We start from the raw sequence: 288358 nt of genomic DNA on the forward strand, positions 1-288358 counted from the left end.
CGGGCTTGCAGGCTGACATCTTGCTTTTATTCCATTAACCTACTATCGAGCCGTGACCGTCCATACGGGAACCATATTGCAGGCTCCTCCGGCAGGGCGGGTGGACAGATTTAACAAATTAAATCATATCGGGTTGGCGTGGTCAGATGGTCACTGTTGCTGGTGAAAGCTTCTGCCGGGCCCGGGTTTTATCAGATTTGCTGTCATCATCGTTTGGTGGTGTAAAATTGATTTCTAACACAGGAGATCGATATCCTATCATCCTCTTACGATCATCAACAACGTGTTACTAGTTATTTAATCTATTTGATACCTCTTTGGTTTCTCAAAACATGGCATGGAAAATAACTAAAACTGCAATTATTGTAGTTTTTTTCCCAATTATTCTTTGGATTCTCTTAAGCCCACTCAATAAAGTGCCCTCCTTCTTCTAACGATGCACATATTTGTGTTTTCAAATAGATTTTGTTGTTGCCTGGCATCGTATACATACGTAATCAATTTTATTTTCACACCAAACACTGAAAATAAGTAACGGTGCTTCCAAAGGTTTAGGAAGAAAGATTTAAACATTGAATGGAAAGAACGAAAATTTACATCGTTAGAAAATTAGAACATTCATTTTTCAAGCTTTGAAGCAACCACAAACAGAATTCCGGTGTTCCAAATGAATAAACATTCAAAAACAAACAAGATGATGATTGTTGAAAAGAGGTATTAATGTAGTTAACCTAAAAAATCAAGAAAGGAAAAATTGTACAACATACTTTGAAGAAACCTCACAGCATTGTCTGTCTCTTTCGCTCCGTTGATTTTTGTTCATATAATATTTTATGTAATCTTTGCCATAAGTAAAAGGTGAATGTTTTAGTTCATCACGAAAAGAGGCACATATACTTCCAATTTAATTTGAATTTGACTACTTGGGAGTTTTGCATGGAGTTCACTTTTGGTTTGAATTTTTCAATTTAATTTGAAACACCCCTCAACTTGAAGTTTAAAATTTTGTTTCGAACTTTTGGTATGAGTTGCTCATTATTGCCCTCAACTCGCCATAACTACTCCACGAATCGCAATGCCAAATTATGATCATGCAGTGTAACGGCAAGAACCACATTTTGACCTACATAACGTGCAACACCAGCCCACCGTGCCATCATAACCACCGCCAGAGCTACTTTTAACCGTACACTTTCTCTTCCTCCGCCCGCCCCGACCACCATTCCCACCCATCGTGTGCCATCTCTTTCTCGCCCCCATCCTATCCATTGTGGCTTTTCGTAGCGCGGTGCGAAAGTTTTCCCCATTTTCGTTCGACGATATCGTGCGCCCCCCTTTTTTCCGGTGCGAGGGACACCAGCGCATTAATGGTGTTGGTGACCCCAACGAGCATGGTAACTTATCTCCACCGCCACGCACAGATAAACACACGGAGACAAACACATGTACAGCGCGGTCCCGCGGACTTGTGGCGAATATCGATGCGCGAATACTTGTGTCCGTTGGAGAAAAAAACAGGGGGAGCCCAAAAAAACAAGATAGCCTCCACCCCCCGAAAAGTAACAACAGTGGAACCGTCTTCTGTTGTATTATGTTGCTGTTCGTTTTGACTTTGAAGCTTTGCAAAACCGAGTGACGGTAGTTCATGTTTGTGGGACAATTTTCCACCAAGGTGAGCTAGGACTCGTGCTCGGAGGAGAACGTCGTTCCGGGCACGTTTGTGTGTATGATATATGTTTTGTAATTTTCCGGAACCGAGGATCTAGTGCATCGTAGCATGACAGCGTCTTTTCCATATATTTTTAATACGCTGCCCCGTCTTTTCCACCCCAAAATCCCGACTCCATCGTAATAGACCTCGAACACGCCACCGGTCCATCGTTTCGCCAATTCCTTCATATTTCTTTCTTCACTCGCGTTCCATTGCATTGCATTGCTGCGGTACAAGAATTTCTCGCCTCCTTTTTTGTGCGAAAGGTAGCAGCCCTTATCAGTAGCAGCAGCAGCAGCAGCAGTGAGTCCTTTCCCGATTCCTTTCCGACGCTCTACACACGCGCACAAACACAATGGCTCAACAACGCAGCGCCTGACGTTTGCCGTCCTGCCCAAACCCAAACGCTAGTCACCATTTCCGCTCGATTTCTAACGTCGTGACGTTGGGTGTTTTTTTTATAAGAAGACAACGACGACCACCAGTACACACCACGGCGTCGTGCACACATACACACACACACGCAACGTACTATTTCCGCCGACGTATTCGTTGGGTTCGCGAGCAAATTGTCATTGCGTGAAAAGTGTGTCCCCGTGCGTATCGCGATTCTTCACTAACCGTGCCTGGTGTGTGTTTTTCCGTTTAGGGAAAGTCACGGTGCTGTGGACGAGAAAAGAGAACAAAACACTAACGAGGATATATAAGAATATACATTCGAATACTGGGCGAGTGAAAGTAGTGACGAAAGGACGATGACGAGCAAGTGTCAGTTTTGATCGAACGAGTGAACAGTGAGTTGGGTGTAAAAAAATAAATAAATAAAAAAAACACGTTCCATTGCGTTGGTACTGGTGGTGTTAACAGTTGTACTATCAGTGCGCTTCCTAGCTTCATGATCGTGAGTCCGGTGAAGGGCAGGGGACGATTGAACACATTTTCCATACGTTTGTATGTGTGTTGTTACATCGTTTCAATCGGAATAATTCGCAAACCATTTGCAATCGATCGAAGTCATGTGGTCGAACGTAAACTATTGTGTCAATCACTGGGGAAGGGTGGGAAGATACTTCCAACCAACCCACCATCTATGTACGTTGCCTTCTCATCCTTGGTGAGCTTTGCAGTTCGCTCACTCACTCGGTGAATCACAGCGCACATCGGCGTACATGACTCGGTGTATCAGTCCGTGAAGTGAAACAATCGAAAGAATTTCCATGATGAAATCCTGCTCGACGTGGGTCAATTGTTGCATATTGCGTTCGAGTGCGATTTCGAAGGATGTGCTTCAAAGTGATTAGTCTGTAGTGAGATTGTGCATAAAGTTAATTCTATTGGTTCAAGAACAGTGTGGGATTCAAAATCAATGTGAACGATTTTTACGCCTTTTGTCTTCTTTGAGTTTACGGAGAAATTATCTTCATAGGACTGCGGAGACTGTCCTCTAGCTCTGTGTCCATATGGTCGATTATGAATTAATTTACATTGTCTTCCCATCATAAGCTCACGTGCTGAAACTTATTCCCCGATGGTTTTTCCTTTTTCTTGTAGTCCGGTAAAAAGTTGCATCGCCTCGCGCCCAGCGATGGTTTCTACAGCAAAATAAAGCAATACCATACGGCGAGGAAGTTCCCCGAGGGCAAGTGAAGTGCAGTGAAGGCAGTGTTTTGTGACAAGTCGTGGAAAGCGTAGCGTGTGCGAAGCGTGAATCGTCCCGTGGTCGAACAAAGAAGCTTTGCACCAGCTGGATGAAAACCGTCAGCCCACGATGGAGGTGTTGGTGAGGCGCTGGCTTGCAGACGGTGGAAGCGGTGGCCACTGCTGGTGCTGGTGGTATAAGTGCGCGATGAAGTGAGGTTGTTGCGGTGGAGTCGCATTGACGGAATGATGACCGATATGTGGCGCCCCTCAAACCGTGCACCTCAACACGAGCCACTTCCCGGGGGTTTTTCTCTTCTGTTTGTGAATATTCGATAAATGCAAGAAGGAATCGGTAGATTCGGTCCAGAGCGTGTGAAACAACCTTACGGGTAGTGTTTACTTTGAACATATGGTTTCCATCGCCCGCCGATGAGGCGCTTCGGTCTGGTGCGGTTTATGAGGTCACGTCCCGCGTACGGTTGGAGTGTTTACTACAACGAATTTTAATATCACCCGGTTTAAGGAAGCTACGCCAACCGGAAGTGGACGGGTGGAACCAGCGTGGCGTAAACGTCGTTGTAATGTTTGTAGTGAACTTTGTTGGAGAGTGTGGTGTCAAGCGAATGTGGATAAAATGGAATCGATATCAAAGCTCTATCCTCCGTAAGGCGACAGTGGTTGGCAAGTAATCAGGTAACTACTACTACATGATGCAAAGTTAGATAAACATTACTAAATTGTGAATTGTCTACACAAAATAGAGAATCAGTTACCACAGCTAGGAGAGAAATAACTTCCAATAAACCTTCGAGTAAAGGTATTAAAAATGGTTTGGGAAATATAGGTATTAAAAATACTTTTGAAAACATTTTTAAACTACCAATAAGTACGCATCTTCACTATCTCACTTCAGTGAGCTCAACACGGTGAGCTGAAATGTTCCCGTTCGATTCGATGGTGAATCTGCGGCTCACGGAGCTGGTGAAAACCTTTTTCTCACTGCAATATTTCACGTTTGCGATTGTTTCTCCCCACACCGTTTTGTGTGTCGCTACTCAAATTGTGTTTTCAAATGCTCACCCCGTGCCGCTCACTATGCCCCCCGCTACGCCCCCCGCTACGCCCCGCTGCTCACGATTGGTTTAATGGAGGAGATTGTGAAGCACTTTTCTAGTGTACTCTTTCGCACTCTTTCGAATTTTTCACAGTTCATCGGAGCATGCGCCGATAATGAAAATTGACTTTCCATTTGCTTTCCGCTGAGGTAGGTCTAGAAGAAGCGCTGGTGGTGGTGATGGTGGGTTCGGCCGGAGGAGGCAAGCGGCAAAGACATGCTGCTGGGGAGCCCTCGAAGCTTGGTAGGAAAATTGACAGTGCGGTAAGTGATTCGACCACCCGAAAGTGTGGTGTGGGGCTTTCCGGACTGTTTTTTTTTCCTGCTTCCTTCCTTTGCCAGCCCACGATGAGCACGCCATGGGGAAAACGCTTCCCCCGTTTGCATGTTTGCGTGCGGGAAGGAAAGCTCGCCGCGGTGTCGGTGTGAGTGGCTGTCGTTAGATTTGCCAGCGGTCAAGTCGCGAGACGGGCGGTTTTGTGACGCACGCGTACACTCGCACGGACGTGCACAAGGCGAAACCGTGGTGTGGGAACGGTGCCGTTTTTGTTGGTGGTGTTCGTGTGTTCGTATTTGTGTACGACCAACGGTATGACAACGACGTGACGTTACAGGATAAGTAGGGATCAATGAAGGTTACAGGCCGCCCAAATACGGAGGCAGCGTGATCTCACTTGATCGTCGAATTAATTTGTGCAATGGAGACGCCTGGTGCTTTTCGCTTCGCCGAATGGAGGCGCCTAGTACTTTTCGCTTCGCTGAATGGAGGCGCCTGGTTGCTTATGAAACATTGGCTACCAAGAGGGGTCGGGGTTTGGATCCTAGTATTTTTTTAAGCAATTCACACCAAATATTCCTGCAATTTAATATCACGTTCTAAATACAACCTTTTTTCTTTCCTTCCCCGTTGGAAATCGTTGTGGAAAACCACAAAGTCGACGCACGCCTAACCCATTCACGATGCAATTCGGGCAACTACGGCGTGCCGTGCCGGGTACCGGTTGTCGATACCACCCATCCTGACGTGGCCGTGGCTCGGTGGCGACGTGGGAGCCTTTCCAGCCACGAGCCGGCGGTTCGCCCGCCTGCCGCCCGCGTGACCGACCGTGAGCCCACGACGGCGGACCGAGAAGCTGCTGCGCGCTGAGAAGATGTTCACCCAAACCAACCGCGACATTCGATTCTCCAGTGTAGCCAACGGTGACGATAACGACGACACTGCAGCCGCCGCAGTAAGTGCCGCCACCGCCGAGCCAGTGCGGATTGTCCGGGTCGTCGCGCCGGGAGTGATCGCGAGTCGGGACCGGAAGCCGGACGCCAGTGACGCCGGGCGAGTGACGAACGCGTGTGGGTGGGGGGTGCAGCCAGCCGCCAAACCGTGCAACGGCATGTGCGGCCGTCCGGTCGAATCTGTTTCGCCATCGTTGGCCGATCTGTTTCGCAAGAAGAAAAAGCCCGTCGGATGCTGCTCGTGCGACAATTGTGTGCAATTAGTGTGCGCCGTACGGCTCCGAAGCGGCGGGGCGCGATGAAAACGAGCTCGAACAGCAGTCGAGGTGGTGCACACGGCGTCCGAGCCCGACCCGGGGAAGGCATAGTTCGTACGGTTCGTGGTGCAACAACCGGCGAGTATTGTGATCGGCGCACAAAATGGATGCAAAATCAGTGGTGAAAAGTTCATGATACTATTAAAAACACACACACACACACGAAAAGCAAAACGAAAGGAAGAAAACACTTGGTGTTCGTGGTTAACAGTCACGTGGTGGTGAAGCACCGTTTTTTTTTTCGGAAGAGCGCGAGTGCCTAGTGTAAAACCATCTTTATTGACACGTGTATGCAACAAAAAAGGGAGGAAAACAAACTAGAAGTGAGTTCATGAACTATATGTGCACGTTGTAATGAATTTTGAATGAAAAGTTGACAAAAGGGAAGCCACGGGGTAAAACTAGCGTGAAGTGAAGTGTTCCAGCAGAGCGTTTGCGTTTGCTTTGCGGAGCGAGCAAGCCTTTTCATTGTACTTCGGTTTCCGGCAAAGTGAACAGCATCAGCCACAAGCAATATGGCCGACATGCCGGATCTATCGCACCTGACGCAGGAGGAGCGCGCCATCATCGAAGGGGTGATGATGCGGCAGAAGCAGGAGGAAGAGCGGGAAAACGAAATCATGCGGTAAGTGGAGTAAATTTCACGATCGGAGAGAACGATAGATGATACATTTTTAACTTAAAATATGCGATAAGTAAATATTGGGAGAAAATTACAATATTAATAAATTAATAATTTTATTAATAATTACTTTAAGTCAGTGCCACTAAACTTAACTTAAAGTGTTTGTTTTAATACGCAATCTAATTAGTCTTGATTAAAAAACTGGTGCTCTACACTTTCATGGAAAATATAATTATCAATACATTTTACAGGTTTCAATCGTTGTATTCCAATAGATTTTGGTATCGATCCTCGACCATACTCGACCAGAAATAGAATAGAGAAAATATTTTGCATCCCACTGGCAAATGATCGAATGCCACATTGAGCACTGATTGGAAAATAAATTAAATACTCATTTATTCATGAGAAGTACGTGGGAATGCGTGAAGCATGGCAGAAATGGTTTTAATTACTGCAGCCGCCATGAAAGAGGTAAAAAACCACGCATCGCAAGGTTTCGTTCGTTGTGTTTTTCCCAAAAACTGAATCACAACGTTCGGTTATCTATAAATCAAACTATACCTGTTACTAACGGTGTTCTTAAATGGGTTTAAAAATGTTAACAAATATTCCGACACTGCTTGATGCGTACCAATTTAACTGAAGCTTTGATTTCCCACCTTGAACACTTATGCTTCGACTTCGCACTCCACCAGAACATATCTGTTTATACATGTTTTTATTCTCCATCAACCTCTTTTCCCTGGCAGCCGCAAGCAGGACGAGGTGGCCACTCTCGTCGACTCCATCCGGCAGAAGTCGGAGCAGCAGAAGAAGGCGGGCGTCGAGCTGGAGGCCACGTGCCACATCTGCCTCAAGACAAAGTTCGCGGACGGTATAGGGCACATCTGCCACTACTGCAACATCCGCTGCTGTGCCAAATGCGGTGGCAAAGTAACTCTTCGCAACAATAAGGTAAGTGGCGGGTTTGAAAGCGCCAGGAGGGAGGGGGGGAGCGCAATTCCGAATGCGAAAACTTGCACACGCTGAAAAGTTTTATTGGTGATAAACATGCTGGTTGGTTTGCTTTGGTTTGTTTTTTTTTTGTGTGTCGTTTTCACCGTTCGTATGCAAAGTGCAAACATCGTTCGAGGTGTTTTCTTGTTGTCGAATGTGTAGCATGATAAATGAAGCGTTTAAATTGCACTTGACAGAAGTTAATGTAACAGAACGTAATGCTAGAGACTGAAATCACTTTCCGAATATAGTTGAAACTTAATTGATAAATAGTGATGATAAAGTATTAGACTTTCACGTTATTTTAATTTTATTAAAAGTAACAATTCGTTTGTGTTTTTAATGCGTTTAGCCTTCCAAACTTTCTGCTACTCATGGAAAGGAAGTGCAAAAACTACGCGCAACGAATTTATATCTCAACCTGTTAAAACACACACGCCGCTTGAATAATCAAAACGATTTGACTCTGATATGTATTTATCTTGTATTTAAATGCGCAGTGTTTGTTTCTTAGCCCCAAATGATCCATCAGACATAAACTTTAATTTTCAACATTCAATTTTTAATCAAATTAAACCAATGAAATGTAATCCACACTGTCATATGAGATATAAATCCCATTTTTTGTAGAACTAAAAACTCTTGGCAATTTTTATCACACATACAGTAAATGTCAGTCAAATCAAGCAATTTAAACATTTTCATCCGGTTTGAGTTGTGAATCTTTTATCCGGTTTAAGAAAATGACAAACCATTGCTGAAAAAACATATAAATAAAATCAATGTCAAATCTATTACAAAGCGCTCCGGCGATAATTTTCACTCAAATACGGCCCTTACCGTCAGATACTGCGGAAGCAGCCATCGAAAGTAAAAGAAAGATCACCGCAAGGTGACTGTTCCGGTTGACCGTCATATCCGACCCTGCTGTCGGATGTGTGTACGCGTAACCGAAGCCAACCGCTCTCCGCTAAGCGCTATTGATTGTGGATTTCCTAGAAAAGGTTTCCCGCTTGCAAAGCGGATCCCGTCGAGGGCTATCCTGGAAGGGATGGGGGGGGAGCCTTTGCGGTGCGGTGAGGCGCGGCGAGACTTTTCGGCAAATATGCGTAGCGCATAAACAAGCGGCGTATGGTGGCAACGGAAAAGCGAGTGAGTGAGCAAGCGCACCCCTCCGCCGCGAAGCAAGCGTTACATCGGGAATGGAAAGTCATCGAAGATGAAAATTTCTCGCAGCCCCAAAAACGGTCGCTTTCGTCCGCGGCTCCACCTCCCGCGCGCGCGTCCGCCATCTTAAGGAATGGAAGGCGAATGAATGAAATGACGTCATTTCGGTTCGTTGCCTGGCTTCGCCCTTCCCCGCGAGCTTTGGCCCAACGATTGATTTTTGATTTATGAACCAATGAATGGCGTGGATTCGCTGAATAGCGCGAATCGGTCGGACGTTCCTCACAAAATGGCTCCCGCCCGAAGACAATGGAGTGCAATGCTTTTGCCTTCCCTTGCGCCTTGGCAAACGGGGCCGGCCGGACTTTCCACTGGCACTGCACGCCCGTTTAGGGAAATTTACATGAGTTATAATTTCTGCTAGCTCCATCGTTTGGCACCGCAACGTTTGGTTGGAAATAAGAAAGTCGAAATAATGGCACACAGTGATAGGCCGATTGGACGGTCGTGATGCTGCGTAGGAGCCCGAGACCCGGGGAAACTTATTGCACTCGTGCAGCTATATAAAGGAACATAATTTTAAGTGCCCCCTCCCACCCCCCCCCCCCCCCTCTCTTACTATTTCGCCGGCCAAGTCATCCAACTCTTTGCCTGGGCCTGCTTCTCTTAGCAGCTCGGCTTAGCTGTCTGGTAGCGGTTCGGTTCCATGCTGCCCATTTTTGTCTTTATTATCAACGCAACGTCTTGCCCCTCCCCGACCCTTTCTCTCACCTCCAGCGCGCGCTTGCGGCCTCCTTCAGCTGGCTTTCGCTCTAGCCAGTAGACACGAGTTTCGTTTTGCTTGTCTGCTGGCGCTCATCAGCATAGGCGCCCAGAATGCTGGTGCCAGCTTTTTTTTCCTCACTTCTTTTTCTTTTTCTTCATCTTCTTCTTCTTCTTCTTCTTCTTGTTTTTGGCCTCAACATTCGATTCGCATATGCTACGCGCGTGGCTACCATCTTCCGTGCTCTTTCTTATGGTTCCGTTTCTTCCTCACACTCCCTCGGAGTCTGTCGAAGTGGTGCCGATTTTTGTCAATGTCCAACGCGTGGATGGCCCACCCGAGCGGCCGGATTCGAACGGATTAACAAATCGGAACGGGCGATGGGTGGTGCGTTGTGCACGTCTTCGTTGCCGCCAAAGCGATGGTCGGGTGGCGTCTTGGCGAGTCGAGTGCTGCCGTCTCGGTTGAAATATGACGAAAATCTGAAGCACCCTGGTCTGGTCGTTGGGCGGAGGCGGGACGGCTGGACGCGCGCCATTATTTGGAACGCTTTACCGTTTCCCTCTATTTAACAATAGCCTTTCTTGCGATGACTTACAGATTTTCCAAAACGCCTTTCCCCCCCATATCCTGCCCGACGCGCTATCGATTCCGTCTGGTCGGGAAGCAGTTGGTCTAGCGTTTTGCTGGAAAGTAATAATTACTCCGCTCGGCTGCCGGAAATTTGACTGGTATTGGCTGCCAACAGTGGCCTCGCCGGCTAGGAAGGCCGGGAAATATCTGCCTGCTGGGATGGGGAAAAAGCCGTTCATTCATTATGTCCAGGGCGTGCCTCGATCGGTAGGTGGATTTTCTGCCAGCTGACCCAGATGTGCTCGCATTGTGGCTGCGAGGAGCTCGTAGCTGATGCGAAGCACGTGTATTCCCCGGGCTGCAGCAAGTGAACCGGGAACCTGAACCCCGCCCCTTCGGATGGGAAGCTTGTGCCAACTCGCGTGCCGCTTTGGCGTACGGTTAATAATTTACGATACGCACTGAGTTTGGAGCGTTGGCAGCGGCTCGTGTGGCGCAACCGAAGGGAAAACCCTGGCCTGGGCCATGTGATGATTTGGATTGCCTGCACCGCGAGCTCCTTTTCCCAGAAAGCACATACTTTTTGTTTTAGGGACAGGGAGATGATAAACGATCCTCTAACCGCATAACGTAAGGGCTGAAAGTTTATGAGTCGTTACAGCAAACGAGTGATATTCGCGACGCAAACCAATGGCACCGACGTTTTGATCGTCAAAATGTATGCTTAATGATATGAATCGCTGCAGGAGAGGAATGGCTAACGCCTTGAATTGCTTGAAAAATCTTTTGAAATGGTTTCTTTAATGTATTTAACACGTTCCGTACTGCGTCACCCAAATATGGGTGACAGCAGTTCTAGTTCTAAAAAGTTTTTGACCCATAAGTAAATGAAAATGCAACATAAACGTTATTGTAATATTTTATATAAATTTTTGGGAAGCTAAGTTTTTGTTTGGCCTTCGAAAACAATCGGTTTAACAAATATAATAAATAAATTGTAACTTAAAAAATTGTGCTAAAACGCTTGGTACACAACGTGTTAATGATTTTTTCTTATGATCTATTCTGTAGCATTAATAAATGCTTTAAAATATGTTTTTTTCGCAAACAATCCGATGGAAACCGTTCCTGATTAAATTCTACATTTAAATAATAGTCAAACTACTTAAGTGTCTTTAAAAGTCAGTAATTTTGTAGAAGTGAATGATTGTTTATGGTTTCCTAAAGTAAATTAAATTGTTTTTAAAACAAATTTATTCCATCCCATCCGAGTATCAAGATATTTTTTAAATATGTTTGACGATGAAATGTTAATTCTTTTTCGAGCCTCACTTGGCATGTGCTGTGCGTTATTTATTAGCAAACGATTTGTTTTATAACCAAGTAACGACTCTTTGTTAGGATTAGCCACTCAAACAATTTGACCTTTAAACTCAGAATGTTCTGTGAGTCAGCACATGACGAATCAGCGTCATGGATGGCTCTTCTGAATGATTCATGAAACTTTTCACTAAACAACATGTTTACAAATGGGTCCTTGCAGGTAATATGGGTATGCATAGTGTGTCGGAAAAAGCAAGAGCTGCTGTCGAAAACGGGCCAGTGGATGAACAAGAGCACCAGCCCGGATGGGATGATACGAAGGCAGGAAGGTGACCCACGGGTGAGTTTTCTACTCCGGGTAAGGCGTTCTGTTCTAGCACGAAATCGTTTGACGCGCCGTTGTTTACCGTTGCCTCCGCAGTCGCTGCCCCAAACGATGCTCGACCCGCACGATCCGTCCGACAAACGGCCAAAGCTCGAGCGGGCGCGCAGTGCGGCGGAGAAGGAGAACAACCCGATGCAGCGGGCCAACAGTCAGCTACGTCGGCAGTACAGCCAGCAGGATCCGCCAACCCGCCGACTATCGCAGTCGGACGGCGTGGACATGATGATGTCGCCCGGTCATCAACACCAGCAGCAGCAGCAGCAGATGGGTCGCATGCAGCAGATGGGACGGCCGGGCATGTACGGACAGCCGGGTGGTGGTGGGTACGGCGGTGGCTACGGAGGCCACCATTCGCAGCTGCCCCAGCCGCCGATGCAGCATGGGGGCGGTGGAGGAGTTGGCGGTGGCGGAATGGGGTCCTACGGTGGAGGTGGTCAGCATTCAATGACGCCGCAGGTCCACATCACGCACGCCGGCGGTGGAGGGTACGGCCACGAGGATCCCAGCTACTACCAGGTACGTGGAGTGGAAGGGCAAATAACATATTTATTCCCAATTTTTCACTGTCTAAAACATCTATACAACACAAAATAGGTAACAGCTCATATTTGAACCATGAATTCCTGAAAAAAATTAATTAGAAGAGGTAAAGATTAATTAGAAGAGGTAGTCTAATGATAACTGTTGAGAATTTTATCAAACCGTTAACAATTTACATTCTTCAAAGAGAAACGAAGCATTCGGAATTGATTTTCGAAAAATTCAAGCATTTCAATTATGAGCGCCTGCAGGTATGCAATACGCTCAGCATCGTATAAATGGTGGATATTTGTCTGCCTATTCCATTCGATATTGTCTTCGTTAGTAATGCTTATTTGTTGGTTGATTCTATTAGAAAGGATTAAAAGAAAAATTATCCTTAAACCTGAACCAGTTGGCCTTATAATCTTTTTCGAGTTATAAGTTTGAAATTGAAGCCGCATAGGAAACGAATCGAAACCCTTTGAAAAGTTGGTGCTTTCAAAACATCCTTTTACCGTAATATGTACAACTAAACTTTCTTCATTGCTTGGCTCAGTTGAAGTTACTCATATTAACATGTGCGTGCTTTCGCTTTTCGCAACTCTCCAAATCGCAGAGTGAAATCGAGGACCTGATGCGAACGCATCCCCATCTGGTGCATCCGCGCCAGCAGCAGCACTACGCCGAGTCGCTGCAGTCCAGCTCCGGCCATAGCAGCGGGGGAATTGGTGGGGGTGGGGGCGGAGGAATGCATCTTCCACCCGAGCCGACCAAATCGCACAAGCGACCCCTCGGTGGACCCTACCTGCCCCAGCAGCGATCGTTCAGCAGCTCCGATGAGGACATTCGCTCCACGCCGGAGTTCGAAGGTAAGTTCGATGTTGTAACACGTGTGTGTGTTTGTACGCGCGTGTGTGTGTGTGTGTGAGTGTGCGTTAACTTATTTCGATCCCGATCATTGAGGCGCCAGATAGGCCTCCGGTTACCAAAATTTCCCAAACTGTCGGGAGAAGGACAAAGGAGGATGCAACTGCACTCCCCTTTTTCCTTAACATTGACATCGATTTTATTTTCCACGCTGCGGCTAGCGTTTAGTGGCCCCGGTACTGCTAGTTCCGTTTCCTGTGTTTTGTGCAGTTTTATTTGTGTTTATTTTTTCCAAATCAAAACATCGTACCGTTTTTTGTTTTCTTAGTTCGTTCGGCGTTCTTCCCTTCTTTCCATCGGCCGGTAGTTCGAAGAAACGGAAACACATTTTTAATAGTTTATCCACAGCGCTAGTATCGACAGTTACTTTACTTGCGCCCCTTTCCCACGATCTGCAAAACTGTAATGCTCTTAAAAACAATCATCGCCCCAGTCCACCACCCCTCCCCCCTGGTTTACATTAGCCAAACTTCGCCAGTGTTGATGGTTCCGCCGTTGTATTTTTCTGTTCGAGTGGTTTGTGTTTGACTTCGGAAAGCTAAATTTCTTAATTCCTAATTTTGGAAACTTCCATTTCTGATCTGGTCCTACGCTAAGAAAGAAACTTTAAAAACTCTCCACGCAATGTTCACCGTAAGCTGTCATGCTGGTTTTCGGTAGGAGTTTGAAGGCGCGGGTATTTTTAGTACAGAGATTTAGCACAATCTAAATGGGCACCGGGTTTGCGTTTTTTTTTTTTGCGTGGGTGTTCGTTCGAGCTTCTCGATCATTCCTCACCATTAGAGAAGGATGGGTTTTTCGTCCGGCGTAGGATGTCGATGACATTTGCAAACTGTGGTGGCTGTTAATTTGATGAATGAAATGTCTTTCACCACGTGGCAAACCGCTGCTCAAACTATGACGAACCTTTTACGTACGCCTCCACGCGTTGCTTGAGGAAAAAGGGCTTCAATACACTAGCCTTCTCTGTCTCTCTATCATCCTGCGTTGCTGCTGATTGCCACTCTAAAGGATGATTCAGTGGGGGAGTTTTATCTGGAGCAATGTTGAGTGTGGAAAACCACGTCGCTAATCTCTATAAAAATGGATTCCAACCAATAACCTTCTTACTCATTGGCCGAAACGTCAACCGATGGAACGGTTTTCTTTTCGAACGCATCAAACGGGGTTTCACGTGAACCTTGGAACCGCTGTCAACGAGCGTAGCGGTGGAAATTTATTCGTCTAGTCTCTCACCCCACTGGAAGCTCCCATATGTCGGTGGGCAACCCTGGGCCTCGTTCCACGGTCGCCGGTGCACTCACTGGTGGTGTCACGCAGCCATACAACGGCACAATCCACGTCGTCAGACCATCGCGTCTTTAATTCGTCGCCTCTAATTCGCTTTGTTCTGCAAGGTTTTTGTAGGTCAGGACGACATCGTCGTCTGACTGACTGACTGACGTGCTGCAGCTTCTTCCCTCCACCGGGAGGGGTTGTTTTTACAACGTGCACGTTACAGCGCGCCCTTAGCGGTAGACGGGTGGTGGAGGAATGCAATCGGTGGCAGGCGAACACAAAACAAAGATATGGAATGAAAGATTCAAGCTGCCACACTCCATGGAGACGCCTGGTCGCTGTCGTCGCGGAGGTTGGTGGTTACTTTGTTCGACTTTGTCCTCCGACTGACTTTCTTTCTGGCTTTCGGTCCGCAACTGTAATGGGGGATTTTTCCATTCCTTCGTTTTGTCTCCTCCCCTCCTCCTTTCATCGCCTTTCTTCGCCCGCTTTCGCCCAGTTTTGCTTTCACTCCCGTGTCCTATATGAAGCACGTTCCATTGCACTGTCAATTGGCTTCCTTTGCATGCATATCCTCCCCAAACCTCCCCGGTTGGCCCCGAATACGAATGCCTTGTAATTTTCCACGTGCCCCTCTTACCAGCTACCCGGGGAGGAAAAGGAAGATTTCTGCTTCTACTAAAATGGGAAAGAAAACCCATAAGCTACCACTTTCCTGCGCGGAGACTCATTTGTCGGGCAAATGCAATGCCCTCCGAGCGATTCCACGCGGCAGCAGGGTGCAAGGGGTGAGTGAAGCTCCACGGCACTTACCCCTTGCCCACGGCCATTTACTTGCAGTGACCTCGGGTTGCGGGTTGCAATTACCCTTCGCTTGCATGTGCTTGTATCAGCCATAACGTATCAGTGGCGAACATCGGCAGTATCTGTTCTACTGCAGTATCTTTTATTTTCGGGCACATCATCGTGCCTCGTCGTTCTCCCCCCCCCCTCCTCCGTGGCCTATTTCTTTTGCGTTAGTGCCCCTCATCGGAGCGCTCGTAAATTATTGCGCCCGTTATAAATTGCATTATTGACGACGGGCTGTACCATAATAGTAATAATGTGAACTTGCTCCCGGTCGGTAAGGAAAAACGGTGGGGGGGACACTCGGAGACACGCTTCGATGCATTCCCCTCGTCCCTCCCATGGGACTGCCTACCCGAGTGAGTGCCGAGTGCTGGTTCGTTAGTGCTGGTAAATTGAGGTTTCTGGAACGTTTCACCGAAGGGCACCGGCTCCGAAGGGGTTGTTATCGCCTATTGATTGTAGCCAGATTTTTGTGCCCATTTTCATTACCAGCAGCAGGCAGCATCATCATCACCATCATCAACCTCCTCATCTCCATCATCCTTTTTCGATAAGATTGCAGTATTTCCCCATACACACCGTGTGTGTGTCTCTGTGTGTATGTGCTTTTTGTAATTCCCCTGCGGCAGCTTTCCATCGACTGCACTGCAATCAGTGCTTCTAGCCTTTCCAGTTCCGGGCTGCCGTATCATTGCCTGCTTGCCACTTTGTATGGCTTTCCGGAGCAAAACTTCTTTTGTTCGAGCGATCGTGATGCCAACGCTGCCTTTGACGTGCGATAGTTTCCCATTTTCCCGACCTCCCCGTGGTGGGGACGCCTGGTGGAAATTAATCACCATACGTACATGCACACTGCTCGCTCCTGATATACTGCTCGGTTTAAATAGCTTGCGGATAATTGAACCGAAATCTTTGAGTTTGTTAATTTTTGTTTTGTGGTGATTAGTAATACGTGTAACAGTACCATTCCACAAAATACCAACCAATGGAGACGCCTGGTGTTTGACGCCTAGGATCCGACCGAACGCAACCATTCGCACGACGCAATTGTTGTGCTTCTTTTTCCCTATTTCATCCACGTCATCAGGCCGAAAAACGATTGTCCTTTTCGGTCGGGAGGGAGGGAGGGAGGGGTGGGATTGGGGAGGAAGAAAAAGTTTCTAGCTGGGCTGGGTTGACTTTGAATTTTGCTTCCCACACACCACCCGGGGCCGGCTATCTCTCTGACGTCAGGGCAGCGTAAGGCAGCGGATGCAGGTTTGGGTGTAAAAAGTCCGTAGCCCGCACGTGCGTATGCTGGTGTTGCGGCGTGACACGCCGATTACGCCGGGGTCAAACTCGGTCCCGGCCCATTGACAACCGGGCGCTGGGTGGCCGCTGGTGTTGGTGTTGGGAATGCCAAACCACCGACCCCTCCCCCCCCGAGGCTCAGCTGCCCAGCGGCTAGCACGTGTGGTGGAATCGAGTGGCTGCGGTTCGGGTGGGTCTCTCGGTTTGCTGCTTGCCGATGGCTAATTCTCGCCCCTCATTTGCCTCCAGGAAAAGCGCTGTAGCACGGGAATCCACATTTTTTACCAAACAGTTAAATGGGAGAGAGGGGAGAGAGAGGGAGAGCAAACACCAAACGCAGCCCTACATAAGTGTTCGGTAGGTACTGGCGTGTGCTTTGCTGAGCGTGTGTCCGAGAGCAGATTTCCAATTAATAAATTCATATCAATGACCTTGGGCTGGTGGATGCTGAGTGCCTTCCCGCTTTGTTCCCGGCGGAACGAGCAGCCGGAGATCCAGCAGCAGCTGAAGCGCTGGTGGCAAATAAAATCGGGCGAATAAACAATCGAACACCCGCCAACGACCCGAACGAGAAACGGTCGTCGTTTTTCGCCACGCGCGCTCCCTGCTGTTGCGGTGAGTGACTCGGTGGGCCGAACGGTGCCAAAAAGCGATGAAAAAAACCGACCAACAGTCACGCACACCTCGCTCACCAACGGTTTTTTTTCTCCCCCCCCCGGAGGGCTACTGTGTACGCTGTTTACTATTCCACCCCCTGCAGGGCCCTTCGTTCTGCGTGTGTGTTTTTGGGCTTGTTTTGCTGACGTAGAACGGTTTTGGGGAAATGAGAGTTTGTTGGTACCGCCGCTAGATTATCGATTCCTTGGCCTCCAGCGGACCAGTGGCGGAAGTTGTGATCGATGGTAGGGCAGAAAAAGAATATCTGACAATGTAAAGAGTCGGGAGGAGCTTGAACGTCCTAAGAATTCCATGAGTGACAATCGTGTACTATCTTTAACGCCACAAGAGATATGATTTTATGGAGCACAATATGGCGAGTGATTTAAATTCGGTTTGTTTATGGAAACCGATACAGCAGCTGCACTGAAAAGCAGTTTTATACGCTTTAAGACCTTTGCTACCAACCATCGCCTTTGAAAGTGTCAAAACGGAAGCAAAGGGACCCAACGGTTAAGCTTTCCTCTTTCACTCTCCTGTAAAAGGCGCTCAGTTCGTGCGCTCTCTGTCCCTCTCATCATGCGCTCCACACACTCAAAACATCCCGATCACCGTGGGTCACTCACCGGCCCCGAGCACGGTAATTGATGAGTGCCGGTGCGTATAAGTTTGGCTGGAAAATAGGATGAACCGGAGAAGGAAAAACAAGGTTCCCAAAAAAAAAAGACCGAAGAGACACTGACGCGGCCAACCGAGCCGTGAACACACACACACACCCGGTGTGTATGTAAATTCGTCCTTACCGGATCAGTTCAGTTCGTTTCCAGCCGTCGAGCGCGTCAGGTTGGAAGTTTGGAAGCAAAAACCGCGACCTGCCGACCGGAAAGAGGACCTCCCTGCCACCCCCTCGGAGTGGTTCCCTTTCGAGGGAACGAACGATAATATACAAGCGCACCCGTGACACGCGAAGACGTTTTGCCGGGGGTTTAGTGTTGGGTCGCTGGCCGGGAGACACTGGTGCTGGCCTAGTTTGGTTTCGATTCCACCCACCCGACCTCGAGGTCCGACTTTTGGCCGGGAAAACGATTGACTGGTGGACCTTGTGATTTTATCCGTTCACCTCTTGTTTTATTTTTGTTGTGTGTGTGTGCTGAGATGTGTCGCCCGCATGTTTTGGGCGTGAAAGGATTTAGAGTGTGTAGGAAACCAGGAAAAACCCAAAAAACGAAACAATGATTAATCGAAGGCGACATGTGGACATTTTTGGTGTGTGGTAAACCTGTATGTTCTTGAAAAACAGCAATCGATTCGTCTGGCATACGAACTTTCAGGTCCCCGGGTGCTGTGCAGTAGGAAAAACGTTACCCTTCGGCACTGGATAAACCCTTAACCGAAGGTGGGTTTAGTTTCCGGGGCCTCAGCTTCCGACGTCCCGATCGGGCCCGGGTTTTGACACACTCTGTCACTGGGCACAAATAAGTGCATTTACCGATTGCATCCCCATCGGTGTGTGTGTGTTAGTGTATGTGTATTAGCACGCCTGAGGCCGTGTGCCCTTTCGAGCAGTGTGCCCTATGTGCCGTGTGCGGCCCGTACACACACAGGCGGCCGTGCGAAGGCGAAAACAGCTTTGCACCGGAAATTATCGATTGCCGGAAGAATTGACCATTCACGCCGTTCCGCAGCGTGTTGCAGAGGTGAGGCAAGGGGGTGGCAAGGAAAAAGGCGCGCAGTGCGGGAATGAATTGAATGAAACACAAGAGCGTCGCGAGGTGCCAGCGAGAGAAATAGAGAAGCGCATTTTCAGCACGAGAAGAACGGGCCAGGGACGGCGCTGTTTCTTTTTCCGATTCCGGTGCGTTTCGAGCTGAGAAGAACGCTTTCGGAGAGCGGCAGCGGAACGGTCGATTCGGGGACAAAAACCGTCGGTCTCCGGATCGTCCCTTGTCCCCCACTGTGTATGTATGTGTGTGTGGGTGTGTTTTTGTATGTGCGAGCGTGTGTTATTCATCCTGCGAGCTGATGATGCTTAGCTTTTAATCGACACACCACACTTCGGGTTGAGTGAAGCCTTCGGGGCGGCGTGTGAAGCATGTGCCGGGGGACACAAAAAACAAGGCACACCAAAAAGGGAGGTTGCAATCGGTCCGTTCATTAACTCGGTCGGTTAGAAGCGTAAGTGAGCCATTTGTGGGCTAGTTTTCCCGCCCCATCCCTCGGTCGGTGGTGAACTGCGGCAAAAAGCCCAGAACTCTGGCACTCCGTTGTCACATGACGCTTACGATGCAAATGTGGCGAAGCTATGTCTCGGTACAGCCTGCAAGTATGCAGCACGAGTGTGAAGCCTGAAGGTATGCTTCCGTGCGTGCAGATGCGGTTTCAACTGGAAAAATGCTGTTGGAGCTATTTTTAAAACCACTTGCCAGGCACAACAACCGGTGTGTGGCTTCCCTTTTTCCTCACGGATGGAAGATTGTTGCAGTGAAAATCGTATTTGTGTATTGTTCTGTGGGGGGTTGTCAAACGCATTCAAATCCCTTCATGTGTGCTATAGGATCTTCTTCGGAAAACTCGGCAGACGGGAGCCTTCAAACATTTTATAAAAATACGGTGAATGAAACATGAATTGACCGTCAGCGAAATAGAGCAGAGAAAGCCGAGCGAAAACGGGAGAGCAAAATTTGGCAACGAAGCACAGAGAGCACAGACATTGTACGTGTGCCGTTTGGTGCCGTGTTCGAGTGAGGGCGAAAAATTCGTGAGCAGTGCCCGAGATAAAGAGAAACTTCGACCTAACCAGCCGTCAGGAGAAAACATCAGACATCACAGGACGTCAGGGCAGCGGACCAGCGAACGTTGCGTCAAACCGAGCGTCCTGCCTGCTCGAGCGGGTCGCCCAAACACCAAGCGGACCGGAACACATCGGTGATGTTTGTGTGCGTGTGTACGTTTGTGTGTGGGTGCTCGCACCGTCTCGTTGATCTCGGATAAACGTGACACGCACTTGGGTGTGATCGGGTGCGTTACCGTACGATCCCTACCACCCACCGCCGACGGTTCCGGTTTCCGCCGCCCCAGGTGAGTGCCGCGGAACTTGTGCGGGCACTCAATTTTAATCGGTGCGGCATCGGGGACGGTGGTTTCTAAAAATAAATTCCTCCCTTTCCGGGGTCGAGGATCTGCAGACGTTAACAGTAACACTCCCTCTCCCATGGTCGTGTTTGTTTGTGTGTGTGATTTTCTGTGTGTCTATGTGTACAGTAACTATACCACCCTAAGCGCACTTTACCGAAAGCTCAGCCGAATCTCGCCGTCGGTTTGGAGTTGTTTTGACACTGGTGCCGATAATCCGGCAGGAGGCGTGCAAACAACATCGAACTTATCGAGCAGTACCATCCGCGCTATCCGAGTGATTACTGTGTTTGGCAAACGGTGAGCCCAAGGTAGCAACCGAACACCTCCCGCGTCGGTGACTTCCTGTTTCGCTTCATTCGACGTGCAAAAGGAGCTGTTCTGTTGACAACATTTTAAATACGCGAAGGAAAACGATAAGCTCCTAACGTGTGCACCGAGAAAACGACATTGTTCCACTGGGCCGTCCGTGAGCCAGGCAGTTCCCGTTTGGAAGGTGTTGCGAAGGTTCCATGACGATATTGGAAAAATGTGAGTTTTATCGAACGCTCCTCAACCTGCTGAGGCATCAGAATTCATCTGAACTTACCATTTCCCCGATCGAATCCATAAACAACATTCACATTGAGTCGTAGCAATGCCCTTGCTATTGTTTTGTATGCTTGTTTTCTTAGTAAATTTTGTTTACATTTGCAATTGACTGTTTGTTTTCTTCTAATAACTAGTTTGTTTTCCAAGTTGTCAAGTCAACGACACGGAATAAGGTTTTGTTCAAAAAAGTTTTACATTTTGAATCGAGAACCGTTGGCAGTAGGATGATTTCTGTAGGATTATTCATATGTTTTTTTTACTAAAAATTCTTTGCACATTCTAAACTACAGAAAATTATATCTGCTGCTATATAGTTTATAAACTATTTCGGATTATATCTGCTGGCCATGTTCAGCTTGAAGTACTCGCAAGACAATGTTTTGGCTATATATAAGAAAAAAAAAACTGGTTTCCTTTTCGGCGGAGGCAGTTAGAAAAAGTCAAATCCAATTTACTGCTGATTTGCTTTCTGCGTCGGGCTAACGGTTAACGTTGAATGCTACATCGTACACTTCGCCGCGTTCAACCGGTTCGTTTTAAGTACGGTCGTTTGTGGAAACTAAGTCCAAGTGGGCTGCCAAAGGTGGCGCCATCAGTCCAGCAGCAGAGCAGTGTCCAACCGAAGATTATGAAGAAAATTGGATTGTCGTTATGTGATATTCTTCATATGTTTGTTTCGATTGGCAACCGCGCGCACCACTCGGTGTATATGTGTGTGTGTGTGGCACGTTTTAAAATGCATCCAGCCTGTGTTTTTCGTAGCGAAAAAACGGGTCGGGAAGGACAGTGAGCCGGATTTTTTCGCCATGGGAAGGATAACCATTGGCCGTGGTGGTTATGTAAGCAAAAGTGCTCCAATAAGACACACACGAAATGGGCCTACGGGAGACACAGGAGGGCTCTCTGGAGGGTTCCCCTAATCCGGAGGGACCGGTCCGAAGGAGGGCGCACGGAAAAAAGCGAGGAAAATTGAAGCTAAAGTGCAATTGCACGGCCTTCGGGCCGGAATCTTGGAAGTTATTTTTAACACATAAGCCGCTTCTTACCGTGCGGGGTTTCTCGCCTTTCTCGACTGCTCGTTCCGAATACATTGTCCACCCTATCGACCCACGGCGCGTGACGTGGGGTGAGCGTCAAGCGGAGGGTGGACGCTTTGCGCCTGCCACCGCCACTCCAGATTAAGAGCGACGCTTATCTGACCCAGATCGGCTTCATCTCGGTGGCTTTAACGAGGGCACCGGTGAGAATTTGACGAACAATGGCACCGGTTCCCATGGCCAATAATATCGAGATTGTGTGATTATTTTGGCACAGCTGCGAATTGATCAGTGGGGAGCGTGCATGAGATTTTTTCGTAAGAAAGGACGAAACCACGGCCAATTAGTGGGTAAAGTTATTTTGCTATATTGCACTTTTAACGAGCTACCAGAGCAGAAAACAAAAACATTTGCCTAATGATGGTGTAAGTAAAGCACCATGCGCCTCCATCAATGTTGTGAGATTATTGATTTCATGAGTATTTCAATTCCGAGTATCAATATGAGTATCAATTACAAAAACACTCATCAAATCAACTGGTGTGATTAAAAACAAATACAAATCTACCTTAAAAGCGACAAAAAAAACAATAATGGAACAAAAAGAAAGAAAGGAAATAGAATTAGAAACTATTTCCAAAATGGCACCGATCGCCCTGTTCGATTACGTTTGCGAAAACGAAGTGTGCAGCACAATGGTGTATTTAATTTCGACAACGTGCCTGACAGTTCGTTGCCAAATTAATGATTTGCTGCCAATATCCATTATCCGAGGGAGGTGGATTCCCCGAGCGCACCCGCTGTCTAGGGTTTGTTGCATTTTGCTTTGCATAACATATTGCGGCGCAGAATGTTGCAGCAAAATTTGGCTATGTGTGGTGGATTAGAGCACGGGGCATAATCGTGTTCGGCGTTTAATTGGATCGGATTCTTTAAATGCCCCGAAAACACATTTCGGACGTCCGAGGGTTAGTGGGTATGTGTGTATGTGTGCGTTTGAGTTTGGGAAATGCCAAGAAACAAAAATAGTATGATTTAATTCGGTCAGGCTTTTGGGGCCTAAGTACCTGCCGAAAATGTTCCACCGTTCGGCTCGTAACGCAAATGTAATCCAGCGAAGCTCGAAGAACAAATATGGCGCGGGTGGCAGAACGAAACTCGCGCAACAAGGGCTCGCCCTGGAGGTGGAGTGGCGGCGGAGAAAAATTGAAGACATTATTGACCACTTTTGCGATCACGCTGCCCGGCACGCAACAGCCTGCCGAGGCTAATTTTATTTATTTTCCCCCAACAACTAGCTTTATTGCACTTAAGCACCTAGGGTTTCGTTTCGGTCCTTGCCGTGGTATGGTGGTGTTGGTGGATTTATTTTTACATTTGATGTGTGTGTTGAACTATTTCTGTACCCCGGGCAAACAAACTTTTCCGCCGGGGCTCGACTAGGCTGCCGGGCCGCTGAGCGTGTCCTGACCCTTCCTCCTGGAATGCGTGCACGTTTCATACCTCTCTACCCCTCTCTCCTCCTCTCCCACCCGTCGTTAGTGTAAGGTTTCGCTACCATTGCCTATGGAGGGCATCGTTTATGTGTGCCTATAAATAGATACCGTACGCGCCGCCAGTTTCCGACCTCCGCTAGGCGTTTCATCCAACAACCCGAACCGGTTGCTAGTGAAGTTAATATTGCACAAAAAAGAAGGATTTCATAAGATCAGATCGTTTATCGATGACTCGATTGTCACTTCCGGCTGTAACCACACGAACTGGCGGAAGTATGGGTTGACAAGTTCTCAACATGAACGCGAATTTCTTTAAGCTTGTTTCGTGTTTCGTCACTGCGGTTACGATTTTTAATCCTACCCCGGTTGGATTGTACCTCTCGACCTTGAAACAAATCCCGTATGCGTCAACAGTCAAGTACGTTCCGTATCGAAGCGTGTTCGATGTGCTTTGAGACGTCGAAAGGCGCATTCAATCGTGAAGACGATCCGGGGAAGCCGATGTATGCCGCTGTGAAGTGTCCTCCATTTCTGACTCCCCCCCCCCCCACCCTGCCCCCTCCCCCCCTTTTACTGAAGCGTGACCGCCAAACCGTTCGCCCTTACATCGCAAGCGCCTCGTTGACCTTACGCCGGGCCGGATCCGACCTTTCCTCGAAACCGGCGAAAGCGAAAATGTGCTAACTGGCTCACCGATGTACGTCACGCCAACGGTACGGCCGGACGTCACGAGCCCACCGGTCTCGGTGCTGATTGGTTCGGTTGGCGAGATGGTGATAATCCATACCCGGTCTTATTGGTCTGGTAGGTTGGGAGTGTTTTCCACGGTGCCTATGTTCAAGGCCGGCTGGGGTGACTTCACCCAAGCGCTCAGGAGGTTCTGGAAAGCTTAATTACCTATCGGTTGCGTACTTAAGGCAAGAATCTAAAAAAAATACGAATTTCTAAGTCACACTGAGAGTAAACCACCAGGCGTCTCCATGTGGGAGTTACTTTCTTTTAAACATTCAAAATTGAATATCGTACTTTACTATTCGAACATTAGTTACAGCAAGATGTTTGTTGAACAAACTTCCAGCATTTGTCCACGGGTAACTTCGTACCGTAATTGATCGACGCAGCACATTAAGTACCAATGCGAGTGCAACTTCAAACCCCCCCGACAATCAATCGCTTCTAGTACTAACTCGTAGTTCAGTTTTGCATTCTTTTGTGATTCACCGTGAGTGAACAATGCATGGTTGTGTGTGTGTGTGTGTCTATAAGAATGTTCATACGTGTGTGTATGTGTGTCCGATGTGCACAGATTCTAACAATCCGCGTCATGCTGTGCCGTCTGCTTCTCCTCTCGATAGAGTCTTGGCTCGTCCGGAACTAATTGTGATGTTTATTTAGCAACCATTCTTTACTCTTTCTCTCTGTCTCTCTCTCTCTCTCTATCCCTCTTTCTCGTCATACTCATTTTCTCTTACGTGTCTATACTGTTTGGGTTTTATGTTTTGTTTAGTTAGTCTTTCATCTGGTATGCTACCTTCCACCACAAAAACACACTTCCGTGATGTATCTCTAGCACTTTCTTTCTGCTTATTATCTATGTTTGTGTGTGAGTGTTTGTATGTATGTGTGAGCGTATGTTTGTGTATGTGTGTGTTTGTATTGTGTCTCTGCTGTGATCGATGGAACGATTTATTGTATCCTTTCATCTTCCTACTCCGTGACCTTTTTGTGATGACTTCTAATTATCATCTAACCATTCTGCGCTCATCGCTGAAGCTATTGTACTGATTGTCGATCTGCCTGTTTGTCTTCTTTCCTTCTATACCGATCTCTCTATTTGTATGTGTTACGCTCTTGCACGAACACACTCTTTTTTCCTGTCTCTATTTCACACTATCTCTCTATTTAACCTTCCTTCCTAATACATCGGATATAGTATCGCTCCATTCTGCTCAAATCGAATGATATGACTTGCTAAGCTAGAACAAGGGGTAACACTTTTTGATTGAGGAGATCCGGACGTACAAAAGTTAGTTTGATTGATTGTGTTGATTTATACTTTTACCATATCAAATTTCAAATGAATTTAAAAAATTATTTAAAATGTTTATCTTCTTAAACCATTCAACCTGTCGCAAGGTTTTCCCACTCATTGGCGTTCACTGTTGTGTTTCATCGGTTTTTGTCATTCTGTTTTCTCTTGTGTCTATCAACCCTATTCTCTCAACAGCTGACAGTAGCTTTAAATATCATACATCGCACCTTTAAGTGTTAGTTTTTGTCAGTTTTCTTTTGTTTTTTTTTTGCGTACCCGCACAGCAGAAGAGGCGCGTTGTTGCACCTGATAGAACCTAGATTGATCTGCGCAAGTTGCTTCCGTTTCATTGGAACTGTGAAAGAGCAAGTACTGTAGACGGTTTTGCTGATTTGAATCGGATGTCTGCCCTTCCCCGGTTGGTAATAGCAAATTCTTCCGGCCAATGGCGGTCTGCGTTGCTAGCAATGAGGCGAAATTTCGGACTCAAAATTAGGGATAAGAATGGTTGAACGCGAGTTGTTGAAACTGTTGTTTTGCAGGCAAGATTGACTGATTTTAAACTGGTTTTGTTTTAATCACAGCTTTTTATTTGGTGCCTTTTTAATTTGTTTTTTTTTAATGATTTGTTTTAATTTAGTTTTTGTTTAGTGAATTATAAAAACTTAACTTGTTTGATTTCTTTGGGGGATTAGTCTATGACCGATGCTGGTGGGTTATTGTTTTCGACTTTGAGTTTTCCCTTTCTGTTGTAGTTGTTTGACACTGAACCGGTGCAGGCTTTTACTCGAAAGCCTGCATGGATGATGATGATGATGATGATGATGATCGTGCTGAGGGTGTAGCAAAAGCAAGCAGTGTTGTTGAGGCGTTGTTCCGCTTTCGAACCGTTTCTCTTCCAGCCGGTCACCAAAGACAGTATTTCGATAATCACACACGACTGAACGCTAACCTTAACGACTATCGCGCAACAAAGCTGGACGTGCAGCAACGCAATAGTTACAATCGTACCAATCACAACCGATACCAGTCGCCGTCCCAGCAGCAGCATCAGCAGCAGCACCAGCCTCCCTACCACTACCAGCCGCAGGACCCGCTGGGACCGCACCACTACCACCCGAAGCAACCGCTGCCGCAGGTGGTGGTGGGCGACAGCACACCGACGGCCTACGACAGTATTGACCATCACCACCACCACCACCACCAACACCAGCATCACCTTCATCTTCAGCCATCGCACCACCATCTCCCCTCCTCCCATCATCCGGCGCCGTCGCAGCACGGTGGCAGCAGCGGGAGCAGCAGCAGCAGCCAGCAGCACCAGTTCCCGCCGTACGGGCAGCAGACGTCGGCGTCCAGCCAGCAGGCCGTCCACCACCAGCAGCAGCAGCAGTGCAACAGCAGCAGCAGCGGTGGTTCGGGCCACAGTACCGCGGGACCGCATCCGGTGGCGCACAACAACGCGCACGCGCGGTACGGCACGAGCCCGGCGGCGACCGAGCAGCCGGATCCGTACTGGGACGAGCCGGCCGACAGCCGGCGGTTCACCGAGCGCAGAAAGAAGACGGTCCGTTTCGATGGGCAGGACTCGGACGACTGGTCCCGGTGGGAATCGGAGCGCCAGGGCAGCCAGGACTCGGCCACCAAAGACTCGGGCATCGACACGAGCAGCACGTTCACCAGCAGCGAAGACTCGAATCGGGGCGATGGTCCAAAGGTATAGTGTCACACTTACATCCCACCCCACTGTTAACAGTACACGTACCGCCCCCACCACCAACACACGCGCCCACCTGCACACCACAACACAAGATACACACACACACAGAGTTTCACGCATACGAACGGACGGAGACGTACTCCTGACTTCACAGATCATAGAAAGGCCGGAGGAGAAAGGCAAACCTGCCAAAACACTGAGACACTGTTGCGGACATGACTTTAGACAATCTTCTGACCTGATGACACCGACCTGACCTCATCCAGTAGAACCTTTCGACGCCAGTTTGTTTAGTGCCGCGCAGGACGCACCAGAGCATTGGGCGGGTCTGTGGAGACAACGTACGCCTGCGCCTTCACTTCTTCCGGATCGATCCATCGCGATGGCGTCCTGGGACTACGGGCGTCTAGGAAGTGCACGCACGCGCACGCAGCCTCGTTGGTTCGATGGTTGATGTGATTGTTCGGTTTCTTTAGTACAACCTTACACTGCGCCTACGCTAGCAAAGGCTGCGCAACTGCCTTTAGTTAGCCTCCGTTTCGCGCCATTGAACATTGTTCTAGCTTGCCACTGTTACCGCTTGCTGCATTATAGCTGCACTTTTCTCTTTCTCCGCTTTCGCTGCTTTGCATGTTAATGTTTGTCCGCTTTGCCTTTCGATGCATGTTTTCCCCGTTTGCCAACGGTTTAGTGGTAGTTGATCTCGTCCCGACCGCCCCTAGCGTGACATGGCATTGGTGGCGAAGGTGGTTACGATCAACTCCTACCCTCGAATGAGCAGTAGAAGCTGTTCCTCGCTATCACGCCTGAAAGTATGCTATAAGGTGTTTTGCTCAAAACGCGCTGCTTGAAGCTATATTGTCTTGCTATCCTTCTTAATCGATCCTGGCATCAGGATCGGGTGTTTAACTATTCGCCTTAGGCGCAGCAGCTTTAGGTTTTTACTCCGGAAAACCGATTCCTATTTTACTTTCTTCACTGTACCTTTTTTGTTTTTATTCGCTTTAAAAAAAACCAAAGATTGGTTGCTTACCCAATCACGCTCCACGTCACGTTCGGAATCCAGCCGACCACCATCCAGCCATGTCACCCCGCGGACGTCTCGGGCGCTTCCGCATCCCAAGCGCCATTATCCCATCTGCCATTTCCTCCAATGTAAAAATTACGGCTGTCACTTAATGTTCCCTCCACGCTCGGGAGGCAGCTAGTCACACACATCCTTTCTCTCTCTTTCTGAGCATTTCCTACGCTAAGCCAACTTTTTATACATCGCCTCACCCCTTCCCAATGCATCCTTTTATCAATCCATTGACCACCCCCCTCGACTATCGCTTTCACGCCGCTTGTCTTTCTCCATAGCGTTTTCTCTATCTCTGTTTCTCTCTTCTCCCAGAACACCGCCGCGTGTCGCCCGCACTCTGGCACATCTTTCCCTTATCTGCTACGTCTTGCCAATGTCTATTTATACTCCATTGTATGTATGTACATGCTCAATAGAGTACCGGTGTTGTTTGTGCCGCAGGGTAACATAAAAATTCATTTCTCTCTCCTCACCAAATATGTGTGTTCACGTTCACGCCAACCTGGCAACCTAGCGCCTGTGTATGCGTGTGTGTGTGTCTGTGTGTGCTTGTCAATTGGTGTGTCTATTTCTTCCATCCGTCACGTTTATGCTTTCCTCATCCGCTATCAAAACCCAACCCCAAGCCGTCCCACCCACGTGTGGGGAGGATGTCGTTGGATCGACCTAATTCTGTGCGGGACTTTTGTGTTTTTGTGTGCCGTTGGTTTCGTTCGGTTTCGAATCACCCAGCGTCAGTTCCACCGTCGCTGGATTGTAATTGAGTGCAATTAGATTGAAGAACATAAGCACATCAATCGATTTTTCAATCAGCTTCCGTTTGTAAATACAATCCCAAACTATTCGCGTGGCCGCCTTTTATTCCATTACGATTGCGCCATCCGGTCGGTCGGCACGATCGAGGAGATGCTGCATTTTTATTAAATTTACCCTCCTATCGATGGTTCCGATGCTGTTTTTGACGCCCTTGTTTACCATTCCGACGGCACCATCGGATTCTTATGCTTCGTTTTCAATTCCCATTTGCACCACACCACGAGAAGGGCACATATTTCGTTTTCCACCGGGGTTTTAGGCTCATTTATGCATCTCCTCGCATTCTGTCTTGTCGAATAGAAGAAACACTTTTCCTTTTTTGTGTGCCCTGCCACGTGATTGGATGTGTGTGTTTTCATGTTTTGTTTTACTATCACAATTTTCATCCCATTGTTATGGTCGATTAACGGGCGCTCTGGTGTATTGATGTAAGATAGTGCAAACTTTTGGTGTGTGTGTGTGTATTTTTGTTTGTGTGTTTCACTTGTTTTGTGGTATGTACTGAGCGATCCATTGTGATTGATTTGGGGCACTTACACCTTGTTGCAAAATCGAGCACGCTGAACGGCTTTGGGTGCGACTTTCGATTTCAATTCGGATTCGTTCGGATGTCGTTGAGCCGAGGTTGATTGGCTTGGTGTTGCTCCTTGGCCTTGGGCTTCAGAACCGACAGTCCTCAATATGTCTCACCGCACGCATTACCGTGCACCTGCTCCCCTAAAACAACAACAACATCAACGAACTAGCTTGCAGACACCCAATCCACAATTTCCACGCAATGAAAATAGACACAAAACCATGCTCGCAAACGATCGATGTACCGGAGCGCCCCCCCTCATTCGGCCTCCGGTACATCGAGGCCTGTCCGCAAACCGGGCGCAACTGTCAAACGTATCCTCAATCCCATTTTACTTTCACCTCATCGACCCGGTCTGTGTACCGATTCTGTTTCGTAACGTCGTCGGTCGTCGGGCTAACGCAGAATCCGGTTAGCTGGCAAGTGTCGTCGGAGGGCCATCGAATGATTGGCCATCTGGTGCAGCGACGGCTCTTCGACGGCGAAGATGTACTGGGGCTGAAGGTACGTGGTGGCCAGGTGCTACCGAGCGCTACCCGGGCCGCGCTCATCGAGCTGGAGAGCGCCCATCTCCGGCAAGGTAACTATACTCTATCTTCCTTCTTTCCGGAGCTCGGCTTTCCGGTAGACTGTCCGCATGGGGTAGTGTTGTTCGAGGGGGCGGGAAGAACACCTATTTTCCGTAGCTTCAACTGTCAGTTGGTCGACTGAGGGGTTGAAATATTACTCAGCGAATCGGTCAAACGCGAGGCAGCGAAAAGAAAAACGGCCAATGAATTAGGGATCGAAGAAATAAGTCGCCGATTATTATTTTTCCCCCGATTGTTTCTTTCCGAAAACCTCAGTTTGTGCTTTATGTTTATACTTTCGGCTGCTTTCACGCGGTTGAAGCGTTTTACCGGACCGTCCCGGATGGTCCGCCTGTCTTTTGTTCAATGAGTGCCTCGTTGTTGTGCGTTCGGATGTTGTTCCTTTGCGCTGTATGTCTCTCCGCTCGATCGCTTTCCATCGCTTACCACCACTTCCTGGCTGGAACGTTCGTCGTAAGCGGTGGAAAGCAGTGTCACCCCCCCCCCCCCCCCCCCATTAGTATGCTCACCCGCTGAACCCACTCCACCTTCATCACCGTAGAGAACTACGATCGGCGTGATAAGCCGAGCGTGCTGGTGACCTCACCGGGTTCGCCGGACTTGCACAGTGTGCGCAACTATTCCGCCAACTCCCGGTACAGCAACCGGTTGACGCCGGCCGGGACGGTACCGCAGGAGAACAGTGTCGGCGGGCGGGTCCAGCTCAAGCTGGGCTTCGAGCCGAGCTCACTGCAGCTGATCGTGACCGTGCTCTGCGCCAATGGGCTCGTCCCGAGGGGGAACGGGGCCGCACGCAATCCGTACGTCAAGGTAGGTTTCGAGAGCTAGTGTCTCGCTTTGCAAGTTCCTTGTTGAAAACACACACTCCTTTCCTTTCCTCTTTTTTTGCAGATCTGCCTGCTACCCGATCGCAGCGAAAAATCGAAACGTCGCACCAAAACCCTAGCCCTCACGAACGACCCACGCTGGGGCCAGACGTTCGTGTACGAAGGTCTGCGGAGGGCCGACCTGAACAATCGGTTGTTTGAGGTAGGATGGGAAGTGGCAAGCAGCGACCCCGGGACGGCACCATAAATCAAGATCCTCTCGCTTTTCTCTTCCAGGTTACGGTGTGGGACTACGTCCGGTACGGTGCGAACGATTTCCTTGGCGAAGTAATTATCGATCTGTCCACGCACCCGCTGGACGATGAGTCGGAATGGTACATTCTTCAGCCGCATCAGGACTCACTGCGAGATACTGTACGTATTTCGGCGGAGTGGCCAACCCGTTCGCTTCTTATATTTTCTACACTCCTCTGTTCCGTGCTTTCGTTCCGTTTTGCCAGCGGGCGAATCCTTTTTGCAGTTGTACTTATTTCGTTACTGTTTACACTTTTTTCTTACACGCCGTTTCACTGCGTCCGTTTACTATTTCTATCAATACATTCTACATTATATTAACATGAAACTTTAAAACACACAATCAAGACGATTCCTTTTTTCCTCGATATTTATGATTTCCCTGCAAAAAAGAAGTATAGATTTTTCATGGTCTTGTTTTGTGACGGCGTGATATTTAAAAAAGTCTATTGGAAGTCATTACTAAGTTTTACTCAGTTGTCGCTAACATTTTTTGTTCACACAAGGATGATCGTATTGGATCATTCATTAGTTTTTTAAGACATCTTTCGAAATTCATTACGCTTCTTGCCTTTAACATGATGAGTTTTCATCGTAGGTTCGCTTGCGCAACTTTTGTTCCGTTCGTTTTACCTCCAGTTGATCTTTCTCTTCATGCTAGATTTCGTTTCGATTCTTTCTCAATTGCCATTCTGTTTCGATCTCTCGCTGCTTCGAGTGAGGTACATTCTATTTTGTGAAATCATTTACAACACCTGTCCGGAAGAATTGTGGCCACCCGGAAATCCTTACCGAGTTAGTGGTATTTCAAATATCAGAATCCATCTCTCGTTATTATCTATTCCGGAAGTGACAGGTCCTAAACCAACCGATAAGCCTTCAGGTGTGTTTATTATTTTCGGTTTTTGCGTTCGCCACATAACAAATCCAGTACGGGATACATGTTGCACATGACATTTCTACAGCTCCACCGTTACGATCATTTATCCCACCTCCCCTACAGCAGCCAAACACCGATCTTTACTATGAAGCAAATCAATCATTACATTTTTCACAATATCTATTCGTAGTTGCGTAGAGACGATAAAGAACCTGGCAACGAATTGGATATGATATTAACCCCGACCGATCATTTATCGCCACCGAGTACGACCTCACGCTTGAGTGACTCTGATACGACATCCGAATGCGATATCGATGGTTTGATGACCGGACGTGACGGCGCTAGTGTATCATCCTTAGGCAGCTCATCTAGTCCTCCGCCAGAGGTAAACGCACAACCTACACGCTAACAAAAGAAAACACAATACAAAACAAAACCTTGCAACAAACGAATCAACCAACCAGCCCTCACAGTCTTCTACTATTGCTTAAAAAACAAACTTTCGTAATAACTATGGCGTGAATGACAGTTAAGAGAAAACATAGCATAAGGGAACATGTGAACACAGTCTTAAAAATGGCGATCTTCGAAAACTGTGTGAACGATGGACGAGAGTGTTTGGAGTAAACGGAACTAGGGTATTTGTACGTTGTGCATCATTATGCAATGCGGTTCATTTGATAAACAGTTGCGGAATACATTTTCTTAAAAAATATATGTATAATTTTAACAAGCCAGACGTTTTGTGAAACACAGGGTCAAATCGAAGCAGTTGGGTTTGTTCGATAATCCACCGTGCTGTTCCACCATAACTTCACTGCCTTTTCAAGCATTGTGTGATCATCATCACCGCCAACTCGATGGGTTTGCTTTCAAGTTGTTCACCACCATTATATTCACCATCTCCGAAACCAATATGTTCGCCTTCACAACGCAGCAGTCAAAGTTTCCTTTCCCCATGTACAAACGTTTGTTCTTTATCACTCTGATATTTCTCCATTTCTTTGCAGTGTTTGTTTTATAACATTTATTTTCAGTTTTATCAGTGGTTGTTTTTCGGTTGAATGCAGGAAGCGATGTTACACTTGGGTGAAAGGGTGTTTCATGTTTATGTTGTTTTCATCCCTAGGGTGGCGAATCTGCTAAGATATGCACTGCGACCAAGCAGTGTTTTTTTTATCTGATTGTCACCAAAACCCGCCGATACGACTTCGAGTCGTGTAGCTATGATTTTTTTTTCGTTTTTTTGAGTAATAACGTTTGCTTTATGTTTTATCGGGTCTAATTTCGCAAGACTTCGGTGGTTAGAAATTCTGATGAACTTTCGCGATGCCAACCATTCGCCACGACTGGTGTTGTATTTGAGAATAAAAACAATAGCAATGGCTATACGCTATAACATGAGCTAGATTTTTCGCTTAGCAAATTTATCGCTTCCTCTAGAGTTCTGTTTAAAATGTTGTTTGATTTAGATTGAACTTTGCGTTATAGTTTTCTGTTACATATGTATTTAAATCTTTCGTCTATAGGTTGTCTTACTGTTCACCCACTTTCCTACGCTATTCCATTACTATAATTCTCGATCTTTTCCTGTTAAGCTTCTCTTAAACTTTACCCATCTTCCTCTTTGCTTCTACATTTCTAACTATTTTCTTCTAGTAGCTCTGTACTATTTGCTATGTTGTTCCATTTTCTTGTTACATTTATTACAGAAAAACTAGCATACTTTTTTGCATTCAGCGAAACATTGTTGGCTTCGGTTTCATGTTGTACAGTGACACACTTACACACTACACTATAGCTGATAAGCGGTGCTTCGCGCTGGCATTAGAGCTCCTGTTTTGTTTAGTACAATATGTTTGTAGCCCAAGTAGATTCAACTAGTAGAACCGGCAACCAGTATACTGGTTGTAAACCGACCGATCGTCGAACGGGGTCGTCACGTTTGCGCGTGCTTCAGGGACGGGACAGTAAAGAAAACACACACCAACAGCACACCCAAAAGCAACGTGAAAAAACACAAACAAACACCACATTTTTCCACCGAACGCACACACAGACACACCTGATTCAACCCGAAAGTGACGCCACGTGCTCGAGAGTAGTTGCTCCACAGATCGCCGATCACCAATCGTATCGAAAACATGACTGCCCTCTCTCACATCCAGTTCACATTGAAATGTGGTGAAAGTTTGGACGAAGTGTACTAACATTATGCTTTTTTCTTCCTTTGTTTGATTTTGTTTTTTCGTTTAATTTGAACAATGCGCTATTTGAACCACCCTGCGCACGCGAAGGTCGATCTGCAGGATAGGCGATCTAGACGGGATATGTCCCCGCAGGGCCGAAAACGAGCAGCTGGAATGGTAGCGAAGGACTATCGCACAGTCTCCGGTGTCGGACAGGGATTTCACAACCAGATGAACGCGGAGGTAATTTGGCTACGGGACGGGAGAGGGTGGCGTACACAGCTGAACTGACGAGCTCCGGTTGTTTTCCTGGTTTGCAGGCATCGTCGGCCTACAGGCGCAACGGTACGATGGCGTTGAATCAGCGCAGCCAGTCGGCGGCACCGAGCGAGAACTATCGGGACGATCGGCGGGACTCGTTATCGCCACAAGATGATAGATATACAGAATATCCAGTTCTTCCATTGCATCAGTATGCGCCAAGATTTCAATCACGATCGGCGACAGCGACACCAACCGGATCACCGAAGAAACGACAATTACCACAAGTACCTCACATGTCACGGAATGCAGCAATACGGGAGCGGTTCATTCAGGACTTTGAGGAGCGCAGCGGGGGTCGATTCGCGCGGCATCGGGGCCGCCAGAGCCACCATCAGCCGACGTACCGCAGCACGGGAATGGGAGGTAGGGGAGGTCGCCCTCTGACGCCATCTGGGTCCCGAAACCTTATTTCTCGACCGATTCTTTTACCCACGCCAGGCTGGGAGCGGCACTACTCCGGACTTTCCGACAGTGACTTGACGACGCATTCGTTAGAGAGTAGAATTAGACCAAGGCACTCACTATCCCCGGACAAGGATTTCATGGGTGACTTCGGCGATTCCGACATGGAATCGGTAGTTAGTGTTACTTCAAGTGCTTTCTCAACCCAATCGGAGCGACCGCGCGGATCGAAAGGCATTAGGTGAGTGGCAAGGGTAACTTCAGCAAACCTCTCTCTCCCCGATTACAGCCGTTAGGATGATAGTCTGTTTGTGGTATCACTCCGTCCGTGGTGTACCCGTTTTGGTCGGATATATTTCTAAACCCTGGTCCTGACTACCTCCAAAGGAACATTCACAATCGACGATTGCAGAACCGAAGCCTACCGACCGGGTGGGCCACGACTTCACTCTGTGCACTGCCGAGTGAGTATGCGGGTGGCCAGCAGCAGCAACAGCAGCAGAAGGTCGGCGGTGACCAGGCGGCGATCCTTCCCGTCCTGCCGGACGTAACGCAGTCCGCACTCATACCTCCCAAGCCGGAGATTCTCGGCGATCCGCAGCCCCAAGACCTAGTAGGCTGTGGCGTTGTTAGTTCCTCCACCGTAGCTGACGCTAGTGTCCAAGCTAGGGGGTTTCCCTTGGGTCAGGGGCAGCACGAAGAGGCTCTCGGTGGAATCTTCACACCCCAGCCTGTTCCAATCTCTCCGGCTCCACCCGACGGGCAGGTGGTATTTGCCCAGCCGTGTGGTGCTAGCGGCTATGGGACCGCTCCTTCTGCCGTGCTCGAGGGCACGATGCAGGAGGGATACTTTAACGAGCAGTGCATCACGCTCAACCCGGACCGAAGTACCATCCAGAGCTACACGCTGAACCCGGGCAGTGAGAACGTTATGACCACCTCGGTGAACCTTTCCTCGGCCGGTCAGACAGTGGCGGCTCAGATGCCAACCACTTCGCTTGAGTTTCACTCCGGGTCGCTTCCCACCGACCACTATTTTGGGTACGGTGCTGGTGCTGGACCTGCGGCTGTCAGTGGATCGATGGATCATCTCATGTCTACCTCGCTTCACGCAGGAGATGGTGGCGGATTGTCGATGGACTATCGCCAACCTTCACCGGGTTCGACCGGAGGTCGACGGCCGTCATACTCGATGCGTTCGAACACATCGGAACCGAACCTTAGTACCATGATTGTACGGCGTATGTCCGCACGTCCGATGGATCAGCAGCAACAGCAACAGCAGCCTTATCGACATGCGTCTCAGCAGCTGCAGACATTCAACTATCAACAGCCGCGCAATCAGATGATTTCCATCTCCAACCGCTACCATCCACAGTCGCACGTCCCGCTGGGAACGGAGCTGATCATGGCCACGGATGGGGGTCAACCGTCGGGCCGCTATCCTTCCTCCTCGGCAGGTTCTACGAACCAGATCATCCTCAAGTCGTCCTACTCCGACCAGAATCTCAACAACAGTGCCGTGTACGATCGGCCGAGCGGGGCGGGTCAAAACATATGCATCTCCAACCAGAACGTGTACGATCCGCACACGGGCTATCAGAACCAAACGATCACTTGCATTCGCGACAGTCGGGAGAATCTGGGTGAAAGTAACATCCGGTACACGAGCAACCCGGAGGGTATGGTGTGCGAAATCAGTGCGCCGGATATGCAGTTTCGTTCGTCCCGTCCGGCCTATATGCTGGAGGACGTGCCACCGGCACTGGAACAGGGCATGGAGCGATCGCTGCGTGCTAGTCCCAATCGGATGGCGATGGACGGGGGCGATCGTGAGTATGCGGTCAGCGGTTTGGAGCAAAACTGTCTGAGGATGCCCGGGAATCCCGGGCTGGAGGTGCTCAAGTCACCGAGTGAGTCCCGGTATGCGGTGTATGCTGAAAAGCAACCCTACCGTGAGACGGCGTACCCGGTGAAGCCGGATAAGATCGCCCGATCGCACTCGCTGATCGCGCAGGATCAGATCATCGATATCGAGTACGATTCGGACACGGGCTGGAAGACGAAGAGTGTCCGAAAGAACTTGCTCGCTAGTCGCGTCGAGGAGCAGGTGTACCGCAAGCGTACCCGCTCGCTGGGTGGTAGTGGTGGTGAGGGTGAGCAAGGGAGCGGGGACTCGGGGAACCGAGTAGCGGGCACGCAGGGGAGAAAGAGTCGAAGCAGTTCGAAGAGTAGCCTCGATCGAAGCAATCTCACTTTGAATATCGTGAAGAACACCGAACAAGCCGAGAGGAAGGTAGATGAGCGTCCGGGGAATCGGCAGGGGAATGAAGATAAGGCAAAGTCAAAGGTGCCGGAGAAAGGAAAGCCTCTTGTGGAGGCCAAGAAGGACCGGGAGGGAACGAAATCGTCTAAGCAGAGCGTGGCGAAACCTGGCACGATGGTGAAGTCTAAGTCGACCACATCGAGCACTCCGAAGAAGGGCACCAAAAGTCCGGCAAAGGGCGGCTCGATGAAGAAGGCAGGCTCGGTGAAGGGTAAACCGACGAAAGCGACGCCGACGGCCAGCGGCTCCAAGGGCAAGGTTACGGAAAAGCCCAACTTTAAGGAGATCGAAACTAAGAAGTCCGCGGTCAGGCTAGGGAAGGGCGCCAAATCGGACAGCAAGGGTCGAGTGGACGAACTCAAGTCGGAATCGGGCATCCTGTATAGCAGTTCCGAGTCGATCAAGTCGATCATCGACGAGGTGCGCATGGAGCTGCTGCAGAAGCCCAAATCGACGGTGTACCTGAGTGACGAGAGTCCGACGGTGATGTTGAACCGGAGCCACTCGCTCAGCGATGGGGAGTTGAACGCCGGTGGGAAGCGCTTCCACGAGGCGGCCTACGATAGGTACGAGCTTGTCGAGGGTCGCAAGCACTATCTGTTGAGGGAGGAGCGAATGCTGCCGCACCGAGCGGGGGATCGGTATGAGCGTGAGGAACGCCGGGGGGATCGAATGGTACCGGATGGGGAAGAGGACGATCCGACCGGTCGCCGATCGGAGCTGTTTCCCAAGTGTAAGTCGCGCAGCTCGAGCCTTGTGTCGCTCGAGCGCGATGAGGAGCAGACTGTGGCGACCCGTGGGCGCAAGGATGCTTACTACGACGAGGCTGAGGACGAGGAGGGTGACGACGAGGTGTTTGAGAGTTCGTTCTCGCGTGGGAGGAACTCGTCGTTCAACGGGAAGTCGTCGTTGAAGCGCCGGGCTCGGTATGACACCCGGCGCACCAGCAGCCTCGAGGGGTTGGATCAGTTCCTGTCGAACCTGCAGGACAAAGAGCGCCAGGGTCGGCGTGGGGCGGGAGGCGAAGGTCCGGACAGTGTGCGGCACAGCTCGGTCAGCATCAACGAGAAGCCCGAGTACTTCGAGTACACCCGGTCGCCGTGTTCGCCCCAATACCGCGCCACTAGTAGTAGTAGAAGTAGTAGCACCACCCGTATCGCTAGCAGTAGAAAAAACGCTAACTATGATTCCGCTCTTCCCCCCAAATCCCTTTCCTCCTCTTCCAACGGTGTCGCGCTGCTGCAAACCGAACCGAAACGGCCGTCGATGAAAAAACCCAACGTCGGGGCCTCTGGCGGTGGGTCGTCATCCCGGTCGCGCTCGCACGATCGACACTCCGATCAACAACAACAACATCGGATGCGCTCCCGGGTGGATCCGCACAGTGACTACGATGTGCGCGGCCGGAACCGGTACGGCGGCCACAACGGTGGCCGGGACGCGTACCGGCAGCGGGACCGGGAGCGGGACCGGGAGCGGAACAGCAGCGATCACGAGCGGGACCGTGACCTGAGCGACCGAGAGCAACGGGAGTCGCGCGAGCGCGGAGAACTGGACCAAAGTCTTTCGAATACCGAGGGCACACCGGAGGATAAGATAGGTAGGAGCAAACAGTTTGCGCTGGCTGGCCGATTCTAACTTGTCCCCCCTCTGCCTTTTTCGCCCTCCACCACCGCAGACGGTAGCCTAAGCGATACGGCCGTGATACAGAGTTTGGACGCACGACGTAAGTTGGACCAACGATCGCCGAAAAGCGAAACGCCCACCAGGGACCGGGACCGGTTCGGTGCTGGTATGGGCATCAAGAGTAACTCGACCTCGCAGCTGTCGGCAACAGGTAACTACTTCTGCGTAAGCGTTGTTATTCGTGTGAGTGTGAGCTTTTTGTACAGTGGTTGCTGCGATCGATCCGAGCCTCGCCGGATTTGAGCCGATCCGGAACTTTGAACCCGGTGCGACGTGTCGCTCCGACTCCTGGTAGGGTGTCGGAAGCAAGGCATGCACCGCGTTCGGCACGACGGGGTTGAACCAGCATTGGGTGCAACAGTCAAACCAAGTTCCAACGTCCAAAGGCCAAATTTCAAGTGACCACCGATCTATGTGTGTGTTGTTGTGCCGGATTCGGATTCGGATGCCCGGTGGGAGCGGCTCCCACTAGGTTCGCCCGAAATGGCTCTGAACTAAACAGGCTTCTTTTTCGGGAGGGAGAGAGTGATGGCGGTCGCAATCATGGAACAAGCGCTTCCTGTTGCCACGCTTCCCCTCTGCAATAGCGGCTTCCCTGCTTTAACACCTACCCTCCCACCATAGGTTTCCTCTGCATGCCCTATCTCTCTCCCTCCCTCTCTCTAACTATCTGTCTGTGTCTCCTAGCATCAGTGTACAAAAAATACCATTCTCAGCGGAAAGCGTGCGGAACTGACACTGTTTTGATAATCAATTTCATTCAACATATGAAAAAGGTCGTAAGCGACGCATGGGGTTTGGTAAGCGTGGCAAGAATTCCTTCACCGTACATCGAAGCGAGGAGGTGCTCCCGGGCGAGGTGCGCTGTGGCCTTGGCGGCTGTGTTAGTGGCGGCGTCGGTGGTGTCGGCGGCGCTGGCGGTGTCGGCGGCGGCGGCGGCGGTGGCGGCGGTGGTCTATCGCGGGGCTCTTCCGCCTCCAGCGATGGCGAAGGAAGTGCCGACGGTGACAGGTTCGCTGCCGATATTTCGTTTCTGTTTTGTTTTGGGTTTTCTTTTTTAAAAAATTTTTATTTCATGTTTTTTACCTCCCTGTTTTTCGGCTCCTTAAAAAGGGAAAGCGTTCTCCGGGTTTTCCCTTATTTTCGTTCGATTGTCGCTTTTATCCATGTTCCTAGCGTTTTCGTTCCATTTTCCCTATGTATCTCCGAACTTCCCGATCCGTTTAGTTGGTCACTAGTGACAGTTACTAGCTAATATTGTTTGGGACACATTGCATCCTCCCCCGAGCACCTGTTTTCCCCGCTGCCCGAAAGGGAGAACGAGATCGTTGGGAGGATTTAGAATGCGTTCCAGTACCGGTTGGGGTTTTGTCTTTTAGAAACGCTTCAGTTTACCCTAGTTACTAACCCTTTCCTCCTCCTCCCAAAAACGTAGACGGTAGTGATCTGGTAGTGTTTTGTGCGGTAAAAGAGTTTGGCTAAACCGGAACTTTACGTTCGGTTCACCATATCATTATGATTTGTGTCATTTAAATTTCACTTTGGTTTTCACTATTATTTAACCCCCCCCCCCCCCCCCGTCCCTCCCTGCCTCCCGATTCCTTGCTCGAACCGACGACGGCCGTCGCGATTTGACCTCGGACGGCGTCCTGATCCTTACGCGATATTCCCGAACCGGAAGCGAACGTTGTTAAATCGTCACACCACGTTCCATCTGAAAAGAGCATCAAGAAGACTTGGTTTTGTTTTCGGTACGCAATACATCTCATGCCCACCCCGGACAGATACACCTCCGGAGACACATAGAGAGATATTCACGCCAACTCATGGATGGAAAAAAAACAGACAACACCTACACACGCCACAACAGCGCTAACATTTTCACTGTAAACTAAATACGCTTTTCTAGATGCGCGCGAACGATGATGCCCACATCGTTCTTAGTGTTATGTTCTTTTATTTTCTGTCGTTCACTATTGTTATCCGCTGTATTTTCGAGTCGTTTGTTCGCAATGTTTGGTGGAAGGCTAAGGCGGGAGACACGCACCGTGGAAGCTCAAAGTTTAGGCGAAGTGTAATCGGAAAAGTCGTTTCGATGGTACAGTGTGTTTGTGTGTTCGTTTCTGTGTGTGTGTATAGCCGTCGTTAGTTGTTGTCTTTTCGAATGTTACATAAAGAAGGGGAAGTTTAATTTTAAAATTATACAGCTCGATGATCACTTTACCAGGGTCTCGATGGAGGACTTTAGAACAAGAGAACCCGTCCGTTCTTTCATCTTACAATTCGATTTGTTACATTCATCCATCGAAATGTGCTTTTCCGACTTCCCCTTCTGTTGTTTTCGTTACCTTTTAGCGGTGTGTTTAAGTATTATGTAATATTTTCACCTTCTTGTTCGTTTGTTTCTACCATCTCGTGTTTCTCATGTATCATGTTGGTTGATGCTACCTTTACTTTGCCGATCAGGTGAACCAACTTGACCTGTGAACATACAAATTTGGTTTTTTTTTATTTCGTTCCTCTTGTTGCGCCGTTGATATGGAAAACGACTGTTCCTGTGCTTGGTTTACGATGGTCACCGATGTTCTAGTGTTTTGCCTTTGCCGTCTCAACTTGAAAAGTCGTTACCGTTTCCGTTTAGGATAGAGATAGTTTTACGATCGCCATTTTGTGGATTCAACTGACCGGGAGAGAGCCGAACCAAGTTTGCGATTCGTGCGTGTGTGTGTGTGTGTGTGTTTTTGTACAATATCTCACCAACTCACCGGCGCAAATGCACCGAACTCTCCATCCCATCATTAGTCTATCATACCCATCTTGCCCGTTGTTCGATCTTGCTCGCAGACCAAGGCGTGTCGTCCTCATCCTCATCCTCGACGTCGCAGCGGAAACGGGCGTCCGCCGGATCGATCCAACGATCGGTCGAAGTAACACCGATACCAGCCCAGTCGGCAGCCTATCGGGCCGGAAGTTTACACTCGATCTCGAGCTCCGAAGGCTCCTCGTAAGTGTGTGTTTAGCCGCAGTCAAATGTGTTTTGTGGGTGTGCTATGTATGTATGTGTGTGCGTGTGTGTGCGCGTGTGTCCGATCGCGCGTGCGCGTGGTGGCCACCCTTTTTGCCACCCACTCGTTTTGCGAACTCGATTTCCGTTTCCGTTTCGATTTAACTGTTGTGTTGCGCCACCGGAAACGTTTTTTTTTTCAAATTTTTATCTCTCTTTCTCTCTGTCTCTCCTTGCCCCTTCTTTGTCTGCCACTTTTCACTTTCTATCTGGCTGTGTGTTTTGTCTATCTAACTCTCAGTGTTTCCACTGTCGTTCATTGGTGGGTTTTGCTTGTGGTGTGATGTTATCTCATTGTCTTCCGCTGTGATTGTGATTTTTCGTCTGTGTTCTCGCTTTTCGTTTCATCGCTTTGCTGTCTTGATTGATGGCCTATTCAATCGCGCTGCTTCGGTGTATCACTGTGTACCTTTATCTACTTCCGCTGTTGAGCCTTTTTAACCATCTCGCTAGAATCTTCATTGCTTTTGAACGACTTTTGAGATTTGTGTGTTTTGATTTTGCTGAAACGCTTCACTTTCTCGCTTTTGCATTCCTGTTTCTTAAATAATCTGTTTTTAATATAACCTCTTTCATGATGGTTTGGTTTTATTGCTTAGATCACTTGAATTGTTTTGTTTATTTGTGTTGTTAGCATCAATACGTATTCTAAATAGGTTAACTTTATTTTTTCGTAAGACATCTTTCATATATTTTTATTACGTAATATGTACCAACTAAAAATGGAAAGTTCGGTTATACCATCTAACGATTTCTTCATTTTCTTCTGTTGTTTCTAGTTATTTTAGAACATTTTTCAAAAGGCAAGGAACATGTTTTTAAACGGAACATGTTTTCTTCAACTTTAAATTTTCATTCGTTTGTAAAAAAGTTCAACTGACCCTCCCCGCAAAGTGTCATGATTCTGTGTACATAATTCCATCCAATAACATCGTTATGTGTACCCTAGTAGACTGTAGCAGTGGTAGAGAATTTTACTCGTATAAATAGCTCAAACCCAGTGTCATAATTCGGTAAAAGACTACCTTGGCCCACAGACCCTCCCGTGGGGCTAACCGCCGACTACCGCGGAATCGGGCAACTGAATGTGAGAGGTCCTAAGAGTCTTTTATCTTAAATCCACCCTGCACCACCAATATCTGCATGATGGTAAAACTGCACCAGTAATTAGTCGCTTCGTAGAATGCTCCACAGAACACAGAAACACAATAAACTGTCTATTCCTCCCTGATAAGCGTTTTCCGCTCTCCGTTCTATTGTCTCTACAATTGAATAAAATACACAGCAATACAAACTAACTACTCTGGAATGTTTGATGTTCCTGTCTTCTACATGCAGGGCTCTTTTTGCCACTTTTTAGTCACCTGTCGCTCCCGGTAGCCGTTCAAATCTACATCCCTTTCCTTTCTATACCCTTATGATATTCTTTCTTTTCGGACCTCTACCTTTGTCTCTTTTTCTCTCACCTTCTCTCTGTTTCTCTTTCTCTCTCTTCTTCTCTCCTTTTCTATCCCACTCTCTTCTTTCACTTCCAATACTCTGTCATTGTCTTTTACGATCTAATTGTGTTGCTCCAATTGTGCGCGTACCAAATTATCTCTGGTCAACCATTTTTACCTCTCGTCAACCCCGATGTCGTTCGATTTTCATCTTCCTTCCGGATATGTTTACGAGTCCCTCTTTCTCACGTGACTGCTCCACTGTCCTGCCACTGGTGTGATGTATTCGATACGTAAAATAGGTCCATCCTATGTGTCAATGTGCGGGACCCTTATCCTTCCTGAATAAAAAACAAAAAGCAATTTATTTAAACTATTATCTTTCGTTGAGAAAACACTCCTATCGCAGTTATCCATTGTGATATTTATCATTTAAACTTTGATTTCATCTAAACCCGTCTGAAGGGTTTTTCAGAAGATATATGATATCATTTGTTTTATTATGTCATCATCTGCATTATCCTTACTAGTTTCTGTAGCAGCGTTTAGTATTGGTTTTTCTTTCAGTTGTATTACATTTATTCCTTACAACTAAACACAAAAAGAAAACAAATGCTATCAAACCATTCTCTTTTCCGACTAACTCTTTACCACCGTGTATTTGTGCGTTTCGGTGTGCTTGATGTTTGTGTGTTTTTTATTTTTAATTTTCGTTCGGCCATTCCGGATGGCGTTATGTTTTTTTTTCTTTAAATAGTACAGCAACCATCATTAGTGGAATTCGAGCGAATGTGCGCCACTTCCCGATGGCTGCTGTAGTAGTTCGAAAGTTTAGTTTTGCCTTCTGTTCTCCCGTTTGCAAATCGAGTACCGAATAGAGTTTGTAGCGTTTGGTACGCTAGGCGGCCATATTTTCGGTTGTGTTCCGTTTGGGTTCAGCTGGCTGCAGTTATCCGAAAAAGGTGCCCAAATGCAAACCAGTTAACTTGTACGTTTTCGTCTTGCCGTTTTCGTTTTTCTCTTTCCATTTCGAAAACACACAATTCTCCTCCAATTTCCATTTAAACCGCGTACCAGGTGGTCACCATCGCTGCGGGTGGCGGGTGATACGGGACCTTTATCGGACTTCATCGATGGTTTGGGACCAGGACAGCTAGTTGGACGCCAGGTACTGGGTGCTCCTGCCTTAGGTGATATTCAACTGTCTATGTGCTATCAGAAAGGTTCCTTAGAGGTTGAAGTGATAAGAGCAAGAGGATTGCAGGTAGGTAGAAAGGGGAGGTGGTGGTAGTTTCTTATTTTCTAGCAGGAGTTTTCTAATCTGCTTCTCCCACTCCCTAGGCACGTCCTGGCTCAAAAGTACTTCCAGCGCCTTACGTTAAAGTGTATTTAGTTTCCGGTAAAAAATGTATAGAAAAAGCAAAAACAACGACTGCTAGGAAAACGTTAGACCCACTATATCAGCAACAACTAGTGTTTAGGGAGCCGTTTGCGAATTGCATACTTCAGGTGAGTGCCATCGTGCGCCAAACCGAGCCGCACCGATTGTATCGGATGACTTATTGGCTATCTACGCTATTTGCTTCATTTTGTAGGTTACGGTGTGGGGCGACTACGGGCGGATGGAGGGCAAGAAAGTATTCATGGGCGTTGCGCAGATCATGCTGGACAACCTCAACCTGTCACACATCGTCATCGGCTGGTACAAACTGTTCGGCACGACGTCACTGGTCAGTGGGCCACCCAGTTTGGGCCTCTCTAGGCGATCCTCGATCGCCTCACTCGATTCACTCAAGCTGTAAAGCCTCTCAAAAGCCCCCATCCAGCGCATCACCTTCTTCTATCCTGTCTCTGTACCTTTCTCGCGCTGTACCTCACAGCTAATCGCACACACGCACCCACACAGAAGGGTACATGGATCAGCAAAAAACCAAAGGAAACTTAACTTTTAGTCTCTCTGATCACACTTCCGCTAAATGTGCAGTATCCTGCTTGCAATACAAGTGTGCGTTTGTGCGTGTGTGCGTGTGTGAATGCGCACCATTTTGCTGTTCCGGGTGTTTTTATGGCTGTGTGATGACTGCTCCCCAATTCCTAGTTAGTCACTCCTCACCACACAGTTGCAGTGTTTCCCTGGTTTTCGGTTCTGTTTGTCTGTTGTGTTGCCCAGTTTTATGGTTTTGTCTTAACCGCTTCGTTAACTCACGCAACACGCTCACAATGTCGCCCATACAGCACCAGCGTGCGTGTTGGGGCCGTGCTTTGACCGATGCTGTTGTTCGTAATGTACTTTGGTTTGTCCACTTATCTGTTCACATCGTTATGAGTTCAAAAAACCGACTAGTTTAAGCGATGCGCAAAGCAAACCGCGCGTTCTGTGTTATAACTGACCATGGAAGCAACATTTCGGGGCGACTGGGGAGAAGGCCCCCCTCCCTATTGAACATGGCATCAGCCCGAATCAGCTGAAGAAACACGCGTGCGCAACACGGAGCGATAGGTTCGTGGATTGATTCAGCGCGAAAAAGAACAAATGTTCGTTCGCTTTTAAGAAAACTTGCTTACCATTTCTCAACCGAAAGATCACTTTTGCCAGGCTGTTAATCGCCCATTAATGTTGCTTGCTAAAGTCCGGTATGGTTTCGATTATAGTTTAAATATAGTTTCTTGTAGACTTTCCGTTTTTCTTCTCGAATGATTTGTAGTGATTCTGGCTCGAGCCGGTGCGCTTTGCTTAAACTCAAGAAAGAAAACTCACCCGATCCTCTGCAAGCATTCCCTTGAATCCTTTAACGTTGTATCACCACCACCACCACCACCACCACTACTGTGCTCACAGAACTCACACCCTGAATACAACAGGAAAAAAAAAACACTTGACCCGAACTCACAGCCAGCTCGAATGCTCGAACACAACGTAACCTCACTATTCGAACATTTAAAAGAACATAAGCGAGCTAAAAAAACAAAAATCCCTAGCTGCAAATTGTTAATAGCCAATACGCAATACAAATCTAACAAAGCGCAAAAGCAAAAATCACCTTGTTTTTCCATATTCGGTATCTCCTCTCTAGGTACGTCTGAACATTAAGAAAACTATCTTTTGCATGCTCTTGTCTTGTCTCGTATCTTTCTTTCTATCTTTTATAGTTTCCTTTATCGGAAGACCTCATTTCGATAGTTCATAAATAGGACAATAGAGTTTAGGAACGGTAGAGCCACGGATGAACGCATGTTAGATGTACTTTCCAATCATTCGCCACGATACACCATCGTCGTTCGCATCAGAGTCATGCTTCTTCCATCCATCAAGCCATAGAAAGCGCCACAGTGCAGACTAGAGGGCAGTCGCCTAGCTAGGCTTTTCGTTCAAGCTAGGGTTTATTCTTGTGCTCGGGATGCTCTGACTGCGTCACCATTAACATTTCGCATCTAATTCATTTCTCCTCCGTCTTCTACCTGTTCCTTCTGTTTCGGTGATCACGCTACGCTTGCTACGCTGGGGCTTTCGTTCCGGCGAGCAGTAAGCCGAACCCTATGCCACTCAAGTAATCAAGTCGCCCTGGTACACTGGTGCGCACCCGAGTTCACCTACACCACGGTTCCCGTGCACGGATGCACGATGGTCCCGTGCGGAGCGCAACACTTCCGGGCCATCCATCGCAAACGCTGGGCATGGACTTCGCTCACCGGGCACACGATCGAAAAACCGTTACGGCCTTATGTTCGAGGACTGAGAGACTCGCTGAACTCCACTGATTGAGGACACATCGGAAGCACTTCGGAGCACCGGACGAATGATGCGATACGATAACGAGAAGGCGTGAAAAAATCAACCAAAACAAAGAAAAAAAAAAAGGAGAAGCATAAAACAGCATCCATCGCCGGAGTACCGACGCCTGCGAAGGGATGGTCGCGGTCCACCAAACGCTGGACGGCACCCGGGTAGTGCGGGTGGGCGGATGCAGATGATATTAATTATTTTAATTATTCACTAACGTACATAGTTAAACCATTTCTCTTTAAAACGTATCCGACCGTCGAGGGGGACGAATGGGGCAGGAACGAACATAGCGGAAAGATACACTGCAAGCAAGCAACACAAGAGTTAAACAACAAATTATAAAATGCAACATATACAACATCAACAAAATAAAACAAACAAACAAAAAATCGAAGATCATCTTATACTAGCGATAATGTAACGAAAAGGAGCTGGGCGTGCGAGGGGGGGGTGAAAAAAAGAAACTCAAATCTGTGAATTTATTAAAGTAAAATATTTGAACCCAAACCAAAAACGTGAAACAAGAAAGATGAGAAAGATTAAAGAGAGAAGGCAAGGGGTAGGAAGCAAAACATTAACTTAAATAAATTAAATCGTATATCCTTATTGTAATATACCAGCTTGAGATTTAAAGAACGTCAAAACCCTGGAAGACTTACCTAGAAAGGTCGCTGCGAGGGAAAACTATCTGAGAGATCACAGGAAGAACCGTAAAAGATGGGCAGTTTCTGTCGGGGGAAAAGATGGACACACCAAAAGATGGTAGCTGGCACTCTTTTCATCACACTTAAAGTTCAGTGAAACCAGTCTACAACCTTCGCTGCGAGGAGTCAAATCTATCTTTTCATCTTGCCGGTTGCAAATGGGCACCGTTCGGTTTCGTTAGAAGTATCGAACCAGCGCCAACAAACAACGATCAGTAACACTTTCTATTGACTGAAAGCAGCACGAGCTGAATTCTTGGAGTTGTACTTACATTTGCACGTATTTCGGTCGGAAAAACATAGAAGTACAAAGAGAAAACAAAGAAAAGATACAGCAAAGCCCATGGATAAGAGATTCCTTTGGAGCGCCAGGGTAAACCATGCTGACGGAAAGGAATCCCAATCCATCGAACGACTAAACTCAAATACAAAAACACACAAAAAAATACGCAACGTAAATCACACAACCCATATGCACACGGATGTAAGAAAGAAAATCATAAATCTATTCTATCGGAAATCAACATATTTGTTTGCCTTAGCACATGAACACAAACGGAAATGCTTTTTCGAATGTCGGCTTTTCAACTTACATATAGACAGCATTGTGGGATCACGTTCGACACCTCGGCAAACCTGGACATTTTGACCCGCACAGCGGTGTACTCTGCTGGCTGCCAAAAAAAATGGAAATATTGACCGGAAGGGAGAGATTCAAAAGCATCAATAGGAAGGGGAGGTTAAACAAAACGGACGCAGCAGAAATGTTGAACTGTTGGTGTCTGTTCAGCGCACCGTAGGTAGGAGCAGCTAGGGAGTAATACAAATGCCACATCAAGCCAGCCAGTAAGCAAACAGTACGCATATTCAGAAGCGAATGGAGAAACGAGCCAAAAACCATATCTTTATCAGTAAGACAACTTCCTAGCGAATATGAGAACACAAAGAGAACAAACCAACAAAGTAAGTTAAAAAACCATGCAAAACAAGGTTAGAAAAAATAAATGACGAAACAAAGCAAGGACTAGTTACCATAACGACACTGCAGCGGAGATAGCAAGCTGCGTCTCGCTGTGTGTGAGAGAAACGATAGGGGTTAGCTAGGGCATAAACTAAGAAAAACCGTTGAATTTTCGATTCTGATTACTGAATTCTTTGTGCGCACGTGTGAAAGGAAAGTAAAACGAAGGGTCACTTCTGGCAGATACTTGTTACATTACCCAGTTTTTCTTCACTAAGCATCTGTGTAGATGTTCAAAATTACCACTTTGAAATGTACTTTCGAAAATTGATGGTTTAGTGATGTGGATTTAAATTTCCATTGCACATTTCTTTGTCCATTTTGGAATCTTTCAGATTGGTTCGAATAAATGTTACGAATCATTAAAAATTTAAATTGTTAAAATATTTTACTGAATATAATGACCATATTTTACTGAATATAATGCCAAAATGATCCTAAGTTTGAAACCATCAATATCATACTAAAAAAGCCTGCCATGTTTGTGGTAAAATAGTTTTTCCTCCGACGTTGACAAACGTTCACATGCGCAGCTTTGTTTGGGCCCATTTCTCATCCACCTTTACACTTACTCGTAAATCAAACAACCTAGCTTTGTAAATACTATGGCGTGGAGAGATAGGCGAACAGGAAAAAAAAACATTTACAGTGCTCCATCCACAGGGAAATAACGTATCAACCAGACGGTCATCGATTGAACAAACCAACCAACACAGCGACTTATTTTCCACTTTCCTTCTCTAAGCTCATTTTCTAACCCATAAGGAAACGCCTCAAGATATAAAATCACTAGGAAACTAAATGCAACGAGCGCCAGCTGTCTTATACTACAAGCAAAGAAAAACAAATAAAATAAACAAAACAAAAGCTTACTTGACATAAAGCAAACGCGGAAACAACGTGAAAGTGTACATAATATCAGGTTTCTACAGGGAACTTTGAAAATACATTTCAGCATCATAGCCAATCAAACTATACTCGGGCGGGGGCTTGAGAGAACATAACTAGGTTAAAAGGGAAACCAAAACGAAGCAAATCAACAAAAAAAAAGTCACGCTCGAAACGGGTGACTTACTTTGGCGACAAATTCACGCAGGGCAGACAAATATGGGTCTGGGCTTTGATGGATAATTTTTGCGTTCTTTGAGACAAAGTACCTAGCAGCGTTGTTGTTTCTATGGCTTTCGTATCTTACGCCACGAAGATGGCTCCTAAGAAAAGATCTTTCCCGACGTGACTAATTGTAACCAACAAGTTTATTGTGATCCCCTCCCTTCGCTGGATTCACTTCAGCTAGCTCTGGAAATAGTAGAAACAACGAAAACAATAATCAAAAAGCTTCAAATTCGCAGGATAAATATTTTCCCGATGCGCTGGCTCTATCCTCGTTGCGTCTCATCTGTTAATTTTATCTGGGAAAATTGCGAACATAAAAACCGGACCTTCCAGTTCGTCCCGAGCTTGCTGCACGATTGATATGCATATCCGATCCGTCCAGTACCAAACGATGAGTTTACGCTGCTTGCTCCTTCGGTTTACTTTGCATCGCCTTGAAACACTTTCGAAAGCTGGAGTAACGGCTGGACCAAAACGGTGAAAAGTTTTTCGCAAAATTGTTTCGTTTCGTCAAAGCTTTGAGGGCAAAATTGTTCCACACCAAATTCCTCGCGCTTCACTCCGAGGTACAATAAAGATGCTTATTTATCAGACCAAACCAGTAAGCTAAGGCTCCATCCCTACCACGATTTGCTTTGCATTTGCTTAGCGTTTGCATTCGTTCGAGTAACCGAAATACGCTTAGTATGCTAAGGACTGCACGTTGATGGCCGCTGGCCGCCATAAAAGGTTGCCCAGGATGCGGTGCGCAGGACGCTTCCAGCGTTCGCAGGTGGAATCGAAAGGTTAGAAACATTTAAAATTGCTTTAAATTGCTTTGCGGTGTATGTAAGCAGAATTGCCATCCACAAAGTTGGCAAAACACACAAAGACAGAACGACGGGCGTAAACATGTGGCGGGTCAGCCGGGAGAGAAGACAAAAGGGTGTTAAATTTACATTGAAACATTTGAAAACAGCAATCGAGGCCTATCGGAGAGTAAAACTTGTAAAATAAATCAAACTTACCCGACGTAGAATTGGATTTTGCTTAGCGAGTTGTTTATTTGTTTGTTTAACGTTGGCAAAACAAAAAAAAGGTTGCCCCACATCTGCGTAACGGGTGTTGGGTGGCAGCGTTTAGCGACTACGATGACGACGACCGTGACCATGACGACGACGACGAAAACCATGATGCCCGGTGCCTAGTTTTGTGTAGGAAAACGTGATATTAGACACACACAACCCGAAAGGCCAATGGGTGGACGGACACAAACGAACGCGTTATTCATTTTCTAGCAATTGAACTAGTGTCTAAGGAAGGCGGACGTTAGTGTTTAAACGAGAGCTACAGGAAGAATCAGTTACAACTACGTTTGCCGCCGTTGCTTGTTTGAGTTTCCCGGAACATAATCAAGTACACAAGCTGTCAAAAAACGGCGGACGCGAACGAAGCGACATGTTTGACGGTGCGGTGGAAAACGGAACAAATGTCACAAAACCTAAACGATGTAGCTAGTGCTGTAAGTGAACTTCGGCCCCGGTGGGTGGTAGATTTTTCTCCCTTTATATCGAAGGATTGTTTCGTAGGGGACATCTACGGGCCGAGTTTGAGACGAGGCGAACATTATCACACATTAGGACGAGTTTGTTCGGCGGTGAGATGTATTGGTAGGTTGGGAAAATACGGGATTAGTAATGTTAGTAGCTAAAGATGAAATGTTAAGCAGACATACAAGATGCATTAATTTACCTAATAGTAACTTGAACAGTATGAGCGCGCGGGAAACAACAAACCCATTGTGAGCCGGGATAGAATATGGAAGCAAAATCTTCTTCCCCGCAGGAGTTTGTACAAAATTGAACATTGACAAACGACGACAGCAGATCAACTAGAAACCGTAGCTAAGAACCAATGGAAGATTACAGCGTTAGTTCGAAACGAGGGAGGAAAAAGGAAGTACGTTTTAAAATTATTTTTTATCGAACTAAGAATTTAAAAATCTTACACTGGCATACAAACATACACACCAACACACACACACACATACACATATGCTATCTCTTCTGGAGCAAAACGCTGTAAGTAAACGCAAGAGCACGTGAACGAAAACGTGACCGCAGGCAAAGCAGACGAAAACTAGCTAAAGTGTGAAGTTATCATGGTAGGAATTAATTAAAAGTACAGAAATAAAATATGAGCCGTAAGGTGAAACAACAACAAAATTTAACCAAAATGCGCCAAACAAAGTAAAACACACAGGCTCAGAAGAAATAGGCTACCACGGCAATCTGCGTGTTGACGTAACCGGGAAGAGACTGTTGCATGATTTATATACATACACTACCAGCAGAACGGGAAACCTAATGAAAGATATCGATTCTACTAATGCAAAATGCTGCAGGATTGCAGATTCATTGATGCGGACAGCATCTACTTACGAACAAAGTGAGACCGAAGCCAGACGGAGCTGTACCAAAGGTATGCTTAAACAATATACAATGTTAGGAGCGAAACAACACTGTACTTCATACGCAGTCTCAACCGTATACAGTACCGGATACGCGCACGAGTTCGTGTGCAAGGTGCGTTGACACACACAAACATTGGTTGCAAAACGAGTCATTCAATATGGCGAACAAACAAACAAAAATAGCAGAGTCGAGCGTACGCGAGCACGTTGCTAGAGCAGACGCTACTGGCAGACAGACGAAACACAGTTAGGACGCAAAATGAACATAATTCAAGAGAATATTGTAAAATAAAAATTTCTATTATTATTAAAACCGTATATAAATATACTGAAAAAATATATATATTAAAGAATGGAAAAAACTGTATCCCCTCTCGGCTAAGGAAATGTCGAGAAACGACAATAAAACTGTGAGAATGAAAAAGAACAACGATTTGTTTACTTTATTGAAGATACGGTTTTATTTGTTTGGGAGTATGCATCATACTGTTTATTTAAAACGTGTTATACACTATTTTATTATTTAAACAGCAATTTGATTTAATCAATGTAACAGCGTTGTTTCGTCATACAAAAAAGTGGTAAACGTCTAATGTCTAGGTAAGTTTTCAACTTTAAATTTTGTACGTATGAATATATGAGAAAACAGTTTTACAATCCTTTAAAAGTTGTGAACTGTATGAAAATTTCATTTTTTTTTCGTGTTTTCAAAGCCATCAATTGCGTTGCAGAGCTACGTTTGGCAAATGGAGAAAGTCTCTGCTTCATTGCATCAGAAATTGTTTTTAAAAGGTTCATAACCCTGAATAGTTGAACTGTTTGAAAATTACACTTTTTAGTGTTATCAAACTCATCTCCTACCTTTCAGTATTCCGTGGTTTCAACAAAAAGAGTAAGAGTAAGAGGAGTTTTATAAATATCTTCAGATACCTGCTTTGTCGTATAAGAAAGTGGTTCTACCTAGTTTAAACTCTGTTTTGTATTTGTTGGTTCCATATCTCTTAAATCTATAAGTCGAGCATTTCAAGGGAGTTTGTATTTTATTCTAAAATTAGTTTTGACATAAATTAATGAAGATACTCAGCAATATGTTCCAACATGTTATAAATGTAATTTCTACTTCAAACATTTTTTACATAGTGAGTGATACATTTTGTATGCAAGTTTATTCCACTACCTTGCATTTGATTAGCGTACGCTGCCACAATTGTCGTAGTATTCAGGTCCTTGCAGCTGTCACGTGAGTTGCTTTTGACAGGCGAACTTCAAAGCCAGAAAAATACGTTGCAACTTCCTCGATGCGCAGTGCGCCGACGCACGACTCCTTCCGACCATTTTCATCAGTCAATACTTCACAATTTTGCAACACGGCACGCAAAACGGCTGACTCGCAAACGGGCCTGCAAGTTTTGGCATCAAACGAATTCGCCACGAACCGATAGTGCAACCGAACGTTCCACAGAGTGCACCGTGCGTTTGGTTGACGAAGTGGTCCTTCGAGAAATTCCTGAGCAAAACGACCCCACGGAAGCAGCACCAGCAGCATCGTGAGCGACTCCGGCGTACGTTACGGCGCGGTGTGCGTTGTGTGGAAACCGTTTTCCCTCACGGCGGCACGGTCGCCATAGCACCTTCCCCGAACCACCCCCCTCCTGTCACCCTGTAAGAGCCATCGATATTCTAACCCACTGGACATTCCGTTGGTGGCAAGGACCGCCTTTCGGTGGGAAACTGGTGAACCTCCCTGGTCCACGGCCCGAACATCGACGTCGGCACAAGTGGAAAGTGCTGGAAACAACACTCTCAATGTAGAACCAACCGTTCAAAACATATCACTATTATCGCTTACATATCAGAGCCATTGGTTAAGGAAAATATATTAGTACACTAGTCGAAGCTATCGCTTCTTAGGGCATCTAGCAGCAACCGATACATATCAACGGAGCAACGTTAAAGAGTAAAATGTTGTGTGGTCAATAAATAAGTAAGTTTAGAACATAAATCACAATAGTATCTACCTTAACAGTGCATACGTGTGTGCATGTGTGTGTTTGTGTATGTGAAAGTAGGAGAAATGATTATCAACTGATTGAGTAGGCCAGACGAAAATAAACACATATCATCAAAGCCTTCGGACATACAACGGGAGAAGTAGTTAAAGTTGTTAATAAAATAGTTCAAATTGTCAGTAATATCAAACGAAACATATCAACCTTGCTCTGAAAAGAAAACTTGCATAGCATTTAACAACCACAAAAACAAGGTATTTTTAAAGAAATCTACAACATTAGTGACAGTGCAACTACAAAAATAGAAGAAATTTAATCAACGAAACAAGCCAGAACGAACTCTTACCTCGAACTCTTGTGTGGCCAGGGAGGGTGAACGACTTTCGGAGGGCATCGCGGACGGGTACACCCGTCGGGAGGGGGTGGAAGCGCGTGTGTTGGTGGGAGCGCACCTTGCGTGTGCCCGTGCATCGGTGTGTGCGTGACGTAACGCAACGTACGCCGGAAGGACATGCAGCGGTGAACAAGGCAAGCTCGCTCAGGGGCTACAACAGTGCACCGTGTTAGTGTGGCGTTGATGCAAGCGACCCGCTTCGAAGGAACACGCTCGTGCGGGGCAGGAATTGTGCCAGGATCAAACTGTTCGACCGACAGTCTCGCAACTTCCGGTGCTTCGAAGACGTTGAAAAGCGGTGATCATCAGAGGATTCGAAACGGAACTATTTGGCGTCGCGTGCAGGAGCACATCGTTTAAATTACTTTGTAAGTACTTCCTCTCCTACTTACGCTGCTAATCACTCTAGACAATCTTTATAAGTCATGCATTCCACTGAATGTCCTTTAAAATCAATCAAACGTTCCTCTGGTGCAGGTGACAGAAGACAAACGTTTTAATTACCCCACGCGTTTAAATTCTACCGTTCCCTCGTACCGACGAGCGACGATGACATGTTTACTATATTTGTTCTTGATAAAAATATCCACCTGCCACGTGGCAAACAAACGATGCACCAGGACTTGACACCTTAATAGCGTCGGGAATAGGCGCACGGTTGGTTGTAAGTGTCACTTGAGCTAGGAATTATTAATAGTACATCAATCAAAGGTGGTTATTATTTAATATATTTTTTCACACCTCCACTGTTCTCGAGTGACGTAATGCGTGTGTTCGTGACCGTTATGTTTGACATCCTGATCGAGCCATTGTCCCGGGATATAAATCCCCCAATGACCTACATTTCTTCGGAGGCTAGAGTTAAGCAATAGTTTTTGATTTTCCCTATAAATTTCAAATAGTGGATGGAATTAAATTTATTACATTGCAATTAGTGTGTTTATTTTATGTTCAAACTAATTTCCTATCTTTTCACATTGACTTCGTTGAACCGGAATGACGAATTGGGGATTTCATCAAACAGTATAGCATGAGCAATAATGTAGTAAGAAATTGCCTTCATATTGAGTAATTTATATACATTTTTCCAATCTCTCGTGACATGGACTGTGAATATTAACCTTTAACAGACTTGTGTTTCTTTGGTGAATTGAACAACTTTTTTTTCCAATTCACAAGAAATACTCGTGAAAATACCATAAATTTATCATAAGTATAATTTATTTTCAAAATAATTGAAATTTTGGTGTTTGTTTGATTTGAGAGAAAAGAAAGTTTGATATAAGAGCGATTTTTAAAATTTATTTTTTTATTTATGAATCGGATCGGATAACGATAAATGATTTTAGCAGAATGCTGTATCAGTATGCTGGGAAGGTGATTTAAACTAAGGTTACTAAAGCTATCATTCAATCACTTTCATTACTTAAAGTATAAAACAGTATGATCTTATCAATAAAAAAAGTGAAATTGATTCAAATGTACGTCAATTTGAAACAAAGGACATGAAAGGAATGATGATACATGTTTGATACGCCTCTAGCCTAGTGGCCGGTTCCGTTCTCTTTTTGGGCTGTACGATAATCGATGATGCATGCAAATCGTGAGCCAACATTTCCCAGCATATACCTCTCCAGCAAGAAGGTGAAAAATAAAGTAAAGACTCTTTCAAAACCACCAATCCACCCCTTTTTATACAACTGTAAATAAACATGTAAAAATAAACAGCAAAACCTTTCGACTCACGTGTGTGGGAGCTGATTTCTGTCTGCTGTGGAAAAATGTGGGAGCTCGGAGGGAAGAAAAATTTGCGAGCACTTGCGACCCCCTTGCCATCCTTGCGTCAACCGTCCATCAACCGTCCCTTTTGGCGTCGAAAGGTCGCGCAACCCGATGGTTCATCGAAAGTGATCCCATCGTAGTGAAGGTCCTTCGCCCGAGCACCTTCACCAAAGTCAGGCCACGAGCGAGCAAAGTAGTCGTTTGCGTCGTTTCCTTCACTCCTTGTACCGAGGGTTGGGTAGCACTAATAACCGGGATCGTTCGTGTGTGCTATCGGAAGCAAAAAAATGTAGAAAAAAGGAACGGTTGAACGGTGTTTGCCTTATGTTTATGGCAAACTCGAAGCTTTCGCTGCCATGGCAACGGTTGGCACGCTAGCAACAAAAGGAGAACGGAAAATATGGAAACCACTAAGCCCGCTCACCCACTGCTCGAACGGGTTTCGTGGGGGAAAATCGGAAAACCACGCCGGTGGGCTGTCTTTTCGATATCGACATGCGAAAGCGACGGATGGCCGCGGAAATCATCGCTAGGGGCGCACTCGGGGTAACTGACTTGGTAACTGATATTTTACCCTTACGAAACAACCGGACTGGACGGGGTGTTGGTGATGCGCTGTCTGGGGGAGGCGGTGGGGTTTTTAATGCTAACGCAGGGCGCAAAATGTATCAAATTCTACCCGCCAATGGTATGAGGTTGTGTGCGGTGAGTGATGGTTTTAAAGTGCCCGCCATGTTTTGGTGGCTCGATGAAATGAGCAATTCGATGTAATTGTTAAATGAGATTTTCCGAACCATAATCTAATGACTTGCATGCAGTGCCGAGTGGTTGCTGGCGGTGTTGCATTCACTCATACCAACGGAGAGTTGTGTTTTAAACATTAATTCTATCGCCAGCTTTTCAAATGAAGACGAACCCACCCAGCGGTGATGGGTGGCGATCCGTTTCCTACATGGTTTCACATTTCCAGCTAGCCCAACCCAACCGAAGCTCCGTAAGGGAAAGGATGGTTTAACTTACTTTTCATACGGTTTCCACCGGTACGGGCAAAAGCATTCCCTCCCGTCGGTTCGTTCATGAATGATTCAACGGGACACCTTCGGGAAGGGAGCGAAGCATCCGGGAAACGAAATAGAACACTCCATTCGGCATTAACAGTAGGTCGAACATGGCACGTGGCGAAATTGAGATCGTTTGCAAGCATCGCTTTCGGGGGGATGGATTTATTATTAATCAGCAGATAGAATCGAGCGTCCCTGTTGCAATAACACTCACGGCAAGGTCCGTTTCTATTTCAATGGCAAATTGAAATGCGTTAACTTTGGTGTGAGTCTGTGTGTTTGTGTGATGCATCTCGAAAGTTATATCACGTTTGCCTATGTTTGAAGTAAGTGAACTCACAAATAACAAACATTCAGGAAAACAGCTCTTTCGGAATTACTTTGATTTATTATTTTCTGAGTGATTTTCCATCACTTTTAATAATTGTCCAATCCTGTCGTTACAGATTTACAGTAATGGAAAGTATTTTCTCATATTTGATCGTTCTCACTTCAAGCTTTTGTCCACTTAACTCTAAACCTAAACTGCTGCAGAAGCTTTCGAAAGGTAGCTTGCCCAAAGCCGGATGAAAACTTCCATCTCTCCCGGCGGTTCGGCTTCGCGAAGCCAGTGTTTGTTTTCGCCAATCGCGCGGGTGTGCGTTTATTTTTCATCTCTGCTATCATCCAACTCCCAGCATCATCTCACCAAACCCCCGGCTGCCATCATAGGCGCTGCGCTGAGTTTATGGAGCGGAACGGAGCGCCGTTATGTTGCCCCGTTCAAAGTCTCCGCACACGCCCTCCCCCCATACCTGTCTCCTCCACAAAATTCATACATTAACAGTACCGGCGAGAGTTACCTGGCGCTGGCATCCGCTAGTCGGCATTTTATTTGTGCGTTTGTTGTGTTTCATCTTTTTTCTCGATTCCAAGCCGGGCGCCGTTTCCATCTAATTATCGGGTAGAATTTTCCCACCAGCACATCTTAATCAGCGTTATTAGAAGTCGGGCAACAATGCGAAGCCGTGTTTTACCTCAGTTTAACGGGGTCCACGTGACGGTCGGGAAATTCTCGGTGTTGAAGTTCGAAGTCGTTTCACGCAATGAAGGCAGGGGAATTAAATTCATTGTGGGAAATAAAAGTATGGAATTTATTTGTGAAACAGTCAGTGGCGTATCGGAATACTTATTTGATTTGAAAAACTCGAATGGGTTAGAACTGTAGAAGTCGTTTTTCATTTGTAGCTCTCTATTTCTTGATCGATGTAAAAGATATGGAAATAGTAATTTCATGTCTACGCCATTTAAAACCATCCAGAATAATTTGTGAACTTTAGCGATTCGGAGGTGAGAAAAGTCCCACTCCGAATGAGGTTTTCGTTCGTTTTCACGATTGCTATCACGTTGCTAGGGATTTTTGTTGATTGTTTCGTTACCATGGCAACGCGGATCGTTCACTCATTCTCACCCGTTTTGTCTCACCCGCTTCACTCGAGGGGCTCACTGTGTTTTCTCCGAAACTGCGCGAGAATTCTGGCCGCTTTCTCTCGCTTTGGCGCTCTCCGCGATTCTCTGCGGGAAAAGATCGCTCTCCCGGCGGCTCTCGACGACGGAACGTCAATTAACGTTCATTGCTGGCCGTTCTCGCGGCTTCTTTCCCCGCGCGACACGCCGTGTGCCCCCCTTGATGGTTGCTTTGCGCACCTTTTTGGGCCCGTAGCACCTTACCGGGTCCGCGCTGGCAACCTCCTCATCTTCCGTCCACCTCCTCTGGCCAGCTAATGCTAAAGCGACCGGCGGAAGGTAATGAACGTGAAGCAACCTCCCCGGCAAAACCCTCATTTTCTTACCACTTTTTTTTTTTTAAATTCGGCTCGTTTTTGTATCTGCTTCGGACGGGTGTTCCAGGTGGATTTTCCGCCGTTTTATCCCTTCTCCGCCCGTCGGACCAACATGGTAGCGAGACTATGCTGGTAGCCGACACTTCCTCTCGGGATGGCTTCTTGATGGCTTCGTGGTTTTGGCTGTATTTTTTATGTTATTTTTTTGATGTTCTGATGTACTTCTCACTTTGTCTGTTCGCTCGACCATGCTTTCACTCCACGTTGGACCGCGTGGTAAGTCAGTTATTAAGCGTTCTAAGCCGGGGTAGAATTTAAGTCAAACACGGTAAAGCATTGCAGCATCGTCTTCGGTTGCTGACGAGAGTGGAAAACGATTTAAAATAACATCCTTTCAATGGTGAAACTATCGCTAGAGCTAACTTTTCATTTCTTCCCTGGATTGACCTAAATATATTCTCACGTTAGAGTTTCTTAGTGTTATTTAACTAAAAAAAAAGAAGAACTGAAACAAAAGTCTTACAGAAACACCGCCACAACGGTACGCCTCGAACTTTTGACCGGAAGTTCTTCGAACACGAGATCAAAAACACGTGCGCGGAGGTTGAAGAATCGGCGGCTGCAGGTGGCTCATGGCTTCAGACTCTTTCTTCCGGTTCACTGCGGAGTCAAGCCGTTTCCAGCTGAAGGCAACTCGAGTCGAAGGTTTTCACCGCATCAACTTCTTGCGTCTGTCTGCCGGGAAAATGGCAACGAAGCTGTTACGTTGCTTACTTCAGTTGTCGTCTCGTCGGCAACGTCCTGCCTGCGAGTTCCTGCTCTGAAGTTCCCCAAGGCGCACGAGGATAGCGTGTAATGTAAGCGCGGTCGTCTTGCCAGTTGCATTACAAATTCACTTTCATCTTCCCCCACTGCAAGCCCGGTACCGGTAACAAGTAATGCGCCAAAGGGGACGCGCCCAGGACGTTCGCCTTGCGTACGGGGAAGTGAAACCCATCTCGTGGAAGGAAGAAGAACGGAGAATTTCCTGCGTTTCGGTTCCCGTAAGCGGTCGATAATGGCTCGGCACCATGTAACACTGCGTGTTGACCCCCTTGCGTTGATGGGTTGTTCTAGACGTTGCGTTTTCGGTATCGTTTCCCCTCGCCTGCTCATGTTTGCCGGTTTCCTCAGACAGACCGAGGCCCTTTCGCTGCACTCGTGGTCCACGCACGACAAATGCAGAAGCGGTGGAACCCGTGCATGTGTGTGTGTGTGTGTGTGTGTGTTGCCCCGGTTGTCGATAATATCTTCAATTAAAACAGACGGAGGTCCCTCACGGCGCTCCCGGACCGCCCCGGGAGAGGTTGTGGTAATTAATTGACCCGCTTTGACTCGGTCCATCCGTCGGGCTAAGGGGCGGTTGGGTCTAGTCTAGCGTGTGTAGGGGAAGAAGCCGGGACGGCGAAACTGCTGCCCATGGCCAAACATGGCCTGGGCAGACACCGCACACCCGGAACTCGCGTCGAGAATGGTTCTATTCTTCCGTTCGTATCTACACTTGCTTCGCAGCGTTAAGCTGGTTGGTGTTGGAAGTTAACGAGTGTGTTGATGTTTGGGAAAACGCACAGTTTACATACAACACAAACATATTTATAAGAGCGTTTCAAAACCTTCGCCAGATAAGATCACTATCTTTTTTTATTTCCTTTTCTTGGAGAACTATTTTACTATTTCATTTTGTTGAAACCATTTCCCCTTTCAAACGTAAGGTTATTCATCTTACGTTCACCCAGCTTGTGTGAAATTCAAGCTCATTCTTTGGTTCAACTCTTGCCGGTAACACCACCACCAACCATGAAAGAGCGAAGAATGAACCGATTAGACGAACTGCTGATCGATTGATCGATCGATGTGAAAGTATGGTCCGTTGTTTCGGCAACAGCTCGGGTTTGACCTTTTAGTCATACTCTCCGACGGCTAAACAACGGCATTCGCCTGCGCTTTTGGCGAACATTGTTCCACCCGTTTAGGTAACGCGTTAAGACCCCGCGGGGCATCGGAACGATGCGAAGGGTTGGGTTACGAGAGCATATTGGCGAGTTTATGGATTGAAAAACCCTTCTCCATAAGTATCCCGCCCAATGCCTCGATGCCGCAAAGTTTATGGTTTTTTGTTGTTGTCCAAATTTTCCTTACGAACTAGCGTAATGATATGGTTTTCTTCAACATTTAGCTACTCTAGTTTCCCAAGCATGGGTTTCCATTTTCCTTTGATACGTTCTCTATGGTTTGAATTTGTGTTTTACTCTCCTTATTGTTGTAACATATCTCTTTCACCTTGCTTAGGTGAATATTTCTTCAACATTTCCCATTTCCTCGGCGGTGGTTCCCTGTTTTGGGGGAGAGGAAGCGCTCATCGCAGCACTAATCAACTAAAACCCACCGTTAATGGCTGTTCAATTTTATTTCGTTCGCTTTCCATCCCTTGCAAGGGAAAAACGGGGCCCGGTGGAAGGAATGCATTCGATTCGTTTCGCGGTGTTTTACCGTCGATGACCTCCGATGGTGGAAGGCAGTTGAACGATTCTTCATGCCCGGCTGATTACGGGGTTTGGGCGAAGCGCAGGTGCGCGGAGAGCGTGCGGAACGATCCACCACAGAGCAAGCTCATGTTGGAGGGTGCCTCGAAAGGAAGCGCCGTTTCGCGCTGCATGTCTTCGGCCTTTGGATGGAATGCAACATACCGAGCGGCGGACTGCAGCCCGAATAGCCAATTGGCCACTCGCACGCCGATGCACCGCAGCCATCGACCGCAAATGGGCCACGAATGGAGTGGGATGGAGAAACGAGTTCGCCTTTTTTTTTAGCCATCACAGTTTGCTTTCTAGTCTCATCTAGCTTTCTTATGCTCATCCTCTGCTGCAATGCATGTCGTTTTGAAGCATTGAACGTTTTACAGGGTTTTCTTTGTGCTGTAACTAGTCTGCCTTTTTACTGTATTCTGCTTTTGCCTGTACAACTTCGCTTTATAAGCAGTGAATTTCAATTTGAAGAGAGTCTCAATTTATTCTCCCTCTAAAACATTTTTTTCATAAAACCGTTCGAAATGGATTGTTGATGTGAAAGAAATGGAAACGCGTTCTTGGGCAAAAAGGCACGCAAGGCGGTAGTTAAGATATTGAAATATAAAACTTATGTAGAGCGTATTGCAGGAGCAAAAGTTATGAACCATAAATATCCGACGGAAGAATTTCGACGCCAAAAGAAACGTACTCAATGGAAAGTTATTCAACCGCCCGACAGTCTGGGTGGATATTTTTTACTCCATCTTTTTTTCCTTGCACCGAACCTTCCTGACATTAGACGGTTCAGTTTCTTCCCCTCGACGGATCGGACCGTCTAATCTTCGTCGGTCCGGCTCCGTTGCAAGTGGTAAAATGAATTATTAATTACGCAAGTAGCTGTTGGGCAAGCGATGGAGTGTTTCTTTTTTTTTCATCCATGATGTGCGGGTTTCCTTCCTTCCCGGGCCCTTACTAACTTGCATTCTCTCTTTCGGCAAGGTTCGCAATGTTAAGGAAATGCTTAGAACGATGAGGGCTGACACACACACATACATACAGTCAGCAAAAGGTTCGTTTAAAGCGCGATTTTCAAGCGTGTTGAACCTTAGATAATTTTATTTCGATTAAGGTCGATTGTGAAGTTCTTAATGTTCGCCAACAATGGATCGAACTTCGATGGTGATTTAGGAGAAAATGAAGGCTTTTTTTTGTTGTTGTTGAACCGACCAGTGCCTGCAAAATGGCTGCCGGAAAAGAGGTGAAATCAGTTTGAAATTAAAATTTATCGTGAGAGTTTTCCAGATACGTACGTTTACATTACATCATTCTGGTATTATCCATCATCGATATTTACTGAACGGGTTGTAATGAGCTACCTTACCAAAGAATTCTTTCCGAATTTCATTTCGATGAATGAAACCTTCTGTTCACCGCCCTGCAATCGAATCGCATTCGTCAAGCGAGCTAAAAATGGGTTAGCATAGCGGTTGAGGGATTACAGAGTTTTCCCATCCATCAGCTCGGCCATCGGCGCGGTCCACGCGGGGCGGAAAAGAAAGTCCAACCACCTGTGAGAGACCCCGGCGCGGCGTGAGAATAAGTCGGAGTGTTGCCGAACTGGTGAAGCAGGTGATCGACCGCCGGATGTCTGGCTGGTCGGGGTCCCCGGGACAGATGCCGCCCGGTGATGAGGACACGCTGCAGATGGGATTCATCGTGGTGGATTTATTGGGTCTGACTTTTTCGGGCGAGCACGAACATCATGACTCATTTTTCACGGCCACAGACATTTACTGCCCCGAATGGGCCCATAGTCACCGCTACGGCGTCCGGTGAATGGGGGTTTTGCTTTAACGAGGTTCCTAAAATAATTGCTCAAAACTGTTTGCTGATGGTTGGTGCTGCCGCTTGGTTGGATTTCTTTTTTTTTCTCCGCTTTGCTTTGTTGTGGATGGTGTAACGGATTTTGTCGTGAAACTAAGTCACAACGATCCATTTTTTCGTAGCGGTACGACAGTCCAAGTCTGCTCGGACGGTTGGTGGAGTGGTCGATTCATGAAATCTTTTAATCCGATGTTTCAGACGCGGCGTTGTGTGATTTGTGAACGGTTGTTTCGGAAACGTTGCATCCAAACATGATTATTTTGCAGTCAAAATACGAAATAAATTATTTATTTTATAAATATCGAGTAAATTGAAGAAACAGAGGTTTTTACTAGCGAAAATCAATGGAAAACAACACATTGATGGCAACATTGAAAATATACAGGATAACAAATAAGTGAATCCCGCAGTGCAATTGCATGCATCGTCAAACATCACACGCTATAGCTCTATTTCCATCCGTTCGAAATCGAATTGATGTTGTTTGACTTGTCGCCTAAGGATGTTAAATTTTTTTATAAAAACCGTCCATTCGGCCGTGAAACGAGAAAATGGACAAAACTTAAATTTTCTCTGCGGCGCTCTACAAGGATATTCAAGGGTTTTTTTTTGTTGCCCATCATCGGCGAGCTGGGACAAACATCGTGGTGGGGATCATAAAAAAGGTACACACATACACAGCATACTGACATACACATCGGTCGAACCAGCTGACGTTGAGACACGCGGGTCAACGGTGCAAGGATGACCGAGCCTTTGGGAGCGCGAGCCGGAAAAAAGGACATTGGCCGAAAAATGGTGGACGATGTCGTGCTCGCGGGCACGATGATGAAAACACTCCCGTGTTGTGCGCTGTGCAGCAGTTGACACTGGGTGAGGGCGGTTCGGCTGGTGGCCGGTGGTAAAGGGCGAAGGGGGAAAAAGTCATAATCATAACATGAAATACTGTAGCATCTGTCGCCAGCCTGTGTGTGCTGTTACCCATTTCAATCATATGTTATTCGACAAATTAAAGTTGTTGCAGGTTCTTCCTTTCGACCCTCATCGCTGTGTGCGGTTGTAAGTGTGTGCGTGTATGTGTGAGTGCGAAAAGGAAGAAAATATACGGGTATGTTTTTCATAGTTTGATAGAAGTTTATGGCTGCTTATTTACTGGGTTCAAGGAAAAACTTTGCAGTATAGCATATTATTGAAATTAAAAAAAATGTGAATAATGTTAAGTTCTATGAAAGCATTATTATTGCGTAATGCTTGAAATTATTTTCCGCCAGTTCAACATTTGATTTAAAAATCAAAATGTTCGTGTGATTTGACCCGTAAGAAAAAAACCTATCGATTCTTTTTCTTTGCATTCTTTCTAAGCATCAAGTATCTTTGAAAATTCACCTGTACCTTTCCATTTGACCTGCCTTCCCACGGGATCAACCTGTATGCTAGAGTCAAGAACTTCGTCAAGAAAGTGTGGAAGAAAGTTAGACGAAGAGAAAAAGCACAGCGAAAACAATCGGAAACGAGAAGTAGCACGAGAAGCGAGCACAGCTGCTGCGCATTGCGCCTTCTGTCAGTTGTTGTCCGGTGCGCATGGTCCTACGCAGCCCTCGGAAAGCACCTGAGCAAAATGACTTCCCTGCCTGGCCGCCGGATGGTACGTGATCCCCGCTTTCCTTTTCCCCGATCCAGCCGGCCATTCTTTGCTCGTTACTTTTCAACGTTGCACAATACACGCGCGGCGCAATGCCGGCAACCGGCAACAACCTGCGGTATGGTTACACATACACACGCGCGTACACAAACACGGTTGCTCATTCCGCTTATTCTTCGCGGATCCCTTTCACGCCGTCTTTCGGTGGACGTATTTTTATGTCTTCGCGTGTTTCTTCCCGCGCGGTCTTCGCTCCGAATCTATTTTCGTCAAGGCAGGCGAGCGAGTGAGACGGCGATCGGTGAAGCAGGGAAACGAACGAAGGGAAATCGGGCAGAAGGATAAAAAGGCTACAACGAAAAACAAAACAACAAACGATTACAACGTAGCAGATGGTGGAAGGAAGGCAGCGGAAAGCCGGAACGCCGCGCGTTTGTTCATTCACACGCTGAAGCGATCTCATTCTCATCACGATCGATCGTTCTCACCGCATGTGAGAACGAACTCACGCGGTCGGTGACTGCTTGCGGTTTTGAGCCGGTACAAGCGACGAACCCCGCCGAGAAGTTTGAGCCCAACAAGGTTTTTGCTGATCACCTGGGTACCACCGGGGGTCGATAGAAAGTGGTAGACTAGAGAGACACACTGCGCCATAGCGGTGCGCTAATGTGCGGTAGTTGTTTGGGTGCGTTAGATTCGTATTTTATTTCGGCGCGCGGAAATGGCAACCTAACTCTAGCGTTTAACGGTGAACCCGATTTTTTCAGTTGTATTTTCACCCAGCCCGCAAATGTGCGGCAGCGTTTGTGAGTTTGATTTCCGTTTTTCGTAATTTGTGACGCCCCAGTTTGGAGTGAGATTTGCTCTGTGGAGCCCTCGAAGCTCGAAACTTCCGCCGGCCCGGTGCTTTGCTCTGCTTCCAAAGTGTATCGCACCGTCGATCTTTTGCACCGAACTCGAACTAAGAAAACTCGGGAGGAAAAACCTGATGGGGGAAAAACACCTGGCCCCCCCCCCCCCCCCCTATCCCATTTCCCTCCTTCCTCGTCGAGATTTGAAGGAAACCATAGAAATATTTATTGTCCCTTCGTTGATTCCTCTCACCACACACGCTTTACTTCCCCCCTTTTGCGCCCTTGAACGGGAGGATTAAATTACTCGATCGGTGATCGGTGAACGGCTGGACACGCTAGTGTTTGTGTGTGGAAATACTCCAATCAAAGCAAGATTGACCGGCTCGGCACTACGTCTGCTGTGGTCGCGAACAAGACACTTGCGGAATGGGCAGCTCACTCTCGGTGCACGACTTTCCGTGGGCCGCAAGGGTGCATCGGGTTTCACGAGTGTGCGAGGGTTGGTTGCATGATTTGCATGGTATTTGTACTTGCACAGCTGACAGCTGATTGCATTGAAATGTGGCGCAAGTAAGTCGTCGTCGGGTGGCAGGGGAAAGGCAATCGAAGTGGCTTGTTCCGTTGCAATTAAGATCTTGTTTTAGAAAACCTAAGAATATTATTTGTATTTCCATTATTATTTTGTCGCATTGAGCGATTTTAAATAGTTTGTGTCGGCAAATAAAAGGCGTGGGAATTTGATTTACCTATAAAGACATTTATTTTGTATCGAATAACATTCTTCACTTAGCTAACTCTTGTAATTTAATCGTAAAGTTCACTGAAACTCGACGGTAAGAACTCCAACACCCGAAGGCCCTTTCTCACCACGGATTCTACTATACACCACGGCTCAGCTGAGATGCGTCCGTCTCTCCCTCTCGCGAGTCTTTTCAGGTTGTCTCTCCTCCACGAGAGTTGTCAAGTTGACATGATTCTCCCACCTCACTTTGCTGGCTCTTTTCTCATTCTCACCGGGGGTAGTTTTTCTATTGCTTTCTCACCCTCGCTATTCCGCGTGCTCGTGGAAACGCGAGATGCTCGCCACGCTGGAAAAAAGGACTGTGAGATGGCGCCGTCTTGTTTCCGTAAATTTCTACTCAGCTCAGTGGCTCTCTCAGTCTTCTTCCTCTCTCACTGCGCTCAAACATGGCCCTTTACGTTCGGGCAGCCAGGCCGTGCTCGGGCTGGCCAGCCAGCGTGTCCGCACAAGCCGTTCAGTCTACTGTTAGCAGTCGGGAAAATCGCACCGAATGAAGGCAAAGCTGTTGTCGTATCGGCACTTTTGCATCGTCACACTCCGTCGTCACCGTGTCGCCGTGTCACCGTGTCACCGTTCGTAACCCACCATCGTCACGCGTGAGCATCGTTCGACCGCTGTAGGGCCAGCATCCCAGTTCGTGAGGTCGCGCCGCGTCTTGAACCCCCACGGGCAGGCCTCGATAGTGGTGGCGATAGGCTTTCGGATAATAAGTGCTTGTTTTGGAACGGGGCAGTGAAGCTATCGGGAAAATAGCGTGTGCGAGCGCGAGGGAGAGAGAGAAAAAGAAAAAGTAAGCAAAAATAATTACCCTGGGTGGGTGGTTTTTTTTCTTCTCCCCCGTACATACCCCGTTGTGCATACCTCCGCAAGAACCTCCGGCAGGCAATCGTGCAGTGTTAAGCTTAGTGTGGTGTGTTGTTGAGCTGGACGTACAGTTAGTAAAAAAGCACAACCACCTACCACCGGCCCAGAAGCGGAAACGTGGGGAGTACGGAGCGTAGAACCGTACTCGCACACAATTACAGCCAGCTCAGCTTCGGAGCTCGCGGAACGTGGAATAATCATTCATCCCGCGTAAAAGCCGCGGCAAATCATCCAACGACGACAGCAACACCCACGATTTGGAGGTGGCCTATTCAACAAGCGACGTCGTTTGTGTTGTCGGTGACTTCTCCTTTTCTTGCGCTCGCCTGCGGGCTGTAAAACAAAACATTCTGTGTATGTGCCGCAAGAACGGGTGGGAATGAGCGCATGCTGCGTTTAAAAGTTTAAAACCCGGGGAACGGGAGTGAACGAGACGGCAAGCAGCGGAGCAACGGGCGGCGAGGGGGTGGCACAGTTCTGCGAGCATTTGGATCCGCGTGTGCCACGCAGTAGTTCGCGTAGTAGGCGATCTGGCGGAAATCGATTCAGTGTTTCCGATCGAAGCTCGTCGTCGCCTCGAAGGTCACGCCGCAGAATCGAATGCAAAGTTGAGAAGCCCTTTTTTTGTTGCAAGACTGGGACGTGTAAAACATCGATTCCGTGAAAAACAATCTGTGCCCAGGGGTGGCTCCCGCGAAATCAAGAGCCTTACTTTTTGCTTGGAAAAGTTGTGAAACTCATTCTATTTTCCATGGCGATCGAATGCCAAATCAGAAGCTCGATGGCGATGGTGAACTAATTACTCCCAATACCAAAAAACAGCATAGTCCGTACTAGGGTTTGCTAAAACCAATTACACAAAAACTTGCTACCAAAAAAAACAAAACGCAGTAAAAAAGATTTCCCCCAGTTGTTGAATTAGTTCAACTCAGTTCTCACTAAAAAATGCCACGTTTGCAGTAGCGAACTGTTCAATATTGGTTTTTTTTAAACCCATTTTCTCTCTGCTGTAAAACATAACTGATTTTCTGCTGACCAATGTTGGTTGTGCACTTTTTCCCATGAATGAATGGAATCGGAATTGGAGTGTTGTAGTTTCGAACCAGTTATGATTGCAATTTTTACGAATCAATTTTTGACGTTTGATTTTTTTGACGGTTGCATTTACCTTTCTCCAGTGTTTGAATTTTTTTTTATTGCGGAAAGAGGATTGATTTATGAGTATCAATTGACCTCCTTTGTTTATTTCGCAAAGTAACATTCGATTCCGATAAATGCTGGAAATTCTGTGGAATGGTAAAAAAAGATTGATTGTTATTTTTTTACAATATTTACACTTCAATCACAATCGGCAAATACCCACACCGTTTCCGGTTTAACGCGCCAGGTAAAAGAGCAGTTCAGCTTTCCGTTTGAAACATAATTTGAACTTATGAATGAAAAGCTCGGGGAGAAATGAAGCAATCTCCGGCGCTAAGAAACACGTTGCAAAACGTCATTCCCTTTGCTGGTCACCTAAAAACCGAATAGTAACAACAGTTTTACCCAACTGACGTACAAGACCGAGTGTCGCGGAGTTAATTTGCTTTTGGAGAAGGTTTACCCATCCCGTTTTTGTTCCCACCCCAGGCAGGAGGAGTCCCCTCTTCGGATGGTCCGGGGGTCCATAACGGATGGCACAAAAAGGGCGAAACGAAACCGTAAAGAAAGGCAAAACGTCCCAACCGTTCCGATGGAAAGTGCAAGGAATGGAGAAAATTTTGCTAAATCTGCACTGGCCACGCTCTCGGGTGCGCGTTTGCTTTCCGTGCCGGGTGGAAATGGCGAGCGGTGAAAAATGTTTTGTAGGGAAAAATGGGCACTTAGGGAGGACAAAAAACCAACAACTATGTTTACTGCCCAGCTGTGTGTCTGGTGGTGCATGTTGGTGCGCTTGTTCGTGTGGAAATGTATTATCGAAAGTTGTGGCCAGTGGAGCCTAGTTGGTTTGGTTTTTTTTTCTGTCTTGCATGTGGAAAACTGTCTACGTGATAATGTTGTAAAAATGTTTTTATTTTTCATCCCGCTGGGAAAAGGAAAATTTATTGCTTGCCTTGCTGGTCGGAATTAGGTAGGAAAAAAGATAGTTTGTTGTTTAAATGAACGCAGCATGAAAATGGTGCTCATTAACAACTTTATCCAGTTGTTTCTTTCTGATGTAATAATGAAACTCTATTTCAATTTTCAACTATACTGAGTAGTTTCTTCACCTTTTCCGAGCTGTGCACAACTAAGTACTGTAACAAAGGGGAGTGGAAACGATCGCTCTACGGTCTCGTGAGCTCTTCTCCGTACGGCTGTCATGGTCCAACAATTACCGAGGGCAGACGATAATTGCCCGATCGGTTGGAAAGGGCGCCCCAGTCTGGTGGAGCATATGGGTGGCCTACGTGGAATGTGTGGGGCCACCATCCAACAGCTCGTTGTATGCTGTAATTCTATCCGACCAATCAATTGTACGGTTCAGTACATACCTCTTTGCGTTGTTTGGGGCACCAAGATGATGGAGGGAAAAATAAGGTCCAAAGGCCTTTAAGATTGTTGCATAAAGCTGTTGCAGAATGTCAGATTTGTCAGAATGAACACAGATAGAATGGGCTCGTTGGTAGAAAGCGTTTGAGCACATGCCATGTTTTAAAAGTACGTTGTGTTTGCAGAGAAAAAACGTCCACTATCAGTGTTAAAATAAAAAACATCCTCCCAAGGCAATTGGTGAAGAGTTGTGAACCTCACCTGCACGTTTGCGAAGCAGTGAAACCCGAAAGCGAAGTGATACTAGAGTTTGTGTGTTGGTGTCAGTGTGCAAATCCCGTATAAAATCTCATTTTGAGTGCGAAAAGCGTCGATCGAACAGAGGCTATTTCGCGATGTCTGTTGTATCCAAACCATAACCGAGCCCGTTTACTAAATATCGAGCAAAGAGAAACGTTAGATCGACGGTAAAAGTAGAGCAAAAAAGTTAACCGATTCATGATTTATCTCCAAATCAGTAAAGCTGTGAAAAGTGTGATAGCCTCGTCAAAATAGAAACGAAACACGTGAGAGTGCGAAACGCTACCGAATCCTTTTATCGTACAGTGCACTAGCGGAGCAACGGTTCAAAATTGCGGACTACATACAGCTTCAGCAGCAGCAGCAGCAGCAGCAGCAGCAGCTCCAGCAGCAGCAGCAGCAGCAGCAGCAGCTTCAGCAGCAACAGATTCAGCAGCAGCAACAGCTTCAGCAGCAGCAACAGCTTCAACAGCAGCAGTTTTTCCACCACCACCACCAACAGCAGCAGGCTCATCAACAGCAATATTTTCTACCCCAGCAGCAGTTTATCGATCCTAGCTTTAACGTTGCTGGATTGTATCCGATAGCCGAGCAGCAGCAAAGTTTCGGTGAGCATTGTGTAACACTTGTTCGGGTTCGAGGAAAACTAAAGCTACCCAATCAAACCTTTATTTTTGCCCGTACGTTCAGTATTGATTACTTCGAAAATATTGTCTGATATGGTTTCACAAAATGAACACTTTAAAAATAACCACAATAATTCGAGCAGGGACCCTTACCTGTTTTATACATCTGTTTATTTGTTTGCGGCTCACCGCGGGGTCGGGGCGTGTATCAGTCAACAAACGCTAGTGGAAATAATTACCAACCAAACCAAACTGCAGGATAAAATACTCAAAAAAGGCCCCACCATCCCATCGTAGATGCATGGAGGGAAACCAATATTGAATCGATTATTGGTTCGGCACTTTTCATGCGGCTTCGGTGCGTTTGTGTCGGTAAACATGGAGGTCTGGAATGCGATTGCCCCGACTGCAATCGTGCACTGTGCAATGGAAGTGACAGCATTGAAATATGCTGTAATTGCTGGAGCGTCGTAATTAAATCGTTTTGGAATTTATTTGCCCCGCACACCTTCCCCGTGGAGAGGATGGGGGTTTTGGTTTGTGGACAGCGAGAGGTTGGGAGTCGCAGCGATTTAAATGTTCATCAATTTCTATGTTGATTTGTGTGCTCTAGTTAAATTGGAAAAAAGGAATTATATTTTATAACAAGATTTATGAGTTTTCCATCCAAACCAGATTGTATGGATTGACGGATTTGAATTTTTTCTAAAGCCTGAGAAAAACTATCATGTTTCATGTTCCACAAAAGTATTCCTATTGGATGTTGATGAGCTCTATGGGATTACACAGTCGGTTATCCATTTCTCCTAGTACCATTTAATCCATTTTGGGAAGATTATGAAATTCCCGAAACGAGAAACTCCGATGTGGATCCTACTTCAAATGGAAACTGTTGCTTAGAATGTCTGGTCCCTCGAAGGAAAAGCATCCTGGAGGGTCGTTCTAATCAGATTAGCAAGATTACCAGGCCATGTTCGGGAAGGAGGAAAAGATTCTGTCCCGTTTCTATGTACCAAGGCTAGGAAAAAGGATACCGATAAAAGTTTCGGGTCGTTCGGTTAATGCGAAGAGTTTCTTGATTTGAAGCATCAACCCTCGCCCCAATTCCACGTGGCTTTAATTTCCTTTTTGTTTCCTCCCCCCTGCAGTTGGGAAGAAATAGTTTCCAGCTGAATCAGGGTTCGTATTATTAGTTTTATTCTGTGAATTTTACCATCAAATTCCACGATTGCCTGCCGAAAGGGATGTGCTTGCGTATCATTCTTGGTAGACAGAGATCGCTAGTAGCGTTGGCTGTAATTAATGAAATTAGACTATCGATTTAGCAATGCGTGTGCGCTGTTACTACGGTTCTCCGTTTGTCGGTCGTGGGAATGGCCTGCAACTTGGTTGCACAGCCGCGGCAAGTGCTACGTAGCTGCAGATCACCGCCATCATGGTCACGTTCACTCTAGCAAAACTGGCTTTTCGGTGCATGCAAATGATTGGATAGGTTAGGAAAACATAGAGAGAGAGAGACAGGAGCCTACGGATTGGATTATAATCCCGCAAGCATCGTATCCGAAGTCGATCGATTTGGGGCGTTGAAGGCTGCGCCTAACCGACAACATTGTGTCTCACGTGTGCCTCCGGAGCGTGGATAATTAATAACCAACAAACACGCTGATTGTGGGAACGCAGCTCGCGGGGGGGTGATCTTGGATCTCGGAGCTCGAGCTAGAGGAATCGCTTGAGTAGCGGATGGATAGACGTCATGTTTTGCTGAAAGGAGATCAAGATCATGGGCAAGCTATTAGTACTCGGTATAAGTAGCACATGCAGGATAGCAAACGAGGGAAAAACGCTGCGCAATGCAATCGATTGGGTATGATCGAATGTTAGCAAATGCCATTAAACTCGCATGATTCCGTAGTGGGGAGCGAAGGGTTACGCAATCACCGCATTCCCCTTTGCGGTGGAGTTGTTTTTGTATGAGATTCGAAGCCTCCCAGCTTCACTGCACACTAGAACAATGCAGCTGAAGGTATACATTTACTGAATGCGGGTGTGAGTGTAAGGGCCTAGAATTAGAGGCGAGTTTTCATCGTAGGCAAGAATTATGGTGATTTGTATGGGAACCTCCCGCATTGAAAAGAAAAATCCTCGTACTACTTTCCGATAGTGAATTACCTCTGCCAAAGTACGCAGGCACAGGTACTTTTATCGTTTGCGATATCGCCGGCACAGCCATTCATAACCGTTGCATGTAAAAAGTCTTAGCGAATAGCAACGATAATTTGAACTGTGTTTCTCCGGTTGCATCCAAAGCTTATCGTTTCCATCACACGCGGCTCGATGCTGACTCTGCGGTAGAACTTCTATATCTTGGGAGTGTTTTTTGTGTGTTTCTTTGGATTGTTTCCAACGAGAAATCGTAAACTTCATCATCGTCCAAACAGCGGTCTGAGTCAGTCAAGAGGGGGTCCTAAGGTCTGGAATTAATTCACTTACAAAAAAAGCAAACCTCAGTGTTACGCAGTCGTTCCGCGCACGTTTCTCGTTAAGAATTCAACCCGCATCACCCGTCTCCGGGGAGAATGTAGAATGGGAGGTAGGTAAAATTAGCTTCCTAATGGCTGGGAATGATTACTGGGCATGAATCATTGAGTTGCTGGAAGCTGGAATGATAAGATCGGGAACTGATGGTGAGATTTTGACAATTCTTGACATTTAAACGGTCCGAAGCAGGATTAGCAAGCGTTACACGCTAAACTTTAAGTAAGACAAATTGTACTTCATTGATCTCTACAACTTTAACCTGCAGGCCTTAGGTAGTAAAAAGCAACACACATCAAAATACACACTCGTACACACACAAGCTGCTCAATGATCGGTCGACTAATTTATTCATAATGCATTAAATCAGCCCTCGTTCCACTAGCGAACCGCGTTCGCTGGACACACGTAAGTAACGCTGGGTGAATGCTTCTTGCGCCAAGTCAAGGCGTCAAGCTAATGGAAACAGCTGTTGGAAGTAATTTACCGAGAAGTAAGTCAAGGGGCAGCCTATTCCCGTCATTCGCGAGCGAAGGAGTTTTATCTTTACCCTTGCTCCCCGGGAGGGTGCCCGTCGTCTAACGTACTTTTATGGAGATATCCAATATGTCTATGTCACTTTCGAAGGTGTCTGTTTTTTGTTTGTTTTCACAAAACATTGAACTATTGATCGCTCAATTATGGCGGAAATAAATGACAAATGCTTTGTTTACACGATTGTCACAAGCGGGTTTATTTGTGTTTCTTGGAATACAGAGTTCAACGATGTGAAGAGGAAAGAATCAATATGAGATTAAAGAGCTTTCATCGGTTGGTGATTCGGTTTGGTTGGGCTGAATGGCTCCGGTACAATCACTCCACTCCCATTTTCCGACCCATTGGGTAGGAAAATGTGGTTCGTTATCGCCTATCGCACACACGGTCGCTGATCCACAGCTTTCACTGAAGATGCTGCCTGTCACTGGAAGGGAAAGATGGTCGTGTTTCGCGTTATCTTCCTCGGCACATCGACAGTTCCAGCCACTGGCTCCTAGAGTCCTGGGCCACCCTGTGCCGGGTGTTATCGTTCGGTCGTCCAACAGCTCCTCACTTCCAGGTGATTGAATGTGGGAGATTTATTGGCAACGCCGTAATCACCGCGCTTCACAGATGATGATGCAACCAGCTGGAACTAGTCACTTGCAGCTGCATTCTAGGCGCAACAGTGCACCATCAGCCAAGCCAAGCAAAAACCGGTCGAAGGTTGCACGGAGCGGTGGCGTACAGAAACTGGTATGATGTCTCCTTCCTTCGTACCCTTCGTTGCCCCATTTGAACCCTCCGGAGATCGCTCCACAGAGCAAGCGATTAATACGCATTCATATGGTTTCATTTATAGTGACCGCAAACGACCGCGTGTACATCGGAACGGGTTGGAGATGAACAACCTTCGGCGTCAAAGTAACTGGCGCCCCTGGTACCGGAGCCATCAAGAATGGATTCGTTTGTTCTTCAAGACGCGCGTCTTCAACTCTGTCTTAATATGGGTCTTTCTCGCAATCGTTCCTCTTTTTTAAACCGAGTGAAAGAGAGGGGGACTCGTTTTTGAGTACGTCTTCGCCGGCGGAGATTGAGCGAAACGCTCGGTCAGCATTCCATATGGTGCTTCTCAGATCTCCTGCTTCGAAACATTGTTTTTCGAGGGGTCATTATTCTATGTTTCACTTTCCACGAGTCGGTGGTGAATTTCTTGACCAGCGCCGAATACGTCGGCCGATGTTTGCGTGCGGCGGACGGTCGAAGAAAAGACGGGGGGATGGTCTAGAAGGTCCGACCTACGAACACATTCCACCGTCGTCCAAGGCACAAGCAGCACTTAATTAATGTTAATCATCGCAATCATTGTGGAAACAATTCTACAATTAGTTTCTCGCTCGTTCTCGCCGCCTTATCCACGAGCTAGGACTGTGTTGTGCTGTCTCACGCCAGTGTTGCTCTGAATACGATCGCGTACGATCCGCGAACATACACAGACACGTTCTTAGTCGTGTGCACAAACCTAAAGGTTGGCTAGAACATAAAAGTTCTCCGTGCACCTCTCGAGAGTTCGTTTTCATTTTCAAAGAAGTGATCCATTTTCTTTCCAAGTTGGTGGTTTGATACTGCTCGTAAAAGAGGTTGAAACACCGGAACTTAAGTAAACTTTTTTATTTACCAAAATGGTAAACTCGTCGGAAAAAGTTCTCGATAACGCACGGTAGTAAACGCATGCTACGCTACGGCGAGCGACTTTTAACGGAGTGTTTTCTCCCCCCGTGAGTCACCAACCGTACCCACCGCCGGTTTCCTTCCGCTCCAACCGGGTAGCCACCCGGGGCTGAAGGCTGCAGAACTGTCGAGCCGGCAAGCGGTGTTTGAAGGCGGCAAAAATTGGCCGCCAGTGAACGACGGTGTTTGTCTTAAAAATTTAGCTACGCAAGCGACTACCACACCGGAGTACGCAAGTGAACTGACGCGTGTAAAAATAATTTACGTTTCAATAATTGTTTCCCAACCGTTCCTTTGCTTGCCTACGTAATGGTTTTTGGGTAGATGTGTGTGTGTGTGTGTGTGTGTGTATGTGGATGTGTTGGTTTTTAAAGTTAAGTTTGAAGGCCCTACAGTACCGCCCATGTAATAACTCTTGAACAGTTTTATTTATAAAAAAAAACTGCTAACCCCACACCAGCAAAGAAAGGGAAGAATTTCAAAATTCAACAAGATCGCTCGCCATCTTTCTTGTTCCGTTCCAGTTATGGTTTACCATTCTTGGTTAAAGTTAAATCTTCGAAAGTACGAAAACTTTGGTGTTTTGTACAAAAGGAAGGAATAGACTGTTTCAGTTTGCACTCATCGCCTACTTGATGACTGGATCTGTATTTCCTTTCCCGGAATTTACCCATTTGCTTTTTGAAGCCCTGCCGAGTAGTGCTAGGAGTTTTTCCTGCAGCATCCAATGGTTTTTCTTGATGTTTGCTTAGAACTTTGATGAACTTTTCGTATTTGACCAAGAAATTCTGCTCCGTGCGTATTTTAGGCTACAAATAGTAAATCAAACTTGTTTAACCGATTTTTGGAGCTTCACAAAACTTGTTGTGTATTTTTCATTTGTTTAATAAAACACTTCGCAGTGAACGATGCTGAATAAAATGATTTCAGGTATCGAAAAAGCCGCTATCGATTTAATATGTATCACAATTTATGCAAACTTGTGCGTCACATACTTTGAGAACCTAGTTTTACCTACGTTGGACTGTTACACAGTGCGAATGTGTATTCACGGACAGCTACATGTGTAAAAGTGACATTTTAAGGTCACCACGCTAACAAAGTTCACGAAGCAAAAAGAAAATCACGAACAACTTTTTGAATGTTCCGGAAAGCTTACAACTTAACTGTAAGCTTCAAGAAAACAAATGTCCTTATGTTCAAGGTAATAGTATTTCAGTATACAAACCATTAAAAAAATGGTGAAACAATCGTAGCTGAAGCAACTTTAAATGAAAAGCAGTACTAACAACTTATTGCTATTTTCCAGTTTGTGTAGCAAACATAACAATGAATAAAAATTTAAATTTTTTCAAGGGAAAGAGATAAAATGTAATCTTAAAATGTCACGCAAAACTTTCTCTGGAATAACTTTGCCTTTTTTCTTAGATGCCGTAATTCCTTGAGGAGTTACAACACTTCTCCGAATTAAGTCCGTGGTAAGATAATTGTTTTGTGTGAAATGGGTTATAGTAACAGTTCAAAAACAAATGGAAGAAATAAAATATTAAATTTTTCAATGAATGCGACAATTTTTGAATAGTAAAAACAAAGAAAATCAAATATATCTCGACACTTTTATCTGGTCTCTTGGGCCCCTGTTATCGATTTTTTGGTTGCAGTATGAGGCTTATTTTTCGCTTTTCCTTTTTGTAACTTTCACAGGGTTAGTATGTATTTTCAATCCGCACACCAAGTACTGACTGGTTGACGCAATGTCCGCTGAGGATTGTTCGATTAACCTTACGGCCTTCTTTTTTCCAGATCACTTTATTTCTGATGCTTTTCGCCTTTGCAAGTCGTCCGTCTGTGGTGCAGCAGCAGAGCAGGTGGAAATAAATATGGCTGGCATTGTGCTTGCATGAAATAGATGATTGTTGATTTTCTTGTACCCCGTTGTTTTGGGTTATTTTTGTGGGGTTTTAGATGTCGGGCTTCCTATTTCGGAAAACATTTTATGAAGGCTTGTCGCGCCCCGCTAGCTGTGGCCCCGTGGATGCTTCTGCCAGCCCTCTCCTGGTCCGCAATCCGATCACGAGTCAGCCGTGCCCGGACGAATACTTTGTTGAATCGAACGACGTGACGGGGCGGCCCCGGTTTATTGATAAAACTTTTGCCAATATATAAATGTCGATGACGCCGGCACTAAACTTTTCCTTCACTTGACGACGCTGTCGACGACGGCGACGATGATGGCTGGTTTTTGGGCGCTGCTGCTCCATTTTACGAGCCGGGCCCACGGGAAAACCGAAGGTGCTAGGCGCTCTTTGATTTATTTGAGGTTATTGGTCGATCGAAGCCGGTGTCAGTTGGTGTTGAAGGAGCAAAAAGAAAAAAAAGAAAAGCAAAACAAATCATAAAACGAAATAAAAACGGTTGTCAAAGGCGAAGCCTTCTGGGCCGACATTAGCAAGACACAAGTTTGTTTCCCCTTCCCACATTTCACGCCTCCATCCTCCATTAACGCGTAGCGACACGTTGCGACGAGCAAAAACAATGCAACCAAAAATCAGGAAAAATGAAAAACAAACCCAATGGAACGTGAGGGAAAAACCTCTAATGTCAATCGCTCTCGATGAATGGAGTTGGTACGAGCGGTGCTGTTTTGGCACAAAACATCCTCAAACGTGCGGCTTCAGGAAGCGACCGACGGTGTCGACGCGTTTACGCTCGGACTCGATGGCACTTGAAGGGTTGAAGTGGTGTTCCCTTTCGTTCCTTTTTTTTCGTTCCCTCAATGGTTTGTTTTTGCCACTGTGTTGGGAAGGTGTGTGAAACACTCTGGGTTTTCGCACATTTCCCCTTAGCACCTCGATATTATGTCCTACATCATGGGGAACCCTATTAAAACAAAACGAGGGAGTTTAAAGCGGGAGAGGTGTAGATGTGAACATAAAAATTGTGGAGCATTGAAGAATTATTTTAATTTATTCCACCTTGAAATTGGAATCTAAGATGTTGGTAAAATGAGTTTAAATTGCTCTCAATTTCAACATATTAGGATAAAAATAGAAACAAATCCTCTAAATCAAGAAAATAGAAGAAAAAGAAAAAAACTGAATAAAAAATGGATCAAATATTAGCACATAATTCCAAACCAACCGAAGCAAACCACTGTGATCAACTTTGACACTATTAGCAATGGAAGAAACCTGGTAACAATTGTCGAGAAAAAGAACGATAGAAATAATGGCAGCATAAATCTGTCGCAGCATAATTCAGCCCCTGCCAAAGGTAGCGTGCGCACGAAATCCTTGAAGAAAACGAAACGCTGCAAATCCGCAAGCTGTTCCAGTGTACCTCCATCTTTTCTTCCCCCTGGAGGGTGTTTCCACTGCACCGTCACGATGCGGAGCAAATAGTTCGATAATGTCATACCACCCCTTCCGGCCTAAACGCCTTGTTTGGCTTCCGGCCGATGCGCAGCGGTTGCAATCGGGAATTTGCTGAGTTTGAGTTGCATTCAATTTTTTCGTCTCGTCCGCCCCGCGCTCGTTTTCCCGGTCACTCCATGGGCTCGATGCGACAGATTTGGCGTCGTCGGCGGTGGTGAACCGGTTCCTGAACTCACACCGCGGGGCTGAGGTAACGGAAAACCCGGGAAACGGAAGTGGCCGGTAGGTCGGAAAGCCACGCGCTTGCTGTTATCTTTGCGGTTAACCCGGCGTCTTCGTCCGTTCGTCGGATCGTTCGTTCGTTCTGCTGCAGCGCTAGAAGAGGAACTGAAGTAAGGGGAAACAGAAAGTGGAGAATCCCACTCACAAGCAGACATTTTGAGCTGCAAGTTCATCCCGCAGTCCTCCCATACGGGGAAAATTTAATAGATACGGCGTGGGGGGAAAAAAATCGGTCAACCCTTGCGCCGGTTTCCTCGTTTTTCACCGCTCCGGGACGGTGCGGTAAGGTTCAGCTGCAATCTCGTTTTTTGCCCACACTGCATTGCACTTTTGGCTCGTTCTATTTCCTTCCGTTCTAGAACAGCTTCTCTCCCGTGCCACGAATCTATTTGCAAGTCGATCCGCCACAAGCAACTTAAGTCAATTGTCGGCTTCCTCGAGTTTTCCCGGTTTCCGCCACAAAGCTGTCGAATTCGGTCCCCAAGGCAGTGACACTCCGTACTTGATGTTTTTTTTTTCCACTAAAGAGCGCATTGTGAGCGCCGGTGGATCGGGTTCGAGATCCTCTTATCTTCCTCGCTTCCCTGTCTGAAATTGGGAGAGACGAAATGACGGTAGCAATGAGGAGAATGTCTTTCGAGCTGGCGACATAAAATAAACTTGTCGCAAATTAGTCCGGGCACGATTGGACCCCGAAGCGACTTTTTGAGTCGAGCCGCTCGTCACTCTGGAGGAGAGAAAACATTTAACACATCCCTCACCGAGGGGCAGTTTGTCTTGTGCTGACCGGAAACGAGATCCAAGGACGCGTGCGGTTCTAAATGTCGGGAGGGAGGGTCACCACCGAGTGTCTTCGAGTTCGCGAACAATTTCTATACGCCGTTCTCCGGTGGTGTATTTTAAAACCCCACTCCAACGGTGGCCGAGTCATCCCTCGCAGCGTCTGAAGTGGCCGAATAGAAGGGGGAAGAGAAAACGAAGTGCGGAAAAAAGCGAACGGAAGACGGGGAAGCCAAAACTGCCCCGGAAGAAAGCGAACACCGGCATAACATGATACTCGTACACGTAAGTGCCAGGGATACGATTACCGCCGTGCGCTTCCGCTTCGGGACGCTTCGAGCCGTACCGACCGGCTCACCGGTGGCCTTCCAGCCACAAGGGCCACTTGTACGATGAGGCCAGCCGGGAAAAAGATTGGGTGGTGTGTTTGTCCTGCCCCTTCAATTGTCGCAGGACAAATTGGAGAGCTCGGTCGGAGTGGGGGATGGTGTGTGTTGGCGTTCGCGTAACACGATACTCGCTTGAGCGTATCCTTGAAAACATCCTCCATCAATGCGGACGATTTTGGTCGTCGTGTGTCGTGTGGTAGGCTGATGGTTTGTTTCGGTATCTTTTTTACGGTAGGATTTCAGCTTCTGATTCCGCTTTAAAATCGAGTCGGCGTTGAAAAGAAAGTATTGGTTTGAAGCAAGATCGATGTAAAGACAGAGTTCGGAGCAAAACTATTTTATGCTCCACCATTATTTTGACAGCTAGTTCAAAATGTGTTTACAAACATGCTTGCACTATTCATATCGCAACAATCTCTCAAACAAAATAAGTCATCGGGAATTCTGGATCTCAATGTTCCAGTTGTTGCAAAATAATATTCCAAGTAGTCGATAGTGTTCCTCGGTGGTACTTTCCTCCAGAATATATACCGAACGTCTCAATTACTTTCAGGTAAACAAAATTCAAACCAATTGTAAACAATATTCCCACAACGTCTGGTTCTTTGCTTGGAGGACTGTAGCCCCGTTTTTTCCGATGATATGAAGTTTAATTAGTTTTTTTAATTTCAGTACTAATCCATAAATCGAAGTTGATTCAATGAACTCTAAGTCTTTTACCGAAATGAGACCTTGTCGGTGGATGTTTGCACACCTCACGGCTTCATTTTCGACACGTTTGTTCTTCGACGTAGCGTGAGCAAAGTTGGCCTTCGTTCGATAACGAAAATTCGATTACCATGTCGCGGTTTCGTCCGAACGCTGTTCCATCACTAAACAAGGTGGCCCGAAAGAAATTAGGAATATTAGATTTCGATACCTCGAGTGGCTTGCTTGTTGTTTTTTTGTTGTTCGAGAGCTTCTCTTTTGTTTTTCTTTTTTTCGTTGGTAAGTAATAGAATGTATAATCGCATTTTATTCTTCCTTTCTTTAAATTTGTTCAATGGAATCGTTAGTTAGTTTTTAGACTTGTGTGACTGATTTCTTTAATTCGCTCACTCCGTCAAAGCTATTTTATACGCTTCGAACACTGTCCATTGTTTGCTCATTAATCGTTTGTTTTAGACCAATCTCGTCCTTTCGTACCGATGTGCTTCTTTTTCCGATCGCCGTTCGCCGTTTTCTAGACGGACGCAAACTTTATTTCGATTCACTTTAGCGCAAACTATTCCCCGAGCGATGTCGGAAGGATATAAAATATCTCTCCCTTGTCGCCCTGGCGGTTCTGTGTGGGCCTTACGTAATTGACTTTCGGACTCAGGCTTAGTTTTTATCAGTTTTTCCTTCCCCACACTGTGTGTGTATTTTTAGGCTTTTTTTTTGTAGTTCGTTGGTGGTAGTCTTTATGGTAGTAGTTACGCTGGTGCCCTTTTGCCAGGAAACTTGACCACGTTCCCCGAGGATCGGTATCGGATAGCGTGTCGAACGGTGCAATGCGAAAACCGGTGGCGGTAGGAATCCACTTGGGTTATATTTGTTTTTTTATGAGCCACCCGCGGTTCCGGAGGTCGGTGATGGCTGATGAAAATGAAAGCAACCGTGCGCCCGAAATTCCGGACTCCATAAATTCGAAACAACTAATAAATAAATGATGTTACGCCGTGATGAGTATCCTGCCAAGGGGCGCCAACAAGGACGAGGAAGTAAATTTACTTAAAGCTTTCCTCGTTCGGCCAGCCGGGTCAGATGTCGCGCAAGCCGAGGTTGAAGGTGACGGAGACTTTTTCTTTCCAAATTTCCCCGATCCGCTTCCTCGTTCGGGGGATATTCGCGTCGAAGTTATTTGCCAAAGTTTCCCGCTTCACGTGGGAAAAGATGTTTTATGGCAATGATTTAATCTTATGGAACTTTTATGACCAGGCGAAACGCTGCAATGTTTTGAGAGGATAAAGCTGAAAAATTGTCCCGTATTTCTTGCCACGATGGGATTCTCTTTCCAGCGATGGGATGGGAATTAGTTTATCACTTCCGGCAAAGTTTACTGGCCGTCCATACGCATGAGTTTGCCATTCAATTTGAAAGATCAATTTTATTAAACGGTTCTGCGGAGATTTCTTACCAAAGTTGAACCATCTTGCTGCTACATGTGGGTGCATTAAATCTCGGCGTCGAATGCCAGAGTAATTGGTGTGGACAGACTATTCACCAATGGTGTCTCCATACACTATAGCTTGTTAGACCTTGCGACCCTGAGTCTAGTTTCTTTACTTGCGAACTTGCATTTACCATTCCCAGCTCTTCTAGTCAACGCAACCTACACGGATTTTGCACACTCTGGCTTCTTCGACAGAAGGTGGTGAATAATAAAATGACGACGCACCCACCGGACCTTTTTCGAGCTGGTATCCCAGCGGTCACGGCTGGTTTTTTCCACAACCCCCAAGCATGGGGAAGCATGTAGCATTTAAAGTAAACCGACGTGGCTCGCGTCGATGTGTAGGACTTCAAAGGGACTCTGGTAAGCGAATGGTTTGGCTTGGTGTCGTGTTCTCAGGAAGGGCATGCTAATCCTACACTGAAAACCGCTAGCTAAAACAAATGCATCGGCAACTGGTGCAACCAGTGCGTGCCGTGAAATGCATCGCAATGCGGGAAGTTTGAACGGATCGACACGAGAGAGTGTACAAAAGCCATTCCCAGCTAAATGCCTGACGGAAGCGATTGATGTCGGTTCTCCGATGGAGGATCAATTCTTCCTCGTTTCATTTCAATTGCACCGATTCTGGCCGAATGTCACCCGTTTCTAGTTCGCGTTCAAGCCGCAGAAGGCCTGTACTTCGAAATGGCAGGCTCAGTTCCCGAAACAAACCCCCGTACCATACGTTAAAAACACAAACATGCAGTCGCGTGGGTGAATTGCCATAGATAGCTGGCTTCGGTCGCGTGCATCGATGGAACGTCGACGTTTGGATGGATGGGTACGGCTAGGTTCTCCTCTTTCGACGCAGTTTGGTGTGGGCTTGATGCCGTCCGGGATGGCGCTTCCGTCGCGCAATTACTTCTGTTATGAAACAATATTTATCGTCCAACGGTTGACATTTGTGCTGTCTGTTTCTCGAACCGCCATTTTATGGCGCGTAACACGTGGGTTGATCCGTTTGACAATCGTTTTCAAATGGGACACCATAAAAGGCTGCTTTTTAAATGCGCGTTTTATAGGAGTCTTTTAAGTGCAAGTTAAGCTACTGGTAATTTTTAATTTCGATGTGAGAAATAGGAAATAAACATAACTTCCTTTTGTAGCTCGTTCCTGCCACAATCTCATTAACTGACGATTTATCGTCAATTAGCGAATGATAGCATTTGTGCTCATTTATTCTTGCCTCCCAACGTGAGAAAAAAAAACGGCCGATTGAAACTCCAGCTCGCCTATGTTATCGATAGCGCTCTTCCGACTGACGACTTCGTTTTCCTTCTGCAACCCGAGTGAAAAAACCGGCAGCCCTTTTTTGCGCCACGAAATATCATATACCAAACCGTATTATCTTCGCCCGGGTTTGAAGCGGCGTTGCGGGAAAGTTCGTTCGATTTTCCATCGATTCCATTAGGGATTCCGGTTGTGCGGTCAGCCGGACCCGGCCGGGCACCTCCCCTGGACATGTTATCGGATATTTTATCGAAAATAATTGGAGGATGGACAAAAAATAAATGTTCCCGAAAGATACCCGACCGAGCGCTGAGGTCTACGGAGGATGACGGGGAAGGGTCTGGTCAGCACACACACACACACACCCACACGAATCGTGTCCGTGTTAGCATTGTTGCGTACCGCTGGAATTTCCACCGGTGGGTTAAGCAACCCGTCGGTAGCGGTCGGGGAAAACATGGACTCCAAGGGAGAGCTTTCTTTCTAGTGAAAAGAAAGGAAAAATATCGAAAGGTTACGAAAGCTAAAAATGCGGCTATAGGAAAGGGTTTTTTGTACGTTTCTTCCTTTCCCGAACCGTGGTCCATGGTGGAACAACAAGAAAGGAAAACGGAACTCGAGCGAGGAGGTTTTCTTTGCTCGTCAGCAGGTTTGTGATTTCAGCCAGCGGATGCCAAACCGCGCAACGGGCGTTGGTACGTAGGTTGACGTTGGGAAATCATGCTGAAATGTAAAGATTTTCCAGATGGAACCAACTGACTGCCGCAAAACCTACGAGTCGCCCGGGGCGAACGGTTCCGAAGGCTAGCCTAAACACCTTTTTCCGCCGAACTCCCGCTGCCGGTGGTTTGTGGAATTTTCCGGAATGTCGTTTCCCCGCACCGTGCCAACGTCGTCGGTGTTCCATTTTTATCCCCCGGTTCGCTGGGCAAAAATCGGCAGGCCATTTTCTCGGCAGCCATAATGGCATAATGGCTCCGCATGAAGTGAATGAATTGCGTGGGCCATCGGTTCGTGGGCCTGGCAATGATTGGTTTACCGTTTCTTGCGTGGCTTCTCGATCGGTTTTTCTGGCGGTGGCCATTTGCATGCCACCGTAATTCCGAGAAAAGCTGTCAAAATAAGGCCGAAGGTGCTTGATCTGAGTCGGTGAGCAAGATAGATTTTGATCGAAGAAGGCTGTGCGAGGGTGGGGAATAATATTGATTGTTGGCATGGTTTGAACCTTTAGCCATCGATAGAATGCTTTTCATGAATATTATTTTTAGTTGTGAACATTTTCTTGAGCATATCCGTCGGTAAAGGATCTAGTCGGGTTTACGGAATGCACGAAGCATAACGTTGTTCGTTGTCCTACGTCAATAGATTCTTGCTGATGCGGAGGATCGAATGCGGTGGGAAATTTCGCTCGATTTATATTTACGTAACATTATTCCATGCCGTCCGCGGGAGGACGTTCGAGCCGGGCGATTGTGTGCTTTGGCGGAGCACGGTTGCAGGTGGCGTCAGACTGTCCCGTCCAACGAACGAACAACGGTGGTCGTCCTGGAGCTGCTAGCAACACCACCACCCAGGCCCCAGGTGGAAACAACCAAACCGACCGAAGTGTGCCAAGTGTCGCTTCCATGGCAACATGGTTTAGGCAGCGAACAACAAAAGGTGCTTCCATGGGGAAGCGGCATAATGCTGCACCGCACTCCCAAAACCCGCCATTCCTGGCCATCGTGTTTTTGTGTGTTGTGTCGAGGCAGTTTGTTTCTACCAATACCAGCGCAACAGCGCGCGCTGTCCGTTGCCACCAACACCTTTCGAGGAGGAAAACTCCGTCCGGTAGCGAGTCTTGTCCGATGTGAACCGTGTTTGCCAATCCTTCTCGTTCTGGCTCAAAAGGATCAGCATGAAAAGCGTCACAACACACACACACTCCGGGTACCTCGTACGATCGGCCACGTTAATACCAGTCGGAGGGCTTCTGGTTTCGCTCTGTATGGCATGCATTATTTATCGCAATTCGTTCAAGAGTTCGAGTTTACCCCGAAAGGATGACGAACGAAGGCAGCGGAAAAAGGTGGACCAGGCGGGACGCATGTGTTCGAGTTGCTGAATTGATTCGTACACCTGCTTGTAGGAAGTGCTGGAAGGAGGACTTTTCCGGCCTGAGGTTGCCGCCACGGGGCAAACAACAAAGTTGCAACCCCCCTCCAAGGCACGGTGGGATAATGCATGGACAGTGTATTACCGATTCGATTGCTTGGTGTTACTTGAACTGGAAGGTCTGTGGTAAGGTCACAGTCGTTGCCTTTGAATTTTTCCCTCCAGCACAAATATTGAACACATTAGTTTTTACTTCCAAACTTTTTTTCCAAGCTTTTTTTTTAACAGTTATCCAAACTTTTTGCTTTCATGTGTTTTATTTTCAAGAAATTTGGTTAAATCTTTTCAAAAAATTTTAAAATCATAGTCACAAATATTTGTTAGAGCCTATGCTTCAGGCAAACGACAACATGCCATTTTTTTTTTAATAGTATTTACCTTCAGAATAGAACTTTTAATTTGGTTGTGATTCAAGCAAGCTTTTGTTACTACAGTACAAAACGATACGAAATACAATGCCCTTCATTCTCCTAGAGCAAATACCCACTGTGCCCCAGCCTTACGGTATTCTGGATGAGTTCCACAAACCGTGGAGGCAGTTTTCGGGAACGCTATGCTCTGCTCCCGAGGCGCAACCGTGGGCATAATTTCGGTTCATCGATCTAAAAAAGCCCAAAGAACCGACGGCCCGCCTGTGCATGTACCGTGACATGTTTCTACTCACGAGCATCCCTCACGGTTCTTCCCGTGCGTCACAATTCCCCTCTCCCGAAGAGCCAAAGGAATACATCACCTTGTCGGCAGGAGTGTTTGGACAGAAGAATAGATCCTCAAATTCGTCGCACGATTCGCCATACGGATCTGGTCTCAGTTCAGGAGTTTGTAGGCTTCAGCGGAGCGAAGCGTGCCCTTCGGGGGGTGGCTAGCTTTCCCAGTGTGCTTTTCTCTTTTTATTTTTTTTTGCTCCCCACTGCCCTCGCCCAAATCGAAGGCTATTAGGACGAACGCCGGCGCTTCGCTCCGTCAGAGAAAAGGAAAAAACCTTCGTTATGCTGATCTCCCGGTATATTGAATGCATAAATGTTTGATCAACTTTTTGCTCCCCAGCAACAAAGATGAGTAATGTGATAGCCTCCGACAGTGGGATGTTGGTGTAAGGAAAAAATAGAAGAGAAAAAAAAGGTAAAAAGAAGTTAAGATGGATGTTCGAATGTTTGCGGAGTGTATACTATACGGATGCGGATACATTTTCCTTGCCCTCTTTATTTGCGACCACTTTGGCAGCTTTCACTCTTCCCTGGCGCTTGGAGAGGATTTTCTTTCTTTGTCCCGGGTGGCACTGTAGAAGAAAAAAGAGCGATACGATACAGGCTATTCGCCTGCGAACATGAAACGCCCGGGACCAAGGGCTTCGGTCCCACTTGACCATTTGCAAACGAGCGGCTCCTCTTTCTGAGCTGCCGTTGGTTCGTGCCTGACTGATGGGAACATTCGGTGGACCTCCTGTTTCATCAATAATACAAGTAACCATTAGGTTCATTAAACTGAAGTTAGGAGTTAGTGAATGTAAACGATGGCGCTTGAAGTTCTTCTTCTTTTGGGAGTTTCAACAAGAGAATGGACAAAGATAGATATGCCTTAGTTTTGTTTCGATTCATTGCTTTGTTCTATTTTTTATCCTCTTTTTGTCTATTCGTATCAACAATTTATGTCAAGAAAGAGATTGTTTTCTCACTGATAAAACTGACTTTAAATTGTTATTCAGCAAAAGCTCAATACAATTTGTACAAAACAAAAACTCCCCCATTCCGGTACATCGGAGGGAAAGAAAAATCACCTTTTTTCCAATCTTCATTAGACTCCCGGCTGGAATGTGAGAAAATAACAGATTCCGAGCAGGTTTTCGCTTTCGTTAGTGTTTGGCGTAAATTATGGCGAAATCCCATCGCCGGTAGTTCCTTAATGCCTCGCAAAGAGATCCACCCGCCCCCTTTTTAACCCACCCTTCATTCCTTTTTTTCTGCTTTCCAAAGCTTCTGTTTGAAAACTAAATTATGTCCTGAATCGTTTCGTCGCTTTGCGCAATCGGTTTTCGCTACAATCTTGCTTCAGCGTTTTCGCTGTTGCATTTTCCCTCCCCGATTATCCGCGTCCGGTTGCAAGAGACCGGAGGCAAAGGCGGACGGCGCAATCTTGAACCGGCGAGGAAAAGTACGTGTTTTTCGTCGACCGAAAACGTAATTAATTAGTTCCATTACCGATTGCTTCTGCCCGGGTTTTTGGCGGTGGAATTCCTGCCCCTGCCCTTCGCTTTGGCTGGAGCCAAAGAAAACTCCAATTGATGCAACAGCAGTAGCATCATCATCATCATCATCATCTGCTCCATCGACGGCAGCAGCAGCATCGATATTCTGAAGACGAACGCAAGGAAACAACCGACTCGGTTCCGGGTGTAGAGCGAACTGCTCAACTAATGCGCCACGACCGGAACAAGGCATGTGAGCAAGAAGAAATTCTTTCGCGATCCGGCCGTGCTTGTCGTCGATTGTCTGCACCGTTCCGCAGCCCATTTTGCGGATGGCCCTTTTTTGTTCACCCTTCTTACTTTGGCAGCCAGTTGGCATGTTTGAGCAGAACATTCTCTTAATTTTATACATTGTTCGCTCGTCATCGCAAAAGTGGTTCCATTACGGTCGATGGTGAACTTGGTTCAATGGGGGAAGCTTCGATGAGAGGAAAAGACGGCGCAAGGACGGCTGCGGTGGAAGACGTCGTTTGCATTTGAGAAATTGAATTAAATTGTTCCGTTGATTTAGTAAATGTAAGAGTTTATCCTGTCGTCTTGTGGGATCTTCTGGTCCCGGATGTCAAAGGTTTCAATTTAAGGTTTCAATTCTTTTTTCCTCTTAAGACAGAGACGACGTCTCGTCCATGATTCATCTATCCGTCTTCGGGATAAGAGGCTTGTTGCATCCGACCGGAAGCACTCTGGGGAGCCCGCTCGGGTGATGGGGATGGTTTGATTAAGAAGTTTCCCGATTCTCGATCGTCTCGCGTCTCGTTTGGACCGGAGGAATTAGCCTCGAAAAGAGCAGTCAAGTTTCGGTCCTCATGGAGCCGTAAGGAACTAAGGTTGTTGTCCTCGACCGGATGATTTGAAGTTTATTTAATGCCCCCAAAGTTGCGCCGACATTAATGGCACGAGAGGCGTACAAAAGACTAACCGTCTGTCTGAAGAACCCCATATCAGCCGGACTGGACAATCGGTCTCGGGAGTGTTATATTGGGCAAATTCCGGTGGCTGTCAGATGTCTCCGGATTTAAGGGACTTTGTCGGTTCAACCGAGAACCGGTGTCGCAGCCGGCCCAGCTCAACTGGTTCTCGCCCGATAATCGCCGTAGCTCCTAGTGCCGGTGCAATATCCCTTTACCCGGCCCCCAGGGGAATAGTGTACCCTTGTTCGCGTGACGGTGTGAAGGTATGAATGGGTTGGATAATGTGTCTCCCGGTTCGATTCGTGTCGGCTTTTTTTCCCACACCCCCATTCGCCTTTGATACACAGATCGATAACAGACGGAGCTAAATTGAACATGGTTCCCATTAAGGGAGCTGCCTAGTTGCGGAACAGTTTTCTCTCCCTAGGAACCGTCCTTTTCCCTCCCCCCGTAAGGCCCGTCCCAGGGTGGTTTGATAAAGATATCACGGGTAGATAAGCTCTATCTCGGACGCACGCAGGCCCAAACCGGTGGACGGAAGCCAAGAGTATCGATTTATTTATGGAAGTTTAGGGGATTTTTCACCGTTCACCAAAGGATGGAGTCGGTTCGGGTTCCTCGTTAACGCCATGGCAACACCGGACCCCGGCCATCGGGTGATATTGGCGTTTTGGGGATTGGATTGGAAAATTGAAAAATTACGTTGTCTGTCGCTCTCCTCCGGAAAGGGTCCGGTTTGGGATGTTAGTCGATTGGCAAAGTGCTACGGATCTTGATGTGTGACCAGATGTTGCGGTACTGTGTGAGCCGGCCTTCGTTGGGACTTGCTTTAACGGGATGAATTTATCACAACCTGTAAAATCTTTCAGACAGCCATTTTTAACAGTTTGTTTCTTTTCTTTCCTTCCAGGTACGTACCTCAACAATTCAAACGCTACCAGCACTTTGTGAGTAAACCTTAGGACGTAAAAGCGGCAGAAAATTCTTGGGAATCATTTGAACGAAAGTAACCAACAGCGTTGCGAAGTGGAACGGTAACAACGTTACTCGCTAGTTGTCGCGTGATGTTCACCTTGAACACCTGCATCTTGTGCAACGGCTGGGGTACGTTGATTGGAACCTGTACAAACAGCCCACCCGGCATGAAACCACCATCTTCTGCGCCCCCCTCGGCATGGGCGACACGCAGTTGCATATGGCTCCACACCCCTTGGAAAGCCAGGCTGTAATTCTTTTCCACTTCCAAGTGACACGCGCGTTAAGGTGAAGTAAAAAGAGAGAGAGGTGACGTGCGGTTGACGTAAAACACGGTATTGCACGTGATGGAGCCCTTCCAAACACAGCCACACACACACACACACACACACAGGTAGTTAGTGAGACACGCACTTCCGGTCGTTGCATGGCGGTTTGGTATGCGACGTCCCACCGAACGATCGCTTCCAAATGCCAATTACTCGGCCGATTGTGTTCTGAGCCATTAATATCCATCCCATAATGGACCGTTCCTTACCGTTGCATGTGGACTTGGAAGTGGTATGCGTTTTTTTTTTTCTATTTCCCTACCAATCGATTCGGAAAATGTAGGTGTGTAGGAAAATGGAAACCCGTGCTTGCCACGGTTAACTTCTCCATGTCCGCACTTTGCCAACGAGCACCGTTCAACACCTTCCATCGCGGACGGAAGATCCTCTTCCAATCAAAAGGAAAAGATTTCTTGCGCAATATCCCCGGCTCCCGACTTCCACCAAGCCTGGGAAGCTGGGAGATGCTGGGAGGATTTAAATTCAATTTATTTCCATACCTTCATACCTCTTTTGTGTTGCTCCGTTGCTTTCCCGGCACAACGCACGAAGAAATTCCACCCCTTGGGCGCGGGGGGAGGTTGGAACACTTTTCTATTTTTATAATGCACGCAAAGAAATTGTTCTTCTCACCTCATTGTTTGTACTACCCGCAAACACACACACACACACAGACACCCTCGGCGGCAATGCGGCGGATGAGTTTTCCGAACGGAACCGAAAACCGCTGGAATTGCGCCGGATGGAAAAGTATCGTTTGTTTATTGTGTACCTCCCTCCCGAACGGGACGCGGTGGAATGTGGTGGCGTCTTTGGCCGACATGGTCCACACCTGGCCCGCGGGTCGGTTGACCGACCGTCTTCGATCGCTAATTGAAATCAAACCTCGGCGAGTGTTTCCTATTTCACTCGGATGCGAAAGAGAAAATAAAATGGTTACGAAAACGGCACCGGAGCTCCAGTGAATTCGATTGACCGTGACCCAATGTTTTCGGGGGGGGGGGGGGGGGGGGTGTGTGGGTGTGGATGCGCCCGGATGTTTTCGTCTATCTCGTCCGAACGGAGCAGCAGACCGTGGCCGGCCGGTGTTGATTGCGGAGAGGGCCCCGAGATGGCTACAGATGGCTCAACGGTTGTTACTTCAGGTTTTAGGTTTTTTGTTTAGTATCGCTTATTTTTCCAGCAAGCAAAATTGCTTCACCCGCTTTGAAGTCGATGAACTGTCATTAAGTGACGTTTGGCGAGGGAGGGGGGGGGGGGGGTTTGGGAGTTTAGTGTCCGATCGTTGCAAACCGCGAAACCGATGTTGCGAAGCTGCTGGCGGTAACGTTTCGGAGGTCAGCCGGTGGTTTGGGCGGTGGGCTCAACAACCCACACTTGTAAGCGGCCGGGGAGAGAAAGGGCGGAGGAAAAGCCAACGATTTGTTTACTGTCGAGCGAGCCGCAATGCCGGTGAAACGATGCGAAGAGGAGCAAAAAAAACGAAGGAAGGAAAAAACGAAAACGGAACGCAGCATAAAACGTTCCAACAACCAACGCGCCATGTTTGCAACGTGCGTTGTGCGGAGCTGATTGTTGCCCGAAGCCGGCGTTACGGTCCGCCGGATACGGTGGCCGTGGTGGCCACGGACCGGAACGGAACCGGGCATCCTTCTCCCGGTGGCATCCGCTCGGGGGGGGGGATGGTTGGTTAACCCGTCGGTTCGGATCGTTTCTTGTGGCATCGCTAGATCTCACTCTATAATTTCTTCTCCAAATGCACTCGGATGCGGGATGAAAGTTCTTTACATGTTGAGCCGGAAAACGGTTTTCCTCGAATCGCCCACAAGCAAATCTTACATCCACTTTACGGGGCTACCAAACTCTCTTTATCCAGTCGGTCAGTATTTAGAAGTAAGCATGGTTAAGCTGAGCGCTGGGAAGAGGCAAACATGTGCGCGCGAATCAAACGAGAACGAGTTGGGGAGTTGTTTGATCATGTGTTCGAAAGCAAATTGTGTGTTGGCGTTAAACCGGCCAGCGCAACAAAAAAGGGCAACAGAGCAAAAACCCGCTTCATCACGTGAAAATGTTCATGGTACAAGAATAAAAAAACAAGAATGGAGCTCCTGGGGTGGTTTAGTGCAGCCCATGTGTGTTGTACTAATTGATATCACTCAATTTGTTACGCCTTGCAGGAACATTCCGCATGTTAGATGAACCTACGGGACTACACAATTGTAGGGGAACATGTTTTATCCTTGAAGTTAATTGAATCCCAATAAAAGGGAAATAAGGAAAAGAAACAACTTTACACATTTGCAATCTAAAGTGTTGCGTAGGGTTGTGTTTGACTATTTTCAGTATTTTCTATTCAAATATGAGGTTGAAATATGAACATAGAACAAGAAAAAGCCATTGTTCAAAATATTGCAAACATGACCGAAATTGGTTTAATTTCAAACTTTTTCTTCTTCCAGTTATGTAGAATGTTCATTATTTTGAAGACTTCTACCATTTTCATCAGTTTTAATAGAAATGATTTTGATCGAAATGTTGAATCTACAATTTTACTTTTCTTAACCGATGTTATTAAAAGCGTTATACATTGTATTGTAAATTTCAACTCCTTAAGCATGACTTTGCATTTAGCTGTCAACATTTTTACAACAAACAGTATTATTATAACTACGATGTAATAAAACAATTTGTTTCAGAAGTATATAGTATGCAAAGTTCCTAAAACTGGTTATTACTTAAATTGTTTGTTTTTTCCTGTTTTTTTAATTAAATTTATACAAAACAAGCCGTTTCTAACAGCGAAATTCACTCGTAATGAATATTTTCGCTCGGTGCAACCAATCGAAAAGCCTGTGCACCTTACCGAACGGACCGGCCGTGCGCGACCTACAATAAATGAGGAAAGTTTCCCATTGTAAGCATTATCTTGCATGATTATTAAAGTTTTTCCCGCCGACGGCAACTTTGGGGCATCAAACTCCGAAATGGGAAAGCAATCCAGACGTGGTGGCGTTCAACTCAAGACTCGGGCGCAACATCATTTTGGGTAAACAGAGCCATTACAGCATGCTCTAAGGAGTCTCATTTTCCAGCACGTCCTAGCAACCGTGGAGTTTCCCCCTCGTCGCGCCAGGATTTAGTTCGCTGTTTTTCGTCCACGAGATTTGTAAGCGAAACCCCGGCAAGCCCGCATCTAGCTGCCGGCCGTTCGAGCTTTCGCAATCCATTTGGCCCATCCGTAAATCCGCATTATGATGACGACTCGGGGCAGCCCGGTTTTTCATTCTTGATGCATTGGCCTTTGCCGGGCCGGGAAACCAATCCTTGGAGGGGGGCAATTCGTTCCATAAAACGCCGTAAAAGCTGTAGGGACGACGAGGAAAACTGGCCAGACAAAAAGTACAAAGCAAAACAAAAGTTAAGCGAGGGAAGGATTCACGGGAAAACCCACTGCAGAGTTGATTTGTGCAGAGGCAGCCGAAGCCCGGTGTGTCTGTGAGAGTGAAAAGTGAATCCATCCGCATTCGGACTGCACTGCTATCGTGATTCCCAGGCGCGTCCTGTTCGCTGCATCCTTCATCCATGGCCATCACTCTCTCTCTCTCTCTCTCTTTCAGCTGCATTCTGTCCCACCGAACTGCGGTTCGTTTTCCAAAAATCCAACCGAGGCCCACGTTGAGACTGGTTAAATTTGAAATATTGCTTTCCCAGACCAGCATCCCCAGTCCAACATGCCACTCTTTTTGGGAGAGGCGGAGGGGAAGGGTTGGGGGGAAGGTTTGGCCGTTGATTTGCTGTTGGTTTTTCAATTCCGTTCCGCTGCGTCAGCCGAACGACGATGGTTCGTTTTTCGCTTTAAAAAAGGTACACAATTGCACCTTCGAAATATGATGCCATTTTCAAACAAACCCACATAAAAAAACCGATGTATTCACTTTTTGAAACATTCGCCAGTTTGTTTGATCGTGGCCAAAAGCGCAGCACTAATGCACTTTAAAGTGTGGGCGAATGGAAAGGAAGGTCCAAACGGAAACAAAATAAGGTCGCCCACGAACCGGGGCGAGATAGTGCGGAAAAATTACACCCACCAGCAAGGAATAAATACCTATATAAAAATAAACGTACACCAAGGTGGTGGGTTCCCGGTTGTCGTTGCTTCTCGTACATGGTGGTCGTGAAAAATGGGAACGTAAATCCACCGAACGGCGCGTGGAAAAGCGGGGGACGGCCTTTGCGTGGAAAAAGTACCCTACCCGTGTTTGGAGTCCATTTTTCCTTGTTTTCGCCGGCGCCGGTGGATGAGGTTCGTCCATTCGAGCGCACACTGGGTCAAAAGGTTTTCACTGGGCTAGCTCGGCGAACGGCTGAAAATGGGGGAAATCCAATGAGGCAATAGTGCCTGGATTAGGGTTTAGAATCGAATCGTCCCTATGGCGGGTTCTCTTCTGAGGGGCTAAAAAGTGTACACCTGGGTACCTGGGTTCACCCAGCGTATTCGGGTTCGGTGGTCCACCGTGAGCGCCATGTGAAGGTATTTTCCCATCCTCATTCTTCCGCCAAAGCGCGGTAGTTTTCCCAATCAAAAAGTGATTGATCGATAGTGCCCGTGCGGGAAATACGGGGGTTCCAAAAGGGTACCGTGTGCGAAGGAGGGACGTCGGGGAGGGTACAGCGCACGAAGTGAATGAATTTTGTGGACGCGTGGCCGTCCGCCAATCATGCCCCTCCAAACCTTGTGTTCCACTTATTCCGCCATCGCGATTGAAAAACGCGATCGAAAGTAATTCCATCGGGTCTGTGTTGCATTCATCAGGTAAAGGAAAAGGTACGGGCTTCGTTCAACGGTACGGTGGAAAGCTCCAGGGGTGTTCGCGGGGAGCGGTGGGGTGAATGATCGGATTGAGAGCTTTTCTCTGCCCCATTGTGCGACTGTCTAATCAATATTCCTCCAGAGATTGAAAAGACAAGCAAAATGGACGTGCAATGGTGTGTGATGAAAATCGAAGAAAACTTACGGAACAAAGACAACGTAGCGAGGGGATGGCGGTTGGTCGGAAAAGCTGGGGACGGAAAATCACCCACCTTAAAACACGAGCCGGTGTGTGCAGCATGATTTTTCGATACGTTGCCTGCCAGTAATGAAGAAACGTCAGGTTGCGGTGAAACATTTTCCACCCCCCGACCGGTTTTCTTCGACCGTTTTCTCTACAATTTTTCCCCGAATGGCTTGAACCGCGAAGCTCCTTTACGGTACGGAGTGTGGAGCGGGGGGAACACGGGTTCTAGCGCGTTAACGAGAGGGGCGTATGCAGGCAACGAAGCGCGTACCGGTGCGATTGATCCCGATCAAAACGTCACGGCATGTCGAGGATGGGATGGACGATCGGCACTTTTCGTCGGTCGGGGTTGGGAAAACCCCCCCGTGCACCGAAAGGAGCGACTTTCGAGCGACCGGTTCGCGTGGGGATCCACAGTTAGCGCGGGAGGAACGGGTAAACCTACGATTGGAACGGTTTTCAATCAGTGTCGTTCATTTTCCATTTTCTTTCGCTGTTTTTCCTCGCGTGCCGTTCAGCGTATCGTGGATGCGAAAAAGGAACGCGTATAAGGGAAAGTCTCCTTTCAGCAATTATGGGTGGGTAAGTCCCATTCGGGCGAGAATGGAGAAGAGTTTGTTGTCTAATGAATGAAGGAAAGGTACTTGTCTTATTGCATCATCGGTGGTATTTTATTTGGAACGCTTTTCGGTACGGGAAAAGTAGGAAAATTTTAATCGAAATGCAAAGAAACCAAAAGCTTTCACAGAATTTTGATGAGCTCCAAACAACCTCCTCTTCATTTCTTCACTTGGGTTATGCACGACGGAAAATGTCCATTTCTGTACGCAAAACTGACCCCAAACTGTTTTCCCCACTGTCACTCACCGTTTTCCACCATGGCAAACACTTTTTCCAACCGGCTAGCAACAGGGGATGCGAATAATATTTTCCTCCGGCTCCGGAGCCACGCCAAAGAGTCGCTCGTTCTGTTCGTGTGTGCATGATTTACTTTTGATAATTATCGCAATGGGTCGTCCTTCAAGCAAACACCAAGCCCCGAGACACACACACACCCACTTCAGACACCCGTTTGTCCGTTTCACGGTGGTGCACAAATTCATTAACCTTTCTCCGTGTCACCGGGTGGTGGGCTTTACCGGCGCACGGTATGCTTCACGAGTCTAAGTCTTAATTAAGGACGTTTGTCCATCAGTTTACGCTCGGTGCACGATGGTTTGGCGCTAGGGAGAAACGGAGGTAAAGAGAAGCTTTGGCATACGGGCATAGAACCTACACGTAGAACGAACGGCGTCCGTACCATCCCGAGAAAGGTAGGATGGAGAAAAAAGTTCAGTTATTTATGCATTATGAGATGAGATGGGCATATGGAGTCGTTTTTTTCTCTCGCTCGGTCTCGTCCTGGGGTTCTTTGGGATCTTGGGTATGTGTTTGTTTTCCGATGGCCAAAAGGACATTAATCAACGCCGGGAACGAACCGATGGTCCCGGGCGAGAGTGATGTTGATGGTGATGAACGTATGGCACGCTAGCGGCGTCGTGCACCGTCCGAGAACCGAGCCCAGAATTCGATGCATGGTCATCATTAATATTTTGTTACTTCATCATCCATTTTCCAAAACGAACCGGCCCGGGGTGGAAAACCCTGCCGGGGGTCCACTAACGCACACACAAACAGACGCGCCGGGTTTCGGTGACAGTTTCAAAATGGCTACGTTGGTGATGTCGCTGTTTGCATTAACTCAGCAGTTTGCGATGCGTCCTCGCATGTTTTCCCTTACACTTGACCAAACATGAATGACCTACCAACGAATGGGCAGACCGGGTTGCTGTTGCTTGAAGTGCGGGCGCCTTTCTCTTATCGGTGTCCGGTGTTTGTCCTTCTGGTGGTCGCCGTATGCGTGGTCAGCAAGAATACTTTCTCATCACGGGAAACCCCCCCCCCCCCCCTCCGCCCCACACCGGGCGCTAGGTGCGTGTGGACCTACCGGAGAGCCTTCGGAAAATTGTTTCAGCAAATAGACAAGTGCCGGCCAAAAAAACCCATCGCACGCAGCGTTCTACCCGAAGCCGGGCAAAAGTTGTCAAATGTTTACTACCCACGTCTTGTGTCCAACGACGGTGCACGGTGAAGCTGACTTGTGCGTCGACTTTCCGGTCGGAGGCAAACAAATCCTGCCCGTGCACGCACGCACAAGCACGCACGCACGCCATTTCCAAAAAGGACCCAAATACCGTCGACCACACCCTTGGCGGGAAAGCATCCAAAAGGGGAAAAGCTCTAGGGACCGGGATGGGAAGCTCGAACCATAGGACCGCTTGTTGCGCCACTACATAGCTGGCCCTTGCTACACCATATTTCCACCCCTTCCTTTTGGTCCGAAAAAAAGGTTAATGTTCCTAGCAACGGAGAGCAGTCCGGGGGAGATGGTCTACTTGTCAGTATATTTGCCGGGGTGTTTTTTTTTTGTTTTGGGTTGGGCACCACGAAACCACGGGCAGAATATAAATACACCTTTCGCTGGTGTGCGCGATCCGGCGCAGAAAACTCTGCACGTAACTGAGTAAATAGTGGCAGTCCCTTGTGGCAACCGGTCCGGTAGCTTCAAACTCACGTACGCAGTCGGCGCAGAACGGCTGGACATCTGCTCCGGGAGTTGTTCCGATTCCCAAGTCGCATCGGCAAACTCCTGGCTGGAGCTTCTTAGTTCTTCAGTAGACTTCCCAGTTGGTGTGTATTTTTTCACTCTCCCTGTGTGTATGTGGTGGTATTATGGATGGTGTCCCATTTAATTGAGTTAGAGCAAATAACTCGGCCGTAATTCAACGTTTGCCCCCGTGGGTCACCGAATCGAGCCGTAGCCGCAGCATTCGCGAACCGTTCGCTATCGATGGAACAATATTTATCAATCAAATGCAATTGAAAGATCATCGAAGATCAACTTTAGTGAAGGTGGGAAAGGAAGGGGGGATGGACGAACATCGTTAGCCAACGCAAACAGTTGCAAGAGCCAAACAATCGCCTTCGATTGTTGATTCGGCTTTCGGGCCGCGCATTACGTTGAGAAAAAAAATGCCGGGAAGAACGGATCGAGTTTGGATGGAAACGAAAAGGAAACTAAATTCAATTCCAGCTGCACCGAATCGGAATCGGACGCGGATCCGGATTCAGAAACGTGCGCACGTCGCGGGGTCGCGGCCGGTGGATGAGTGAACAATAAAATTTAATGTTATGCTCCAGCGCAACGCGTTCTCGGGGTCGGTTCAATTAATCGCACCCGAAAGAGAGTGTAAGCAAGCGGACGTAGGCGAGTGAGGAAGGGAATAAATTAATTAACTCAATCTACGCTGTGGATGAGGTGTTTATAAGCCGTGCACCACACAAGATAAACGAAGCGAAGGCTAAAAGTCGGGGGGTTTGTGTAGTTTTTTAAGAGATGTTTGGCTTCCCGTCGCTTTTCGAAGCAGACAAAAGCACTTTGCAGGGTGCAAAGAGTGAACAAGTTCGGCAATTGTATGTAAAAAAGAATAAATAAGTCACTTGTAGATCGAGTGGTTGGTATCGATTAGTTCGAAGGGGGTTCTCAAAGGACTTTAAATACCTCATCAAACGTATCCTAGTTTCAAGATGTTTCTTCCCTCCAACCATAACGTACTTGTCCCGGTTTGACGATAAGGGACATCATCGCTCTCCATTCACCGACACCATTAGGATCACATTTGTCAATCGCAGCCACAAATACGAATAAGGCACAGGACAATTACTCACACCATCGGCATCGGGGCGTCTCAACACCTTACGATCCCGATGACGAGCCGCTTTTTACCTCCCCCGGGGCGTACCTTTCGGTGTCATTGATTATCCCCGCGCTTTGCCCTTCCTGAGCCTGAGGCTGCCTGTAAACCGATCCGGCTACGGAAAATCTGCTTTTCTTCTATCCCCTCATCGACCTGCACTTCACGTCGACTCCATTTGTCAATCTCGGTTTGTTCGCATCTCAATCGTCACACCTTGCGCACACCGATCGGAGAGGTTCGCTGACTCACTCCGTCCTCGAGAGTGACACGATATCAATCTGTCAGTTATGCTGTCTGGTGGATCACGTTCCCCACCCTTCTTTCCACTTTGGTCGCTCTCGCTCTCTTCACATAACTCCTGGCAAGTGCAAGGACCTTCTGCTGTTGGTTAATTTTGTTTTGATTTTTGGGGGTTTTCGTCGTCGGGCAGGATTGCGCAATACCAGGGGTTGAGGTGTTTGTGATGTTCGGTAGTTCATAATAGCTGGCGTGAATCAGGCTTTCGATAGTATGGGGAAATGGGAATGCTGGGAGGAGAGTGAAGCACAACAAAAAAGTAGATCCGTCAACTCGGCACACAATGGCTCAATAATCCGGCCGGTTCAATAGTGACGTACAACGATGCCAGAATCACACGCTCTCATCAATCACGACCCAATTGAATACGGATCAAAATGGTACGCCGTCCGGTGATGTTCACCTGCGATTCGGTTGTCGCGTTCGCGAAACGCTGGGAATGAATCGCTCGAGTTGTGGGCATAATTGTTTTATTCAACCTGGTGGGATGGAAAAGTTTCTGTTATACTATTTGGATGGTTTTAGTTTGAAGTTTGCGGAGGATGGTTTTGTTTGTCAATTTCTAAAGATAAGTCCTTGGATAGTTCAAAGCAATGAGGTATCAGGAGTGTAATTTATGCTAAACGAGAAACTGGCTGTTATTCAGATTGACAATTTGTCTCGGAACATAAATTTCCCGATGGAATGGGAAAAAAACAGAAAGTTTCAGAACAAAACACTCCTAAACAATCCGGGACGAAGAAACGCACCACTGCATCCATATTTCGATATTCTAGTTTCGTGGTCTACCGTGGTTTGCTGCTTGAACTGGACACCGTGGTCACATTCTCAAACACTCGGGATGAAAATCGCGCGCACATTCGGATGTGCCAGCCGGTGATGGTGATGCCGACTGTCTGTTGATGAAATCCATCAAGCGTATGATGATGTGTCCACCGCACCACGGGACCCGGCGGTTCGAGGCTCCTTGGATGATGACCGGTGCCCTCAGGGTCCGTTCCCCACTCACTGCGCTCCTTTCTGTCCCCGGGAAAACGGTATGGGAATTCTCGCTCAGCAAAGGTGGTTTGGTGGAAAACACTCTCTTGCACGAGAGATTTGTGACCATCGAGGGTGGAGGATGAGACGGAATGCTTTGTGCCGAGGTACAATAAATAAAGCTTAATCGTGTCCGAGCTGTTGTGTTCGGAGACTTTATTCTCTACCCACCCTCCTCCACTCTCCTCTTCTGGGAGAAGGGGGAATGACAGTGGTCCGTCATTCGTCTCGGTGCATAACACCGTAGATTTGGGTTTTCCGAGTAGCCGGCAGTTTAATGTTGAATGAAAGTCCGTTTGAGCGTTGGGGGTTCGGTTGGTATCTCTCGTGTTCTGTATTCTGGACTCAACTGGAGTCATCCGGATTCAACCGGAGCAATCCGGATTCAACCGGAGCCATCCGGATTCAACCGGAGCCTTCAGGATTCAACCGGAGCCATCCGGATTCAACCGGGTCTATCTGGATTCAACGGTATCCATCCGGATTCAACCCGATCCATGCGGATTCAACTGGAGCAATCCGTCTTTAACCCGAGCCATCCGGATTCAATCGGAGCCATCCGGATTCAACCGGAGCCATCCGGATTCAACCGGAGCCATTCGGATTCAACCGGAACCATCTGAATTCAACCAGATCCAGCCGGATTCAACCGGATCGATCGGATTCAACTGGATCCATCTATATTCAACTGGATCCATCCGGATTCAACCGAATCAATATGGATTCATTCGGATCCATCTGGATTCAACCGGAGCATCCGAAGTCGAATCCAGTATTCTTTCGGATTCGGATGCGGTTTTAGGAAGATGGAGTCGTTGTGGATTCGCGAATCCATTGCGAAGTTCTTATCACTAGTTGGTATACGGCTTTATGTATTCATCCAAACCCCGGAGAGAAATCAAAGCTATGAACGAGGTTGCAAGTAGAGTGAGTGATAGAAGGACCTCATGGTCAGCGAACTTGGGAGTGGGTTGGGAGGTCGGAGTTGATACCTTCTTTTAAGCGCCGTATTATCATCCAACGTCATTCAGCGTGAGAGTGCGTTGTTTAGCAGGACGGTTTTGGGTTACTGTACCGGATGGGAGTGAAACGATGATACCGGATGATCGGACGATGATGATACACCAACACCCGGACCCGGACTGGACCAACAATCAGTCGTCCTATTGCAATCGGATGGTGCTTCCGGAGCAGCGGTGCAGACCGAATTTGGAACCTCTTGAAAGCTGCCCTTCCGGTGCACGCTCGCAGTGGTTTTGGTTCGAGTGAAGAATGCAACCGTAGTCGGGATACCAGGAGGTTGCCCCACGGAGAATGATGTTTTATATCTTCTTCTTCTTCATCGTCGTCGATGCTGTTTCCTCTCTTCACATGCCAGGTTTAATTAGCTTTCCAGTGGAACGTAATATCTCGTCACGCTGGGGCAGAGGGAAACATTTCCGAGGGCATTTCTGTCCGACAACGCATTTTCACCCGCGAGAACCATTCCGAAATGTGTTCCCAGTCCGTGTCGCCCGCGCTTTTCCCCCGGTAACGCCCCGTAAGCCCGATTATACGCGTTCGAGTGTCGCAAAGTGGGCACGCAAATCCAACGCGCGCGTACCGGAACCCGGTGGCATTCCTTTGGCTAGCGTGCACGGCCAGATCGGGCAGCTGGGAAAGCATCAAGAATGCTGCGATGAAAGGCTCTGGCAGAGTGGTGCAGAGATTTTTTCTCTCCCCGCACTTTCCCCCAAACCGTTGATTCCTTGTGTCGCAACCGAACCCGGAAGCTCGGATGGACACCGGACGTTGGGCGGAGTTCCGACGCTCCGCGATGGATGGTCGGTGATAGGGGAGTATAATGGAAATAATTCATCCCTAATTAAGGGCAAAGAATAGCTGCTTCGTGAAGGAATGCCGACCCTCCCAAGGCAGGGCAAGTGGTAGGTGCGAGCGAAGAATTGAAGTGGTAGTTTAATTTTCTTTCTGCGCACATTTGTCCCCGCCCGAAGCCTCCCTCCCTCACCATCGCAGACGTGCTACCAGTTCGCAATTCCGTCAGACTTTAGGGACGATCCCGGCAGGAAGAAAAGATTCATAGCCCTCGGGGTTCGGGTCGGTGAGGTTTGGCGAAGGTAAAACTTAATGCCGCTCCCGGTGTGTAAGCGTCACGTAAGGGAAAGCCAACGCCGCTGGGCTGAGCGCAATGGAAATGGGAAAGCACTACTGTAGCTGCTAATCGGCTTACGAGGTCCTGCACTGGTTATTACACGCACTTAGGCGGATAAAACTTTTCGAGCGTTAAAGTGGAACGTCCTCTCGACTAAGCGTGGTCGTTGGTGTGAAACGGTTTATACCTTCCTTTCTTTGAGTGTGTCATGACAATAATGGCGCTATGGGGATTTTATTTGGTATGTTTAAAAATTGCATTGAGTTTGATACTATTTTCTATAACTGCAAAATATACAATAATGTTACACCAGAATGGCGAATATAAATTGCTCTCAAACTGTTAATTATCACTTATTTGTTCAGTGATTTATCTATGAATTCCCTCAATAGTTTTCGCGACTTGTAACAATTGATTCAATCATCACCGGACAAACTTGCGACGACTGACAAAACGCATGTTTTGTTCGTTTTTCTTCACCCGAAGTAAATTAAATCGCATCAACCTGCCATCGATCTAATGGGCCGGAAGAAGGAAAACATAGAGCGCCTTACACACACCCTATGGTACCGTACCAGGACAGACAGAGGGAATCAGATCGGTTTTAAGCACAATCAAGTTCGATTGAAGATTTAATTGAAGGGAAACCTATTTTCTGGTCAACTGAAGTCAGCGAACCATCCAGTGTTAACTGCGCTTGGCTTGACCACCTCCCGATGTTCTCGTCCCGATTCGATTTCCACATGACGATCGGCTTTTTCGCAGTGGATAAAGCTTCCCGGAGCCATTTTAAGGTGGCTGGCTTCGGCGCTCGTTTTCCCGGTACCGGTTGATTTCACGTTTAATTACAGCTGCCGCAGCCGAAGGGCAACGGATGTTGAAGTTTGATTCGTTAGACTTTTGGCTTCCAATTACCTACATGGGAAATCGTGGGCCTCCTCCGTTCGTCGGGCGAGTGTCCGGTGGGTTTTCGCCGTATTGAATCGAATCGAATTCAATCGAATTTTCCAATGCGACACATAGGGCTGTACTGTGGTTACCGGTGCGTTTAGGAAGTTTAAACCGGTACGTTAGAAGTAATCAGAACTTGTAAAGTTAGTTAAGCTGTGTGGGGACCATGCAACATTGGTACAATAAGAAGTGTACATGTTTTGCGTTACGCAAGATTTTTCTTTTCAGGAACACATTTCATACGTTTCTTACATTGTTACTTGTTAATTGTTGTTTGTTATTATTATTTGTTAAAGTAAAAAAGTAGTGAAACTATGCGCTCCAAGCTGCTCGTAAAATTATCTAAAACAGTTTATTGTACACCTCACTGGCAATTATTTGTGAATAAAGTTTCTTATAATATCTTATTTTACACAAATTTGTTCAGTCCATTTTGTGAGTGTGAAGTTTATTCTGGTTTCCATTGAAAGGGTTTTTTTTTTTATTATGTTTTCGACCATAAATTGAAGGCTTCTTTTCAAATCCTTGCCTTTACGTTGCTAAAACTATCGACCAACAAAGAGGTGATAAAGTTTTATTCACATTTCACTGCACGAGCCAGCAGTGTCAGTGTGTTCTTCTGTATCCTTTCTCAAACGTAGACTGTATGTCGATGCTCATTTTGCTTCTTTTTTTGTTCGGAGAGTTTTTTTCATTTGCTTAAAACAGTAACATCATAATGCAGCAATGGTACAGTGAAGTTTAAGCAGCAAAAGAAAAAAAAACAATAGACACATAAAGTTAGACAACCGAGGGATAATTTCGGTCCCGCACTGCCGTGATTCACCGATTATGGTGGACGGTATTTTTTGCGCGTGTCTGCTGCAGCTCTTCCTCAGGCACTGGCTTGGTTCCGTTTTTCTTTAGCATAATGGTATGCTTGTGTGTGACGAACAAAAAAGCTAACAAAATCGAGCGAAAAAAAAGAATCTGAAGTGCAAACCAGTTCCGGTTCTGTTTGGGAAAGTTTCCTTCCACGGTGTTTGTTGCCAGCCGGGCACCGGCTTGGCGGCGAAGTCATAAAGTCCGGAAGCACTGCGGCGGTCGGTGCGCTTCTCAGTTGACGTTGAACCCCGGGAAGTGCACTCCGTCAACGCAGGGTTTTCGGGGAGAAATATATTTTAATAAACGCTGGTGGACGGTTCAGTGTTTTCGAGCTTTTTTTTCCGCTTCCCCTTTCGTATTCCACTCTCCTTCAAGCACTGGGAAACAAGCTGGGCGGAACTAGCGACGCACGATGGTTTTTCGGCAACAGCTTGCCAGTTAATTAATTTTTGCATCTCTTTAGCAAAGAGCAGCGTCGGATAGGGCGGGCGTCGTGCAGGGTGGAGAACCATAATTTTTTAACTCCGCACTCCCGCCGGAATGCGGCAAGGATTCATGCTCCACACTTTATGCAGCGAAACCGAGCCAGATCGGATGTGAGATTAAATAAAAATGCACAAAGCGATAGAACGTGATTACGGATGACGTTGAGGTATGGTGTGTTCGCAGCATACAAAATGCAACTTTTGGCATCTAGTTTTAATAGATTCATGACTGTATATTTAACTCTTGATTTTGGACGCTAACGATACCCAACAAGAGGGAAGTATTTTACACTGAAATCTCAAATGAAGATTGATACGGTTTTCGGGAAATTTGATCCTCTACCCGGTCCAATGAAGCTGTTTGCCATCTTGAAAAACGGCGCAATCCGACAGTCCAGCGTCTTTTGCTGCATTCGGTTGCATGTTGCGAAAGGTGAACATTAATCAACATTATAATTCCATATCATCGAGATGCTAGCATCGGGATTTATAGCAATTTTCAACCTGCCCCTAACGTCTTGTTTAAGCCCAGCGATGATTAATGGAAACAGCGTCGAAATCGTTTCGATTTGGTGGTCTCCCGACCCCCTTCCGAACAGGTTCTCTATCCCACGTCAGGCGGTCAATATTTCATCTTCGATGAATCGACCGATCGGCTGCGCTTCGGATCTGTGAAAAGGCCATGGCAATGTGCAATTTTCCCAGGGGAAAACCTGTAATCCATACTGAAACAGGGCGATGGCAAGGGAGTTGGGACGATGCACTAGCCATCGCCAGCGTCTGCGTTTGGTTGTGACTATATTCCGTGACATAATTTAGCCACGTTCGGTATCGAATGGCAAGAAGAGACGAGAGAGAAAACAAAAAAAAAAATTGGGTGGCATATGCAGGCCCAGACGGTGGGGAATTTTAAATTTGGGTGTCCCTTCGTGTAAGCGTTCAATTAATTACAAAACCACCGGCCCAACCTTGGCATCGTTCCAGTCGGGGAAAATGATCGCGCAGTAAAAACAGTTTTCGATCTTGTCTAGTGTAATGCATAGCCTTACTCGCAGCAAAATCCAAGAAGCACTAGCACTAACACTATCTAGAAAACTGTCTCTACCTCAGACATCAATCAACAGCGAAAAAAGGTTTGAGTTACTTTTGCGAAGGGTGTAGAATGAAAAATATATCCCTAACATTCGAGTGATCGCTTCGAACCAGACAAACGAACGTTTGATTCTGCCAGGCACGCACATGCAGACCCCATTCTTTGTCTGTTCCGCGGGGTGGCAATTGGCGCAGCATTCCCACACTTAACCTTGCCGGCCACAATCGGGTCGCTCGTGCTGTATATATTTATTTTTCTTTATTCCTACCGTTACACCGATCCACCTAACCTTCCGAAGTTGCAAAGCTCGGAGGGCGGTAGCACACCTTGGAAGGGAACTAGAATGGACCCCCACACGCAAACTGCAGCGTAACGGGTGCGACTTCCAAACGTTCGTGGGATGACGTGTTTAAATTATAGATTCGCCTCATATTTTTTCCCATTTTGATCTCACAACAGTTGAAGCACGTTGTTGAAATGAAAAAATGTCTTCAGCGAGCAATTTTTTGAAAACTTCGCTTATTAAATTTTCGTACAAATAATTGTTTGTATGCCTTCCGGCACATTTTGAGTTCTTTTTCTGTAAATATTTATGATTTTTGAGTTCAAATCTTGTGCCATCCAGTGGCGCATTACAAGGTAATCAAACTAAGCAGCTGCTACGGGCTTGTTTTATCAAATTAGTTTTGAGGATAATGGACATGGATTAGCAAAAGTAATGTCCTGCACATTTGCAAATGAAGTTTTTCTTTTCACTTTTATCTTTTTCAAACATTTCAAGATCAACTATGTCAAATCGAATAAAAAAATGAATTAAATAGTATAAAATAAATTACTCTTCAATTTGGTTCATTGAAAATTAAAATTATTGATGGTTTTGCATGGAATAAGGCTTTGAAAACGTTGCAATGAAATAACATTGATAAAACTGTGATTTAATGTTAATTTGGTTCCTTAAAAGTGTGTGGTTTAATCTAAAAATAAATTTAAAAATATGGAAATAAATAATTGAATGGTGAAAGCATTGCATGTTTTGCGGCCTACAACTTGTAGCTGCCTTTAGAACGCTTAACTCGCCTGTGGAGCCATTTATAGTTTTATTTAGACATACTTAAGTTGGCTATCCCAATTAGATCGACTTACAATGTTTAAAAGTAGTAGGCAATTATATTAAATTAAATTAAATAAAAAATGATAGGATTTAAAATTTAATTAGTAATCTGAATCTGGATTTCGTGGAGTGTTCAATAAAAAAAACATACGTTTTTCGCGTTTGTTGATGTTTTATATTTGTAATTTGATCAATCAATAAGTGTTTAGAGGTGACAACAATCGTGACACATTGTTGAAATTGTTTGTATATGAATAATAATACGCATACGAGGCTTCCTTTAAGTGGCCAGTATAATAATATTTAATTTTTACTTTTTAAATTCCAAAACTAGTCAATCCAATCAGTTCAAAAACAAGTTACAAATAAGTGTGCGAAAAGGGTGGCGCGTTGGCAATGGGAGCGGGATGGGGGATGGGGGTTACGTCGCCCGCGTTTGCAATGAACACCAACGTTCATCCAGCATCGGGTCCACTTTTCCGCAGCGCCGGCAGCGTTGGTGCATTTGCAACTGCACCGATGATCGATTGCATTGCACTTCGAAACTCGGTGCCGCCGATGAGAGCGGGTCGCGCATCGTGTTACGTTCGTTACGTTATTCCTAACCCTCCCCCCCTCGTCTCCATCTCCGTCCCTCCGCTGTCCCACTCCTTGGTTTGCTCGTCGTTGAGAACGCTGCCGTTGGGAAAGAAAATTCAAACGCGACAGAGCACTCCCCCCCGCCACCTTCCAGCACCCAGTACTCCACCCGTCACCCGCGGTTCCCGGGGTTCCAATTTTATTGAGGTTCGGTGTTCGGTTTTTGACGCATCACAACGCGCTGACAACACCTGTGCCGATCGTTACCGAGCCAGCCCAGCGTGGACGTGAACGTGAACGTCGGCCGGCTCGCCAAGCGCTAACTGCTCGCTAATAATAAATCGTCCACGGGAGTTCCGCAGTGGGCTTGCTGGTAGTGCTGTTGTTGTTGTTGTTGTTGTTGTGTGCACGGGAGCATAATTCGTCCGCGGACTGGGACGGCGTCTTCGTCGTCGTTTTCGCGCGAAAATAGGCTGACCCGGTCGCGACCGGGGAGCGTCAAGTTCGCGAAGTGGAAAACTCGCGAACGGTTTCCTGGAAAAAACGGGGGAGGGAGGAAAAGTCGTCCAGGCACCGGAAGGGCGAAGGCCATCGTTAGGGCATGAAATATGGTTAAGATTTTCGGGCAACAGGTTTCTCGGGGGTGTCGTTTGCCATTCTTCGGAATGTTTATGATGCTTGTGATCACCGTGGCGAAAAATGAGTCAGATTTTTGGACAACCGTTTCAGATAACCGTTCAGAAATATTGTGCCTGATTTCTCCGGGGGGTAGAATGATGGGCCATTATATTTAACTGCAACGTTTACTGGACTTGCAGAGGAGTTTGGAAACAAATTGTTCGTATTGTTCGCTGAGGGAAAACTTCAAGTCGACTAGCTGCAAGAAATCTCTCAATTTTTCAATATAAATTAGAGATATACAACATTCAAAACTGAACGTTGGTGATGAAATTTCCAACATTGTCATAATAAATGAATCTTCAGCAACGATTCCTCACCAAAGAGCATAAAAACCATGTTCTCAACGAGCTGGAAAACGCACTCTACATTGTACTTATGTTGCTGTTGTACAGCCGTTGTACATCCGATACCCTTCCACCTGACCATCGAAACAACAATCGATATCATTGTCCCTCGCATGTTTCGTTCGTTCACAGATTGCATTTTTAATTCGATCTCAATTTATGCAGAGTGGTTCCCATTCGCCAGCGTCCACCACATGGAAACGCATCCGTGATTGATCGTCCCACATTATCGGCCCCATTCGGGGGATTTTATGTCGCACCCACGCCACGCGTCGCCCTCGCTTGGCGCCACCGTTGTCCACCCGAATACGGCATTCGGCGTTGTGCAGTGGTGAAATTATTTTTCACCTTTATGTTGCGTCTTCGCATCACAACTGCCATTAATTATTCGAAGAGTTATGCGAACGCACACATGGATGCACTTGGGCAGGCCTCCTCCCCTTCTGTCTGTTGGGTTTTGGGTGGGCTGTTCCGCTCAATTTGTGTTGCCTTTTAACCGACGCGAAAATGATTTCCCACTCCCCCGCTCTCCAACTACCAGCCAGTGCTGGAGTGCTGGAAAATCCTTGCCGAACCGAAAAAGGGTTTCCGACCAGCTCCACGTGTTCGTGCGAGTTTCGAATTAATTATACAGATCTTAATCACGGACCTGCAATTGCAATCAGTGATGTTCGACCGCAAGCTGTTGACCCACTTTACTGGCAGCCTGGTTCCTGGGCGGTTTTTTTGTGGTTCGGGTGAGATTTGTGGGAAATACCGCAGTTCGTGTTTATCACCGTCGGTTCGTTGATTGGTTGGTTGGTTGTGATTTGCATTCTTAGTTGTTATCGAAAAGATACCAAATGGTTTCGCTTTCCTGAAGAACCATAATTATCGTTGAGAATAAGGCAGCGCTCTGTCAGCTATCGAACAAGACAAACACGACAAACACGACAAAAAAAAAACGATCAAACCCAAGCAATCGTATGGAGGTGCTCTGTCAACCTGCATCGAACATGTCAGACAAACACGACACAGAACAAAACAGTTTGATTTTGTCGTGCAGGGCTGTATCCCACGGAGAAACAGTATATACCTTGTTTATTCTGCTACCTTGCTGCTGGGAAAGTGACAGTTCTTCACGACAAGTCGCAGAGCACCCTTCGAACAATGTCGTGTTTGTCGTGTTTGTTGGACTGTTCACAGAGCGCTGCCTAAAGGCAGCGCTCTGTCAGCTATCGAACAAGACAAACACGACAAACACGACAAAAAAAAAACGATCAAACCCAAGCAATCGTATGGAGGTGCTCTGTCAACCTGCATCGAACATGTCAGACAAACACGACACAGAACAAAACAGTTTGATTTTGTCGTGCAGGGCTGTATCCCACGGAGAAACAGTATATACCTTGTTTATTCTGCTACCTTGCTGCTGGGAAAGTGACAGTTCTTCACGACAAGTCGCAGAGCACCCTTCGAACAATGTCGTGTTTGTCGTGTTTGTTGGACTGTTCACAGAGCGCTGCCAAAGTAAATACGCCTAAAGTTATGCAACCGGGTTGGAATGGGTTTAAATTTATCGTGATCAACTAAATTAACATATTTCTTTTCGCATCTTTCTTCCCATTTCTCCCCATTTGCAGGATCGACACATGGTGTTCGATTCAGTAGCGCGTCAGTAAATTCCGTCACCATTTCGTCGACCGTGGTGAAACGTAGGCCAGCGCCGCAAATTACGGTAGCGAGCGGCCCGCAGGTCCTATCGCCGAAGCGACTCCGCACGACCGCGCTGCCCGGCGTAGCGGCGGCTGCCCTTCCGGCCCTCGGCAACTGCCTCGTCCCGGCGCACCCCTCAGCCTCGGCCGCTGCCGCTGCCGCCGCCGCAGCCGCCCTGCTGCAGCACCAGATCCACCAGCATCACCACCATCAGCAACAGCAACAGCAGCAACAACAGCAGCAGCAGCAGCAACAACACCTACAGCAACATCTGCATCACCAGCAAGCACAGGCTGTAGCTGACGTACAAGGGCAGCAGCAGCACCACCAGCAGTCACTCTCGCCGCAGCCAACTCCGGTGACCGCACTCAGCCAGCCGCTTGGAGCGAACGCCGGCAGCACCGGGCCATCCGTAGCCGGCACCACCGGCACAACCGTCGCGGGAGGCGTTGGGCAGCCGCCGATGTTCAGCTCGCCGGTCGTAGCGCAGTCGAACGCCGTCGTGAGCAGCCCGTCGCTGAACGGAGCGCTCAGCGTGAACGCCGTCAACGCGGCCAACAACAACAACCACACCGGACTCGGACAGGGCGGTCAGTCGGCCACCGGCAACCTCAAGATGGACAGCTCCATGGGACAGATGACCCCGATGGCCCCGTTGGCCCTCTCGCAGAGCATGGACTCCGTCAACACGGCCAGCAACGAAGAAGAGGTAGGTGCAGGGTGTGGATCATTGCATTACTGACGCGGAATCGGTGTGGACATTTCGTTTTCGACGAACTACAGATGTCCTAAAACAAAACTAGATTGAATGGCGGGAGACCTACAAGGGTGTAATGGGACTATCACAAAACCTGGAGAGACACCTCGAACATTGCCAACTCTTGTCAACACTGGGACTGACAATCAAGAATATTTTAGCTAGAAAAACAAATCTGATTAAAGGACGTGGGAGTTACAGAAGAACACCTGAAGATCTGACCTCCCGATCAACGTTGGCGATAGAGGATCACTGTGGAGTACTTTGATTATTAGTTCAGTTTACGGATAATTGTGGTACAAGTGATACCTAACACTTCGGGTATCGGTACGCAGTCTCACCTTTCATGCAACGTCCAATTTATCGTCCTTCCTTCACGCTGTCCACCGTGAAAGACACAGAAGTTCCTTCGCTTCCAACGAGACGGAGACCTTTCGGGTGCAGTTCGCCGACGTTGGGCCGACGCGCGTTGGCATTATGGTGACGATTATGGGACATGGCGTTGAATTGCGCACCGCGCTTCGGCCGACGTGTAATTCAATCCTATTTTTAAAAAAGATCCATCCGCGTCGTTCACAATCGACTATAAATATTGGCGGCAATATGGGTAATAACGCGAAGTGCTGGCCAACCAGTCCCTCCCCGGATTAGAGGGAGCGATGGGTGGACGAAGGGCGGTCGCACTGAAAGATTGAAAAATTGTTCCACAGACGCGTCGTGTTTGGCTTAGGGCGAAGCCGAATGTCTGTAATTTTAGAAAATGCTGTGTCCTTCCATTTCATCGCTTCCCAGTGTTTCGCGATCGTTACGGTCTCGAGTGGTGTTTGGGTTACGCGCATCGGTCCCCCCGGCCTCCCAGCATGCGCTCGCCCTCCCACCTCCGAAATGCATTCCACCCGGTGGTTCGATTAGACGGGGCGGGCAAGATCAGTCAATTTCCGTGCGAAAGTAACGACGGTGCACCTTACCGTCGGAAGGGGTTTAAGCACCTTTTCGCGAGCCGCTGCGATTTGTTTGTGTGTTTGGCATTTCTGAGTGTCAGCCCTTGGGTGTGATGGGCGCTTGCGTGTAGAATTACCGCAACCAAGTCCAAGAATATGAGCACTCACACCAGGAAAAAGCAATGATCGATACTCACCCAGGCTGCAGTGGGGAAGATGATACCGGTCAGTTTGAGTCAGTGATGCACCACCTCGATCCACCTCGCTGGGCAAATGGTATGATATTTGAGTCCGGTGATCCAAGAAGGAAGACGCTCTGAGCACTGTCCGTTTGCTAGTTGACTAATTATAAATCGCGTCACTGCTTACCTTGTTCAATGGCGAACTTCTCAGTTTTCCTGTGGCTCGGAAAGGCGATAGCGTTTGGGAGCTCCGGTTGCAGGTATGACCGAACCCGCCTGTACACCTCCGTAGGTTTGAGGTGATGTGACGTGTAATATTCAGTTACACGTCGACTAACCATGCTACCGAAAAATGACGGGCGATGTTGGGAGCGTGCGAAACATTTGACATTTCCATGCGGTTTCTACTTTCTGCGGATCTATATGTAACTGTCCCTCACAGCTGCCCGGAGAGATGATCAAGTTCAAGCGGGTATGAATTCTAACATGTGGGGATTGCGGTGGCAATCTCATCTCTACTGGGGATTGCATGTCATGTCCTCACAAATCAACGTTTCAAGTTGGTAGCTTTGAGCAATCGTTCAGGAGTTTTAATTATTTTCCTGGAGATTCGCTGTACTGTTTACTTTAACAAACACTTTCCTGGGTGAGAACAGATGTATCCTTCCAACAACAGAACCAGTCAAGAGGACGCAGCCTTGGAGGTAGTACCAATCCGTCAAGAGGTAATCGTTTTCGATCGATTTGATTGGATGAGTAATTGCGAAAGATTAACTCCAAACAGGAGCTCCCGCGACGGAACGGTCTCGCCGAGCGATATTTGCTGTTTGGTTTTAGAGCATCACATCTCTAATTTTGTCGTCAATATTGATCGTGACGGGCATGCGAGGCATAGATTAATTAATTTACATGACGTGAAGCAAAATCTACGCACTAGCTTTAACTCCCTGTTTTTTTTTCGTACATGTACTACGACCGAATGGATTTGTACATACGTCGATGCAGCAACTGGACCGTCTGATTTATGCTTGGATCTTTTGAAGCGGCTATGGCAACTGTGGCCTGGTGCGTCGTGTTCCTGTTCGATCGCGGTTCTTCGATTGAAGTTGTCCGAATGTTCTCTTCCAAAGTGAGATCAACATTGTATCAACCCGTTCGATTGCGAATATTTATATAAATCAAGTTTATGCCCGACCGATTCCTGTCAATTTCGAAGCAACGTCTCGAGGTTCAACTTTTTTTATTGAACTAATTTATCTGTCCCGATGTCTTGGAATAAAATTATGCCCTTATTTGATGGCACTGCTGTTGACAAAATAATCACACCTCTAATATGATGACCTCTATAAAGTGTGACTTCTATCCTGTTCAAGAGTAACTAAATTTAATTCAACTAGATACAGTTTCGCTCGACAATCTTTCGGGGGAGTTGTAAATCATCGGTGGAAAGAATCTTTTGCCAACACAAAAATAAGATACGCAACGCACTCCCATTAATCATAGACCAAAATCTTGCTTTCTGGAGCGCAGTATCGTCAACATCTTCAAACACCACCAGAAAGTCCCATTTGGTTTCGTTTTTTACAAGATCCGCTCGTTGATGATTTACATCGTGCAGTTACGGTACTTTGTTTCGCTAAATTACTTCTCTCTCCTTCACTCCCTGAGGTCTAAACTGGAAACAAATCTTGCTGCTGAGAGCAATTTTATAGAAAAAGACACCAAACTTTATTGTACGCGATATTAATCATCGGTACAACTTAATTTAAAGTGAAGTTGTAACTAATTTCCGGTGGGTAAGATTTATGTCACAGCTGGAAGGAGGTTGCTTTTAGTTTTAGTGCAGTGGAGGAAAAACGGCAAGAAAGAATAATTTGAACGTTATAGCGAAATATTAAAGACAACGGTCGTATCGGTTAACGACATTTGCATTTTAATTGGACGCGTGGACCTTAAAATACTCCTTTTATTTCGTGAGCAGCCGGCGTACAAAGTCCTTTTCTCCGTGCTAGTTGGAGAAGTAAGTTGGTTGTAAAATGTAACAAGCCACTCTCCCACATGTTCGTCCTTAGGTTTCCATGCGGTTCCTTAAGCTTTTTCGAGCGTGCTACCGCGCAAACCGCTGCGGCACTTGATTGCAGTGAACGAAGAAAGCACTCACCATAACCATGATGAAGCAACGCGTGAAAGTAATTCGGCCCTCGAACTTGTGCCTACGAGACGCGCAGGACTATCGCAAGGATGTTGGACAAAGCGTCAGCCTTGCGTCATCACATTAGCCCTCCTTTTTCGGGATGAAGGTGTAGTGTTCTTCCCAGTGCAAGTGAAGCAATGCCCATGAAGTACTGCGGTTAAAGCAGATCCGTGTTTCCCGCACCGGGCATCACCTCGCAAATCCATTAAACGCTCGCTACCATGACCGACCCCAGGATCGAGATGGAGAGCGCGTACATTATCCTTGACTTCCAACTTCCCATCTCCATAAAGTGGGCAAATAAAATCCAATGTAATATGAATGAGGTTTTCCACCGGCGCGCACACTCGCGTGTTCTTCTCGACGCTCTTGCATCTGCACCGGCCAACAGTGAGGGCAAGGGTGGTGGACGGTTGGTGGATTGCAAAAACATGCGGTTACATCCCTTCGCACCCCTTTCTTGGGGCGTGATGAATCCTTCGTTCATCGCATCCCGTTTTCTGGCCATTTACCCCGACATTTTCGTCGCTTCTTCGAGCGCGGGTGTCCAACAAGAAAGGGCCGAGCGGTAAGGGTGGCCAATAAAAAGCTGATCACATTCATCATCCACCGAAAGCCATCCATCAAAGTTTGTCCGAGGTGTGGTGGGAGGGAGCGGGTGGGAGGGAATAAAAGGAGGGAATGCAAATTTTATGAACTCTCCAACCAAAACGCTAGCCATGCGTGGGTGCGAAGAGAAGGAATCGGAGTGGAGGGAGGCACAGGGGGCGAGTGAAGTGGGGTTGGCGAGTTCACCCATCATGTTTGATTGCGACAGCTGCGGCTACGATCATACCGGCTGCGGCTGGCTTTAACGTCGGTTGAGCGCACTTGCTTATTTTATGTGCTTAGAATATAAACCCCCCACTCACCCCCGGCTTACGACTCCACCGTCAACCCCTTTCCCCCGAAAAGTCCGGGACGATGTTCGTCGACAGAATGATACGTTTGCAGCCCTGTTTGCATCCTCATCGTCATAAATTCTGACCATCTCCGGGTAACTGGTATCTGGTTCCGTAAAATCCGTTCCTTCCGTTCACCGATAGTCACCGAACAGGGATCAACATAACACGCAATCAATGGGAACGGGGAAAGGTGAACGCCGGGGAAGGAAGGACACAGGGTAATTGCTGTAAACATGTTTCAATCATTCATTGATGCACGGTTGTAGCCGTCGGCTGATTCGTCCCGATTCAGACGGCTTTTGGAACGATAAGAACCTTCCGCTGGACATTCATAAGCGAATTGTTCTTTCGAAATCATTTGCCAATATTGAGTTACCAAACTGATCGTATCCTCGGGTTCATTTCTGTGTGAGTCAAATACAATTGCATGACAGATTCCAGCACAATAGAAGGTACTGTACATCGAAAGTCAGTCAAATTATGTTACTTCAGATTCGCTGAAGTTTGTATCGTCTTGATCAGGAAGTTGGTATTATTTCTTTTTCCAGGGGTTGGGAGCCTCAACTCCTAAAAATATTAGAATAAATACCATTGAGAAACTGAAGTAGAGATGTTAAAAATCTGAAACTACTTTGATCATTTAAATTATTTTTCTTTCTTCATGAAAATTCCGTAATCTACCGTATGAAACTGAAGCAAAACTTATCAATAAGAAAAACCTCGAATAATGTTATCCATGCTTATGATCATGCCCACCCCTGCACTAGTTCCATTACATCGTTCCCTTTAACCGGTAGCAAAACTGTGGGTAGTTTTGATCGAAACCGTTTCAGAACCGCTTCCGAGTCGCTATAAAATGCATGAAGCGTACCGAAACGATGGCAACAGCAGCCACAGCAATATGCCCGAGTCCATAATACTCCACCAACATTGCGGCACATCGGAAGATAATATTTCCCACCCACCCACACCGGGCGGCGGCGTCAACCCACTTTCTGCCATTTGCGGGAAGATTCGGCATGCGCACGTCTGCCCGGCAAAACGGCTGGAAGCAGACCGAAACCGTTTGTGGAAAGCAAGCTCCAGAGGGCGCCCCTGCCGTCGGACATATGCTGTTAATTATTTGATACATGTTTAATGATGACGTTTATGTTGCTTTAGGAACTTTCGGCACGGGATGGGGGGGGAGGTTCGCTGGTACCGCGTTCGGGTTGCGGTGTGTTTGATCGCTCCAAGACTGATTGTGTCGCCTTCCCGTTTCGGTCGCAGGTCGCGTTTGCGAAAGGACTCCCACGTGCCTCTGACGCAGTCTCCCCGTTGGAGACATCTTCTGGGCCGGGCGATGTCTTGAAGAGAACTTGGAGCTCGTTCGATGCTTGAGTCGTTTGTTTTTGTGCACAAACGAGCCGAGGAAGAGTTGAAGTATGAGCTTTTTACCCGTTGCTGAGGTTCGCTGCAGATGGTTTCGGATTGGCTCGGTCGAGTTGGCAAACATGTTGCAAATTATGCCTCGGTCGTCGGGCGACAGTTGCTCCTGTAGTGTAGTACACTCTGCTGGATATTCAACGAGATCAAATAGGTTTCCTTCTACATTATTGTTTGATCCAGGAAATAGTTTTAGTCTGTTGTTTGTAGTTCCGTAAAGAATCATAGGTTCCGGACTTAATCCAAAGACAAAGATGTCTTGTGAAATACAAAATCAATTGCAAAATGGTAAATTGTTGTTCAAGCATTTTAATCCCAACAAATTCAACATGCATCCAAGTCATAGAAATTCTTCTACTGCTCTACGATGAGAATGATCTAACTTATCCTAACACTTCAAGATCCTGGACCATATTGGACGTTCTAAAAATGATCACAATAAAACTTCAACCTCGTCTTATGCAGTTGTTAGGCAAACTTCCAGCGAAAACATTTACGAAAACTTTTGTTTGCCTTTGGATGCACTTCCTCAGAATTATCTACCGGCGACAGATAGTCTCTCGCCCAGCACATTTCATTCGGTAGTTTGAACCTTAGCTCACTCATTTGTGAAAGATTGCATTTCGGGTCAAACTGTTTTTCGAGATAAAAGAAACCAGTTGGGAGGGGCAAGGGAAATTTACCTTTCGTTCGGTGCGAAAATGCAGGCCGCCCTTAGGGTTGAGTTTGGTACAGACGCAACGCTCGGGTGATGGCAGATAGTGTAACGTACGAGTATGCATTTCAATGTGTCAGTATCTAACATCCTGGTCCGGTTTTCTTCCTCCCGAAGTCTCAACACGGACCCGGTAAAGATTGTGTGTTCCGCCGGGGCGTTGGTGGAAAACGATCCCCGAAGGAAAGAGTTTCTTACGGTGGGCAGCAGGTGGGTTCGGAAACTGTTCGGAGCGGAATGTGAGTTGTGTAGAAAGATAATACTGGACCACGCCGGTCACTCCACATCCCTACGGTTGCAGAGGCGGCTGAACCCTCGCTTCGAATCTTCCTTTCCTCAAACCGAGCGTCCGATGGTGGTGTCACAGTCTTGAGAAAGCACGACCCAGCAGACGGAGAAGGGTGGAGGTAAAATGGCCATAGTTTGTATGTTTGCTTGTTTGTTTATTTATCTGGGCGAATGTTTGTACCTCCGTTCCACCAGGGTGGGGATGGGTTAGAAAACTGTTGTTCTGATCCTGTCCGCCCCTCGTTCTCTGTTGTTGCGGCAATAGTTTTCTCACTGCAGCAGCAGCAGCAGCGGCAAACACAAACACCTAGTCGCCATCCTTAGGCGGAGTGTTTTCTCTCTACGTATTGATACTGCGTTTGTGTGCACGCGAAGGTTCGTCCGTCTTGACCACTCTGGCGCCGTCCCACACTTTTGACCAGTTTTCCACAGCTACACGCTCTTATGTGTGTGTTTGTGCTTGCCCGAGATACAGTTACGTTCCGTTCCGGTGCACTTGGGGGAAAACTTATCAGCAGCAATTGCAATCAATAGCGCTCGGCATGCTCTGTTTCAACGACGATGGTGCATTGTTGCACCGGGGAGTGAGGGCCGGGAGAAAGCAGGATTGGTGGTCGGGCATTGTGAAATGCTTAGAAATGGGATCAGTTCGTATCTACGCTTTTCCTCCCTTTCTAAGGGCTAAGACTGGACACTCGGTCTGTTAAGTCTTGCTGAGCCCTTCCGAGTTGATAAACCAAGAAAACATTTGCAGAGTGTGTCTTGTGGTTGGATGATTCGCTTTGAGAAGCATTCCTTCCACCCCAAACAATCAAATGCGTGGGAAAAATACTATAGAATTTAAATACTGTAGGGTACGGCCTACTCCGGAACTTGTTTAATACAGGTGGATAGAACAAAGAAGAAAACGGTTTCAAAAATCTGGGTTTGTCCAAACGGTACCAGAGAACGCAATATAGTGTCCACAGATCGCTACCCGCCAGGGACTTTCTGTGGATTATACTGCTAGGTATGTTGGGGATAGAACCTAACAAACACCAGTGGTTTTTTCTCAAGTTGGGTTTATTTGATTTCCTGAACGCCTTTAGTTACGTCACAAATGTTGTGCTAGCGATGTCTAAGACCGGTGACACTGTTATCAATTAACCGTTATTTTTGAACAGCAGGTTATCATAAACTGGTACTTGTAGGGTTTCGTTAAATTCAAAATTCCTAACTGTTCAGAACCTTGTAGAGTTCTGTGGCCTACCTTTAGGCGTCGCAATATCGTACATTCTGCCACCTTAAAATTGAATAATTTTAACTGTTTGCTTTTGGTAATACACACAGCTTTACCAATGGCCTAGTCACTGTACTTCCCTTAGTTGTACGCAATGTAAAGACACGCGCTTTGCCATCCTTTCCACGATGCTCCTCGGTTACGCGTGCTAATGGCCAACACGCCGAAGGCACATTATCTTCCTTAATTATAACTAACGTTCCTGGCGTTACAGTGGTTGTACCTTCCTTTGTCCATTTAGAACGCGCCTGCAGTTGTTGTAAATACTCCTTCTGCCAACGGTTCCAAAAGTGCTGGCGAAGTTGTTGAACATGACGCCAGTGGTTCAACCGGTTTTCGGCTTCGTACAGCAAGCAGTGGTCCGGAACAAGCTGTAGGTTCGTTCCAACCAGGAAATGTCCAGGAGTGAGGGCTGTCATATCGTGTGGGTCATCTGACATCGATGTTATAGGTCGGGAGTTGACACAGCATTCTATCTCGTCCAGCAGCGTAGACATGTCCTCATACGAAAGTGATGTCGTTCCTAAAACGCGCACTAGGTGGTACTTCATGGTTTTGACGGCGGCTTCCCACAGTCCACCGAAGTGAGGAGCTCTTGGTGGGATGAACTTCCATGAAATTTTGCGTTCTAGTGTCCAAGCTTGAATGCTCTGCTGGTGCTCAGTTGTACGCAACAGCTTGTACAACTCGTTCAGCTTGTTTGCTGCTCCCTTGAAGTTCGTCGCGTTGTCCGAGTGTAACTCCAATGGCAAACCACGACGAGACACAAACCGTCGTAATGCTGCTATAAATGCTTCCGTTGTCAGGTTTGACACCAGCTCGATGTGTACGGCACGGGTGGTGAAGCATACAAATATGGCGACGTATGCCTTCACGGGCGCCGCCCGTCGGTGGCCACCTTTCAGGAACACTGGACCACAGTAGTCAACACCGGTGATCGAAAAAGGAGGGGCCGGTGTTACTCGGACAGCCGGCAGGTCAGCCATTATAGTTGCTGACGATGATGGTCGGGCGCGGAAGCATGTGTGGCACTGGTGAAATACCTTCCGGGCGAGATTTCGGCCACTTGTAATCCAGAAGCGTTGTCTGCACGTGTTTAGCATCAGAGTCGGTCCCGCGTGAAGTAACTGTTTATGAAAATGTTCCATCAGCAGACGAGCGAATGGATGGCTGGCCGGAACAACTAGTGGGTGCTTAACATCCTCCGCTAGCGGTGAATTGGACAAACGTCCTCCAACTCGGATGATTCCGTCAGCTCCTAGTTGCGGATGCAACCATCTAAGCGGGGACGACGCAGGAACGGGTTTCTTCTGCTGCAAGGCCTTGATTTCTTGCTGCAGGTGGTCTCGTTGAGCCAAGCGGCACAGCACTTCTTCTGCATCCGTCAAGTCCTTCGTCGTCAGGCCAGGGTTCTCGTACGACCGGCGTTTGGTGCATCGGTTCCAATACTGAACCCAGTATGCTGTCATCCGTCTCAGCTTAGAATACGATGAAAAGAGCGTAAATATGTGGTGAGCTGGCAGCTCAATGGCAGCGCATGCCACAACTGCTACTCGCTGCTCTGCTTGCACTGAAGGATCTGGTGTCGCAAGCAGTGGTGGAGGCCATTGATCTTCTGGCAGGCTCATCCAGGAAGGACCCTGCCACCATAGGGTACTGGAGAGGAGATCTTTGCCCAAACATCCTCGGGAAGCAAGGTCAGCAGGGTTGTCGACTCCTGCGATGTGACGCCACGTGCAACCCTCCGTTAGTTGTTGCACCTGCGATACCCGGTTGGCAACATATGGCTTCCAGGAGTTCGGTGATGCTCGCAGCCAATGTACCACAGTCATGGAGTCTGTCCAGAAGACTGCCAGAGAGCCTGGGTTTACCGCAGTTCTTACTCGGTCGAATAGCAAGCTGGCCAACTGTGCTGCGCACAGTTCAAGCCGAGCGATAGAGTGCTTGCTATTGAGGGGCGTCACTTTGGTTTTTGAGGCGAAGAGCTCCATTGTGCCATGTCCCTGGGCATCGCAACTACGGATGTAGCAGCATGCTCCATATCCTTTCTCCGAAGCATCGCAGAAGACGTGGTATTGGATGGTGGTCACTGAAGATCTAATGGCGACTCGCGGAATGCTGATGTTGTGAAGGTATTGCATTTGCTCAAGAAAGTTGAGCCATTCCGTTCGTAGCTGCGGCGGAAGTTCAGCATCCCATCCCCAGGGTTGTTGGTTGACGTGTTTCAGGTTCCACACCCGTTGAAGAAGTTGCTTGGCAACCGCCTTCACTGGGTCAACAAACCCCACCGGATCGTAGATCTTTCCAATGGTGGACAATACCTTGCGTTTGGTTGCATCTTCGATGACATCCGGGGCTTGGACTTTGAAGCGCAGAGTGTCCGCTGACGTATCCCATATGATTCCAAGTGTTGCCAACGATCCGTCGTCATCGTCGTTGGGATATGGGCTGGATGCTCGGCTTTGTTGGTCCACATGATGCAACACCGCTTCCTCGTTTGATGCCCATTTCCGCAGCTCAAATCCACCTTTGGCAAACAGTTGTTCGGTTTGCTGTTGCAAGGTTTGAGCAGCCTCGGGTGAATCAGCTCCAGACACAAAGTCATCCACGTAAAAGTCAGCGAACCGAGCTGCTGCTATTGGAAAGTCCCTTCCATGATCCAATACTGTTTGTTGCAGAGATCTCACCGCAAGGAATGGTGCAGATGCGGTGCCATAAGTTACAGTATTCAGCTCATATTCTTCGATGGGATCATGGGGCGAAGCTCGCCACAGAATGCGCTGTAGGGCGCGATCGCTGGGATGTACCCATACTTGGCGGTACATTTTTGCCACATCTCCTGTCAGTGCAATTTGATGAGTTCTGAATCGCATCAGGATCGATGTAGCATCTTGTTGAATTGTTGGTCCGATCATCAGCGTATCATTCAACGACACTCCTGTCGATGACTTGCTGGATGCGTCGAACACAACCCGACACTTCGTGGTGGTGCTGTCGGCCTTAAAAACAGGATGGTGTGGGAGGTAGAATGTTTCCCGACTATCAACTGCTGCTGCCACCTTTGTCATGTGGCCTAAGCGGAGGTATTCGGCCATGAACTCCACGTATGCCTTTTTTGTTTCGGGTTCTCGCTGCATACGTCTCTCGATAGCCAGAAACCGATGGAGGGCGATCGTCCGCGAGTCACCTAGTTTCCCGATCATGTCAGACTTTCTCGGAAGTCGGACGACATATCGGCCGGCTTCGTCTCTGCTTGTAGTGGCCGCGTAGTGGTCCTCACAGGCTCTCTCCTCGATACTCCAACTAGGGAGACTGCCTACGTCTTCTATTGTGAAGAATTTCCGCATCATCGTAGTCAGCTCGTTGGTGTGTACGGCGACTGAACACACCACTGGCAGCGACTGCTCTGCTATCTGGGCTGTGCCACTTACAACCCACCCAAATGCTGTTTCTTGGAGTGACGGCATACCTTCTCCAAGTGAGATGCGTCCGGTTTTTAAAAGCTCGTAGAAGCACGCCGCACCCAGGATGATATCGATTCCACCAGGCTTGTGGAATGTTGGGTCAGCCAAGACGCAGGTTGCTGGAATCGTCCACTGGCTGTGGTGTATACGATGGGCTGGCACATCTGCTGACAGCTTGGGCAGTACCAGCATCTCCAGCGACGTCGAAAATGATGAACAGCGTGACTGGATGGTGGCTCGTACTGATGACTTTACGTTCGTCGCTTGGCTGCCACCAATCCCCGACAGCGGAATGCTCACCGACTTCCGAGGTAGGTTTAAGAATTGCGCCAACCTTCCCGTAATGAAGTTGGACTGTGCTCCACTGTCCAAGAGAGCCCTTGCAGCATGGTTCTTCCCTGCGCTGTCAGTGATGTACAACATGACGGTTGACAGCAACACTGTCGATGGTATCGCCGTGTGAAGCGATATTGTAGCTGTACGGTGTTCTGCTGCAGATGTTGGCTGTTCGTGACGGATCTCGCTGGCGGCACTAGTCCCTTCGTCGTGGAGCAAGGTGTGATGTTTCTGCTGGCATCGGCGACACGTCCACTTCGACGGGCACCTTTTGTTGAGATGACCAGCTCCGAAACAGTTGAAACAACGTTTCCAACTTCGGAGCTTGTCCCGTTTGTCTGGTAGCGACAGTGCTATGAAATCCGCGCACTTGCTGAGCATATGGTTGTCCTGGCACATGACACATGTTGCGGTCGGTGACGGCGTAACGGTCGACGTGAATGCTTTAGTAGGAGCCGGCTTTGGACGAGATGGTTTGTCCGTATTGCCTGCTGCGCAGCTCTCCAACACTTCACATTGTCGCGTGATGTAGTCGAACGTACGGAACAAATCCGGAAACTCGCCGTGCTGCAATGTAAGCTCCCATGCCTTACGAGTGCTGGAGTCCATACACGACGCGAGGATGTGGGTGATGATGAGGTTGCTGGTTTCATCAATGTTCTTCTCTAAGAACTGCAACCCATCAACGTGACCCTTACACGTTTCTACTAGTGATCGAAGTTCGCTGGCTGATTCGCGTTGCACGGGTTTAAGTTGCAGTAACCCAGCAATGTGCTTGTCGACGATTGCTCTCGGGTTCGCGAACCGCTTTTCTAGCACCTCCCAGGCACTCTTGTAGTTGTTGCTGCTCACCATTGCTGCGTTAATTATCCCTGCTGCCTTTCCGGTGAGTGCCTTGTTCAGGTGGTGTAACTTTGCTGCATCCGAAACAGGTGTCCTTCCCATGATGTCGAGGAACATGGCCTTGAATTTGGGCCACTCTTCGTAGCGTCCGTCAAAGGTTGGCATCGGGACACTGAGGTGATGCGCTGCCGAAGTTACCGGAGCTTCTGACGTTGTTGGTGTTTCGTCCAGCTGTGCCTCCAGAATGGCTGTGCAGGTGGTGTGGATCTTCCGGAAGGCATCGTCGGCGTCCATGTCGACTTCGAGGTCATCTGGCAGGAGATCTATGATGTGCTGCATAATCCTGCCGTGGGTGCCTTGAAGTTCCCGTAATGTGCGTAAGTGCACCCGCGCAGTGGCCGGAGGGAGTTTGTTGTTGGTGATGTCCGGCTGAAGCTGCATAAGTTGACGATATGCCAGCTTCATTTTGGCCCGCAACACGGCCAACTCGCGATCCCCTGGCGATGACGTCGACGGTTTTGGTGACACGTGCTGTGGGGTTGTTTCCGTCACGTGGTCACTCGCGCACTGTTCCACCGTGGCTTCCGTAGCCGCTTCGTCTGAATTGTCACTCCCTGGTGGCGGGGTATGCATCACTTTACTGCGAGTGTTCATTGTGACTATTAGTTAGTCTGTTGCACTTTTCACTTTTTCACTTCACTGTTTTGTCAGCGTCGACTGCTACGACACTCTGGACTGGTACTCACAATCACGCTGAGTAAACTTCTCGTGGCGATGAGACGCTGGACGGTACCACCGAAGGAAACTCACACCTTGAGTTATCTTCCCGTGAGGCCCCGATGCGCACTGGATCGGCCTCGTGTGGTGTCCGTGGTCTGCCACCGATGGAAAATCAACCCGTCCGGTTGATACACGTTTCCTGTAGACACTGGGTTGAACAAACGCTGGGCACGAAGCGCTGGACTGATCCACTGAAGAGAACTCCCGAATTGGGTTCTCTTCCCTTGAGGCACCGATGCGCACTGGATCGGCCTCGTGTGGTGTCCGTGGTCTGCCACCGATGTTCAATCAACCCGTCCGGTTGACGAAAGTTCCTCTTTCGACGACGAATGTTTGAAATAATCTGCGCACGATAGGTTCGTTGCGCCGATCCGGTTCGAAGGACCAAAATGTAGGGTACGGCCTACTCCGGAACTTGTTTAATACAGGTGGATAGAACAAAGAAGAAAACGGTTTCAAAAATCTGGGTTTGTCCAAACGGTACCAGAGAACGCAATATAGTGTCCACAGATCGCTACCCGCCAGGGACTTTCTGTGGATTATACTGCTAGGTATGTTGGGGATAGAACCTAACAAACACCAGTGGTTTTTTCTCAAGTTGGGTTTATTTGATTTCCTGAACGCCTTTAGTTACGTCACAAATGTTGTGCTAGCGATGTCTAAGACCGGTGACACTGTTATCAATTAACCGTTATTTTTGAACAGCAGGTTATCATAAACTGGTACTTGTAGGGTTTCGTTAAATTCAAAATTCCTAACTGTTCAGAACCTTGTAGAGTTCTGTGGCCTACCTTTAGGCGTCGCAATATCGTACAAATACGTTAACGACTTTCATTTGAAAACAACGAAGACATTTTTCGAACACCTTCGTTTGGGAAAGAAATTACCCTGGACAAATGTTCCAACGATGACAGAGAAACATTAGAAAGGGTTTTATAACATCGTCAAAACTTCCGTGCAATATTAAATAAGGCAAATCTAATTGCTTCATGTTTCATGCGGAATAAAAAGGCACCAGCAGCCGCGCAGAATCTTTCCCGTGTAAATACAGCTCTTTAAACAAACCCGGCACGGGCTTGAACCGGTTCGCTTTTCCACGGTCAGCGCACAGTTTTGCTGCAGTGTGAATATTTTACATTTCTTTTCCTTGTGTTTGTCTGTGTCTCGATCCATCCCAGCATTCCTTTAGGTGTTCCCGGAATCGGTTTCAGTTTCGTCGCGTCGGACGGCAAAAACAGCGGCTCGGGCAAAAGGGGAGTGATGATTTCGAGGACTTCCGTTTGAACAACATTAGTCATCAAATTATCGAGGGGCAGCATCTGGCGGAACTTTTATCAGGCGGTGCTCTATCTCTCTCTCTGTTTGGGTTGAAAAACGGGCTGCCTGGTGTGGGCATTGGACATGAAAGTATCGCACGAGCACACACAAAAGTACGAGGCGAAGGGACGAAATCAAATAAAACCCATCAACTTCCGGAGTTTTTCAAGCAGCCTCGGGTTTGAGATGGCCGTTGCTACTGTTTTTTTCTTGTTTTTGGGGGAGGAAGTGTAAAAAGGTTTAGGAAACTTCTGGTCCATCTTTTATGGCACTTTTTTTTACCAACCTATAACCATCGACACACACAAAAGCACGTGCACAAACCCACACCCACAAACCGAGCTAATGAAAGCAATTCTCGTTGATATTTTACCAGGCGTTTTATGAGCTTTCTTTTATGCAATCATTCTTTTTTTTGGTTCCCTCCTGGACTTCGCGCGTTGGTGTTGCTCTTCGCTTTCGCAAACGATCCACGAAGTGATAAAGTGGCCTGCAATTAATTCGCTGTGAAAGGATGGTAAACGGCATCGGCACGGTGGCCGTCGCCATCACGTCATCGTTAGCGCGGTGGGTAATGCGTGGGGAGAGGAAAGGGGGGGAGGAGCGGTCGTTCGGCAGCAAATAAAAATAAAAACCCTTGACGTCCGACGTCCGAGAGGCTGCAGGAATTCAGTTTCTTAATTAGTACTATCCGACGGAATTTTAGGAGCCGTTAACGAGTATCAGCGGCGAGCAGGAAAAGGAAAACTTTTCCGATGGAGGCGCATGGTGCTTCGTTTGACGAAGTAATATTTAGGTCGGTGTAGATTTTCGAAATGTTGTTTAATTAACTTCTCAAAACTGATGTCTATCATGATCTTCAGTACGTTAATGTTGTAGGTTATTTCACTAAGATTTAGTTTAGAACAATATTTTTCTCAGGTAAAAATGGAATCCAAACTCACTTCTAAATAAAATAGTTTAAATCGTCCAGTGTCCCGAAGTTTTCCATTTTACATTATGAGCGTCACGAAGAACAGGATACTAAACCTGTAGAGGCTTGTCTGCATAAAACGAACGCAAAACAGAAGGGCCCTCATTCCGCCAACTGTCGCATCCAAGCCGGTATTGTTGTCCTGACTAATAAATCCTCAACTAATGTCGTAGGATTTGTCGAAAGGATTTGATAAATTGGCGACCGGGGTGGGAAGCGTGAAGGTTCTACAATTACCGACGTCACCATGGAAAGGAAGGTTCCAGTGGGTGAGGAATGTTCTGCTCCTGAAGTGTTCTTGTGTTTTCCCGGACGAAACCGGGCACGAAAAGTTCGCTCAAGTGTGATTGGTTTACTGCGAAATACGAAACGAATCGTACCGGGGTCCGGTACCATGCGAGAAGGGACGGCATATTGTAAGAGTAGGCCGCTTTCGTATCGGTAGGGATTGTCGAACGCGTTTCGAGGATCTACACCCGAAGAAAAAGGCGACGAAAACCAGAGCCGGTGTAAAGGTACGGGCTTGGATTAGTCCTTGAGTGTGAAGTGATTCATCTTTAGTCGAGTGCTGGGGCGGGAAAAAATACGCTGCTTGAGTATAGTTTCGTGTCGTCGTTCGTCGCAACGAAACCGACACGGAATCGGACCCAGATTTCCTAACGAGGTTAGACTACCGTTTGGGTTGTTTTCTGTTTTTTTTTCCGGCAACGAATCTGTTGCCGAACGAGCAAAGAAAGTGACTTTTGTGTCGGAAAAGGGTGTGAAACGTTTCGTGGGAGTAAATTTTCGGTTCCGTTTCCATGGCGGACTTGTAATGCGTGATTTGCAGGGAGACGGGTTACCATGGCTACCTAACGAAATAAGTGTTCCAACAAGCTTCACGGAGAGATGTACTAAGCGAAACACAATCAACCCTAATCCAAACGATCGACCTGATCGTACGGACCGGGCTAAGTGCGCCACAACAATCCACTGCTAACCAACTTTAAAGTGTTTGTCGTCTGCAATAAAACTCCGCTCCGATATATCAGCAAAGTGTTTCCCCTTTTATCGGCACAAAAGTTTTCCTTTTCACGATTTTGGTTTCGAAAGTTATGACATTTTCCATCTGGCACCGTCTCAAGCTGTTGACCAGAGTTGAAGCAACAAAGCTTGCGGTGTTGGCTAAACTTCCCAAAAATATTTCCCTCACACACATGTACACACTTTCGTATCGAACCATATCCGGCTAAAGTGTTCGGGGTGGGTGCGGGAAAAATTATGGCCAGCAACTTTTTTCACCACTTCCGAAGCCCAGTCGTCAGGCTGTCGCCGGTTTTCAACGCAAGTTTCCAGTCTTTCGGTTTCATGGTTTTAACTCCGAGCTATTGTGACCGGGTCGATTGATGACAAAGCCACACACACACACGCATACTATAAAAAGAAGAGATAAAGAAGAAAAAACATGGCTCGGGTACGATAACTCAGCCAGCAGGTTGACCGACAAAGAGCGATCGACTTGGATGAAAGTACGGAAGGGGTTAACATAAACTAAGTTTATGGATCAATGGGAAAAATTTGGTAGGAAAAACAAGAGTAAGTTTGTGCCGGGTTGAGTTTCTGGGATGAGTTGTAGATTGAAAATGAGCAAAATATTTCTTTTCATTATACACATAGATTAATCATTTGACAGAACAGGAATGAAATTTTCCAATTTCAAAGGATCAGTTACAAAGCTTCTTATATGCGTGCTTGCTAGCACGGGCATCGAAGGGACGTTTTTATTACATTTTAATGCATACGTATGGATGGAAAATCGTTTGATTAGTCTTTCAAAGCAACGACGATGAAAGTTGATTAATTTTCCCTTAGCTTGGCTGCACTCCGAGTCTTCAAAGTATCCTTCACCGGCGGGAAAACCCCAAAGTCTTCGGCGGCTAAAACTAATGCAATTTGTATCCTGCAAGAGGGAAAACTCGTATGAAAATTTCACTCACTTTCCTAGCCCAACACTGCACACAATATAAATTCCCTTTACGTCGAAGCGGGACGCGATGGCTTAGAGTGAAAAGAAACCCTCCCACGCCGTGCAGGGCGACTGGGGAAAACTCGGATCGCCCCGGTTCGAAACCGCTTCCCAGCTTGCGACGCTTCGGTGTATGATGAGGTATTAAATTTTGATTGCCGTTAAAAGGTGTTGTATATTTTCTCGAACGTCAGCTTCACTCCCTCGGGAAAATCGGTCTTGGCGGTCGGTGAGCCGGTCGTTGTTTGTGGCGGTCGGTATGGCTGTGTTTTTCTGCCCGACGTCCTGCGATACATCCGATCGAATGTGTGCAACAATCCCAGAGCTCATCTACATCTTTCGGGATGTGTTGGAGGGGGGAGGGAAAAAGCAACGACATGCACACCACGCCCGTTCCCAAGGCACGATGAAAGAAAATGAGAGGAAAAGCAAGAGCCAAACAACCGGATCGCCAACAATGTCGGGCACTTTTCACCTCCGGGTGCGAGATAGGTTTTTCCTTAGCCCTGGCTTTTCTTCGTATCATGGACGCTAAGAGATAACAAAAGTAAAAAAAAAAACCGAGGGAACCGTTGCCAGTGAAAGGGATTTTTCATGACTCTCCGAGGATTAGCGCAAATTTGGCAAACGATATCTCATTGTTTTTCATGTGTTTCAATTTTACTCTCCCAGGGCGGGATCCAATGGTGAATCTTTCGGTCATGGCGGAAGACTTCCGTTCCGGAGTTCTTTCATTTTCTTTTTTCCTTGTAGACAGGAAACATTTCCGCCTATCTCGTGTTGGGTCGTTTATTGCTTGGGGAAGGATTTCGCGAACGCCCCAGCGATCTGTTGAAGGGATAGTCACGGTTCTATTAAAAGCTACTTTTTTGCTGAGACTTTACGCAAGGATTCTTGTGACTTTCGCACTTTTGCAGAAAAAGTTCTTGGGATTTTTTTTTTCATAAATCTTACGGAGCAGTTTCACCCAAAAGCTAGTGGGAAAATGGATGAAAAATTAACGTCTTTCGCGTGCAACAACGTCACGCCTTACCCTTTTCAAGGGTGTACCTTAGCGTACAACTTTTGTGCTTGCTAAAATGCATCAAACCCTAACCGATTCAGTTGCAGAGCACCGAGAGTGTTGTAACCTTCGACGTTGGCATTTTCCTCGAGACGTTGTTTTTCGCGTCTTCTATAGTGTTTTTTTTTTCACTCTCATGGCTGCGATTAAATATTTATTATCCGCGTTGCCGTAGAGAGCAGACCGATTCCAGGGTCGAAGGCACATATTCATGTCCCGCGGGAGGTGCTTCGTTACGCTCCGGCCCATCCACGGGCATCCGTTGCCGGGGGCTGGACTTCAAACTGTGGTGGTAGTTGTTGTTGTTGCTGTTGCTTTCGATGTGTTTATTGAAAATTTATGGTTTCGAACGATGAATATTTCAACGTAAAAGCCCCGAAAGCCCGCCCGAATCTTTAGCCGGCACCTAGGATGTACGTGATGCAACTTTGTTACACTGCAGCACAAGCGCATGTTGCACCTCGTCCGCACCGGAGCCACGTTGAACGAGGTCATTGCAATTTATCGGAATGCTCCGGTCGCTTGCGCGCAGGAGAATCTATGCATATTGTGGGAGGGCGCCTTTGTGGCGCCATTTTTATGACCACCACCGTTCTAAAAGGAGCGAACGTTTTAAGAATCAATAGCCGATTTAAAGATTTCTTCATCCAACCCATTCTTAGACTGTTTTAACTTTACCCTTGCATTCGAAATTGATGCAATCTTTGGATGGTCTTATAGAATTTGTAATCTGTAAGAATGCTGATATTTTGCTTTAAATATTGTCTCGCATACTTCTAGGTAAGGTTAGGGAAATTAAAATTTAACATCTGATGAAAGAATTAGAATAAAAAAAAGAAACGAAAATTTACTAAACATTTTATTGCCATCAAAATTGAATTTAATTTTCCTTCTATGTATGTATCTATTAAGTTCGATTGATAGCGAGATTATATCTTTAATCTCAAATATATCATTTTGGACGTCAATTCAAAATATGTCATATTTTCTCAGCTCACAACTCACAGATCGAACAGATGATACGGTTTGAAAACGATGTTTGTAATCGAACAATTCTTTTCAATTTCATTTTGATAGAAAAACATCCGGGAGGTAGATTGTTAATCTTTGTAATCTGCGAAATTCGCTCTCAGGCTTTCGACGGTAATAACCATAAAAGCTTATGAAGCCAAACGTTTGCACCATCTTTTTCTTTCTCCCGGTCGCCTTGAAGTCAATTAATATAAATTCTTTGACAAGGATGAAACGTCCGACGGTAGCAACCCTAGCCGACGCCATGGGACATACCAGTAGGCAAGTTGGCAAAAGTGTGGGTTGGAAGGATCCTCATTTCCATCGGCACTCGCGCGGGTCACGCAGTAACGACCTGCGACCGTTAATTGAGTAATGAAGCGAAGATTGAACGATTTTCATCGAAACGAAAGGTTCGGGCTCGTAGAAGGAAGAGCTGGTACGGCGTCGTCTAATTGGATCCATTCGGTAATTTCGCAAAAGTACCTGCCCAAGGTGTCGAGTTCATTTGCCTGACGGGAAAACTTTCCCCATCGGCAAGAACCGCGAAAGTAAGTGGAAATCTGTTTTCCTGGTTACTATTTGCAACAGTATTTTAAATGCTTTGACTCAACCTTGATGGACCTTTAAGATGTATCGTTATTTGTGCAACAGTAAAAACAAATTTATGCATGTTTAGTTGTTGGTTAATCTTCTTGAGTGTGATAAAAGAATAGAAAATACTTATTAGATATTCAATAAGGAGAAATTAATGATGAAGTTTGATAACATCGTATCACCAGAGTCACCAAAACCTATAGATAGAGTTGACGGTACTTAATTATAATTCCAAAAGTTTCAATACCGGCGCGAGTCATCCGACGCTGTCAGTAGGTGCCGATGGTGCGATGAAAGTTGTGTTGTAATAACAAAAAATACTTTTGCTATCGTAAAAGCCAGAGAAATGAAATGAACTTTCAAGAAAGAAACGAACACACTATGAGAATATGGCAACGATGTACATGACAGGTGATAGAAAAAGTTATTCACCCCACAAAGATGTCAATGCCAGAAGGTAGGCGAACGTTTGCAAAACTTATATAACTGCCAAATTTAAGACATGTGGATCTTTTAAGGGAAATTCGGAACAATATACGAAAACTTCTTTGTTAGCTTTAGTTCATCACAGTTAAGTATCATTATAACTCTTTAAGGGACCTGACAGTTTATTACTTATGGGGCAAGACATGTTTACATGGTATTACGTAAAATACTGATGTAATTTTAATCTTCTGAATGGGAAAACTGAACATTCTTTAGTTACAAGTGCCATTACGTTAGTGATATGCTCACTATTTCACTTTGGCAACATAATCAATCAAGATTTACCGCCGATTCAACAGCTTTGGATTGAAAAACAGTGGACACGGGAGACAAGCAAACCAGCGCCAGAACACTATGACGCCGCAAAATGTCACTATGTACTCTTTCCACTAAACTCCATTAGAAAATGCACCACTAGCTTGGACGAGGGTACGGTAAAAATTCCTGTGGGTCACTGTAGTGTCATTTATCATAACTGGTTGTAACGAAAAAGTGAAATGCAAAAGAATGGAAAAGAAAACACCGTAGTAGAAAGCTCCCGCCAAACCACACTCGGTCCAATCTCGGTTTTAAGCTCCGGAATTTTCTTGCCCAAACTGACCCTCTTGCGGGGCAGGGGTTTGGTCGGTAAGAAATTGCATATTTCATCTCGTCACTAAACCTCTCCCCGCGCTGGGAAGTGGTAAGTGTTCGGGAGGGAAGTTTTTCGAACCAAGGAGGGATAGAAAGGTGAAAATTCGTGCTTAAAAACTTGCCTGACCACGACACTGCCCACCACTGTGGGCGACCACAACGCGTGGTAGGGCGGAAAGGGGGGTAGGATGGCGGCCAAGTGCAGTGTGGAAATTTGCATGAAAATGAGCAACCCATTTATTTTGTCATTATTAAACCATCAGTTACTGTCGTTTACCGCAGTGGCGCTTAAACCGTCGCGTTCGGGAAATGGCCGACCTGAGTTCCTCGGGAGGGCGCGGAAAGTGGTGACGATTATGAGCTAGTCTGGCGGATGCCATTTTGCTTGCCACCTTCTTGTTGTATTTTTGTTCACGCCCTCTCGCTCTCCCCTCCGAAGAACTTTGACAACCGGGAATCCAGGGAATGTTCGGAAACTTGTCTATGCACTGCAGCATCACGGAAACCGGGGGTGATTGAGGGAGCTTTTGGTTTCTCCCATTCGGTCGGAAAACTCTTCCCCATGCTCGTCGCTGCGCACGAAGTAAACGATGCCCGGCGATGCATGAGGGATACGCAGGGACCTCGCAAACTTCGCCACGCGGCGCAGGATAACTATATACCCGGCAGCGACACGAACACGGGCAAACGGGAAGTTTTCGCAGTTAACTCTTCGCAACGAGTTACTCCACGCCCCGCTTCCGTGGCTGCCGGTGACTTTAAGTTTGTCCCCTTCCGGTTTGGGCGGGTTCGATCGAGGACTTTTCAACACCGTTTCCTTCGCCGTCGGCAGAAAACTCGATCGCGAGGACGTCCGTGAGGCGGCGGGATGGAGGGAATGGAAGATTGTTTTGGAAGAGTGTTTCGCCGGAGTTCATCCGGGGGTGGGTTCGGGGGTTGTTCGCTTCCGGTGATGGTGTGTTTTCCACTGCAGCATCGAGAAGGGGAAGGAACGTGCGACGAGACGAGATACGATCGCTGCATTCCGGCGGTATGAAGATGCTGGATGAAGAGGTAAAGCTTTTCGGTTCCGTTTTTTCTTCCCGGAAAAGAATGTGTTTACATTCAGCTTCCATTCGGGATGCTTTGTTGGTGTTGGAAAATTGAGTTTTCTGGAGTTTATCGACGTTTCGGAAGAAGTTAAGAAACTCTTTTAAAATATTTTAAAAATTTAACGTCAAAAAACGCACTGATTGTGTTTCTTTTTGCTCCTTCCCGTGCAATTTCATAACCAAACCCCAATTTTCATCAATTTCTGATTATTTCGCACTAGAAAATTGAACGAGAACCGTACGAATAGTGGTGACTTGTGTTGCATATCACTATTTTTTGTATGTTTTAAAACTTTCTACTCTAACAGTATTTTTGTTGGCGACCGAAATCGATACGCTTGGTGGTATGTTTTGTAATTTAATTTAATGTGTCTCAAAATGGCTCCACTTTGTTGTGAAACCCGCTAATGATACCAAAGACGGAAGACAACTTCGGTGTGGGTGCAATATTTTAGTGACCACAAATAGCGACCCCTTTCAACAAGTTTGAAATGCTAACGAAATGAGCAAACGACCGAAATGGCAGTTTGTGTAACACCTTGAACGGCCAAGTGATGTAACTTTTGAGCACAATCAAATGGCACTTCCGGTACAATCTATCACAATCGGAATCGATCGGTAGGTTTTAATGGATTCTTTTATCCTACGCTTGTCAGTTATAATTTCGCATTGCGTAATAGGATGGAAATTAATCTTAACTCGAGCTGCCAATCGCCTAATGTGTCTTTCGCAAAACGTTTCAACGTTTTGGAATCAAATTTGAAAGTGTTCGCCATCGCCGGTTCGTGGCCCACAAATGCCTGGTTGATCTATTCTATTTTACATTGTCAAAGTTGACCGCCCGGCCAGCTTCGTCGCCTCCCCCCCCACGGCAATTAGTCTCGAACGACTATTCGAAAGACCGATGGCTTTTATTGCTGCCGCGTGGGCCACCACATCCGAACGCCGTTCAGCTTTCCCAGCGCGGTTTTCACCACAGCGCCATGTGACAAAAGTTCTATTTGTCGGTCATTTACGAGGCTTTAAAATCAGCCACGTCCACTTGGCCACGGGCCGGTGGGAAAGGAGGGAGGGGAGCGCCATCCGAGCCACGGGGTGGGCAGGAAAACAATGGGCAATAATTTCTGTTATTTCGTTCATTTCGTGCCCGGTTGTGTAACGTTTTGCCCTTCCGCATCCGAAGCTTCCCTCCATGATGTTCTCTTCGGTGAGAGGGGGCAACAAAAATAAAAAGAACAGCAACAAACAACGAACCTCATGGGCGGCGGCGTTGGTTGGGCAGGTTGTGGCCATTTTATTGCCGACCCAACGGTGACAATGGCATTCGACCGAACCGGCCCAGCCCTGGCTCTGGGCCGATGTTTTCGATGGACGCCCTGGTGGAGCCCGTTTTAAGTTTTTGCTTGTAATTTCAGTTTGTTGCCGGTTTTTTTTTCTGCCATCGCCATCACCACCTCCACCTAAACGTGCCGTAATCAGCGCGTCGGTGGAGGATTTTTGAAATGCAACAGTGTCCAATAGGAGACGCGAACACAATCCCGTTCACCCACGTGGCCCCTCCCCGCTCCCACACGGAGTAGGGGTGGGAGAAAAAGTGTCGCGAAAAATACGCAGTGAAGGGTCGATGGGAGTTTTCCGAGCGTAGGCCGATGACGATGGACGTCCGGCAACGCAGTGGAGCAAGTTGTTGTCAGGTTCGAGGTTACGTAAGCCTGCGAAAAGCAGACGACCAGACCCGAACGAGGTGATAATGGAATATCATGCGGTGTTTGATGGTGTTCGATGGCGAACCACCGGGATCCCACCGGGGCCTCCGAGCGTGCCCGGTAGTGGTTTTATTTGCAAAATTTATTCCAACCCGCCGAGGTGGTCAGCGGCGGGCAGATTAAACGTTGGCGAAATGAACCATTGTTGAAAGGCATGGATTCCGCTCGATAATTTATGCCGCATAGGTTATGGATCAAAGCGGCCACTCGAACGAAAGGTGCTCATAAATTTGGTGTGGTTCAATCATTCCAAGCAGAAACATGTAACGTGAACTCATTTTTAAAGAGCTCAATACAAAATTCTTATTTGAAAAAAAAAATTATATTTATATTTTTAACTACACTCATGTTTTAAAGGCAAATGATTGTCGATGAATGTCACTTCTTTGCTTGCCATCTCTTAAATTATCTAACATGATTTACAAGAAAATAACAGTGTACTTAACTACGAATGCCTAGTGGACACTGTCGTCACTCACGGATTATTTCTCTATTTCAATATATTTCAACTTCCAAATTTTACTACTTGTTTCATTTCACTATCCACTCTCGTCAAATTCATTCACAAGACTGATGGTTCAGTCCTTTTCGTTTTCAAATGTCTACGGATTGTTTCCAATGTCCAATGAACCGTTTTCCGCGGTTCAGTAGTAGGCCATCGCTCTTCCAATCTTCATTGCCAACTATCTTGCGATTGATTTCATTATAAATTTTTCGTTGCCTCGCATTCAAAATTCATTCGTTTATCAATTCGTTCATTATTATTATTATTCTATATATTAATCTAGCTCGGCTCAATCCCTACAGACACTTCCTATTTAAAGCATTTATCCTTCTTTTCTTGCTAAACATTTTACAACCGTTTCCAAGGGTTACTAGACTGTCATTGTGGAGTTGACAACATTAAGATGCAATCGAAGCACTCGTACAGTTTGTGTGAGTTAGTTTATTGTAATCCTCCAGCCAAAAGAGGAACACAGTTGTGATTATAACAGTTGAAATTCACCGGCAAAGCTCCCTTCGTCCATTGATAACCGTTCGAATGGTAATCGCTTAAAGTAAGTCGATGTTAGGAACGGGTTTATTCAAATGTCGTAAGCCCTCGAAATCTCTTGCTCTTGAAACCCGACGATCTGGTTCGGAATCTCGCGCAGAATGTGCCATTTGTCCTTCGGATGTCCTCCCGTGCCCCGGTACTCTATCCCCGTTTTCCCCGTGCGCGCTCCCTTTTAGGTCTCAAAGGACGCGTATGTTCGTGCGATGGGCGCATTTCCAACTCTGGGGGGGTTGTTTGTGTGGCCCCGTGGTCCACGCGATTCCGAGCGCGCCCTGGGAGTGGCTGTCGGCGAGAGATTCTTTTTTACGCTTTTATTGCATGTCGATTGATTTTCCCCCACCCGTCCGGTCGGTCCCCTTCGCGCTTCCCTTTTGTGTCGTCGTTTGATGATGTGTAGTTTTCGTTTTTCCTTCCATTTTTTTTTTTATTTTCGCTTCACTCCGCCTTCCATATTTAGCACACAGGCAACGGCGGGACAGGCGGGAGTTCACGTGCGAGTTCGCCGGATAATGTCCTGCCACCATTTCCCTTTTGCCAACACGCTCGCCTCCGTCGCTCGCCTTCCGGTGCGAGGTCAGACATATTCTGTAGCTCGTTAACCGCGTTGCGTAAGGGGCGAGGGCAAACCCGCTGTCGAAGGCATGTTCGGCCAGCACCATTTGAATAAACATCCACCCGGCCGACGGGGGCTCGTGCTATCGATGAAAAGGCTGGATATTGTTGATGGGTCACAAAGTTTATCGCCCAGAAGGGCCCCAGCGTGGCCCCAGCTGGGCCAACGCCGAGGGTATTAACGAGCTCCCCAAAACGCTGCTTTCCCTTCCCAGAAAGGTGGGCATTTTTGAGAGCTTTTTTGGAGGAACCAAGCGGTCCGCTTCCTGCCATCCACCCCTTCGCGGCAGGGCACACGATCGGACATGAATTGCACTGGGCACACATAAAATATATTTCATAAAATAGCCCATTTTACTGATTGTTCCAACCGACGGTACATTGTTTATCAAAGGCTCTCTTTTCTCTCCGTTTTTTTTTATTTCCAGGTGAGTGTGGGATCTGGCGAGACTCGCAACGGAGGTGGCATGAAACGGGGGTGCGGTCGTAAGTTGTAATGATTTTTATGACTCCTTTTATCCAACCGACAGCCATCGGAGGGCTTAGTGACACCGGCGAAACGATGGCCGAGTGTGTTGACAATCGGTGCTATAGTTTTCTGAAAGAGGTTCAGTTTTTATCGATCCTTGATCGTGCCCCATTTGTGAAATAAAACAATTGACTGCTTCTCGTAAACCGGCCATTCCCGGGGCATATTGTCGTAAAATGGATGAATGCTGATTTGCAAACGATTCGGAAATTCGATGAAAAGCCGCGTACACATCAAAGGGCGAAAGCACAAGGGGTTCGTATGTTGAATACCTTTCAAAGAAAAAAGATGGCGTTTCGGCTTACCTTTGGCATTCGGAAGGGAACACTAAACGTGTTAGGTTTCACGCTCACATTTCAAACCAGCTCATCATCGTGACATTTTTCCAAATACTTTGTTTTGCTTAATCCGATATTATGAAACTTTGTTGCTTGGGTTGGATGCAATTCGAAACCTTAGCTCTCCATTCGAGCTACTGACAGTGACACGCTGGGATGCATCAGCTCACATGCAATCGTCTCAAAAGAGGACATTAGAAAGGCCCACTGGGTTAAAAGGAATCTGGAATGAGAATTGTGCTTGCGCAACGTCAACCTTCCAGACCATTCTCTTCCGTTGGCTCGGTGCAATTGCTACCCTTTTATGTATGCATATTCGGATGTTGCGATGTAGGAACCTGCTTGATGCCAAATTACCCCGAAGCGAACATCCTACGTCACTGCGTAGCATCTTGGAATTCAGTTGCTTTTCTGCGTTGCGGGTGCGTAACCATCGTCGGTACTGAACTCGAACAATTTGCAGTCTACAGTCGCCGTTTGTGGCGAGCGCTTCGCTCGTCCTCCGGGAAGTTATTATTAATAAGATTAGAATCTTCCCCCGGATGCGAGGCCAAGCGAGGTGGTGGCACGGATTCCTCAAACCAAGTCAGTGATACCAAGAGCAAGGGTTTGCCGTTTACTCCCCGAAATGGGGCGGGGGGTTACGCCTCGATGGACGGACACATGCACCAAGCCGGTGGACCTCATCGTTGTGCGGTTTCGTGCGGTACACGCCTGTGGTTTTGCGGGCCTCGTGCCGGGCCCGGTTTGTGTGGTTGTGCGTACCTCGAGGGGATTGTTTAATTGTGGTTTACATTCGCCGAAACGGAACGAAGCGGAACGGCCCATCCAGGAGGGCAGCGGGAGAAAGGGATCGAGAAACTGGAGCGGTCCGGAGTTGCCACACATGCCTAATTGTCATGGTAAACTTCCGATCGCTTGCCGTGCTGGGTTGGGCACCGGATGTGATCGGAGGATGTCATTTAGCTGCCCATTGACGGTTCGAGCGCATGGAAGCTGCTGGATGACAATCCATCCGTCAATCACGGTACGTCGCAACGTCAGAAAGAAACCATCGGCTGTAAAGGGCCGGAAATGCGATTCCCCAGAGCACGGAAGGGCCCGCCCTGAACACATCCGGTGTGGGTTCGATAAACGTGCGCTTTTCTTCTCTCGATGCGCTCAAGATTCGATCACGATCAACCCCGAAATTATCGGTTCGATCGAGATGAGAGTTGTTCAATTTCGTGCAGATGCTAGTTCCTAGAGGGCCTTTCTAGAGAGCTCACCAGCGACATCACCATGACGCACCTCTTCTGGATGTGTTCGGAACCGGTCTCTTCTGCGCTCCGGCTCGATGGAACGAAGCGACCGGGAAATCGATTTTCCGGTCAATTAACTGATCGGACCTAGCAGGCCCTACACAGTCGCGCCAGTGTGTGGGTCTGATTCCACCCCCTATCGCTAGTTATACCCCACTTCCTGTCGACGATGGTTGGATGGATGACTCCATCGTCTGTCCTCGGCCGTCCATTTTCCATAGAAAACAACCCGCCCTGATGTCTGGTGTTCTTTTCTGAATTGATTCTCTTTTTTTTTCACCGTACATCACCTTTTATGTTCTCGCCAAAGGCGTCCCGCCAATTTGGTGGACCGACCCGTCCCGATTAGTCACGAATAGTCCCGGACGGGGAAAATAATAATGCCCCAGTAAAATGCCGTGTGTTTCCTTACAGGCGACGTAATGGTAATTGAAAACTGTAGCAAACGTTACTTTTCTCACCTCCATTGTGTTCGTGGTGGAAGAGCCCGTCCCGGACTCACCCGGAGTACTCGTTCGTTTGAATACGTCACCCGCGCGCACTGTCTGTCCATCGGAGGCATTGATTAATGAGAGAGATTATCGACGCTCTACTGCGATCCTTGCTGCCTGTTTGAAGGGGGTAGAGGTGCAGGTGTTTCCGGTTGTACCCCCAGCACCCACGTCCCTTTGTCTGTCCACCCGGGGAGGTATATTCAATTTTCCAACCCACCCACGGATATTGGGTTGGATCGTATTGAAGTCCGAGGATAAAGGTTAGGTGATGGGATGGTGCAGTTTGCTATGAGCTGTCGTCATCACCGTTCGATGGCTACCCGGTCGTTAAAAGCTTAAAATCGAAAGATAAAACTTACAGCCCGTTTCACTCACGAACGATGGTGCACCGTGGCTCAAAACCGTTTGTTAACATATGACCCCCCATTCCTGGACAATTGCAAACGGGAGCTCAAGCAGAGTGAAAACCGATATAGACACGCCAACTATAGAGCGGAAGGAGTTAAAACAAGGATAGATTAACGGATATGGATGATTATGACCGTCCATGTTCCCCGTGTGCTCGGCCACCATATTGGTCCGGGTAAGGATAAAAAGCAATCAAACAGCCTAGCCACATGCACACGCACGCATTGGCTCAGGCAGGTGTGCGCAATCCCACATTCAATTTAAATGTCCTCACCGTTGTCCACCCTGTTCCGACCTCTACCCGTTGCGTCGCTTCGCAATCGCTCTAATTAATTGACGGTTGGCAGCTTTCATCTGGCGCGTTTGTGGGCTTTTGAAGTAAGCTCCCCATTAGTGTTGGGCGGGCGATGAATTCGGTTGAAGCTTTGTCGCCACAGTAGTTAGTGCGTTTGCACTCGTCGCCCACCAAACATGTTGCCCGATCGGCGTTTGTTGAGGTTTCCCAAATTCGATTTGGGGTGTTTGATGAAAAGTGCGGCTTTTTAATAATAGATGTTTCAGGTTGTTTCCCTTGAAGCTTACAAATCGGGGCCCCGGACAAATAAATGTGTTTTGGTGGTCACTCGTCACAATCTGGAATGTGATTGCTTTTCATTGACAGTTCAATAGTCTTTAGACAAAAACCATTTAAAACACAAATCATGATCGCAACGGGGCTCGTGAGTGGGTGAAGCATTTGTAGCTATTTTAAAAACGATATTGTACAATTTTGCAACAAAAGCATGACTTACCACAGAAGGTTGGCGATGGAGATTTTTTATTTAAGTTTATAAGTTAAATCCGGCAAAGCAATATTTCGTACCGTAAACTGCTTTAAATTATGCAACGGTTATTTGTTGAATATAATGAAACTTGATTATTGTTTGATTGTTTTGTTCGTATGAACGAGTTGGTAATAATCCTTTCATGTTGTTGTTATGTCTCTATCGACATTGAACCTGTGTTTGTTTATTCATTATACCATTCTGGTTCCACGAAAGGCAACAGAAAATCAATTGACCAAAAACTGTATTTCGAGTATATGGAGAATATATGAGGCTTGTTTTACGTAAAACTCATATTTAGTATAAAAAATCGCATTGGCATGAAAAAAAAAATTAATTTTTTATTCCATCATATACACATAGGATTCGACAATTGTTTTAAGTTGATTTAAATTGTTTCCATCCAAGGTTTCTCTTTTTAATCCTGATTTGATAGAGTTGAGGTAAATAGCAAATTGTCATTCTATAAAACTGTATCGTATTTGCGAGATGAAAGTCGCAATGCTGGAAAAACAACTTTTCGAATCATGTTTCGCGTTCGGTAGCCACCGTTCGTTTGCTTTATGGAAACTTTTGCGCTGTAGTTTATTTTTATTTTATTTTCATCTTTGTTAGACTTATTTTTCAACGCCATTTTGCGTTAGACGTGCCGTAAACACTGGGACGATGATTATGCCGTTTTAGTCAAATGAGAAAAGTCGTTATCCGTTGCGAATTAGTTAGAACGCGAGTTTGCTTTCACAAAGCATAATCATGAAAGTGAGAAAATAAATGGATGTATCATGAGAAATTATCCTCGCTAAAGCTTAACAGCGAACTGTATGCACTGATAACTGCTAGAAGATAAATTGAGTTGCTGACTGAATCCTGCACGTGATTCAATTCATCTTGTGGTAACATGTTTCAATTGGTGTTGAAACGGCAATCAAGTTCCTTTTCTTGTACAAAGGCTCGTTGAATTAAAACCACCTTGTTTCCACTTTCATACGGAGCGTTTTCCCATTTCTTGATCCAGCACAATCTTGTAGTTTGCAATGAGGCTTGCCAGATGTGCGTGACGTAGATGTCTGGTTGCCGACCGTGTTCTTGCCTTCCCGGCCGATCGGAACGGCTCCGGTGTGCGCTGGAATGTGCGCATTTGCTGCCTACGTCCCCTCGGTAGCTTCACCTTTCCCCGTCTCGTTTGCGATAGAGCGTGGTTCTGCTAACTTGAGCCGCTGCCCTTTTTTTTTGATGACTCTGTTTATGCTCCGCATGGGCGGCCAACCGGAACCAACGGCAGCGCCCTGCTAGTGGTGGCCGTAGCTACCGCCGTTGGGCCACTTGGGCTGTGTGCGAGCCAGGCAACCGTAACCTGCCAGGTTCTAGCCGGCGTGCGGGTTGGACTTGGCTGCACGGTTGGCTGCATCGAGCCGACGGCACCAACATACCCGTACTCGGAAGTGTCGCAAAGAAGCAAGAAGAAAGGGAAGTACACATTTTCAAACCCTACGGGGTTTCCGTACGTTACCGACGGTGGTGGGCCGAGGATAGGAGGTGGGTCGCTCGAGGCCTCGAGGCTGGAATCTGTTACGAAAATCCATTCCGGTGCCATGCTTTGGCGCAGCTTTGAAACCAGAACCGGTCGGCTGAGCCATGTATCAAAACCGAAAATACATTCGGTTACGGGGTTGTGTTCTTTCCTCCCCACTACACCCCGCTCTGAGGCAGCAGTCCCACAAACACCTGAGCCATCGCTAGGGCCGGTTGTCGGAACGGGGGAAAAAAAACCATCTTGAGGCCATTTTCTTCGGTAATGAATTCACTGCGGTGAGCACTTTTCTTCCGCATCCGTATTTTCTTTGTCAGCGCTTGTTCGGTTGTGGGGCATTTATATATACAATTTTTTTATTTTGTTCGTAGCCCCGATTTCCGACACGCTCCGTCAAACTTTAACCAGAGAACGAAAACGAATTTGCGAAAGGTTCTAAATCGATGGGCTTCTACACGAGAAAGGCGTTTCGGTGTGGCTCACCGTGGCAAATGTTTTCCCGTGCGATCGAGACAATGCCTTTGATGTTTTGTGGATTGTTTTTCTCTTTAAAAATATATCTACCTTCAGTAAAATACTGCACACGTCGATTGGGAAGATAAACGATATCGTGCAACAAAAATAAATGTCAGCAAACTTGATGGAAAATAGAACATTACAGCCAAAGGAAACGAGTTAATATTATTCTCTTCAAATGTAGAATTATTTAAAAACGATAAAACCCTTTAAAGATTGTTTTCCATGAAAAGTGACGGGAAGTTTTGCTACCTGATTTGTTTATTGCATCGTTCGACCTGTTCGACGAATCAACGAACGGTGAGTGATTTCGGCACAAACATTTCCACCCGAACGCTTGCGATCGGGAAACTTTTGCTGTTCGCAAACTTTGCCCCAAACAGTGAGTTCTGCGTCGCGAAACGAAACAGGAAAAAAAAGAGCGCCAGTAGATGCGGCTTCTGCGTTCGCCGGGCAGAGTAAGTTTGGCCGGGTTTTGAAAAAGTTGTTTGTATCGACAAACTTTTCCGTAATTTTCGCGCTCCCGCACGCGCACTTTTCGACTTTTAACTATGAAACAAATAGTGTCGGAGAGCACTGCGTTCGAGTGGAACACTTTGTTGGAAGTGGCGCTTCGGAGTCTCCGGCGTACGTGACACTTCGAACCCGTTGGGACTGCGTTTGAACTCGGAAATTAGTCACCGTTATGATCGTGCCAAACGGGATGTGATTACGAGTCGTTTTGGTGGAGAGAAGGGGGGAGGTGGGTCATTAGCACGAGATGAACGATACACTTTCGGTGTGCTGCTGAACCGGGTGTGAACTTTCCGGCTCGCTGCACACGACACACGCGGCGGCAAGGACAACGAGTTCCCACTGCACCATGCACTTCTCGAGGATGATATCACTGGCGAATGTGTGTGCGTTTGTGTTTCTGTTCACTGCAATGGGATTTTACATGATAAATGATCGCCCTCCCCGAAGGGAAGGTGGAAGTTGTAACGGTGTGGTGGTAACAATGCTGAACCAAGTTTTTAGCTCGCAACGCTTTTCCACCGGGCTTTTCCACATCCTTCGCCACGTCCTGTCGCTTGCACGCCCTGTCAGCGCTCATCCAATTAGCGCTCACGGTGGTTAAGCTAATCAACGCCGCTTCCCACGGGAAATTATCGCACACGCGAGATTGTGTGTGTGTGTGTGTGCCCGTGCGTTTGTGGTTTATCAACCAACGCCACGGGCGGTGGTCTGTCACGGAACGCCGGGGCCATTGACTTCTCGGAAAACGCCGTAAGGGAGGGGTCGTAAGACACCCACCGAGGCGCACGGTAGGGTTCTTGATCGATTTTCTTCCATTACGCCATGCGGTCGGGTGACGAGGCTGATGAGCTCATCCATTTTGTATGTGCATCCTCAGCGCCTCGGAATCACAATCCTGTTGATCTCGGTTTATTTAATTAGATGCTGCTCGGCGAAAAGAAGGGAAAGAGTAAACGAAGCTCAACTCAGAGGACTTGGCGTCGGAGATTGCTGGCATTGCCGGAAACCATCATCCTGTGTGATCAAACGATCGACAACTTGTCAATTCTGGATGATGTAAGCATTGGATTGGATCATCATCGTCGAACCGAACGGGGGATTTTTTTTGTGGGAGTGGTAGAACTGAGTCGTCAGTGCCACCAAATATTCCCTTAAAAGGTCACGTTATTAAAACCAACTCCAAGAACCATACATGATGAGCAAATCTGTTTGCTTGTGCAAGTAAAACCATTCATTTTCCATCCGAACCAACGAAACAGTTCTTGCCGTAGTTGCCGGTTCCGGATCAGTCGAGACACTTTTCAACGGTAATCGTCATCATGGCGCACCAAAATTGCGTCCCCAACCCAGCGTACGTGTACATACGCGTCATGGGCACGCACATCATACCCGTTTTGCGTATCTGGATCCAAAACGGATCGCGCGAGCGAACCGTGATTCCGGTTGACATTACGGGGCTTGGATGTTCATCAAATGAAATTGCTTTTAGCTATTCGTTTCATCGGGACGTTTCCCGCCAGCCGTAAGCTTCCGATCCCCTTCGACCACACAATTTGGTGGCTTTTCCATCCATCGCGATGGCACACATGCACAACTATGTCCGCCCAATCGTGAGCCTTGGGTTGGGCCAGTAGTTAACATTATTCAAATTAGTTCTGCTGGATGCCATGTTTTTTTTTCATTCCTTTTAATAGGAGTGGAAAAAACATACAAACACACACGCACGCGAACGCTTTTCATGTCCCGCTGGGGAATTAATATATCGTTTGCCAGCTACCGTACACACATGGTGAAAATTCGGCAACTCGCCGGCTCTATTTTAATCAAGTCCGGCAAAAACATGTGTGGGCATTTTCCATAAGCTTTTCGAAGCGATTGAAAAATTGATCGATTTCGTCCCAGGCTGACCAATGATCAACTTCGGCTTGTTAGTTTTCCTTTTTACACGTAAATATCGTTGCCATATGAGTTAATATTGCAGCGGGTTCAGTACTCCGAAGTGAAAACTAAAACATGACGAATATTTCCCCCTTACATGTTTAAAATGATGGGTTAAAAAAAGAACCTCAATAAACTTTTTCATTGCATGGAATTTTCGAATTTCAAAACTAATTTTCATTGATTTTGGTTCCCTCCACCTTTTATTTATAGAGCTTATTCGGCATAAAGTAATAAAAAATTTTATTGTTTTTGTTAAAAAGTGAACTTGTTTTGTTGAGAAAAAAACAGCGAGGTAAAACCTTTTTAACAGCTGTTTAAATAAAACGATTTCAATAAAATTATAAGACATATTTTATACTAGTGATAAATGTTGCCACAAATCGATGGAAGATCATTTGTTTAGTTACGAATCGTTTTAAGTTGGATAAACGAAACATATTCATTTTAGTTCGAATATCAGTATTTATTTAATATTATACGGACGTTGCCGTATTGTTAGAGCCCACATGCGAATATCAGTATTTGTGTAAAGTTTATGTTTTCTATCAATCATAATTCAAACCCTTTTGGAGATGTGCTACAAATCATTCTCATTCTGTTTTTCTTCCTTCTCGTTTCAGGTGAGTTATTGTCACATGTCCAGTAGCACAATACCCGATGCAACGTGATCGATTGTGTAAGTTGTTGAAAACACTTTTTCATCCCTCCCTCGCCCGATTCGCAATGGATCTGAAAACAAAACGCCATGCCGGCGACCCGGCGATGACCGATCGGGCGCTTAGATTGCAATAGAAAAACAGCCCACTGTAAAAGTGTTGCGCAGTAACGACCGTAATGAGACAACCGTAATGACAGAACAACAGAAAGGAGGAAAAGCGTGAAGGGTGATTGGAAAGGGTACGGGTGGGGGAAAATGTCGGCAAGATGATAAGCTGCAAACAATCGCATAGAACGCAGTAGAGAACATCCATTTCAAAGCGCCACAAGGGCGACTTGTTCTTTTTGTTTTGGTTGCGTTCTGGCGCTGCGATCGCGAGAAACGTCAAACGTACAAAATGGCGGCCAGCCGTTCCACGCGCCATGATCGGCACAATGTTGATGCACGGCGACGCAACTGATGGGCACATACATGTACGTCGGTCATACGAGCTTCGCGACCGGAAAGGGTGTGTTGTATTGTTGGACATTTTGCTGTTGTTTTTTTCTTTTTTGTTTTCTTCCTACAACACGTTTTCCTCCATTTCCGTTTTTCACCATTGTAAACTGCCATTGCTCTACTGCGGGGCGGAGTGGTTCAGTGCACCGTGGGTAATTTACCGAACATGACTTCCGTTCCGCTTCCGTGTTTATCGCGTTGGTAAAATAGGGGTGCAGTTGTTTGCTCTTCCAGCAACAGGAAAAAGGTAAGGTTAGGTTCAATGTTGCGTCAGGGCAGGTTAACCTATAATTGTGCCCTACCGTTTAAAAATGCTTGCATGATTCTACTCCCTTGCAATGCGATGATAATTCGGTGGTAAAGTAGCAACTTTAGAACCTTGATTTATCTTAATGGAGTTTAACGTTCGCGTAAGGGAAGGTTCAGGTCCACAGAAAAGCATGCATGCCAACGTGCTTATGGAATGTGTTCACGCCGAGTTGGGCACACAAATGACACGGTTCAGTGGAATCAAATCTTTCGCGCATATTGTTAATTTTCCTTTTCCAACTGGTCCGTTGGCCCGCTGGTTGAAAGTCAAATTTGTCGCGCACACATCACATCGAGCCGGCTCGAACAATTGAACAATCGACTCGAATGATCAACCGGAAAAGCGCATCCCGATTGTCGGATCGCTGGCGGGCGTGTTCGATTAAGAATGGAGTACTCGATTTTCCCAATTGGACTCCGAAAAGCGCTCTGCTTCTCAGCACTACGTAATGCATGAGCAGTTTCATTCAATATTGATTGGTATGGCGAGCTTGTATAGAGCAAATAGAATAAAAAAACAACAACCCATCGTCAAATGGATTCCGAGCTGGCAAAAGAATATCAATCTTCCTCCCGCACTTCCACCAGACCCCCCATCGGATCGTAACGTAGAGCGAAGGTGTTCCCTAATTTGGACACATCAATCTCCCTCCCCCTCCTTCCACCCTCTGCAAAGGAAGGGGTAAAATATGCATGAAGGCAAACGATGCCGGCCTAAAACCGCTACCGATGGAAAACCCGATTGGCCCGAGCCGATCTATGCCGCGCGCTTAATCGTCGATCGATCGGAACGCGCTCGCCCGTTCGAAAGGGGTCGCGAAGGGCGTGGAAAATTTAAATAATATCCTACGTACGTCTCCGCGCAGTCAAACCTCCCGCGTTCTAGTAGCATTGTGCCTGCTTCCGGGATGGCTTTCATACCGGTTCGGGCTCACATGGGAGCGTTAAAATTCGGAAGCGTTCCGCCGCCCGCACGGTGTTACTTCCTTTGGGTCGTCCTAGTCCACCCAACTGGTGGGTCACCCTTACTACCGTAGGAAAAATGGGAACCGCCCGGCCTTTGGTACGCGCGGCGCAATCACGTTGTGGAGTAATTTATGCTACTCGATTTTAATGGAAAACTTTCTCTCCGTCCACGGAGCAGGTTCGGGAGGAAAATGGCTAAATGATTGATATTGGCCGTTTGTTTTTCATTCATTTTTTTTGGCCGATCCTTACATACGCTCCGGTGAACTTTTAAGTGTAACAATTTACGTTGGATCAGTGATTTATCGAAGCACTTTAGAGTTCGCTTTACATGGTTTATTCAATCATTTGAAAGTTTTCCATACATGTTGGCCAGTAATTAAAAATAAGGGAGGCTGTTTTACTCCCCACATACGCCAGGAGGTTCCGCAACGTTCCGGGAAAAGATACTAGTAAACATATTTTGAAAATCCTTATATACGGAAATAGTTCGTGTATTTTCGCAAAGGGAAATTAATCTACTCAAGTGGTGAAAGTTTATAAAAATCACTCGTTCTTGGGGATCAAACGTTTCCATCGATGCACAGTATTACAACCCCTGTTCGTCTGCAAGTCATGTTTCAAAAGATGACGCCATATATTGCCGTTGTTCGCAGCATTTCGTATTTTTTTGCCCCAACCTGACCCAACACTGCAATTCGGTTCATTCATGATGGCAAAAGAAAAATCGATAGCAAGAGGTCTGGCCGGGTACTTTCGGTACTACCGGAGGGTGAAAAGCTGCCCTATCTCGATGATCTGAAAAGTCGGGAAAAGAGCGCAAAAAGAAAAACTCGTTCGGGAAAAAAGAAATCAAAATGCGCACTTTTCAGGACGGTGCTTCATCCCTCGCCATCGCCCTCGCCACACCGTCAGACGAACTTCGGAAAACACATGCACACCCGTTGCCCCAGGCGGCAGATATTTTTCCCGGCTTTTCCTGTTTTTGTGTGTGCTGACACCCGTCGTCGCCCGGCTCCCGGTGATCCTCCATTAGCACACTCAGACGAAATGATGCCGTAGATATGTCACACAAAACGGAGAAGGCTGTGCGGGAAAATCAACAACACCTTCTTCCTGCCGGCACGAAGCATTCGTAAAAATGCTGGAAAAATACGACAATCCAAAGACCCCTCCCTCTGCCCCAGAAAACCCTCACTCTGGGAGAGGGAAAACACCCCTTGCGTCAGTCGACGGGTGAGGCTGTGTGTGGCGTGTTTTTGGCGGGCGAGAAAAGTCGAGATTCACCTTTTCGTTAACCCTGATCATCGTCATCGTATAATGGCGTACGGGTGCTTGGGTTTAAGCACCGGAAGTGAACTCGAGAACGGCTCGACAGAGCGCTGGCAGCTACCGCCCGCACCTTCACCAAGCCGGTAACGTGGCTGGATATTTTTTCCCTCTCTCGTCCCGAGTTTGTTTTTTAAATGCTGTACGGATCTGCATAAATTAAAGTCAGCAATTTTACGCTCCGCTGAGCTTTGTGGAACGGAACCGACTGTGGATGTGAAGTGGATGGCAGTTTTTCTTTTGGTATTTTTGCTATACATATATAAATATATGGTTTACCTGTTTATTTTTTTGTCACTCTCTTTCCACACCTGCACACTTGGGGCCCTTTCTCTGTGTGAGTAGGGAAACACAAACATGACAGGAAAGTGATACGAGTGATGCGTTTTGCGAGGGGTTGGTAAAACTTCGCCCTGCATACATGAACCAGCGCGAGCTGTCTGATCGGGTGAAATTGATTTTTAATACATCGCTCCCTTCGCTGTGCATTTATTTTGCTATGTTTGCATGACCGTACGTGCCCGGTGTGGTGAAAATCAGCTGGCGTGGCGGGAAAGCGGACACTTCGATAAAATAATTCTGCGTTAATCAAGCGCCCAGCAAACGGAGGAATAGAGCTTACGCCCGTCAATAGCATAAATCATTAAACATGAAATCATGATCGCTGCTATTTTCCGACCCCGTTTTCACCGTGCTCTTTTAGCTTTATTATTTTAAGTCCGACAATCCAAAGCATAATTTAACTATGCTGCTGTTGTATGGAAAACTGTTCGTTCGCCGGTTCGTGTTGAGTAATTATTTGATGGCGTTTCAATTTATTTCCAAAATAATGAGTAACATATCTGATGGGAACGGACTAAAATTACATTCCGACCGAAGGAGTTGCTTGTGCCGAACGAAATGCTAATTGGTAGAGAATTTTCATTGGACTGCAAATGATTTCTTATGCCATTTCGGTTGGATTGGCGCCTTTGTTGCTGGATTGGAGTAAACGCTTACCAGTCAGCTCACTTTCGATCCTTTTCATAAAACCTTTCCGTGCTCCTATGTAAATGCGTTTGGTTGTAATTGACGGTTCCCTCCGGGAGATGTGGAGCGATCACTTACTTTGATCGGACACGAAAAGTTCCGTTCAATCAACGCCGAAAGCAGGCGGCATTAATTTACCACCCGGTGAAGCCATAAGGTCGTTATGGTAATCAACATTATTTAGCAAAATCCCGCAAAACATTTCTGACGGGAAGGTCAATCGATCTACGGTTAATTCCCGGTTTCGTTACATGAATCGAGCATTACGAATTCGTGTGCCGGCAAGATGAGTGGTACTCAATTAGAACGACCGATACCTTTGCGCAAGGTTTTTCCTTCGCAAATTTCGTCCCACTTCGGCGCGGGGAAAATGCGATCGAGAAAACCAACGGGTCGTTAGCGGGAGCTCCGTCGGAATGTCGTAAAACGGGCGTGCCAAACGGTGGCCAACAGTCAATTTCAGCTTCATTTTTTGCTCCGGGTCATAAATAAAACAATAAAAACTCTCGTTTTCCTTCCCTTGCGTTCGTGAAGGATAAGGGATCGAATAAATTAGAAGCTATTTTAAGCACGAAAACCCCCCGCGTTGACGGAGTAGATTTCACTCGGTGGTTAATATTTCTCCACCACATGCCACCGCTTCGGCACGGTCTGGCGAGCCTTTCCACGGAAAGCGTCCTTTTCTTTTCGGCAAATCCCTTATCACACGAGTGCTCGATGGCGTGTCGGGCAGTTCGTTTGCTTATCGGGAACATTAAGGGAACGTTTTCATCCGTCCGTTGGCTTTGTTGCCATTCAAGAACCGAAATTAAATAATTACCCGACGAAGGAGGGTGTGTAAAGGATAGCCTTCATCTGTTGAATCGTGGTTGGTATTTCCATGTACCATTCTAGTACTTGATAAACCACCATTTGGCACTGGGTTTATTTTAACCTGAATATGTTAATAAATAGGATGCACGATTATTTTTCTTTCCCGTCACCTTTTCCCCGATTGAGTGAAAGTGTGGAATTTTAATGTGATTCTTGCATGTTTTCACCCATTCTGGTTTGGCTGTGGATTGTTTTCGTTAGTGAAACCGATTTGGTCGATACAGGCAAGCATGCCAGCAGTGTATGACCTAGCTGGGTCACATTCATCAGATTTGGATCCACCATTTTGAAACGAATTGCTAGCAATAAAGGCCTTAAAATATTCAACAAGTCAACAAGTTGATGTCACGGAGGCGAGCGCTTTATCTAAGCCGCACAATCCAATACCCGTTGAAACAAACTTACAAAGTTTTACAACCCGCATTAACTATCATTAACTTCGCCACTTGGTGAAAAGTTTTACGCCATTCGTTCGTCACCGCAAATCACAGATCTTTCGCATCCAAATTGCCAGCCAACCGAAATCCTTTGATTTTTCTCGTGCTAGGATGGTCCCCTTCCCGATGCTCGGTTGAGTGCTTAATTATTTCAACTTCTGCTCTATTATCATTCGTCCCCGTACGGACTGCTTTCGCAGCAACCATTAGCTATCTCTCGGACCCGATGGTTTTCCCACTTCCCCGGTCCGAGCTCGTAGACGGAAGACTTTTGTCGACTTTTCCGGCCCCGAAGTTGCCCAGACCGTTCCCCGGCATCCGCGCGGTGTCCCGTGCAATCGGGATGGCAATTCCAGCGAGCAGATGAACTCATCAACCGAACGACAATGGTTACACACCACTAATGGCAAATAATTACGCTCGGTTGGATTGCGCTCGAGCGTTTGAGTCGACGAAGTTGAACAGTGGAGATTGCATTAATTCGTATTTTTAATCCTTTCACTTCTGTTTTGTATGGTGAGGAAATTTTTTATTTAATTGGGAAACTTCAGTCACGTTATTTGTTATGCAATAGTGTTCTGCGTTTGCTAGCAACAAATGATAATTGTTAAATATTGTTTCACCGGCGATTTTTATCCTGCATAATTCCTAATTAATTTTATGATGTTTTTATCTTCCTCAAATTTAATATGGATCAATTATAATAATACATAATGTTCTAAATCTTATGTGGTTTTAGAGACCGGTTTCTTGCCTGTAAATGTTATAACTAAAGCTGACATCCTCTACCAGGATTACATTTTTCACCGTAATTTGGTTGATGTGCAACATTCAATTTGCTTGTAATTTAGTTCCCGTTAAGCCTTGCGTAAAACCCAAATTCCACCTCAGCTCGCGAGCTTCATCATGTCGGATGCGTGGAAAAATGCGTGAAAACAAATGCGTGACCTTTCAGCAGCCGTAAAGAAACGTGACACGCGGGGGAAACTTTATCTCATATGGTTGTGTGGAAGAAAATTGCCTCTCCATGGGAAGGCTAACAGCGTGGTGTCTCGCGTTTGAAGTTGTTGCGATAAGGAAAGAAAATAAAACGCGGGCAGGAATATTCGCTCACAACGCGACATATTAACTCACGCCAGTTTAAAGTCATGTAATGGCTTCGCGGGCTCCGCTGGTGGTAGGTGTGCTGTGTTCGGGGAATAGAGGGTTTTTGTTAGATTCTTGGAAGAAGACCCGCTGGAAGTAATGTTTTGTTTTCACATCAATGCATAATGAATGAGGTGTTTTTACTTCAGCGGAATTGCTGCCGGTGTTGCCTCGTACTATCAAGCGACCAAGTATGGTAGGGATATTTTAACATAATGATAAACAATTCCAGTGAGACGCAAAGCTCTTTTGGATAAAAATACAATTCTCGCAAAATGGAATGCTTTTATGACGAATCATTTTCATCTAAAATAAAAATATATTCCATAGAAAATGGGCATAACTTGTTTTCGTATTGTGTGGAGAAATTTAATGATAATGCTAGTAACAAAACTACCGTAGTGGTTTTCTCTACCACAGGGTTGGTATCAAATCTTTCACTTAGGTTCCATAAATCAACTGGGCATCCATACTGCTCGCATATTTTCTTCCCACAAGAATATGGATAAATGTTGAAAACTTTTAACCTGAATCAATATCTTCCTGTGTGGGGTTGAATTTTCACGTTTTCACGTTCCGGACCGTTGGCTCCGTCCACTGAACGAGCCATAAGACACACTGACAGCTGGCGCAAAAGTGTGGGTATAGAATTTAGAGGAAAAAAAATCGACAGGACTCTCACCTACCTCGTACCGATTCAAGACTGCGCCAGGAACGGCGTAATAAAACTTCACACACTGCCACACATAAATCACCGGTTTGCCGATGAATGCGGTGGAAGGGGGGAAGGAAAAATCATGTGAGGAAAGCAGGGAGAACAGTATTGGAAGAAAATCGAAGACTACAATGAAAGCGCTGGAGCCCACGATTGGCTGCTTCTGGCGAGTTGGTCGTCCAGTCAGCCGTGACTGGCAAATGGGAATTGAGTTTTCCAAAATTGAAGTCCTTTCGGTTGAAGTAAGACAAAAAAAAATATGTCTAGCTCACCATTCATGGCCGGCAGTAGCATGGTCAACTCCCAATTGGTTTCCTTGCACCCGGCGAGGCACGAGTTATGGCTGCGTATGCTTTGAATTTATTCCTTTCCTATACGCTAGCCACAGGAGTAGGGCAGTTTTCGTTGTTCGAATCGAATTTAGTTCGCTTTTAATCTATTTTGACAGGTTTTGGATGTTGTCGTACATATTCTGGGAAAATATGATATATTTGTCTGAATTTGAGTGTTTCGAATAGAAATTCGTTCACTGGTTTTCAATCAATCTTATCAATTTTTCACATCGTGATCTCGGGTTGTTTTCCACGCGCTGATACCAAGGATATCTAAGTAACATAACATATAAATGTTTAATTTAATCCCAAAGGAACTGATGTGTCAAGCATATCCGACTAGGTATGAGTTTTCGACGCTGGGGTTGTTTTTTTCTCAGCTCGTTAGATTTCTTTTACAAATTCTCATTTCAATTTCGTTCAATTGACATCCCGAGTGACACTTTGACGGATAAAATGTGTGGTGTGCTATGCAAATATGAAAAGTATTTCAAACCCTATGGTTTTCACAGAACTTCCAAGAAACAGACATCCGAGCAGGAAAAAGTTTAGTTTTCATGAAGATGTTGGATACTTTGTATATTTGTTTGGATAAGTGAAAAAAATATCTTGAATTATGACATCCATATGCAAAGTCTTACACAAGAAAGGGTAGCTAATGGATTGAACACTTAAACCAAGCGAATACTGTAGCATTTTTTTGTTTTTTGTTGTGCTTCCAGTAAGGTTTCAGGATGCGGTTTAGGAGGTTATAAAAGTTTGTCGTTGCAAATCGCTTTAGAAAGCGTTGCACAGGCAAGTTGATTTCAAAGACAAACATGGCACAAGAATAACGAAGGACTGAGGTTGCATTAGAAATCAGCCAACCCAGCCTTTACCCATCGTCCCTCGTCGTCGGGCGAGCTTCTCGTTTCCCGGACGAACAAGCTGCTTTCCTACCCAACAAAAGAAGGCACTCGACACGTTTACTGCGCTTCGTAAGTCGTTGATGCTAAAGTAACGCTTCCGATTCCGTTCAATGGTATTGCAGGGTATCTTCCTATCGCTCCAGGTCGTTTTGTCCGCAAGTGCTGTCGCCGGTGCGGTCGTCCGCTTTCCTCCCTAAGGGAACCCAGGAAGTTGCAACACGTTCATCGATTGTCCATTTCGCCGTCCACACTCAGGATCATTTATCCCAACTCAATCATGCTGAAGTGACGGTACTTTTGCCGCTTCTCCGGTGCTTCCTTGTGCCAGATCTTTCGCATGCAGAGCTGCGAGCCCGCTTTCGTCTATCCGCTCCGGAGAAAACCGGAGTCTCCTTCCGGCATGGGATACAAATCGTTCGCACACAGGCACAGTTCGTTACTGCTGGTCATCCGTGCCCGACACTGCTGTTTGTCTGACTTTTCCGAAGCCCTATGAACGTCGGACGGTGAAGTGCCGACGGTCCCCAACGGGAGGGAGTGAAAAACTTTAATGAAATAACAGAAAAGAAAATCACTTAACTTTTCTTCGTCTTCTCACTTGACTGTATCCGGTCGGATTTCCTCGTCTAGTTATCACCGTGCTTTCAAGTTTTCATCCCCACTTTGTAATGTTGTACACCAGGGAAGGAGGAATAATCCAACGCTCTCCATTGTAGCAGCGATATCCGAGAAGCACTTGTCTGTTGCCATTTACCTCAAGTTTTCCGAGTGACGTTTGTTTGTGCAGTTTAGAGGCAAAATAACAACACTATTTGTTGCCCTAGATCGATTTCAAATAGTCGACGGGGTAACCATTTCCCAGCATCTTTCCAGCACAGAAGGAGTATACAAAAAAGGGCTTTTTTATCGTTATTTGTAAACAAATTTGATAATATTTTGATCGTTGCTCGATTGATCTAAGTTAACCTGTTTAATTTAATTTTTTTAAATTTTAAACTTCCACACTCAAATACTCTACCGGTTTCTCTTTTGGTTTTGTAGCTGCGCCGAATGAAAATAAGTCTTTTATAGATTTTACCAAAAATGTGAATGTGCTAAGATGGTTGCATAACTGCAGGCGCAGTGTAAACTCACGCGAACTCTCGAAGAAAATATCCTTTCTGTCTCAATCGTATCGTCGATTAGGCCACATTGTATCATTGTGCTCCATATGTGTTTGAATTCCCGAGACACGAAATCGGACGGTTCCACTTTCAGTCTTTGTCGTAAGGACAACTTTCGAACGAAACATCTCCGGAAAATCCTGTTGGCAACGTTAGATTAACGGTGGCGTAACGAGAGAAACATCGAAAGTTTGTGGTGAGCGACTAGCGTGCTCGGACCGTTCGGGTCCATATCGATCCGGACGTCCTGGGAAAACCGTTCGTGTGCGGTTTTTGAGGTCTGCTTCCAAAAACATATTCCCTGGAGACGCTTCTTGAAGCCACAAAGGGAATCGTAACGGTTGTCAAATGGAAAAGAAGGGAACAAAAACAAATCACCCGAAACTCACCGACCTTTGCCTCGATTGTGTTTCAACTTTGTGCACATCTTCTCCATTCGGATCTTTGCTACTATTCGTCGTGCTGTTCGCTTTCTCTCCACTTTTCACTCATGGCCGCATCTTGCATTTCCATTTTCATTTAGCTTTTGTCCCCACGAAAGCATGTTTATTTGCTCTCGGCCGCCCGATGAGTGTTCGATGTGCTTTCGAGCTCCCAAGAGGGGGACCAATTTCACCACACCACGCTGCAAACCGAGTCCTTGGGGAACGGGAAGGATTCATTGAATTGAAAAATTGCTTGAAATCGAAACTGGTCCCAAGTGAATTGGGAAAATGGGGGGTTTCTCGTTGGGCAGTTAAGTGATGTTCGAAATTTGTTGGTTTTGCTTTTCCTTCGATAATCGAAACGACCAATTACCAAGCAGGATTACTACTCTAAGTTGGTAATGGAAACATCTGCAATGACATGGGGTAGATGAAACATTGATAGAAGTAATGAATAGAGTTTACAAAACAACTTGACAAACAACTTCCAAAGCACCAAAAGTATCAATGCTTTACGTTTAACTGATATTGTTTTACCCGATAGAATCCAACGAACACTAGCCCGTTTAGTGTTAACCGGTCAAGTTGTACTTACGAAAAGTTTCATTGTCCTTAGTGGCGATTTTCAGCGACCTTCCGTCGTTTTTAGCTACGACCATGCTCTGCGAACGAACGGGCGATTGTTGCCGTGCGTTCATTTGCCTCTCACAATTTGTCATAAAACGGCATATTCATCAACCCCTCGAGGAGCTTAGCGGTAATGACTTTAATGCATAATTTATTAGCCCCCGTTACCGTGCGCATACAACCATTTCGCTGGGGATGGAGAAGCTGGGACGGTGCTTGGGGGAAAGGTATCGTTGACTTGCGAGGGATTTTATGGGACCCTTCGTTCAAAGTCCTGCGCAGTGTTTTGGGTCCGTTAACTTGTGGCACCAGCGGGGAATGCGGAGAAGGAGCGGTACACCACAGTCCTGCCGGGTTGCGGGACGCCACGGGGAAGAAGACGCGGGCAGGAACAATATTGCCAACGAGAGTGAGACTGTTAAAAGGCCATGATTTTGGGGCTCGGCTTGATTTACGGTCCCCCATGTAGGGACCATCCGTTTTTCTCTCTTCTTTTCCACTCTCCTTCTCGCTCGTACAGTAAGCTCCATGCTAACAACCCACCCGTCCGGTCGAACGAGGAAAATTGACGCAATTTTTTGGGTCAAATGGAATTTAGGAAGCAATGTAACAGGTTTTCGTAAGGTTTATTGGTCAAGCTTTCTTCTTATATTTGATATCTGATAGGAATGGTAAGTTAAAACAGATCGAATTTAATTTTATTTTTAAATACAACAATGTTTCTTCTATCAATTTTCTAAGGAACTCTAAAATAGTTGCCTTTCTTTTGGGTGCAACATAACTCCTACCTATGTATAATTATGAAACAAAAGAGTACATTCCTTTGTCCGCTTCATGGATAACCTTCATGGGCGAGCGTAAGAAACCGATGAGAAAGGTTAAACATACTTTACTCCTTCAGCGAAGTTGCTGCAGGCGCTGCCGTCCCGAATGTAAATGTTACCTAGAAAACGTACAACCCGGCCATCTGCACCACCATCCCACCCAAGCGTTTGGCCACTCGATCGTATGAATAAAATATTTTATTCTATCACAACAGCAGCATATCGCCACCGGCATTCCGGACCAAAACGCTACCCAAGCTGTATAGGATACTCAGGAACCAATCGCTCGGAGGGCTGCTGCTTGCTTCCGCACACACACAAACATTCCAAAATATTTTCCATTCGTCTTGCCGGAAATATGGTTCCTTGCGAAACGTTTCCTTGCCACCGCTCGGAAGCTCGGTTTTCGGTTCCGTTTTTCCCGGCAACACGAGCGAAGATCGTTCATGCATAATTTATACACCGACGCCGAACAGCGGAGCCAGCAACAGCCGGGAAGTAGTAGTAGTAGTAGCATATTATCTATGGTCCAATTTCCCGAGGCCCGGTTCTGGTGGCGTTCGCTTTCTGCTACATCCAGTTGAGCTAGCAAATCATCTTCCACCTCGATCACGGACCGAGAGATTTGTACCACAGTTGTCTGTGCCGAATGAGGTTAAGGTTTTCCGGGGTGAGCTTAACAATACTCTTCCACACCCCCTCTCCCTTCACACTCCAACCGTCTCGCACGGGAAGATGTTGCAGCTTCTTGGTGAGTGATTATCTGGTTTTTATTCTATGCCATCTTCATTTCTGGTTTCGGTTTAGAAGTCGACAAACCCCGATGGGGAGGGGTGGGGGATGGTACGTGATGTTTGGTTTATTAAATTTCCCGCCTCTCGCCATACGGGGGTTCGGATTGTTTCGCGCATTGCCGGCGTAGTAATGGGCCCACTCGTGAGTCCTCGCACGGTCGTAATTGCATTTGCTCATAATTTAATGTGACACTGTGTATCGCGATCGGGTTTGTTTGCGTTTGGAGCTCAATTGAATTAACCCGGCAAACTCCCTGGCGCATAATTGCTACGGTCTCGCAGGAAAGAACCGAGTTTGAATAGAGATTTAATAAAAAAAAAACAAGCTCAAATTGACAATGTTTTGAACCAATTACTGACTAATTCATGGACCCGAACCGAACGTTAGTAATGTTTTATTTAAAATAATTCCTCATGGTGTTTGCTTAGTGCGTTTCCATAGAAGGACTGACGATATGATTCTTCTAAAAAATTAAGGTTTTTTCTCCAAAATTCTGTCTCTTCAAGCTTACACTTTAAATGTTCCTAGTATGTAAGTAAATCCTTACCAAAAGTCTTTCTAGCCACGTTCAAAGGCTGGAGTGTCCTTTTGAATGTTACCCCATTGTATTATAATAGAAACATTTCGACAGCTGTACATCACAGGAAGAGCTCCAGTAATTTAGCCCAAGGCATACAGCATTCTCTGCTTTCCTGGAAGTGAAACCGGTGCGGTGACTATCGTTGCGGCATCGGTCGAAAATCGAACACATGACCAATGTTTATGCGATCCTTCGATCCTTCGGCGGTTCCTGTGCTGCCACTTCTGGCGTTAGATTCGATTTGCGAACCATCGATGGCTTACCGTGTGGCATCGTCAGCTGCGTTAGTCGCTACCGGCTCGATGAGTGCCTTTCCCGGATGCTCCGGATCAAGCGCATACGGTAGGTTTTGGGCTGAACATTTTCACCTTCGGAAAAACCGATCCAACCCGGCAGCGAAGCGATCGTTCCATCGGTTGGGGCCACCAAATTTTGGCCCTGGAACGGAACGTTGCTGACGATTGGTATGGTTCAATTAAATTTTACATTTCATCGGCAGTAACCTGTGCCCTGTCGTTGGCATCCGGAGCTGGCCGAAGGCTTCCGATTACGATTCTTCGGTGCGGTTGAATTTCAATTTTCAGATTCCCTTGTAGAGTTTAATCAGATTTTCACCACCAGTTGTCGGGGTCAAGCTTTTCGCTAATCCATTGGCAATCGACACTCGACCCTGGGGTCACGGGTTTTCCCGGACATAAGTGTGGCTTGATAGGACGGGCGGAGGTTTCAAACCGAACATTCTGAAAGTAATTTTCTTGGAGTGAGTGGAAGCTTCTAAATTGGAGGGAATTATTGTAATAATCATGAAGAAAATGTGTTATGCACACATTCTTGGAAGATTATAGCATCATTCATTTCACAGACAGACAAAATTCCTACCATACACAATTGGTTTTCGTTCGCACCCCCAAAATCGGAACCCAAACAAGCATCGCCTTCCGCTATTGCCACATGCGACAGCCGTTCATTACGTTTATGTCTCGCCCATTAGCCGCCGATTGAAGCGACGCCACAGGAACGATATAATGACACACCGGCTTTCGCCCTGGACGGTGGGAGGGATGCTAAAAGAGTGTGGTGAAGCGGCCGTGCTTACATATTACAAGCGACTCGCACTCGTTACCACCGCAGCTCACCATGAGTAACGGTTTTGGGCTTCGGCGATCGATTCAGTTCTCGCACGTTCCCAACCGCTTTCCCGGATCCCGTTGCCTCCGGGGGAATGGAAAACGCAACGCGATAATCACGCGACGAACACGATGGGCGAAGGTGGTCGGAAAACTTGTGGAGCGCCATTATGGGAAAGCGCCGGGAAGCGAGTGTCGAAATGTGGTGACTGCCTGTCGAGAGTCCTATCGCATTCGTGTGGAAATGTGTACCAGGGTTCGTGTGTGTGTGATTGTCTATGGTAGAAATCGATAATTTATCCCCACACACACACACTTTTCCTGCCTGCGCTCGGGTGGGGAAAATTGCTTTTCCCTACATCGGTGGGAAACTTTGGTGAACACAAGCCACACACACACACACACATCCTTTCTAAGCCGCCGTTCTTCGGAACCATTTAGAATTGCAAAAATGGGCCTGAAATTGTTACTTCTTGATTAATTCCAAGTTGAGATCTTCTCTTGAAGCTGGGGTTCTGGTATTCCAGCTCGATTTGTAAAATGTTAAGTAGCTTTGTAGACGGCAACAGGCAATCGGCAAAATTCCGTTCCGACCGCAAAACCCCCTACGGTTGCTTTTGATGTTCAATTTCAACCTTATGGTTGGTTACCAATGACAACCGACAATCTATGCTGCTGTTGAGCAGTAACTTCCTTTGTATAGCATTGCAAGGTTGATGAAGTGTAACGAGTCTGTGGTAACGAGAACAGATAAATCAATCAATAGCAAAAGGATCTATTCTCAAGAAACTTGGTTAGAAACCAATCAAATAGCGACACAACAGAAGGTTGGTCAAAGGAACATCGAGGGAAATCATTCTGATGCTCGTTTTCACCGCTGTCGTACGTTTTATCCTTGTTCATTTGCATTCAAAATAACAAATCTTTAAGTATAGACATTAAACGAGTTGGAAGTTAGATTGAAACGTATGACACAACATCAGAGGAAAACAGAGAACAGATCGGCATCAATAGGATATCAATAGAATAAACAATAAGTGGAACACAAGGTGGTCATTTTCACCGAGCAAATTACGTAACATGGCTGCTTTTAATTGAAAAAGCACCACCGATGCGATGGATTATCGCTCCGGGGTTAACCTCGGAGGTGGGTCCGATCAACTCAATAATCATCCATCATCGATCGGGGTGAACAAATACACACACACACACACACACACACACAAATACAAGTGCACAAAAGAGGTGGGGTGGTCCAATGGTGAGGGGATCAATAAATGTGCTGTGGATTGAAACAAAACCCTCGAACGGGTGAATGAGTGAAGCGGTAAAAAATAATGCGCCGACTTTGGTGGGGTTGATTTCGGGGAGTGTGTTGCCCAAAAGGACTCGCACCCCCCTCCCCTCCAGCCGCACCAGTTACTCCCCGACGAACCGTGGAGAGTGTTTTAATGGATTCACACATAAAAATAACAACAATCGAAAAGCGGGCCGAAAATGGAGCGAAAGAGAAAAGGCTCGATAGAACAAACAAGGAACGGATGGAACAAAAACAAAAACTGCACTGCCATTTCCCGTAGGAATGTGCCGAAACCAAACAAAAACACGCTGGAAAATAATGCTGGGGCTCGTGCCGCCCGCGCAGCTCGTGTGCAGAAAGCATAAACGTATTCGGTTGCATTGCGTTGGCCCAACCGATGGGGCATCCGGCACATATTTATTGAGACCACGGCGTGTGCGCCGCCCGCCCGGTGGGTCATAATTTATGATCGATAAAATTGAAATACACGAAACATGTTTAATTAAACGTGCATCGGCGGTGCGCGGGCGTTGGATGCATGGAAAAACGGGGAAATGAAATGTGAAAAAAGTTCAACAAGAAGAAAAAAAGGGAACAAAAATTGTGTTCGCAAGCTGGTGCGTCGAATTATTGTTGTTGTACTTTTTTTCCTGGAAGAAACATTTCAAAAAGGACGTTTCCGTATGTGAAACTGGTTTTTCCTCGAAAAAAATAATATTTGAGATTTGATTACAAACTTTCCTGAAAGCTAAATAACTGGATCTTTTTGTTCAACTAGACTGTAAAAAACTACCAAATTATTCACTTTCAGTTCAGTTGTGCTTTGATTTTAACATCAAAAATGTTTGTTTTCACATCATTCGATCTTTGCTACAGCTGTTTATCATTCGAACAAGCGGATCGAAAAGTGTGAATCATTCGCTCGTGATTGATAAAACATGTGCTGCACGTATTTCATCCGGTCGTAAAACGTGTCACAGCTGTGAACTTCTCCGTAGGGAAATAAGGTGGCTTAAACGTCGAAAAAGAAAAACCAAAGCTTCCGCTTTGTTCCGAAAATGTATCCTCCTACTGTCCTGCCAGACATCACGGGAACTAGCCTAAATGTTTGAACCCATTTGCAGCTAAGAACTCCACAAATGACCTTTAATGTTTCTCCGGTAAGAGAGGAATCTTCTTAACGGGCCACCGTGTACTGGGAAAATGGGAAGCCAAGGTACGAAAAAAGTAGAATAGAGCAAAAAAATCCCCGGAACTGAGGCATCATTTTCTTTCCACTGGATAGAATTTCCCCACACCGAACTCCTCGTGTACCGTGCCATTGCCATCCCGGCATCCAGTTTCCGCCCCATTTTGTTCGGCCTCCTTCGTGCGGAAAGCGAACACGTTCGTCAAATTGGTCATTATTTTCAAATTTATTACATTTCGGTTATTTGTTTTCCCATTTACGGGGTGGGAAAAAATCGTTTGGTGAATGTGGGGTGGGCCAGCCGATCGGCTGTGCGAGACATAACATCGGAAAGGGTGCCCGAGCGGATGACGTACGAGGGTTTAAAGGAGGTAAAGGGCGGGAGATCCCAAATCGTACCACGAGGGTGGATTTAACGGCGAGGAACTGGGGGTGTTTCGTTGGAAGTCAAGTCTTGAAGCTCTGTTTTACACGGGGAAAGGAAATGTTTTTTCAAATTTTCCTTCCATTAGACCAGTCAGCTTTGGCGCTCCGGATCCGACCTTACTCAAAAGAACTTTATCGCTCTTTTTAGCGCTCAAGTTCAACCTGCTTTCGTACCTCAAACAAGCGCGTCAAACTCTGTTCGTGCATCCTTTAAAGACGGACAATCCGACGGGGACCGACCCGAGGGTACCTCATCTCAGTTGTGGCCGACGTAGTGGCGGCCTTTCCCTGCCCGGCGGCGTAGTCGATCGAAAGTAATTTGAAAAGTGATCAATTGGTTTTTGATTCCACTAGAAATTGGTCGTAAAAGTTGATGAATTTATGTGCTCTCTGGTCGTGTGCGCGTACGCTTGCCTTCATGCTAGCGATGTTTTATGGCATCTGGCAACAGGGCGGTCGAAGTGCATGATCCCAAATGGCCGCTGAAGGCTGTGTGTGTGTGTGTGTGTAGTCTATCCCATTTTTCTTCTGATCACGACTCGGTCCAGTGCCATTTTGGAGTAATGTACTATGTTTTATGCTGAACTTAATTGATTCAAAGTCACTCAAATATTATGCAGCTGAAAAATAAAAGGTTACCCTTGTTTTAGCGAAGCCAAAACAAACCCATCGTGTAATGTAACAGTCTACAAATGTCTTATCCATTGCACAAGACACGAATTTTTGAACCGTTTAGTTTTCAATTTCTTCCAGATGAAAGCTTTTGCATGTTGTTGACGAGTTTGTTGCCATAAACAAATCTGTTTGATGTTTTCATCGAAGTCTTTTTCTACAAAATACTCCATTCTTAGTAAGGATATTTCTTTCAAGCAGCATGTTTCATCACGATCAAACTTCCCTTGCTGTTGTCCATGGTCATGCTGCATGCGTATGCCAGAATCGCGGAAAAGGGAGAATGTAATTTTAACGCTAAACCTTTTTGACAGCGATATGTCCTGTGGCGAACGTTATTTATTTTTTCCCCTTAGCTTATCTCCACCTGCCCTTAACGCCTTCATCTTCGCATGTACGATTTGGCGATGAATCAGACGTGGCTCGAATTCAGTTGTGACCCCGAAACCGGAAGCTCTTCGTCTTCGTAGTTGGGTTCGGCGATGTCACCTCACGGAAGTCGAAGTGAGCAAGCAGCTTGGCGGCGAATCGAAACGACGGGATAACGGCTTCTCCGGCCGTCCGGTGCAACGTTTCGTAGGTAGAGTTGGAAAATTGAAATGATGACGAACATGGGCGAAATATTCTGGCTCTGTCACGAGTACAGAGATTTCTCATTTGTCTCCCGGGCCGGCGACCGGTTCTTGTGGTCGGAGTAGTGGTGCCCCACGGCTTGGCAGTCTCGTCAGACGTGACAAAACATCAGCTCGAACCGACTCCGACGGCGGACGAAATGTGATTTCCTGCGCAACGAGGGCCGAAGGGAGCCCGAACGCTGGAATGATAAAGTGAAAATGCTTTGCACCACTAACTATCGCCGGATGCAACGGCAGGGGGGGGATGGGAGCGCAACACATCGTGGAAATGGGGTGGAAACTGGTGACGGACGAAATATTGTCGGCGCCTTAAAAGTGAAAACTCATCCGAACACCCACCGTTTTTGGGGGTCTGCCAGTAACATGTTAATCCTTTGCTCATACGGTTTCCGACGTTCGTCAGGTTTCCTTTTCTGGTTCGCTTTGAGGAGGAAAATATCTTTCGTAATTTTTCTCACCTACCCCATTTTTCGTGCCATGGAGGGGTGAACATGTTAAACCTGTCTGGGTTCATTTTCGTTTGGTTTCGGGGGTAGAATGTCTTCACCGATCCACCACCGGGAAGCCCGTTACTCACTGGCTGGTTGGGAAATTCTTGTGGCGCCTGAAAACGTAGCCCGGAAACAGAAGAACCCAGTATGATGTGGTTTTTCATCGTTTCCACACTTTGCACGTCCACGTCCGCTCCCAAGTCGCTCATGAGCACGCGTTCAAATCGTGTGCATAACAACGACCACTCTCCATGATCAAACCAACCAGCATGCGAGATGATTCCGAAGAATTTTCCACACCTCGTGGAAATTCTCGCTTGGGGACGCTCGGTGTGGAAAAAGACATCACCGAGACACGTTCTTTTTTCACGTTTCATGTAGTGCGAGCGAAAGATTAAATAAGCAAGAAGCGTAGCCCGGACCCCGCCACACCGTTGGCCACAGTTTTCCGGAGGGAAAATCTGTCTGAAATTAAGGTAAATTGTACGGAAAGCAACAAACCAGCAGAGAGTTAGGGCAAGGATAAAGCGAGTGCATGCATCGTCCTTGTTGGCGCTCAACTGCGACTGATGACTTTTTCTTCGCTCCCCAACGTTCCGGAGGGAAACCTATAGTGTCCTTTGTGTTGACGATGTTGTCGTTGTTGACCTCCCCTCCCCCTTCCCAGCGAAGGGGGGATAAAGGTTGTGGTTTTGGAAGATCCTACCACACATACGCGAGTCAACGGTCGCTCAACGGAATGCTTTCTGCTTTCCATACCACAATGGCTTGCACCAAAGTGCACGTTCGAAGATTCAGAGTGCAACCAACTCGAGCGAAGGAAGTATGTTTCATGACTTCTTGGCGCGGAAGGTTAATTAAGGCAGAATTTATTTGATTACGTGTTGTTTGCGTTGTAAATAATTTGATGGTTCTAAATGCTTTGCTTGCAAGCGAATTGGGGTTTTCATAAGGTAAAATCGATTACGAAATCGTGCCACAGTATTCCAATTAAAACATAATACAGTATCACACAACAACACCACCTTTTGTGACACACACAAAAACCCTCCGAAGTCCCTACTAATCCCGTTTCCGTGTGCGTTGACATTGATTCCCCGTTGTTCCATTTTCGCATAGAAAGTGTTTTAATCAACTTTTCCCATCCACTTCATGAACTTCGGACTGATGAAACTGTGTTCTAATCTCACCGTTTTGTTTTCTGTTTTTCCCTCTATTTTCCAGGTACGTTGAACGCGTTTCGAAACAGCCGGCTCGATTGAAATATCCATTAGCTTTTCGCACAAAGATGGACCGTTCCAAGGTAGGGTTGGGCGGACGGAAAACCTCAGCGTGCGTGAGGTAAAGCTTATCAGCGAAATTGCGCATCCGTTCACGTTCAGTGTCATTTTCAAAGGTTGCGTGCGACAAACGGGGGTGGGAAAAAAAAAAGGAAAATGGAAGGAACGCTCTGAAATCCGACCAAAATCCGAACGCACATTCGGTGCCACCATGATCTCCCTCTCCCTCTCTCTTGGTTTCTCACCTGTTTTTTCCGTTTCCTGTGCCATTTTTCTCTGTGACACAACAAACCGAAAACAAATTTGAGCCAACGGTTTTCCTTTTTTCGCACTCACAGTCCTCTGCTTATTTGAGGGTTGTTCCCCCCGTTCATTGGACACGTGCACTGGCATCCTAAGCACGGTTGTCATGAACTGAAGATGAAATTTGTGTTTTACAAAAAAAAAAGTGTCCCTCCCAGCGGGACAAAAATGCCGCCTCTCGCAGGGAAAGGTGCAAAAGGATGCAGCAAAATAAAAATAAAGCGACACACATGCCACCGGCGTTGGAAGGGACCACGAGTGGCAGGGAAATCGGTTCGAAAGGGCACAAAATGCTGATCCGAAGCACATTCGATCTGCCCTTGCCTGGGGGTTTTGGGGTAGGCCGGGGCGGGAAATGAAAAGTTGTAGTGCGCCCGCGTTTTGTATCGTGTTCGTGTTCGGGAAACGGGAGCAGGCGGCATTCATTTAGATGGATTGATGATGGAGATGAGGAGCCGGGACCGTTGATGCGTTCCTGTGGAGCGAGGGGTGAGAAGGGGTGGGGGGGGGGGTGCTGACTTGATGCAATAACAAGGGGAGAGGCGACACGCTCGTCCACACTGAATGGCGGTGACAGGTCGTATTGAATATGCATGAACTTGCAGATTTGGTTTCCCGTTCAGTGCTTTCGGGGCTTTTTTTCCGTACCGTGTCCAACCCCCGCCGGCCTCAAAGTGGGGCTTGTGGGTGCATTCGGGCATCCCAAAGCGCGTCCCCATATCCTGCGTGTTCCCCACCCCTCGTGCACCTGCATTTGTAGCTCACAGAGCGGTTTTTTCCCCCTTGCGCTCTGATAAAAAAAACCACCAACTCTACCAAGCTGCCGTAGGATTATGTTGCCGGAGAGGTGACCGCCTTTTTTTGTTCACCTTACCTCTTTTGTCCTGTTCGGTGGCGTATGTATGTGTGTGTGTCTATTTGCTAGTACCAGCTTTTTTTTAGCAGCGCGACCTAGGTGCAGGCATGCATTTAAAATGGGCTGGTAGGTTGCGTACTCAGCAGAACTGCACTGCTCGCGTATCCCTACGCCTCGATGGCATTTTTTCCCCCGACCAGGTGAGATCGATTCTGATTATTCTGACCGTGTTTTTATGCCCCGAGATTCCTTATTGCATTTTTTTTTTTCAACTTCACTACGCAAAAATGCTTCGCTGCTAGAATTGACAAAGTGTTGCTCCTTAGCTGCAGGACAATGGGAAGTTAGGCGAACGATTCCGATTCAGCTGGCGTTGGGGAAAAAATGCTGGAAGCAAAGTGTAGCTTTTACACCGTTCCGCTTGCTCGAGGTCGTTGGTGAACGATGTAAAATGCATACTGCATGAAACCCTTTTGTTAAGGGGTCAGACAAAAAACGAATGTAGTTTCCGATGTAATAGCTACGGAGTGAAGTTAAAAAGTCAATAACGCATAACAATTTCGTTGAGCCTAGATTGGAAGCAAAAAAATAGGAATTCTAGCTTCGATACTTAGAACATTCGCTGCACGATGGAAACGGTCACGCATGGCACTTGAGTTGTATGAAGGGCACATGGGAAATGGTTCGTATTTGCTTGATATGTACAACGGTTGGCAAAACTTGAATTCAAAGTATTATTCAGGTGCAAACTTAAAACTCCCTGACAATTGAAAGCTTTTATTTAAAAAAATGTATTCAAACCACTTCAAACTACGTTTAAGAATTTGCTCCTTAAGGGTTTTATTTTCTACACCCGACCAGGCGCCTCCATTTTCGTTGAAAAAATGAACGACCCGAAAAGACTTTAAAATCACCGATCCGAATGAATGAAATAAGAAAGAGTCCCAGCTTTGGGTTCTTTCCAAAATAAACCTATTTTTATTGCTGAAACAGGACTGTTATGCCGCTTCCCGCTTTCTCTCAGTGTATTATGCCGATATATCCGCCTCCCGGGAGGCGACAGCAATTGGAGCGGCTCGAAATGAAGATAAATGCAAGGCCATGATTTTTTCATTTCCTTTTCCATCCCGGTAGCAAAGTATCATTCGAGTCAGCCAGAACGCGGAGCAAAACAAAAAACTCACGAAAAGATTCTCCCGAGTGCCGAAAAATGAAAATATGCCACTGACAGTCCTAATGGAGGAGTTAATTTTCATTTGATTGTCGAATGGGGGGGAATGAACTGGGACGAGGGATGGGGTGAATCTGAAAGGAGTAAAAAGAACCATTCCCGCTGACAACATCGTCAACGCCGAGGCTGCGGGAAGGCACGAACATTAACCGGGAGGCGGGAGAGATACCAACAACAAAAAAAAAAAATAGGGAAAATAAATGACAGCAAAAGCATCCAAGCTTGGTGCGAATTTTGGCTTCCTCCGTTTGCGACGTGCCTGACGTCGGCAATCCACTCATGGGCCTTTTTCCTCGGCTGCCCCGTTTCCCGTCTTGCACCACTTGTGCGCGCTAACGCACTCACATTGCCAGGAATGCCGGCGGTGGCGCAGTGCTGGCCCCCCTTTTTATGGCCTTTTGCGCAAAAAGTCGACTGCCGCCTACGATCACATCCATGTATCGCTGTTTCGGAGCATGTAGGCGAGAGCTGTTTCGGCACCACGAAAGGGAGTTTTATGACGGCAGTTTGGTGTGCTCATTTTGGGGGTCCAGGGGTTCGAGGCCGGGGCTCATTATCCACTACGGGGGGAGTTTTCCCCCCCCACGTCGGCAGAAAGGTGCGCTGCCTTCAGGTTCGACACTCGGTGACATGTCTTCATCAAACACTCGATCTCCTCCTAATAGCTGTTGACATGTGACGATGGCAGCTCCGGGAACCCTCTGCACGTGGGCTGTAAATGGATGGGTCTTAAATATTTGATTTAAATGCTATAAACATAAAAGCCAGGCAGCTGGCAGCTCTAGAAAAAGTAATGGAAGAAAATGTTCCACGAAGAGGGGGGGGAGGCGGAAAAAAAACCCCATTGGCTTTGATAGGAACTCTGTTTCAAACACATCCCCATGGTGTAGCTTCAATTGTCCGGCTGCTCCGGAACGATGTATTATAGGCCATCAAAACGCCCGCGCTGATTAGGGGCTCGTATGTCATCAAACCATCCCTAATGGGACCCGGGACCGGTCTCGACCTCCGACGGGTGATGCCTATCGATGTCATCCGCAGAGCGATCAATCTTTGTGCGCTTCAGTTCAGCGTCCGGGTCGAATGCCGAAGCTTCGGAATCGGAAAATTAACGCACGAAGGTGAAGCAATTAGGCGAAATGTTTCCACCCGGGAACCGCTTGGTGACCTGCCCTAGACAAAAGGAATCCTACCGAGACAAAGCGGGCCTCTTTTTTTGCCGGATGTCTAATGAGCCGGCAAAGGATATGGCAATGGTTCAGATGTGATATTTATGTTGCCAGCGAAGGAGTGGGTTTTTTTCTTTCGTCGTTTGTTTTTCCTCCTCACTCGAGCTGAACCATCCCTTTTGTAACCTGTTGCCCCGTGAAAGCGAATGCCGAATGAAATGTCGGACCGTGTGATGATGCTGTAGATAAAATCGACGTACACATACACACACATAGACACAACCTATGCGGAACCGAGTGGAAGTGGTGGCAAACAGAAAAATAAAAACGGTATATAAACACAACTCGCACAAACATCCGTCGGCCGAGTGCAGTGAAAACACTCATTTCGCCTAATGATGATGCGAGCCCTTCTGCCGTTGCGAGTGCAAATTGTTGCTAGCTAAAGGCTAGCGAAAGAAGCAACAACAGCTGTGTGCATGTGTCCGTGTGTCGAATGTGGCGTACAGCTCGTTCGCTTTGCGTGGTCAGAGCCTTGGGCCCTTTGGTTCCGATGCTGCACAACATCCTTGACGCGGAAGCAAACGTTGCCGCCCGCCAGTCACTACCACTTCGGTCCACGAGGACACGTGTAAATGTATCACGTTCGGGCTCGGTCCTGCTTAGCATTATCATCGTTAAGGGTTGGGAGCCCAAGGGAAAGCGAGCGATAGACAGGCCAGGATAGACAAACAGTCCGACAGACAGACCGACCTGTCAGATCACGGAAAAGACGGAGAGTGGTTGTGTTCCCCATTTCACCCTACTGTGCGGCATTTGAAAGGCAAATTCGCAGTCGCTAGTATATTTCATAGTTTTCCCTCCCACTTCTCTTCCTTGGACCGGGAGTTGGGCAAACTTTATTGCGGATGATGCACATTATCATAAGGCTTCCGTGCATATTAAAGGAATCTGAGCTTGGTGTGTTTTTAAAGATGTTTTAAAGGTTTCTCCATAAATGCATTTTATACATTTGCGAAAGGAAGATATCTAGATTTGTAAGAACGGTTATAAGGTTGCTTACAAAAGAAAATTGACACGTTGACTGCCATAGCTATGAATTTTGATAGTCAGCTGTCATTACTTCTAAAAAGTGTTTACCCCATTAATATTTGAAAATGCAACATTAATACATTGACTGCCACGTCACCAAAAAGTGGGTGACATTAATAAATGAAAATGCAACATACAACGATAGTAGTATTAAAAACAAGTTCCTTGCGAAGCTAAGTCTTTGCTCGGCCTTCGAAAACCGTCGGTTTAACAAATGTTCTAAACAAAATTTTATTAACAACGGTTGTACTAATAAAGTTAAGTGAAAACGCTTGGCAGTCAACGAGTTAATTGAAAATTCAATAGTAATATTAATAACTAATTCTTTAAATAACTACGAAAAACGTGGTATAAAAACTATAGTAAGGTTTGAAATTCATTCTTTGAGAAGCTAAGTCTTAGCTTGGCTTTCGAAAACGAATAAGCCGTTCGTTTATTCGAACTTCGAATAAATGTTATGAACAAATTTCATCAAAACAGATTGTACTATAAACGCTTGGTAGTCAACGTGTTAAAGCGAGTTCAAAACAGAAATTTAAGCAACAAATCATTCAATTTGTTCAATCAGTACAAAGTTGTAACATAAGGAAGAAACCTGCAAAAACTTCTCTGACCCATTCCATTATAATTACAAAAGCCTACTATAATTGCAGCTTGCAGATTTACTACCAAAAATAGTTTTTAACCATTGTGGTGCATTTTGTGGTTTTCTGGAAGTAGACTTTTCACTGGGTTTTCCCAGCCACTCGCCCGGGAGCAACTCTGTTGCTGCTTTTTAAAGTCAAAGCTGTCACCCGCTCTGGCCAGTCTTTGTGGTTATGGTTTCCAATTTTCCAAGTGGCGACAGTGAGTGGTTATTTTTCTTTCTTTCCCGGATCCTGCAGAGGACACTTGGGGAAAGCTGCTTATTTCAGCCACTTGCGTTTCCTTTATTTCTGTGCACGGGAATGTAGAAACGTAAGCAGGATAAAAAGGGCAGCCTTGTAATGCTGTCCGTTTTTACACTCGTTATCCTTCACCTTACCATAGGGCGCCGTAGAAAAAGGGGGGGGGGAGAAAATGCGGCGATGTGAAAATAAATCCCTCTTCCTTCCTCCGTTCTGGAGTCGGGGAAAAAACCGCTGCGTGGCGCCATTCATTTCACACCCAACCGGGTTCGGTTTTGAATGACAAACAGAGAGAAACCCCTTTCACGGTCGGAACGCAAGCAAAGGGGTTTTTTCCATTTTTCTTCATTTTCCAAGCCACACCCGAAGAGTGTATGTTTAATTGTGCCCCGTGTGGAGCGGTCCATGCGGGGTAGGATCCTTTTTTCCCGCTCTCTTTCTTTTGTTTTTGCTTTTTTTTTGCTGCACCAGCACTCCGTCCAAGGGTTGTTGTTTTCTTTACAAACCCTTTCCTCCTGCATCCATCTTCGTCCCACCCAAACTTCTCTGTCTTGGTGAGTTCTTTGAACTGATTTCCAAGCGAGTACACTTTGCGACGTACCCTCCCGTCTACCCCTGCATGGTTGGGTTTATTTTTTCGGCATCTGGTTTCGCTTCATTTGCAAACCACCCCCCTCACCCGACCCCACCGAGGAAAGCGTGGTGCGTTGGCCATAAATCGAGCGTTAAAAAGGGTAACAAAAGGGAGTTTTACGTTTTCACTCATTAGACATTTGCCTGAAGTGACCCCGGCGGGTTTATTTGTTTTTTGTTATTTTTCCGGCCGCACTCCGTTTAGGAAGGAGAATTAAAAGTTCATATTTTCTCCATCGGACACCGTTGGAAGCACCCAGCTTGGGGGGAGGTTGGGATCCATAAAGTTTTTCTTAATTAATGGAAATTTCAAGTGACCAATCGATACTTACTCACCTCGTCGTGCGAATTTTAATGAGGTCAGCTTCCAAAGTCGATCGATTCTCTCGCACTTTCCACTGTGCGATAAGTCTTTCTGAAGTAAATGAAAAATGGTTGACTATTGCGAAGCGCCCCCTCTTTCCGGTCAGTATTTCCAATCATACGGTATCCACTTAAACTGCACTGAATTGGATTAAGAAATTATGTACCCTCGCAAACCGATCCGATCCGAGGAAATCTCCATTACAAGGCAATGGTCATGAGAAGTAACCTTCGGGATCGGATTATCACAATCCTCGTTTTTTTTCCACCTCGTACGTTTTCGTAAGTGGAACCTTTTCCTTTCTGTGCAAGCTATTTTCGGAGAGACTCCAAGAGTAGTTCACTTTTTCGAGCCCGAGTGTCCGAGATGGCTTACCTTTTGGCCTCTAATAAGGTAAATCACCTCCCATAACGTCTTGCTCAACTAGGCGACTCCTTATAGGCCACTGATGGCTGGTTAGCAATACCTTTTTTTTTTGGCTCCCATTTCACAACCGGCCCGCAATACTCAACATTTCAATCGGAATGGTGTTCGATACCGTTCTTTCCTTTACAGCTACACAATTTCTTTATTAACCTTGGCCGCCCTCTAATCCCCGAAAGACACCCAAAAGTACCCCAACCGAGTAGAGATATCGAACTCTTAATATCGAACCCGTGTCGTCGGTTGCGGTGCGTTACCTTTTCTATACCCCAACAAGCTCATCGAGATGGAATTGAGTCCCGTCCTTTTTATTTGCGTCCGTTGTGCCTATCGTCTAGTAGAAGAGCAACTTACCTTTGGATAATCCGCTCCGCCTAACAAATGATTTTACGAAGGTCGTAAAACCCGAAGAAGAAAACTTAAGGACACAGCAAGGCCTGTTTGCTACTTTGTTTGGAGACTTGTCCGGTTGGTTCATTGTCCTTGATGAATTATAACATTTTCTATTGATCAGTGGGACTAAAAACATCCTGTTTGATATAATTAACTTGGACTTTTTAACGAAAGTTTAAAAAGAATCTCTCCTCCATTTCACAATAAGTTCCTTGAAAACTTTTTAAAAAGATTTCTATATCTACATTCTATATGAAACAATTCGGCTTTTTCACCTTGCTATTTCCCGAACGAACTATAACATTGCGTTCGGTTCGAGGAAACATAAAAATATATCGACCTTCATTAAAAGAAAGCGGTCGATTGCTAACAATCTCGCGAAACGCTGGAACATTCCCATCGTTCGGTTCGATCTACTCCAATTACCGTCGCCTAATAGCTCATCAATAAGGATGGGATATTATTCCCTCCGTGCGTTTGTGTACGTGTTTGTGTGTAGTAAGTGTGTTCCAAATCTCGCAAAAGGCGCTTCACGCGCTAGGGTGGCGAAGGAAAATAGAGCAAACCCTTGGTGGGAAGCGGGCAAAACCTTGGGTGAATTGGTTTTTATTTTCGTAATATGGAAATGCACGAAAAACGCTATCCCCAATTCGTTCGAATTTTCCCTCGAGAGCCTTTTTGGCGAGGGGCCTGCCCCTTACATGCCAAGCTCGCGTTGGGGATTCGATCCTTAAAAGTTCAATGGCTGAGACGGGCCTGTTCTTTTGTGTGTGTGGATAAGAAAATAAACAAGACAAAATGGCACCAACGTGTAACCGTCGATAGGAATCGCGTTTGGAGGCACGTCAGAATCTCTCTCTCTCAGCTGCGATGCGTGTTTTTTCTAGTGTTCTCATCAATAACATTTCCTTCCTTTACTTCAACATTATATGTTACGTGTATTTGCCTGAAAGAAATAAGTATGAATGGAAGCTTCCGACTCGAAAGAGGCGTTTCGAGTGGCATTCAAATCCATTCGTCTCGCACTTAACAGATCCCGATCACCCCTAGGCCACCACCCCCCCTCCCTCCTCCGGAAAATAGATATCCTTATGGTGTGCTATTTTTATGCTCCCAACGCAGCGTCGTGTTCGCTCCTGCCTCGGGGGAGTTGGAATTCGATTGGTTTGGATTTTGTCCTTCGCCCTCCTGCGTGGGCACCGTTCGCCAACAGGAAACGTTTCGGCTCAGCTTTAAGCACGGCTATTGGCTTGGAATTTAAAGTAGCCCCCACGTAATCGCCATAAAGCACATCCGATAGCCGGCTGCCTCCGAGCCCCCCGACTCGACGTCCGAGCGAACCCAACGATTAGTGGATCGCATCGAGCCGAGAATGATGGTGATGGTGATGATGATGTCCTTCCTGCCTTTGACGCTTGTTACAGCCTGCTCTCCTTTCACACACATATGAGTACGTGGTAATAAATGTAGCCCATTTTATCCACCCAATGTCCTGTTGGCCGCTTAGCAAGGACCGCTTTGTAGGACGACCGATGTGAATTTTCACACTTTGTCTTTGTGTAAAAGTGTACAAACCTCCGAGCGAGATGTCGACCGTCTTGTGCTGGTATCGGATACTGGATGTAATAGTTTCTCCATTCAACGTCACATTGCTTAAACCATCGATTACTGGACATGGATTAGAACAGGGGGAAACAGCGTGTTCAATTCCCTGAAGGAGTAACTTTACAGTGAACAATTCTATCGTAAAACCATTATATTTAGATCAATCGTGGTACCAAACGGTGTGAGCTATCAAAAGAATATTTTTATCACTAAGGTACTTTGATTTTACACATGCCTTAGTTAAATTCACTTTCAAAACCTCATGTTTCCAATTACAACAAATTGAATTTTCGTATGGTATTTTCCATCAAATAAATTGAATTTTGATTGGAATAAGCTCATCTTGTATCTAAACATTGAACGTGTTTTAAATGTTCCATCAAACACCTGCCATTTGTTTTGTTTGGTTTTCCAAGCAATCAAATTCTGATTCGACCTGTCGGTAAGCAACAGGAAAATCATCCGCTTCGGAAATCCCGAAGATTTGCACGACAGGCAACAAATAGCGATACATGTTTCCCCGGCGGTAATGTCACACGGCTCGGTTTAAACACTTTGATTGATGACAAACCGACGTGAGCAGCCTTCCGCTTCGCTCGTAACGTGCGTGGAAAAATGGATTGAAACATCCAAAAAAACAAAACCGGTAGAGGAAAATTTCGGCCAGCCAACCCTTTTCCGGCCCCGCGCGTGTGCTTACTTTCCTCCTTACTTCGGAAAACCCTCCCTGGATGGATGAGCATCACACTTCCCGGGGCCGTAATGTTTTATTCATTTTCCTATTACAAACGCATTTATTTTTCATGACCAATATCTCTTAGTGTTCCGTTCCGTTCTGTCGTTTGTCCGTGCTGAAGCACGGTGGTGTGTCATTTCACCGACCCGCTTTCCGGCCGTCGAAGTCGAAGCGGTTGCCGGGGTGCGAATTCTGATGAAGGTAGAGAAAGTGGCGAAGTGAATTTCCTCCGTAAGTTTCCCACCCCATCTCTCGGGGGAACCATTTTTCCCGACCCCTTCCGATACGGGCGCGCGCAAATGGATGTCATTAATTTGTCGCCGTTTCGGCACGCGTCCACCGGCCCAACCTTCCGGCCAACGCCCAGAAACGTGCGGACAGGTGAGCTTGCACAGTCGAGCGAACGGACTTCCGGCGTTTACAGTGCGCTTCTTCCACGTTGGAAAATGGTGGAGTTCGCATCGGAATTGAGTGTCCATTAAAGGCAGAAGAAGAGTTTCCAAAAAACGGTGCGTATGAGAGCGATCATTTCATACCTTTTTTTTCTTTCACCACCAATTATCCACCATTTGATGCGGCCTAAATGTAGCGCTTCACGGCACAATAAAAAATTCCAATGATCCTGCTATAAAGTGACCGTTAGATTGACCTCCGACAATGCTGAAAAGCATTAGAGGGATTCTTTTTCGTTCTCTCATTGCAAGCGCCATTGAAAACCCGGTCAAATATCATTCGCGTTTGACCTGCTATTAAGCAATCTTTTTTCATTATCTAGAGGCCAAAAGTGCAAAGAAGTAATTGCAGAGTTGAGCGCAGGTTTGGCTAAAAAGCTTTTGACCATAACAATTAATATTATCTTTCTGTTTCATAGTGGTTTCAGGTTTTATTCACTCATTTAGAAAAGTAGAAAAGTGTCTAAAAAATTGAATCAAATTTTTAACAAAACATTGTTTACTTACATTTCATCCCCCAACCAATCTTCTTTGCAACACTCCCTGGCATAAATTTGTGTACAGAGTACGATATCTATCGTTGACATGTTTCGGTGAGCAAGAAAGTGCCCATTCTATACTCCAGTTTTGCCATGGCCCATGGCAATATCGTGGATTTGTTTTTCCTACACGAACCACCAACGACTGGAATTTGAGATCACCCCCATTGTTGGGGGATGTAAAAAAACTTAAAAATAAAATATAACTACCAGAAACGGGCGTCTTGGAACGGCTTTCCCAGACGGCACTTTCCGCCGGCACCAACAACAAGCCCGCTCTAATGAAGAGTGACAGAAAAGTGTCACTCTAAAGACAGCATGAATAGACGTTATGGTTTGGTGTGCCGTCAAGCTCGTTACAGCGTTGTGTTCGAGGATGGAAAAGGATGGTAAAGAAGACATAAAAGTGAATAAATATTTCTATTCCACTAACCACAAGCGGTCGGTGGTGATACTGGCCAAAAGGGTTGTGAAATGCAAAATTCTTGACAGGTAAAGTCGGCTCAGGGGAAGGATGAAATTTAACCTGAAGCAGAACGCTATCAATGATCAAATTTTCCTGGTAATCTCCCAGAGAAGTTGAGTCTATTTTGGCCACATTTATTAAAAAATCATCAACAAATAACTGTTGTTTTAATCTTATTGCTAATAGTGTTGCTTGAGAGAGGTTTCAAATTTTTCCTATAGAAACCATACGCTTATGTGTTATAGAAATCTATTTATTTGCCCTCTAAATTCAAATCCCTTCTCCGATTCACGTGGAGTAAAAAAACGGCAGCCTTACTTATCGCTTTTGCACGTTCCATTCCGTAACCTTCCATTTAATTGTGCGAAACTCGCTGCACCGTGTTTAGTATGCGGCGCGATTTTCTCCAGCTCCAGAGGAAGCTGAATAGCACCGTTTCGTGCTGGCATTCGGGAGGGTGCTGGAGGGCGTGTGGGCTCTGCGCTGGTTCGGGGAGGGTGCGGATGAGCAGTTGTAAATACTGTAATGAACACCACGGATACCGTCTTCAGGCCACGGCAGGCCCGAGACCCGGCGGGCGTGTAAACGCGCGTCCCATTAATTCATTGTTCTCGCTGCAAACGATGCCAAACGAGACGTCCTCCGCTCCCGCTCCGCCGACTTCAAACCCGGCGGCCTTAAGTAGTGGCACTTTATTGTTTGACTTTCATTAGTGTCTTCCCTGCTCGGTGGAGTTTTTACCCCTCCCATCCCCTCCGGGAGTCACATGATGACCTAGAGTGCGACTTGCGAACTAGTTTAGGTTTGAAAGCAATGTAGAGTCGTATTAAAAATGTATCAAAAGGGTCGACGCTGTAGCATGCCGTATGCAAAGTGTAAAGAATGTGCACACTTTCTCAGCACTTCTTATCAGGTGCAACCCTCCCCCAGGGGGGGATACATTTCGTCTCGAAAAGCTTCCTCCGTCCGAAGGAACGTTGCTGGAGAGCATCACTTCAAACAATTGATGTGCCTTGGCCAACCGAACCCCTCTTCTGGGCTCCATTATGAGTGCCATAAGCGAAACACTTCGCAATGGCGCATCACAAACTGCATTGTGCATTCCGTTATGCATTCCAAGAGATCGCAACCACTCGGTTGTTCTAATTAAAATTGAAGCTCTGCACTTTTCTACACTGGAAAGGGAGCGGTGCCGGCAGCACGGAAGCAAACTTGAAACCCTCATCATCAAACGTCTTACGCTACACGAGAGAGAAAGAGAAAAAAAAGTCAAACAAAAAGCCCCACTTGAGAGCCGCTAATGGAAACACGTTCGTCTGCCTCATAGGAAATTGAAATGCAAAGCTATCGCGTCCGGTTGCATCGGTTTGGCAAAGGCAAGCTTCCCGATAAGTTCAATTCGTTCAACCGGATAGATACAACGGAGACTATGAGATGATTCAAGCAGTTAATTCAGCTCCGTTTGCTAGAGAAAATTCATCGGAGCGAAAGATTAGTTTCAATTTGGCAATGCCCAACTGGAACACGAACCGACGAGAAGCATTAGTTTCGCTCAGTGTTTCTTGGATCGGGGCGCAGGCAAATTATTAAGTTTTTTAAATCAAAATTCAGTCAACCGTAAGGTTATTATCTCGGTAGTGGAGGGAAGGAGTTGAAACAGAAGGGGTCTGCCAATAACATCGCGCTTGGCTATTACAGATTACCAGTAAACGGCAAAACGGTTGACCTAATCCTAAACAAACCTTGCTTGAAAGTGATGATTGGAGTTTTGGTTTCTCATCATCTAATATGGGGCTTCAATAAACGTATATACACTTCAAACTAAAGCATTAAGTATTTATGACTGATTCCTTCCACTAAGACCAGTTTATGCCTGGATACGAATATGTTTAAAAGCATAATTAAATACAAAAAAGGTTTTGTACAACATACCCAAGCGATATTGATATGCGTTGAGTGATGCATATTCATTATGGTGTTAAATATTCATTACTTGATTGAAACTTTAATGTGCATAAGAAATTGGCTCCTCTCAGAGAGAGTTATCTATCAATGAGCATTATAATGTTTTTTTTTTTTAATGAAGCTACCAGTACACCTGTAGCTTTGCGCTGGTTTCTGCGGGATTAGGTCATACTTGCATACACTTGCTCTTTAACTGGGAAACCGTTTAACAACGTCTACTTAGCGCTAACTATCTTTGTTGAGAGGTGATGCAGTACCTAACCATCGATGGGAACCAAAGCCCGCAACAATGGTATGCGATAAACCTAAATGTAAACATGAAAATGCACTTTCACTTTACCTCCGGTGATTTTACTTCGTACATGCAGAAGGAGGGCAAAAATCCGAGATAGCTTTATAGGTTGATTGAAATTGAGATAAAGATTGATTGAAATGGGACACGTGAGCTCAAACTTTGTTGATTCAAACTAAAATTTAATTATTGTTGGTGTATGAACGAGATTCGATAAATGATCGAATGGTTTTGTTTGGGTTTATGTATAAAAGTGTTAAAATTGATAGTTTTCCTTCGTTTGGGATTTGAACAACAGTTCATTTCAAGTGTGTCATTTCAATCTTAGGGTTTGTCCAACATATCAATAATATGATAATTTCTGGAACGAAGTTAACTGAAATACGTGAACCGCAATGAAAATAATCCTTCATGAAACTCGAACAGATTCCATATTTGAATAATTGCCTCCTTGTGGAAAAACCACTCCAGGGTCTAAGGGCAATCGCCCGTAATGCCTTCGGTTCATTATCTTAAGTGATTTTTCCACGAAAATCTTCACGCCGCACCCGGCTGCGAGGGAGGGTGGGAGGCGGCCCTGGCAAGCTTTCACTCATCACCCTACGGTCACGCACACGGCATGCCGGTTGGCATTTGTGTCAATCAATAAAATGTGTGGCCCTGTCCCAAAAGTGGCTCTTGAAAACACACGCATGCACACACGCACGCACCTTCCGAAAGGGAGTTTTTCCCCACCGAAAACACGACACCGCTGAACGTGTTTGCCATGATCCGCGATAATAACGCAAAACAGGCGGCCCACATTTTCCCCGGGTCGGGCTGGAACGGGTTGGGACGGCGTGAAGGGAAACGCATCGTTCCAACCATGCGTGTGCCGCAATCAATAAATTGGGAATATTTATCTCTCGCTAAGGAAAGTCATATTTTTCCCGCGCGACGCACGAGCAGTCGGTTCGCTTGCCATAACTCCTTGCCATCAAACAACCTTTCCTGCTACGCCGCTCCGCGACGGAAAAGTTCCCTTAGATGTTCCTGCCAATACGGCACGAAACGCGACGCTCGTCACCAACGCGACCAATTTTCAACCCCCGAGGTCAACCTTATCAGTAACGCAAGCGCGTTGTTTTGCGGGGAAGGCGCGTTTGCCTACTTCGTGTTCCGCTTGGCAATTTTCCACACATTGGTTGCGCGTTTCCTTAAGGGAGCAAAGCTAACAAAGCCCAACGGGGAAGCACACGGCACACATTAGGGTGGTGGTGTGAGTGAAAATCGACACATACGCCTCCAAGCAAGGAAACGGATGGGAAATTCAGGTTCCCCGAACAGGTGTTTGCAGACGACGGTTTTGCTAAGATATTTATGGGTCAGAGCTCAATTGAAGTAATACGGCCATCAAACGGTAAAGCCGCAACCGTTTGCGTGTGCAGCAGAAACATGACACTGCATAAACGGCCGGAAAAACGCCTCCCGGACCGGCCTAGGAACACTCCGGTGCTGGCACCATTTCCGGGAAGTTTCATGATTCCTGATCGAGCGAGAAACCGTTTACCAGCCTCATGTGAAACCGGGCAACGTGTTGTGGATGTTGTTCTTAATAATTCTTGAGAGATTCTAAGAATGTCCTTGTGTGTTTGAGTAGGTACAGGGTTTTCCTTTTGCACGTATCAAATGGGAAATTTGCTTCCGTATGAGGAAACTAACCATGCTTGTTTATTTCTTTTATTTCAGGTAAAATTCATCAGCGTAGCATCATTACTTTCCCTGAAATTTTCCATTAGCAGCGTTTGGTGAGAATTGTATCTTACATCTATTGAGTTGAATATATTTTTACTTTACCATCAAAACTCCACCACTTTAAGTACGATTTTTCTTCGAGCAGCTTTCTATTCGTCCTTCCTGTAGCCATCAGTAGGACAAACCTTACTCATGCGTCTAGTTTTCATGCTAATAGCATTTGTTTGACTTTATTATCGAGCAAATAATCACTTTGGACATTCCGGGTCAATATTTTCACTTCCAACCGTTACCGAAGCTTTCATTCCGAAGCAAATTTCCTCTCTGGTTCGGTTGCTTCTTTGCCACTTTGGCGAGCTTTTCCTGCTGGCTTTGGTCCGTAATTTACATTGCCCCCAACTTCGCCCTTGCCCACTCGTCCGTAGTTTGTCTAAGACTAATTCAGCCAACCCCATAAAGCATGTCTTTCACTTCCACCATGCGAATCTCACCCACTCTGGGCCGAGAGTTTCCGTTATTTAATGGCGAAGGGCTAATGTCCTGCCGTGTTCCGAGGCAGAGACTCATAATTATGGAGGCTGCAGCGTGCGGAAGAAGCGCCCGAATCCGAACGATCCATCAGCCGAGTCCGAGTCCGGGTGGAAATGGTCGGACCATGCGGCACGATTTCCGCCCATTCCAGGTCCGTTTCCTATTTTTCCGAGGACAAGCTAAGAAGTGCGGCTTTACTGGCGCTTCCATTCCACCGCTTCTACAGCTATCGAAGGATGCTCGTTTCGGTGTCGGATTTGTTCGAATGTTCATCGGAAGGACGCCCCGGCGTGGCGTCCTCTCCCGGTTCACGAGCTATAAACTGGTGGCCAACTGCGTGCGCTGCGTCGCAAAGTTACCGGGAACCAGCTTGACCACGGGCAGCCGATGGTTCCCTGCCGGGCGGGGACTTATTTACGCGCGGTAATAAAATTTATATTTCCAATTTTCACCGTTATAATGCTTCTTTAAATATGCTCGTAATGGGTCGGCATTAAATGAAAGTCGTAAAATTGCTGCTCAAGTCGTAAGCGGCTCAAAGTCTTGACGGTAGAGCGCAGCTTCCCCCGGTGGTAGAACGGAAGTGGAAAGCTTGTTCCACTTTATCGTCCGTGCGGAGCTGGAGAAGATGTTTTATTGGGCACTGATTGCCGATAATAATTGGAGATAATTTTTCTACGACGATCAATTCCTGGGTGCGGCACGGGACAATGGGTAAAATGGTTCGCATAATAAAATCGTTGTCGTTGTGATGGTTTTAGCTGTTTCACGATATGATTTCCGTGTCATAATTTTTCACGATTGGTTTGAACAACCACCGAATAAAACTAGTTTCGGATGTTTATGTGTAATTTAACGGGAATCGATGTTCAGTTGTGCGGAATTCCTTCATTTTACAAGCTCAAGACAAACTTTCCCTCCATCCCTTGCTCACCGTTTCCGATCTTTTTCACTGGGAAAACACATTTTTCCACGCTGCTCGCAAGTCATCCTGTCGGGTATTTTAACAAGTTAATTCAATAACGAGACGTTTCAACCTCCGTTTGTGCCCGCACCGTCCGCACCACGTTCGGGCTACCCTTCCTGCGCCAGCCAGCAAGTTTGCCCCCATTGCCCTCCCCCTCACCCTTCGGTTGGCATCAATTGACTTTTCAACTTCCACTTCCCTAGCATCCGGTTGACGTCGAGGCAGCCGGGTCGCGCATTTTCCTGTAAGGATGTTTGAAAGTCCTGTCCGACTTGTCGTCCGGTTGACAAGGGTGAACAACTGCTTTTTTTACACTCCTATATTATGTCACTATTGAATGGTAGTCCGCTTGAGCTTGATTTGGCGAGAAGGAAAGGGAATGAGGGGGCTTTTGCTGCCTCGAGAAGTGCGGCCATTTCGGAGTGACGGACATTCATGGCGACAAAGGGACATTTTTCGTACCTTCATTGCTTTTATGGTACGAAAAGATTGGAATAAAGCAGCTAAAACGTATCTTACATAAACTAGTTGATGCAGAAAAGCTTGGGGTCCTTTAATTCACCATTGTTATGGATGTTTTTTTTATGATTTTTATCATTGAATGGATGTTTAAGATCGATCCGTGAATGGATCATATTTCCCGACTACTTTAGTTCATTTCCTGTGAGTTGAATGAAAAATTGCAGTGAAATAAGCATGAATCCTGGCATACCGTTTCTTTCGTAACTTCAGTCCCATCATGCGTTCTAAGAACTATTCTCACTTCCCGCTATTTATAGCATGCTCGATTCCTTCCAAAATAATTCAATTTCGCAGAATCAAGTTTATTATTCAGAAGTACCTTTTTAATAAAGCAAACGACATTTACACGAAGAGCATGAAATTTCTGAAGCATTTTTAATTGTTCTTGACATTTTGTGCAGTTGAAACTAAATGTGTATTGAGGATACTTTGCTTGGTTTTCTCCGAAGTGGAAAGATTATATTTCCATCTAATCCTTCTACAGTACTCTTTTTAATATTTATTAAAAAACTTTACGCTTGTGAAAAAGCGTTCATTTCAATCGTTGCACCCGCGTAAAACCTGTTTAAACACTGCGTGACATCATAGCGCAGCAGCTTTTTCCACACCCAACGTACGAACCCTGTAGAAGCGAAAATTCAAATCACGTCTCTAGCGCCAGATATCCGTAGCCTCCCCGGTAAGGAAAATACATTCGACCCATTTTTTTCACACTCCGCCCGTACGACCGCAGCAGCAAAAGTCACGCCACCTTATGGTATTTATCATACTTTACTCCTTACAGCTCGTTTACTTTGCATCCTTCGTTTTGCTATTTTATTTTATACCGGCTCGGAACCGATTCCGCCCGACGAAGCGAAAAATGAAAACTCTCAAACATGCAAACACACACACACACACACACACACATGCACCGCGTGCACAGGTAACGGGAGGTGGCTGGTTTGTGCGGTTTTACGATAAGCCACCTTGAAAAACGGTTCGCCGTTTCGGTTTCGGTGCCGTCACCGGCTCTTCTACTACGCGATGCTCGTTAACGCCATTCCGATCCTCTGATCCTTGCGAGAAGGGAGGCGGGCGTGTTTTTTTTTCTCGGTTTTGCCGGTACCTTTTCGTGCTGGAGGTGTCGGGATGTAATTTAGCCAGCAATCTCTGCTTACTGCAGCCTGTGGTGAAGGAAAAACGGGTACGGGAAGGCCTGTAAGATGATGCCGTGGTACAGAGACGACCCCGGCTCGGGCGCATCTGTTTCGCTGTTGATAAACTTTTCCAACCGGTTCGGTAAACATTTCCGCACGATTAATGCATCGTTGCATCTAACGGGCTCGGTTAGTGAGAGGCACTTTTCTTGCGATGCTCGGGAAAAAGTTTCACCGTGTGCGGTTGCATAGATTGAAAGGTTGTTTATTTTGTATGTGTGTGTATAGAGTAAACGCAAATAGCTCAAATTCTATTAAACTTCAATTTAAATAACTCCGATAAACAATTTCAAACTCAACCGATTCTGCCCAATTATAACTGTCCCTCGAGGTTCGAGGCTGCGTTTTGCGTTTGCAAACTAATCAAGTACGGTTGCGTATGCGCCACACAACGTCTCCATTTTCACCTGATTATCGTGATTAGGATAATCGGGGCCTCTGGATGCAATCCTGCACAACCACATATGCATCAATACACGCAACGAAAGCTACCGAAGGGAAATCAGGTGCATCGGAGGGATTCATTATCAATGTACCAGCCTCTGACCCTTCCCGAACGTACGGTTCCGACGCTGGCATGCTCGATGGAAATCTTCCCCACGGCCAGTGTTGATGATGAAATCCTGGATTAAAATTTTAGACACAAACCGCCGCCTGATTGCCATCGCCCTTAAACAAAGCTGCACGCAGTGCCCGCAGTTTCGAATGGAAATGGATGGTTTGCGGCACGGTTCGATCTGTTTAGATATGCAAATTAACTAGCGCTAATTATGATTGCTCGGTTCGCAATGTAAACGGCTGACCACGAAATTTTCCCCATTTTCGCGATGGTCCTGGTGTGGGTTTTTGCGTTGTGGTTTTTTGCTATTGTTGCCGCTCTCGTTACGTGTTTCGCTGACCGCAATGTGGGCTGGATAAACGACCACCTCGTGTGTTATGAGAAGAATAGATTTGATCAATGGAACAAGAGGTAATTCGAGTAAAACGACGAATTTTATTTACGTCTGTCTAGGCTCTGTTTTGGAAAACACTTAAGAGTTTTCTCAAAAAGCCTGTTTCGGTTAATAAATAGTAATTTAACCATTGAATAAATATTATGATGTTGATAATCCTTTTTTGATTACAAATATTATTTTTGGAACTTTATGTGAGCCTTAAATTCCTCTCAGATTATCTTCGTACTTAAAACAAAGTAAAGATGAATTAATTCACCATTCGCTCGGTCGAAGCATTTAAATCGTAAATGCTTTGGTTCTTATGGAAAACGCTTCAAAACGAGGTGGAAACAATTAGTAGAAACAACCCGTGAAATGATAAACAATCATTTGTTCTCCGTTTCGGTAAATTGATTTATTACGACTCATTCGAGTAAACATGATGAAAGCTGACACAACGGTTTGCTGGTGCGGGTGGGCGAGGGATTCGAGCAAACAAAAGCAAATACAATGCCACCCCACGAATGGTGTAACCGATAAGGAGCGATTTATTTGCTATCAATATTGATGAGTCACCACCGGAATGGAACGGCAGGAATGGAAAACAGCGTGACGCCACGCGGGAAACCTGTCCCGGGAATCGTTTCGTTTGCGTTACGAACCGCGTATTTGACAGGCCGTGCTTTGAAATTATTCCACGAATTCAACGACACCGTTGGCTCATGGTTTTCACGTGCCACCGTTCTTAGACATCAACAAAGGGGAAGGTATGAACACAAGAAAGTTTAAATGCGAAAACCAGAGGCACCGGCGAACAGATTCCATGAAGTGTGCCATCGAATTGAATCGAATTATTGTGACGGTGGATTACGCTTTCGAATGCGGTCGATTAATGAGGTACAAAGTATGGCCACTGCACGGGGAGAAATCGTCGCTTAGTATTCTACTAAATCTTATGGCTTTCCTCTTCTTGTACCCATCACGCATTGTAGCGCCGCACGAATCTCCGCATGAAATAAACCACATCAAGACACTGGCAAACCTCGACTCCATGCCGTCTTTCAAGATGACTTTCGGGTTTCCACCAGCTGGTTGCGCTGTGACTGTGAAATGAATATGTAACACCGCTTGCTGGGAAACGCTGAACGGGCCGAAGAAAACCGTGAGGTTTTGTCTCGGAGGAAGACATCCACCGACGGGGGCATTAGCACGAAGAACAAAAGCACCGGAGGATCAGCAAACAATGTTGGCACAGCGGGTGCTTCGTGCTGTCCCATCGGAACGGGGGGAAACATTTTGCTGGGAATAAATGTATCCCACAGGGAATCCCACCTAGCACCATTCACCCACCGCCCGGAGCTGGTGACATGCAACCTAATGAAAAATAAATAAGGAATAATTTAAAAGCCATTATTTTGCGTCCTGAAAATGCCACAGGAAGATGCGAGAGTGTGAGACAGAGCTAACGGCTTTTGATGGAGGGAATCCTTGGTTGCTTCCAGTTTTGTCTTTCCGTACAGTTTAGAGTCTCTGTTTGCGGATATTTTGTCCCCTAATTGTGAATTTATTGTAGGTCACCTTGGGTTTCATGGCGGAAAATTACCACCCGAGTGAAACAATCCCTTTTCCCGGAAAAACTTCACTTATAAATTGTCATCATAGCACTATTTGCGTGCTACTTAATATCTTAATCAACGTTATTTTATCTTTTATTGTTGTCTTGTAGTCGGTACGAATTAAGAATTATTAGTTCTTCCACTGATGTATTCCATTACTTTGTTCTATTTTTCAATTAAAAGTGTCGAGTATACGACAGGGGTATTTTGCTATTTTTCGCGTTTAACTACGTACACTTCTGTCTTCGATGGAGGCGCCTAGTGTTTACACAAACCAGATGGAGGCGCCCGGTGTGTTATTGTTTCTTTTATCAGTAGAACCATCAAACAACAACATTTCGCCATCGTTGCCCAATCTAAAAATAAAGTGCAGCTTTAAAACAGTGCGTAAAAGTGGCACACGAAGCTTCTTCGGTTTTCTTCGGAAGGATCACAGACGCCGAAAATGGCACGTTTCGTTTTTATTTTCGATTGAAAAAAGCGTATCAGATAGATTTTGTGATTTGAGAGCTGAAAGAAATATTTGGTTTCCATTTTTAGATCCATTGCCACGAGAAAAGTGGCGTGGCTTAAGACTTACTCTTTTTTCTCAGAAAACTACGTCGAGGCATACATTTCCCAACAGCCTTACATTCAGAATATTGTAGCCTTTCGTTCCAAACTAAATTTTTCCCTAGAAGAAAGTGTAAAAGACGAAATGTAAAATAATTGCACCACCACGCTGTTTGGATAAACGAGCTGACTAAAGCAAGAGGGAGGCAGAAAAATCCGCTTGCCCGAGGAAAAAACAACATTGTCATCATAAATTAACCCTTCACAGCCATTGTGCAGCGGAGTGTTGGCGATTCTCTATTTATAACTTGTTTTTTTTTACCTCCTGATCTCCTGGCAACGCCCGGTTTACGGTGAGGTACTTAATGTTTGAAAAATGTGAAAAAATGTCCATCCCGGTCATTATATTCGCGTGTATTTATCGTGCAGCTTCGCTTGGCGCTCTCGGGTTCCCTGGTCACGTGCGGATGTTAATATAAAATACCTCCGCTAAGTGATGACGGTGATTCAGCGATTCTCACGCATTTTAAATTATTTTTGTCCTGATTTATGTCCAACGCTAGCGAAACAAACTCGGGCTGTCCCTTCGCTTTGGAGCCCGGTACGGTTGCTGCCTCGGGTCGTTAGGCAGGCAATTTTAAGCATGAAAAATTATCTCTTTTCCATGCTTATGCCTATGCGATACAGTAAAGAGGATGGTTTTTGTTTACAAATAATTGCTTATGATTGATTAAACTATATACAAAGGTTAGGTATATTATCTTCTACTGTGGAAATACCCTTTGCCCCATCGATGTTGGTTTAGATCGGAGTATGATACTGAGGATGGAAGGGAAAGTATGATTGCATAATTTTCTTCATGAAATAGGAATGGCTCCTAATGACAAATGACTAGATAAACAACATAACTACCGTAGCTAATAATTCAGATAATTGTAAATCGATCGCAACTCATGAGATGTTTAGCAAACAGTTTGTGACTGATGATTGCATTGCAATGAGTGTGTGTATGTGTGTGCGTATGTCTATCAACATTTCCGTTCCAAACGGCCATCCCACACCCGCAGAAACCATTCCGGCGCCTGTGCACACAAATAACCATATACAGAAGGTTCGATAATGAGCGTTCGATAGCGTTTACCGTTTACTGATGCGCCCTGTGGAAAAACGTCCCTCAATTTTCCCACCCGCCCCTTCTCAGCTCGGGCGAGCGATATTTGCATTCACTACGACGGTACATTAAAGCCGACGGTTCGATAATTCGATTTTGAAGTTGTCTGTCAAGCCCCTGGGCAATATGCTTGCTGCATGCGGAAAAGCCATTTGCTTTTTGGACGGCTATCAAATGGCAGGTCGGGAAACACGCCCGGAATACTGGCTCCACGAACCGTCGTTAAGATTATCGTCATCGTCAGTGCCTCAGCTGCTCGATGGCTAGAAGGAAACGTTGTGACGTTCCAGGCTGACCAGGCCAAACCGTACGGACGGTTCGATCGAAAAGCTGAGAAACGACTACGAGATGGATCTAAAGCGAAGCCATGAAAAAAAGCAATAGCTCGTAGTTCGGAAATCTCTTAGTTTTGCTTCCCCTCACAAGACGCTCCGCTTTGCCACCGTGGTCCACAAATAGCCGGTGGGGCAGTTTGATTTCTTCTGTTCCCTTTTATTTTGCGCACTCCTTCGGAGATGGACGTATCGCAGCATCGTTTGCTTGACCACTACTTAGGTCACTAGTCTCCAGTGTTTCCTTTGTGTGTCAGGAAGCTGAGCTTCGTTTGCTATTGAAGCTAACACGTTCCCGGGAGCCCCCGCTCGAACGCAAGCCACCTCCATTTGGTTTGTCCGGAGCAAACGTTTTATCGGCAAACAGAACAAAACAACCGAAGAGAGGAAATCAAAACAAATCAAACAGCCGCCGGGGTGTATGCATTGGTGTGAGAAAGAGAACCACTCGAACCATCAGTGCAAGAACAGAAGAACAGAGGATGGTTCGAGCTGATAAATCAGCTACAAAAATAAGACCTTCACTCGGTTCCCATTTTTTCCCCACTCTTTGTATCAGTTTGTAGTACACTTCGGCAAAACATATTTCACTTTTCACTATAACATCGCTAGACCATCTAGATGGATTTTCAGCGATTAGTTTTCTCAATAAACGAACGAAAAAAATGGCTTCACTTTGGTGGAGAAATAAATGAGTTCTAGTTTCGAGCGTTCTCTCCCCCACGAGAACCGGAGAATACGTTCCGAGAAAGATGATAAAAAGACGAGTAGGGTGAAAAAAAACTCCTAACTACTCAGAAGATTGCTGGAAATTGAAAGCAAACATTAAATCTCATCAATCCGTTGCTTCTGCCCGTTCTTATCGCAAACGGAAAGCAAATCATTTTTTTTATGTTGTTTTCTTTGAAGTATTTCAATTTTCCCGACTCTCTCTCTTACCAACCCCGCAAGGATCGGGTTGTATAGTTTTAATTGATATTAATCATTGTTTAATGAGTTTCCAATTCTTTCTCGCTCTGATTGCGATAAAGCCAAGCAGTTGGTGATCGATTTGTTCCTTTCTGTGCCTTTCGTAGCCATGAGCAAATCAATGCAGTACGGATGTCCATTTTGTTGTTTGAATGGATGTTCGCAGTGGAGGCAGTATTGAGAAAGTAATTACGGGATGAAAATGAATCCAAAATGCTGTGCAACCCCCCACCCATCGATGCTGCTCGATTCGATAATTTGACCAAAAGCCGATCAACCGTACGGTCGAGTTGATGGTTTTTCCTACTAAAATTTCATCACAGCAAACCGTTCGATGTGTCTGTGTCATTTGTGATTTCACCCACATCCTAATCAAAATAGAAACTTCCACTCGACTTCATTCCTCCTGCTGTTCTTACAATGGCAATACCACAACGTAAGAGTTGCGTTGCGAAGAGAGTGGAAGCATATCATCCTACTCGAAAAGAAGGGAAATGGTTCGCAAAATGTTGTTGCTGATTCCACTGGAACGCAGTAACGGGTTGGTAGGTGGTAAGAAATGCGCTTCCAGCAAAAGGGCTCCCGGAGGTAAGAGGTGCATACAAGTGCACCCACTTGTGCACGTCGCAGTCAATTGCAGTGTTACGTTGCAGCAATTAAGCTGAACAAACAAGCCCGGTGTAAAGCCGTACCGCTAGGCACTCCAGCGCACGACGCAGTTCACATCCAGCGTTGACGAGATGACGAAAGAACCGGGCGTTCTGGAAAATGCGATACACCATCACATGTGGGTGGATAGGTTTCCTTCCTTTTTCCCGGCGTGCGTTTGTGTGTTTTCCAGCCGTATCACCGTCCCATACTGAAAATAATGTCCAGTTCCTACGGTGGGTTGGGTGCGTGGGAGCTGTGTGTTATTCTACCTTCTGGATCCCTTTTTCTGCAAGTTGATCCTTCAGTCAGGGGCCACAACATCTCCCAACGGACCGGGTCCAGGCGGGATTCTGCCACATTGTATCGCCCGAAGGATCGGTACACTGATGTCGAGGAAAAAACTTCACCCAACGCCGGTGTACTGTGTAGCCTCGAACCTTTTCCCGGATCACCCCTAAAGGGATGCGGGAATGCAGAAGTGCAACCGGGATGTGCACGCATCCGGAGGCAATCTTCACCCGGGATCGGAAATGGAAATGCAAGCCGCACGATGAACCCAAGCCTAAGGAGTGCCATTCCTGAGAAGACCAAATTGAATGGGTGTATGTGTTACGGTGTGTGTGTGTGTCCTGTGCTTAGGTGCACCGGACCAAGTCAGCAATGGACACTGGAACTGGACTGGAACCGGTCTCTTGCGGGCCAATGGTTAGCTATTCATGAACGCTCCCGACGGTTCGAGGCGGGCAGGCGCATTTTCGTTTTTCAAGTGATTTTGCTACCGACCCCCTGCAGGGGGTAGGGAAATTGGTGCGTTCGAAAACTGCCGTTCATCCGTACCGTTGCCCCGAGAGACACTTGAGAATGAAAATCTCTTCCAAGTGTGCTGGACGGTTCCGGGAAACTTCAACGAACCGGCTTCGAGGGCTGTGGGAAATGGAAATGTGTGATGCATTTTTGAACCAATTTTGCCGAAAGAAACTCATAACCGATCCCATCAGATGCTGATTCTTCTTGGAAAATCTTTCCACATAAAAAAGAAATATAATCTTCAAACAAAAATTGTAACAAACCGGACCGAATTACTGGTGCAGGACGTTAGGGCAGTACGTATGTATAAATGCAAGAGAAGCAACGATTTTTGCACTTAATAAGTAGGCAATATGATGTACTGATCAATCACAGAACAATATGGTGTGGAAATGAAAACTCATGTTCAAAGTATAGTGATGGTCTAAGCCGTAGCGTATTGCACTTTGCTTCGCAGAAAATGTAATTATAAATTAATCCAATATATGTAGCAGCTTCCGTCTACTGATACAGAACCCGCCCAGCTTCCATGATTAAAGCAGGCAATCGTTACATTCCTGTGTTTCTAATTCTATGCAAATGCAATTTTCTGGCCACTCGAGGCCACACTTCAGGCACCTCATCCACACCCTGAAACGCCTTTTGCATCGAGTGTTGTTCGGTCAGCCATCCCTTCCCGGAGGACTGCCTGCCACCTGATGGGTGGGTTTGTAATTAAAATTTAAACTTTAAATTAACTTTTTCCCAACCTAACGGTGGCACTTTACTCCCGTCGGGCTCATCGCACACACGCTCGCCGATTGGGCGCTCAACGCCAGAACGTACGGAAAAGGATCGCGTTGAAGCTGGCGCCGGAAGTCGAAGGAAACTCCCGTCCTATGATTCCTTTCCCGATGTTACTTACAAACTAGTTGGGAAACAATGAAAATTCACACCGTTGCATGCAAGTGGAACGAATTGGATAAGGGAAACGCAGAACAAACGAAACCAGGTGTCTTCGTAACGAAGCTACACACACACAAACACTCCCAAATTCCGACAGTGTCCCGACGGATGGACGGGACTGACAGTTTTATTCAACGACATTGGGTCTGCGCTGACGAGAAGACCGTGCAAACACCAGTTTCGCTACCGCAAATATAAAGCCAATGTACATTTTCCGGGAATGCCATGACGCATTCCGCGTGGAACAAGTCTGTCTCTTGTGGCATGCCAGAATTAAACGTACGCTAGACTAGGAATCCAATAGGAAAGAGATAGCGTCGTTACACTTGAGAAATGTTATTATCTTCTGCAACGACAGATGGTTGGTAACATCTGTGTTATCATGTTGGAAAGTTGTACCTCTTATTTAGATCTCACATTTATGGCATAGGAACTCTCCTCCTCAAGGTATAACATGAACCACTTCAGGTAACTTTATTTTATTAACACCACTTGCTAGTAAGTTTATTTAGTTCTTTTGATTTAATACGAACATTTTTGTTGGGTAAAGGTAATTATTATTCCGGATGCAGCTGCTAATAAATGTTGTTCCTTTTAATGAGACGAAAACAACAGCACTTTCCTTCCAGCACGGGAGAGTTTTTCCCAGTGTGTATCCTTTGATTGTTTGCCGTTCCGCCCATTGTTGTTAGGTGCATACCTTTCGTTGGTGTTTTCATTAAAACAATTCCCCTCACACTCAAAAGGAAAACCCTTCCGAGGGCACAAGGACGTCACACACAAGTGGACGTACGTTTGCTGCAAAATCCGAGCACGGCTATTTATCTGCCTAATGACAGGGATAACAAGAATCATTTTCACTACGGGCGCGGGGGAAAACGTCCACACTCCGCAAAACCACTTGACCGGAGCGGAGCGTGGAAAACACATCATTCGCCAAGCACTCGCTGGGAAATTCCACCGCCGGAGACACGTACATACTACTCACGGCAAAAGGAGACTGGCTGGAAGCTAATTACAATTAAGCAAAGACCGTGCGACAAGTCTTATCCCGGCCGCTTCACGCCCGTTTCCCGTTTTCCATTGCCCCGGTCTGTGGATGATGAAAAATTCAAGATCGCCATTTTTCTCGGTATATTTTTCAAACGCTGGTTCTTTGCTGACTCAACCCACTAAAGGGGGTGACGGGAAAGGGTAAGCGGTAGCAGCGGAAGGTTTCCTTTAGCACAACAACCCGACGTTCCCGAATCCGTACTCCGTCTCGAGCCATTAGCGACGACGCCACCGTGTCTGGCGCTTGGACGATAACGGGCTAAGGAAGGGCGGGGTTTTATGTCGCACGCAAGGACAGGATATTTTACCGGCCTCTCCCTTACTTCTCCTCCGTGCTTGTACCATCGATCGCCAGACGGGTGGCACCGTGGAGGATCGATTTTTCAACGCAATTTTCCCATTTCCATTATCCATTTGCGCGATAGTAAGAGTATCTGTGTGTGTGCATGCGTGTTGGTGTGGCACGCAAAGGATGGGCAAATGGCCACCGTCCATCGTCACTTTTCACCGGTATTCGTGATTTATCCTTGCCGTGCCTTGCTGGATGGAACAAAGAAAAGTGGACGCCGGTTTTTACACTGTACCTATTTTGTTGGGAAAAATCGTTTCAACCATCGATACAGGCATTTTTTATATTTTCTTTTCTCCATTTTGCACACGTCGAACTGTGCCGCAAATGCATCAATTTAGTACATGTGCATACAAATGAAACACGCAAATGTGTGCCTTCCGGCAAAGTGCTTTGGAAGGTTGGGAAAAAGTGGATGGAAATTATTACAGCGGAACATGTAATTTGATCATTGCCCTGCTTTTATTGTTTTTCTAGAAATGGTACTTTTCTTCCACCATGACGCTCCGTTGCCTACAATGATTATTTGATAACACATTTGTTACGCCGGTAAATGGTTCTACAACACTATCGTTGACTTTGTACTCTTTTTTTATTTAAACAATTTTTGAATAAAGTTTTCATAGTTACAAACTATTGCAAAATGTTTCCCTTCTCATAATGTAGCTAATGATAGGTTTCGTAAATGGGACGATGAACCCTGATTCTTCCATCTTTTTCATTGCTTTTAATGACATATAATGTACAAAATGATACAATTTCTTAATATTTTATTAATTTCTTGATATATTACATGCAATAAACTCTCGTCTTTTATGCACGATAATTAGAGTATTATTTAAGAATGATTCTACTTATTTTCGCTTTGTTAAAGATGCTAACATGATACTAAACCTGTCCTTTTACTTGGTCTCTTTACAGGTATGCAATGTTTCGGGAGTGGACTTACAGCTAACATGCGTTGGTGATTTAAAGTATGTTGCAAGTATACCATGACTTGATTTTCCGAGAACGCATTAAAAAGAATATTATAAAAATTACATATCATATATCAATTGTGCAAGCTCCAAAGCATTTATCATCTATTTTCGTCATATTGGCGTTGCTGTCCCCTGTGAAAATTTCTTTAAAAAATACTAAATCCCTTCTGCTATAAAACTGCCATAAAAAATCCTTCCAATGAAAAGAAGCTTCAAAGTGCTCCGAACTTTCCTCCCAGCCGCGAAGAGTTCACTAATTAGATGATAGTTTTATGAGAGTTTTCTCCACATTCGCACGTCCCTGTGGTGTGGGGGCCAGCTACCCTCACAACTGGCCGTGTTTGTGAGTGCGAAAGGGTTTTTCCAGCAGTTGAGTGCTTTCTTGTGATGCTCACATCGTCATCATCATCGTCACCTCTCTAATGGAAGCGTGCGCGAAGAAATTGCACACTCCAACCCCTCCGACCGGAGTAGTCAGTTTTCAACATCGACCCGAGGTCAGTGGGGTCTGAAATGTGAGATCCCTGCGGCTCGAGCAACCGTCGAGACCGATTAGAGATAATTTAATGTCTCTCCACTTTTGAAGGCCGAAGCGGGGCGATACGGGGTAGCTCTGACCGATCCTGAGGAACGGAATGAAGTCATTCAGGGTGAGGAAGAAGATGGTCTCTTCATCTCTCTCTCTCTCTCTCTCTCTCTCTCTCTACCTCTCATAGTAGATTTTTGCTACAGTCCCCCGTGAGTACGGTTATGGCCAAGAAACCCTAAAATAGTCACCACTCTAATGGGCTCAACCCTTACTTAGCAGCATCAACTCCATCGGAGGAGAATGTTCAAGGGGACAAATGGTACCTATTCCCTCCTCCTCCTCCCTTCCGGCGCACGTTTACTTTGTGCCATTTGTGTGCGCCGAGTTTCGGGCAGGTTTTGAGATTTAAATACCCATGCCAAACCATACCAAGGCGACCTGGGGCTTCGCCGGAAGCAGCGTTACCATTTGGTTCACCTTGACGAAACAATTTTCCTAATATGAAAATTGACTTACCCCATTCCTCGACCAGCCCAGCGTGGGAAGCTGGGTCTTTCGGTCTTCCTTCAACTGCCACTTACGATCTGCCTTTCTTGGGGCCGACTTTTGGGGCAAGTTTCCACGGAAACCGTGCCAAAGCAAATCCACCCGCCGACGAAGTGCCTTTGGGGGTGGATCTTTTTGGGATTCACCTGGAAGGAAGTTTACTTTCCGGAGGTGGTGAAGGTAAATTTTACCTTGCTACCATTTTCAGCCACCAGAGAGCATGCTCGAAACCTGTTTCGTCCTGGGCAGGGCTTCCGAGAAACGCTGGGAGTTTTAGGGTAACGAGCAAGTGGTTCGTAGGTTTCTTATCCCAATGTCTACGGATCTTAAATGTACTCCAGGACTCGTAGTAATGAACATGCACACAGATAGCGACCGTGGTGGAAAACCGTACCGGTTTTCTGCTTGTATGTTTGCTTTTACCTGCCAGACATCGTAAGCAGACGTTCGGGATCAGGGTTCTCCATTAGCCTCATCGTATCGTGCGGGTTGGAGTTGTCGCAGCACCATTTTGGCACTCCACGGAATCGGGTAAGCCAAACGAGCGTTGTTGTGATGTACGGGATGATGAGCAGATGAAATCATTTAAGTAGTAAAAATACTTCACCAAGAGTAAAAGATATGTAGCAAGCAGTTTTGTGAGTTTTGTCAACCTGAAAAATTATGTCACATCGCAGAAACTTACAACTCAAACCACCAAAACAACATCCAAACACGAATGCACTTTAGACTTTGCGTTGTTTTTCCTATTCATCGCTTCTTTTTACCCACGAACGAACTCCTAGCTACGTCGCGCTCGTCGCAATCTGAGATCCATATTTCATCCCGCACAAGCTTTCAAAACTTCATTCGCCAAACTGGCTGCATTTGGCTGATGCTTCGGTGCAACGGCGGAAATAAAATGCGGTGGGCGATAAATAAGCGAGATTGAATTTTCCTACTCCGATGCCAAGACGTTCCGACGCTTGGAAGAAAACGGGAAAACGCTACGCTGGATAAAATTCAAACGGATTTTCCGCTTAGAAGGATAGTTCACTTCAAAATATTTTGCTCTGAGTGTTGTTTGAGAGGTTTTGTTGTGCGGAATCGATAAGAAGCACCGGTGAATACCTGCCCGAGAAGAATATCGATAGGTGTGTGATTTTTCACAATTTCCGAACGTCAAGAATTTGTTTCGTGAATATTTCCACATGTCATACTGGGTAGCAAACCCCCAACAAACGTGCGGAGGATTACGCTGCTTGTTCGAGAAATGCAATCAAAGTGCAGCATTTATTATCGAATGCCAACGTGGAAGCAATATGATTACGATTCGAAGTACATTTATTTCCAACTTTTATGCACACATGATCCAAACGGGAAAAGAGTTCTGCAAGAATATGCCACCCCCTACCAAGGCAGAACCACGCTAACCAATGTTTATTGCGTGTTTTGCTTGATAATAATGTAATCGGGACTTCCTTGATAGTTCGGTTAATTTTGTCACTGCTTAAGCACTTCTTATCCGGCTCCCGGGCTCACACCCGAAGGACAACCGCAGCGCAATCGGACGCAGGCAAATCACTTCCACAAACAAACACCATTAAAATGCAAAACAGTTAAACCTTTCCCTTTTGCACCAGAAGGGCCGTTTCAAGCCTGGTTTCACATCGAACACAGCTCAAGTGGCGGGTAAACTAAAAGAGAGGAAAGAAAATCTGCAAAAAAAAAACCCCCAACCAGACGATGGAAAACAGAAAGCAGCAGAGATAAACTTCTGAATTCGTTATCCTTAGTTATCGCTGCTCTCGGCTTTGGCTGCTGCGACCGACGGACGGCCGATATTTGGCCTGCTTTGGAAATGCGAAAAGCTTTCACAGAATTGACAGCAGCTTCCTGGGTGGCTTGCGAGTGGCTTCAAGTGCATAAATCCACAGCCAGACGGATGGACGTTTGGCTACAGCTGATGGGGTGGTTTAAAGCGCAATTTGCATTTCTATTAGCGTACCGACTGCCCTTTGCTAGCACGGACACTGGCCAGTCGTTCGATGCAATTGCGGAAGCTTTTGTTGATCGTTTTAAGTATTGTTTTTGTTTCATCGTTCGCACAAGTTTGGTTTTATATTGTTCTCTGTTTTGTCACGCAATTTGTTGCTCAAGAAAAACGTAACATCAATTACGGTATTTTCTTTTCTGATTGTTTTTGTCCTTGATGATGAACTTGTGACACCGATTTGAAAAGATTTTTTTTTATGTTTCTTATCGCATTAAGTGTATGCATCCTCAACGTAAAAGCAGGGCACTTAAAAAAATCACGCCCATGAAAATTACCTGCGATTTCATCTTCACGCATCATCTTGAAGAACTCTCCGGTGGCCTATAGGTGGCTTTCTTCAGCCGAACGGATGAAAGATGAGGATATGTAGGCATCAGCCTCACACGCGCCATCCTGAAGACGGCGAGCCATAAATCATTCTTCATTAGTCCCTTGCCAGCACTGGGGCAAATACGCTCGCCCCGGACCCCCTTGGGTACGGTATTTGTGTTTTTGTTACACTTGTTTTACGCCTCTCCCGGTTTTACGGTGAAGAAAAACACCGCAACAGAAGCGAGAAATTGTTCTTTTTTGAACAGTGAATTTTTGGAAACCTGCACCGAGACGATGGCTCCCGCCAGTTCGTTGAGAAATAATGTAATAATTTAATTTTTCCGCGCCAGAATTTAATTATAAAAAATCGAGCCCCCCACTTCCTTGGGGACTGTTGCAGGATGTGTGGCTGTGTTGCGTGTAAATGTACCATCTTTCGCTACTCGGTGGTGATGAAATACGGTCGCTTTGGTCGTCCCATTGCCCTTCCAGCGTAGCGCACGGTGGTTGATAATTTAATATCAACAACACGGTCGAACAACACGACGACAAACCGTGTAGCGATGCCCACACCCACCGGGAAACCTGCGGTTCAACACCGGTTGATGGAAAACATTTTTCCTAGCACCACCTGCAGCGTCATTCGCCATTCGTGGTCCGTCATCGTGGGTCCCGGTTCCGGTCGCGGTTGCATGAACCGGCGAACAAGCACGGTCAGCCTGGTGTGTGACTGTCGGGGCACTCCAAGGAAAATGCACACTTGGTATAATATCCCCGAGGGACTGGCGGGGCGAACATTTTTCACACGAGTCACGCGCTGGCCGTAAACATTTTATCACCAAATTTCGAAGGCGAAAGATGGTTGTAACGTTTTGCGGTGTCCTGAGAAACGTTACGTTTAAAAACAACGAAGAGAAAGCTTGATGAGATGGATTGGGCTACGAATTGATGTAGTTTGTCTTATTTCTGCCCACAAATAGACCCTAGCTTCAAGTATGAGGTTCAACCTTTTCCACGGGATGAGCGCTGAACATATACAAAATAAGTTTAAAGCAATATTTGAAAAGCAGACTGATTTTCAGTTTAAAGTGAACTTCAAACGTCCAAGTTGCACAATATAATTATCGCTAAGAAAACGATCCACTTGTAGCGTATTGAAAATTATAATTCTATATGTGTTTACCAAATGCTAACACCATTCTTTTTTACGAGTTTCTGCTTCATCTTTTGAAATTACGGCTAAAATTAACAAGAAACTTTCAGGCCGTTCCAAAATTAGCCATTCGCACGGTTACTCTCATCGGGATTTTCATCCTACCACAGGGTGAGAAACGGAAGAGTTCTAAGAAAAGGCTGTTGGTCCTTTTGCAAAGGCGTGTTAGCACACCGTTGAAAGTTTTCCCGTGTTTTTCCTCCATTGAGAATTCAAGTAAACGAGCCCACGGTATATGTGGTGCTAACGGTTACTTCACACGTGTGCCCAAAGTGCAAAACCGCCGTCATATTTTATGACGAGTGTTTGTAACAAAAAAAAAAGAATTCGAGAAAACAAAATACGGCCCACCTCTGTACCCTTGGTTTTTTTTTGTTTCCCTTAGAAATATGTGTTTCCCAGTTGAAATGATTCGTCGCCGTGAAAACGCTTCAAAGAAATCGTGCCGTATGGACGTAAACATGGAGCAAAGATTCAGCGACCAACAACTCCGGTTTTCAAACTCCAGGCCCGTGCCGGATGAAATAAATTTTTAGCTCTTTCGGGACGAACGAACGAACGAACAAACTTCTTCCTCTTTGTGTGGCATTTTGAGCTTACACATTTTGGAGGCGTAAACTCTGGTGGCACGTGGCCGAAGGCGAAGTCCCCAGAATGGCTCCGAAAACTTAGACTTACGTGTGGGAAAACTTTCAACGGCGAACGGAAGTAAATCTGTGGGACGGTCCGTTCTTTTTTTCTCGCACGCGTCATGTGTTGGGAAAAATCCATCGAAATTACTTCCAAAAAGTGTGCCTTGTTGTTTGCTTCATATTTTCTTGAGAAAAAAAACAACAACCGAAAGCTCTGCTTGACATAAATGCACAGACACACCTAAACACCCATTCCCTCGTGGTGCAATAAGAAAGAGTTTTCCTCCCTTCCTGTTGTGTTTTTTTCTTATCTCCGCACGAAACGAAAAGTAACATCATATGAGGCACCAAAACGTGTGGCGGTAATGGGGCGTTTATTGCTTCGTGCCGAGCATTAACGTAATGAGTTTAATTATTAGTGGCTGCAGTAATCGTGAATCACGAACGACACGAGTTTAAACTTACCGCTGCTCACAAAAATGAGCCGCCTTCAACTTTGTCCTCCGCAAGGTTATCGTTTTCTTTTCTATGCGTAAAGTTTTTCTTTTGAAATAATATAGCTTAACTGGTCTGAGATGGAATGCCCGAAAAGTACGCCACTTCGAAACAGTGAAGCCGTGAAGAACTTTTCGCCCTTAGAGAAGTAATTAATCTCGCTCAAAATTATTCATAATACGTCCCAGCACACCCAAAACAACTTCATTATTCCTAATGAAAATGTAGGGTAATAGAAGGAGAACCAATTGCGACCGGGAAAGAGGAACAACCTCTGGTAGAAAATCGCGTTCGCGTTCGTTCGCCAATGCTTTTTCGGTTTCCAGTTGTGTAAATATCATCTGGAAGCGGTCTGGAAAAACATGGCGCCGCCTAATCAGTCATGGAAAATTCGATTTGACCAAAACAAACCGGCTGTGAAGCGTGTTTTTCCCCGACAACCCGGTCAACCTTCGGCGCCGAATCTCGGCCGGCCCCGGATTGGGCATTGGAAAATCGGACGGAAACTTCGCCGTATATTAAATAAATGAATAAATCATTTCCCGCGACCCCACGGAACACGTAATAGTGATTTCGATAGTGATTTCCTTGCAGGGCAGGACCGTAGGCTCGTAGGCTTATCGGGTCCCCGTAATGGTGCGACCGGGTCCGAGAAGGTCCGTCAGTTGGTCAATAGCTCGTCGAGAACGCGGTAGTGGTAGTTGCCCGGGCGCAGAGGAATGATTTAATTATAATATTTTAATAATCAGCACGCAAATTTGTACGTTCGGCTTCCATTTGCGCGTATGTTCCACGAGAGGGGTTTGTAGCGACGTGGGGAAAGGACCCCGGGGGGGGGGGGGGGGAGGGCACGCGTAGCCGATTCCGTGTGACACGCTCACTTTCGTGCAGCAGCTTTTTCTGCTCAGTCTTTAAGCGTATGGTTTTTCATGTGCCCCGGGTTTAGTGTTGCATGTGGACGGCTTGTTTCGTGAGGGAAAATTGCTCCGGGTACATGTCGCAGCTATTTTGTAATGATGGATCATTTGGATTTGTTAGCGCTCCCTTTCCCGTTCGGTTCTATTCTTTTATCGATAAGCTCTATGGTTGCCCAGAGCAAAAAAAATGCAGTAAAATAAGGCGAGGTACTAGAACGGTTGTTTTCGGTCTGCGAACCCAACCTTGCTAAGCCACTTTTATAATGCTTTTTTATTCGGAGTCTTATTACTTATTACTTAATATGATTTCAATAGAAAGAATACTTTTACCAAGCGTAATCAAAAGCAAAGCATATTCCAAATTTGCCCACACAAACGGCGTTACGATGATGATGAATTGGACATTTGACAGGCATAAAATCGGACGACATGCGTTGTCAAAATAATTATTTCGCCGTCGTCAAAAGGGCACGTATTGTAGGTCGAATCATCATACGCATAACGGTTCCCGTGGCACCGCCCGTGACCGTTGGCCAACCTACGCAACCTTTTACATCCTCCCCCAACGGACTTCCCGCGCTGCTGACGAATTCGCACGAAATCACATAACGTCGTTGTAACCAATGGGCTGGCTGCAGGCTCGGTATAATTACAATAAATCCATATTTAATAATCACGCACGCGTGCAATGGTGGAGGATGGGGAGGCGACGAGGCACGCAAACAACGCCAACTGGAAGCACCCGGCCCCCACCCGGTCCCCCTGGAGGATTGACTGATTTGAATGCCAGCTAGCCCGGGATCGGGGCCCGGATTTGGAAACACACCCGAAAGTCCTCGCAATGAGGATTATGGCCAGGTGGGGGTTTACTATGCGCTAGAGGTTCGTGACTAGCGGAGAGGATTGTCGTTGGAAGCCTATAAATTTTAATGAATAGTTATAGCGAAATCCACGCAGACCACCCACTCGGAACAGTCACTCCCTCCCCCCCTCGGGGACGGGTTGTAAAAGGTTTTCGAACAGCAATGGCTCCCAAATTTAGACATGTCAAATGGTTCGTTCTTGGCGAAGCTTTAGCCCAATACGACGGTTGCCTTTCGACGAGGAAACCGTTCGCGACCACGAACCACGTCGACGCATTAGGTTCGGGTGTGCAAATTGTGTACCACATTTGTTGTCGAAGCTGGGTGGGATCATAAGCCGAAGGCCACAGTCACAAGAGGATGATAAATTCAGCCGATAGATGATGGAATTTCTCATAATGTACGTTGGCATTTCATACAAATATTACCAAGCACGCGTTTAAGCGGTGTGGAAAATATAAGGGAAGAAAAGCGTGGTATTTTATCTGGGAAATGGATGTATTTACGAAATTTAAATATCCTCATTCCAAACCAAAAAGGTCTATAATCATACCAGCAGTGAAAAAGGATTCATCAACCGTAACAGTGATATTTATGGATGAGATTATTGGATAAACAGCTATGGATGTTTAACGAAAACGAAATGCACATTATTTACTTCAGAAAGGACGACTTGGCCATGTTCCTTCATGCATCTTTTTTGGCACTATAAAATTTCATATTATAGTTTATTATAAACAAATAATTCACTTCCTCTGTCTGGTGTGTTTTATGCCTACTTTAAAAAAAACCCCATACGACCGAAACCAGACTCCATTGACGAGTTTAACGTTTGAACGAAGGAAACAGCCCAAACCCGGCTTGAATCGTCTCGTGAAACAAGTTGTTTTAGTCGCTCATTAAGTTGTTGATTACGCTACATTATCCTCCGCTCTCAGCCGGCAGCAGCTTTGCATCGCTGTCGTGTTGTGTTTGGACGCAGTGTTGTTATTTTACTTTTCGCTTTTTCCCATTTCAACGTCTTTTGTGTCCCGCTCGAACGAGGGCTCCACTAGGCCCAACGCAAAACGCCAAGCAGTCCGATACATTTCATAAGCTCCTAACAGCGCCGAAAGCTGCAGCAATTAGCTTTTTCAGCCCATTTCCAAACACACACACACGCGGGCGCCCGTTCCACCACCCAAGTACACACTTTCCCGATCCTCAAATGGGTTTGCAGTGGACGGAGGAAAAGTGTGCCACCCGGAATTGCCCAACACGAGCGACATGAAGGCTAATTTGGCGTTCGAAACGACCGAAGAATCTCGGCATCAATTAGCAAGATTGGGTTGGACGGTGGGGGGTAGAAGGAAAAAGGGGGCAAAAAAGCGGGCTAGGAAATTGCTCGAGCAGAACTGAAAACACATCGTAAAATCGTGGCGCACAGCAGCACCTCAGCTTACGCGGGTCCGATCCTTTCGAGCATTCCGATGGCATGAAGTTCACGGGCCAGGATTGAATTCATGTCATGAAATTAATTCACCACATTCCTTTTCCGGGCGTGAGCGTTTTCGTTTCGGCTGCGACTGTCAGCGTCTACGCCATCGCGTGCTTCCCGGCGGGAACGGGGTGCTCGTACCGCAGTACGAGGTGAGCTTCCGGTACACAAATTCAACGAAACCCGGTCCCGTTCAGACGCCGGGACGTCGGGTTCGATGGAGCGATGATGGGCCGGAGTTTCGCAAGTGACGCAAAGAAAGGCTACGAGCGAGCGGCGGTACGGAAGCGTAGCGTAGGAGAACTTGTTTGCTTAGGATCTTTTGGCAACCGAAGCGTCGTCCCCGCTTGTATTCCCCTTTGCGTCTAATCGTGCCCATCGAAGTTGGCTGAATAAATATTTATCTAGCGTGGGACGGGCACACGGGGTTTGCCGATGCGTGTAGTTGTTCACCCTTTCGCTCGTCGTTGTTTATCTTCACATTTTTACCAACCCCCACACCCCACCCTTTCCCGATTGGCAATCGAACCGTGGGAGAGTGATCAGCGTGATGTGCAGTTCCACCAGATGCGGAGGATGGATCGTTAAAATATAAAAGTGAAATATAAGCTACCCACTCCCACCAACCCCACCGGTGTCCTTTGGGTGATTTGCAAAAAAAAAAACAAGAGGAATAAATTGTCCACTCAACCCACGGAAGAGCACGCAAAAATGTGGTACGATTGTTGGGCAAACACATAACGTTGTGGAGGAAAATGCTACGTTTTGCTGGATGGAGGCGCCCAGTGCCGCACGAAAGCAGCGCTTTTCATGGCCTACATGATGGCTTTATATTGGTATGTGAATGGAACCATCGGTTCTTCTGATTGGTGGGCGTTTATGAGTTTAACAAGTCGTTTTTTAATGCATAACATTGTAATGATGTAACTTTTACTATCCATATCATATTCGTCATATTCGTTAGAAATGCTTTGTTATTTGAGCAACGCGAAGCGTTATATATTGCACAAATTAAAATGATTTAATGTTAAGTGCTTACAACGCTAGTTCAACGAAGTCAGTTTTGCAAAAGTCACTCTGCGTGATTGAAATCGGAACAAGTCCAATTTGATTCTTTTTGATTATAGTGTAGTGGCAAACTTATTTCATGCTTATCAGAAAAATAATAAAAGGTATAAACGGTATAACAAGTACCCAAAAATTCATTCAACTATAAATGCCGTTAATTGGATGAAAATGCACAAATGAAATAAAATACTCGAATCTAATTAGAACGAATGATTGACAGGTTCACTTTTTTCCTAGCTCTCTTTTCTGACTCATTAGTTCTAAAATGTGGTTCATTGAATCCTGGTGATAGTTTTTCTATTTTCTAAACCAGGGGTTGGCAAAGTGCGGCCCGCGGGCCAAATTCGGCCCGCCAAATGATTTTATCCGGCCCGTAAGAATATTTAAGTGCTTCATACTAAAAACCCATCCCAATTTTTATCGGATTTGTTCACGACGTCAGGTCTATTTTCTTCCCAAAAATGAAGATGATAATTGTTTAACGAGGTGTTCCTGTTACATGTTTATCGATAACATTTTAAATATTTTATCTTTTACCACTTTTTATGCAACTTTGCTATTTAGAAAGTTCCACTCTCCATTACAAAGGGTATTACTTTGAAACATTGAAGCATCGTTTAAAGTATCCGGCCCGCGCCTTCGGTTTCTCTTTAATCATCTGGCCCTTTTTGAAAAACGTGTGCCGATCCCTGTTCTAAACCATCTGAGGTTGAGTTATTGCACAATACCATCTACAACGATTTTCCGTTAACAACTATATTGTGCTGTCGTTCTGTAAGTGATCTGTCTTGAATGCTTTAAACATGGTAGTCACCGTGGGCAGAAGGAAAAATTCTATTATTAAACAAAATAAATACCTTTCACTCTTAATTCAGTACACGCAATCAATCAGTCGTGGAAAATTAAAATACCGGACGGATAACGGTAGGTCATTGTGGGAGAAACATAAATTTAAAATACTCACAATCCCCGTTACACCTCACTGGCGCTCAACTTTGGCCACCTAAGATGGATAACAGGGGCAAATTAATTAAGTCATCGATGTTTGTTCCCCCTCAATACCTCTTCGGCACGATTTCCCCGTGGAGTGATAAAGAGTAGACCTACTCGCGCGTAAGCTTTTGTCTCCACGATCTTCTTTTCTTTTGGGTGGATCCTCTTCCAATCCGATGCTGGAGAAAAATCCACTTTTCCCGCGACATCGGTGCGCTTTATTCTGAAACCAAGAACAACAACACCAGCAGCACCATCCCACCCTCTCCTGCCTACTCTCCCTCTTCCTCCAGCCCTTACCGAAATGGAAAACACGAAAGTTTGATGAAAATTTCACGCTGGTAAAATTTTAATGATTATCTCCCATTCAAATCGAGCGATGCGCGTAATTTATCGTCTCGCTGCCGGAACGCACCCAATCTGCCAACTTTCTTCGACCGTTTCGGGTGTGCGTTCGTTGTGCGACTTTTACGCGAATTTGGTACCTTCACACAAAAATGCCGACAGCGTGAGTCGGAAAAGATGGATGACAACAATGAGCCTTCGGTGAAGCTATTCATTCACTTCATCGTCCACCGGGAGGGGTTTTTCTCTCGTTCTCTCGTGCTGCCCCAAGCCCTTCTTTTTCCCTCCCCCAAAACGAGGCCGGGCGAGGGGCTAAGTTTTTAAAGACTTGTAAGATTGTTCCGTGTCAGTACGGCTCCTTCAGCAAGAATGGAAGAGATTACAAAGATTGCGTATTCACGCGATGATGGTACGCGCCGGAATATATTTGTCAATGCGTAAAAGAAAGTTGTCCCAGTGCCGTGTTTCCACGATGGCCGCAAATTACGTGGCGAATTGGATGCCATCCCTGTCTGCTGTCTGCGATGGTTCATTGGAAGCAAGCGAATATCGGTCTGGGAAGCGTTCGTGGACTTTCCCGGGACCGGAAACATCGACAAGATGCGAACAGGGCAACGAAAAAAGCCTGGTGTGGGTATCAAGATCCACTTCGGATTACAGAAATAATAAATGTTTTGTCATTATTTTATCATGACGTAATGAACGATCGGCATCAAGATTGGTGACGCTCCGAGCGGACAGGATGGATGGACCGGGGGTGGTGGCGAAATGTGTCCCCTTGACTTCCACCAAAACACTCAGACATTATTTCTGGCGGAAAATTCGCCAACATGAGTGCCACAGCAAAAAGCTGCTCCACTTCGAGCGTACGCAGATTTTCATCGCCATTCAGGTTTTCTGCTTGACTTTTCGTCAAATCTGCTTTCCTTTTCCCTTTTCGGGTGGGTCCACCATTCCACCAGGACTTGCCTTATCGTGCTTCCGAACGTGTCACTTCTCCGTGCCGGTTTCAGTTATGTATTTAGATGGAAATTCACATACACATAAAAAGCAGACGTTTCCATCGCAAACTAGGGGAAAACTGGGAAGGAAAGGACACGCGTCGTCCATGGTGGCGACCTCGCACTTTAATTAAACATTTTAGTTCCCGGCGAGGCGTGGCGCGGAATTTAAATTAATTAGTGTGACAAATATTGGCAAAATGTGACGCGCACGGTGGAAAAGCGAAGGCTCCCGTCCCACTCCTTCCTAACGCTAGCGGGAAAAGTTCGTTCCGAGAAGGAGGGGCACAAAAAAACCGAGGGTGAGAAAAACCACCGAAGAGCAATAACTTAATCATTCGGTCGGGTTACCCGCGGCTCGGGAGAGATGCAGCGAGCGAACGAGAAAGATGGGTTTTCAGGAACCGCTTTTCCGTTCCTTGGCGCGACCGAAAAAGTGGTTTGATTTTCCCGCGCTTCAAGCAAGTGTCGCCGAAAACTTTTCGGCCTGTTTCGCACTGATTCTGACACTGATAAGTTCATTACTTAAACATGGCGCCAGGAGGGTCGAAAGAACTGCCGGGGGGGGGAACCTCGATTCGGTTGCGGAGTGTCGTGGAAAGTTTGCCAAGTTTGTCAACCGTTTGGTAGATTTATTCTCTCGGGTTCAATAATTAATGAAACAAGCATACACACAAAGGGGGGCTTTCCATCCTCCCCACCACCTACCACACGCTCCAGGAACCAAAGGGGGATTTAATTTAACAATGGTATCAAACCGATAACAATAGATGATTTCGTTGCCGAAATTTCGTTAATCTGTTCCAACCCGCAGATGAATGTTTAATTTCTTAATCCTCTTCAACGATGCGTAGATTAATGGTAATCCAATTTAGCCCCTAATGGTGATCCCAAACGCCCACCCCCCGGACCAGAAGGCGACAGAAGGTGGGATGTGTATTAATATTCATAAACCCACAACCGGCACGCCTTCCGTGGGGCGCCTCCCGTGGAAAACTTCCGCATGGGTTTGATGTTTTGCAAATATGTATATGCTTCCCAGTTTTCTTTTATAAAGATTGATGGTCCAACAAAGTCCCATAACTGGGAAGCAAGCAATCCTAACTCAATGTAGACTTTTTCCCGGCACAAGTCGCACGCCCCATTTTGCTTGGGAAATCCCAGTTGCGGCTATCGGCGTTATCATGATTGATATCGGCTCGGAGAAACCTCATTAAAAGTTACCAGCTGCAGGCCCATCGGCCGGGACCTTTTTCGGGACGCAGTCTCCGGGGGGAAGGGTGAAACTTAAATCAAATGATTGTTAACGTGAAGAAACGGCTGAGAGGTTGTTCTTAGGATGTGGGTTGACATGTGGTTTTATTATTTACAAACCATTATTTTGTGGTGAAAATATTGGTTTCATTACTACTGAAGGATCTTATCTGTGTTGGATATTTTACACTATTTTGTGAAGGTTCCATTTCTCTAGAAAATAAATTTACAACGACTGCAAATAAACCTTCTAGGATGTCCAGCTATAAACCTATGTACGAAAGGAAAAACTAACCAGTTTATGGTAAGTGTGAGCCTGGACAGCTGCTCCTTTTGGCCACTTGCAGGCGTGCAATTTTCCACCGTCTTACCACTTTGCTGCACACCCGGGAAGAAAATCGCGCCTGAAAATGTAGCTCACATGTCGGGCGCCTACATATGCTCATCGTTTATTCATGGGCTTAAAACTACTTATCGTTAAAAACTAGCAAAATGGACCCCGTCCTATGCGTTGCCGATGGGAAATGGGGGCATACACCCTATCGTCATTTGCTAGCCTCGAGCGAATTTCCACACAGCAGACACACACACACATACCGTCCCTCTCCACCGGTTGTTGCTAGGAGTGTGCTGATGTTGTGTCTGTGGCTAAAATTTTAATCACCAATCCCTTAACGGTATCGAGCACCGGCTAGCCCACCGGAGCTGAGTCTAATTTTCCCACACTGACCAACGCCCGCTTTCCAGCAACGGGGCCTGTAGGGGAGGTGTGGACCCACTGGTATAATGATGGAAGTTAATTGGAAAAGCCTCAGCACGTCCTACGCTCGCACTCGTTCGGACGTAGGGTGGCGAAAATATGGGAAGTGAAAAGTGACAGCCCGGGACACGGACGGCACGTTCCTCCAGACACATGTCCTTTTCGTGGGTGGGTTGGGTGTGATGTGCATCACCCACCCGATGCCCGTTAGTGCGAGAACGAAGGGAGGGCTTTTCGCCCGAAACCGGTCGCCATTTCCCGACCGTCATGTGGGAAAGGTTTCATTTCGTACCGTAGTTAATAATTAATTTCGTTTAAAATGAAACGATAACAGTGGACCAAGGGCTAGGGTGTGAGCCGTGAGGGAGGAATAATGGGTGGCGAGTGTTTGAGTGATGACGAGGCAACTGCTGCTGAGTATGGGTGGTAGATATTAGCCTAGAGAGCTTCCGTTAAATATGGACTTAGTTCTCTCGGCGTCTCAGCGGTGGAATTGTTTCCATCCCCCAAACTGGTGTTAAAGAAGGTGTGAAGGATTAAACACGGAGCCTTTTCCGATACCCAAACCGGGCCGCCCGAACGGGGGACTCTTAATGAACCCTTGAAAACTGTCCGAAACACCCTCGTCCATGCCCGGCGCAGCTGGCGGGAAAGTGCTGTACCCTCTTCAACTGACTCCAGTGTCACCAACTGGAAAGGCAACACACTCTACCCATCTCTAAAAGCAGTCCACCGATCAACAGGCTCATTTGCTCACTCCAAGCATCTCCTTTACTGAAATATACGCTAAGGATCATGTTTATTGCCACCAACCCCGGTGGCAACAATGGGTCACGCAACTATCTTGCAAACGACGCATTTCCCTCGGGTGATTTGCAAAACTTTTCAGCGAGCCAAATAGTTTTCCTTCGATTAATCACGACCGGACCGATCGGGAACGGAAATGGTATGATTAAAAGTAAGCGATTGAATATTCACGGGCTCATCTGTCAGCACCCCTCCCGGACCGGCGACCATCCGTGTCGTGTCCATCATTTATTCCATGAATAATCCGCTGCAGAATCGCTTCGTCGCCCGGTTTCCGCCGTTGGAAATTTCCTTTCGACGAAACTCCACCTACTCCTTGGGCAACATTGTAGCTGGAATTAATATTCATTGGACTGAAATCGATACGTTTTGCTTCGGTTCGCCACTATCAACAATGTTGCAGCAATTTTCTCTAACGCTGAGAACATGCGGCATGGTTCGGAAAGTTTTTCTCATTCACGTTGGTAACTTTGTTGAATTTGCAACATGATAACTTGCTTATTGGATGATATAATTTTTGTCATGTTCATTATTCAATAGTTTAGTCTGTTTCCATAGCAATGCCGGAGCTAAACAAACGGCTTGCTTGAATAAATTTACTTCCTTCTGCATTCCAAACCGTCGACTGATATTGGCGAATTTGCTCTTTAATTCCGCGACAAACACTACACCTCGTCCCTTATCGGAAGTGAATTATCTTCGTTCAACAATTCCTACAATAAATACCTTAAACCCTCGTCCGCTTGGCTTTTCCATCTACGGCCCACCGTCTGGAACGCTCCGGTTCTATCGCAAACAAATCGGCTGTCTCAAAACTAAGCAACCGTTTAATAGGCACGAAAACACTTGTCACGATAAGGATCTCAATTGGTATCACCTTCCGCCCATGCGAAGCTGTGGCTTGCCCACAGGAAGGACCGGAAGGACCTGCAGTGCGCAAATGAGGAGCATTCGAAAAAAGGTGAAGCAAAGTCTACCAAAGGAAAACAAAAGATTACAAAAAGGAGATGGGAAAACGCGCAGACAGCGAACGACTGGCAACGCCCCGGACGGAAGAGAAAAAGTCTTCGACTGCGAGCAAGTCAGGCACGCCTGTGTGCTGTAACGACTTTTCCTCCAAAAGGAGACGCGCCGAGACGCTGAAAGTAAAATTAAATTTTTCTCTACCTCTTCCCTTCCCCCGCCAAAGGTGAGTCTTTCTTCCGAACGGCCAGGAAGATACGCCTCCCGAAGGAAAGCTGTTTCTTTCCGTAATGAGTTTCGTTTTTCGCCGGCAATGAAAATCCCCAGCCCGCGCGTACCGGGAAAATGGTGCAGATTTTCAACATGCACCGGTCGAAACTTGGCCACAAAAATGATTGCTTTTCGGCTAAGTAAACGGCCCACCTCCGGCTGGCTTGAAAGGCGATGCCGCCCCGTCCCCGTCCGGAGCTCCGATTGCTCAAACTTTGCAGCAAAATGTGTTTTCCATCGCAAAATACACGAAACAATGCGTCGTTGTGTTTTTGGGTTTTTTTGTGGATGAATCTACTGCTTGTTTTCGGTTTGCTATTTCCCTTATCGTAAAAATGTGTATTTTCTGTCCAAAGTTGCTGTCCGTGTTGGAAAATTAGTTCATCTTACCTGGATCAACAATGAACGAAATTGTAACGATTGCTAGCGGGGTTCGCTGGTTTTTTCATCTTTTCCATTTAATTTGTTTAAATTAAACTTAAAGTTGGTGTACATTGGATATCAGTACCGTTGTTATCTATTCACGTGTTTGATGTTAAAAAATTATAATTTGAAACGTGAGAATTCAAACAACAAAAAGTCGAGTTTTCTTTCTCATCTAGATGTTATGTTTTACCTTCAATGTTGCTCTGGTCAAGTTGAAACTAATCTTGAGCTATATTTTATTCCTCTTCTATATTTTCTCTTCGGATCCTTTTCTTTATCGCGGTAATGCAATTCCAATTCGTAGGTGGGAAACCTTCAAACAGTAGGACCCTAATTCTTTTCGCGAAGTTTCGAAAGCTTAATCCGTATCTTCAATCGAAAATTTTCCTTCCCAAAAGAAGAAAAAGGAATGAAGATTACACGCACAATGTGTTACAACTACAGGTGGAGAAAAGATAATTTAAAATAACACATTTCAAAGTCGTACATCTCGCACCTAAGCTAAGGATGATGGCTGAGATATCCTCGATTGACGGAGTTACGGGAAAATTGTGATCCGCAAAGGATGGGTTTTTTTTAAATTGATTCGTTTTTCTATTGTTCGTAACAAAACCCTCATTCTCTCTCTCTTTTTCTCTTGCTTTCTCGCCCTCCCGCAGGTTCGCACGCTGTTCGTCAGCGGGCTACCGATGGATGCGAAGCCACGCGAGCTCTATCTCCTCTTCAGAGCCTACGAAGGCTACGAAGGATCGCTGCTGAAGGTTACCAGCAAAAATGGAAAGACGGCCTCGGTAAGCTATGTTCCCCGCTTTTCTCGCCCTCGTTGGACTTTAGACATCTGGCGATGGGGTGGTTTTACCGCAGGCACGCTAAACCGTTTATCTTTCCTTGCAGCCGGTCGGATTCGTAACGTTCAACACCCGCGCCGGAGCGGAGGCCGCCAAGCAGGATCTACAGGTAACCGCCGGCCGTACACCCATGCACCCACCCCTTCGCGTCGAAAGACTAACTCTTTTCTAACCTCACCTTACCGAACAACAAAACGAAACCAAAAAAAAAAACCGGACCAAAAGCGTTCCACGCCCAAACTTTCCACCCGCTAGGCTAATGTTTTTCGCCTTGTTTTCTCTCCCCCTTCCTCCTCCGTCTGAATTATCTCCCGCAATCACGCGTTTGGCCGTTGGCCCGACCAGCCCTTTCACCAACCAACACCACTTACATGCGCGATTTTTTTCACCCCCAAAAACTTTTTTCAACTCTGATTTTCGTGTTACTCCTTAACCCGCTTTTATTTGTTCCGTGTTGGTCACATAGCTAGGGATGGGTGTTTCGAGTTGAGATTTTCTCATGTTTCCCGACTGTCCAGTCGATAGATGATCAAGTAAAAAAAATGAAAATACACACGCCTCCTCACCTCGGAAGAAAATCACAACACTGCCCCACACAGACACATAAAACACTCTTAAAAACACTCACGCAGTGAGGTATTTAGTGGTACGTGAATTGTGTTACCTTCACACAACTCCCTTGCGTAATGTCGTTTTGACAACTTTTCAACTTTGACAACTTTTCTTCACCGTTGTTTGCAATTGTTTTCACCTTCCGCATAGGAGCGTAATACTATGTTTGAAAAGGTTTAGCGATCACATATTCCGATGGATCAATTTCTGTATTATCCTTCTCCTACACCACGTGCTGGGTGATAAATGTCTTAAGAACACTACCATTTTTCTTACCAACAAACACTTTACTAACAGTTTTTTTACTTTTTCAACTAACACTCACAATAGTATACTTGCTAGAAAAGTGAAAGCCACATCACAGCACACGCCCACAGTTCAGCTGCAAAGGCTCCTGACATCAAACGTCACTGCTCTCAAGCGACTTGAAGAAAACCTTTCCTCACAACTTGTCACACGTTACTCACTCCATCTTACCCACTCTACAAAGACATGCCACAAACACACACACACTCACACACTTACACATACATACATAAGCATCCTTAAACACTTGTAGCCCTCCACTTAATCGGCTGACACTTAGTCGGGTATTATTGACCTTTTCTTCAAAGCGCCCGGTGGCCTTGTTTGAACTTTGCTTTTTCAACACACTCCTCGGGGGGTGGCTGGGGAGTTATCTTCGGCGCCATTTTCCGCCCCGGGGCTTAAACCGGATCGGAGTACGTACACGGTTCGTGCGGCATACGGCTTCCTCCGCTTGCCGGCGTGAGTCGTCGTCCTTCCTTTTGGAATGCTGCCCCACGACGGCAGGCAAGTAAAACCGGCCCATCCTGTTGCGTCCTCGGCGACACGCGCCCAGCCCCGGGTGGGTGGGATGAGTGCTTTTTCGCCGAAGTCGATCTGTGACTTGATTTAATCTGATTAAGCTCTCGAACGAGACGAGACCACTTGTGCGAGGAGGTTTTTATCCGTCCGTTGCCGATTGCCGATCTTTGATCTCCTTTTTTCCTAATGCTGCAAGTATCAAGCAGGATTTTCCCCGGCCCCATCTTCCGTCTGGGGCCAAACTCGGCTGCCTGAAATCAATCAATGAACAACCGAACGCTGTGTGAACAACACTTGCCGAACTTATTCTTTCTTTGTTTTATCAGATTTTATTTATTTTCTGTCGATAACCCCCTCGATGGAACGGTTCGTTTAAAATTAAATTCCACTTGCAAGCCACTTACTTACACACCTCCCAAAACATGCCCACCTTCTGAACCGCTCGTGTACCTGCGCTCGGCCACCCACACCCTTCTACTTATACAACTTATCCAGGAACTTTCTCACTAGCGGCAACTAGAACTCAGCCCACCGTTTTGTACACCCCAGCGTACTTTTTCTAGATTTTCAATTGTATCGTACCACTCAATATACCTTGCTCAACTTTTATATTTCATTCCACCATCATTAGGTGGTGGCAGATCGAATGCTTCCTTAAAATTATCCCCTTTGTCTCACTTTGTGAAATGGAGGATTTTCTTTATCAAACTGTAACTGTTTTGAATTTTGATGCGATATCTAAACTAGGTCATGTTCCTCCTTAGGCAAATATTAAATTAAACTTTACCTTCTCCCCCTTAAGCAATCTTAAAGCATTTCTTTCACTAACTCTTCTTTCCCGTGTCTCGCAGAGTAATTAACCTTATCCTGTCGTTTATTAATATTCAATAATTGGCGTTTTTGTTACTACAACTTGTGGTTTCTCTAAAAACTCTTTATCATGTTTGATATCTAACCACAAGAAACTAAAACAGGCAGCCTCATTTTTGCATATCAATCCCAATGAACGTGTTTTACTGATTCATGAATTATCTTGTACTTCTTTTCTCCACTCTTTTTCCGTCTCTCTTTTTTCTCTCTTTCTCTTCCTACTTCTATTTACCCCTCCACTCCCCCAACCCCACTGTATTCCGTGACGTCAATCGTCGTGTAAATCGAACTTGCATTTGTGAATTTGTAAAATGGCATTCCTATTTCACCATCATTCGAAACCAAACAAACCCCACCGAAATGCACTACAAAACAAAAATCACTGAAAATGCCACCATTTGCGTTCCGATCGAAATCAAATTTTGGACGTATTTGTTTCTTTTTTATTGTATGCAATAATTACACGATTGAATGAACCGAACGAAATGCAACATCATTGAAAACAAAAATCCCCACGATACAAAAACAAAAAACAATATAAATCTTGCAGCAAGGTGTACGCTTCGATCCCGATATGCCCCAAACAATACGCTTGGAATTCGCCAAGAGTAACACTAAAGTCAGCAAACCAAAACCACAACCTAATACAGCGGCCACAGCTGCACATCCTGCATTGATGCACCCACTTACTGCTGGACGTAAGTATTTTTTGTTTTTCTTTTCGTTACCATTTTCTACCCCCCGCGCCACCGAAATCCTCTAGTGCTCCTCCCCCTTTTTTTGAACGGAAAGCTCACCTCGCGTCACGAGAATTACACCATTCACCAGCGTCGGAACTGGAAGACCGATGCGGCGGCACAGTGTCCTTGTTTTACACTTTACGAATCTTTCGGATCCAAGTGGTCTTCGTTAGATTTCGCTCGATTTTTATGTTCCAACAATCGAATCATCTTTCTTTGCTCCACGTTAGGTTTGTGAGCATTGTTTTTCATAGAATTTTTTGATTTCGAGGATTTTGATGAATTTTTGTTTATTTTAGCGCTTTGAAAGAAGTTTCCCCCCGAAATATGTATATGAAAGTTTCGAACGAAAAGAAAAAGTCCCCATCAATATGGCTCTTATACGGCGCGGGTCCTTCCGATGCCAATCTCAGTGCACCAAAGTATCGTAGCATCCTTCAAGCTTCATTATCATTTACGGCAACGTTATGTACACTGTATATTTTACTGGTTCAAAAACTGTAGTATTTCGTTTTCTAAATAGGTTAATAAATGCGCACGGAACAAGTTTCCCAGGTAACACACACACCAGTACTCGCGATTTCCCAATCGAAACTGCTCGTAACTGCAGCACCCGTAATGCCAACCGCAACCGCAAGTGTCCACCATCTCTATGGCACCAGGCGTGCTGCTACCCACGTACACCAATACAACCAGACACGCGCGTGCACCAAGCAACCACCGACCAAAAAAAAAAGCACCCTGATACACACACACACACGCATACAACGAACGGTAGAGAGATAGCATAAATCATCGGCACCTGTAAGGAGTGCATCCTTGTAGCGTGCGTGTATGCGTGATTGTCTGTCTGTGTGTGTGTGTGTTAGAACCGAATGAACCAATAGCGCAAATGATGCACGATTTGTGCAAGAAGAATGTTTTAAAACAAGAAAACTCAAACACGAATTTTAGATGTTATGGAATATTTTCTATACGATAGAAGAGAGACGTATCTTACGTAGCGCTAGTTCAGTAAACGAATAGGTATTGCACTCCATCACAGCTCCATCGACTGGTTCTGTAACCGTACTCGACCGTGGATAGTATTCGATAGAGAGAGCGAAAACGAAAACCAATAACCAATTTTTATTTCCTCCGCCCACCTTTTACTAAAGATAAAACCAACCCAACGAGCCCCCAAAAAGTTACCCATCATTGAGTTCTCTAACTTAGTCTTCCTGTCAGACTTAGGTACTCCGTTTTTTCCTGGCGGCCCGGAACTATGGCATCACCCGCTAGCCTTCTCGGCGGCGGCCGCTGAGCTGCCGAGTGCAGCCGCCCTGCAGCACGCCACGCTCGTCCATCCGGCCCTGCATCCCCAGGTGCCGGTCCGGTCCTACCTCTGACTAAATACGGACAAAGTCCTCGAGCAGCAGCAGCCCATGCACCAAGTAAGTAGTACGCATCAAGCGTTGCATTTGTTGTTGTCCGCTTTTTTGTTTCTATCTCCCTCCTCATTCTATCAAGCTTCACCGATCCCCCGTTTTTTTCCATCACTCCGCACCGGGTTCTGTCCGCTCACAAATGTGTCATCTCCGTCGGACAATACTTCACCTGCTTGTAAAAATGTTCTCGCCCTTACGACCTGCAGCGCAGTTGCGTTTGTATATTGACAAAGTGCTTCAAAAAAGATTCGACCAACTGGATGGAACCATCATCACAAGTAGTCCCTGTTGAAATTAGTCTGTCACATCTTAGAATTGACCGGAACTGCCTGCTATGAAGCTTTGTACATTGCATTTTGCATTAACTGCATCCCTACTGAGTGTCCCAAAGGGATCCGAATTGGCTTTCAGATGGTTCAGTTCATCCGGTCGATTGACACGATTTGTTGCTACATCACACACTCCTCTAACCGTCGAACGGACGTACCACTCTTTTGAGGAACTTAACTGAAGTAAAAGAGTCTCCGTATGTCTTGTTTTTAACCCTCAACCCGTCTCTTTGGTACGACGCTCGGATTGTGATAAGAAGTGCGGTTTGCATCATCCCGGCTTTTCCTTGCACCATCGTACCGATGCACCATTCTCCATTCGGGGGGGTGAAAAAAACCCCCCGTTACACTTTTCGTGCATTATTTACATAACATTCACCCACGGGGGGGGACTACGTTGTTACACTGTACCGGGTACATGTTCCCTGTCAGCCCGGAAACATCGACCCCGGCAGCTTCCCATTCCGAGTAGGATCCGAACCAACCGACCGACCTGACATGCAACTGCAACTTCTTCGCTACATTGTCCTTTTCGCCCGGTTGGAAATGTGTCTTCCTATGTGTCCCTCGGGCGTAGGGATTTTTTATGTGATGCTTACCCCTTACCTACCCATTTCCCTCCCTTCCCGGTTTGCCTTAGGCATGGTTTGCTTCGCCTTAGTTTGTGCAAGAAGTCTGGTGCTTCTAACCCCGCGGATAGGAAATAATGAACCCACTTGACCGGACTGTTAATACGGCGTCCGGGCTGTCCATCCAGCTAAATCCGGGGCTTCGGAGGTATTTTGCATCCTCGTTTTTTGTTCTCAACTCTTTCCAGCTCTTAACAGCGCACTTTTATTTTTTTTTAAATTGAAAAAAAATACCTTGGAAAACCGTCTGCAGGGGAACACATTTTTCTAACTACCACACGCCTTTGTTGCATGGCGCTTGGTAAACTTGGGTGAAATAATAAGAAGTCTCTGCCACAAGGCAGAAACCGGTTAGGAACGCGAGCTCGCTTGTTAGTACGTAACATTTCTGCGGATGCTTTGGAAGCATTTTAATTGTGATTTGTGCATCCGATGGTTTTACGCTACTGTAGCACACATTTTAACGTATGTCAACTGCATTAAATACGGTTTCTGGGGATCTTTTATTGACCTGAGTGAAAAAATCGAGTGAAGGGTATAAACGAGCCGAAATAAAAGCGCCGATTTCCAATGGAAAAATCGTGCAATTGTTTCGCATTCTCAACGCAAACCGTGTTCGGACGACATTGAGATAATTTATGGGAATATCACGCATGATTAACCAGGCTCCGGGGATTTCCATCCGGCTTCTCAGAGGGTGCTTATCAAATCGAGCTGCAAACGAAACGTTTCACCGCATTGCCTCAAAATTCTTGATAAATGAAAAGATCGGCTCCGTTTCTCTCCACCATTTTCAAATTCTTCACCCAACCGGGAGCTCGTGGAAAACCTCGCTAAGAATTCCGTTCTGCTTCTACTCGCCCAAGAATATGAATGCCCATTGTATTTTCCGTTCCTTTTGAACTCTCCCTCTTGCAAGGAGTCATAAAGAAAAACGAACGAAAAGACGGCTCGAGTTTTTGTAGCAAGAAAATTGCGGTGGGGCACCGAGAACCTCATCCGGCAGGTGAACAAAAGAAACTTTTCCTCCCTCCCCCCACCCACCGTGAAAGGTGAAAACAGTGGCCCCGATTTTCATACCATACCCCCACAATGCCCGCAATTGGTTTTTGCCTCCCCGCTTCTGGCGCAAATGCGTCGACCTGAGAACAGGCTTCACCTTTTTCCGCGGCCAAACCCCTCTCCCCTCCCCCTCCTCCTACCCACGCCCCTCGATCCGTTGTTGGGCGATCATGAGAAAATTAAACAACTCCTGTGGAAAAATGAGGAGAGAGAGAAAAAAACAAACCACACGGTTTTATTTACGTTTCAGATGAAAAGCAACAAAGTATTCCATTGAGCTTTTATTCTGCGCCTTCCTCTCGGGGTCGCTGTCGGGTCTTAGGAAGTTTTCCCGCAGCTCCCGCGGGAGCCTTCGGCCGGTGCGGAAAACTGGTCATGTTTGCTGATGAATTGTTTGCACGGTCTTCGCTTGTTTCTTGCGGGGTTTTGTTTTTTAATGTTTTCATTATTTTAACCCGGGCGTCTTGGTCGAAACTGGACGAAACCAATTTTCTCCATCGTTCGTCTGCGTTTTCTTCCCCTTTCTGACCTGTTTCAACCAACGAGATTAAATACTTGATTTTTTGTAACATTTTCAAACCTGCTCGGAGCGGAGAATAGTTTCATCTTGCACTCGACCAGTTAGAGTTGGATTTTCTTTGCTGAGCAGGAAATGAAATGAATGAAATGCAAATTTAAATTCAAACGAACATAATCATGTTCTTGCTATGTTTTTTAAAAAGTGTGTGACTTTCTTCGGGGCGCAGATGTTGAGTTGAAAAGAAAAATCTAACCGTCAAATAAGTACACATATTACCAGCATAATGAAGCTTTTCCTGTTCGTTCGATACTGCATCATATTGCACGGAAACGAAAAGCAATCTACCTTTTGCTGCTGCAACCTACTCGAACGCCGCTTAGTACGTACTAAGCCGACAGGCTCATTGGATCAACTAATTTTAATCCCCACCGGCCGGGTTGAAGTGCCGGCTCACGTCCCGGATTGTGACACTTTCAATCACTGCAGGAAAATCCTCGGCAGTGTTAAATTCGTTTGCACTTTCGGTCAACTCGACCGGTCTCATCCGCAGGTGTCGCATAAAGATTGCCTTGCAATTAATAACTTCCCGATTCAGGCCCGAAAGCAAAACCCCCCTCCGGGCCAAACTTTTCCCATCGAAATCGGTGAGAGGCACAGATGAGCAAGAGTTCGACTTTTCCGTCACCGAAGAAGAAAAAATGGACCAAACCGTGACCCAACATCGTCGGTGGAAAAGAAGCGACGAATGGAAACTTTTCGAACTACCTCGACCTCGAGATTAGTTCACCCGTCGTCGGTGAAGGCAGTGAAAAGTGCCGGTGACCTCCCGGCCTGTGGTGGATGGTAGCTCGCTGCCTTCGTCCGGGAAAAAAGGGAACGATCCTGCAGGACCTTCCGCGTTAAGCAGATTTTCTTCCATCCCCGCGCGGAGCTACACACTTTTCCCGTTTTCCCACCGACCGAAGGATCGTGGGGCAAAACCAATGAACAACTTTGGTCCCTAATCCGCATTAGAAACCGCTCCCACCCCAACTCCAACCTATCGGACCGGATTCGATGACAGATTTTATGATTCGTTTGTTGTTTGCTAAGCAGCTTGTCGAACGAGATGAGCATCAAAACTGGCGTCCCGAAACAAAGGAGAGAAAAAAGCCAGGTCCGAAAACGAGAAGAAAATGCCAAAGGATTTTTTTCACCCCTCCCCTCCCTTCACCCATTGTCATTTGGCTTTGGGGTGGTTCTCAGCCCGAAACCGATCGTTAAACCGATGCGATGTCGCTCGATAAGATTCGGCTTAATCGGTGAAGGGAAATTAAATTTTCCAAAAAAAAAAACCTAAACGAAACCCCGCGTCCAGCCATGAAGAGCGAGGGTGTAAAGGGAAATTCGTTTTATTTTTCCGCGTACCCTATCCTCCCTGCATCATCTGTCCACCCCTAGACCGAGGTATTCGCTTGTTTGTCGTACAGCTTCTGGAGCGGTTTTCTTTTTTATTTTCCTCCTGTCTTCAAACGGTAGGGAGCTTTTTACTTGATCCTTTCACAAGTTTCTTTCGGTACTTTCGACACTTACTATCCACATCGAAGTGGTGCGAGCAAAGGGGCCAACGGAACCGGGAACTGCGCTTTCGGCAAACCACTGCAATGAACCGTAAATTTGACTCATTTGCATAATAATGAAGTTTTAATTAAAAGTTGCACTCCATCCCCGATATTTTCTACACACATCTCCTTTCGTCCATGGTTTTCGGGGAAGCGCTGTTGTAATTCATAGTTTTTCCCGTTACCGAAAGTTCGGAAAGAGTCCCTACTTCCTCGCCGAAAGCTATCCGGGCTTTGGTGAAACTTTGGCCCAGTTTACACGCGTTTGCTAAAATAGTTTACTCACCTACGTTGGGCTTCGCAAAAGGCAAGATAAAGTTATCCTCACGAGGTGTCGTTACGATATCGAAGAACTAATAATGCATCCCTTTACGGGTCGTCTGTTGAAGCAGCGGTAATCTAAACGAAGACATGTGTATTATCATTAGTAAAGGGTATTAGACGCGTGGTTGGGAGTTTCTTGTGCGTCTTACTTACTTGCCGTATTTATGTCTCCCTTTTGAAGTGATACCCATTGAGATGACATTTTAAAACACGTTTTCTGACATTCTTCCACTTTCTTTTGGTATCAGAGACTGTGATATTTTCTTATCTCCCTACATTTCCCCTTGTCTGCCTCTCAGATTCTCCATCTAGTTGCTACTTTAACGCCACCAACGTGCCTCCTCTTTGACCGTCTGTCTGACACTCTCTATCCTTCTTATGTTTACCGTTTTACTTCTAGCAGCAAATTCAAATGCCGCATCCATCAGCAATACATCCAGCATCGATGCATGTGTCCGCCGGCCTGCCAGCGAACCACTTTTTGCCCAGTCCGGCCCTGGCCAGTCCGGTTGGCAACACTGCCGGCGGCAATCAGCCGCCGAACCCGCCGCTAGCCGCCAATGCTCCCTGCTCGACACTGTTCGTTGCCAATCTGGGACAGTTTGTCTCCGAGCATGAGCTGAAAGAAATTTTCGCTAGGTGAGTCTTCTTCGCGCGCTCTTTCCTCCCGATCTCTCTCTGTCTCTCTCTTTCTCTATCTCTCCTCCAACCTCTACTTTTTTATGTCTCAACTCAACTTGTTTGATTTTTAGTTTATAATTCCTTTCCCCTTGACATACCGGAACACAACCACGTTGGAGTTGGCGTGTTAAAACTTTCCCACGGTTTCCCGACATCTAAACCCGACCGACCCAGTGTTCCTTGTTCCACTCCAATAAAACTTGGTTTTCCCACCTCCAATTTGAGAGCCGCCTGACCTACCCCTAACCGAACCTAGCCGTGTACAATTTATCTGCAAACAACTTCAGTCAGTCCTTTCCTTTCTCAAATTGGTTTCGGCTTGATGTTAGATTTAATTATTTCCCTCCCAGACCACAACTATTCTTCTTTCCTGTGCTATTTTGCGATCAATAGTGCCACACACACGCCCCGGCCCGGGTGGGGTTCTTGTTGTCAATTTCGCTAACCGGCGGAAGCATTTTCCGCTGCCGATAAGCCCGCCTGTCGGGGAAAGCGACGGAAAAAAATCCCCATTAGTCTCAAAGTCTATTAGAAACTTATTTTAACAAAAAAAAGGCAACTCCCACTTGTCTTTCTCACCCCATCCTTTTCTGGAGATTCCTCGCACGGCGGTTCCCTGGACGCTTCGCCCGTGGATCGTGACGTTATTTGTCGGTTTAATTTATAACTTTGTTTTTCCACCCGATCGCAATCGGAATTGTCTTGCTCCGTCGAGACCGTCCAGAAATGCGTCCGAACGAGAGCACGTTTTTTGCTTTTGCCGGCGTATGCGATATCGACCCGGTTTAAACGATTATTCTGTTTGGAACATTGAAACATAATAGTCCCCGCATTCAATAACTTCCAAAGGAAATCTATGGCAAGACCCAAATTTTAGCGAGCCATCTTTTGCAATATGTTTTATTGCATTCCGACACGCGATCACACAACAGGTTGAAAATGTGGGGGGAAAAATAACTTATGGCACGACATCAACGAAAAATATATTTATATTTCGGGTCAGCGACATGTCAAACATCCCTTTGTTTGTCCTCAATATTATGAATGATGAACTATCAACTTAAAAGAATACTTTTGTTTCGTTTTTTATCTATAATGCAAAAGTCTCTTTCAAACGTTTGGGGTGGCACTGATGGGAAATTGAAAATAAAACACTATCCCACTCTTTTGTGTTTAACTCAATTTTTCCACCCAGTTCAGCTTCAAGAAGCAAAACCCCAACATCGTGACATAAATATTCTCACTGTCAATTAAACTAAACTGAACCATTAAAAAAAACTGTAGTTAAACAACAAATACCAACACACATATATTTATAACCAAACGCAATTCGTTATACAGCTGCACCATGTTACCATGTTTACTAATCTATTGTCCCAGCAACACTGCATCCCCTTTTCGTCACCAAAATAATGTTGCTACACCCACCAACACGTTGATGAACAGTTTAAGCAAAAATCAACCAAACTTTTGCCTTCCCGTTTTTCACCATTTGTTACATGATTCCCCCTTGCTCGTTAGTTTAACAACAGCAATCCTGTTCTTTCATAGTCACAGCATCACCCTTTCTCCATTCTAACACTAAATGAATGAAGTAAACCGTTGCGTTTTGTTGGTTTCGGAATGCATCCTTGTTCGTTATTTTCTTTTAGTACATTTGTTTGGTATACCAACTTACTTTTAAAAAACAAATCACCGATACACAAACAATCTTTCTCTCTTTCTCTCTCTCTCTCTTTTTCTATCTCTTCTCTCTCTTTCTCTTTCTCATTTTTCTTTCCGTCACTTTGCCTTTCCATCGGTCTCTTCGGTCGGTTTTGTCTTTATTATACTGTTTTTTTGTTTTTTGTTTCCCATTATTTTTATTTCCTCTTCCACCTTCCGCTCACCTTCACACTTTACATTTGTATCGATGGATACCGTTATTTAAGACCACGTACTACTAATGCCAGACCCACCCCGTCTCCGTATGAATGTTACAATGATTATCTTTAAAATTATGCACCGTTTCTAACACTTACTTCCTTTGTTACCCTTTGTCTGCGATTTGTACCCAAAAATGTTTGCAACAACGAAACCCCACCACCACCACCCCACCGACCGAATCGTCGCGTGAATGCCCTGTTTCAAAATTTGTTTATTGCCAATGCTCCACGAACCAAATTTAAACCCACCTCCCCCCCCCCTTGCCTTGTTTGATTTCTCCCCGATTTGATTGTGCCCTATGATTGCATATTCTTGTGAATGGAAAACAAAAAACCAAAATAATTCAACAACCTCCAATAAAATATAATGCACCTCCACCAAAAAAAAAAATAAAACCAACAACAAAACCACCCACCCCACCACCCACAGTCTGCCTGGCTTCTGTCGCCTTCGTTTGCACACTAAGGGTTCCGCTGCAAACGCCGCCACCGCCGCTGCTGCTGCTGCTGCTGCCGCCGCCGCCGCCGCCGCTAGTGTTGGTGTTAGTGCCGCCAATGGCTTGAATGGCCACAACCACACCAACAACAACAACAACAGCAACAACATCAACGGTGCCTACCGCCACTGCACCAACCACCACAACCTGTCCACCACCACCAACGGTTCTGCACTCACCACCAGCTCCACTATTGCCCCCAACGGCCACGGTATCCACCTTCACCTGCAGCCCCAACCCCACCACCCCAATGGGGGTGCGCTCGCGAACGGGGTGGCGACGGGCGGGGCCGTGCCGGTGGCGTTCGTAGAGTTTAAGGACGTGGTCAGTGCGGCGGCGGCGATGGCCGCCCTGCAGGGCAAGTTTCTGCTCTCGTCCGACCGCGGCGCTATGCGCATCGAGTTCGCCAAGTCGAAGATGGCCGCGGACATACCGTCGCACCAGTTCTACGCACAGAATCACGCGCAGCAGAGAGAAGTATGTTTTTTCCCGAACCCCCCCACACTGCCCCACCTTCCATCCTTTTGTGTCCTGTTCGGTTTGTTGGTGTTGGTTGCTGTAGTTTTTTTTTTTCATGAAATACCAAAACATAAAATGCGATCAAGCCACTCAAGGTTTATGTTACTTATTGTCTAAAATCAGTGATTTTATGGTATGCTTTTTTGTAATTTGAAATGTATGGAAGTCAATTGAAAGACTTTAAAGTTCAATACAACTGAAAAAGGATGAAATTCAAAGGATAAAGTCAACCATCAGGAGTTATCTTTCCCCAACAGTGCGGTATAGAAAATATGAAATTTGTTCTTGTTTAGCTTAAACTGAACTTCCATCCATTCCAACATTTTTTTAATGAATTTTGGTACGTAGAAATATTATTAAACCATTTTGATTACTCTGAAGTCTTCAGAAGATTCATGTGATGATAAGATAGTATACACAATATTTAAACGCCATTTGAGGCAGCTTGAGAATCACTGCGTAGTGATCATTAAAGAACAATTAGGAATTAAAATTAAAAATGATCACTCAATTGTGACCAAGCGACTGCTAAACTACCAGCAACCAACATCTAAACCATAATTTCTCCCAATACCCAACCAAAACCCCAGAACCTCTACTTAAAAATGTACCTATTCACACACACAGAAACACCCTTTATAACTAATCGCTTACCCAAATTTGCTTAGAACTTTCACACACACACACACGATGCATTGTTATATTCCGTTTCTTCACCCACCCACTTGATTGCACCACGTTTGCGGTTTGAATGAGTTTGATTGATGTACCCGTAACACACACACTGCACGATATACGGATTCAATTTGCGAACCCCAAGGCACCTGCACAAATATTTGAATTGTAAATTTATTTTAAATTAAACGATATTTAAAAAAGTAAAACCCATACAAACCAAAAACCGAACTAAACTAAACTCGCCACCCAGAAAATCGAAACCGATTTGTAAAGGTCGATAGAGCGCACCCCCTAACGGCGACATCGAGGACAAATAGTGGATAAGAAAATTTGAACACATCCTTAATACATTTGAAAAAGTTCTTCTTTTGTTTTTGTTGTTATTCCCGATGGGTTTTAGGGGTTGTGCAAAATTTGTCGTTATGTTTACGGGCGACCAGGCGCCTCCATCCGTACACGTTTTGGGTTGATTCGCCCAAAATCCAGCGGACGCGGTGTTCAGTTGGATAGTGTAACCGTTGAAACTTTTGTTTTTTCCATTTAGTTCCATACAAATCAAGGGTTATGATTATTTGCAAAACAGAAAATTATTTTAACCCCGACCGTCAGTTGTAAGCAAAACAGAATTGTGCTCAAAAAAATAAAAACAAACAGACACCAGTACCAGTGTGATTAGTGTTTAGTCGGTTCGGCGTGATATTTCTTCTTACCTGCGTCCCACTTACCACTTGCAACCGTGCTCTTCTCTTCTCTCTTTCCCTTTTCCCGGTGCAACGCAGGGGGGCGGGTATGGAGCCAAGAATGGAACATCATTTGGGGAAGAAGAGTGAGCGGACCGATCTCAGCTCGTACCTAATAGCAACAACCTGACCGCAGCACATCCAGCCGGTATCGACCACCTTCATGAACCATCATAACAGCGGCAGCGGCAACATCAACAACAACAACAACAACAACGGTAACGGCAGCAACGGCATCGGGTGCACCGGCGCCACCATCAACGGCAGCCTGGCAGGATCGGCATCACTTATGGCCGGTGGAGGTGCACGAGGTACCCTGGGCATGGGCGTTGGGCCGGCAACATCGATGGGCGGGCTGGCGGGGCAGAACGGTGGGCTGTTCACGTTCGCCGTGGCCCATCCGCGCGCCTAAACGGTGTACAACTTCATACTAAGCATCAAACCATACCAAATAATATCCGCTCGAAGACAAAGACATGTAAAGTAACGCAAGAGGAAAGCATCAAACAGAGGCATGAAGAAAAACGTACAGAGATATTTAAAGCAAAATTCAAGCACCGAACTGCGGAAAAGGTTGGATTGGAAAAATCCATATGATTTCCCTGTGATAAGCGATCGAAAAGACGGGAGGCGGAGCTGGCGGAAAAGGGTCGGAACGCATACACAAACGAAGCGTATGAGAAGCGCAGATTCCGGATAGGACCGGCACCAGATGCTAGGCGTGTTTGTAGCTATTAGTACTACCACTTACTACCATTACTACTACCTTAATGCAAACATTTAACAAAACAAAAAACAAAAACCACCAGGAAGCTGGAGGAAACTTATTACAATCTACTCGCTACTCCTGTGCTGCAGCAGCAGAGCACAACTAATATTGTGGCGAACGTATTGCGCGCGCTAAAAACTAACGCATACTAGTTGATCACTTTTTACCAAAATGTGCCCTAACAGTGGAGTGGTGATCGCGTCGGAAGCGGAAAGCTGCTTTGCTAACGATCAATACAGGCGCGAGGTCGAAAAGGACAACGAACCTTACCCCCCGGGTCCGATGCGATCATTACTCACCATCTTCTAGTTTCCAACATTTACGTTCTCTATAGAGAAATTCTCCCCCCTCGTTCTCTACTAGCCTTTTTTTACCACTCGTTCACCGAAAGGGACATCCGTTCATTCGTTTTACCTTTTTAGCGTCAGTTTTACTCCAACCATCGACGGAGAGATATACCTGGTAACGAGAGAGAACGTTACCAGCATGATGGAAACGAATGTGTTTTGAAACGTAGAGTTTAACATGTAAGGGCGACAGAAGCGAACAAAACTAAGTCAATATTGCAAAAGCCGTGCCGATAACGGTTTCATCGTGAACAAAACCAGCGCGAACGGAAACGAAAAACCTAGAACCGAACGCTAGGTCAACGTCCCCCTCTATGGGCTGCTGAGTAAGGGGTATGGAAAGTGTACGTACACGCCACACCTTCGGGCCAGGAAACATGTAAACACGTGAGCAATAAGACACACTTTTACGCCAGCGAGCGAAACCATCCCGGAAGCGGACGAAACTTTGTAAATGAAAATATCCATGCATATCAAGATTTTGAATCGACATTTAAGAAAATGGGATTTACTAGGAGATAGAGGGAAACCCGGGCTAGCGCTAACCGGTGGGAGGTTGATGAGCAATTTTAAAGAGGAAAAAAATATTTAACGGAGTTGGCGGTGAACCGTTCCGTACCCCGGTTGACGGTACTTCAAAAGACAGAACATTTTATAAACAACACCGGGCCGAGCAAATCCGTAGACGATGGTTTTATTGGGGGCAAACGTTTGGGAAAAGAAGATACACCGAAGCATTTCCGTTGCCCTTCCCAAAAAAGGAGTATGATTGTTGTGTAAAGTTCCAATGCCTTTCTTTGCTGGTTGAAAAAACAAACGCATGCGACGGTCTCGCAGAAGATGCGAGGGTTCGAGCCAATCGGATCGAGCCGAACGAATAGTGCGCGCCAGGGCCCAGCGTAGTCCTAATGTTAGCCTATCGTTTCAATTACAAGTTTTCAACATGAAGTGTGTGTTTTATATGTTAAATACCAATGTTAGGAAAAAGGAAAAGTCCTGTGAGTGTTTTGGACGAAAAAAGGAAGCTTTTCGGAGGATGACATTGTAGTAGGCTGTTCTGCTTTCAAACGATACGTTGTCGATCTACCCGATCCAACCGACTGGCAGCGGATCCGCTTCGAATGGTGTAAAACTGTCCGAAATAGTTACCCTTCTGTTTGCAAAACCAAAGAGCGCACACTGGAGGCATTTCCTGCGGCCAGCGGTTCTTGTCGATGGGGCGGGAAAACTTCTTGCAATCTGTTGTCTCGCGACAAATGGATGTTACACACTAATGAACCAAGAAAGAATATAATTATAATACCAAAGAGTGGAAGCTACGGTGTTCGCTGCTTTTGAACGCTTCGCTCGTCGGACCGACCGATCGATCGGCTGGGTAAACGCAAATACGATCCAAATGGCAGCAATACAACACACAGCTATATCACTAAACGTACTAAAGAAAAGACAACCGGACAACAACAGTAGCTGCAGTGGAGGAACGTAAACATAAATGGGCAGAAACAGAAACGAAACAAAAGAAAACACATAGCAATAAGTAGTGAAACTTTGATGTTCTTTTTTATTATTATTATTATTATTATATTACAATTATGATTGTCCTTAGCGGAGCGCATGAGTAAATTATCTTAAATCCCCCCCCTTAAGCATAATGGTAGCGCGTAAGCAATTGATTCAATTAATCCAAAAAAAAAAAATGAAGAAGCTCTAACGAAACCATTGAACTAGTGAAAAACGAAGAATAGGGCACGAGCTGAATGAGGTAGAGGAGGTAGAGGAGCCTCAAAGGGAATGGGAAAAGTGGGAGGTTTGTAGTGAGGAAAGATGAGGGGAGGATGTTGTTTTGAAGCGTAGGTAGGGGGTGGGGGTATGCAGGAACAGGTTTAGTAAGAATGAGAATTGGCTAAGTCCACCGTGGGATGATGACGAAAGGACAGGCACAGACACAGGAACCCGGAGGGTAGTAAGGATCGGTCAAAACACGAGCAGGCATAGGAAAGCAGTAAAAGAGAGAGAGAGAGCATAATCATTCCGTCCAATTCAATGCGTGTAGTTACAGCTCGGGATCGAGGTGTGGAGGGATCCGTATCAAGCCGACAATCTGTATCCTCGCGGGTTCGGTCCAATTCACAGTGGGAAAGATAGGATAAAAGGAGTACAGAGGGTCGGAAATGGGTAAACGAAGGGTACGCAGGGTCCGGTAAGCAATGAGAAGCAGCGCCGATAGGGGGCGGAAATGGCCCGCGATCAATCGGGGATTCCTTCACGATCGTCAACCCGGCGGTGCTTCTCGATTCGGACTGGTCAACATGGGAACTAATGATGAAAAACATACATATCAGCTTTTTATTTGGATAACTAAGGTTTAACAAAGGAAAACTACGCAAGTACGAAGCAGCCGCTTGAGAGCTACTAAAACCAAACTAAAGCAACTAAAAATAACGTGAAAAATGGCAGCGATCGCAGAAATCCATTCACTCTACATACAAGTAAACATTGATACATATATAAATACACGTACATGAACACATATTTTTTTGTTGGTATTACTCGTGTAAACCAGAGCGGCGATGTGTTTTTCCCGAGTAAAGTAATATATAGGTTTAAACTGTTTTCTTATGACATTTGTTCAGTACTTTGTAGTGTGTTTCTGCTGTCGTTTGAGTTTAATATAAGGCAGAGTAAAAGAAACCTTCACGTTGTGCGGTATGGATAAAAAAAAGACCGTCGGAAGGTAAACACGAACGAGAGGATTTGCCTACGGCCCACGACCTTTCTTGAGGCCGTTGCTTGCGAGTCCACCGTTGACAGCTTGAGCCGCTTTGCGAAGTAACTGCAGCGCCTCGGTGACGACGAACCCGCAAGCTCGTGCGAAACTGTTACAGAATTTAATCAAACCAATAATCACTTGTTTATGTGCTGGCACACAACCCTACGGCGGGCGTCCGGATTCGGCAAGCATCGCTTTGCGATCGCCGGCGCGCTGAAAGCTAAACGCTTATTGGTGTGGCTTTACGCAAAGATGCGGCCAGGAACTTTCCTTGCACCTTAACAATCCGCCTAGGGGAACCTGTAAAGTATCAACAGAGGAAATGGCAAGCAGGAAGCGCAGACGAATAGCTAATACCTTAAATGATAAAAAAAAAACAAAACCCTATACAGGGCTGGGCATACCTTTCCCGCCTAGATTCCCGCGACACCCGTTGCCTATGGCCCGGCTGCGTGTCCAGCGTGTCGATAAAAATCAAACACGAAATGCCTTCTCTAGCTTTAGTTCTCTCATGATAGGGGCGTTAACGTTTGTTTACTATACCTCTCGCTAGGTTTTTTGCTTTTCTCCCCTAATTTGTTGACGTTTGAGTGCAGCCGTTAATAAAAAAAAAATTTACCTTATCGCTCCCCTTTACCGATAAGCTAGTGACTAATTGTAACCAAAAGGAAACACACAAACATAAACTTAACGAAAATAAATTATACAAAACGGGTAGGTGGTAGTCGAACGTGCCGTGCCGGCACCGGAAAACTCACCGATTTCCGTGTAGTTGATGTCACGAACTCACCCCCCGTGTAGTTGATGTCACGTGTGAGTGTGTTTGTATGTGTGAGTGTACGAGAATGGATCTCTTTCGATCCCCTCGAGGCCCCACTCTTTGGCCGTGTTGGGGGTTGATGTTTGAGTTTACGAGAGAAAGAGAGAGAGAGAGAGAGAGAAGGTGATGTAGGTGACCAGCATAAGATTATTCGTGCATTCGTAGATTCATACATTCGTTCGTTGTTTTATGGGCACATTAATGGAGACAGTTTTCGTGAATATTTCCAACCCGCTTATTGTGAAGTGTGTTAAAAAGCAAACAGCAAAAATAGAATTACTACTAGACAGAAATTCAAGTGAGCAAAACATCGTTACTGGAAGGATGTTACCCACGAGCGTAACTAATCAGCAAATTAGAAAGAAGAAAATCGGAACAAAACCAAATCGCCAACGAACAACACATCACACTAACCAAACAGAGCAAACTTGACGAACAGAGCGGAAAGGGAAACGTAAGGTAACTGTTTACAGACACAAAAATAACCAGACAAAAACAAAACCTTCAAAACGGAATGCTGCAAAACATAACAAAATCGAGCTGCGTTGAACGAGCTTTGCTGGGTTCTTGAGCTGCAAGCGAGAACAAAATATGAAATAATGATAAAGTAAAACAAAAAATCCCTAGACGAATATGTTATATGATAAACGCTAAACGATACAAAAGAAATGAAAAACAAAGATGTAACAATTCATACATATCAATTTCGTGCCCGATCATATTTGAACGAGAAAACCTTATCAACCCGAGCGGTGGTGGTGGAAGATTCTTATTAGGAAAGTTAATATACATAGTAAAAGTAAACAGATACAAAAGAAAAACTCTATGCAAAACAAATGTGAAAATGTAACAAAATACCAGAAACGAAAGAGAAGAAAAGGAGAACATATGCAACGGTAGCGACAGAAGAAAACCACACAAATGGATGATGGTAGAAGCAAAACTGAATCTACACGATACAAGTGAGTAACAGAAACATTTTAGAATAGTGAATTAAGCAAAAACGTTGTAATGAATCGATGAATGAAACATTTATATTCAAACAAAGGTAAAGGCAAAACGTCATGCAGTAAACCAGCACATGACCTATGGTGTGAACTATGGCGCGAACGAGAAGAAAAAGAGAAAACAATTTTAAGCTACAATACGCAACGAATTGTTTTCGAATGTGATCGTACAGTGAACAACTGGCAAGAAGGGAAGCATGATTCGTGTTAATGGGTACCTTTAATGGGTGGGTTTTCTTTCAATTTAGTTTTGTTTAAATTACAACAGCCTTTTTCGAATTTTCGTTTGTCCTCCGAATGTACGGCGAGAATCTTAATGCTGCAGGCGTGTGTCGTGAATGATCGATCGTAAGAAAGGAACAGTTTAACAGGCAAAAATCAGAAGGCAAAGTCGGGTATGACTGGTGTGGAAGCGTATCAGATATGCCGAAGACAAACACTCCGTAAGGAGGCAAATTTTAGAGAGACATCTTGTTTCACTGCGAAACAGCTGGAAATGATTCTGACAATCAAATTACACTTTTTCTCTTTGTGCACACAAGAATCTTACAAAAAAAAAACACGTGTAGAAAGACGCTCGGAAAAATAGAACGGGATATCTGCCCTCTTGTGTAGGGTAGCATCTCTTGCGGTTGGCAGACTGTTATTTGCCTCTGGAAAACTGTACCTTTCACCGACGTTAACGATATTTTCGACACCATGTGCCAGCACCCAAGCCGATACATTTCCTTTCGTAGTATTTCTAACACTTTCTAAGCCGCGGTCCAATTTGGCCACGAAGCACATCCAATCGGTTGAGTTAGTATAAAGCAAAAGTGGCGAATGAAAATGCAAGATTAACCAAAGATATCTACTTTGTACGGCGATTAAATTATCAACACTCTCTTATTTATTCTCTACTTTTCCCCGCCTCGCGGGCTTAAGTTATTGGTCGATGCAGCATATTTGTTAGTGTTTTAATTGATTTGTGTTTTGCTCTGAAAGTTCATTCCACTTCTGGTTAACCTTTTTTACCGTAGCTTTCTGTAATGTGTTCTTTTATCGTTTTTGGGTAATCCTGATTATTTCCTAATATGTAGTGAGTAAAATAATTATGAATAATTTCTAACCAAAACGTGCGTATAGCAGGATCATGCTCGACTGTGAGGGAATCGTATCGCAAAGTAAACAACAGCAAGGAAAAGAATGCGCTGGGAGAAAGCTAGTAACGAAAACCATACTATGCATACAGTGAAAACAAAATTATATATACAAGTAAATATATATATATACACATATTTAGATATAAACTATGTAGTACAATCGAATGTAATGGTAAACCTAGTAAAATGAAGCAGAAAAACCATGTAAGAAAACCGAAGCCACGGAAAACAAATCCAGGCGATCGCAGAAAGGCAACGCTAGCGACAAAGATGGGTGGCCACAAAGCCGCTGCGTAAGCCATATTACTGGTTGGTGTTTAGCAGGCAACTGTCGTTCATCGGCCGACATACCTTATGCTGGAACACACGGTACAGTTTGCAAAGGCCAGTAGTGTCTCTGGACCCAGCTGTAAAAGGAAATGTTTCAATCCGTCAGACAATGTGTGACACATTTTAAACTTACCACCATCAACAGAGAGGTTACATGAAGCAAAACCAAACGAAAGCTACAAGTAAAGTTCGAGACATGCATCCCTGGCAAACTAGCATAAAATAAAAAAAAAATCAAAGAAACAAAAAATACCACTCAACAAAATCCCGTTACAATGTTATCGTTCTTTGCAAAAGCGTACTACTCCATTTTGGGTGATGCACGGTCGGAAGAAACAAGAACCGGATGTCGGAGACGATGTTGGCCGTCGCATGACCAAACCATCTCTCGCCCCACTGTTTTACCCACTTTACAGCAATACACTAAACCATAATCCCTTCATCACGTGAGTGAGCCGAACGAAAACCGTGGCCGACGAAGAGGAGGAATCTGGGAGATGAATTGAAGCAACTTAAACAAAACAAAGAAAACAAATAAGAAAAGATAATAACAACTCACTTGTTTTGTTCACACACGTAAACAGATTTGATATAGTGAATTTCTAGGACGAATACAACGGACCGGCTTCGTGGACGCAAACGGCGGGGGAAAAAGCCGCGCGAAGTAGAATGTTGAAATGAAAGCGTAAAAAAAGACTCGACTCGATGGCGACGGCGGAATTGGTCCGAGTGGAAAAACGTGCAAAACCGGAGACAAACCAAGTGCTACTACCGTGGGTCCGGGAAAACAAGCGCAAGAAAAACGTATCATCAGCCACTGGAGCACGTGTGAGAAACGAAAGCAATTCAGTTAAACTAAAGAAGAAGCTCAATAGTAAGAGACAAAAATACCAAAACCACTGGCATCGCTAGTTGCATGAAGCTGCAGCACCGAATTAACTAGGACTTTTAGCAACAGCGCACTGTCATCACATAAACACACACACAGAGACACACTGGGTATTTAGTTTTCTTAAAAGCAAGCGCGCCAAAAACCCACAACGTCAGTTTGTTTTCCACGCACTTTTCCAGCACGTTCGATGGCACCGCTGTACTTGAACACACACCACCAACCCTCGCGCACCGGTTGCTTTGATACATTGATGATTATGTTTTGTTTCCATGCGGGAAAGTTTCCCCCCCGGGAAAAACCCACCCCGTTTGACAAAACTACCCTTCACTAAGAACGCACCCTAAAATCGGAAAGACGGTTTACGTACCACCTTCTACATTATGGTTTGATTATTGTTAGCTGATCATCAGTTTTGAAAGTTTACTGCTATCGTGTATGCTCACCAGCATCATCACACACACGCACACCACCACGTCTTTCTAACGCACTCTTTCTGTAGCGAATAAGTTTGACAAACAAACAAAAACTCAACTGAAGAATTAACTCTTCAAACCATGCAAAGGATACCGTAATACTTCGATTGCTTGCTCTCGCCTCCCTAGGAGGTCAAACATTTTCGTACAGTCTCTCCCTCTCTCCCTCTCCCATTATCTCTCTCTCTTTCTTTCTCTTTAAATTGCACCTTCCCCGCAGCACTTCCGGTGCGCCGGCTACAAACAAACGAATAGTAAGCGTTGAAAAAGAAAATTAATGCAAAACCGTTATCGATATTAGTGCACAAAAATCACCCAAGTGTCCTGTTTGTTCACCTTTCGGTTCACAAACCGTGTTTCGTTTTGGTTCTTTCCCAGAACTGTATGTATTTTCCATTCTATTAGCAGCTTTGTAACAAGTTTTATGATTGACAGAAGAGAGAGAGAGGTTTGCTTTGTTCAGGCAAATACATGCACGCATCGACATTTCACGCTATGATATTCATTCTAACGCACGAGAAGATCGTTTTTCCACCCAACCCGAGCAACGCCACCACGTGGTTGCATATTTCGAAAACGTTTTGTCCTCCCCCCCCCCCCCCATGATCACACATCACGTTGCGATCGTGCAGCAGCACAAAGGAGTGTCCACACCATACCAAGATGTCATTGGAAACAAAAGCAATAATACAAAAAATATTAAACCAACTGAGTACGGACTTCGCACTCAGCGTTAGTGGGATGGCGGGAAATTGTTTTCGAGCGATGATCGAAAAAATTTCTGAAGAAATGTGCTTCATTTCTCGAAGCATTGGCTGTATGTGGAACGGAGCACGGTGGAAGGACGTAAAGAGAAGGGCCTTCTGCTTGGCTTCGTTCTTAGATAAAACGTAAATGTGATCTACTATACTTCTTTTGTTGTATACGGAGATGCTGTTTTTGTTCATTTTTTTAGTACAATTTTAAGAGAAACCATAACTGAACTTTCAAAGCATAGCGTGTAGTGTGCCGCTCTATTTCCTTCTCTCAACATTACGGTGAATTGTTTGTTTTTGTTTTAAAGTTTTATCCAACATCTAGTAATATTTGCAAAATCGATCATTGTGTTGAATATCTTTCCTCCCGAAAGCCATCTTATTGTCTACAACCAATTATTGTGCCGTTTGTTTATTTATTTTAAAGCTATTTACCATAAATCTCGTACCGTCAATCGAGCAGAAGGGATCGAACAGGTTTCAGATAAAAGTACCTCCTTCGAACCAAGAAAATGGTTCCGTTCCAATGATGCGTTCGGTTTAGAATTTGGCATCCACGTGGTTCAAATTTGAAATTGGAACTCGTTTGACGGTGCTACTTGTAAGACGACTATTTTACTTTTCCCAAAACGGATATCGTACCTTTTTCACTTGATTGATGTGCACTAGTAGAGTTTGTTCGATTTTTTTAAGGGACTTCATTAGCAAGTCCATGCGTCGCATGCAATAAGCGAGAAAATTAAATAATAACACTAGAAAGCTAGACGTAAAACCTAGTAAGAACATGCAGCAGAAATATATTTAATATAGCAAAGAAATGATATTAAGAGAAAAATTGTAGGAAAGAAGGAGAGAACTTTGAAGAGAGAGAGAGCTATTGTAGAAGCAAACAACCAAAAATTTAATCTGCACATTCGAACGCGGTATTGTTGCCGACATTTGCACCGTTTGTAAGAAGTTTTTTAATTATATAGTTTAGAGAGTTACAGTAAACCCAAAAAATCCTTTAATAATCCTTGAATGTTCCTTCTTTGTGGGATAAGTTGAGTCTGCTGGAAACCAGGTTTTTGCGACCATTTTTTCGCCCAAAACATTATAAATCAAAGCACGTAAAATATAAAAGGATAAAAAATTAACGAAACGAAACCACAAACAACAACAAAAACAAACTGTTCTGAATTGTTACTCTCCTGTCGAAGCCTCGCTTGGCACATATACTCCCCATCGTGGTAATCCGTGGGCTGTTCTTCTTCTCTCGGTTCTAGTTCACGTCCTTTCTGTTTTCCTTTTCTTTTCCTTGTAAATATTTTATGTTTATCCAATTAGGTACCGATTGCTTCTTCTCTCTCGTACACAGATACACATACACACTTTCACGACATACACTAGGGAACACTACTCATCTGAAACGATCATCCACAAGGCGACATACAAAAAAACAATTAACACAAGAGACACACAAACTCACTGTCAAACAATTCAGAACAGGAATGGCCTTAAAAACAATTTTTTAAATACAAAAACGAAAAAAATAACGAAACAAATGGACGAAGTCAATCTATTATATACCAATTTAAATGAGATAAATAAAGTAATTACATTAGCATGCAAATAAAAATGACAAAAACGAATGGCAATTAATATAAAATGGAAGGTGAAAAGAAAAACGCGACGAAACGTTGTCTATTGTATGTGTAAAATTTTAAACCCAATAAAAACGCATCAATAAGAGAGGAAGAGATAATGAGAGCTAAACATACTGAAAGGGGGAAGGTGTACAATTTGATCATCTTAAAACAAAATCTGTGAGCTGCAGAAAGGGGTTGCGTCAGGGGATGTAGAAAGATTTAATGAAATGTGTGTGATTATGGAAGCATTAGAATTATAATAATATACATATTATATAGGCAAAATGGCAGTGCTGTACGGCAAGCATTAAATTTACATTTAGATTGTCGAAAACAAGAAAGTCAAAAATATTAACCCAAAAATGATAACCAAAACCCAACTGTTCGACAATGTGTCGAAGTTCTCAAATCGTAAGGACGTGTATCGCGTTTTTCAAAATGATTTTTATTTACATTTTTTTTAAGCAAAGCGACTACGTGCGGAGTGTTGGTGTAGAATAATAGCGCGTGTGTGTGTGTGTGCGTTGGGAAACCTGGGAATGTCGCGGAAAGCAAGATTCCAGGAAAATTAAAAACGAACAGAACAACTCACAATCATTGATACCCAAAGTGACTTCAAAATATCATCCGATTCGGTCAGCGCTGTGTGAAATATGAATCGATCATCAAATGTTTGAGTTTGTTGGAGGCTATGAAACATATTAAAAATAATTGAAGCTAGATCCAGCTGTGAATTCTTCTGAATTTTTTTTCACATTTTTCATTCTCAACAAATCCCAGCGACAAACAGTTCCATCTCAACAAACGGCTGAATAATGCATCCACATTAAGCTTATTTAAATGTTTTAAACACATTCAGCCAGCGCAAAAAATAACATTTAATGCAATATGGAGACGGAAAAACTGTAAGCAAAATAGAAATGAAGCCATCGGAAAACTGTTTGCGATAAAACTGCGATAAGCCTCGCGGGTATTGCAAAGAAATACGGAGAGATCGTGACAAGTAAAACATTCTACTAACGGCAACAACAAGAACAACAACAACAACAACACTATCGCAAAGGCGCTAGTTATATAATTAACATTGTATAGGGTCCAAAGAGAAGGGAAAACGGCAAAGAACAATAGAAATCAGTAAAGTGGTTAAAGAGTTAAGCAAAACAAAAATACGAAATAAACAAAAAAAAATGGAATCAATACAAAGATGATGGAAACATTGAAACAGTAAATAAAGCAGTAAATTAATTATGTAATAACTTTACATGACCAGCGGCGTAAAGGTGTTTCATTTGCAATAGAACATGAGTTGTGAAACAAGTGTCTTGAATAACATTCTCATTGTACTGTGGAACCATACATTCTCCGATATTTCAGGTCCTGATCGCGTGAGAATAGCTCGGTGAAGATCGCTACCAAATATATGAGAATCATTGAGAAATCTTGCAAAATTAATTCTTTATTAAAGATGGTAAGGTCAGTTTCATTGTGGCGATTCATGTAGCGAAACACAGAAGAGAGGATGATGTTTTGTGCATGTTCAATGCATTTTTATTAACTTACTGCGAGTCACATACCAATCGGTACACTCTACTAATGTGCGATTCGTTCAATTTTTAAAATAATTTCTACCAATTTCTAACCGACCACATTCATTTTAAAACGATTTGTCATCCAAGCCACTGTCAAAGGTAAAGCTTGGTTTCACGAACCGGGAATTACCGGTAAGTTCAAACTTTGAAGTACAATTTTCTCAAAAACTAAAACATACGAGAAAAATTTATTTAGAACAAAGTTTTGTGTCTTCGAAACACCATTTATTTGATAAGTACATGGCAAAATTGTTCAGCCCCTATACATTTATTGTGACCGCAAGCTGTTTGAAGCTAATTCTACAAAGGTTTGGTCATTTTCAAATGTTTCGGTCTTTCAGGCAACACTGCTGTCAGTCACGCTTGTGATGGGAAACTAAAATCCAGTGATAATAAAATCAATCCCTCCGGGACTCGAATCCCCAAATCAGAATCCCAATTTACCTTATAAAGTAGTTGCGAGACGATATAAACCAATCAAAGTCAGTTTGATACTCGAATCTCCAAGTTCAAATTCTCCTATTGTAGAGTAACTGTGAGACAATGGGAACATGCTAGCACGAACAAACTGATAGCTCATTTTTCCGCAAACAAGTAAACCTTACATTTCCGGTGTAGATCCACTTTTATCGTGTTTTATTCGATAAATTCTACAAGACACAATGTAATGTCTGAATCGAGTTAAATCGGATTCAAATACGCCAAATGGGATCCAGCCCTAAGGAAACCGGCAAGGGTTCGAGTCTTTGGATCTTCCGAATCCCGATACTGCCAACACTAGGCGAAATTGTTGTGGTGCGCTAGTTGGAATTCACGACTGTCGCGAAATTGTTATCAAACTCGCGTAGTGAGTTTTCTATTGATGGATTCCCCTCCAATGAAACCTCCGAGAGGAGTAAAATATACCAAAGAAACGGTAAGCATCGTCGTGCAAACGATGGACAATTGGTAATCCTCCGTAAGTATTCGTAAACAAGCGTCGAGAGTCGGTGAAGCATTCATCTGTGGTGCAAAAGATGATGTGTTAGTTTCAATTGTGGGTGGTAATCAATCAATTGCTCTGCTGGTGCGTCATCCCTGAAGTGGGACGATCGGTCCGTTTAAGAACTTTGGACAAACCATTGACACATAAATAATGACGAGCTTGACTATGTTCCGCCCCCCTCGACGGAAGGGCGTGTGAAGTGACATCATCTTCGTGGCGCATTACTTCTGGTTGCACAAAGTGCACATACGATAAGAAACATATTACCCAAGACGAACAACTAACGTGGCATGTGTCTTCCCTTCTAATCTACAGAGCGGCTGCGGGCTGCTCGTTTCCGTGATCAAGACCCTCGATGCCAGCGAAACGAACGAGCAGCGGGAGAGGGAGAAGCTCAAGATCGAACGGGAGTTCCGGAAGACGGACACCCGGTTGAACGAGCTGGTATCGCGGAGCGATGGCGACCTCACGAAGGTTATGCAACTGTTTGGCAAAGTGTCGACGGAAATTACGGCCTCCCGGGAGCGGATACACGTCGTGAAGGAAAACCTGCAGTCCTGCAAACAGCTGCTACGGTGTCGACGCGAGGAGCTGAAAAAGCTGTACACGGACGCCATCCAGCATAAGTACGTGCTGGAGATGCTGGACCAAATCACCGAGATACGGAAGGTTCCGTCCCAGCTGAGCGCATTCATGGCCAAGAAGCACTACCTGCACGCTACCAAGCTGCTGGTGGCGTCGATCGAAACCACGGACGGTAGGCTGAGAGGTGTCGAGGGTTTGAACGACCTGCGGCAGGACTTCCAGAACCGGCGGCAGCAGCTTTACAGTAAGCTGCTGGAGGAGCTGAACAAGCACCTGTACGTGTCGAGCACGGCCGACGTGCTGCAAAACTTCCAGCGTCAAGCGTCCGGCCGGAACAGTCAGTACGCGGCCGGTGGAGCTTCGCCGTTCCAGCGCAATGTGTTGCGACGATCCGCCGAACGGGTGGAGGCGAACACAAAGGCACGCAAGGCCTTGTTTGAGATCTCCAAAAATGGTACGTTGTGTGGAAATGTTTCGGCCAAAACTCGTTATAACTGTATTGTTGTTTGTCTGACAGGATTTCTAGATGTTGATCAAAGTGAAATTATTGAAGATACGGAACTGCTCGATCCGGATGTCAATTCGTCTTATTTTTTGAGTATTATTGTTGAATGCTTTGCATTGTTACAAAAAGTGCCTGAATCGATCGAGGTAAGTGGAGACAATGTGCAATCATTCTGTCGCAATTCTTTCATTCCATTTCCGTTTTCTTCGTTTCAGTCCATTAAAGTACAAATGCAAAGCGAACTACTGGCGATCGTCACCAAATCCACCCAGCACATAAATTCACTCGAGTACCAGCAACAGCAACAGCAGTCCCATCAGCAGACCACCACAACCATCGGTACATCGAGCACGTCGTCGTCCAGTGCAGTGGCCTGTAACGGTACCCCGGGAGGTGGAGGGGCAGCCGGTGAATCGAACCAACCGGCCCAACCGGTCCCAATGCTCGAACTGCTCGAGCTTGTGTTCAAGCAGTTCAAACTGATCGCCAACGCGCACCAGCAGGCGCTGCGAAACTATGGCAACGTAATACAACGATACAACATTCCGCAAGTGAAACCTTACGACATCATCGAGTACTGGGGGCAGGCTCAGGCAGTGCTAAAGCTCGTCCTCACCGACTACCTGGACATACAGAACGATAGTGGAGACGAGACGCTGCTCATGCGCGGCCAGTTCCCCGAGCAGTCGACCAACGTGAACGCCTTCTTCAGCCGGCGTAAAACGCCCGGCAAGAAGCTGCTCTTTCGCTTCGAAAAATCATCACACACGGCCGAAGCCGGTGGCTCGACGGTGGACATCGAGGCCGGTGGGCAGCAGGCGAAAGAACACCGGCGCAATCTGTCGAACGTGTCGAACAGCACGCCAAAGGAAGAATCGCTGCTGCTGCTGAACAGCTCGGCCGCTAGCGGAACGTCCGGGCACTTGCTGAATAGCAGCTTCCACCAGCAGCAGCAACCGGGGCACTACTTTGGTGGCCGGGATGGTGCAGCCGCGGCCGCTGCAGAACGTCGGAAGCGAGAGCGTGCTCTTGTCTGTCCGGCCGATGCATCCCTGGTGAGAAAAATCTACCTTCCACTCATGGGATACATTCAGGAAATTGAAGACTTTATGAAGTGTAAATCGGGGTAAGTAGCGATGAGCACCCAAAGCAGCGATCGTTGAACACTAATGAGTGAAACATTCTTTTTAGGCAACCGTGCAGTTTGAACACCTTCCTAGCGAACTACGTAAAGGATGGTTATCTCGCTCGGGGTCACAACCGGAACTTGCAGCTGACGATCGAATCGCTATCGAAAGCTCAAGACGCATGGCGCACGATCATTAGTCCCGAGGAAATGAAACGGCTTGGGTTGTCGAGACCGTTGCTTCAAAATACACTCATTGTTGAGAATCGTAAGTATCTATCAAAAACTATGTGTGTTCTGCTTATGAACATAACTTCTATGTACATAGTAACTAAAATGTCCATATACATAAAATTATCCAAATGAGGCTTTCCCGAACGCTAAGGCGTTGTTTTTGACCCAGTTTTGTAAATTTAGTTTTGTCGATGCTCACAAATTGATATTAATTTCGTATGTTTATTAAAATCCTTTTTTGTCTCAAATGTTCGGTTAGTACTAGTGAATTAATTCTCTACAAACGTGGGTCGTGCTAATTGAATTAACTTTACTACTCATTATATTTTCCCGTTATTCTTTAATTTAATTATTGGTGAAACTGGCTGGTTAAAAATAAGTGTTTATGCAAGAGGAACATAAATGTAGGGAGCAAAAGTCTAGAGCAATACTTGCTCATTAAAGTTAGGTTAGCAAAATTTGTATGAAGTTTAACCAATTTTTAATCAATCCATTCATCCGTTGTCCCCTTCAGGAATCGCCGAAACGAAGAAGCTCATCCAAGATCTTCCCACCTATTCGGACGAGTTGCTTAAAATGGTCTGCTCGCTGCTGAAGACGTACCGTGAAACGTGCCAGGCCGCCTATCGGGGTATCGTGCAGCCGGAAACTGAAGACAAACGCATCTATAGTGTCGCCTGGTTGAAGGACGACGATATCACACGTTTTCTGAAGTATGGTCCATCCCAAGTACATCACTTTTCGATCTGCTTCTTATGTCTGACTTTTACTTCATCTTATGTATTCACTTCAGGTCTCTGCCTAACTGGACGGACCTGAAATCGTCCAACGCCCGGATGCGGCAGCTGCAGCAGAAGCGGCTGATCAAGGCGGAACCGTCGGAGGAGGAAAGTCCCACACAGGTGCAGCAGCGTAACGTGCGGGAGGCGGAAATGCTCACCAGCAACCTGGGCGAAGGTGGCATCTCGCAGCAGGAGATTCTCTCGGACGTCGGCGTGCTGAAGGAGCTGGCCATACTGCAGGAGAGCATGGAGTGGTTTGCCGGTCGCATCAACGACTTCGCCCAGGAGCTGAAGAAGCCTATCGTGAACGGCATGGTGGCGGCTTCGCCGGTCACTACACCCGGTTCGCCCGCGCCCGCCGGTACCGCTTCGATCGTCAACAGTCCGGTGATCGTTAAGGATGGCATGATAAAGGTGCTGATCAATCTGGCGCTCGAGTTCGAGGAGCTGGCGAACACGTGTTTGCTGGTGCTGCACCTGGAGGTGCGCGTCCAGTGCTTCCACTATCTTCGCGCCAGCCCCTCCGATCGCTACAAGTCGAACAATCCGAACAAGAACGATTCCCTCGAACCGGACGCGAAGGTGCTCAAGCTGACCAAGGTGCTGTCGGACATGGACGAGGCGCTCAGTTCAACGCTCCATCCGAGAAAGACGAAGGTACGATAAAATTATAGCTTCTCGTGAAAGAAGTTCAGCTCGACTGTATGCTTTTTCCTAACGTTTTTTTTTCAGTACGTCTTTGAAGGACTCGCTCACCTTGCCGCACGCATTCTCATCATGGCGGCAAACTCGATGGAATACATCGACCACTCGGGCGTGCAGCGGATGTGCCGGAACGCACTGGCACTACAGCAAACCCTCAGCAGCATCACGGCATCGCGTGAGGTCGCCCTCGACTATGCACGTTCATTCTACGAAATGTTCTACCTAGACCCTGAGGTACCGTACTCGTACATTTCCCAAAGCTAGCCGTTTGGTTTAACACTTGTTTGCTTCCCCTTTCCGCAGGAAATTCTCACCTCGATCGTGGAAAAGGGTGCACAGTTCACGGAAATGCAATATCTCAACGCGCTCCAGTTGATCTTCCGCAACCGAGGCATCACGGATCCGGCCATCGTTGGCACGTACCAGCAAAAGCTTTCCGATCTTCTTGGCACGAAACCACCGCTAGGTGTTACGGTCTAATGTGGATTTGTTATGTGGGTGAAGGATGCAGAAGCAGCAAACTATACTACATGTAGCAATTACTGTCGATTTGAGGATTGCGTCCCTCGGGAAATAAAACGATGGATGGAGGAAAAAACTATCAACGTGGGCGAGGGATGACGTTTCGACAAAACTCGGTGTTCAATTATAGTGCTTCGTTTATGTAGCTGTAAGCAAAATCCGTAAGCCGCCATTGCTATATAACTATATAGGCAAAACATGGATAAGCAAACTGAATTCTCATTCACGTCCACCGGTTCGGGCGCGCCTAATTAATCTAAAAAAAGCATTACACCTTTTAGGTACGATAAAAACCTAAACGTGGGCTAGTACGGCTCGTTGTTGCTGACATCGTTTGAGAGCTTTTGTTAGGAAGGAATACGCTTAAAACGCTGCACGCCTTAAGCGGCATGGAGAAGCGCGGGATGAATTTATGGAATTACACTGGAAAGATACTGATATAACGAAACACTTTGGTAGGCCAGCGGTTAGTTGTTTGTAGCTGTTTGTTATTTAACAAAAACAAAACATTTGATCCTTGCTCGAAGCTAGGCTTCGAACGTAAGCGCTCCCCTGCTTCCGGGAGATATCGCAAATGCAACGGGAGAGGGGTAGTGTTGACTTACATGCTGTTAGAAAAGGAGAAGGAGAAAGAGATAGAGATAGAGAATTCAACTAACATACACCAGCAACCAACTATACTGTAACCAGCAACTGATAATTATTTAGACCGCCAGCTTGTTGGTGATAACCTGCATAAGCTCTTACGCTAGATTTAAATTGGAAAGTATTCGAAAATAATCAACAACCCGTTCCCGAAAATCTGTACTCATTCATGCTCGGCCAGGTTATTTTACGAATAACTTACCCTTTCTGTCCCCTTCCACAACCTGGTTTCGTACATTTACGTTGGACAATACTAACCCGGGAAATATCCCATACTGTGGTGCAATTGGGCAACGGAACACTTGGACAGTGCAACGGACTCCGAAATGCGAGTAATGTAAGGTGCTTGCGGAAACAGTTGATTTACTCGTTGGAAAATAAACCTTCCAAGAGGGGAAGGAGGAGATGAAACATACCCAATGTTGCAAGAAGAAGTCGGGTGCGAACTGACCGAATTCCGTAGGACAAATAAAAACTAAAAACGAAAGAATCAGAAATGAAAAGCAAATAAACCTAAAATGCAATTCTAATCAAAACAGGGAACCTGCACTGTAAAACAGCAAATAAATCAATCCGAACGGTGTTGTCCATGGAGCACGCCGGAAAGACAACCTGCGCCACAGATGTTTTGCAGACAGTAGACCAACGCACCTGAACACCGTATACTCGTCGCCGTTGTTTCGTTGGTTTCGAATCGCATTCTGTAAACAAATGAAGAAACGAACGTGTAAAACGCAGCGCGAACGACACACGAGACCGGTGCTGGCCTAGGGCCACGGAAGATTCTTGTAGACGTTGACGATTACACCAGCGATCCGTTGTCCACGGTTGAGCAACCCAACCTATCGTATGTTTATTTGTTTACGCATTGCCCGCATGTTTTTCCGCCCCATGATTTTGGCCCCAAAATCTTTGTCCAGACCGGTTAAATGTTGAGCTGGTCGAACTGTCAAGGTCGCCACGGGAATCCGCGTGGACCCGATTGTTGGCTTTCAACAGTTAATGTTGGGAAAGTTAAACAATAAATTAATTTTCTTTTAGTGGTACTTTTTCTCCACAAAGGAAGGATGCTTCGCGAACGTGGTCGAACACGTGATGTTGCAGTACAACCACGTATTTAAATCTAGTTTGCATCGGTTTACCATAATCTGAGAATTCTTACCCGAAAAAAAAATCCTCCTGCGCTCATGACCGTCATAAATCAAAAACGCAGATTGACGCAAAATATGAACAATCGTTACCGACCAGGGTTGAAACACGTTGTTTCAACAACCACGAGTACCGCTCCATATGTTGGCCGCCCTGTTTTCTCCCCTTTTGCTACGAAACTTCTTTCCGTTGTTTGGGTAGTTTTCCTTTCCTTTTTTAAATCACCGCCTGCTGAGCATTTGTTTATCGCAAAAATGGCACAGGTCGCAAAGAACAATTTTCTTTTGGGAATCGCTAAAGGAGAAAGAAATCGTACCCTCGGGAAATAGAATCCGCGGTCAGATCCTTCGGTGGTGGAACCAACCGACGTTTTGAGGAACCAACATGCGTTCGAGATGAAATGTTTAAATGAAAAATGGAAAACAATTTTTCATTCATACCGATTCTGGTACAATGTGTTCGGTACAATTGAAAGAAAAACTCAAAATGTAGCATCGGGTTTGTAGTAGAAGAAAAAAGCAATGTTCATAACTGTGTTTATTCTCGTCTCGGGGTTGGATCATTTGGGAATACTCCGATTCATAACAGAATCCTAAAAGTAATTTATTCAAGATTTTATAACCATAAAATCACATGTTTAACAGCACGTTTTGATTTTATTTCCCTTGGCCCTCTGAATGAATGAGTCGATCAGGACAAAAACTTGTTTTTATATGCAGTATGGTTTTCCCCCCACAATTCTACTCACTTCCCGTGCCCGCACATCACTCGTAATCCATCGCTATTTGAGTCCATTTCGCCATTTCCTTTCGTGATGCAAACTTCCGCTTCAAACGGCAAAAATAATATTTCCATCCTGCAACGCATAGTAAATCAATATTTATTCACCGTTAATCGAGCAGGTTGGTCCGGTTATTATTTCATCTTTCGCCGGTGCATCATTGGCATCAGAATTAATGCTGCTACCCTTTCTTTTTACCTTTTGCGCGCAAATAGAAACATGCAAAGAGGAAAATAACGCCAACAAATGCACTCGAATACCCAAACCCCATTTCGCCGTCCAGATGGTGATCGTGGAACTGTTTGTTTTTTTAGCGACTCCATCTGCAATCGACAATATTAACGGAGTTTTCTAGCTGCACACAGACAAACACCAACCAATGCAAACGGAAGAAAGGAAAGGAAATGGATTTTCCATTCATCATAACACGTGCAAAGAGCTCTTGAAGTTTGATTTAAAATACCTTTGGGATTGATTGATACGTTTGTGTTTTCTTTTGCGTTTTAATTTGTCCTTATACTTTTGTTTTATTTTCATATTTGTTCGGAGAACACAAAAAAAATATAGGTGTCACGAATGGAAACAAGGTAGGGTTGGCACCGTTGACATTTGACCGATTAGATCGATTACGCCGACCAACGATTACGCCGACCCAAGGTTGGCGTATAAAAGCGGGAGAATTATAGAGACAAAAAACCATTAAAAAGTTGTAAATCGAACAATCGTGAATAAAGTTACTAAATTTGTGGCGCATCCACAAGCGACCAAAATTTATCTTTTACTGTTCCAAACGATTTGCAACAATAGGAATGGCTCTAGCGTTTTCTCATTGGATTGAAATCAAACAAATCAACTAAATTATGACACTTTCTTACCCTCTCTTTATTCCTTTTTTTTAAATGGACTAATAAATTTTGACGGAGAAGTTTGTTTATTGATTTTGTTTCATCTCGCATCTTCTGTGTATTTTTTCATCACCTCACCAATTTCAAACTCACGGACATTGCACCCTTCCGCCCTAGAAGAGTGCATGATATGTGCAAATGGATTTCGTTGTCAAAACATCATCGGGTATCGTATCGAATTCCCCTTTTTCACCCTACTTTGTCAACCCGTAAGTAATTTCACCCTGAACTTTCACCCTTCTTAAACCGAAGAGAACCCCACAAACACTTCGTCCCATTCAAACCATCGTGAGATGGTGCAATAATTGCAGTGCTTCTTCTAAAGAAAAACAGGAAAATCCAAGCTGGCGGCGACCCTGCCCTACACCCGATGCTAACCTACCGTGACGCCAAAAACGTGCAAATGTGAATCAATTTGGAAGTAATTATTACTTTTCCACCCTCTTTCGCGCACTATTGGGTAGTTCTGTATCTTGTTGGGATAGAAGTATGTGTATCTTTGTTTTTACTTCATTTTACTTCTTTTGTGAATAACAAACCCAATGGCGCGTGAATTTGCACATTTCTACTTTTTACGAACTGCTTGAATCAATAAAAAAATGCATGCTGCGCTTTCAGTTAAAAGATGGTCAAAACCCCGAATGGCTCCCAAAGGTACCGCGTCGTATTTAAAGATGTTTGTCGTTTGCTTCGGTTTCGATTCTTAGGCTTTCCCCGACCATCGAAACGGGTCCTTTATTCACCCCGCGTCGCACAATCGAACCGAGATGATCCTACGTAAACATGTTAAATTTTCCACTCATCGCAACATTTTCCTTTTTTTGCTGCCACAAGGATCTGCAAACGCACCAATGCCGTATATTGACTGCCGGTTGGCTTCGTTTCGGCTGGGTTGTGCGATTATTTATGAGTTTCCCTGTGTGCCGGAGTCAAATTTTGGCAAGGTGCACCTCACCAACGGTGCCTGCCTTTGAAGGATTTTTACGTTTCTTGCCATTCGCTTCCTCCAGGTAGGAACATTTATCTTCCTACCGAAGAAAGGACAAACGCGAGCAGGGTCACATTAAACCATGCCCACCATAAAGCAGCAGGTGCCAAAGTCGGTTCTGGTCGGTCGTAAACAAATCTAAGTTCTTCCAAAAGGGATGTGTGTTTTTTTTTGCATCTGCCCATGTAAAGGAAAACATATGAGATGTTATCGAGTTTACTTAGCAATTACTGATGCGGTTTTAGTATTTTTTTTTATTTTAAAAATATGCTTCTGCTAACATGTGATCATATGTTTGGTTAGAACAGGAAAATCGGATGGTTTCGGATATGTTATTCCGAATTTTAGATACCCGAGATTTAAAGCAAGAGATGAAAGAAAACCTTGTTTTAAACAACAAGCACAAACACAATACCAAGAATAAAGTTATCATATGAATTATGTGGAAAGTGTAAGATTTACTTACCATTTTCGCATATTTTCTATGTGATAATTCATCTCACTCTTTAAAACACATTCCCGTTCCTCTCCTTAATTACTCGAATTATTAGTCATTTAATTCTATTTGAACCGGCGTGGATATCATTAGCACATTACAGCTGCAGCATTTCTCCCCTCGCTTCACACCTTCCACCGCGAATATCCTGCAGAGAAGGCACTCCGGCATAGTTTAAACACTTTCTTCTCGACTTGCCCGCCCGTGCATAAAACGGACTGCAGTGTCAGTGTGCTCACACTTCTGCACTTTGCCATATTCGTCGTGCCATGCATAATAATGCATCTCGCGGCGGAGTGCACGTCGAAAAGCTGCTACTTTTCCACCCTTTATTCGGCTTAATTACGGGCGATAACATTCAAATGAAATCCTAACTCATCACATCACACTCGGGTGGCAGCGCAGGCCTGAAGTGGTTTTTAATTTGCTTTCATGTAATTTTGTTCTGTTCTCCCTGGTTATTTTTTCCCCCACTGTAGATGCTTATGGAGTCGAATTATCTTTTAATATTTTTTTCCATGACACTTTTCTGTTTAGTAACAGAAGGGGCGATCATTAAACCAAAAGGTAACCCCGTAGGGAAGTGTTACATTTGAGTCAGTAAGGTGTTGGAAAGGTACAAGCATTAAAACTCACCAGGGACTCCTCCTTACCTCCTTTCTACATGTTTGGAAACATTTCAAACAAGGCGTACGGTGGAAAATTTCGGTACAAAAAGGATCCAATGACACTCGGTAAAGGTGTGAAACAGTGACGGGGGGAATGTTTGCGTGTCGAGAAACAGAACGTTCTAAAGTCAAAAACAAGAGTCCTCTTGATGATACTTTCGGGGAAAAGGGCTACCGCTCGGTACCGCCACCAGCGTAAGAACACTCGAAAGCGGAACAAGAAACGGCACTTTTCTGATGGCGCTGTCCCATTGTCCGCCCCTTATCCCCCAAGAGACCGCGTGTTGCGTAAAAGTGCGTTGCGCTTTTTTAAAAAAACGTTGACCTACTTGGATTCGTGGAAAGATCTCAGGCGGTGACATTTTCTGGCGTCACGCTTGGAAAGCAAGGCGACAACGTCCTGCAGCGTGACGAACAAAGAGAAAAAGAACAAGGTGGGTAAAGGAGAATGAATTAAACAAGGATGTCATTTAAACGGCGCAACGTCTTCGCTTGTCGTGTGGTCTGTAATTAAATCAAGCATTGGCGGGAACGGAATTTATTTTTGATACATTCACGACTTCCTGCTTGGCGGACCCGATTGGTCCAAACCGCTGGGATGAAGATGAATTGTGGCATGCATTGGCGCAACCGATAATTACTCGTAATTGCAGGGTCATGGGGGGAAATTATAAGCAAGTACAACAAGGTGACGAAAACTGTCCTGGAATCAGGTTTCTTCCCTTGCACATCGGTGTTTGTGTGCATTTTACGCATCAGTGATCAATCTGATCAAAATTCCAGCGATCCTATGTTGGATATGATATTCAACTGCAATTGAGTTTACAAATTTTGGTTCAATGAGAACTTTTAATAACATATATTTATCCATCGTTAGTTCAGCAACGCTAAACGGAATAGTTGGCGAATTACCAACCATAACAAAGTTTATTTTTTTATCTTCATGGTTCGAGCGAATCATGCAGCTGCGGTTGGGATAAAGTTTTTTCAGAATGCTCGGCACGATGGAACACGCCCGAAGGAAGCCATCGAAATGATGCTCACACACGTTTATTGCGTGGAGTAGATTTCAAAAATATCATGTCTCATCAACCATGAAGAATGCACCTGTTCATCCAACGTACAACAAGTAAATGGCATGGAAGATCAGTTTTCAGAATGAGTACTATTTTTAACTTTTTTTTTAAACTTCATTAGATTGGAAATTTTATGAGATATAACAGATAAACGAGAATGTGCTTAAAATAATTTTTTAAATTTTTAAAACCGCCAAAAGAATCCAATTTCTAATGCTTTACGCAAGTTTGATTGAAAACTCTACCCCGTTCAAGTTGGCTCATGCATATGCAAAATATTCCAGAATAGGCTAAATAATTCGCTGGCGAAAAAAAGCAATGGCATGGCTGAAGCAATGTGAAAACTGAACAGATGGTAAAATTCTCGGCACTTCTACCGGTTGTGCTAGAAGGATGCAAAGGGATGCAGCAGGAATGCGCATGAACTTGAACTCCCAATTTTACCCTCCACTGCTTCTATCTTTGTTCGCTCGTGGTCCTATCTTGACGATCCTGTACCATGATCCTTTTGGGTTTAGAAACAAATTTAAAATGTGCAATTTCAATTTGATTTGAAAACTTTAAATTGTCACACTATTTCTACCATCATCATGTATGTTTACTATCTCTAGCAAAAGATTTTATTTTGTGAAAAAAAATTGTATTTGAATATAAAGTTGGCCATTGAGCATCATCCTGACTTTTCTTTGCACATGGCTGACTGCTTTCTAGCGGTTGTTTAGTTTTCTTTTGTTGATACAAAGCTGAACCTCTAATGGTTAAATTAATTTTTTTTACCTTCACAAATTCAGGAACTTTTTAATCACCGATACCGAAACAGTTGCCGGCATATTACAAAAATTGTTTAATTTTTTTTTCAATACCGGTAAAATGTCGCTTCGGCAATTACCTGTTTGGGAGCCGAACGTAAAACAACCCAGGAAACAAAAACTACGTAATCAGACTTCTAAGATTGTGAAGTTAGAACGATGTTATCAGATCTTTTCCGAAGAATATTCGTGAACTCGCGAGCACGCCCGAAGAAGCAAAACTAAAAATAGAATGCGACCTCTGTTCCAAAGCACCGCCACCAGATGGCACCACTGTTAGTCCAAATCCAACAAAAATACCATCCCGAAGCATCGAAGGTACGATTCTAAAACCGGTTCGGTTTGTTGTTTGGGCCATCGCGCACAATCAGCCGAACCGCGAACGCTACCGGCGCTCGACGGTTTTTCCAGTCATTCCTTCGTAGAGGACCGTAGCGAGCGGACGTGCGTTCCTGGCGGGTTTCGTTCAGCGTAAATCGAATTGGAGGACTTCTCCGACAATTTCTCGTACGTGTGGGGGTGTGTTTATCAGTGTGCGTGTTCGTCTGTGCGCCATCCTTGTGCATCCTTTCGGTGGTTCTACCGCGTGTGCGCGCGCCTTCGAGCGTACGTACTTCAACCAGCGTTTCTGCTGTTACTTTTCGCCGAAATCGGCGTCCACCGGAATATATCGTTTGCGTGCGTGGGTGCGGAGCGGTGTCTGCGTTTGTGTGTATGTATGTGTTTCTGGTGACACATCGTAAAAGGATTCCACCGGGCGTTCGTACGCCGCGGCATTCCTTCAGCCGAGCCGGAGTTTTCCGATTGAATATTTAGAATCCGCAGCACTGTGCTATAAAGTTCCGCAGCACTGTGTGTGGTGGACGGTGAAAAGCGGTGTGTATTGTTTTTCCGCAGCACGTGACACGGAAGGTCACAAAGGAAAAAGATTAATTTACCGGATTGCGTAAACAGTGTCCCTTTGCATTGCAAAAGTACCTTTCTTTAAGTGTTCTGTGGAAAATCTCGGCCTACTACATCGTGTCCTTTTGCTTGAGTGTTCACCAGCAGCAGTCGAAGTCGTGATTTGAATAACTTCGAAAAGAAAGCAGTGTGTGAAGAAAGTGTTCGTGCGCCGTTTGAGGATCTTTCCTCGTCAAAACCAGTGAAAATTTAAAAACAACCCGCGGGGAAACCAAAGTTTCCAAAGTTGGCTCATTTCGCGGCTCGTTGCACCCGACTGAAGTTGTGAGTTGCTGTGTTCCAAGCGTATAATCATCCTTCGACAGCGTTGGCTGTGCTTTGTATGCTCTTTCTTTCGCAAAAAGGATGCTGACGCGCCCGAGTGTCAAGAGCAACCAGCAAGGGTCGGAGGATATCTGAGCAGTGTTTTGCTAAACCGGTTCCTTGCCGGAAGCCGTTCTGCGCCAAAAAGTGTTTGCGATTCACCGCCAGCTTTCTGACCTTCGGAGTATTGATTTTACCGCGGCAGGTGGGCAAGAATAAACTGCGGCGTGCGTCATCAACCGGTTTCCTCGGCCGGGATTCTGCTGCACTGCATGCCACTGTGCACGGTGCACTGCAGGCATCGGAGGACACTTTTTCCGCAATCCACGAAGCGACAACCTGCTGCCCCGCTGGAAGGATGTAATTTAACTTCGTGTCGGAAATTCATCGATAATTTCGCTTCGATGCACTTTGCCAATGCGCTGGTGTGCGGGTTTTCTGGTGCATCGTTCCGTGCAAGAGCGAGTGTGATGTGAATGGTAATGCGAAAAGTTGTCACCGGTTAAATAAAAAATACATAGCCCGAGCCGTGCCGGCTCGTGTGGTGCATCGTGGTGTCGGTTTGGAAAATGCAATGAAGGATGTGAATGTGCACTAACTGCCGCGCCAATAAATCACCGGGATGACTGAAGTCCTTTTCGCAGCGCAACGACGACCGGAAGGTGGGGAAGAGTTATTGCTGTGAATAAAACAACGCAAAGGCGTGGTGCAGTTTGGATTATCGGTGGAATAGGAAAACTTAAATTTTTAAACAGTGCTTGTGTGGTTTGTGAAACTTGTGGAGTGATCGAGGTTGGAAATTTGGTGGAAAATAACAAATGAATAAGTAAAGAAAGTTTGGTGGCGAAAATAGTGTCGAACAGGAAGGTGAGTCAATTAACTCCTAACAGGTATTTAATAATTTAAACAGTAGTTTCATAATATAAATACTTGTTATGCAAATCCTGTAGCTAGAAAACGTTTAAACTACTTCTGAAAAATTATATTCTATTCTAATCCATTTCCGATTGACATTGGACTAATTTTGAGCGACGTTTTGGCTCGGTTAAAACAAGAATGTGTTTTAAGAAAATGAATAAACATCTTCTATACTTCGCATCTCCCCATGCATCGGATGCATTTCGTTTAGCCAAACGAATTTGTGAGTGCATTCATTCACGGTCTCCAGCAAGCCAACAGGTGCCAAAAGAGTGTTGCTGGCACGATCCGCCGTGGAAGAAAGATAAAAATAATTTCCCACATTATCCGAGGGCCGATGCGCGAGTTACTTTACTTTAATTCCTGTCCCGCTCATACATTTCCGAAGGCGCAACATTCCGTGTGAGTTGGTCCTTTCGCGTGGTGATCATGTATATTTGCGTTGTATTTTACCCTTCCCCCCCGGGGCCAAACGCGTCGAATATAACAAACAAAAATACATCAATTCGTTATACCGGACGGACGGCGTGCAGCAGGTTGCATGGGTTGCATTTTAAATGTAAATCATCAATTACCGAAACGTAATCCTTTCGTAAATATTTAAATGCACTTGTTTTCCATTCGAGCGGATCCGGCCCGGGGCGTTCGTGACGATTTGCACAATTTGATGATATGGAAATGTATTCCTTCTTCTGGATGGTGTTTATTTGAGGCATCTGCAGGTATTTTCTTCCCAACGGGAGAACACAGCTGGAGAATTCATGAATTCATTTTCCCAATAATTGTACTAATTGAATAAAAGCATATCTATGTTAGGTTTAATGCTGTCCATGAAGTGTTTTTTTTAAGTAATTTGGAGTATACTGAAGAAATTAGTAGATATTTATTAGGAACGTTTCAAAGTCAGTCATATGCATGTTGAAGATATAAAAACAAAAAAAAAAGAAAGACATTTCTGTGACGTTAAATCTTCTAACGCACAAATAAATACGTTGAGCTATAGAATAACCCAGAGAGCAAACATTACACACTGGATCAGTAAACGTCAGGCAAATGGAGTTCCATAAAATAATTTTTCCATTAGTCCGGTGAGCCTCGAATTCCGCATCTATCTCCAAGCATCACGCTAAGCCGTCAAACCCACTTAAGGGTAATTGTGTCCTCATTCGCAGGTGTGTTGCCTGATGATCTGGCCACAATTTTCGCGAACGATTTTTCCAGCAAAGATCCTGCCCTTCTCCCAGCCACTACACACTATTCGACCGCGGCCACTCATTCGCTCCGTAACGAGTAACGACACCGGCCGGGGTTTCGGTTACACTAAGGGGAAAGCGTTTTCCACGGCCTTTGCGTCTCCGGGGCAAGGTTATCGAGGCGCTGGGAAAATACCGGTTCCGTGCTTGACGATTCAGCGTAATGCCGTAACTGATTGGACTGAATAATTTATTTCAGTCGCGTCCGGTGTCCCGTCCGGTGGGGACGAAAATAAGATTTTTCTCTGTCCGATGGAAAAACGTTGCTTAGGAGAAGCTTCTCCCATTGCCTTCGTTTTCGACGTTCTGAACAATTTCTGAGAAGAACGGAAAGGGCACACAACATAATAGAAAGGTTGAGATAGCATCCTGCAGGAGCAGAAAGATCCTGAACCGAAGCTTAAATGATCGAAAACATTTACCATTTTCCCGAACGATTTTCCACGCAGTGGCACGAAGAGTGCCAGGCTGCCGGCAAATGGTGGTACTAAATTTTCTGTCCCGTCAAGTAAATCCTTCTATTTTTCCAGTCTAACAATTCCCGACTGCTAGCGGGGGAGGGAAAACTAGTCGCATTCCCGTGAAAACAGTGGGTGTTTTTTTTACCATCGTCGTTCTTTCTTTCGACAAAAATCGGCACACTGTTTTACTTTGCGCTCGTGCTATCGTTAGCAGTTTTTCCATGCTTCTCCCAGCGACCAGACCGAGCAAGAAAGGGTCACACAAATAGCACTAGCCCAAACTCGGGTGCGATTAGGCGTGTGCTCCATTGAAAGGGAAAATAATGAGGAGCATAAAGAGAAACCGAAACCGGTGCCGGGAGTCTGGAAGAAAAACGGCCGATGCGTGCGATCAAATCGTTCGACCACGCGCTGCAAATTGCCCCACAAGAACCGGCAACGGTGGCTTGGGCGAGGGGGTTGGAAAAGTCAGGCGAAAATCGCTCTTGACGATTGCGAACACGTACCGACACTTTTACATGTGTTTCATTAGCTCATCGTTCCGGCGGAGGCAGCGAGGGAAGGAAAGGCTAGAGTTTTCCGCAAGTTGGTACCAATATTTTTTTCTCTTCCCCACAATTCCTTCCATCATTAGCTGCCAACGGCGTACCCTTTCCCGTGCGTCGGAATGTCCCTTTTGTGCACTTTTCTCTTTTCCTTCCTTGGCAGCACATTGAACGCCCAATAAACGAAATCCTATGGAACGTTTAGTTCCTCGGCAAACGTCGATCGGCCGGTGCCGATAAAGGATGCCAGGAAGCTGGCATGGTTTGGCCAAACGCCAGCAGTAACAGAAGCGCTTGAGCGATAAGAAGCAAACGAAGGTTGTGCCAAAAATTATTTCTCAACGAAAACGTTCCCTTTTTGCCTCCTCATTTGGGTGGAAAAACGCTAAGGCGCGACTTGGTCGGCTCGTTTCAGTATATTTTACGATCGACATTTGCACTAATCGTGATCTTCTCCGATGATAAGCTTAATGCGAATGAAGGCGGCTGCTGGTCGAAAGCGAATAATTTCCATAATGTTTCCCCCTCCTCATTTTGTCAGCCTAACATTTTTGCGTTGCAAAATCTTACGCAAAAATATACCCAACGTTATAATTCTGCCTCCCAAGTCAGCTTTAAATGCACGGAATAGCTTCTTCACTCGCCAACGCTAGTTTTATCCATTTTTTAAACGCAGCTCACAATCCTTTTTTGTTTTTTGCACGAAAGTGGCATTTGTTTTTCCTGCTTCCAACCGAGTGGCTCATTTAAACGGTTGTTGAACATAGTCCCGCACCAGGGCTTTGTTTTTCTTCGTCATTAGCCGGAAACCGGTTTTTATGGAAATTTGCACCACGATTTGTTCATTTGTTTTCCTTTTCCTGGCCGGTCGAAAATCCGTTTTAGCCATTTAATTTCATTTAACAATGCGCAATATTGTGCTTTACGGCCCTACGCCCACGTACGGTCGGCAAAAACTAATTATGCTCCGTACATAGAGCATAGAACCATTTTCGAACCCGCCAAGCTTTTTATCGACGCTCCTTTTGGGAACCATATTGGTCGTAAATCCTTTCTGCCTTTTGCCTGCCCGATTTGTCCGAGGCTTTTCCGTAAGCCTATTTTCGGATACTGAACGTAATAGCACGAAACAGACAAAATAAAAAAAACACACACACACTCACACACACACACTGAACAGCTTGGTTTTTCGCAACATATTCAACAACGTGTCCTCTATCCGACGTCGATTATGCCAGTCGAGCGAGCGCCAGCCCGAAACAAAATTGCACCAAAGCTTCACAAGCAGAATAATGCAACGGCTCACAACGCAACGGTTCAGCCACACACAAACACAAACATACAGGATCAAACTGTATGTCGCCCCGCTTCCCTCCCCCAACGTGGCAGGACTGTTGCTGCTGCACTTGTAGCTCTAAAACGCATTTGTGTGTGTGTGTCGAGCACACGTTGTGGAAAATGCATCGCAGTCCAAAAAGTACCACAATGTACGTACATTATCGAAGCTTTCCCAACCCATCGGGGGAGGGGGTGGCGCTATACCGTGATCCCACTACTTCCCCTTCCCATCTCCCCCCGATGGTTTCGTGAAAATTCATTCGATAGGCGGATTATCGACGGCATCGGGGGCATCGGCAGATGTGAAAGCCGAGCGACAGGCAGACTCCACATTTTCCCGGCGGGAAAAGGTGCAAAGCTGTGTAGTGCCACTCGGTGTGGCACTGGGCGCACCTGAAGGGCCCTGGTGTGCATGTGGAGGGTGTCGATCGCTAACATCGCTTTAAATGTGACTAATTAAACTCGTGCTGACTCGAGAGTTGTTATCGTTGCGTTTTGGGATGAGGGGGGTTAAGTCAGGGATGAGGGGGGCTAATTGCATAATTTCCACCGTTAAATGGCGTGTGCACCACGTTTGGGTTCAATGCACTGGGAGTTGTAGCTCGTAGCATCGAAGGAAGGACTGGTTTTGAACGAAGGATCGTTTTCGAAAATAAAACTATACGATCGTGTGCTATAAACCAAACCAAACAAAGAAAGGATGCTTTAAGAAAGTGAGACATTATTTTTACACAAATATTTTAAAACCTTTGCCGATATATGGTAGCCTTTGAAACCATAGAATCACATCTAGCCTTTAAACGAAATGTCATGCCTTTGAACACAAACCTTTTCACATCCTTCGTCTTTGATTACCTTCGGATTATTGGTTTTCATTCCTCTGCTCAAAGCTAGATTAACGTGGCTAAAACAATGCACCTTTTTTCCGTGGGTTTTCCAACAGCTAGCTGTCTTTTCCCCCCCTCACTACCAACCATGCAAGAGCAGCCGAACAATACCATCACTTGCAAACCACGACTATGCACCGGTACGAGTGCAAGTGCAAATCCAACATCGATCCTTATGATACCCGGCAAGAGAAAGCCTTCGGAGCAGAAGCAAAAACCAACCGGGACTAGCATCATCAGCTCGGTGATGGTCGAAGCGCCGCTTAGAAGCGTGTTGCAGTTGCCACTTTCGGTGTGTTTGTGTTTTTTGTTTCCCCATTTTCCATCCTTTCCCCCCGAAAAACCGACAGAAAGGGATGCTTGTTTGCCGCCTCGGTGGCTTTGAGTTTTGATGGCAGCATGAAAATGGATGCCAATCCCTGGAATACGACCAGAAAACTACCAGAACATCCGAGGACCATCCTTTGGTTTTCGGACCCGGCCGTCACAGCGAGAGACGTTCGATAATCGATGGCAGGACTTCCGGCAAATCAACGGCCGTACGAAACGGCTGCCCTGCAACAGTGTTAACTTTCCAACTAGGAGGGCCTTTTTGTCTGCGTTTGGCCAAGCCTTACGCAACCCTGGGCGTTGCTTTAAAAAAGCATCCTGCATGTTGCCTTCAAAGCCCCCAATGCCATACGATGGGAATACCGGGAATGACCAAAGGTTCGTACGTCCCGGCTTCCGAAGCAGGTGTTGGCTTGCATTGCACAACGCGAGGTAGAGATTTATGGCGCACGGAATGTATGTTTGCATCGCCACCCTCTTCCCGGAATGGACCACGGTGTTTTCATTGTTATGGGTTGTCAAATTGAATGTAAAATCTCCACCAAGCTGTACTTTACCGAGCAAAGCACACTACTAAAATGCACATAAAATAAAACTAAATAATAAATACGCATATCCATTCATCAAAACAACGGACGTTACGTGTGGTGTTGCCATTGCATGTGGATTCTGAGGAAGTTATGAAATAATTGAACAGCTTCCGTTGGAACTGACACTAGCACTGCACTGCTATCTAAATTGAAATCTAAATTGAACCAACCCGAACGAAGTGCGCCACGTTACCCAAAGCATGATTGCTCATCAACGTCTACCGAACTTTCGTTGGCCATCATAAAATTTCTTTTTCGATATTCGATTCTTTTTCGACATCGACGATTGCGATACGGAGAAATTTATCGATTCCTTTTCCTAAACCTTCTTAAAATAGTTTTATTTTTGACATTGATTTTTAGCTAACTTGGAAATTTATCCGACCATTTTTTGATTGTATGTCCATAATCTACGGGAAGGCGATTTAAAGAAATATAAGAGAAGTTGAAGTGGTCAAGCGATTTGAACGCTATTTCCTTTCTAATAAAATGCAGAATATATAATTCCACATCCCATTCCCTCTGCCCACTTTGGCAGGATAAACATCTTGTATGGGTACCGTAAAATTGTCCACCACCCACCGGAAAAGGCCTGTCAGTTTGTTGGAAGCATTTCACTTAAGCGTTGGGAAACAATAATACCCGTTCTGTTATCTGACCAAATTTAAACGCCCTACGTACGGTCGATTCACTGCAGCATTGAATTTCGGGAGTTTTCCACATCAAGATTTTTGGGCTTATACTCTTCACTGAACTTTCCTGACCAGGATCCCGATAATCCGACGGGAACGAGCAATTCATGACAACGGATTCTTCACGAGGATGTTTGAAGAAGCCGGGTTTGCTTGCTTTGCTTGCCACAAAAATCGTGCTTTTCATCTTCCAACAGCGGGATGTATTGGTTGCCAGGGAAAATTCATAGGAAGTCGCATTCGTAAAAATTGGTATCGGCCTATCTTTCCCGGATTGTTTCTCATCACCCCATTTGCCGTGCTCCTACGCCGAACTATCGATTTTCGATCGAAACGTCTTAAGAATCGCCGAGTGGGGCTTTGCTCGACATTTTTCCTTTTTTTCCCATTTTTCCTTTAATGTTGAATCGAACCCGCACGATTATTATCCCTCGCCGGTAGGAAGGAATATCAGTTTCTTCTCCGTTGCCGGTCGGATTAGGATAAAGAAAGGAGGAAAAAAACCACCACCACCACCTTCAAGCCCGGTGCCATAATTTTCTATTCCGTTGATAAAAATGGGGCCCTCTCTCGCGTAACTGAACCCAATTCTTGATGATGTAGGCAAAAAATCGGGCCAGTGTGTGTTTCGTCCTTTTGTTATCCACCTCCCAGCATCATTTAACTACCCAAAGTTTCGATTTGAGTTAAAGATCTGCGAACGAAGGCCACCATAATCAAAGCGTCTTATCCGGTGGCTAAATATTTGCTCACATGGAGAAAAATCCCGACCCAGCGTACGATAAAAGACAGACAACCGAAGGCATAAATAGAGGAGCACGGTGTGGGAAAAACTTTTCCGGAACCGAGCAAACAAACGGGTGAAAACGCTAAGGAAAAACGAACGCAAACAAATGAACGTTTGCAAAAACAAAACAAAAAAACAACCCGGCCACCGTTTCGCTCCACAGAAGGCCTAATATTCTTCGCATTTCACACGTTGCACAAATGTTGTACAAATTTGAAATCATGTTTCGCTCCGCATCGTGTGTGCGCCATTTCCCTGCTTGTCGGAAAAATGATTCACTACGGTCACGAACCGTACGTACTGGGGGAAAGGCGGAGAATGCTGCCAGAAAAATGGGAAACCCTTTCATTGTTAGTATTGTTTTCCTTTCTTTTTCAATTCCCGGTTTGCAAAATCCTACCCTCACGTTTTCCGCGAACATTAGGGTGGGAAAGGATTTAATTCGTCTATTTTGTTTCGCTCTTATGCTTTTTCCCCATCGTGGGACGCTCCTCTTCGACCCTTTCTCGTCCGATTTTGCAATCAACAACACAAAATCGACCAGGAAGCATTTTCCTCCGCGAGCGTAATTACCTTAGCGGAACCAAAAGCAGGAACTGGTGTCCGGCTACGATAAAACACATCCTTCATAGATTTTTTTTAAAACACATTTCGCCAAACTAGAATGTGTGTGTGTGTGTGTGTTTGTGTCCGTAGCTAATGTCGAAATAAAATGTCTGCGAACCAACATTTAATTCATCCCTCGTTCGCTGCCAACCTGGCCTTCTTTCCGGCTTCTTGCGTTAAGTTAGGCACAAACCCAAACTGTTTGGTAAAAAATCCCATGCAACATATTTTCGTTATGCTGGCAGGTTTCTAGGATATGTGTTTTATTTTCTTTTCTTTTTTGCTACTTGTTCAACGGCGTTTTTCGTTCCTCTTTGTTGAAGTTTGGGAACTACTTGTTTGAAGTTGTTATTACCCTGCAGGATAAATGCACCCACACACACACACACACTGAGCACAATGGCCATGTTTTCAGTATTATCACGTGCGAATATTCTGCCCGCAGAAGTTGGCTGTGCATAACTTTTCCGACCGTCTTTTTTTTTCCTTGTGTGTTGTATTTACGTTGTCTTGTTGTTTTGTTTTGTGCCGGCAAGCCTTTTTTTGTATCTAGCCTTGCTTTCATCCCGGCCCGACCGGTGGTTGGTTAGGTGGGAGTGTGGGAGTTGATTTTCAGCCCCCAAAAAATGTCCTGCTTCGGACAGCTGGCCGCCGATGCTTTGTCACTGGTGGTTGTGTGGGGGTATTAAAATTTGATTTATGCTCAACCGGGTGTGCCTCCAATGCCGTGTGTGTCGCATGGCGTTTCAGGTATGGTGTTGGCTTTTGCTGGTTATGGATTTTTCTTTTTCCTCTTTGCTAGTTGTACAACTTCTTTCTTTTACGTTGTTATATTTTGTGTCCGATGCTTTGTGTTTTCCACATGTTCCGATAACGTTGGGCAACATACAAAAAAACACCACCCCGGGTGGAAAAACATGCTGCGAGAAGCGTAGAAAATAAAATTACTGATGATGATTGGCGCGCCACGATAGGATGGCTCGAATGATGCTGCCTTGCTTTTTGCTACACGATTTTCCACCTTCTAAAGCGGGTCGTTTTTTTTACCCTCTCCCATGAGGACTTCTTTTTTTTCTCCCGTTCTTTTGTGGTGCAAAACACACATCCCTCGGGATCGTGAAGTGTGCGCACTCGTGTTGGCATTGTTAAAGTGACTTTTTTCCTCTTGGCTCAAGTACGGCACCGGCACTCGCCAACTAATTGCTACTGTTGTGAAAAACAAGAAGCGGGAAAATATGCATCCGTCGGACTATGCACGGTTGTTGGTGGTTGTCGTCAAAAGCCCACCGTGCGGAATTCCTCTCCATTAATGCACTTGAATTTGGGACGAATTTTAATTTCGGCTTTTATTTTTGTACTTGACGTGATTGCGTACATGCGATCACTCGAGCGGTATCGCCCACAGAGCGTGCATCTGATAATTTTGTGGTCCAAAATCCCGTAGATATTGAGCATCTAGAATGAAGATTTGCATCATTCAATTGATATGAAAATGAATTATAAAATTAAAAAGATATCACAGACCATGTTTGTGAAAGACGCTCCTGCGGAAGTTAGCTTTCATTTCATTTCCTTTGCGCTGGCTCACCACAATCTTGTTCGCCACCATACTTCCAACGATGACGGTGTTTAACGGCCTCGATGTCACTTGGTTTCATCAGCAAGAAGCTCAATTTCACCTCTTTTCCATGGCGTGCCTCACTATCGCTGGGTCTCACCCAATATCCGGCCCTGTGTCCTGTGAGGCGGCCGAGAAGCTCCACTTTCCGGCACGGCCTGCAATCAGGGACTCGCAATTGATTTCAATTTAAATTCGATTTCCTCATTGATTGCGCCCCGGGAGGGTATTAAATAGCATCTCCAACACCGGATACAGTCCATCAATTTGTGCGGTGGGGCGACCTTTGGCATTCGCTTGGGATCGCGCTGGAGTGTACCAGGAAAAACCCGAGAAAGCACTTCAGACCTCGGTTGACAATTTGGCTCGAGATGAGATCCGGTGACAGCCAAGTAGGGTACGAATGGAAAACAGTTGTAATTGGTTGGATATTATTGATTTTCCTGGTATTTGACCTTGGAATATGAATGGTGGTTCACTATTTTAAATATCAGCTTTTACACCGCCCTTTGTTTAAAGTATAAATAACCAACATGATTTACTAAATGTGGCGAAAAGTAAATAATTAAAGTGTACAGGAACATTTGTTGTCAGAAAACGTTTTGAGACAATTTAATAATAATTTAATTAGCTTTAAACAGCTCTTGTGCTACGCTCTATAACCTTAACTTTGCAAAGAATCTACAGAAAATGTCGGAGACGCGTCCAATATCTTGCTGCAGTTGACATCTTACAGGAAGGAAAACAAAACCCTCTCTTTCAAGCAATAGAGTAAGTCTTCCTCTTCACTGTACAATGCATCCCACTAAGCGGGTTCAAAGTTCCGAGCCACAGTATTGCGTCACCATCCCCTCGGAAAGGAAGTTCTCGAATGTTCGCCGGAGTATCATTTTCTTATCATTTATTTACCTCCCCCCTCGCTGTAACCCATCCATCTTTGATTTCGTGGTGCGTTTTCGGTGCGAAGGAGTTCTTCAAAGAAGGTTGTCACCGTAGTCGCGGCGAGAGAAGCAATTTTCCTCAGTTTTCCGTCAAGGGAAAAGTTTATCTTTTCACAGATCAAAAGTTGAAGCCCTAGCAATTGCACCAATTGGAAGGGAAGCTACCCTTGGAACATTTAACGCAACTTCATGCGTGAGGATAGACGTTTTATTCTGCCAGCGGTGAGAGATCTCGTTGGGGTTGTTTTTAATTTACTTAAATTTTAAACCGACGCCCGTTTGATCTGGAACCCCAATGTGTTGGCACCAGTTCTTCGGACCAGTGCACACACAAACAGCATATTTTTAGCTCGTGCCAGGGTGGTAGAAACTTGGTGGACCGTATGACTTACTTGCGGATGAGACACCGGAAAGAGAGCCATCAGGATACAGACAGCGTCGGTTCACCTTCACCCTGTTGTTTGAGTTTCATCTTAGAGAGAGGGTGGATGCCCACTCCCATCTCCCAGTTTTCGTGGCTTTCAACGTTTCCCCCCGTCGGTTCAATATTTGCACAAGTTATTTGTAATTCGAAATTGCAAAACTCGAGTGGATCCTATCGAAACTTCGTCACTTTCTTCCCCCATTCAGTTCCACCCGGATGGACGGACTTCACGTTCGGAGCTCTTCACTTTGGATGGAGTTTATTTTTTGCGACCCTTGAATACAGAACGATCCCGGTCCGGTCTAACGGTTGGATAGAATATTCATTTCATTCAATCTGCTCCGACCGAGCGTTCTGTGGCAACTGAAGGTGTAGCGGTATTGTTGGTTGCTCGGAAAGGAACGAAAGCGCCTACGTATTTGCGTTTTCACCTGCCCTCTTAACCTCCCAGCCGGTTCCAGTAGGCCAACGAAAAACCGCACAGAAACCGCAAAACGGTAAGCAACGAACTGTGGAAGCCTTCCCCAAAAAGTTGGGTTGCCGTTCCCGTGATGGTTCCGAACAAAAGGAAGCTTTCTTCAAACCCGGCGTGTCTGCTCGTTTGCGTGCAACTATGTAACCCCCGTGAGGTGAGTGTATGAAGGGACAGGAACTCGCATAGCGTATCCTTCCGTACCGTCCGTTGTGAATGAACCCGACAGACAAGGCGGGCCAGTTTATTGACTCATCAACATGCCAGCCGAACCAATGCATCTGCATTTGAATGAGAAGGTTCTATGCAGGTTGAGATGCAAATGTTGAGTTAGTTCGGAGTGCTGCTGAAGATACATTGTCCTCCGGTCGGGTAAAATGTAGGAGCATGTTTAGTACGATAATTGTATGGATCAGATTTTTCACAGAAAATCCCATACACATCCTAAGAAATGCACAACTTCAACTCTTTGTTAAAGAAACAAACGCTTCCAGCGGTGATAAGAGAACTAAATGATCAATCTGTAGCAGTTGATTGTAGCAAAAGCCTTTCCTTTAAAGTGCTCTTTCCATCACAAGAGGTACTTCAAATTCTGCCATTCTTGTCTGCCTAAACCATGAGCTATTAAATGCTGCCTTACGTTGTAGCAGAATTGTGCTTCTTTACTAATTAATTGACATGCCGCTCCAATGAAACCGTGTTGAAGCTCGCTCGTCAACAAGTCATTGTTCGCCTGGATTAATTTTGTAGCTAATCTTGTCCAGCTCGTACCGCACGCTCCACACCCTATTATCTCCCTGCTCCATGATTTTCCCGATGATTGTTACTGGAAAGTATCGGATTGCTAACTCTACAGGTTGTTGTTATCCTGCGGGGATTGAGATGGTCAAAACATTCAAGTCCAGTTGGTTCGCCGGTTTCCAATGATTCGCTAATTAGGTACCGGTACTGTCACCGTTCGATGGCTCGAGTTCCATTACAGCAAACTCCAACTCGTCGAGCCTGGCTAATTAGCTCATCGAAGCCGCTTCGAAGTGTATTGACGTTCGGCTGAAAAGGCACTACAGCTTCAATTACAAAAGCCTGGCGGCTACTAAAAAGGCTCGATTCAGGCTTGCATCATTTAGCGCGGAGTCCTTCCTGACAACCGCTTCCACCAAGAGGGCTTGTAATCAATCATTTTAGCTTGAAAAGTCGGTTCCCCATGCGTTGCGCTTTAACCTCATATTTCTGCTCTACAAAGCGTCGTCACCTAAAAGCCTTCCGAGATGGGGCGTAATAAACGAAGATGGATTTTCCCGGGCGACCAATTTTCAGCGAGCGTGTTGGGAAATGAACCCTGATGCTTGCGCCCGCACGATGACAGTGTCATAAGTCCAAATTCGTACGGCAATCAGGGCAATGTCCATGCTCATCGCCATCTCCGCACGATGTCGCAAGCCTCGTTGCGAACGGCGGACGAGTTGGAACGCGAGCGAAAACGTTTTGTTGACTCATCTAGCAAGAACGTTAAACCTTGCAACAGATGTGTGGAGCAGAAGTCACTCGGGCGGAGAAGGCTGGTATCAAATTTGGCCGCATATTGAATTTCTCCGTGCAGGTGGCTCGTTGACTCCTAGCTCCTAGCCAGTCTAGTCTATTCGACACCGTCTGGGAGACCTTTTTCGGAGCGCAAGAATGACAGTTTGAAGAACTACGCAAAAAAGACACGAAGCAATTCCGGCGGCCCCGTCGACAATCTGAGCCGCCGTCCATCCGAAGCTCGTCGGTTAGTGTTATACAATGGAGGTTTATGTTGTGAAAAGCTCGGCCCTTCATCCGTGAAGGTAAACTGATTGATAAATGGTCTAATTCCGTGGCAGCCAGCACTTGACGCCCGGGGGAAACTGTCCTCTTATTTAATTACAGCTTGGGGCAGGTGTGACGTATGCACCCCGAGCGTTTCATACGACGCCCTCACCAAGTTCTACCCTTCCATGTCCATGTTTGACCACTAATCGGGTGGATTAGAGTCGTTTTTCGATAAATGGTCATTTCCCTCCGCCGTGCGTCATTTGAAGCAACCAGAATGTAATCGATAGGCACCTGAAGGATATTAAATTACCGTAAACTTGTATGTTTGTTTGTTTACGCAAATACAGACTTAAAATGGACAAATTTACACATCATCACTGAAAGAGGAAGTGTAGAGCAGCTGGAAGCTTTCGCAGAAATACGAAATCCAAATTATTTGTGACATTTGGCAGCTGTCAAAAGAAATTTCACACAACGTCAATCCAATTCGAATTCCATCATAGCTCAATTTTGTTATCCTACTTTTCTTTGGATCAAATGATCCAATTACCATTGATGTATAAGTTGGGTTACATTTTTTTCAAGCGTCCTTCAAACGCCTATGGACGCTTAATTGTATGCACATAAATTATACTCTGTCCTGCCAGTACCTTTATCTAAAACAATTATCATAAAAAAGTATCATAGTTAGGCATGATCGTGTCTTTGTATTAAAAATGATAACCAGTTGGAGGTTTCGCGAACGTTGTTAAAACATTGCCCACCAGGGCCAAGACCACCAACTAGACCAGACCAAACATAAACAACCGGAAAAGTCCGGCCAGTACCCCACGCCTATATTGTTTTATGCTCCTAGCTGCCTATCGCCGACGCACAGGCTGTAAACAGTTCCAACATAATTAATTTCGGTCGAACACAGTCTGCCTCTAGGCCGCCCTCTTTCAACCATCGAAACCCCCGAACGTGCAAGGGCCATGCTGACCTAGGACATGTTGCACGGGTGCATAAATATGGCAGGCACGTGCATGTATGAGTGGCTCATTTCCAGTCACGCTTCGTTTGGTGGTTGGTGCATGAAGTTCCCCACCACAGGTCAGTTGATGCTGGCGCCACAGCGACAACAACAATTCACACCGCCCACGAGCAACATAAACGGGCTAAACAAAACATTAAACCCGCGGTAAAACCACGGTGCGCGAATGAGTAACGGGATCGGGTACTCCGGCACTGGGGTGCAGATAGGCGAGATTTTCGGGAAATTTGCTTCCAAATTATGTTATCCGCCCGTATCTTAGCGGGACGGCCGATAGCGAGCATAAAGCGTGGCACAGTTGAAAGGTTTATTGCAAAGAAGTGAAGGTTAAATTAATTTTATATAGCACTGGCCGAATTAATGAATCCGACCGGCATTGGCATGATGCTAAATTATATTTTCATGATTGTGAAATTTAAAACACCAGTAGAAGAACTAGGGATAATGTTTACAGTACGATAGAACTCATTATTTTGTTTATGGACGACAATAAAACATCAAAAGTTATAAACACACGCCACAAAATATTGTTGTAGATTTAAGAAGGTTATGACAAAACAAGGAGAATTGAGAATTTAATTAATAAAGGAATGTTTCACCAGAAGATATCAATCGGTGACGAGGATAAAAATTGTAAAACGATATGTGCCGTATTCTCAATTAACAACTGCTTTATTAAGTTCTATAGTAGCGTAAAATGTTAAAAAATCGACCTACAAACAATTTGACAGTTGTGTAGGTCATTTATGGTTAACCAGAAAAGATATAATTACTGATGTTAGTATAGAAATTGAACACAAAACAACAATTAATATAGAGAAATATATATCACACACAATATAGAAACATATCAGTACATATTTTCCATAAATAAAACTAACAATGGTAGTATTTTATAAGCTAAAGTGTAGTCAATTAGCCAACATTAAATATAGGCTTGACGCGTACCGTAACTGATTCTTGTATTGTGCCAGTTCTGTTTGTTCATCGCATCAACTCTGCCATAATCCACGACCAGTCCTGTACTAATTGTATTCCGTGTGGTTCCTATTATAAAAACAATGTCCTTTCCTTTTATGTAGAATCGTAGGCCAGGAGTTATCACCGCCCGGGCGTCCCACACCTCGCCGGAACCAAACCCACAAACTAGGGAACAGTCGTGGGTGTCACGGACCGCGGAATTTCGCTCGTGGACGAATCCATAAATTTTAAAATACCTCATCCCTCCTTCCATCAACGCCCGGTGGATTGGCCTGTGTCCTTTTTTATTGTTTCAACCCGCTTCCCGCATACTTAATATGCAATTCCTGGTTGAAACCGGACGAGCCGGAGCAATGTGTGCATAACGCTCATCATTGGTCCGCACAAAGTAGCTTTACGTGTAATGACTCCACGGGGAGCAATTGGGACCGGATCGGTGGTTGTTGCTGCATACTTGCGCCGCCAGGACGCTCAGTTCATTACCGCAGGCCGGGAACGTGTCCCGCATCCGGAAAATCCACGCACGGCATTTTTGATGTCAATAAAACCGCCATGCCAGGGGTGGAACGTTGGCACCGGGCTTCAATGACGACCGCATGTAGGATCCACATTTTTACTACGTTGCATTTTCGAGCCGCATCATCATGATTATGAACCTCCGAGGAGGAGGAGTGTGCCAGCTGGTGGAGCATTAAGCCCGGGTGCATATCATGCGGGTTCATTGGGAAGTGGAACCAATTCGGGTGACTAAACAACATCAATCCACCGTGTGATGATTCTTGATTTTAAGTGTGAAGATCTACCCGCACGACACGCTATCTTCGGTTGTGTAATATAGACCTCCTAAAGGCTTGAGATCTTCTAAAAAATCATCAACCGAGCAGCTTGTTTCGTTTTGGAAACAACAATTTGAGACCCTTGACTGGAGTGTCGGCTATGCTAACCTCCAAAAAAAAAATGTGCACCATAAACATAAAACCCAATGCTCAATCCTAAAACCCCGAGAGCCGGTCCGATCGGGCCGAACATCTGCTCTCCGGTTTTTCTGAAGCAGTTTGCTCCGATTTCAGTTCGCCCTACGCCTTTGCCCTCCTTCGCCTGATCCTTCGTTACATCGCGCGAAGAAACGGCTGCGTTTTGAACTTCTGTACAATTTGGGATGTTTTCTAGCCTTTTTTTCCGCTTGTTTGTTGCTTACCTCTCCATTTTTATGTATCGAACAGTTGCCGTCCGCCGCGCTGGCCGATTGTTATGAATTTTTATATTGACGAAAGACAGCAGCAAAAGGGAAGGATAAAATCTGGACCGCCGCCAGCGCAAGATTCGCCGACACGCCGGAAACTGAGACGAGGAGAAAACAGCCAACCTCAGCCGCAGCTGAGTTTGCTCGGGTCGCATGTTTCGCGTTGCGGCGGTGGTTGTTTTATTTTTTGCGGCACTTATTTTATGCTTCGCCGGGTCGATTACCTGCCCGACGATGGCCCCGGCAGGTATTTTGGTGCATAAGTTGAAGCGGAGATGGTTAAAATAAAAGCGATACGAAGTACCCACACACAAAACAGACACGCAAGGTACGAGAGGATTGGCCGTAGGAGATGAAGAAGATGCGGGTCGTGAACAGAAAGTCGGACGAATGCAACGAGATGCATACGTTTCGGCACTAGCAAGCCCACACTGACATCTCTGTTGGCCGGTGGCTGCACTTGTGCTGGAACAACATTTTGTGGTCGTCTGCTCCTTTCGGAGGATCTGCTAAGAAACATTGCGGGAAGGCGAAATACACCGATAAAATAAAACCACCGCAGGAGCGAAAGGGGGGGAAATCTGTTTTCGATGAAAAAAACGCCCCGGCTGCAAACCAGTCGCTCCGGGACCTAATTGATAGGTTCGGGCGCTCCCGGATGATATCCGATGACCAGGTGTGTATTTTTCTGGGCCCTCCAAACGTCGCTCGCGACCTCGCCGGGCAGCAGCAGCGTGGTTCGCTACTGAGTTTGTTCGAAAATTTAACGAAACTACCAAACGATCACGTTTCCATCCCCTAAACCTAATCCCTAAATTGGACCTACCTACTTCATCGAAAAGGTTTTTTTTTTCACTTCTGGTTCCAAAAGTAGCCCTTCGAGTCGAGGTGACGAAGAAAACGGGATTGGGTTCATGCTGATGGCTCCTCTTACCTATAATGGCAGATGGTAAATGAAGCTACAGCGACGGGTCTCATCGGAACGAGCAGGTAGCTGACCAGGACCCCGAAGACACTGTTGGATGCAACAGATGGAAGGCGTTTGCGCTTGTTTGCGGTACAAATCGAATAACATGACTGATGGATGCAAAATCTCGAAAGGAAAGCAGAGTCCCTTATGTTGAAAGGCTTCTTTTGTTTATTAGAGTTTTAAAAAAGAGTACCAATTGGTACGTTGAACATAAAAGAGTCATTATATTCCAATTCAGATTCCCGAAGGACCTTTTAACCTAGAATATCTGAAAGCTGTTTCAAAATTAAACCTACCAGTTTAATTCGATTAATATTAATGGTTTTTTCAAGCACATTTTTCGATATTCACTTTTACAAATCGTACCAGACCTAAAACGCCTAAATCTTTCAGAATATTGATGAATTTCTATTGCCCCTAATGTTACCTAACACATCAAGCCATCTAAGACATGCCGATGAAACCCCTCAGGAACTTCCAGAATCCATAGTTTCACTCGTCGAAGGAAAGATTTCCTAATTTTCCGAAACCTCCTCCCACCGTACGGCGCAGCTGTTTCCGGCAGAAATCGTTCCCCAAATTTTCCCCACCATCAACAACGCCGTTGTGGACTGAAGCTGGCAAAAGTTTGGTCCATTCGCTGCCGAACTTCTGCAGTAATCAAGCGGGATATGAAATCGTGTAAGACTCGCCCATTTCCGATTGTGCCGATGCGCATACATTACGGTTCGCTGCACGCGGCCAAAGTGGCTTCTCTTCGCCCGCTAAACTTCGCCTGTTTCCCCTGGCCCGCCCATTGAGCTCGTTACGGATGCCCGAAATGGACGAACTTCTGCCGTGTACTCACCGAGCCCTTCACAGCTTCCATTTCTCGCACGAAACTTCTCTACTTAGCATTGAGTTTTCCTTACGGGCTCGCCCAGGACCTCCCTTGGCGTGGCACCCTTCGACGAGTCGTACCGAAATCGTACGAGACCCATTGTAAGACGTCCGTTCACCTGCTCCATTTCCGAAAATCCCATTCCCTCACCGTCGTGAAGACTTCTTTGAGGATCAGTTTCAGTGCCGTTCGGCTGGAACGTAGTTTCTTTATGCTCATGCAACGGCTCTACTCGTTGTGCTGCATGGGCCTTCGACCTCGCATCCTTCACCCTTCATCCCGATACCTAAGCCCCGCCACCATCTCTTTTTCTGGCAATTTTGATCATGCTTTATGTGGCGAGATGTAATCCCGGTTTGTCGGATTATGATTGTAGTTTTTGGCGGGAGGAGAATAGCATTTAAAAAACTACAAGAGTAATTCCTTCCCCGGTCCATATGTCCGGACGCTGTTAGTGCGGAACAGTCGGACCCGGAGGGTGTTATTGTGTAGGAAGAATTTTGATCCCCTGCACGTGCACATGCCCTGCTGGTTTCTTATCAATTTTTCTGACAGCCTGCAATGGCGTAAATTGATTCCGAAGAATATGACGAGAAGAACCAACAAAGCAAGGATAGAACTATGTTGGGCCTGATGAAGGGGAATATTCTCAGCCAGACTAGGTCAGAAATTTGTAGCTCTAAAAAGTATGTACCATCCACCGACACGGTCCATGACCACGGGACCGGCAGCTGCTTATCGATTGATAAACATTTTCGCCTCCCTCTAAAACCCTCGAGATGGGCGCAGATCAGGGCAGGCAAACGTCACGCGAAGGAACCAACCGGCACGTGCGTCCTGTTTATTCGTGTCGTTTGGACTTTTAAAGTAATTACTTTTGGTTGCGGAAGCGCAATTTGTGTCCTGCATTCCGGTCTCCTGTTTGCCCCTTCAGAGCCAACCATCATGGGTCTACGCTTAGTCTGAGGGATTTCACTTATGGCCTGTGCCTTATAGAATCGGGAACATCGGGCATCAACTTGACCTCAATCTATGCTTATCAACTAACCATTCGTATGCGAGAATCTCGTTCGATCCGATCAACCTCGGGATGTGCCGGTTTGGGTTCGGTACGTTCAATTATTCATCGTCCGGAAAAGAAAATAGGCTGTATACACACGGCAGCAACGAACACGAAGGGCGTTCTGATTTCCGGACATCATCATCTGCTCCGGAAGCCCCTTCGAAGAGGGGCGAAACGAGAGAACCGGGAGGGTACACTTCTCTAATCAGTTTAGGGAGTAGACCCTCGTGACAATCGCACTCGACGATCGGTGACGATTGTGGCCGTTTTCGATGGCCCGCAGAAAATGAATAATGTATAGAATGGGGCTATTCTGGCACATCCACTGCAGCACAGTTTTCGTCACTTCAACTCCCTCTGGCCCGGAATGGTTTTAGCTTTTTGCGACCCCAGGACATTGCATGCTTACTCCACAGAGTGGTCCATAACTTGCCTACCAATCGTGTGTACTGCGAGTTCCTACCACAACCGGGACAGCTCGACGTCCCGCAGGGGCATAAGGAGATTCACGTTCTTTGTCCCATGGCACATGGCTTCCAGATGTAGCACAGGGAAAGACCCGAATGGAACTCCGACGTGAACTTTACAATATCCAACTGGTTTGATGCACTATTTCCAGCTGTATGGAACTCATATTACCGCAGGAGAAATACCCGAAATTAATAAATGACGGTTCACTCTTACCCGGCATTTGTCATCACCTCGGAATCACTTGGTGTGATCTCCACCGGTTGTGCATTTAGGGTGTCGGAGGGCCTGTTTCGAGGAGGGAGTAAGACCTAGTCAACCCCAAGTGACACTTGGTCCAGAGCCCTCCACGTCAAACAACGAGACTTTAAATAATTTATTTGTATCCACTCGCCCTCCCTCAATTCTAACCTAAACTTGCATGATAACATCTAGCAGTTAATCTGCATTCGATATAGTCCGCGCTTGACGATGGTATGACGGGTCTGTTCGTGGTGCGATATTCCAGCTGCGCTATTTTTATACACCCTTAGCCACCCTTGAATATAAAAAAGCATCGAATGCCTTCCGGGGCGTCACTAAACGTGAATGACTAACTAATGATCATAATGAATGAGTTGTCACAGTTGGGTGGTTGACGAAGGGCGCTGTATGAGGAGGCCAACCACCATATGCATTCACCGTAGGAAGGACGTCGACCTGGAATAAAACGCAACACCTCAGAGCGGTAGTCCTGTTCGACACAAGAGTCCCTTCCGTATGATAAATAAATGATTTGATTGGCAACATTCTGTAGTGAGACAAGCAATACGGAAGTCATTTATTGGACCTGCTCTTAATTGGCGTCGATTGAAGACACTGTGATGATTTTCCACTTTGGATGGACTTATTTACTTTTTAGATGCCTTTTCATTAGGAAGAAATCAATCCGTCATATGTTTAATTGACATATTCTTCTTCCATAAATGTAGCAAAACTGTTTTCGCATGGCTTAACATCCCTAAATGAAACTTTGATTTGGGAGGCGCATTGCTTTGGTCAGGTCTATATTAGTTTATGCGATATGATTTGTTCGATAAGAAATGGAGGTGACGAAACTAGCTCTAACAATGACATTTTAAGCCATGGTACAACAAACCATATATAATAAACGTTTTGAGATCGTAGATATTAACTAAACAGATGGTGGTTGATGTTTGAATAAACTGATCAAAAAGTTATCCTCAAGTACACGCACATAAACGGGAGCACATGTTTTCCTCTTAAAATCAGACACCAAACAAAGGCCACTCAAGGAACGCACCTTCACAGGCGAGAGTCTTTTTCTAAAAGGGAGCCACCGACGGAACCAACGGTATCCCACCGATGTCCCTAATTTTTCCCTAGTCTTTGTAATCTTGATTTTCTACGCCATTCCGAATTGAGGAAAACGGCTCGAGTGTACAAAAGTGAACACTCAAAGGAAAACCCACCACAACCACGACCATCCTAAAAGCAGATTGGAGACGCACTTTAGCACGCTGGAAGCTGGAAGTCGGGGGATGATGATTTGCGATAAATAAACTGGATATCCTGCAGCCGACCGTGCAGCTTTGCAGACACTTCCGTCGTAAAGTACATTGGAAGATGATTTTTGGCGGGGCACTTTCCCAAAGCATCATCGGGATCCAAGCTTCCGTTCCCTGTCTGGACGATATTTTGTGACCGTGTTTTTTTTTCAGTTCACGTCTGTTAAACATCGCTTTCCGCAGGTCGCAGCTGCTACCGTTCCCATTTGAAAAATTGGATAAAGATTAAGTACCACTTAACTGGAGTAATCAAAGGTTGATGGAAATCGTAGAGCGAGGAGAATTTCAAAATCATGGTCGATAGGAAAAAAACCTTGAACATCGTTGAAAATTGAACGTTAGGCTATTTTTATTAAAAATCTTTCGAATTTACATTCATATCAAAGTGTACGTTACCTGTTTTTAATGGAAAGATGGGCCCAATGTTATGAGTTCATTTTAGAATCATCTCCGACTGTAACGACAACGTTACAGAAAGCTATACATACGCGATGACAGTTTCGCTTATCTTCGATTACCTGGAGCTTATACGTCGTTGTGAGATGAGATCATGAAATTAATGCAAGGTCAACCGTCGGGACCCGTTACAGCGTCACCTTGCCTCCAGCGGGCCAATTTATGCAGCTTCGCAAAAGAAAAGCCTGCTGAAAACCTGCCACGTCGATGCCAGTTTTCATGAATACAAATGACCTTATTTCGTCGGTTCCCACAGGATACTGGAAGTCGCCTCGAGTCTCGAAGTGCTCAGTGTTCGGAAGACCAGCAGAGGACACGTACCTATCGGCACGGAGGTTTTAAATTATCTGTAGCCAATTTCCGTTCGATTTCTCATGTGACTGAGTTTCGGTGCTCGGTAATGCTACCTTAATGGCAGCATGTAAGGATACGCCAACTTGCCACGTCGCTATGGGGTCATAATTTTGGCAAAGGTGTCATCCTCCGGGCAACTGGTGAACTTTTCCGGTGAACGATTCTGCTGGTCTACTGAGCGCACGCAACCTGGGCACACGGAGTAGTAAGTTGTCAGAATGATTAATTCCAGCTTGTGTCGTTTCGATGGTAATGAGATTAGCCGGCACCCTGCTGAATACGTTGTTTTTTTCATCGGCCAAAAATCTCTCTGCATATGGAAGCAACCGTATGATCCGTTACCTTGTTTAATTTTATGTTATACAAAATTTTAACTTCGTGTGATATTTTTTAAGAAGTTTTGCAATCTTGTGAAATATAAAGTTTTTGTTATGTCAGGTTCCTTAAACTAGGTTCAATTCTTGTTATGAGCCAAAATGTGCCACGAGTGCGTATAAATTAGCGCCATTAAATTTAATGTCCTTTTTGGTACTTCATAACGGAACAAAAAACGTTCCGTTCTTTTATGCGAAAATTGTAATGGTTTTCGTTGTTTGTAGAAACACATAACGGCGGGTTTACTTCCGGTTATAATTTATGCATCAGTACCGAAAATGGCAAATGGCCCAGGAAAGGAACTTTGTAACAGTGCTAAAAGAGTCTGGTGCCTTCTTCATCATAAGCTAATGAAATTGTTTTTATCTCTCTGTTTTCACAGGTCCTCATTTACTTTCACTGACCATTCTCCAGCCATTCGGGTTATCGGTAAGTGTTTTAATGATTCATTTGAGGATGCTCAGTTACCTTGGAAAAGCAATGAAACAATGTAAGAACGTATTCATAATTTAGTTGAAAAAATAAGACAGAGTGTCATAGCAGTACTCTTTTTTCGTTAACGTAAAAAATGTGTTTAATTAAACTATCCCCTTTGGAAGTATAATGACCAGCGTAAGTGATAGTACAAACCTTGCTTATCAGCTCTTAGAAGTTTGAGGCTCTTTTTGTTCCAATCGGTCTACTCGTCCACTTGAAACTAACGATTGAATTACGAAAACATTCGATTCTGCTTCAGGCTGCCATCGGGAAAGCGAGCATAATGAACACCGAATCATAAGTGGTTCCTAGAGAAATATTGTTATTGCATCATTGCGTCTACTGTTTGCCACTTCACTTCTGAGTGAGCGGTTGAATAAGCATACACCACCATTAGAAGCATTCATGTCCACTCGAAGTTTTCCCATCGTGGTTCGAATGTTTTTTTCTGCTTTTCTTCGGTGATATATTTTGCACCAACAAGCGATGCTCGTTCGAGGTTGCTTCGCATCATTCCGAGTCCCCCAGGGAAAACGTCCGGCATTTTTAAAGGCAGTGTCATTTTCTTCCGCTTTCTTAATTCACAACAGGTGTTTATTTATGTTTGATTTTTCTTTGTGCTTCAGCAGCTTGCATGCATTTTGATATTTTAAAAGATTTGGCTTATTCTGTAAATGGTTTTTACATGAAGATTTGAATGTAAAATAATGAAGGATTATAAATTTGAAAAAGTAACGTAAAACAAAGCGCAGGTCCTCAGCAATAATTAGTTTATTTTTTGAAACAATTTTAACTATATTAAACATGTTTATTTTTATTTTTCGAAAATTTAAAAAAACTTCTCCAATCATTACAATTTTTTTGTAAAATGAGTCATGATTAGAAAATAAAATAAAATAAAGTTTGCTAACAATCATTTGAAAAAAACCGTTAACCCTACGCCAATGATCTCTGTCAAATACGAATAGCTGTCAAAAAGGTACGGAAGGTGTTTTCTTTTTTTTTATATTTTTGAAATTAAATCACGAAACAAAACAACCCGCAGTTAATTGCACCGGTAATTAACACAGCATTGTTTTTTAAATGGTTCAAACATTAATTTTCCCAGCTGCCATTTACATGACAACGCGGTGAACGCTACATGAATCGATTTTTCGAACCTACTCGCGACGCCATCTTGCAAGCATACGCAAGCAGAAACCATCGCGAAGAGACGAGAGAGAGAAAACTGTTATCTCATGCCAATCGAGCGTCGAACAAAGAGAGAGAGAATGCGCACTGGTCGAGGAGCTGCCCAAAGCTATGCCAACGAGCAGGCACGTCGCTTGTAACATTCGCTAGCATCACCATCGAGAGACCCCTCGTCGAACCACTGCGGCATCGCTGAGCGAAGTGTGCGAAAGAGTACGACCCGCGGTGAGCTGCACGCGAGCGACCGAGATGGGAGGTACGGTTCGGGAGAGCGGAAAAGTATCGTGCTCCCGACAGCGAGACGTTTGTTCGACGTTGCTCGTCGCTGCAGAGCACGGCATTTGACGTCTCCGCACATTTATCTACCTACACACTCCGCAAAGTGTGGCGATTCCGTACTCGAAGGGTGAATTTTCTGTCCGCAATCTATTGCGGATTCTGTGCATCGTGTGCGCTTGTGAAACCTCTTGTCGTCCGAAGCATCTTTCCACACTGCCGCGGCGGCGGATCGGCGTCTCGCGGATCTGATCGGCCCACCGCTCTTTGACGCACACGGCTCTATCTGCCTGCGAAAGACACACAACGCTCTGCAGCTCAGCAGCAGTAGCAGCGGCAGCAGCCAGAACCGGAACCCGGATAGGTTGTGCTAATCGATTTTTTGTGTGAGAAGCTCGGGCCAGTGTAGTGCAGGAACGGACGGCACGGCTTGCCGGAATGGAACCGTTTGGCGGTCGGTTCCGTGGCGGATCCCGTGGCCAGCACCCCGCAAGTCCCCGTCGTGCGCACAAGCGGTAGAAACATTCGGCAAACTCGGTGGTGTGGAACCTGCTCTCTTGCTTTCTTCTAGTGGTGGTGTTGTGTGGAACCATTCGACCTCATCCGTGGTACTGCTGCAGCAGCAGCCGTGTTGTTCCTGCGTAATCGATCGAGTCCGAGGACCGGGAAAGTGTGCCTCCACGCGAAAACCTCCTCCAGAGGCACGGTGTGTGGTTTGTGCGTGGAAAAGACAATTCATTGATGGTTGGGAAAAAGTGCCACCAAGTTAAATCACCTCGTTTTACCCACATGAACGTCCGGGGAACGTCGTTGTGTTAGTGAGTTTGTGGCCCATTCGGAGCACACGATGAACGAAAATGGTCTTCATTTTGTGTGTTCCCGCAGCGCCCATTTCCGTGGCCAGGTTTCGTGCAATATGGCCACATAATTATGTGTTGGACACTAAAAACGTGCACCTACCAAAATGGGAATTAATCATTACGCATACCTGAACCGTATAATTTAATTAGACAGTGCGAAAAAATATGCGAAACCTCACACTTTCCAGACGCGCCACACGTTGTGATTGGCAATTGATTGGCTTTTCCGGCGCCGGTTTTGCCGGCATGGTAAAAGTTCGCGCGATAAATTTCACCCTCTCCACCCAACCTCGCTCGCTCTCTTACTCACCCCGTGCTTCTTTGTATCGAACCTTCATCTCCACCCAAGCCCTCCTGCCAATGGAGAGCCGGCTTCTTCGTCTGTCAATGAAACTATGCTGACGTACCGTGTCTAGCTTAGTAAGAAAGAACAAGACAGAGTGGGAGAGAGAGAGCCTGTGTGTACCGACATTGTTATGTTGCTGCTGGGCGTTATGCTGCACCTCAAAAGTGCTGTCCACCTGTGCCACTGGTTGGGAAGGGAAGGAGAATCATACTAACGCCACCGGTGGGTGGAACGTTTGGTTCTATTTATTTTTATCTCAAAATACTATTTAAAGAAACCGCGAGCAGATGTCGCGTGAAGGGTGCGGAAGGGTGGAGAAACGTGCAAAAATAGCATCCCGCACCCATTTCCACGCCTCCTGAGGATCCTGTCTGCTGGACTGTGGTAGAGCGAGAGAAAAAGAGAGAATACCAAAGCAATTCTCTCTTCCTTGTTTTGTGAGCAAAAACAGAAATGCTTTTAGCATATGCTGCGATGCATCTGCCAAGTTTCTGATCGTACGATAATCTTTATGTTTCTTTTTGACTTCAGGGCATTCTGCAGATGAAAACGTACAAATTTATGTGACTTAAAATTATCGAAAGTTAACACAAAGTGGAAAAAGATATCAACATGACTGTTGCTGTGGCGGAGAAGCAATTTTTTCGAGAACAACCAAGAAAATAACAACTTGAAAACGTATAACAAGTGTTCGAATAATAATAACAACTAAACATATGATTATTACGATCAAAAACTGAGATTGCTTAAGAAGTTGAACGAAGAACTGGTCGCTGTGCGCTGTGTTTGTAAGTGTTGCAAATAAAAACGTGCCCTAGACGGATGATCAACAAACGGTTTTGAAGCATGATGCAGCTGGAAATAATATCTTAAAACAACAGGACATTCAACTTACAAATATATTGTAAAAACAGTATAAACGTTCTGCAAAAACGCCTCCCTCTAAACATAAGCAGGTAAGTAATTTATTTGTAGTTCAATTTATTAATTTTAATGTTACCTCGCCAGTAATCCGAATGGAATTATGTTTTCCAGGTATGCACTCGGTATTATCAGAATGAAATATTAGCATCCTTATCAATGGCATAATTTTTGCGCCCGACCCCGGTTGAACGTTTAAATCCTCCGCAATGATACGCCATATGATTCCCAACCGTTATTCGATGTATGGATTAAACTATGTATATTTTATTACGCCGGTACATTTAATCGCTTTCACAAGTGAGGAATGTACCGTTAGAGATATTATGGGAGGGGTTTATTAATTTTCCGCTGATTCATACTAAAGCGGATCAACCGCACGCGTAATCCTTATTTAGTTTAGGTGGAAGGCAGTAACGGTCGCTAGCGGAAAACTCCATGAAAAGGCTTAAACTCATCGCATGTGCGAATTATGCATATAAAATGAAATAATTACATTGGGAACGTTTTCCTTCTCATGCTTTTTTTCCTTTTTTTAAATGTTTTTAAATGTTGTTTTGAATTTGAAACGAATTTGAAGTTCGAAAAGGTTTACGGTTGGTCGTCAAAAATCAGTTTAAAAATTATAACAGTTCCAAAAATTGATTTTTGCGACTTTCCTTTTGTTTACCCTCAGCCCTACGGCAAACTCAATTGCCCGCATAACAGTGTTTGAGGCGCACGAAAATCGTTATTCCATGTCGTAAACCGCCACAGGACAGGATCACGTTTCGTGCACAAATTTCCCCAGAGGAAAAAACAAATATCCTCAAACCCCTCGCCAAAGTCTCTTCCTGTTTGCGATTTCGGTTCCCGGGTAATGCGTCACGTGTACACGTTTTGCCAGGACGTAAGACGAGAGCGTCACCCTTCGCATTGCAGAGGAGTAGCGGCGTACGACACAAACGGGCACAAAAACGCGTGTTTACCTTAAGTGCCTTTTTTTGATTTTCATTGAACATGAAGCATTAATGGAGCGGATGCAAAATCTGCGTTCGTGGATGTGTTTGGTACACATTGGGGGAGGAAAACACTTCCGAACTAAAGCCATCCGTTATCCCGGTATCTGGGAGCATACACAGATTTCATCTTTCTTGCACCTGTGCCAATGGAACTTCGTTTCGGTGCTAGGTTACGTGATTGCTGGAAAGCTATAAAACAATCATTTATTACACAACTTGGAGCCAAAAGCGGGTCATGTTTTGTAATGACCCTAAGGACACTTGACCATCCTTTGCCGGATCACGTCGTACATCATCATAATCCCGCACAAATGGGAACTTCTTTTCAATCAGCGCTAATATTGATTGAGATGGTTCGCTTTGGGTTGGCACTTAAGGTTCGGAAGTAGAGCATTTTTCTCTGTGTGCGATCCTTTATGCTGCGCCGTCTTTAGAGACACACCCAGACGAGCGTCTAATTCATATTTATCATCGTGGTTTAACCATTAAAGATGAGTTATCACACCCAACGACGTGGAACGAACACATAACGCTGGCTAAAGGACCTGAAATGCTCTTCCACGTGTCTTGATGTGATCGCAACATAGCGGCTTCGTGCAGTTTATTACTCTTGAAACCTTCAACTTTCCGCGCGACTCGCAAATTTCATTTTTCATACCGTTGCGCAGCACTTGGAACGTGCAAAATTCTGTGCTGGGGTTGGCAAACAGCTGAAATTAATGGCCCAGCCAAGCTCGTGTGACACATAGGAAGCTCCCAGTCGCAGGACAGTAAATTCATCAACAAACGTAGCGTCTTGGCAGGTTGCTACAGTCAAAATGCAGCATTCGGGTGGTGTTTATAGTTTTCTTGAGGTTGGATACTCCGTTATGGGTTGAAATGGAAAATTGTGGGGGGGGTTTTTTTAACATTAATATATGAAAACGAAAAATAAGCAAAAACTTAATAACATTTTCTTGAACCCTCTGAGCATTTAAAGCTATAACTAAACCAATGATAGGATCACCACAGAAGAAAATGTAAAATTATCCCTGCACTATAGACGCTCCCTTTTACGGTGACGACAATTGATGCGTGCCAGTGACATCTAAATTAAAGTTCTGGATAAGTTATCGGCATCCGACACCCACTAGCTCCTTACACCGTGTCCCATTCTGCTGCATATCGAGGGCATCGAAAAACGACGAAATAGCATCCCGACCGCAACGGAAATTGGAATACCAACCAGTTTACGAACTGATCCCCAAAAATGGAAGTTTTGTGTTTTGTTTGTGCACGGCAGCAAGGAGAAAAGTACAACAACCAAAGGAAGAAAGCAAAAACTAATTGGAAAAAAAAATCAATCGATCACAATTGTCCACCCGAACCCGAGGCGGAAGCTAAAGTTGTGCCCTTAACCTGAAGATGGACTGCTCGTCGGGAAAACTGTGTTCTCCCACACCCGGCAACGATAACGCCGGGACTTTGGTGGTAAACCAACTTTCCGGGAACACATATTGATGGCCATTCGCTGTTCCTATCCGTCTCGGGAAATCACAAAGAAAATTCGGTTCGGTTTTATTTGTTATTGATTGGGTTTGTGGAACATGGTAGGGGAAAACTGAACGAGTTTCTCGCGTTGAACTTTAATGTTTAATGCTTTCGAAGGAAATAAGGGGAAGTTTTGTCCCGGATGTCTTGGTTGGTTTTCCTCGGATGGTTTTCCTTAGCTCTGAGGGGGTTTTGTTGTATGGGTTTCGCCAAGGTGTGTCTATGCACCAGCCCGTACTGAAAGCGTAGGATCTTGCACCCTTCGTAAGAAACGAATTCGTCCTCACCGGGGCAACGGATCTAATTAAATTGGATATAATTAGAGTGACGTTTCGATTTCTGATAAACAGGATTCCATTTCTGCGGTATGTAGGAAAATAGTAAAACTTCACCATATCAGTTACTCCGACCGAAAAGGATAAGAGAAAACTAGGCACCAAATTGGTTCGGAACGTGATTGACGGATAAATGTTTTTCTCTTTTCCCATTAAACCTTGGGGGGGAGGGAAGTCCGATTGCAGCTCGAAAGGATGCCCGAGGATGAGGTAAATGAAACCAACACACGTTTATTTGCCTCCCCATGGTGCAATCAACCTGACGCTAGCAGGGGAAAGGAACGGGAGCCAAGATTTATAGAATTACTCATTTGATTCTGCCGACCAACCCGGCTCTCTTTCGCTATACCGGCTTTGGGGCTCGTTATGGTGGGGTTTGCCCTGACCGCTCCCAGCACGGATTTCACCGAATGAACGCTTTCCAACCACGCGGAAAGGATGGGAAAATGGTTCACGTTGGTCGGCGAAAAAACAACTCCGGAACCCCCCCCCGGAAAGCGTCTTCAAATGAACCGGAAAAGAATGCAATATTTATGAACACCCTCTGCCGAGGCTGAAGCCGTGCAGAAAGTGGAGCCAACGTAGCTTTACTGCTCCACTCGCAACTCATTTATAACTCGTTCCTCTCTGGCGGGTTTTACGAGTGCTATCGAAGGGGGGAACCTTTCGCCCGTCCGCACGCCATAGACAATCCTAGAAAAAGGGTTCCTTCCCGTCCGGTTTGCTTTTTTTTCCTGCCCCCACTTCTTTTCACTTCCGTTTGCGTGAACCGGCGCCATCTAACCCTCGGGGCGCCTTTGGCACGAGAAAGATAAGCTACGTAGATAAAGTTTTGCTGTTTTTATTGCTGGTCTGCGAGTTGTTCCTTCCGTTTTTTTTTTTGCTTTTATATTACGTCCCACTCCTCAAACAAACGAACGCCACACCGCGCTCCTATGTTCGTTCAATAAGGAGAGACGGCTGGGGGAGATTGGGTTGATTAATGATTTGTTGTAAACAATAAAGAGTTTGCCGCCATTCCACCTCGTACCGGTTGCGTGGCTGCATAAACCTTTTACCCCTTTTGTTCCTCGTTTTGGGGAGCTCGGAAACGGTGTAATAATTACCAGGACATACGAATTGCGACCGGCAGACGAACCTTTCCGTAGATGAGGTGGATAATCGTGAAAGTTAGTACGTTCTGGAGGGTTGGGAAGCTTCGAAGCCATATTGCTCGAACTAATTTTCATTCTGGTATGCCGAGGAATTATGATACCGACGGAGCAAACTATGCGGAACACTCGTTTGCGTACGTTATTCGGTGCACACTTTCATTCCTTCCCGTACCGTTTCAGCGCATCCACCGGAAGATCGGAACTCCTCCCCAACTTGACGAAGAACGACGACCCCTGTGCGCGACAGTATGTCGTCGGTACGAGACACGGCATCCTTCTTCACCCGGGGCAACTCGGCCCAGTTCGAGTACGTGCTCGCCCTCTACCCGCAGGTGCTGCAGCTAAAGGCGAACAGCAAATGCAAGAAGCCGGACGAGCTGATCAAGCTGGACGACTGGTACCAGAACAAGCTGCCCCAGCTGATCAAGAAGCGGGGCAAGGACCAGTACATGCTGCACGAGGAGCTAGTCAAGACGATGAAGTGGAAGCAGACGCGCGGCAAGTTCTTCCCGCAGCTGTCCTACCTGATCAAGGTGAACACACCGCGGGCGGTGCAGGCAGAGACGAAGAAGGCGTTCCGCAAGCTGCCCAACCTGGAGCAGGCCATCACGGCGCTGTCGAATCTGAAGGGAGTCGGCACGACGATGGCTTCGGCCCTGCTGGCTGCGGCCGCTCCCGAGACCGCACCGTTTATGGCGGACGAGTGTCTGATGGCGATACCGGAGATCGAAGGCATCGACTATACGACGCGCGAGTATATGAACTTTGTGCAGCACATCCAGACGACGACGGACCGGTTGAACCGCGAGTGCCACCCGGTACCGGCTGGCGAAGAACCCGCACAGGATAGCAGTAACACCCCGGACGCTTCGGCCGTGAAAGGTAACGGAAACGGGACGTCTGCCGAGGCGGAAGCGGATGCTAGTGACGCCGAGGACGACAGCACGAACTCGTCCAACGAAGGCACGTCCTCCGCGGAGAAGAAGAAGAATCAACCCGACACGACGAACGACACGTTGAAGGCGCACGAGAAAAAATGGTCCCCTCACCGGGTGGAGTTGGCTCTGTGGACACACTACGTCGCCAGCGAGCTTCAGCCGGACCTGTTGGAGAACATTCCGGAGGAGGGCCGGAACAGCACGAACGACACCAATGCGTCCTCGAGCTCGGGCAGTAATCACAACAAATCGGACTCGCCGGACTCGGCGACGAAGACAAACGGTGCCACGCTGGCAGAGGAACCGTCGGACGAAAGTAACTCGGCCACCGAACACGGGAAGAGTGGGCCCGTGTCGGACGAGTCGTCCAAGCTCGGACTGGACAGTCTAGACGAGTGTACAAAGTCGGAGGACAGCATGGAAAAGCCGAGCACCACCACACCCGCTTCTACTACTGCTACTACTACTACTATTTCTTCTACAACCACCAGCAGTCGTAAAAGGCCTGTGCCCGCCAACGTTCGAAGAAACACGATGTATAGCAACCTCATAAGCGCTAGCACGACTCCCGCGCCGACGACGACGCCTGTGCGTGCGTCCGAGCATTTGCTGAGCAGTTCCAAACGACGATCGGCTGACGGGGAGCGAAACAGTTCCGGCGATGATGATGATGATGATGATGGCGAGGCATCTCCTCGGCTCAGCAAGCACACTAAAATTGGATAAACTCCAACCGGGTGCCGGGGTAGCCGACGGACTGAATGTAGTAAGCAGTAAAACAGCCGTTGCTGTAAGTTAGTTTTCGCTCGTTTGCAAAACACTCGATACCTGCGGGGCTATAAGGTACTAGGATGCTTATTTATTCTACACTGTGGATGTGCGCCGTCGATTTTGTTCAGTACTATCGTCAAAAGGTCTTTATGTTTCATGTTTAATATAAGAACATGTTATTACATTTTTTTTTTAACTATCTTAAACCTTCGCTGTTGGAAACTAATCCTAGGTTCAATGCGTGAAGATCATTAGTTCAACAAAATCGTTGTGAAAAATATCAGAAATGGCGTAAAGTGGGTTACTTTTTCTATACGCGACGGACAAAAGAAGTTAAGTAATCGGTTTGGTACTGATCAGAGTGTTTTAGAACACTTTCTTTCATTTCGCGCGTTTAGAACGATCAAATTTACTTACGGTGTTATGTTTTTCCTTACCCATGTGAAACGGACGAAGTACGTACAAATGTGTCAACGACAACAGGATGGTTGGTTGCATTGAAGTAGTATCGTTATTTTAAAGTGCTCTCCCAC

At 45.9% G+C, this 288358-nt stretch overlaps 5 protein-coding genes and 1 pseudogene across 10 annotated transcripts in view; all 6 read left to right on the plus strand.

Annotated features, from left to right (window-relative positions):
* Positions 1 to 6528: 6528 nt before the first annotated feature.
* On the plus strand, positions 6529 to 45679 carry LOC131260072 (regulating synaptic membrane exocytosis protein 2). The gene is made up of 21 exons (XM_058261733.1): positions 6529 to 6638; positions 7391 to 7595; positions 11684 to 11803; positions 11885 to 12364; positions 12987 to 13239; positions 26562 to 27376; positions 30259 to 30433; positions 30985 to 31253; positions 31335 to 31472; positions 31547 to 31684; positions 32635 to 32832; positions 34745 to 34879; positions 34957 to 35323; positions 35399 to 35603; positions 35750 to 39288; positions 39367 to 39525; positions 40142 to 40237; positions 40316 to 40385; positions 44955 to 45141; positions 45219 to 45386; positions 45473 to 45679. Exons 1-21 carry the CDS (start codon positions 6529 to 6531, stop codon positions 45677 to 45679), a joined length of 8034 nt encoding a protein of 2677 aa, XP_058117716.1.
* Positions 45680 to 66187: 20508 nt separating this feature from the next.
* LOC131258471 (putative uncharacterized protein DDB_G0291608) lies at positions 66188 to 147756 on the plus strand. Its single transcript, XM_058259800.1, has 4 exons — positions 66188 to 66213; positions 71682 to 72034; positions 111811 to 112592; positions 147661 to 147756. Exons 1-4 carry the CDS (start codon positions 66188 to 66190, stop codon positions 147706 to 147708), a joined length of 1209 nt encoding a protein of 402 aa, XP_058115783.1. The 3' UTR covers positions 147709 to 147756.
* A 376-nt stretch (positions 147757 to 148132) lies between these two features.
* On the plus strand, positions 148133 to 218685 carry LOC131258481 (protein couch potato-like). The gene is made up of 5 exons (XM_058259810.1): positions 148133 to 148171; positions 214059 to 214190; positions 214294 to 214356; positions 217108 to 217255; positions 218525 to 218685. Exons 1-5 carry the CDS (start codon positions 148133 to 148135, stop codon positions 218683 to 218685), a joined length of 543 nt encoding a protein of 180 aa, XP_058115793.1.
* A 4949-nt stretch (positions 218686 to 223634) lies between these two features.
* Positions 223635 to 229307, plus strand: LOC131258492 (uncharacterized; annotated as a pseudogene).
* A 12238-nt stretch (positions 229308 to 241545) lies between these two features.
* Positions 241546 to 247364, plus strand: LOC131261071 (exocyst complex component 4). Of its 2 annotated transcripts, XM_058262973.1 has the most exons (11): positions 241546 to 241667; positions 242052 to 242775; positions 242848 to 242972; positions 243042 to 243097; positions 243191 to 243759; positions 243832 to 243952; positions 244018 to 244220; positions 244701 to 244899; positions 244980 to 245625; positions 245701 to 245907; positions 245977 to 247364. In XM_058262973.1, exons 1-11 carry the CDS (start codon positions 241614 to 241616, stop codon positions 246151 to 246153), a joined length of 3081 nt encoding a protein of 1026 aa, XP_058118956.1. In that variant the 5' UTR covers positions 241546 to 241613; the 3' UTR covers positions 246154 to 247364. The 2 variants fall into 2 exon arrangements, with proteins under 2 accessions (XP_058118956.1, XP_058118955.1); XM_058262972.1 differs by having other exon boundaries at positions 242839 to 242972; positions 243042 to 243952.
* Positions 247365 to 280038: 32674 nt separating this feature from the next.
* Positions 280039 to 288358, plus strand: part of LOC131272374 (dentin sialophosphoprotein-like) — a 9884-nt gene continuing 1564 nt past the window's right edge. Inside the window, exons 1-4 of one of the 5 annotated variants that reach the window (XM_058274091.1) lie at positions 280045 to 280333; positions 281707 to 282131; positions 286297 to 287573; positions 287658 to 288358. The exon at positions 287658 to 288358 is cut by the window's right edge and continues 1564 nt beyond it. In XM_058274091.1, coding sequence (XP_058130074.1) covers positions 286365 to 287573; positions 287658 to 287780 — 1332 coding nt within the window. In that variant the 5' untranslated portion in view covers positions 280045 to 280333; positions 281707 to 282131; positions 286297 to 286364 and the 3' untranslated portion in view covers positions 287781 to 288358. Of the gene's footprint in view, positions 280334 to 280543; positions 280714 to 281706; positions 282132 to 286296 lie in introns of those variants that run through there. The other 4 variants (XM_058274088.1, XM_058274087.1, XM_058274089.1 and 1 more) reach the window with 4 other exon arrangements.

The sequence above is a fragment of the Anopheles coustani genome, chromosome 3, assembly GCF_943734705.1.
Source record: "Anopheles coustani chromosome 3, idAnoCousDA_361_x.2, whole genome shotgun sequence".
Classification (NCBI taxonomy): domain Eukaryota; kingdom Metazoa; phylum Arthropoda; class Insecta; order Diptera; family Culicidae; genus Anopheles; species Anopheles coustani.

Excerpts from the sequence above, each read along its gene's own strand:
- LOC131260072 (XM_058261733.1), top strand. The coding sequence starts at position 6,529 with ATGGCCGACATGCCGGATCTATCGCACCTGACGCAGGAGGAGCGCGCC. Across the intron at positions 34,880-34,956 it reads ACAACCAGATGAACGCGGAG|GCATCGTCGGCCTACAGGCG; the intron begins GTAATTTGGCTA and ends CCTGGTTTGCAG. Across the intron at positions 40,238-40,315 it reads GGTGCTCCCGGGCGAGGTGC|GTGGCGGCGGTGGTCTATCG; the intron begins GCTGTGGCCTTG and ends GCGGCGGCGGCG.
- LOC131258471 (XM_058259800.1), top strand. The coding sequence starts at position 66,188 with ATGCCGGCAACCGGCAACAACCTGCG. Across the intron at positions 66,214-71,681 it reads GCAACCGGCAACAACCTGCG|AAACGAAACACGTGAGAGTG; the intron begins GTATGGTTACAC and ends TCGTCAAAATAG. Across the intron at positions 112,593-147,660 it reads CGGCCAGCAACGAAGAAGAG|GTGAGTTATTGTCACATGTC; the intron begins GTAGGTGCAGGG and ends TTCTCGTTTCAG.
- LOC131258481 (XM_058259810.1), top strand. The coding sequence starts at position 148,133 with ATGTTGATGCACGGCGACGCAACTGATGGGCACATACAT. Across the intron at positions 148,172-214,058 it reads CAACTGATGGGCACATACAT|GTTCGCACGCTGTTCGTCAG; the intron begins GTACGTCGGTCA and ends GCCCTCCCGCAG. Across the intron at positions 217,256-218,524 it reads GCACCCACTTACTGCTGGAC|ACTTAGGTACTCCGTTTTTT; the intron begins GTAAGTATTTTT and ends TCTTCCTGTCAG.
- LOC131261071 (XM_058262972.1), top strand. The coding sequence starts at position 241,614 with ATGGATTCCCCTCCAATGAAACCTCCGAGAGGAGTAAAATATACCAAA. Across the intron at positions 241,668-242,051 it reads TAAAATATACCAAAGAAACG|AGCGGCTGCGGGCTGCTCGT; the intron begins GTAAGCATCGTC and ends TCTAATCTACAG. Across the intron at positions 242,776-242,838 it reads GTTTGAGATCTCCAAAAATG|GATTTCTAGATGTTGATCAA; the intron begins GTACGTTGTGTG and ends TTTGTCTGACAG.